This window comes from Cavia porcellus, unplaced genomic scaffold, assembly GCF_034190915.1.
Source record: "Cavia porcellus strain 051 isolate PalLab524CR breed Dunkin Hartley unplaced genomic scaffold, mCavPor4.1 scaffold_15, whole genome shotgun sequence".
NCBI lineage: Eukaryota > Metazoa > Chordata > Mammalia > Rodentia > Caviidae > Cavia > Cavia porcellus.
Genome location: NW_026947498.1, coordinates 34,864,880 through 35,153,237, shown reverse-complemented (window position 1 = coordinate 35,153,237; position 288,358 = coordinate 34,864,880). Strand labels below are relative to the sequence as shown.

The 288,358-nt window shown below is 33.4% G+C and overlaps 1 protein-coding gene and 1 long non-coding RNA gene across 2 annotated transcripts; one reads left to right on the top strand and one right to left on the bottom strand.

Annotated features, from left to right (window-relative positions):
* Nucleotides 1–132,392: 132,392 nt before the first annotated feature.
* Nucleotides 132,393–169,803, top strand: LOC134470468 (uncharacterized). Its single transcript, XR_010039383.1, has 3 exons — nt 132,393–132,455; nt 142,053–142,137; nt 169,694–169,803. It is a non-coding gene; the product is annotated as an uncharacterized LOC134470468 (long non-coding RNA).
* On the bottom strand, nt 142,035–275,102 carry Csnka2ip (casein kinase 2 subunit alpha' interacting protein). Its single transcript, XM_063224776.1, has 5 exons — nt 274,896–275,102; nt 190,658–190,809; nt 190,054–190,122; nt 155,143–157,153; nt 142,035–142,122 (listed from the first exon to the last, which is right to left on the bottom strand). Exons 4-5 carry the CDS (start codon nt 156,889–156,891, stop codon nt 142,063–142,065), a joined length of 1,809 nt encoding a protein of 602 aa, XP_063080846.1. The 5' UTR covers nt 156,892–157,153; nt 190,054–190,122; nt 190,658–190,809; nt 274,896–275,102; the 3' UTR covers nt 142,035–142,062.
* Nucleotides 275,103–288,358: the final 13,256 nt, after the last annotated feature.

Below are 288,358 nucleotides of genomic sequence, written 5' to 3'. Positions count from 1 at the left end.
GTTTTAGAGACAACAGAAAATTTGTACTAACAGTTTATTTTGAGGTGACATTGTGTGCCAGCTAATATTGATTATCTCCCATCATGCGAATGTATAGTTTTATTGCTGGTTAAAACAGTGACAGATTTTGTCTGCCTTAAGAAGGCAGTGAAAGTTGAGTCTGGTATTTTGCAAAAATCTCTGCTAGGCAAAGTAGTTGCAGTTTCCTAAAAGCCAAGAGGTTGGAATAAGCATATAAATCTATGCCCGCAGGAACTGATAATAGTATCAATATACTTTGAAATGGTAAATGTCTAAGAAGGTGGTGACATTCATGAGGAAAGAATAAACATCAATCACTAGGAATTGTCTAGGAGTGGGACTCTATTTGATAGAGTCCTCCATGTCTTAGATTTTGTGAAACAGTTGCTATGAGACATAGACTGCAACAAGAGGAAATTTGCACAGAAAACATGCTAGCTAGCTCATGGTTCCTAACTTCTAGAGAAAGAGAAACACAATGTCAGGATGTTACATGGTACTATCCAGAGAGCAAATATTTTATATCATGTTCATCTAGTCGTCCTCATCTGTGCGCCTACTAAATACTGATGTGAAGAAGGGAAAAGGAAGGGTGAGTTTGGAGTCCGAGAAGTATTAGTATTTATAAACTGGATAGAAGTAATATTCTGTAGCAGAAAGAAGAAAGCAGGAAAGAAAGAGATAACTCTTTGTGAACCAAAGTGGAAAGATGCATTAAGTAAAAAACAAACAAACAAAAAAAAAAAACAAAATAAGATCAGGACGCATGTAGTATTCTCTGCTTATGTTACAGAAATAAAACTTACATTGTAGCACAGAAATTAGGAGAACTTTTTTTTTTTTTTCAGATAAACTGTTTCCATTCATTTCTTCATTTCCCAGACCTGACACCTAAGGGCCTAGGAACTTCACCAGGCAGAAATCTTGCAGGATATGCCCCATTCATTTGTTTAAGATCAATTACTAAAGGCTAACTGAAACTAGCAGACCTGTAAGTCACTGTAGGACAAAGATTAGCAAATAGTCTGCAAATGAGTCATTTCATTGTTCAATTTCTGCCTGTCAGTGACAATAATATAAAGGCCATCCTAAGAAGCACGGGGCCACGACACACATACAGGATCTGATAAAAATACAGCTATGGTGGAATGTTTCAGTGCCTCATAGATACTGTCAAAAAGGTTATACTTTTGTCCATATTTTAGGGATCAGGGAAAATAGTCAGATTCAAGTTAGTCTATATACATGTTTGCCTGGTTTGTTTTAAATTATACATATTATTGTTGCCAAATGGAATCAAAGCTACCAAAGAATAGAAATCAGATCATCTTTCCAGCTGGAGTGATGGCTCATCCAATGAGAGAAACATCCTGTCTTCAAAAGTTAAGCAATTTTTGCAGTTCGCATCATCTAGGCTCAATCCTTAGAAGAACTTGTGGTCCTGCCTATGGAATTAGATCATTGCTCAGCTACTTGGGAGAGCAATGCCCTGATTTTTCTGGTAGTGTAAGCACCCTACTCTCTACCTCCTTATTTATAACCTTTGCTCATTTCTCTCTTGCTTTTTCAGGTGAGGAATAATACTCCAATTCTTGAAACTGAGTATCTGCACTCACCTTAACAGACTGTGGGACTCTGGATGATTGCTTGATTCCCTGTGTCTCTGCTTCTTAACTGAGGAGGAAACCAATGACTTATCTCTTAGGTTTATTGTAAGTATTAAATAGATTAATATTTCTAATCACATTATAAGATCTGGTCCAAGATACATCACATTTTTCCCTTGAATGAATTGAATTTCTTGCCTATTTTTTGCTGATCCATAGAAATGTATTTTACATACCAGATATAAATCCTTCATAGCTATATGAAAGATTCCTGTATATATCTTTCATATATATCTATTTATGTATTTATTTATAGATCTTTCATTCTCACAACTATTTGTTACAGGGATCTTCTTCTTATCTTTACCCATGCACATAATCCTATTTTATTTACTGATGCCTATAATATCAATCAATGTACTGCCTATAATATCAATCAATGCCAGCCTCAACTTTGCTTTAGTTCTTTTAAAATCATCTTAACCACTAATAATTCTTTTCCTTTTCATTATAAATGATTTCACAAAGAAACCCTGAAATCCTGCTGGAATTTTTATTGAATTTTCTGCACATTTATATCTAAATGCCTACAAAATAGACATTTTTATAATATTAAGTTGTTCTATCAGAAATATTGTGTTAAGTTCTAGGAAATTATGCTTTTTAAGCCTTCTTTACATTTAGGTTCATATGGAAATATATGGTGTTAATAGAAGAGTTCTTTATTAACTTGGATATTTTTGCATTGTTTGTTTGTATATGGATTCTTTTGTGTGTTTCATTAAAGTCTAAAACCTAAAAGAAGTCATAGTATGATTCAAACTTATTCCAAGATTTCACTAATTTGGAGAACACTGCATTTTTTGATGTTTGTGCTTATAAGAGAGAAAACAGCACTGACTGTCACCACTTTCATTAATTTTCAGACTTTTTGCAGCTCTTATATAAAGGTGGATGAGAATTTTCACAGTCCAAGAATCTCTTGGCAATCTATTTTTATGCAAAAAGGGGTATCACACATGCAGTAACATAAATTAAAGATTTGATGAGAAAGTTCTACAAAGCCTATTCAGAAAATATGCAGTAGACCTTTATCCTGGGTTTCACTTTCTGGTGTTGCATTTACTCATGCTCAAACTTGGTCTGGAAATATTTTTTAGAATTTCGGAAATAAACAATTAAAATGGTGCACATTGTGCACTGTTTTGGATAGCATGACCAACTCTTGCACTGCCTTCTTCATCTCACCAGGACCTCAAATCATCTCTGTGTGCAAGGTATCCACCTAGCAATGCCACACACTCATTGGTCATAGAAATTGTTTGGATTATCAGATCAATTGTTCTGACATCATACTTTCATTTAATTAAATTTTATTTTACTTACCAATGGTCTCAAAAGTTCAAGAGTGAAGTTGTTGAAAATTTGCTTATGCAGGGGGAACCAACAAAATCTGTTCAATAAATGAAAAGATGGAAGTTCTCAAATTAGTAAGGAAAGAAAGTGTATGCTGTGGTTGCTAAGAACTACAATAAAAACAAATTTTCTACCTGTGAAATTGTGAAGGAATAAGCATTGTGCTACCTGACTGTCTTATCTCAAATGGCAGAAGTTACAGTCACAGACACACATGATAAATGCATAGTTAAGACAGAAAAGGCATCAAATCTGTGTAATTCCATGTAGAAAAATCTTAGTATGTGAGGTATCAGGTATTAACTGTGGTTTTATGTATTCACTGGAGGTCATGGAACATGCCTTGTACAGATAAGGGAAAACTAGCTGTATCTAGTTGCACAGTATTTTGAACTGAAAGATACCAGTTTCAAGTGGTCTTGCTGTAAGTAGTGACTTTGTGGTCTAAAAGAGATAAGACCTATCAAAAGTGCCACCAAAAGTGAAGTAGGTATAATAAATCTGTATATTTATTAAATCTGTAGATTTATTAAATCTGTGTTTTTCCTAGAGAAACCTATTATTAAAAGTTGACATCTATTAATTGGGATTTGAGAAGAGTTGTGAGAAATAATTAAAGAAATGATATTTATAATTTAAAAAAGCATTTCGTGATGCTTCTGTCATTTTTAGAAACTTGAATTTTCTTTGAAGTTTGATGTCTCAACATGGAGAACTGACTACTACAACAACAGAAAATTTCTATGTGCAGGCTGTTGACAATGAGTTATTTAATCATTGGTACTTGACCAATCTTGGATGATTCGTTACATATTGAAAAGAAATCCAAATTATTTCAAATTGGTGAAAATATACTTCCATGAAGACAGATTTATTAAAATCAGTATTTCTTCACCCAGTTGATGATTTACTTTTCTGATGACAGCTCTTCTCTAACGCTCACTACATGAATTGTGCCATACACGAAAGGACAGAGATATTTATCATGAACAAAACAAATTCCATGAGTTAATGGGGCTTGCAGAGTAGGAGGCAAGTATATGAACCAGCAGCTGTGGTAAAGCATGACCTTTGTTAATGTTAATTAGGTAAGAATTCATAATTTTATAGGGGAGGAAATAGGTTAGTCAGAAAGAAAGACAGAGTCAATGGATACATCTTCAAGGTGATGGCCTAGACCTGAATACTGAGAAAAGAATGGGAATTTGAAGCAAAACGAATGCAGAGAAATTTGATTTTTTCTCATTTTTTCACAGTAGTTATCCCTCTTAAAGAAAAGTACTATGCTTATGATAAACAATGAGAAATGCATGGGAAAATATAAATAAGTATAATGTGAATACTGTTTTATTTACTCCTAGTCATAGAGTTACATATTTACTATTTAGAGAGGCAATTCAATATAACGACATTGATTAGACTTTCCACAGTTTGCCAAGCATAGTTCTGCCATAAAATATCAAGTAATCGGAATATAGCCTAGAGAATTTAGGCAATATTTGTTTACTTCTGTACAATTGTATAAAATATTTCTACATGAGGAGAACAAAGGAGCCTTTCATGTGTCTCTTTTTGACAAGAGTTTCTCCCTCACTTCTGTGCCCCATTCAAATATTGTACAACACTGATTATAGCGGTCTTATGTGATCCTTAAGACTGCTTTATTCTATTGAGAAACCATCTTTTAGTTTGTATAGTTATTATAGCACTGCAGGAGTCTTCATGCATGCAATTATCCATGCATTGTTACCAAGTAAATGATGCAAAGGGGAAAATAACTACATAAAATAACGGAACCAGATGGATATTTGAAAATAAAACACTTAAGATACATGTAAGTTTTTTGTGTGTCTAACAACTGTTCACTAGGAAAAAAATAAAAACAATATAAATAAACCTTTGCAAGTTGTCTAGCCTAAGGTGGTTTGTTGGTGGTGGTATTGTTTTTAATTCTCATTTACATTTCTTTAGTTATGTTCAAAAGAAAAAGCCAGCAAATATTTTCCTGTTGTCTTAGTGGTTAAGGAAAAAATAGTTTATCATTTCCCTGGGCAATGCCAGATGACAGGGTAGAGTCAGTTCCCAGGAGTCTATGAGAAAATTACCAGTTACAAAAACATAGTAAATACCACACTTGAGACACTGTGACCTCTAAAATCTGAAAATCAGAGTTTAAATTGTGCATGACTTTGCTGGATATTTCACTATCTGCAGCAAGTAAGAGGACAAAGATAAACAGACTTCAGGTGAGGAGGACAGGGCCAAGACTTTATTTCCTCAAAATGAAGAGAAAGTTAACCTACTGTAGCCCAGAAATCACTAAATGAATATTTGGATAATGATCACAATAGCAAAGACATACTCTACTCCTGTATTTTACCCTTAATCTTCCAAGTCTTATCAGATATGAGCTCATTGTCCATTTATGATGACAATGAGTTCCAAGTGTTACTATAATAATTTTGATTCCTCTGTTGATTTTATGGATGCTGTGTGTATCAATGGTAGCAAAATGAAATTTCACTATTATTATTTGGAATGACCAATTTCAATTACCAGTGTTGCAACAATTGCCTGAGCTCTGGGGTTAGTTGGCCATCACCTGTCAATTTTGTGACTTAGTTACATTACCTGTTCACTCTCAGATCATTTGCCTCTACTATCAAGTAAAAACAGCAACTCATTTAGAGGGATAGATAGGTGTAGATAAAATTTCTGATCCATGGATGGTGTGTGCTAATTGTAGTACTCATAAATACTGCTATTATTATGATCAAAAACCAGATAGTTCTGTGAAATTCTGTATTTAAAGACATAAGGATATGAGGAAGAGATTTGTTTTACCTGTTATTCTTTGTTAGTACATTCTGGCAGTGCATACTGATGGCATGCCTCTTGGGGAGATAGTATATGAGGTAAACACATCAATTCTTTTTTTTTTTCTTTTAGCAGCCAAAATCATCTCTTGTAACTGAGATATAATTTTTCCTCTTTTTTAAAATTAAAGATAAAATCTGATCTTTAATTTATGCATAATGTGCTTACTACTTGCTTTGAAGAACAAGTTTTCAGAATTTACTAATATTGAATGACTGCTCTACTCTTTGAAACCTCCGGGTGATTCTGTATTTCTGTAGGATAGTCCTTGCACGAGGCACAACCCAAAGTGAAACATTACTTTCATATCCTCTTAATAATGTACACTACAGACTGACTGATGAAAATTAAACCTTTAGATCAATGGAATTGCGTGAATCATGATCTTGTGTAAACTAAGAAAATATAATGCTCATTTTGTAGTTATTTTATCATTAAAAACTTAAAAAGTCATTGACTTTTTGTGTGGATATTACTAAATTGTAATTTAACTATATATGCAGACCTGAGTGAATGTTGAAGATATTATCAACATGTGACTCAGTGGCACCTATATAATTTAGTGAATTTGACATTCATTTCTGAATTTTAGTGGAAAGGAAAACTTCATTTATCCAGAACATATTTCCTTTCTTTGAAAGAAATAAGAAGTGACTAATGTAACACAGTTTCCTTGTTCCTTGTCTCAAGAAGAATAGGGAGATTTTTCATACTGAATCATACCAACATTTTAGGGTTGAACTTTCTTTTTTGTCCCTTGGTCTTTGTTTTGTCTATTTTTATTTTAGTGCACTCATTTGTTTGAACACATCATTTCACATAAGGCAGTAACTATCATTTAGAAGAGAGAAGAATATCAGCTTAGCAAATATTGACTATACAAACTTCAAAATAATTGTTTAGCTGTACAGCATATCACAGACCCTAATGTGTTAATATTATTCTAAATTTCTAAGGTAAAGGCTTACTTTGGAGAAATTTTTAAACTTGGTTTAAGAACCACTTTATAAGTATAGGAAGCATAAAATTTAGGGTATGATGTTTGGTATAATCTATGGGAAATAATATTTTTTCTCATAAGAAGTGCAAAAATACACATGAATACATGCATGGAAGATACAATAAGACTAAGTGGAAACTCATAACTACATTCCTTTAGACTCTCTTTAGGTAACTACTGATTTCAGGTAGATGAATATTCATTCATACTATGTATTCAAGTATGCACGCACAAAAATAGTTTTGTCTAAAATTACTTGTTTTACCGTAATTGCTGTCACATTGTAATGCATGTTCTGATGACCGGTTTCTTTTATGATTTAGATTTTGTTAATTATCTAACAACATCACCAGTTGTGGGTCAGTTTTGTTCTTTTATTGCTCCATAGTATTTCTCAATATATACATATAATGTCAATTTATTTAGCAGCATACTAATTAGTGAACCTTTGTTTATATTTAACTTTCTCCAAGTCGAAATAAGTATCCTTGCTCATTGCCTGTGTTAAGGATTCATACCTAGAGTAAATGAATAGCTCATTACTCAGCTTTTGCTCTGGGAAAAAACATTTCTCCAAAGCATACATTTTACATTTGTCAAGATAGTCAAAACTCACTCTTCAGAAAGATATTAGTAAGTATTTTAAGCATTACCATGTGAAAATAATTTCCTCATATATCCTTGAATCTCAAACAGTACCCTACTATTTATCTTTGTTCTATTCTTTTGCCACCCTTGTTAGATGACTAATTATATATTTTTCAATTAAAATTTATTGTTGATTTTAAAAGGGTTTTGGCCCAAATAGGACACTGTAGCCAGGAAAGCCACAACAGGAAACAGGAAGCCCCATCTCCCCTACCCCTAGGAAGTTACCTGTGACGCCATCTTCCCGCCCCTGAAAATTTACATATGGCACCAAACCTAGGACCAATGGGCTACCTGTGTATCCCTAATGCCCGCCTTAGGTTCTACCCCAAACCGAGGCTATTTACAGGCCCCCACTCCACGTGTCCGCTGGAGAGATCCCGGAAGCCAGCGGTGGGGGTGCCGGTCATCTCTCTCCGTGTTCTCAGAATAAAGGCTGCTTTTCATTTTATACTTCTCATCTTTTGTTAATATTTTTCATCTTTTGGAAATAACCCTAGCAGATTTGCCTTGGACCATCTTCAAATTCAAGGACTGAGACAAGAAAATCTCAGGTTAGAAGTCGACTTGTGAAAATTGTCAGGACCTATCTCGAAATATAAAGTACAAAAGCACTGGGGATGTATCCAAATGAGTGTCTTAGGTTCAAACTCCAATATCATAAAAAATTTTCTGATTTATAGTATACCATCAAGCTACGTTAGGCCCCGCTATCTTTTTTAGACTGGGTCAAAAAAACTATGAATTCGTTATGTATTTCAGGCTGGACTTAAACTCACTGTGTCATGTTGACCTCAAACTCATGGTGATCACCCTGCCCCAGACTGCTGAGTGCTGGAATTACAGGTGTGTACCACCATACCTAGCTGACACTCCATTTTTATTTCATGTTTTGCTGTTACTTTTCCTTTATCTTTCATCATCACTGCAAATTCACATTCACCTAATGTTCCTCTTCCTTCAAAAATGTACTATTTTAGTATGTACCTTTGGATTTGTAAAAAATCTATAAAAAATAAATGTGGCTTGAGTCTGAAAGGTTTTTAAATATTCATAAGCATACACATCATAGAATACATTTCCCACTTGATTACACATTAAGTTTTAGCATCTATCATTGTTGCTGTAGGCTCAAATAGTCAACTACTTCTAACACAGCATCATATGCAAGGGTAAAAAGCCTCCACATTTTATTTGGCCTTTAGCCATGTGGACTCCCTCATGTGCTGTGCTTTCACAAACACACTGTGATTAAGGACCTTGTACATTTCCCCTCATGGACCTACATATGAGCTTCTTGGAGATTTATCCACAGGCACAGACCTGCTGTGTCACAGTATATACACATAATTGATTTGGCTAAGCCCTGCCAAATTTCTCTCCAGAAGGCCATTATAGTTTACACTGCAGTAGCACTTCTCAGAGAGTCTCATTATTTTCATATCCTTGTTAAGATCAAGTTTTAGAAGGCACTGTTTTTTCTTTCTGATAAGAGGAAGCCTTGGCTTATTTTTTTAACCTGATTTTATGTGATAACTACTGAATATCAGTATATTCATCTATTAGCCATTTAGCTTCTTAACTAGATCTAATTTTTTTCAGATACTGGGCATTGAATGTAAGGTCTCTTCAGTCAGAAACAATCCCAAAGCCCTTTTCCTAATATTGCCAGTTTGGTTGGAAACTTTTCAGTTACAGCTAAGCAACACTGTCTTATGTAGACTAGATGATATTCTTTGTAACTCTTACACGTTGTTAACATATTTTCAATGTGACACTTGTTGAATTTTTTTGGTGTTTCTCAGTGAACTCTACAAAGTTTCAAGTTTAATGTTGTTGAATTCTCTACTTTTTAAGGTCACATGTTCTGTTTTAGAATTTGTATCTGTAGGCACCATTTCTCTACTCTCTATCACAAAAATATTTTTCTACATGCCTTTTTTGTGTTGGTAATACATAGCCATTCTCATTTGCATCTTTAGATAAGCATCCATATTTATTTTTGCCTAGGGTAAGCTGTTTTTCTTCATATCACACACAGAGGGATTCATTTTTTATTCACGAATAGAGTAGTTCCATTTTATACCAGTTTCTCATATGCACATCTGTCTCTCTGAACCAGCTTTTCTCATTCATAATCTACTTTTTGTTCCCTCATCAATATTATAGTTTTAATAGAATTCTGGATTTTCAGTATTCTTTCTCTAATTATAATAGTTGGACAAATATTGAAAAGAAATTCATTGGAGAAGTATGTTAAAATATGATTTTTATAAATATTAAAATTTAAGAAAGAAAAGAATAATTTCATATGTGATCACTTTCCTCAAGCATTCATTAACCTGTATTAAGAATTTTAAGAATTCGGCAATGTCTAGACAAAAAATACTTTTTACTGAGTTGTGTTTATTTAGAAGTGCAAAGTTAATTTTGCATAAAATAGACTGCTATAATTCTCTAGATTAATTCTTCTTTAGAAAGGTAAAGAGTAAACTGCGCAGTGAAATATACGTATGTCTTTTTTTTTCCCTCCAGTTTGTTTTATGGCACTAAAATATCCTAAGATTCATTTCCTGGAACACATTCCAAATAGGTTGAATCATTTAATTATTGCTTTGAATTGCATAGATTTACTATCATTTATATGTCTAATATTGCAAAATGGAGTACCATCTAAAACCTTATATTCATCTATCCAAGTGCTTATAAAACATTTTCAATTTTTCATTGTTGTTTAAAAATAAGTTTTAAGTCAAATGCCTATTACAAAACATACTGATACTCCTTACCTGCAGTTTGAGACAGAATCTTTAGGTTGGCCTTGAACTCACAGTAATCATCTTACCTCAACCTCTCAAGTGCAGGGATTACAGAGATGCACCAGCACACACAGTTCATTCCCACATTAGGAATTACTAAAATTCAAAAAAATTTATTTGAGATAGAAATTGCTAAGTCATATGGTCATTGCACATTTAATTTAATAACTAACTGACAAAAATTTTTAGAGTGGTCTTATCACTTTATATCCCTATCTTCAATGTATGAGTTACCCAGTTCTTTCATATCCTAACCAGATTTCATATTCATTACACGTTTCTTTTTAAATTTGATCAAAATTATAGGTGTACAATAATGTCTTTCTGAGGTTTTATATTGCATTTCTATGATGACTAGTGGTCTGAAGCATCTTTTTATATGCTTATTTACCATCTTATTTCAATTTTTGTGACATTAATTGTCTATTATTCATTTTAATTATTTTTAAAATATTTTCCTATTGAGTTCTAAGAATTCTTTATATTTAACACTGTCTTACCTTTATTGGTACATATTTGCAAATATATTTAGCTTGTACCTTTCCTTTTCACTGTCTTTACATGGATTTTCACAAAGCAAAATCTCTACTTTGGAGATATCTGGTTTATCAGTTTTGCTGTGTGTACGTCACCAATCACCTGAGAGTTCTTTTGCTCCATTCAGATGAAAATCAAGAGTCAGCAGAGCACAACTTCCTTGATGTTAGCTGCTCTAGGTCTGAAGTGCCTGTGCTTCTCGGCCTATAGTGTTTCGGCTTTTAGTTTTAGGGGACTTTGCAGCTACTAACCATCTCTATGAGATCTTCAGCAGGTGAGGTTTGGAGTCCACTTGGAGATTTTCTGGAGCTCTTTCAATACCTTCTGCTGCTTCACTGCAGTGCTCTGCATGTCTCAGCAGTCTGTCAGCAGATTGTCACCATCAATCATCTCCAGTCACTACCCCTGATTGGCTGGCAAACTGTGTTGTTTGCTATTTGTCTCCATCAGTGTCTGAAATTGCTCAGGGAAAGATGCCCCCCTGCTTTCAGGACTTTTTGGTGCAATCTTCTCAGCCTGCTCTGAGATAAGAGTCATAGGTAAGCAGAAGGACCACTTTAACCAAAGGTTTATTGGGATTTGTGCCGTATCACAGCAGGATAGTGCACAGAAAGAAGCCCTCCTCAATTGACTGAAGAGTGTGAGAGAATACTGCTTATATACACCAGGAGCTGGCTGTGATGCCTGTTTCTTGCATTTTGCAGCCTATTTGAGGACTCTCCAGAGTAACTGCAGAAGGGCGTAAGGCCACCTGGAGATTACAAGATGAAGTGGAGTGACCGTAGGACAGCTCATCTTGGATGGGTCTGTTCAAGCCCACTATGACCAGAAAAAATATCTATGACAGCCACAGCTGTCACAGAGATAGCTAAACGGTCTTCAGGAGAATCACCTTCTTGACTGAGAGCTCCCCCTTTTCTGCTAAAATAGCTTGGCTGACATGGGTCTGCCTCCATCTTTCAGGATACACTAAGGAGAGATGCATGGCTGTTTAAAAATCACCCATTGATATTTGATAACTTTGGAGATATTGGCAATGAACCACATTCTTTCTGCAATCTTTACTCCGTCAGACATGGTTATCCAGCTGCCCTTCAGAGAAACTACAAGAGTGCCTAGACTGTCCTGCTCAAGGAAAGGGGGTTAATTACTTTCTCATTTTTGAAACACAATACCCAACAAACACAAAGTAAAGGAGAAAGGTTTATTCTGGCCTACAGTTCATGGAGATTTCAGTCCACAGTGAGCTGGCTCTTAGGCATAGAAGTGCGTCATGGCAGAGGAGATATAGCTCATACCATGGTAGGCAAGAAGAAAACAGGCATTGGGGGAGGAGAAAGGATATATACATGTACACACACACACACACACACACACACACACACACTGTTCCAGGCCATGCTGGTAGTGACCCACCAGGCTTCACTTCATATGAGGCCTCACATTCCAACATTATGTTCAGCTATAAACCAATCTCTGGGCTAATCCACCGATGACTAACGTGCCTCATGATCCAGTCACACAAAGTCCATCTATGAACATGTGAAGCTGTAGTCAACATTTCAGATACAAACCATAACATAAAGGAATGGTGCCTTTTCAGTCAAAATGAAGCTCCTTTCAGCCCTGCCTAGAGGGTGGTCACTGAAGTAACCTGAGGTGGCACAAAGGCCCTGGGGCAGGTAGTCCAAGCCACCCTTCAGGAGGCAAAGGAACGCAAGGAGGAGAGACAGCTTCTGTTTGGATCATGCCCCTTCTTTCTGTTTGGAGGAAAAAAGCTTTTGTAGTCTTCTATTTTATATTTGTATGGTCACATTTCTTGGTGCTACATTTAGAAAATTTTTGCTAACTTTAATTTCCAAAGATTTTCTCAAATTTCTATAACTTTGCATTCAATTAATTTTGTACAAATTATGAAGGTTAGTTAAACGTTCTTCATGATTTACCTATGGATATCTAATAATCCAGTACTATTTGTTATAAAAGCTATTTTTCTTTCTCTGTTGTGTTGCTTCTACACCTTTATAAAAATAATTCAATTAAAAATATTCTTGTGGATGACATTTGGAATTCTCTCACTTTTCCCATTGATCTGTGTGATTGTTCCTCTTAGTGGGACAGGGTTTCACTAAGTTGTTATGCTGCAACTTAGGTTGCTATGCTATGCTATTCTAGGTTCAAACTTGGGAGCTGCCTATCTAAGCCTCCCAAAGTGCTGCAATTACAGAAATGCACTACTAGCCCATATATAATATATATAATCATATATATGATATATACACAAATATCATATATATTTGTGACATATTATATTAATATGTCATATATTATTATATAATATATTATGTATTATAAATTTTACATTATATTATATATAGTTTGAGTCTATATATAGTCTATATATGAGTATATATATATATATATATAATTTGAGTGGAATGCATAATATATATTATATTCTATATATGTAATTTGATTCTTTAATATCAGAGAGTATAGTATATAGTATGTATTATTGACTACAAAATATATATATATATTCATACAATATACATGCATATATATATATATATATATATATATATACATACCTATAAATATCCATACAATGCTGATTTCAGTTAGCAACTAAAAAAGAAAGATTTTGGATATAGTATAAATTTAGTCACAAAATTTCTTTGCTCAAAAAAAATGAGACACTAGCTCATAGTCGTCTCAGTCATTCTGACCTAGCAGTAGAATGTTTGGATTCCTGAATGACCTAAAGTTAAACAGCCACGTTTTTCCTGGCTTATTGCGATTCCTACCTAGACTGGGTACAATACGTGACTGCGCTGTATTTGTTCATCGATCCATTGTAGCAAACTGTTTGTTCTTACCTGCTTTTTGTTTTCTTTAGTCTATAAAATCCCAGATCCCTCATGTTCCACTTTAGAGGCACTTATTCTGGGCAACTGGAATTTGTGTTTACTTCGCTTATTTCATCTTCATTCTGACATGAATAAGTTCTTTATTCTCACATGCAGTGTACCTTAACTTGCCTTTTAGAGGACAGCACTTTGTTGAGACTTTTGTGATAAGTTATTGAGTGGGAATGAAATTAATGTTTTGTGGACTAAAGAAATTATATGTTGTATGAGCTAAATATGATTGTAACCTGAAAAAAACACATGTACTTAAGCACTCTTTTTTTAAAAAAAAAAATTGCATTAGTATATGTTCCTCAAACATAGTAATTACATTCAGCTGGAGGAATTGATATACATACATATACACATACACACACATATACATACTTATCCTAATCATTTTCCTTCCCCATGTCCCTAGCTTTTCCTCTCTTTTTTTTCAAGATGTATTCCATTTTTCTGTGGTCTATTTTCTTATTTTTTTACATGGCTCTTACATTTTGCTCTTCATGTTATTTATATTTTGAATCTCTCATTTCAGAGAAACAATGTAATATAATTTCTGGAACAGGTTTATTTTGCTTAGTATTACAGGCTCAAGATACAAATATTTTCCTATAAATGAGACAAATTTGTACTTCTTTATTCTTGAGTAGTATTCTGTAACGTGTTTCATATTTTTATCCATTCATATTTGATGTCTATAGGCCTCTTTCATGATTTATCTACTGTGATTTATATTACTATTAAGTACAAAATGAGGAAAAATTTTGCCACATACTCATCTGAGGACTAGTACCTAGAATAAATAAAGTACAGTTGGCCAAAATGCATGAAAAATGTTCAGCAGTCTTAAAAGTCCACATAAAGTTTGTAGAAACTTAAACTGCAAAAGGAGGGTGCTACAAAGAAGGATAGATTTGAATCATTTCTAGGAAAATGGATATACCTTGAACACATAATGTTTACTGAAAGAAATCACTAAATAACCTAAGTATTGCATGATTTCTCTTACATGAGAAACCCAAATTATAAATAAATAAAGAGCAATTTAAAAATAGATAATTAGAAGAAAGGAAATAAAACTTTTACAAGAGGAAAAGGGACCAAGAAAGAGAGAAGAGGAGAAAGAGAGTCAGAGATTGGGATTTAAAGCAAAATAAGATGTGTCATGTACACATATCAAATTCTCACAACAAATACAAACACATGTGGCAAACATGTGCCAACCCAAAAAATAAAAATAAAAATGGAAATAAAAAATGAGCTAGAAATCAAGGCCTCTAGAATACTTAAGTGCTCCAAAGCAATGTTCCACCATGTGTTGTTTCTATTTTCCTTTGAAAATTCAGAGATGTTGTTCTGCATTTTCTCTTGTTGTCCAATTTCTGGTTTTGGTATCAAGATAACAACTTAGTGTATGAATTAGTAAATATTACTTGCACATATAATTTCTAAAAAAGTATAAAATATAAATATTTGCTAGAATTTTCCAGTAAAACCAGCTGATACTAAATGTTTTTTTCTATTTTAAGATTTGCTTATTTATTTAGTACAAATTAAGTTTGTGAATGGTAGTAAGAGCAACTTACATTATTACTTGCATTACAATTGAATTTGATATTTTGGGAGGTTATTTCTCTATTTCCTGTAATAGTTTATTGATTTTTAGATGCACAGTGTTGCCAAGTTCAAATATCCTGGAATAATATTAAAGCTCTCTTATGTAATAATGTACACTGTGAAAATAGTATACAGAAACATGAACTCAGATAAGTAATTCCCTTGAAAGACTGTGTGCATGTGTGTGTGTGTGTGTGTGTGTGTGTGTGTGTGTGTGTATTATGAGTCAGGATTTCACAGGCTGGATTTTAATTTATTATGTTGCCCAGGTCAGCCTCAAACTTGTAGCATCCTCCTGCCTCAGCCTTTGAAGTGCTAGGATTACAGATGTGCACCACCATATCCAGCAAGGGTATAGTTTTTAAGGAATTATTTTAATTTCTTCTAAATTGTCAAAGGTATGAATACAAAGTTATTATATTATTTCTTACTATATATTTAATATATTCATTATTTCTGGTGATGTTTCCTATTCCTAACAATGGCTTTGTCTTGTGCATATTTTTATCAGTCTTTCTTAATAGAATTATATAGATTTTATTATTAAATTTTAAGGAAATTGTGTTTGTGTCATTGATATTTTCTACTGTTTCATATTAAAGTGTGTTGTTTCTTATTTTTATTCCTGTCTTCCTTCAGCCTGCTTTGTCCTTATTTTATTCTTTTTTCTGTTTTCTTAAAATGTTAGGTTAAGTTTTGAGAGCTTACTTTACTTTTAAAATGGATATTTAATGCTATAATTTCCCCTCCTAGCATTGCATCAGCCACATCTCACACATTTTTATATCTTTCGTCTATTTTCATTCAGTTGTATGTATGTTGTTAATCATGTGTTACTTTTTATTTAACAAATGAATTATTTAAAATATATTGCTTAACTTTATGTTTTTCTATGTATTCTTTTGATATTCTGACTTTTAGTTTGATTCCATTATTAGCATAGAATGTACAGTATGATTTAATTAAACACTTAGATTTATTTTATGGTAAGCATTATCTTATTAAATAGTCTTTTACCCCTATTCCATCTCCAGAGCATCTGAGACCCCAACAATACAAATGTCAGATTATTATTTTTACACATTCTTTACTCACTTGGAGAGATGTGTCCATCAACTCTTTCTCGAGTATGTTTGTCATCAAAATTTGAAATCATCTTCCATTCATGTTCCTGATTAAAGATTTGGTGCTGGCTTTCTAACTTGAAGCAATAGCTTCTATTAAGCTTTATGGATTGAGAAAAAGGTATGCACAAATCAATAGCTGCACACTACATAGCATAAATAAGTTAATCTGCCCAAGTAAGGAAATGATGTCTGGTATGGCAGCTGCAAATGGAGTCGACACTCAATTAAACCTACTACAATCCACCATCATTCTCAAAGATCCATCTGTCTCCTGTCCAAGACAAACAGGAGAGTTAAATGGTGATGAAGTGAGAACCATCCCTTTTTCATCTTGCAGGTCTTTGCTGGTGACACTAATGTCTTCATTCCCTCCAGGGACTGGATATTGCTTTGATTTATTATTTTCCCAGAAAGAAACAGCTGTAATGGCTTCCATTTGGTCTTTCTTGTCAAAATAGCCTCCACACTACAGGTTAGGAAACCAATATGAGAATTCTGTCAAGTATAAATTATATCTGTCATAATTGTGTATTCTGAAGTTGGAGAAATAAACAGAAGTTGAATTCAAGGGTCTACTGGACCAACTTTGAGTTTGAACTTGGTTAAAACTCTGTTTATTACCTAATCTCCTCAGGTATAACAAGACAGCTACAGTATGTTTCAGTTATCTTGAAAGCAATGTTAGTTCACAATCAGTTTTGAGTAGTCTTCAAAATGTGTGAGCATATTTTCCTTCCTTTTTTTTTTCTTTTGTACCAGGAATTGAACTCATGACTTTGTTCGTGCCAGGCAGGAGTTTATAGTTTATGCCAATGAGCTATATCCCCTGCCTCTTGATCATTTCTTTTTCCTGAATTTATAGTCACCCTGGTAAGAGACCATAAACAATTTGTGTTGAAACAAATTGAACAACCTAACTTTTTCTTTGTGTACCCTGCCCTTCCTTAAATGTCTTGCTGTCCCCTTCCTTTGGGGTGTTCTGGGTTTGTAAGCTGGCTGAAGTCTGGGAATTGGTTGAGGGACCACAATTGTCTGTTACTATGGCTTAAAGTAACTTTTTTTACATTTGCTGTAACATTTTTCTTACATAATCCAATAAAAATTCAGTAGGCTTTCTGCCTGCTTCACTTCTGGGAATGTCATGTCTAATTAGTCAACACTATAGATCTAAATATATCACTATTGTGATCATTACTGTGCCTCTAATTTCTACCATAGAAGGCGCTTTTTCCTTAGTGGTGGCTGAACATTTTCCCTTGCTGTTTGCCATTCCTGGATCTAGTTGTTTCCTTCACGTTCAACTTTCCCAAATGAACAGCTGTGCTCCCTTCTGTAAGCTCTGGCATACAGAAAAGAATAATGAAGAGAATTTCAAAAATGCAGTTACTTCCTTTAGAAATATATTTCTTAAAATATTAGTGAAGGATACAATTTATAGGCTTCCCAGTGTGGAAAAGTAGTCTTCAACTTATAAATCCACTGAAGCTTTGAATTTCCTTGAAGTTTTGAGTGTTTTTACCATGATTAAACCGAAGAATATGATCCATCTTCAGCTTACTGACAACAAGCCATCATTTGATCCATATTTCAGCCAAACATCCAAATAAACTATTAGTACCTTGTTTGAACTCTCAGAGCTGCAACTTTAAATCCAGAATTTCTATTTAGTGGGTTCATGTTAATAAATTTAGGTTTATCTAGTTTCATGTTCCTTCCACCATTGTATCATATTCTTAAATTTATCCTCATATCTGTACCTAGATTTCTGCTCATAAGAATTAGAAAAATCAAGTTCTTTGTAAATGCAGTCTACCTGCTCATACATCACACTGCATATGCTATCTTTGGAACCCTTGGAACTGAGCCAAGTTATAAGCCAAGAAAAAAAAACAAAAATGAATAGTAAATTTGGGTTCTCAGGAGCATCTGCATTATTTTGCTTAATAACTACATCAGGAAAGGTTATTACTACTTCCATGGGTAACACAGGTTTAGTTTCCTCTAATTTGAATGGAGATGCCAATAGTACAGAGTAGGTAATGACTCTGCCACTGACGGTGGGAGAAAATTCTTCCTCTAGTAAAATAATCATATCATAATTTAATAATTCAGTGTTCCCAGCTTCATCTACTTTCTTCCAAACATCTCCAACCCAATTTACATTCCTTTCTAATCTGCACCTTCACCTTAATTGCAGGCACCTTTCAAGGCTAAGAGTCAAAATTAGGCTGAAATTTAGCCAGTTGAATTCTAAAGGCTTGTGTTTAGTTTTTGGCAACTTCAGCTCTGTGGCTAAAGTGGAGCAGATGATTTCTCAGGACCTACTTAGAAGACTTTCGATTATTTATCCATGTCTGGAGCTAGGAATTTGAGTCTTTAAGATCATTATTTTCTTGTATTTAATCCAAAAATGCTAAAAGGAGCCAGCTAACATCATTGTATGCCTTACTTTTCCAAAAATGGTCAAAATATTATATGTGAAGGCACTAAATCCTTTATACCTTACAAATGACAAATTAGTGTAATCAAATTGTTTTAAAACAGTTCATACTTCAGACTATCATTATCCTCTATGCTATCAGGAGAGACCATGTCAAGTTTTGGTGAATTAGCCAACTCTAAGAACCACTAGACAGGTTAGAGAAATTCATCTTAGAATTTTCTAGATTCACTTCACTTCTGATATCATTGCTGTTCTCTTGAGAAACAGAATCAACAGAAAATATCTGCATAACTATGCAAGAGGATTTAATAGATTTATAGGATCAGAGCCAGAAGAGCTCTCAATTGTCTGTGTGCTGGATAGCTGAAGTATCCAGGTTCCTCAGCCCATAAAGATGGAAGCCACAGGAGAAGAATGAAGGATACAGTGTGAGTCAAGTTTGCACACCTAGAAGCCTACTGGAGGCCACTGGTATGAGTCTGCAGTGAAGCCTGAAGAAACCAGATACCTGGAGCTCAACAGTCACAGGTGACAGCAGTAGAGGTCAGACCCTCTCAGGAAGACTAGGGTCCTTCAACATGGGCACATTTTCTTCTTTCTCTTTTATTTCAATCCAGTATACAAACCCATTTCTTGGCACCATTAAAAATTAAAGTAAGTTTTTCCCCTCAGTTTGCTGACCAATCATCCACAGACATACCCAGATCTGTGCTTTATAATCTACCAGGCAGTTCCTAAACTGTCCGAGTTGACATATTATAAGTAATAGTCACTTCTGTTTTTCAGGTCAGTGTGTCAGAAATTATTTTGTTCACTCTTTGTTTCTTCTTTTTTTGGTACCAGGAATTGAACTCAGGGCCTCACGCTTGCCAGGCAGGCACTGCACCACTGAGCTACATCCCCAACCCTGGCGCTCTTTCAACTAGTGCTTCGCTTTAACTAATGCCTGGTATACTAATTATGAATAATAAAAATAATTGAATTTACTTTTAAATTTACTAAAACTTGTGTTTACTTTCCTAAAAAGTTCTTAAATTATTAAATATTTCTATTTCCTCTCTCTCTCTCTCTCTCTCTCTCTCTCTCTCTCTCTCTCTCTTTCTCTCTCTGTCAGCAATATGTAGTATTGTAGTATGTAGTTCAGGCTACGTGAGTCTCTAGTTCAGACTGGCCTTGAACTCACTATGTAGCCTACTCTGGCCTTGAACTGGGAGTGATTGTCTTGCCTCAGCCTCGGGAGTTCTGGGATTTCATGATGTGTCACTCAGTTTGTTTTCTCAATTCTTTACTCTGTTATTTTCTCTATCTTATTCATATTTTATTTAAATTGTAATTGTTACAAAAACAAGTAAGTTTACAATGTAGATACAAGTAAGTATATAGATAAACATTTAAGTATTTTACTCAGCTTTATCTTCTACATATTTAAATTTTTTTTTCATTTTCCTTTTAACTGATATCCTTACTATAACGATGATGCCTACGAGGATATTTATATGGTAAAATGTCTAGACTTTACATGATCGAGAATTTCACTGACTTTACCTTCACATTTAAATGAAGAATATAAATACTGAAGTGTGAAGGTTTTCTAAACCATCACATTTTTTAAAATATTACTCTATTATATTCTTGCATAAAATTTTAACACTGAGAATTTCCATTGCCCTCCTGTTACTAATTTTCCAACAGTGTATGACATTGTCCATTAGAGAACGTAGACTATAAAATTATGAGTGGTTTTTAACATTTATTCATTTTAGAGGGAAGCTTACTGTGCAACATTTCAAATGTTTTGGTTTTGGAAAGAAGTCCCTCCTGACTACTCATGAAAAGCTGACATCTATCCATTGTTGTGCTTAACCCCAATTTGACTGTTCGAATTACAAATTTTTTTTCAAAAATTTCCTCAACTCTTTTCATGGGATTAGGAAATATCTAATTGTTATTACTTTTTTCTGTGGTATACCTTTACACATTCATGAGTGAAAAGTATGTTTTTAGGCTTTTATTATTACTAAAATTCAATTTATCTTTTTGCCTCTAATATCTAGTATCTGGTACTGAAGTTACAATATGTGTGTGTTTCTTGTTGGAAAGCCCAGACTTCCCATTTCTAACTCCTTATTTTCAATCTGATTTTAACACATTGTTTTAGTTAAATCTATCGAGTAAACAGCCAGTATCCCACCCTCAATAAAAATGTATTTTGAAATGGAGAAATTTAGACCATTAACATGAATGGTAACATTTGTTATGATTATATTATTTTCTGTATTTTTAATGAATGTAGTGTCTCACTTATTCTGTTCAGAGATATATATGTGTGTATATATGCATATATATTTGATATGTGTACATATACACCATATATATATATATATTTCAGATATAGGTCAGATATATGTGAGATACATATGCATATTTTAGATATATATATTTCAAAGTATTTTATAATAACTGGAACTTAGGATATTTAATTTCTGATTCTTGTATTTTTGTGACTTTCATTTATCATTTTAGTTATCTTCAAATATGAAAATGACTTTTATATTTACCATAATATCTGGTACAGGGTGGATTTGAAAGATGCTCAATATCCTTATATTCTTTGTATTTTAGAATTTCATTCTCATGTAAGTTACTACAATAAAGACTGAAGAACACTCCTCCCCCTCCTCTATTTTTTGTCATTTCACTGAAATCTTCAGCTTGGAGAGTGGCTACTGCTGTGTACAATTGAATTTAAAAGACAGAACAAGGAAAAAAGGCTGCCCAACTGACTGTTCTAAATTTAGTTTCTGAAACAGCTATCTCCTCTTTGCTCTGACCAGTAAGTACTGACAAAATTACTGCCAAGTTTCATAAAAAACCTCACTTATTAAGTATCTACAAGACACTCTTTCTTATTTCACTTCAGTTACATCTCTTCTGTTTTTTAAACACTTCTTAAACTTTGGGGTCTTTAATCAATTTCCCCTAATTTTTTCCAAAACGTTTAATCATTTAAAATACATTTTTATGAAGAAGAGAGTTTGGCACTGCCCTGTTATCCCTAATTTTTCAGTCCTGGATGCTGACTTGAGTAAAAATACACTATTTACAAATAGTGATCCAATAACCTTTACTTAGTGAACTGGAAGACTTCATGGGGAAGTCAGGGAGACTGCGCGTCCATCTGTGTGTGTAACCCACAATAAGGAACTGTGTGTGGTTCCCAGTCTACTATTGTGTGCACAAGCAAGTCTATTTAACCACTTTATGTATAAATCAGACACTACAACCCATGCTGAACAGCCTTCTGCTCTAGCTGATCCTATAGTTTTCTGTAGAAGATTAAATAGTTTTGTTTGCACTAAGAATCATCGAATGTTATAAGTAGGAAGAAATACAACTCTCTAGTCTAAGCTTTAATTTTCTTGTTAGGAAAATGAGTTTCTGCTATGATATGTGGTTTATGTATGGTCAACTGGATAAGGCAAAGACAAGATTTCTTATCCTTCAAGTGGGTTATTTTACTGTTATACTAGATCTGTCCCTGGTGGTTTGCAGAGTTTTACATTTTCATAAATAAATAAACTGAAGACTTTGATGGCCACTTTGAAGATCCATGGATTAATAAATGCTTCTGATTATTTCTGAAGCTATAATTCTTACAGTTTACAGTTTGTCTTTCTTTTTGTTTCCTTCCAGTTTTCCTAGGCAATTTTTAAGATAATTATCTTTTTGTTTTACATTTCTGTTTCTTTAGCAAATAACATTGAAGTCTTTATGCCAAAATATAGGAGTGAACTGTGTGGAATATGTCATAATTATTTCTCAGTTGTGCTCATATATTTTAAAATTTTTCTTTCTTTCTTTCTTTTTTTACTGATTTTGGTACCAGGGATCCAGCTCATAAGTATGCTTGCCAAGCAGGCACTTATGCTGCTGAGCTGATCCTTGGCCCTTTTTTATTTTAATTATTTAAGCTAATCTTTCATTCTGAACACATGAATTTTAAAAATGTTTTTATCATTTGGTAATGCAAATAATCAAATTTGTCTTTTCTCATTATTAAGATTCCTTCTGCTTTACCTGTATCTCTTCAGAATCAGTGAAAAGAATGAAAGTTTTTTTGTTTTACCAAACATAAGATCCTTATATAAATTACTAATATTTTTTGTTGTTTTATACCATTTTAAGTAGTTTTCCTCCATTGCTTATGTTTTCAACTAAAGAAAATGAGAATATGCTCAAGTCATTTTAGGAATATATATAATATATATGTACTTCTTTTAAAAATACAGTAGTTCAGTGGTTAGAAAATCCAAAACACGTGAAAAAGAAAGCTGGTTAAATATTTTTTTTCTGGCAAAAAAAAAAAACCCAACCAGATAAAACTAATTAATACTTATAAATATTACAAATATCAATAGATGAGAATCATTTTGAATAAAACTAAATTCAGGAGTTTTTTCCAACAATATGTAAAATCCCATTTTTTAAATTTCTTATGGGAGTTTAAAAACTTTGAAGCTATAATAATTTTACTGAAAATTTTACAATAAAAATACGTTTATAAACTATTGTCTGAGAATTTCTTTTTCATTCATTTTGTTCCAGGCTTTTCCATCCCTTGGCCTCTCTTTCCATTTTAACTCAGCATTCTGAATCTTTGTTTAAGGCTTTCGTGACATCCAAATAATAAAGTACAGTTTGGGGAATGATACGCATGAAAATTATTCCTAATGAAACCCTGGAATAGAATAGAACACATAGGTAGAAATGGATGAATTGTACTCAGAGCTCCTGTTCCGCCTATCCTTTGAGAGCATAGTATTATTACACCATTATCTGAATAGAGTTTAATTATATTCCCATTATATCCATCTGCCTTAAAACCCTTATCATGCCAAAACATGCTGAGAAATCTACTTCTCAAACGTTCAACCTGCAGAATCCCTTGTGTAAATCTGCAAGTTTCAATGGCTTTATGAAACCCAACAGTGCCTCTAGAGGCCTTTTTTGATTTTCTTCCACCCCGCCCACACTCAGTAAACAAGAAAACCATTAACTCTCACTTATCTGGAAACACATTTTACACTATTTGATTTTCATTTATTTATTTATTTAGTGCAGAAATTTTTCTAATTCCTCGTGGTTTTAGGTGTCTGGTCTTTTATTTTTTAATTCTATATTAACATTTTATCCTCTGAAGTATAAACCTGATGTCTTTCAAATCATAATAAGGAGTCCAAACACAAAATAAATCCAAATAAAATAGCATTATAGATTATAAATCCTTTCAGAAAGTGTGTTGCTAATGACTGACTTTGTTTAACTAAAGAAGTATGGGGAAATACTTTCTTAATAAGGAAGAACATGAATATCGATGTCAATTGCACAACATGACTGATTTTTGAAATTTCAAATATGTATTAAAATGGAATGAAAACTGTACTCCATATTACAAAAATTTCTTAGAAGGGCAAATTTACAACATACAACTTAATGCACTTCAAATAGCTTTTTTTTTAAAAACAAAACTTTCTTCCATTGTCAAATGAGCTTCATTTTTTGTATCACTTTTCATATATAAAATGTTTCAAGAATTTACAAAAATAATTTTACATTTTAAGAATATCTATTAAATTAGACATACATATGTATAAGTGTATAACAAAACTTAGTTTTCTACATAGGGTATGTTTGAGATCAATTTTTAGTGCTCAATAAACTTGTTTTTAAGCCTTTGTCTTTATATTTATTATATATGTTTTGCATACTCTGTATCACTTGGCATTAAGAGAACCCTGTAAGTTTTAAAGGGTAAAATATATTTTAAAATAAGCCTATCCTTTTTATCTAAACTTTGTTCTAACAACTTTGGTTTCCTGATTCTTATGATGTGACAGAGAGTAGTGAAATGTTTTATTTTTACAGTAAAAGATTTGGTTACATATTGCCTGTGCTTTAAATCCATTTCTCATCATTCCTCTCTTTATTTTGTCTCTGAATGCTGACCTTGGTGCAGTATAACAATACAGTCTCTTAATTTCTGCTGGTTTCTTACTAATGTAAGTTAACGAGAGAGACTAAGGTGAGCAGAAAAAGAAAAAATGAGATCATGGACCCCCCATTTCTGTCTTTGTATGTTCACCTTGTTTTCATTCCATCCCTTAATCGATAGTCAATGCTTTCCTCCAAAAAAACTCAGTTTACTCTTGGGTTCTCATTGTACGTTCCTGTCTCTGGTTCCTCCCAGCCCTTTCCAAGCTTAGAGCTGGAAGCAGATTCGCTGCTACTGCCTTTTGGGTACGGTGTCACACATTACAAATTGTCTGCGTCCTTCCCACATCTTCAAAAATAATCTTCATAAACCTCCTCGAAGTGAGAAATTATTTTATATTTGCCATCCCTTTTCTGCCAGAAACCTGACTTACACAAATTAGTTTTTATCATGTTTTTCTTTATTATACATTCTCCACTCCATTCCCAACTGCATTTCTTCATGATAAATTTAGATCACTTGCCCATGTTTTCTTTTTGTTTTGAGATATACTTCAGTGAATCCCAGAAGACATAAATTTTATCCTTTTCCATCAGTTTTCTGTTTCTGTATCCAAAAAATAATTGTATGTATCAGTAAAATAAATTGAACTTCAAGTGTTGTTTTGAAATGTATTAAAGAGAGGTGTGTGAATGAAATCTTCACCAAGTGAGCAATTTGTAGTTAAAAAACATTTCCAATTAGCAGTAGCTATGTTCCTGGGCTTATTTTTGGTGGTACTTGCAGTTGATTAAATTTCTTCTAATTATACTGACAGGCATACAAAATAAAATTTAAAATAAAATTTTTCATCTCTGAGAAACTGCAATGTATTTCTGAAACAGCATTCTGAATATGATATTCTCCTACAAATGAGTGAAACTAGCATTTTGTGTTTTAAACAAATGAATTCCTATTGGATTCAATCAAAATCATAAGTGAGAAATTAGTTAGGGTAAGGTTAAATAATTCATTTAGGTATTTATAAGAAAACCAGAAAATATTTTCTACATATCATAACATTGTTAACCTCCTTTTTCTTCATTTCTCTAAAATCAAAGGCTGCTTTTTTTAAAGAATGTTTTTCCTATGGTTAACAATGTTAGATACACTGAGATTGCTTTGAGAATAAAACACATCAAAAGCTTTCTTGTTAGGAATATATAAGATAACTATAAAGTGAAAGACAAAATGCAGATAATACCTATGGAATTTTGCCACCAAAGGTGTGGACTGTGTCTAGCAGTACCAGATTAATAGCAGGAATGGTTAGATGGCTACACATTTTAAGTGCCATTTTGCCATACTACTCAAGCCCTGATGACCGAGAGGGGAGAAAAGCTAATTGTAAATAAGCAGTGGTCAGATACCTGAAGGGAAATTCTCACTCCTTAGAATGTGCTAAGTCAGTGCAATATCATTCACTAAAAAGTAGAAGTAATAGCTATTAAGAATTCCACACATTATTTTTAAAAATTCTCGGTAACCCTTAAAAGAAATATTTTTTATTATCTCACTGACCATGGTCCAAAGAAAACACAAAGCTTGTTATTAACTTAAGGAGAAAATTGAATATAAATGGCTATTAATTAGGCAAATATATCTAACTATTGTAAAAGTTAAGAGAAAACTGAAGAATTTGGGAGTACCAAGGACCTTGAAAGCACAAACATTAAAGTTCCCACAAGGCTGAGTCCAGACCTCACTAAAGAGGGGGTGGCCAAAGGCCTAGGTCGCAGAAAGCTTCCTTCAGGTAGCCCCCGTGGCAGCCGAGATGAGGAGGTAGAGGACTAACCATCAGACCAGCCACAAGGCTTCTGCAGAACAGAAGGTGTTATGTGGTGCCAGCTCACAGGAGGGTGAGAGTCACTGTGTCTCCCGCACAGTGCAGAGAGCTGTGACCAAGATGCAAAAAGAAAAAGGTTTATCAGAACCAGGAACAAAACCCTTTTCTCTGGACCATATTTTCCCCCTTTGGATTTCAGCACCTGTTGGAGGACATGTCATTACTTGGTATGGGAACTCCCTAATGTTATTATAATTTCCTCCACTTAGCTCTACTTGAACTCGTTGTAATTCTATGCCTACCTTCTATTTAGATGTCTAAACACTTGAGATTTAATAACTATTCTTTCTTGTCCCACTAGTTTAGTTTGATATATTTGACCTTGTATTCAAAGTTAGTAAAAGTTTTAAAACAATATTTGCTCAATGTACTAATTCTATTTTTTATGATTTACTAATGCACATTAACTGAAAATGATGAGTTTTACCATGGTAGTTCCATGCATGCATTCAGTATAATTTTCATGTATAAAAATTTATGAATCAAAAAGTCTCCCATATTTATTTATAAGATATAAAAACCTATATGATATAAATGCTGGGATTATTTCATCTATTAAGATGTATTCAGTATAAATAATAACATATCACAGAGAAGAAGACATAAATTTTGTCCTGTAGATATTTCTATTTGGATGAAGCTATACCTAAAATGCTCTGTAGTTCAAAATTCATAAGTTTTCTTCTTGATTTAAACAATTTGAAATAGATTTTCATTTGCAAAAAAAAATTTACATAAATAAAAAGTGGATCTTCATTATGCTTTTCCTCATCTCTCCATGATATGCGTCAAGAAAAATTTTTTATTTGAAGGCTTTCTATAGGGTTGTTTTAATTTTCAGTTTTGTTAGAAGAAATGAATCATGTTTCCTTGCATTTCACTTTCTTTCATTTAGCAATACATTTTAGAAAGACTTTTATATTTTCTTAAATAACTATATGATATTGCCTACTATTTATATATCAAAATATTGTCAACCATATATCTTTGAGGGTCTAGCTTTTCTCAAAATATTTTTAAAAATTATAATGAACATCTCTGTTCATGTATTTTTAAGCACTAATACTTAAACACTGTAACAGCTAAAGAGTAAATTGTATTCATAAAAAAAGGTGGATAGATTTTTTTTTTTTAGGAAATTGTCATTCAGACTTTTAATAACTTTACCTTAATTTCATTCTGGAAAATTGTTTGTTGTAGGTGTGATGTGGTTTAAGTGGAGATCATTCCATTCAAATTTAAAGATGCTGTATTTTCAAACTTTATGACCAGCTATTCCTGTGCTAATCACACAGAGTGATCAAAATATGGTAATGGAAGCATACCCTAGATATGAGACTCGGTAAGGCTTTTACTGAGAATTCTGAGACCTCCTTTTCATACATTACAAAGGTTCTGAAATGTAACCACATTTATTTTCTGTCATGTAGGATCCCTTTGATAGCAAGCAAGAAAACAATAATTCCAACTAAGTGAGACTTTAAAGGAAATGTATTGCCTTATTAGATGAAAATGAAGTATGTCAACAGTGATCAATTTATCCTTGTTCTTATATGCTTTTATTTTCATTTTTATGTGATTTAATTTTAGAAAAGTATAAATATCTTAAAAATAATAGCAACATTAAATTTCAAAAGAAACAGTAATTTATAGATCTGTAATTCAGTGAGTATTCATTTCTCATGCCTCCACCATTTCACCAACTCTATTACTGTGTCAACTTTTGTCAGTACTCTGAACAAAAAATAATACTACAATGTTATTTTAATTTGAATTTCCAGTTTCTTAAATGAAATTGAAAGCTGTTTTCTCTTTTACATTGATCACTAGAATTTCATACATTTGAATTGTCTGTGAATTTTTAATCACCACCTTTCTAAAGCAGTCAGTGTTTTGTTTAAAGTATTAAATGTAATTTAATCCATCAAACAAGCTAGGCACAGACATATTTTCAAAAAAAAAGTTGAGACATACTTTCTTATTCCCTATGCTGTAGTTAGGGGTTGTGCAGAGAACAACTAGAATCAGGACATGGAATTTATAATATTATTTTTATAATGGTCACAGGGAGTTAACACAAGAAAATGCAGGAAACCTATTTGCAACACCAAAGACACAGAATATTTAGTCAAGGGCCTAAATCTCACTGCAATGTCCAACATGAGTCCAAATGAAAATCCAGAGCTCATGACAGCGCCTACAGTGAGTCCAACTGGAGGTCCAGAGCCCAGAAGAAGGACTCACACCAGTATCTTTTATGGATCTGTGCCCGGAAGGCCAAAGGTCAGCAGTGGAAGCCAAAAAGTCTATGAAGGAGCTGTGCTGGAGGGATGAAGGTTCTATTCTGGAGCCCAGAAGTTACACTCACAACAAAGACCAAGGCTGTCCAGCCATCCTCAGCGACACAGAGGCCCGAGCTCGTCTGTGGGTACACGCCAGGAAGCCAGAGTTCATCCTGGAGACCAAGCAGCACATGTCTTCCCCTCCAGAGCCAGGAAGCAATGCTGGATGTTGAGGACCAAAGCTTCTCCAGGAGAACCAACGGCTCAAACAGCAACTTGTAAGAGAACCCACAATGCCTCAATGCATTAACGCATTAACGTCCTCCTTCTCCACCTCGTTATTTATGCTGGCAACTTTCCTCAGGTGGAGCATCTACACTCAGTGCCATGCTGATGTAATCCTGCTGGCATTAAATTAATCACCAGTTTTTAATCCATAACATAGTGTAACCATTTTGAGCTCTACTTTTTTTTTCTCCTATCTTCCTGCTTCTTTTTCATGTGAAGTAATTTATAAATATTCTTTCTGAATGCCTAATTGGATTTTGCCTGATATCTTTGAATGTCTAGCACAAAATGAGAGAAACATATAATTTTATTTGCACATTTTTAATATGTAGAGTCTCTTAAATGCTAATCCAATAGAATCAGGAAGACAAGCTTATTTTAGAGAATAGACAAATATCTTCCTTGTCCAACAGTGTATTAGATCAGTTCCCCAAAGTTGTTTAGATTTAACTCTCTAAGATTTGTAAATATATCCAGGGAAACAGGCCCTCATGAAATCTGTTTTAATATCTAACTTGAAAGCAGTAATGGTGATTTTTCTTTCCTGTGAAACAGACCAGTCTGAGTGAGTCTTACTCCTATACATTAGCAGACTGCAGCCACAGTGGGCACCGGTCAGAAAAGAATTCTCCAGAGTCAGCAAGTCTGTTACCCAGCTAACCCTTACTAACTAGCATACGATTTTGCCATTTCACCTTCTTCACATATCCATGTTAAATATAGACATATGTTATTATTTCACTGTTTCCAAAATGAGAGTCAGTTTCATAATGCTTTCACGAACGTGTTTTTTTTGTTTTGTTTTGTTTTGTTTTTTTGTTTTTTTGGTTTGGTTTTGTTTGTCTTTTTCCTTTTTATTGGTACCGGGGATAGAACTCACGACTGCCTGCTCGCAAGGCAGGTGCTCATGCCGCTGAGCTAAACCTCCAGCCCCCATGATAGTGTTGAGAATAAAGCTAAGAATGTGAATGAGTGTGAACCAGCTAAGGCAGAAGTCCTGTGGGTCAGTGGAGGTGCTGAAGCTGTGTCAGGGAAGGCTGAGGACATGAGGACAGTCTGAAGAAACAGCCACAAATTCATCCACGATTCAGTCCACAATTTAGTCCACAAATTCAGTCCACAGCCTGAAGAAAAACCCACAAATTCAATCCCTCCAGGACCTTCATAGGTGGTAAAACCTGGAAAGGGAGCTTGAAGTGCACGGGCCAGATATCTTTTAAATAGGCCCAATTTGGTGTCCCATCATATTTTAATGGCTCGCAGGCAAGAAATGGTCTTAATATTTGTGAATCACTGTAATATAAAAGCTTATATAAATACCAGTATTGTATCTTCTATTTCATCTCTTTACTGCATGTGTGTGTCTGTGTGTGTGTGTGCGTGTCTGTGTGTGTGTGTGTGTTCTGGAAAGTTGGCTAAGAATGAGCATGATACCTGAAAACATTACTGTAATTTTATTCCAAGTCTAATCAAAATGGATATTTCATGCTATCATGTTATAATTACATTTTAAAGAAAATCCAAACCTAACTCATTATTTCAAAAATATCATTTATTTTGCTAAAATATCATGTGATTTTTCAAATAGATAGAAATTAATGGACACAAGCAATGATATTGAAGCTCCGCACATTAATGGGCCTCTTGTGAGCTATGTTCTGTGATTTTCTAGTGGTCTCAGCAATTCTTAAGGTTTCTTGTTTGACACTAAAAATATTTTTTATTGATTTCTTTACTTGGAGTAAGGAGAAGAGAGGAACATGCTATTGAGATGATAACAATATCAAGCTGTAAAAGAGAAGGTCAAGGTTAAATAATATATGGAATATCTATGACAGCGGGTAATAAGTCAGCTAATAAATGAGAAGTGACAGATGACAACCATAGGTGCCTGTCCTCTGGTTACTCTTAGAAGAATAAGTTCCTACAACAGTTGTCAAAGATTATGCATCACTTGAAGAAGTTCATGCAAATCAGTCTATGACTGACATTCTCCTTGGATCTCTCTAAGTCCTTCATGTAAGGCTAAGCCATCACTGAAGACCCACAAATGGTAATAAATTAAATTGATTCTTTCAACAAATTACTTTACAAAAAGCATATCAGCAAAGCATGCTTTAGAAAAAATGAATATATGGAAGATATTTTGAGAATATTTGAATTAAATTTGAAAATAGGATCAACATTAGAAAAATAACAATTCAGTGAAATTCTCCCAAACTGTATTCCATAGTTAGTATTCAATGAATCAGAGCTTCAGAGATGGTTAACTCTACAAAAATGCATTTTATTATAAAACATTGCTAGCATAAACAGAGATATAAGAATTATATAACACATGCTTTCTTTTTTCTAGCCTTGAAATGAGTTCTTACAATATGATTGTCAATATTTGTAGTTTTCAGTCTTTACTGGATATCAAAATTTCTGACCTTGATACTTCTTGGAAGAAAGTAATCGTGGGTGAGAAGTTAATTAATTCGAGTTTGCAAAATTAAAGAATTCTTGTACCATGGTAACACCTAAAGGCGATTGTGAAATGTAAGTGGAAAAGAAAGAATTCAGATTCCAGGACGGTTCCAGGCAGAGGGCCTGCAAAGGCACGCAACTCTGGGCAGTTGCAGGTGCAGGAGGAAGAAGCAGCAAAGGAGACTCGGCCAAGTCTTCAAAGATTTTACTACACATCCACAGAGAAGGCTGGAGATGCCCAGAATTATTAGCAGCAACACAGAGAACTGCAGGCTAATTTTAGGAGATTTATATAATAAAAAGTAAACTTTGATGTGCATGTGTGTGTGTGTTTGCACTCACCTGGGTGTGTGAATGTGCTTAGTGCATGACAAGGCTGGAGGAACTGGGTTCTGAAGACAAGGAAGCTGGGGTTTGGCTCAGCGACCTAGGAGCCTGCTTGGTGAGTTCGATCCCCACTATGGAAAGAAAACAAACAAACAAAACTCCTGAAGACAAGGAAACGACTTGTTTTTAATGATACAGCAGTTCCTATTCCTATGGGCTCTCAGTGCCCATACTCAGCAGCTAAATAGTATGAGGACATCTAAACAAATACAGCTTTCTAGAACACGGACAATCTGGTTTTGAAAAAATGTGAATATGGTGAGTGAGAAAGAGGAGTATTTAAACAAATCAACCTTTTCATAGGAGGCTGATTAATGATAATTACTGATAGAGTGATAAATGCTATGACTTGTATGACAAGTAAAACCTGAGATGTGGTAGTGTAGTTCAAGAAATAAATTTGAGAGCATGCTATTTTTAGTCTCTAAGAATTAGTGTGATTTACTCACAGAATATAAAACTAAAATACAGATTGACTTTATGTGTATAAAATAATATTTCCCTCAGGTGATTAGATGGCTCTGTTTTCTACTGAAGATCAGAGGAATGAAAAAGAACTTTCTTTTAAGCTATAATTGTAACATTGAATCTAGATATGATACTCTATTCTATACTGCACAATGAATATTTTGAATTACTTTTGTTTGAAGTATATTAGAATCATATAAATCAAATATAAATTTATTGGAACATCTATTAATTTTGGAAAAAACTCATAAATATTCTGTGGTATTTACCTGCAAATTGTTTGATTTGATTAATATTTAATTTTACCTTTTATTTTACCTATCATTTTCAAATGTTCTGTTGTAAATATCCATAAAGTTTATGTTTGGCAAAAAGCACTTAATGTGATTTATTTCAAGTACAGAATTTTTATTTTACTTTAGGGCATGGTGAAAGATATGGATCTAGTTTTAATCACCAGCATGTGGCAAGCCAATTTTTTTCCAGCAGTATTTATTCAATAGGGTATCTTTCTTCCAGTGAAGGTATTATACTCCTTTGTTAAAGCTAAGATGTCTGAGGGTATTTGAGTTGATTGTGCCTCTTCTAATCTATTCTGTTGATTCTCAAGGCATTTTTCTTGCTATATCATGCTATTTTTATCATAATGGCTTTGTAGTATAATTTCAAGTCAGACACTGTGATGATCCCTGCCTCACTTTTTATTACCTAGAATTGTTATGCTATTCTAGGTCTCTTCTGGTTCTAAGTGAATTTTAGGATTATTTTCTCTAATTGTGTGAGATCTAATATTGTATTTTGATTGGGATTTCATTAAGTCTATATAACAATAACACCCAAGTCTATATAACACCCATTTTCACTTTATTGGTTCTTCCTACCCAAGAGCAGAGGATACCTTCCCATTTTCTATCTTTTTTAGAGTACTGTAGCTTTCACTGTAGCAGTCTTTTACTTCCTTCATTAGATTGCCTCCTAGGTATTTCTTTCTTTCTTTCTTTCTTTCTTTCTTTCTTCTTTCTTTTTCTTTCTTTCTTTCTTTCTTTCTTTCTTTCTTTCTTTCTTTTTTTTTTTTTTGACGCTATTGTGAAAGGTACTTTTACCCTATTTCTCTCTCAGTGAACTTTTTGTTTATTAGAATGTTATTTATTTTTGAATGTTGACATTGTATCCAGTTACATTACTGAATTTAGTTATTAAATCTAGAGGTCTTTTGGTAGAGTTTTTTAGGAGTACCACATAGAATGTCATGTTTCATAATGGTAGTTTAATTTCTCCCTTTCATATCCGTATTCCTTTTATCAATTAATCTGGCTAATGTTTCCAAAACAGTATTGAATAATGAAAGATGATAGTGGATATCCTTGTCTCATTCCAGATTTTAAAGAGAAAGCATTTTTTTATCAATTTAGTATGATGTTGCCTGTTGCTTTATCACAGATGGCTTTTATCAGATTGAGACAAAGACCATCTATTCCAGTTTTCTGCAGGGTTTTATTCATGAATGTGTGTTGGACTTTGTCAAATGCTTTTTCTGCATCTATTGAGATGATCATACGATTTTTGTCCTTGGCTGTGTAAATATGGTATATTGCATTCATTTATTTGTATATATTGAGACATTCCAGGGGCTGGGGATTTAGCCCAGTGGCATAAGCGCCTGCCTTGTAAGCAGGCAGTCATGAGTTCGATCCCCGGTACCGATAAAAAGGAAAAAGAGACATTCCAGCATCCCTGGGATGAAAACTATCTAGTCATAATGCATAATGATTTGTTGCATTTTGTGTACCATTATCTTATGGAGGATATTGTTCATTAGGGAAGTTTCCCTGTAGTTCTTTTATGGTGATCCTTCTCTGGTTTTAGTATGAGGGTAATACTTGTTTCCAGAAATGAGTTTGGGATTATTGTTATTCTTTCAATTTCATTAAAGAGTATGAGAAGTGACTGAATCAGTTTTCTAAATTTCTTGGAAGATTTAGCAGTGAATTCATCATGATCTGAATTGGTATTTATTAGTGGGTATTTAATTACATCTTCAGTTTCACTGACTGAGATGGTTTTATTTAAACTTACTGTATCTTATTGATTCATCTTTGCTAATTCATATATATATATATTATATATATATATATAATATATATATATATAAGAATCTGTCCTTTTTTCTGTTTTCAATATTATTAGAATACAACTTTTCAGAGTACTTATTCATGATCATCAGGATTTCTGCAGTATTGTAACTTTATGCTTTTCATTCCTAATTACATGGATTTGAGTCTAAACTAAATGGAAATGGAACAAAAATGTAAATATTAAAACAGATGCAGTAAATCTGTTAAAAGAGAGAAGAGATAGAACACTTGAAGATACTGGCATAGGCAAAGACTTTATGAACAAAACTCTAAATGCTTGGGAAATACCACAAAGAATCAGAATCAACAACTGGGCTCTCATCTGATTGAAAATATTTGCAAACCAAAAATAACCACTAACAGAATGAAGAGATACCCCTCATAGTGGGAGATTTTTTTGCCAGCTGTTCCTCAGACAAAGGACTAACACAAGGATATATAAAAAACTGAAAAATATCAGACTACACAAGTTTAAAGTTCAGCCCAAAAATGAGCATCTGAAATGAATAGACACTGCTAAGATGCAAGAATTACAAATGGCAAATAAACACATGAAAAAATGTTCAACATTCTTGGTCATTCAAGAGATTCAAGTTAAAACAATCCAGAGATTCAGTCTCACTCCAGGAAGAATGGCTATTATCAAGAAATCAATCCAAAGCAAATGGTGGTAGAGCTATGGGAAAAAAATTGAACTCTTTTCCATTGTTGGCGCAGTATGGCCTGGTACAACCACTGGTGGAAATCAGTGTGGAGATTCCACAAAATCTAAAACTAGAGTTGCCATTTGAGCTAGCCATTCCCCTTCTTGATATCTTCACAAAAGAGTTAAAAGCATCATAGCACAATGATATATGCATACCCATGTTTATAGCAGCACCATTTGTAATAGCTAAATCTTGGAAACAAACCAAATGACCATCAACCAATGAGTGGATAAGGAAGATGTAGTTTTTGTTTGGTTTTTTTTTTTTTTTATAAAATGGAGTACAGCCACCAAGAAGGATTAACCAGAGACATTCCTAGATAAATCAATGCACCTTAACTCCATAATATTAATTGAAATAAATTGTACATGCATGTGTACATATTGCATTGCTTCTCTGGTGTGAGAAACTGAAAGTGTAAATAAGGACCAAAATGCATAATATATATTGAGAAATGCGAAGAAAAGTTCAAATGGGAAGAGACACTAGGGATGGGAGGAAAAGGAAAGAAATGAAAGTACAAGGAAAAAGAATAGAAAGAAAAGTGGAAACAAAGCTCTTGTAAATAAAGTGGGGAATAAAGGTTGGAGAGACAGAACAGGAGTGGGAAAAAAGAATTACCCTATACCATATACAGGTACAAATTCCCTATAATGATGTGATTATGATGTACGTTAAATTGTAACAATAAAAATAAAAGACAGAATCCCTTTAATAATGTTGTCCCTCCCAATATTAATTCCAAGTCTTTGTGTTTATGAGTTAAATATTTGAACAATGTACTGTATGCTTGACTTTTCTTTGTAGCATACAGTTACTCTTTTTTAGATTAAAATCGGAGCACCAGATTTCTACTGCTTAGTTTTCCTTTACGCATCTTGCTGTGGGACTTTTTATAGTAAATGTTACCCTTTACAGCAGCTGCTCTAAAAAATAGTTACAGTATGTATATTCTTTGGGTCAGCCATTGGATTGTCAGTCACTATTTACAAAGTTATGTTTATGATTATCTTCAAGTTTTTTTTTATAAATTATCATTCAGAAAATGCTAGAGACTTCAGTATCTTTGAACAAACCTGTTAATCTCCACTTAGGGAAAAATGTCTACCACTATTGTAGCTGACTACGATCTGCAAAACCTGACTTCCATTTAGTCCACTTGACAACTAGACTGTGCTATACTGTTGTTAGGTAATGTACACACCTTCTTCTCCTTTCAAACCCCAAAACTGATGGATTTGCTCATGCTCTCATCCCGTTAGTTACCAGCTTCCCATTTTAACTTGCTCTGCTTGATGGAGAAGCAGCCGCTTAAAAGCCACTCAAGGCAAGCTTTGTAGTTACAGCAAAGAGCCAGAAATAACTTATTTACCACCCACCATGCATGGAATATTAAACGTGGCCTGCCTCATGACTTCTTTGAAAGCATTCAAGCTGAAGCTAAGCGCTGCATACTTCCCATAGTCAGAAGCCCATTGTGAGCTGGGCTATAGAGTCCCTGGGCTGCTCCTGCTAACAGTTAACACATGACAAGCAGATCCTCCTGGGCTGAGCTGAAATAATGGTCTGGTGCCAGAAAGACAAGCTCAAGCTTGAAAAGAGAGTAGCCGTCTGTGGGCACTGCCCCATCTTCCTGCAAAACTCAGAGATGGTACTAACACCCAAGTCACTCATGTGAATAGATAGCAAAAGTTTCAGCGTTTCATTGTGAAGAGTTTTTTCTAGCTTTCAGTTTTTGCTCTTTTCTACTTCTACAGCATGAAAAGGCTAGATTTAATTAATTAAATCCTACCTGAGGAAAGCCTTCTGTTTAACATTAGAAGAAAATTTCTATTTGGCTCATGAGAAATCAGCTGATCAAGATTTGTCTGACAATCACAATGCAAATCAAAATAGCACACATTCAGTGTCAACTTAAGCCAAAATTCATATACTTAATAAATAAAAATGCACAACATCAAGTCAAATTTGAATTCCAGGCAAACAATAAATAAAAGAAAATGTGCACTTTTGCTAAAGTGTATTTATTTATTTAAAAGTACTATATACTATCTGCAGACGATGCTGGGCTGAGTCCTAAGTGTAATGATTAGGTCAAGAGATCCTGCTATCTCCATTCTCATTAGAGTACTTACAGCATATCAGGAAATTTTTTTTTAAATTACCTAACACATACTATGTAGCAAAGTGCATAAAGACCCTTAATTCAAAATATGTAGCATGATCATTTCTTACATATGGTGACACCTGTGTAACCACTGTGCAAATCACGAATGACTCTACCATGCTGCTTCTTGGCATTGCTTCTCAGTCTGTACATTCTTTCTTTCTGCCACTGAGATGACATGTACTCTTTTAACTCTAAAAATTAGTTTTTCTTTCTTTTCAGGAATATCACCACAATCATATATTTTCCACTATTTTATACCTGAATGTTTTCATGCAACAAAGTATTTCTGAAGTTCTGCCAATGCAATGTGTGAATATTTTAAACATTTCATTGCATTAGTATATCACATTCATCCATATGTTTCTAAGCATTTGTATTGTTCTCCGTCTGCAACTAATACAAATATAGCTGTTATAAAGACTCTAAAACGTATTTTTAGACACGTATGTTTAGACTTACAGGTAAGCATATATGTACGTTCATGCATGTGTGCTTGTCAAATGAATTATTTTAGTGAGTAAAGCATCAAAGATTTAATTAAAATATTTAACTATTGTATTTTTACCATGCTTAAACTTTATTGATAACAGTGCAATTAAAAACACTAGAAGCTCAACAATTAAACACCACTGTTACCATGCTCTAACATAACCTGGCATCTGAAAGTATTATTTTTATTTATACACAATTTTTTAAAAAAGTTAAATGTCAAAGCAAATAAGAGCTTGACCTCACGCTGGTCTGGCAGTACTTTGGAGGACGCCAAGGAGGGCTTTCTGTTCTTACTACATCCTCAGTGACTTCTGTCCTTTGCCACAGTCAATGCTATTACTGCAAGCCTTTTTCACCTTAGATTTCCCATCGAAAATGGTAGAACATGTCCCTCTTCTCAAACCAGACTTGAAATATAGTTTCTTCAGATGTTAATAGAATAATTTCCTATAAAATCGAAAAGAACCTTTCACCTTATTTTGAGATAAGTGAATTTTTGTCTTTCACATTTTTAATACTTTAGTATTTCCTATATATTTTTTGCATCAATAATTTTAGAAGAGGATCTTTGTTAATTGTCATACAGATCATTACAATGGCAATAACCACTGCTGTAACTACTGTACTGTGCTGGGAATTGATACAAGCATGTTACATTGAATTATAAAGACAATAAAGCAGAAGTTAGATTAATTTTAATATTATCCATGCTTTTCTATCCTAGGTTACCTAACTTTATATTATTTGAATCATTTTTATGTACAGACTGTTTAGTGTAAGATTTTTCTGCTTTTAGGTGGCTACTCTGTACTGAGCAGTATTTAGAAAATAAAAAGACATATTCACGACAAGGAGAAACTCAGTAGGTATAATCCATATATCAGAAATTAAGATTGATTTCTTTCCGTTGCTGCAGGTGTAATGAAAGTGAATCAATTTCTTTTAAGTTCTTTATCTCATTTCTAAAATGTTAACTAAAATGGCAATTATAATAATGTATAAGGGATCACAAATACCTTTTTCTACTAAATTTGACTGAAATGACCAGCTATTTCCCACAAATTACCATCATATTAATTGCACTGACATAGTTTTTCCCATCCTTGACTCTTCATGTACATTTTAATGTATTTTAAAAGATAATAGATTTTCCGAGAAGGCTTTTGATTCATGTCGTTTTACAGGGGGCAGAATGAAGGTACAGTATGACCTGCTGTCATGCACAGAGGAGCATACTCACCAGTACTCTCAGATGTAAAGGAAATATTAGAAGTGCCAAAAAGTAAAAGTTTATACAGACATACACGAATCTCAAGAAATTAATAAAAGGTTTCTAGACTTATGTTCCAGTTTCTCAGAGGAGTATGTTGATAAAACACCACATTAATATCCTCCTGATCTCTACATTTTCTAATTCTTATTACTAGTCTAAGTTCCAAATACTGCGGCTTCATCTCTGACAGAGATTCACACCTGCACCTCCTGAACTCATAGACTCCAGAGAAATCATAAATGCAGGATCCACAATTTTGAGCTATTTTCTCATTATTCAAAAAATAAAATAAACTTTCTCAGAAAACAAAAATATATTTCTATTTTCTCGGAATAAGAGTATTTGATATTTACATTATGCAAACATAAGGTTATGACGTGATTGTCAGCAATCTTCTATCACTTTGATTCTTTCTCACCTACTTTTGATTTTATCCATACATGGGATATATTTCAGTGGTCTAAGGGAGGGAATTTCTTTCCCCAAGTCTAGAAAATATATCATCACTTGCCCCAAAACTCGTAATGTTGACTCTATCACCATTTGCTCATAATAACTTTCAGTTCAGTATACATTTTGCCCAGTGAGGTATAAAGAAAAGTTTCCTGGAAATTTTTAAAAAAGAATACTTCCCTGATAAAAGAAAAAAATACTGAAGGAGAAATGGGATTTTCTTCATGCTGGTACTGTTGCTTGTAGAGGTAATTAGTTCTGCAAGAATACGTGGTCTGCTTCTACATTAGACATACTGCAACCATGAGAAATAGACAAAAGATTTATAAAGAAGCCAGCTAGAAATTTCATATTGCCTACCTGCCACTTTTGGCCTCCTATTACCCATAGTACACGATAAATCCATTACTTGCAACTGGAAGTAAAAACTAATAAAAGGCCTCTTACCTGAAATGTTTTACTATTATTATAAACTTGTGATTTTCTACATTATGAGACACAAAAATGGGAATTATTCAGTGTTTCTACTATTAGATTATCAGATCTATCTGAACTGGTAGTCTGTGTTGTGTCCACATTATTTCAGGTGTCTTTGTTCTTAGATATATATTCCTCTAGAAGATATCTGAGATGACCTGAAAAAAAAAATCAGAGTCAAAATTTGTAGTTCAACAAACCAGTTTATTGGAAAGCAAGCATAATACAGCTTTGAGCTAGCACTTTATGAAGGACAGTATACTTTTCAAGAGAGGAAAGTCGGCAGCAATAGAGGTGACCACTGTCTATTGTAAGCATAGTACACTCGGAAGAAATTCATGTGTGCACTGGAAGAGCCTGGTTTGTGGATTTGACCCAGTCCGTTGGAGCACACAGTACACTCGGAAAGATTCCAAGTAGGCAGAAACTGAATGGCAACAAACCTGAGAATGGGTTAGTTTTTCTATTTTCCCTAGAACTGGGAAGAGTGGGGATGGATTGTTGAATGAACCACTTTCTAACCAGAAGGGGAACTCCATCCTCAGGTCTACAGGGTGGGTTATGGAACGTGTGTTACTTACAGGTGGCAGAGCTCACAGGAGAATTCAAAACTGCAATGCAATTAACTGTAAGTTAGTGAGTCCTAACAGGGTCAAAGAGAGTCTAATAGAGTCAATATGTGACCTTCAGTCGCCTAACTGCACATGTGTTGAACTCCAACCTGTATAACTATAGAGGTAGGATACCTTGGAGAGCCCTGGGGCCCCTTACGTGAGAAGTGGTGAGACTGTAAATTCAGAATGAGACTGCATTATGAGACTGCTGTGTGCCCTCCCTTGGCTCAACCTTCCTTCTCCCAGTTCCAGATGAGGTCTAGCTAACTGCCTACCATATCAATTCCAAGATTTATATATATATATTTGTATTTCCAGTTAGCCATTATAAAAGGAAACAAACAGGGGAAAGACTTGGAATGTACAATTTTCCTTTCTCCACATCAATCAGATCAGTGCTCACTTTATTTATTTATTTATTCATGTATTTATTTATGCGTTCGTTTATTTGTCTTTTTGAGACAGGGCCTCAATATATAGTTCAAGATGGTCTTAAGCTTGCTTGGTAGCCCAGGCTTGTCTCAAAGTTGCAACAATCCTCCTGCCTCAGCCTCCCAAATGCTGGGAATACAGGAGTGCCCCACCACTCCCAGTTCAATGTGGTTACTTTAAAAGGACAATATTGAAACAACAAAAATCACTTAAACTACAAAAATGAGCTATGAGCCAAGTATTATCCAATTCTTGGTATCTCCAATAAAAAGCTTTTTACAGAATGGCTAATCTGGAGTAGAAACACAGAGCATTTGTCAACATTAAACTACAAGGAGGTGCTCAAAAGTCAAAAGGTTGAAATTAAGTCAAAGACACCAAATAATCAACCTAGAGGAACCCCCAGTTCCCAAAGGAGGGATAATTTGAACAACAAAATAACATAGTATATGAACACAGTATGCACGAATCCATCCTGATAGAAATAGAGGATCAAATAAAAGATAAGTGATAAAAAAATTCTAAATACAGTAAGTAGACATTCTACCTTCTAAAAGTAGAATTTAACTTCTACATATTTGGGTATAGGCTGAGGGTTGTGACTCACTTCAAAGAACAGATTATAGAAAGGGGAAAAATAGTGTCTTTACACTATAGAAAGGGGAAGACCAGTGAACAGTACTTTAAATAAGTGACTAAAGACAACATCAATGCATCATGTTGCCCCCATATGCCCTCCTGACGTGATGTGGTGTGAAATGTCTTTCATCTCCATAATACTTTCCCCAAAACGTATCATTCCAATTTATATGTGAGAAGATTTCAGGCCATCTCATATTGAGAGATATTCTATATGGTACTACTCCTTAAGTCTGAAAAATAGAAGACCAATAAATTTTCAAAAACCTGAGAAAAAAAGACATTGCACATAAGTATCCTAGATTAGATTCTGCAACATAAAAAGGACATTAGTAGAATAATCAAATAAAACCTATACTCCAGTCAGTAGTGGTATATCAATGATAGTTTGTGAATTTGCCAGATAAATCACAGTACTGTAAGATTAGAGTACTTTAAGGTGAGAGGTTGGGGAAGTTCTTAATCTTTCTATTTAATAAAATCTATTTAATCTATTTAATAAAAAAGACCATGTGATAAGTCCATGAAATAGAAAACTAGAGAAAGAAGTATGACAATTTTGGGTTTAGGGCACTCTTGGTGTATAATTGTTTCATGTTCAGAAGACCTAGAATACCAGGGATGTTCTTAGAAAATAATCCAAAGTTTCATGTCCCACAAAACCAGACCATCTTTGATCTTACTTGTGAGTTTAAAGTATGCTATATTTACTGCTTTTGAATGATTCAGTATAAAAATATATTAGATATGTTGTTTTAATGATTACTCCAGAAAAATTATATCCATAACATTGTCCAGAAAAGCCATTTGTAAAATGGATATAATCTCTATTCTTCAAAGTACTTTAATAATATTTTTACCACTTGCACATTCTAGACATGGAAGACACATAGCAATAACTATGTCTGTCACTTAAATTGGTTTCTATGGTTACTCTGTGATATATAACCAAGAAAATTATTAAGACTTTTTATGAAGAGGCTGATACAGCTTTGCTCTGCAACAGTTTCATTAATAATTTCAGCAAAGAGATAAATGTACTCATATTGGATATTTAAAAACATATTTTAAGGGGCAAAACTGTGTGCCCTTGAGAAGTAGGATTTCCTTTCTAAAATGAGAACATTTTCAGAAGCATTATGGTAATCATATTTTTGCACTCAAAGGGTGAATATATTTGCATAGGATGGTGTTTAATAACATTAATACATAAAGATGTTAGAGTAGAAGGAGCAGATAGGTTATTTGTGATGAAGAAGAAAGTTTACCTAAACAGTGTCTTGGAGGTCACTGAATCTATCAAATCCTTTAACATGCTCACAATGTATGTTCACATACTCCAGTCCAGGACTGAAAAAAGAAATCTAATGTTTGGTGCCGCTCTTCTTTCTCCCCAGGGTTCTTAGGTAAATTGCCTCATGGGGAACAGGTAACCAACAACATATGAAAAGTTGGAACCTGAATGTATTTTTCGTTTTGCCCTCTTCAACTCTGAATGAAAACCCCTTTGACATGTGATATGCTGGCACATTAATCGTTATAAGCTACTGAACACTGAATGCCAAATGCCAGGACCCTAGCAGGCAAAATATATTCTTCCTGCTGAAATAGGAATTTAACTCTCTTTGCTTTGGGTTCTTTGAAAAGACTAATGTCATAAATTGCCTATAAAGAAAAATAATGTAAATAGAGCTATTTATTTAATTATAACAAGAATAAAATCCTTCTAATACAACTCGATCAGAGGTCAATTTGAGGTCTCTCTCATAGTACAAGTGGACTTTAGGGGCTGACTTAATACTGATTTCTGGACTTCAATTTCCCATTAATAAAGGGTAATAGAATGTAGTGTAAGACTTTCTATTTGTTAAGAACTTTTAACTACCAAAGACTTAATATGCAACAACTGAATAAATATCTCAGCCTTCTGCTCTCCTAGCATGGATGACCTCTGATGAAGGAAAGAATCAACCCTGTCCCAACAATAGGTGAAAATGAGCTGTTACCCTTCAGAGAATCAAAAGGAAGAAGCTTCTTTCTACTTAGTTACCTACTAATTTACATTTGCTGCGGAATAGGCAAATATTACAGGTAATTTTTTTTTTATTTGATCTTAGAAGAAAACACTGTAGTTTGCAAAACAAATTAAAAACCACAATGAATACAACACAAAAGGGAGACAAGTATTTGGAAGTTCTATCTTTCAAAAACTTGTCAGCAAATCATATTTTCTGAAGTGACTGCTATAACAGACTTTGTATTTCCTTCTAGAATTTTCTTTTGAAATTATCCCATCACCTTTTGGTTTTAGTTTTCTTTAAGACCTACTAATAGAGTGAAAAACTTTCTTTCCCTCAATAAGATTTTATAGTCTTGCTCTGTTAGCACTAAGTAATATTGGGTGTTTAAAGAACATTTTACTTTATGACACAGAATTAAGGCTCTAGGTGGAGTTCATATAGTGCGCCTAAGTGTCACTGCAAGCGTTAGCAGTCTGGGAAGCCAGTTCTTCCCACTCACATTTCGATTCCTATGATAGGCGCTAGCCGTTAGAACCCTGGTCACCTCCTGCCTCAAATGCTGTTATTTGATGACCTCCACTAATATCCTGGAAAGATTGGCCTCTGACTTCTTATTTCCCTGGATAAACATCAGAATGGTAACTTCCCTTTTTCAAATTTAAGCCCTCACTTTCAGAATTTTAATCCAGTTAGTCCCTTTCCCTACAGTGTGTAATCAATACTCAAGGTTTAGTTTGTCTTTCTCTAAGAGTCTTTATGTTAAAATTTCAGTGCTTTGTGAACTTCCCTCAGGAATTCTACTCCAGAATAAGAAAACTTCTTTGATTATTGTTGTTAATTAGGATTTCTTCCATGTCTTGATTAATTTGAGTTGGTAGTTAATATTTAGCCACTTGGCTATAAGTATTACAAAATGTGCCAAAATTAGAGATTAGGTAAAGGAGCCTAAATTTTATTTTTTGCAGAAGACAGTAAATTTTGTATACATTTAGTTAAATGGCCAAAGATCATTCTAGTCTTTTGAGAACTGTTAAAGCAAAAATTATAAGACAGTTTATAACAAAATAGCTTTGTACATGTCTTACCCCACAAGCAACTCTACTTGGTTGATTGTGAAAACCTCATTTCCTGATGGATGTTATTGAAGATCCTTATATAAAGTTGGCTCAATTGACTTTAAGTATATGACATTATTTATGGATTGGTCATCTACAAACCTGGTTTCTTTTTGTTGTCATAAATAGATGCATACTGATGTCCAGGTACAGCAGCACAGCGAATCATCATTTGTGGGTTCCTACTTATGGGTGATGAGCTTTTCTTGATCATGCCTCTCCTCAATTGAATTTTTCACTACATTTCAGATACCTTCTACAATTTGATTATTCAGGAAAAATAAAACTAATCAAAAAATTTGACTGTGTATTTTAATGAGCCATGAGGCATCTGGAACATTTTTATGTTTTTACTATATTATTTAAATAACAATTGAAATTTTCAGTTAATATACTTTGGCAAAAAATAGATTAGCAGATACTTAGAGAAAAATCATGCATATACTTCATTTTGTCTTGAGGAGGGGTTGGCATATAAAAAGCATTATCTAGCTGAGTACACCTGTGGGAAAAGTCTGATATAACAGAAAATAAATCCAGCGTGGTGGCACAAGCCTGTGATCCCAGCATGTGGAAGCCTGAGGCTGGAGGATTTGTGAGTTTGAGACCAGCCTGAGCTACAAACTCAATTCAAGTCCAGCCTGAATACATAGTGAGATGGTGTTTTGCTTTATTTTAAAACAAAACAATTACAAGAGAAAAAAAAAAACGAATTTCACTAAAAATATATGGGATTTAGTTCTCCCACAAACATTTTTGTTAATTCTAGGTTACCATAGTCTATAAAACCTGCATGTGATTTTAAGAAAAAATATGTCAGAAAGGGACAGTAAAGATAGTTATACATCATCTTTGTCTCCTTTACCCATTTTCTAAAGAAAAGAAATTCTTTTGAACATAAATCTACTTAAAAATGTATTTAAAATGTTTAATAAGAATGCATTCTTAAGTTTATAATAGGTTTTCCAGAGAGTGTTCCCATTACAAAATAGAAGCATTCTCAGCAGTCTAATATTTAAAAATTAAAACTGCATTGAACCAGCGATTATGCTCACCAAATAACCAATAAAAGGCAGTTGTAACTGCTGAGAAAATAGAGTGCTGAGGGGAACATGTGACCAAGGCAATTAAAAAGTTTCTGTTGCTAACTATAGAATGTCCTGCCCTAGAAAAATATGCAATGGTGATTTCTGCAACCTGTAGATAGTGCAGTGAAAACAACTGTACTGGTAAGCAATGTTATTTTTCTTCCTCTGGCATCAGTCCAAAAGATCATTTCTTTTTCTTCTTTTTTTTTTATTTTTTCCTCTAGAGATCTATTTACAAGTTATGTTGTGCTTTAAAGCTTTATTCAAATGGAGTTGCTAACCAAGCATATCTTTGGCTCCTAAAGCTCTTGTGGATTCTTGCCACTTCTAAATACCCTGTAAAAGTGCAGCACCAAGATGCTTGGGCAACAGCTAATCGCTCCTAAGTGCTGGAAGCAGGAGAGCTCTTAGAGAATGAACAGCAAGCAATATGGTGAGCAGATGGCTACTTCACATTGTGAGAGCAGCTACCAAAGGCACCTTCCCTTAGCACCTGCCAAAAAACCAAGGATGGCTCTATTAACATTTTCTTAGTTAAAATTTTATTTTTCTTTAAATATGACATTCCTAAGTATATTCTAATACATATTATGTTAAGTTCCTTTCATTATTTAATTTTTAAAAACAGATTCATTGTGGGCATTTGACATACAAAGTGGAGAAAATACTGTGTACTGTAGAATTAGAGAAAATATTTATTTTTTTAATTTTAAGTTTATTGATACATTTTACATATACATAATTATCATATTCATTATAGGGAATTTGTACGTGTGCATGATATAACTTGATTCTTTTTTTTTCCCATTCTCCTCTCCTCCAATCACTCTTCCCTTCCTTATTTACAAAAGGTTTGTTTCTATGTTTGCCCTCTTTTCTTGTTTACTTTTTCTTTTCCTCTCCTTCTTTTCATCCTCCCTGGTTTCTTTCCCTATTTGAACATTTCTTCCCATTTCCCAATATCTATTACACACACTGGTCCTTATTTACACTTTCAGTTTCTCACACCAGAGATTTTCATAGTGGTTGCACCAATCTTTGCTCTCATCAAGAGTGGAGAAGAGTTACTTTTTCCCTACCACTCTACCACCATTTGTTATTGGTTGATCTCCTGAAAACAATCATCACATAGAATCTCAGTGTTGTTTTAATTTGCATCTCTCAATGACCAATGACACTGAACATTTTTTCATGTATTTATTTACTGTTTTTACTTCTTCGTCTGAGAAATGTGTATCCATTCCAGATACCCATTTTTGGATTGGATCTTTAAACTAGGGGGATTCTGCTTTTTTTTTTTTTTTCAGTTCTTTACATATTCTAGATACTAGACATTTATCCGAGGATCACTGGAAAACCTTTTTCCCACTATGGAAGCTGTCTTTTCACTCTGTTGGTAATTTCTTTTGTTGTACAGGAGATTTTAATAAAATGCGATCCCAAGTGTTCTTTGTAATATTTCTCATGTGATTGGATTTTTGTTCATAAAGTCTTTGACTACATATATGTTTTCAAGAGTTCTGCCTATTTTATCTTCCAGCAAATTTTGGGTTTTTGCTTTAATATTTAGATCTTGAATCCATTTTGGTTTTAGTTTAGTGCATGGTGAGAGACACTGGTCTAGTTTTAGTCTTTGGACTGTGAAAAGTCAGATTTTCCAGCACCATTTCTGAAAGAGGATATGTCTCCAGATCATATAAATCTTCCACCTTCAATATAAGTTCTAAATAGCTACATGGTTTGGGTATTTAATTAAATATTTAAAAGAACTTAAACAAGCAAATTTTGTCATATTGGCAGTCAGTCTTTAAATGTGACTACATGTCCAGAGCCTTTGCTCCTTCTTAGGGATTCACTTTATGGCTAAACTTTTGTTGGTGAAAAGGAGTACAGAAGCACTTTCAGTGGGGGAAGGCATGTTACAGTGCTTGAGAATATGGTTGTTTTGCGAGTATTTTATACTTTTGAGTTTGGAAGAGTTTAATGAATTCAAAAACCACAAGGGCATGCTGTAAAAGAGGGAGAGAAGCTTTTTCTTGTTTCATTTTTAATAAAGCAAGTTTTGTAAATTACAGTTTTATTTTTGTTATATTGTAAGGCTTTAAGTTTTCTGTGATTTTCTATAGCAATTTATATATAGTAACCGGAGGTAATCTGTGGTATCCTGACAGCCTGCTGTAAAGATTACCATCGTATATTTGTTGATCAGCAGGCAGGAGAAATAGAGCTCCTGACCAGGCTTGGAAAAGGAAGTGCTCCATGGTAGTCTAAGAGGATAGTGCCAGAGTCAGACAGGAGGGAGGAACTTGGATAAGATTAGCCTTGGCTAAGTCTATCTGTAAGCCTAGGATTTATCTTTATAAAAATAATATTTGATATTTCTGGTAAAAGCATTTTGGTTTATTAGATTCACAGTACCATTTGTTTTTGCCTTTATTATAATTTATAAGAAGAATCATCTGGCTATGCAATTGACTGGATGCAGGATCTTAAAGAAAAATAAGAGACCTGACAAAGGAAAAGGCTCTTTGTGACTGGAGTTTGCAGGGTTCTTTCTATATACTCGTTTAAAGAATTAGATTGTAAAAAATAAAGTAATATATATGGCATGATCAGTAGACATTCTTTTTTATTTCTATTTACTCTACAGAGAAGAAATTCAATAATAAAAAGAAGTGTAGCATATTGAGGAGATACATATTTATTCAAGTTTTTCTATTACAGGTAGTAAAGCTCAGCCATAAATCTTAACATACATCTATTCTTTTCAGGTAGTCACTTACTTGGCATCATTTTTTAACCTTTCATTTCTAGTTCTCAAACAGGTCATGGGTTTGCTAATTGTTCGCCACAACCTAGGCTTTAATCACTTGATCCATCAACAGGCCTCTTCACACTTTCTTTATTCATCTTGTCAGTAAGTGACATTCTTGGTAATGAAAACAACAAATCTATTGATAGCATCCCTCCATGAAGTAGAAGGCATCCTACATTAGCTCTGTCTTGGAAACCAGTCTATTCTATTACAATTGACCTTCTCTTGCTGATTACCACACAAATCATAGTCCTTTACTCTCCCTCCCCATCTATTAGAGTATTTCTCCCACAGCCTTTCAATTGCCTGACTGCAGTTGGTAATTGGATTCATGTTTGAAGCACAGCACTATAAGGAGAAGCCTGGAATAATTCAAATGGAACACCCTAGCCTAAGGCTGAGACCATATGTTACGCTCAGATTTGTGTCAGTGAAGCTTATTGCTTTAGCAACAAGAAATCTCATTCAAATGTCATAAAATTTTATTTTATTTTAGAAATTAATTTATTTCGAGCCGTGAATATAATCACCTGTCCACGAAACTGCAATAGTATGGAGATGGAGAAATTACTTGACTTTGTATAATATTTAAAGAAAAAAACACTTGGTGTATTCTCCTGTCTTTTCTCTGAATGTCATACTCTAAAACAAGCAGCTTTGAATTATGTAATATAAAAATTAAAGACCACTGAAAAGCCACTATTTGGCAGCTATCCTTCCTTTAATACTTACTACTCTATATATGCCTACAATCATTCCACTTTTGTACTAATTCAAATTGATAAATTTTCTCTAGCTCATTATTAAGAGAGGCAAATACTTGCTTATCAACTTCTCAGTTACTGGCAGAAAAGCACATATATAGAGAGAAGCCCTTCTGAACATGACTAAACACTCCTGTAGCCTTGAGTGTCATTGATAGATTTATAGCTCCTGCTAAATCTAACTGACTTACCTCTTGTTTTATGTTCTTTAATATGAGTATCAGAGATTTTTATAAATTCTGAAGGACTAAAAGAAGAAAACCGCTCTCTGTGAGAAAAATTATTTCCTTCAAATCACTAAATTTTTATTTTGTATAATTAGGATATGGCTCCATTATTACATAAACCATAATAGTGTACTTGAATTCATATGATTACTCTAATAATAACTGACAGATCAGGAGGTCTTCTAGAAACTCATAACAGTTTGTTATAAAGCACTTACAAATTACCTAATTGTTCCATTTTTCAGGCTGATACGTTGAATGATACAAGCCAGGGTTTGGAATGACTCAACAAAAAACATTAAAATATGAAACCCTATATTTTAAGATATAATTATAAAGCTCTCATGTCTTACAGTAAGTCCAGCTGTTGAGAAGATAAAATGAGTCACTGCTATCAATAGGTGGTTTTGGAGTTATTTTATGTAGATAGTTGAATGTGCATATGGCTGATTCTTTGGAAGGCAAAACATTTCAAACAAAAAGTCATAGAGGAACCACTTCACAAAATTTCTCAAAGTTGTCCTTAAATCCTAGGACTGTGTATAAATTTGTAAATGTACTCAAAAATCCATCTACTCCCTATGATCCAGTTCATTCTAGGAACTAGGTACCATCAATTGGATGACAAAGATTGCACATTTTTTCCTAAATTAATGTTATCTTAGCTCATAAAATGATTTCTCATTCAGGAGCTTAAGTATCATAATTTAAAAGGATACTTTTATGTCTAAAATTAACATTCAGAGAGTAAAACAGGAAAAAATTACTGTAAATAACACTAATGAAATATAAAATCAACTAGACTTGGTTATCTCTAAAGAGTCTTTTGAAGTAGGAATTGTCATATGAATGATAATGCAATCATCATCCTCAAGAAACAGAAATGCCATACTACAGGCTTCTATCCAGGACAAAGTAGTGAATATACTTACCTTTTTTGAAATTAACAGAATTTTCTAGTTGCAAAATAACTAACATAGTTGAGATGCAAAGCTATCTATATTAGGCTCAATTAGAAACATATGCTTTTCAGTGATTTTAACTTCATGCTCAAAAGTATGATGATATAATCAGATTATTACATAATGATTATTTTTGAAGACAAGTCCATAGCCAACATGTCCATTTATTCTTCTAGTATGATGTTGAGTATTGCAAATTTGCATTAAATATAGATGGCTCAGTTCCTTATAAATACACTGAAACTAATAGCACTCTAAATATTTTGAATAAGTATATTTATTACCTAGAATATCTAATTTTTTAGATATTTGACTATAGAATCATAATTTTTACATATCTATGCCTGATTTGATGTTTTCTAACATTAAGTAAGATAGCAGAGTGATTTTATATTCTCTTTTAAAATTAACTGATGTTCACACAAAGTATAAAACAACACAAATTTTCAATATATGCTGGTCAGGATTTGAAACTCAAAAACCCTGTGAATTAAATCGTTTAAGTTCTTAAAATGATATCTGTTGCCCATGCTCATAAAGTAACAATTTAGGAAACATAGCCTGTAACTAAAAATTTACTACTACTATTTACTATTATGCTTTGAGAAGCACTGAATGATTTTTATTCAAATATTCAACCATTCTTTCATAAACAATATTGAAGAAGTATTAAGCTCTTAATGTCAATAATTTCCACTAACATGTGTAGCCTAAAATCCATCTTTATGCTGTCTCTTTTAGGCATCATACTTCACACATGGAACTCGCTTTTTTTTCTGAGAATCGTGTGTCTAAATCTGGATTATTACTCTTTTCCTCTTTATCTGCACTTGTTCTTTTAGGTTAGAATTTTATAGTGGATTATCAGGACTAAATTTAAACCTACTTAATAATTTAAAAATCATGGGAGAGAAAAGGTAAAATGTACCTTGTTACAGAAATTACGATGTCACTGATTGGAGACTCTAGAAACTTTATTTCCTGTGGCCTACAAGCTGTGCTGTCTTTGGATCTGCTTACTTGTATCTTTTTTTCAGTGTCTTTAATGTAAGTAAAATAATTAAGAGAGGTCAAACTAATGCTTTGCTAGAATATTTTTAAATGACATAAGATATGTGAAATAAGAATTTTTGTTATGTCAACTAATATATACTTATGCTTTGATAGGCAGAGAAAAACATATTTTTAGCATTCATTTTAAATCAGAGTGGAAGTGAAAAAGTGTTAACTATCACTCACAATTAGACAAATGTATGTTTTCACACATTTCGAGGTAGGATTAATTAGGCTGTACCCTAGAGATTTAATGAAGTGACAATTATTGAAGAAAGTAGTGATAACAATATTCTTTATAGCAAGTCAAAAATATAAAGGTAAGATATTGTTGTATATCATCAGTAACAACGTTTAAAAATTTGAGGATAAAGCATGAAAATAATAAATGAGTTGCCTTCCAATAAATTTGGCTAGTATTCCCTATGAAGTTGATAAACTACACAGAAAATGAGACCATTAAAATTCAGAATTCTAAGCTTATGTTCATTGTTTACTTAAATCGAAAGGAAAGTAATTCAGGAAGTAATAAACCACATCTAAAGAGATATTCTAAAAGTAAAAATCTATAAAACAATGATCTATGTCACACACATATTGTGCTCTTGGACAGTAGATCAATTCCTCAAAAAGTGTCAAATCTACCCTGAAAATAATAAACATATATTATTTATGCATTCTATATTAACTTTCATTCTTATCGTTTCCCTAGAGTAAAGCTATTTCTAACACATATGACTTAAAGCCAACTGAATCCAATAATCTTTTAAAATCAATCTATATTTACTAATGTAATTAATATTATAATACTTACAAAATTCCTGCTTATTCTTAATAATAGTACAATTTTAGAACTCCCACTAAAATAGTGTAAAATGAGTTAATATTTGAGTTTTTAGAATTCTGTGTCTAAAAAATCCTATAGTATTTTGGGATAATTTTTTAAGTTTATAAAACTATGTACAATATTTATATCAATTTTTAATCATATCTGCATTTAACACCATAAATAAGTAGTCCAAACATAAGTTGAAAAATGTTCATATTTTCAAAGAAATTGAACCAGTTAGAAATGTAAGACAAAGTCACCAACAGAATCCCATAGACCTGACAATTATTTTAGGTTTTTAATTAGTGATATTCTTAGATTTTAATGCAGACTTACCACTTTCTGAAACTTTGGAGTGGAAAATGTAAATGTTTTTATAATAATGTCACGAAATCAAAGTGCTTTACAAACCCCCAATATCATATTTGGTTTATCCCAGTGTCTGCTTCACAGAAATACACACACACACACAAACACATACACCCCTATATATATTCCTAAAATTACTACATAACCTCATTTAATAGGACAGGCTACTGTATACATTCCTCTCCAACAAGTAAATAAATAAATCAATATGACAAAAGGTCAAACAAGATTATTAAATTATCTACCAGTTCAGTGGTGTCTCTGCAAAGACTAAGTTGAGTAGCTCATGCTTTTTATCTTCTGGCAGAAATCCAAAAATGAAAGCAGAGTGTTCTGTAAAGAGTCAGGATGGACGACTTATCAATTGGTAGGATGTCTAAAAACAATGTTTCCTTCCAATGTTTAAATAAGACCGATGTTTATAAAATATCTGTACCTTTTCTAGTTTATATTTGGGTTTCTTCCCCACAGTGTCTCTTCCACAACCTACATCCTAGACAAGTCCAGCTTCCTCTAGCTCACCCTTGAACCTAGATAGGCTTTTTACCGCATCCATTTGCCTTTCCTTCAGTTAGGGGCCCTTTCCACTCTAAGGTCCTTTAGCTTCTCTTTGCTCTGTAGCGCTTTTGTAAATGAAAGCGGGTGCTGATACTGACTTCCAGAGCCTTCCGCTCGCTCAGAAACTAAAATCTCCAATCATTGCTTGGGTTGTGTTTCTTCCCATCTCAGAATTTCCTCTGCCAACCCATGAATATTTGGAAACAATAAAATTGTTTAAAGAGTCACAGAATTTTGTTTGTCATTATCTTTAGAATGTTTTAAAATGTATGTTTTTCACCAAATTATACCACAGAAACAGAAAGAAGTGTATTATTTCCTTAAAGATGCATACAAACATCCTAATGATAAATATAAACCCCTTAGTTAAAAATTATATGCATAAGTTATTTATCTATTTATATGCTCCTGCTTATACAAGCAGACAGGTATAATTAGAGATATAATCAGAAGTTCCAACTTTTGTAAGAAAAAGATTTGAAATAGCTATTTTTGAAAAGCACCATTACAGTATTGAAAGATAAAGACTTTTGTAATATGTAACTGAGAAAGGGCATAGGAATTAAGAGAAGATAACACTCAAAAAAGACTAGTTGCAATTATTACTTGTTTCATACAAGGACATTGCATGAAATTGTATGGGACATTTTACTCCCTATGTATTACTAGCAGTAAAGTCTATCTATTACTAGCAGTGACAATTTTTTTTTTTAATTTCAGAAATCACTTCGATTGGGGAAGTAATATTAGTATTTTGTTCTTTGATTTACAGAGCAGAAGCTCCACTAATCAGGAAGACAGTCACTACAGGGACTGCCAAAACTATCCAATAAACAGGAAAAAATTTAAAAGAATCAGAATATCAAATAAAGCTAAAAATATAAAAGTTTACCTAGAATTTTTACATAAACAAATTTTGGAAACAATCTTCACTGCACAGTTTTGTGTAGCCTGAACATGCACAGACCTTTCTCTGGGGGTAGGGAGTAGAGGAACAATATTTGGTGGGGAGTAGACAGAGAGGAAAGGCATGAGGTCACCAGGAGTCTGTGCAAACTTCTGACCTCTAAGTAGAAAAGGTAAACCATGAGGGGCCTAGAGACAGATTTTTGTTCTTGTTGTGATGGTCGGCATTTTTCTTTGTATTGGTTTCACCTACAAGGCCATGAACTTGGAGCTGTTTTGACAAGGTTCTATGAGACACTGGCCCCTCAAGGTACAGGAACAGTCATTTCATTTTTCCTAAAGCCATTCTTTAAGTTCACTTTCAAGAATTTAGTACATAGGATGCCAAAGATGATCACAGGGAACAAAGAACAGGAGAGAAAGTAAAGCAGAAAAACTAATTTTTCTGATGTTGTATACTCACTTAGCCAAATGAATTTAAACTACTTAAACTCCTGGATATTTTTAATTATAAAGATCATTTATTTGTTTCTATATACTTTTTAAATTTAATTATAACTAATCTTGCTCGACAATCAAAAGAAAATTCTTTTTCTTTCAATAACAGAAATTTAATAGAGCTTTGTTATGTACATTTGCATAACACACAATTCCATAATTTCATAGTTGAAAACAAAAATATCAATTATCTCACTGAGATAACATAGACCAACAAAATAAAGCCTGGGCAGAAGAGGGAAATTGGATAAAGGGAAGAATTTTTTATTATCTATTGTGGTACATTATAAATGCACTCATTGTGGGTATTTGATCTATGTACTTCACACATCTTAATTCTTTTTAAATCTTTTATTCAATCCCTCTTCCATCTTTTATCCCAGTTTCCATTTGCCAAAAATCTATTTCCTGTTGTGGCTTTTTTACTTTGCTCTTTGATTTATTTATATTTTTGGTTTCTCATATAAAAGAAACTATAACACTTTTAACCTTGTGTGTCTGAATTATTTTCCTCAACGTTATGAATTCAAGAATTATGAATTCATGAATATAATTAGAGATTCAAATATAATTTTTTAAAGAAGAGAATAAAGAATATATAAACTGCCTCTGTTACTTTTCTCTTGTTACTGAGACAAAATATCCCACACTCTAATTTAAGGAAGGAAAGGTTTATTTATCTCACGAATTGTGGAGGTTTCAGTCCATAATCAGCTGACTCCAAGGCAGGATGGCATGGCACATGGGCAACCATCCCTGGTAGCAGCAGATACCAAAGGCAACAAAAGTAAAAAAGGGAAAAAAAGAGGAAAGTACACTTCCTTTCCTCCCTTATATTGTATGCTGGCTGCCTGCCCCTGGGTGGGTGCAGCACACACACCATCAATCCCAGGGCCAGACAATGAACCAATCACAAGTGTGAGACTCAGCTGCCTTCAAAAGACCTCCCCACCATGATCCCATGAGGCTTTAGGGAGATATTTAAACACAAACCATAACATAATCTAACACATAAAATTAACTGAAGAATAAGACTCAGTCAATATGTATATAATAAATTGTGTATAAACTAAGTTTAGCAATGATACTAATTTAGGGAAAATTATAACTTATTTTCATGAGGATTCAAAGGGGATAGTGTATATAAAAATACTTTACAGTCCATATAGCACCATAAAAGTGTTTGATTTTTAATAAAAAAATACAAATTTCTTCAATAAATGTGTTACCTCATTTTCTTCACAGCTCTCCTAAGATCAGTATCAATATGCATAGGAACTCTTCTGGCATCTGCTACTGAAAGAGATAATTAAAGGAAGGAACTTAATTTCTACCAATCTGTATGGTACAGCTGCAGTGAAAACTTGGGCTTTCATCAACCTGAATTACCTAGAAAAAAGAATCATGCACTCCATACTTTTTATTTCCCTGATTTTCTTAAAGAGGTTCCAAAAGATTTTCGAGTACTAAACAGCTCTATATTTATACACATAGATATATACACATACCCACAATCATGTATGTATTCTAATAGAAATCTAATTAAGTTTGCTATAAAAATCCACATGTATATAAAAATGCAAAAGTAATAAAAATCATATTTTACATTCTTCCTAATATAAAACATTTGAAAAACTAATTCAAAGCAATAATTCAAAAAATATTTCCACTCTGATATATGCTGGAGTTCATTGACCTTTTATGTGTGTTCCCAGGCATGCAAAAGAAACACCTGGATCATGCCAGAATTGAAATAAAACTCTACCACCTGGACAAAAAGTGCACATATCTCTAATACCACCGCATACCAAGGAACCTAACCAAGTTCATATGTGTAACCAAACTATTTTTGTAAGTAAGCATTAGGTTTTCCATCCTTGACTGCACTAGAGCATGTTTTCTGGGTTAGTAAGTGTAAGCTACTTGGCAAAAGTTGCTCTTTTTGTGTCTTATACATTGATAAAACACAAACAGGTACTTATCATAGGCTGGTGGGAATGCTTTATCACTAGGATTAAATCCAATTCCATACCATTCATATTAAACCATCCTTCGCAGTGAATGCAGAATTTAAAATACTTTCTTTGTTATTGTTTTTATAACAGTAAAAAGAAACTACATTTCCCCCAATGTAATACAAATTATAACTAATACTTTCTAGGGACAAAGAAAATCTTAGATGAGACCCATCCAATTAATATTATTTGTTGTATTGTCACTTAAACTAATCATCAATTTGTACAGTGTTTTGAAATCATATATTCATAGTGTTTGTATTTTAACTATTTTCAAACATTAGAAAAGTCATAATATTTAATTGGAGTTTAAGGACACATAAACTTTGTGAAACCTTACTGCTCCCAATGATGCTTTCATCTTTGAACATTCATCCCCTCTGATACCCTCTATATTGATATTATCAGTGCTTTTGAGACCATCTCATTACCAGCTTGATGGTGAAAAAAAAATATTCTTTTTTCCTGTTACTACTTTTTAAAAAAGTTCTTCAGCCCTTTGGCCTGTTTTCCGTAGCAAATCACACTGATGAGATTTTTTAACTCTGTAGTAGCCATGAATGATGACCTAGATATTTACAAATTTCTTTTGAATTGTTCTTAATCATTTTTGAATCTACACTTTACTTCCACTCTCACAGTTACCTATGGGCAGCTCCAGCCTCCTCCAGACTCAATTCTCTGTTTGGATTGAATTCTTTTTCCTCTTAAACCTCACATTCCCTGAGACATTTCCTATCACTGCCAACATGGTCTGGCAGGACACTTTGACCATGAACTCTTTCTCCAATTATTCAGAATAATTCATGTCTACTGCTCTGGTTGGCTCTCCTAGGTTCACGTATTCTCTCCTGGCTGAAAAAAAGTATCTGTCAAAGATTATTTAACACTAGTATACTGAAGTAACTGTTTTAGTCCTGCTTTATTCCTGAATTCTAAGTGGAAGATGAAGTTATGTTACTTTGATCTGATCATTAGTATAGTTGGATCTACTCTCTCATTAAAATTAATTTAAATTTATGAATTTTAAAGTGGGAATGCTGACTCATGTCAGTTAATTCCAAGCACTTTGGAGGGCTGAGGCATTCAAGCCCAGGCAGAGCAGGGGATATTAAGAAAAACCCTGTCTACAAAGAAAATGGGCTCATGCCAAGAATCTGAGTTCAAGCTCCAGTATCACAAAAAATTACATTAACAATGTATTTACATACGTGTATTTGCACATATTTATTGGTAATCATGTCATTTTGAATAGCTCTAAAATAAGAAATGTTGTGTTGGTCTAAATAGTCACACAACTAATGAAGCTTATATTCAGACAAGTTTTTTCATTGACTCAGCAATTGTAAAATCAAATATCAAAATAATAATGTCTGTGGAATTTGATAATCAAGCTGACACTTCCTAAATTATATAATGATAAACTAGTTTTTAAAAGAAATGTTCAGAATTATAGTCTACATAATGCCACCTGTATTAGGCAACTTTCCTTTGCTATTACTAATTACCTGAGATAACTTACAAGGAGAGAAGGTTTGTTTTGCGTTGTGATTTCTAAGTTTCCAATCCAGAGTCAGTAGGCCCATTGCTTTTGGTTCTATGGGGAAATGAGATTTCACTGCAGAGAAAGAATATGGTGAAGGAAAGCTGTCCATATCTCATGGTCAACTGGTGAAAGGAAAGTTGAAGTGATAAAGTTCCATAGCTCCTTCAGGGGCCCGACTCCAACAAGTGGACGTTCTCCCACTAAGCTCTACCTTTTACAAGTTTCTGCCACTTTCTAAACGCTGGGAACCAATCTTTGTATATGGATTTCTGCGGATTCCAGATCTAAACTACAACTCATTCTAAACAATATTAATAATCTTTTTTTAATAATCTACTAAACATTTGGATTTTTCAAATGCTCAATTATGAGTATAATCAAAATATTAATATAAAGGAAAACAGGAATCAGGCATGATGGCACACACTGTAATCCCAGTAGTTGGAATACTGAGACAAGGAGAGGGCTGCTAGTTTGAAGCCAGCCTGGGCTATGTTGTGAGTTCCAAACTAATTCTGTTGAAAGGAAGGAAGGAAGGAAGGAAGGAAGGAAGGAAGGAAGGAAGGAAGGAAGGAAGGAGAGAGAGAGAGAGAGAGAGAGAGAGAGAAAGAAAGAAAGAAAGAAAGAAAGAAAGAAAGAAAGAAAGAAAGAAGAAAAGAAGCAGAGGGAAAATTAAATGTTTATATTACAAAATAAATGTGAGTAAAATTTTATTTATATTGTTCCTTGGTGTCATGATGTGGATCTTATAAAACACTGATAGTTTGAAATCATATAAATAAAAATTAGGTTCATTTTTTAGTAACAAAAATCCCAAAATAGCAGTGCCTTAAACAAATATGTTTCTGTCTCTCATATAACCAAGCCAGGTAGTCTAATATGAAAGTCTCATGTCATTAGGTTCTCAGATTCCTTTCATGATATTATCTTGTAAGCCTCCATACATACCAGTGTCAAAGGAAGCCTCTTGAACTGAGATATATGAATTTGAGCCTATAGGAAATGGGATAAATAAATTTCCTTTTAAGAACATTTTTCCAGGCACTTGGTAAGGCTGAGCAAGGAGGATTGCTATGAGTTTGAGGTCACCTTGGGCTATGTAGTGAGTTCAAAACCATCCTGTACTACATAATGACACACTGATTTCAAAAAAAATCATAAATTCCCACTAGTTCTATTGAGCTACCTGTACTCACTATAAAGTAAATGAATGGAACTCTGGAGAATTCCATTATGTCTAGCAAAGCACAGAATCCAATTACTAAAAAACTGAGAATGGATAATGGATGGAAGACAACTAACGGTATGTGCTACAAGGTAAATTTCATATTTGAGCATAAAATCAGTTCTCTGATTTCCTCCACACAGAATAGAGGTTGCTCAATTTAAGTCACAAGCCAAGGAAGTGAGTGGAGTCTACCAGACTTGCATTTCTGATGGGCTTGAGCTGCCATACATGGGGTCTGAAACTAATGGAACATGGCGAAGCCTGAAAGTAGCACTGCTCAAAAATCACATTGTGGATCTAGTGACACCATTGGAGCTTGAAATCAAGCTGAGCCTCAAGCCACTTCTACATAAATGTGTCAGTCAATACATTCATTTCCTCAATCACAAGTCCATTTTTGTTATGAGTTCCAAATGTTTAGTAGATGTAAGATAATGGTATACATATATATATATATATATATGTGTGTGTGTGTGTGTGTGTGTGTGTGTGTGTGTGTGTGTGTGTGTCTGTGTCTGTGTCTGTCTGTGTATATTATATATATATATATATATATATATATATATATAATCACTGTGGTTGTTTATTTATTTTAAATACTTATAAAGGCTGATATATCAAGATATGTATTTGCAAGCTTATAGTAAAAATTTTAGTAGATTTGTGGACTAGTGGGGAAGAGAACAAGATCACATCAAGAAGCAAGCCCTCCCTGTGAACCAGTGCCTTGCCATTGTCAGTGGGGGGACAGCCAGACCCAAGCCTTTCCCATTCATGGACTGGCGGGAGAGAACAAGAAGTCAATAAGAAGCAACCCGCTTGTAAACCAGCATCATGTGTGGACAGTCACTGACATGGAGACAGCCAGACCCCAGCCCCTTCAGGCCGTGGGCTGGCTAACAAGAAGTACCAGTACTCCCCCGGCCCCATAAGTGACCACGTGATCTGGAGGAACATAGGCTGTGTTGACAGTTATTGAAGTGAAATACAATTTGAAGTATGTGGTGTTTTGGTGTTTCACTGACCTTGCACATCCATGCAGTGGTTTGATCATCTGTTTAAAGGATAGTGATAAGCAGTGTGGCATCTTGGGGAAATCTTCTTCTGAGGGTGGGTAGCCATTATTGATTCCCTAATATCTTGTTTTGAAGTCCTATATCATTTCCACTGTTTTGCCGGGTTGAGTTATAGTCTCTTTTTTTGTTTGTTTGTTTGATACTGTTATATCTGATGGCATGAGCAGCAAGCTCAAAGATAACAAGATATATTATGGTAGCCATTTTGGATTTACTATTGTCTTGTTTTGAAGTCCTTTATTGCATTAATTTTTTTTGTCTTATTGTTTCTGTTCTACTCTGTTCTGTTTGACTTTTACCATGTCCACAGGTATCTGCAACTAATTTGAAGATAACAAAAGGTATTATGGTAACTATTGTTGATTTCCTAATGTCATGAAGTCTTGTTTTGGTTTGCTTTGATTGTTTTTGTTTTCTCTTTTATTTTCCTTGGCTTTTTCCTCTTTAAAATAAAAAAAAAAAACTTCAGTAAAAAGGAAAATATTCTTTGTATTCCTTAAAGGTTAAAAATAATTTATATGTAGTAGGTTTTGGGTGTCTAAAATTTCAGCTTACCTGGGCCACATCAAGAAAAGAGCAATTGTCTTGAGGTTACATATAAAATATAAAATATAGTTAATATACACAATAAAACTTTTTAGATGTTTATTATCAAAATAAAAATTACACAATAGGCTCGTGTTTGATTTTTAAAGAATATTTAGGTGCCTGCTTAAAAACAATAATCACTTGCCTTCACAGTCATACACACAAGGGAGGTTGAGATACCACTCTTTGTAATCATTGAGTTTACTCATAAAGTCACACAAGTTTTTGTAGCATTTGATACTCTCAGAACTCACTGGGGTTTCCATTCAAGTGCCTGTGCAGTAGGCAGGAGAGGGGAACTAGCACTCTCCTGAGCTCTCTTCTCCCGAGTTCCATCAGTGCCTTCCCCATTAATGTGGAAACACTAAGCAAGCACATTATGAAAAGCATTGCCAAAAGCCAGATAATAATATTATAAGTTTATGATCTTGTAGGGTCACATTACTAAATGTCCACTGTCAACTATGGTCCAGGGATCACAGACATACGTGCTTATACTAGATACCTGTACTAGACACATACTGTCCAGGACACATATGATGAAAACTAGAAAGGTAAACTTTTTTATTTAATATGTTTAGCATTCATATTTTTAAAAGTAAAAAAGAAAAAAATTTAAATAATAGACATCAAAACACTAGCAGTTGAATATGTAATGAGTCAAAAAATACTTAAAATGTATTATGTTCTATTTTTAATGATGCTTGAAAAATCCAGCATTTATTTTGTACTCAAAGCCTATATCCATTTAGACCAGACATACTTGAAGGGCTCAGTGGTCACATGGGACTAGGGGCTCCTATACTGAAGGTCATTTCACTACACAAAGTTAATTCTAGAAATAATCCACTCTTAAAAGAACTCACCTATAAACCAATCGAGTCAAGTGAATTTGGTGAGAAAGAATGGGTGCATGAGAATGGGTGTAATTGTCTTTTCACTTCTTTAGATTCAAAGATCTCCTTCTTGATCATTTGCTTTTTCTTGTACATTGAATTTAAAATTTATCGACATAAATTTCATATAGGCTAAAAAACTATTAAAGTTATTTTGGGTTGAAAGTAACTAGAGCAAAGTTCCAATTTGTTTGAGTGGCCAACACAAAGTATGTGACTGTATAACTATAAAGTCCTTGGCGAATGTCAGACATATTGAAGTTAAGAAAAGGAACTCACCTGTATTATGATCTCTCATGGCTTCAGTTTCAGTAGTATAGACTCTCTTTTTGGGGTGGTTCCTAAAACTTCTAGATTTATGTGCACAGATACAAGTTCATACAAATGCTGGGTATTTCCAAAATCTATTGATAAAAATCCCAGCCTGATTCCTATCAGCCTAAACTGATTCACATGCCTAATTTCTGAAGCAGTTATTGGGACTGGGGTAGAAGTTCAGGTAGAATAAAATGATGTGTTGTCTTAAGACATATGTCAAGACCTGGAGCTGGTGATAGCAACTGTCTTGCCCAGATGAAACATGGACAATGGGCATTTCTTCAGTGACAAACTTGGGAAACAAATGCAAGACTAGAAGAAAACAACGGATGTCTACTCCATCCCAATCAATTTTTAATGGCCTTTACAGCTATGATCATATTGTTTTTCTCAATCACGATATTTTACATTTGAAGTTGTCTCCTTTTTTTCTTGCCTAAAATTACTAACTGGTAAACACTTCGTTAGTTTTAAAAGAATTAACTAATCTCCTGTGTTTTTAAAAAATTTTTCACTTAGTACTTTTCAATTCTATTTCATTTATCTCTTATTTTTTATGATTTGTCTTTTCAGACTTATGCTTATTATAGCTGATATCTAAATGTCCCCCCAAAGCCTCAGGGAGTCATAAATGGGGCTTCTAGGAAGTGGCTATATAAGTGGGGATGTGATGCTGGGATAAAGGATGAGATGCTACAATTAATGCTGTAATGCTGAGATTAATGCTGTAATGCCCCATCCTGGGTGGGAGTGCTACCTTCCCTGAGGACAGGTGGCCTGGATAGAATATAAAGGACACAAAGAGGGCTATTGCTCTCACTTTTGCCTGCTGCTTGTCAAGAATTGTTTCTCCTCTGTGATGTCCCTCTGCAGTACCCTCTGCCATGGCATCCTGCCTTAGAGCTAGCTGATGATTGGCTGCGACCTCTAAAAACTGTGAATTAAATAAACCTTATCTCCTTAAAGTTGTGGGTGTCAGGCATTTTGTTTCAGCAGTAAGAAAAGTCGCTACGATGATACTATTACCACAAAAGAATAAATTTATGTTTAAAACTTTAAAGAATATCCTCAAATATATTTAATAATCCAATGATATTTTTGTCTGTAGTCACTTCTTTAAAGTGACTCCACTTAGGATGAGCTTTGTTGTAAGATTCATCTCTTTCCTAAGATTTCTTTTTGAAAATATGGACTAAAATAAACTTTGATTAATTTCCAACATTTTTTGTCTGATCTGCTGTTTGAAAAGCAAAATTTTCCATGGAGACTTCTCATTCAGTTAATTGAGGACCTGTTCTGCTTTCAATTGTTGAATTCTTACACTTCCTTGTTCTTGTTCAGAAACTGCAGTTTGTATTTTTTAGTTAAATATATAAATCAAAATAACCAAGTGATATTGAAACCTGCAAGGACAGACATGCAATTATAAATGTATCTGTTCTTAACATGCTAATCACCGTGCTCATTTAATGAAAAATAAAATATCTACATGGAAAGCAAAAACAAAACAAAAACAAAACAAAACAAAACAAAATAGTGATCTCTACTTGCAACCTGTGTTAAAACTACTTCTCTAATATATGATTTTCTTGTAGTGTTTACCTTTCAGGAAACTAAAGTCCTCTGATTATCCTATTGCTCTTTTAATCACTTAAAATACAAAAATACTGTAAGTATAGTGAATCACTCTCTCCAGATCTACAGAAAATAAAGCAATATATAACAGAAAATATAATTGGCACACATCAAAAATAACTGATTTTCAAAAGCAGAAATCAAACCAGAAAATTTTCCACAAGGAAAGAACTGTATGTTCTATGTTCCTATAATCTTATAAACTATATGTTCCTATAATCTTATGTCTCAAAAATGTCCTTCCACTCAGGTCCCTACTTTCTCCCAGACTAGTTGATGGAATCATTGTGGGCTGCTCATCCACTCTTGCCTGGTATCTCAAGACTCTCGGCTCACTGCCTTACAGAGAAACCTCCCAAAGAATCTGTTTGCAACTCTGATCTCATTTTCTCTCGTCTTTCTTTAGAACAGATTATAACATCTGATTTCACCTGTATTTTCTAAATCTTTTAATTTTGTAGGTTTAAAAGGCTACCTGCTTCTCACCCTTCTCTCACAGAATTCTATTGGCCTTCTTGTTCTTCTGAGGATATAATTTTGCCTTCTCAAGGACATCTGCTCACTCTCTGGTTGCCTCATCCCTTAGGAAGGGTGACGCCAACACACAGTTCTATTTACACCAAGGTGGATGAATCCAAATTCCTCTCCTTGTCATATGAATAAGCCTCTTTTGAGTTAAGTTGACCCCTCACAAAATCCCTTCAGGAATCAGATTCTTTGTTCATTGCCCATTGAATTCCTCTTCCCAAATCCTGCCATCATCATGACCATTCACAGTCCAATTTTGGCATAAGTGCTGCCAAAGTAAACACTATTTACAGAACAAGAAGTCGACAAATCTGATGTTCTAATTTTCAACTTTTTGGCTTGCTCAAATTTGCCAATTATTACCCCCGCCCACACACACACACACACTGTCTGTGACTCTCTTTTGTGAGCCTGCACTTTCTTTATCCAATGTAGATGCCATGGGCCATAATTTCCAACCATTCTTGTAGATGTTTCCACATTCCTTTCACCTTTCTGACAAACTAACCTGGAAAATCCCAACCTTTGGTAAAATTAACCTTTGGTAGAGACAAAATTGAAGGTTAAAGTTTTGCTTCGTAGTCTCTACACTCCATGATACCCAGATAATCTGTAATCTTTCTCTGATCCACTTACCCCTATCAGTGTGATTGTTCTGTCTGCTTTTCAGTCAAATCTCTAACTCCATCACGTTTTCAATTTTAGCATATAACTTTGCCTTTTCTTTCAAAATAAAGTAAAAGCCGTTAGGAAAAACCCTGTATATGTTCCTTTTTCAGTGTAATCCCTGACACTGTCTCTCAGCTGACTCTGGATTTCTTTGCTTTCGATGTGTTTCTTGATTTCTGACATCACCTACCCATATGCCTGCATCCACCCTCCACAGAGAAAATGTGAACAAATTTCTCTCATGTTTCTTTGCCATATTCCGGGTTGATCCTACTCTTCACCTTTACAACAACAGTATTGAATATTCTACCTCACTTACTGTCTGAAATTCTTCACATATATTCCTAAATCCCAGTGATATTATTCTATCCTCTGACACCCAAAATTCCCTAAAATTGTCTCTGCATTAACCTAACGCCCTCAGCTCACAATCAAGTAGAAGTTTCTTAGGCTTCAATCTTCTCTCTGGAAGCACTGGACTGTTCTTTCTGAACACAGTAATTTTTTTTTTTTCACTTTCATGCCAGTGATACAGACCTGAGTGTTTTCCTTTTTCGTATGTAGTTAATTATCTTGGGAACATTTTCCTCATTTGATATTCTTATAAATCAAATATAAGTGCATATATTGGTATCTAACAACCTACTCAAAAATACCTATAAATCCATGTTATCTTATGTAATTTTACTTTTACTTTATCATTTTTATTTCTTCAAGTTTAACTTTTTACTAGATCTTTTATTTAGCACACATTTTTTAGTCATCCTTTTCATACTTTGAGTTCATAGGCTTATTTTTCTCAGAGCAACTCTTTAAATTTATTCCTACAATGTGAGAACTAATTTATCCATTAACAATTTGTGATAAATATTCATTATTTATAAAATTTAGGGTAGCACTTGCAGAAAGGTTAATTATGATGAAGGTTTCTTAAGTTTTCCGAATATATGGGTAGGTAATTATTTATAGTTTTTAGACAAAATCTAATTTGATTTTAAGTGTCTTGTTTTCCTCCTATTTCTCTGCTTATTTATTTTCAAATGCATGTCTGTAAACTACTTCCTCATTTCTTGATTTTCATGTATTCTGTCTTTGAAAAGTTTGGTCCTTGGCGTGTTCTTGTCGAGTGATATTCCTTTTCTGAGCAGTCAACTCATTTCCATTGCTGCAATAAATGTTTCTGAATGAATGAGTCTTTAAAATATTCAACTATGAGATGACTGAAAAGAAGTCCTGGACACAGACAAGCTGACAACATAACATTTTCATTGTGAGTTGCTATTTATTCAACAGTTCAAATATTCAAATGTAATAGTAAAGTTAATCTTTATTTTGATGGCATACCTTTAAAAGCTAGCATAATGAATGCTTACATATTCCAAATATGCCAGCCTAACTAACATGATATAGTTTCTACTTTTTTTATAATAAGCTGTCAATGGTAATGAGAAAATTTTGGCTATACCTTTTCAAAACTGTATAATGCAATTAGTTTTTGGTCATATACATTGAAGCTTTCATATATTTATTAACAGGCAAAAGTTTCAAGGCCTAGTGTAACTATTGTTAACCCTTTTCCCAGTTTTTTTTCTCTTTGCCTATATTACAAAATACAAAATTGTGATGACTTTTAGATGATGTTACACAAATTAGAAATGAGTAAAGAGAACAAGACAAACTAGGCATTAGATAAATTTTCCCAAAGTATTGTCAACTTTCCATCATCTGGAGGTAATTTTAAGAACATAGATTCCTGAATATCAATCTAGACTAATGTAACAAATATTTGAAAATAGAGCCAAAGACATTTTATAAACTTCACTGTTAGTTTTCTGCATTTTGACTTTGAGAACCTCTCTGATAAGTTATTATCTAGTAAAACAACTGTGCTCATTCACGTTTCTAGAATATATACTGTTCATGTTGTGAAATGATTTTGGGAGTCTCTTTCTATGTATCAAGAAGACACTGTATTTATGAGTAAAGAACATTTTTATAGGTTAGCAATAGTCATAGACTTCTACGAAAAATAGACTGCATAGAAAACAAAAAATAATACATTAAAAACTTTGAGTATTAAAAGTATTTCACCTCTGTGGTTTAATTTTAACTAAGTATTAAGGAGGAGTATTTCCTGAACTATATGTGCATAAGTGTCTTCTATGGATCTTGCTAATAGGCAGATTTAGAATGTCTATATGACAGGGACAAGATTCTGCATTTCTAACAAGTTCTCAGTTGAAGCCGCCAGGTGATGCCACACATTAAGTATCAAGAGTATAGGAAAGAGTTGCCTGGCTGTGATGGAAATAGCACTTAACAAAGGTTTTATAACATTAGCCTTTCTTTCAAAAATATTTTTCAATTACTGTCATTCAGCAATATAAAATATAAGAGCGTTAATTAAAAGAAAAGGTACCAATCATATTTTTGAAGTTCTGTGTGATAATAAAATCTCATTGATGTGATTTTTCTTAAACACAATGATGTGTTTCTGTACATTTACTATAAAGTAAAAATACAAGATAATTGACTACTTAGCAATGACTATAACGATAATATTACTGAGAACAAACATTTGCTTTAAACATTCTTGCCTAAAGAACTAATAGTTCTTAACATTGTAACAAAGAAAAAGGCATAGGAGATATTAATGAATTGTAAAGGATTCACATGAATATTCCTTCTATTTTTAAAGGATCCTAAAACATCAACATTAGTGCCAAAATTGTGTTACACCCAAAATAAAAATTGAAGGTAACCACATAAGAAAGAAGAGTTTTGGAGTTTAAATTTTATTCTAAATGCACAAAAGTGGTTAAAACATGCAAGTTTTCATTATTTTAGGGCTGTCCAGGCTGTATGTGAAGCTAATAACACAGTGTTTCCAAACTCAGCAGCTGATATTTGGTTTGAAGTAATCAGGAGGATTGGTTATTCAGACTAATGACACTTTTAAAGGGTAAAGGCCCAGAAAACCCAGTAGTGCTGACACATGAGCATACATTTGTTCTATGCTTCGAAGGGAATGAGAAGTGCAACTCCCATTAACAATAACAGGAGACAGAAGTTCTATATCTAATTTCCCTCTCAGCAGGCTGGAAACAAACCCCATAATTTGGAGGATTTTCAGCTTTAAGCCTGCTGCATTGTGATCAAAAATTGCATCTGATGAAATACAAATGATGGGGGGAAATGCAATATCTGTAATTTTTAAATGACCATGTGTTTTGCAGATTGAAAAGCAGTTGCACTGTAAAGTATCCTTTATGCTTAAACATGAGAGTTATGACCCCGGTGTCCTGATCTATTAAAAATGGTAAGTTCAGCTTCTTGAAATGGCACTTTGAAAATTGTTTTTGTCTGAATTGTACAATTTTGTCAGCGAAACAGCTCAATCTGGTATAACTGTTTAGCATGAAATGTGATGATTAAAAGAAGAGTTGAGATACTTTTTTTTGAAAGGAAGAAGTCACGTATATATAAAAATACTAATGATCCACAGCTAGTGTTGTTATTTTAATTGACATCTTTGGGCCTAATTTTGAAGGGTTGCATCAAGACAGGGTCCTTTTTTTTCCTTTTTGTCATGGATGATGATTATTAGACATGCATAGGAGGCATGAAAAGTACTCTTAAGGCAAGAGTTATTCTCACTCTACAAAACTCAGTGAACTTAGTGACAAGATACAACTGCCAGTGTTAAAAAAAAAAATGGGTGTCCCTTTAACTCCTTGTTTAATGCAAAGTAAACAAACTGAAAACAATTCATCGGTTCGAAAAGCACTGTCTGTACCCTAGAGCTTACAACTAAAATACCCAGATTGCAGTCAAAGTGACACAACTTATATTTGTAACTTCACTAAAATCTTTTATTTCTGAGCACAAAAAATTCTAAAATAAAATAGTGACAAAAGGGAGCCCATCAAAATAAACTATGAAATAGGTGGTAGGGGAATTGTTAAGAGATAAAGATGATGCAAGGGATGGAATTTAAAAACAGAGATGTTTCAGGAAGGCAGTGAAATAATGCTTTGACTACAAAGACTTTGCCAAGTTCAGGAAGTTTTACTCACCGTCTTCTCTGGGTCTCTTCATTCTTACTCACTCATTACTCTTGTCACAATTAGCCATTCTTTTCCTCTTTGCTGTCAGCCTCTTCTTTTGTTTCCTCCTTTCCTCTCCCTGAAGAAGGGCTATGGTATCTCCCCAAAGAAGCACCCAGTGAGACACCACATGTTTTAGGGGGCAGGTCAAGGAGCTGCAGGTGCTTGTCTGCTCCGCCCCCCAGTCTGATAGGGCGTTTGCTCTGAGAGCAAGCTTTTGGACTACACTACCACAATGTTATCAAGAAGCTCACTTTGCCTTCACTTTCTGTGTTATCAAGAAGCTCACTTTGCCTTCACTTTCTTTCTGCCTCACTGTTATACTCTCCTAGATTCATGCTTTCAAAAAATACTTTGATCAAGAACCTATCTTTCTAAAAAAGTTTCATCTATCTTTCCAGAAAGTTTCTGCTGTTGGGCATGTAGTAACAACGTAGTACAAACTGACTAGCCTGGATTTTGTGTCACACATACTGGAAGACTGTCTACCCTTATGAAGAAGATTTTCCATTGTTAGCCATGTACATCCTATGCTTCAGAAAAAGTAGGGCTTTCCTGCATAGGTGCTCGTGGTTCATGCTGAGCCTTTGTTGAGTGCTGCTCTGTCTGTGCTATGCAAAGTTTACCTGTGTCCTGAGTCTCATAACACCCTTCTTTAATCTAGCTGTAATAATGTTTCACTTTAACTTCAAAGCAGACTTTTCATTATTGTATATATACTCAATAGCTTTTTTCTTCTTCTGGTTTCTTTGTTTATGACAGGCAGAATGATGTGCTAAATATCAATCTCTAGCACAAAGTCTGATAAACAGTAGCCACTCATTAAAGACATACAGTATTATCATTTTAATGTTCTTTTCATTTTAGAAGCCTAAATACCCAAAAGTCGCTTATCAAAAAGTTTTATGTAAAAATGTACACATGATGTAAAAGAATAGACATATGTGAGATATATAAATGATTTATTTTGAAGATCACAACACTCAGTTGCCTAGAACATCTAATTCATAGTAAACACAGTTAAAATGTATTGAATGAATAAATGAATGAATTTGTGATTAAAATTTACTTAGTGATATATTTTGTTTTGGACCCACTTAAAATATGTACTTCTAATTTCCAAACATATCTTTCTGGCCAAACTGAATGAAAAATTTAAACCTAAAAGTGAGCCTTTTGCTAGATAATTCAAATTCAAACACAGGAAAGAAAAGATGGAAAAGTTTAATTAAATAAATAAAACCTTGAAACTTCTTTACTATATAGATCAACTGTTAATACCAATATTGATAATGATGGTGAAAATGATATTATCTTTCTTGCATTTTATTATAAATTGAAGTAGCATTATCACAGCATTCATGAAAGTTTTTTCTTTATTGAATAGGGGAATAAAACTGTTTTTCCCAAATTTTCTAAGAAGTTTTAAGTGCCTCAAATTATAAGGCATATAAATTTGTATGGAAGATGCTTATTGTACAAAATGCTTCATGCACGACATCTGGAGAGAGATGTCTCCTGGGTGGGGTGAGATCCCTGATAGTTTCCAGCAGTGAGCACTAGCTGGCAACATGCCACCACGACTCTACAGATATTCCTAAAATGACCTTGTGGCTAGAATCAGTCTGGACAGAATTTTTTTGTTATCATCCCTTTCATGCTTTGAAAGGCAGCAGATTTATCAAAACTCTGAGATAGAGCCATAAAAGAACTTTACATTATTTTACTAGAGTCACAGCAAAGGAATCTAAAAATAAAATCCCCTCTTTGCTCCTGGGGTGCGAGTACTTCATGTAGCTCTGTGATTTGACATCACAAGAAATTCCAGGGGAAGCTGTGCAAGCAGGGTGGAAGCCAAGGTCAAGGATCAGCGGGTTCTGAACCTGCGCTTGACTTACTTTGATGATCTTATTTGTTATATCCAATGGAGCAGAGAAAAAGGGCTCTTCAATGAGCATAAGAAGCAACTCTTGGTTTTAATTCGCTCCCTTTGATTTCCCCCAACAGCACAGATTAAAGATGGATCTGTCTTTCCGCCTGGCGTGTATCACTGTGGTACTCACTAGGAGAAGGAAAGAGCCAGGTTTAAAGGATTCTTTGTCCAACATGGTCTCTTTAACTACCGAAACATCTTCCAGGATGAAGTGCTGAAATGTTTGATGTTGGCTGAACTAGATATCACTTTCTATCACTCAAGCACAAACTCTATAACTAGAAACCTAGTTATGAAAATCAAAGTGATATAAAAGAAAAAGAAGCCCCTCATTTAAAACTCAGGATAATACTACCTTAGCCTATTTATTTACATAAATACAGAACTGACAAGTGCAAGAAATGACAAAACAGCTCAACTGAAATACATGGGATTATTGTGAGGAGCTGGTCTCCAGCTCCCTGGGTATATGTCTCCTAAGGCTCTCAGTGTCCCATTGTTAAAGTCATAGTCATTCACCTAGCACTTGATAGTGAATATCAAGACAGCTATTTCCAAATCAGCAGCCATACCCAGCCCATAAAGCAAACATGTTTCAAATGTATATTTTACATGGTACAATCAATCCACACACAACTAGCACACCTAATAGGAAGTATATGGTATGAATACACTCTGAGAGTTGTGTTACAGAGAGATAACACATTTCCCAGCTCATTGAAGGCTCTAATTCGTCCCTTCTGCCTCACAGCACTTTCTAAGAAGTATGTTATCAGGAAGTAACACACCCTTGGCTTATGCTTTATTGCTTAATTGTAATCCAAAAAATGTCAGATCTGAATAATTGTCGTTCCAATTCACCATTATCCATTGTAGGATTTCTTTCTTAATCTACTGAACATTTAAAAATGTTAAAGTTACATTGACCTTGGAAGAAGAGATCCATTTGCTCTTTCTTTAATTATACATTTTGAGCAGAGAATGCTTGGGGAGAGAAGCGGAGAATAAATAGTTGGGTTTTTCTACACTTTTTTTTTTCTTTTTAACACAGCCCATTTCATAAACAAATATACATTCTTCAGGATAACAAAACAGAGTCCAAATCTTAGTCAGACACCCAAAAATATATGAGTATTTGAAGGGATCATATAACATAGATATGTGGATAGAATTAGGATGAAAAAATTTAGATTTAAATTGTCCTATTAATGCAGACGACTTTGAAGGACAATAAATTTTAGTATAAAATAATTTATTTAATGAACACTGGTATATAACATGTAACATATAACTGATGATAACAATATGCAATATAACAACCATTTTTAAATTCATATCTTCATGTTTCGAAATCCTATATTGCTATTTTTAAATTTGGATTTTGTGGTTGTTTTTTGATTATTTGCTTCTTAATTTTTCTGTTTTTTCACCTTTATGTATAGTACATGTATATGTAGTACATATATATATACATATATACAGATATATATGTATATATATATATGTACTATGACCAAGGTACTGCTTTAAGTTCTTTTTATATCCCTTTACCCTTGTACCATCTTGTGGAGTAAATGTATATGATTATCTATAAATATATAAATATATGATTATCTATATATCTTTATATATATATGTATGTATGTGTGTGTATATATATATATGTGTATATATATACACATATATATCTATATATATATCATGACCAACATACTGTTTTAAGTTCTTTATATATCCCTTTATCCTTGTAACATCTTGTGAATAAATAGTACATGATTACTTAGATAAAAACAGAAGTATGAATCACAAAAACGTATATATCTTGTACTTTGTACAAGATCTTGTACAAGATCTGGTACTGGGAAATAAGAAACTCTAATACAGGTGTCAGACTTAGTGTACTCTAGGTAATTTGATTTAAAAGGTTATTGCTTCACCATTATTATCATGATGGTCATAATTGGTAACATAGTATCAAGTGTTTTATCATCACCAAATATTTTTCATCCTGCAATATGTTTGTTCTTTACAGACACTTTTCAATTGATTGATGGTCAAATTAAGTATTATTATTATTTCTATTTCACAAACTATAGAGCAGTAAATAATGTGCCACAAATGAAATAGTCAAGCCAGAGTAGAAAGCTGATTTATTATTCCCCAATCAATGAAAATGTACAGAACTGTTTGACTGCAGTAAAATTATTTGTGTAAAAGATTCCATTAACTTACACATAAACACAACACTCTCATATGCTTTTTAAGAAACTATAAATGAGAATAATTAATATAATAATGTTGTATCATACGGACACTTACTGAACATGTATGCAAGTAACAGTTTAGTGTAGCTGTGAATGTAAGAGCCATAACTAAACTTTTGCATCTAATCTTGTTTTTAAAAACTAAGTCAAAGAAAGCTCCAGGCTCAGAAAACAATGTTTCTGTAGAAGACAAACAAGCAAAACTAAAAGCAACTCTGCTTTCATATTCTTTCATGTATTATCTGAATTCATTTGTGTTCAGGCAGCTTTAGGAATTTCCAGATTCTTAATGACAACTCCTTAAAATTGCACTTGTAGAATTGTTTAATAAAGAATAGATAATAGTAAATATTATTTTACATTATATCTTACCCTCCTAGGTTGACATCTAATTATATGGTAGATAGAGACAGCTGTTTACCAAATATTTGCTCGGTTTTTCCATAAAAAACAGTTGTCTCCAAAGGTAGCTGAAGCTAAGGACTGTGTTTAGTTAGATTCCAAAGGCTCTCAATGCACTAATGATATTTAAGCTAGGTATTCTCACTGTCAAAGGCTTTTTCCAAAGCTTCTCACTTCATTTTTGTACTAGTAATTTATAAACATTTTACCAAAAAGAGAGCACAAGCATTCTGTAATTTTCAGAATCAACAGTATTTTGGTAACTCCAACCCATTTTGTATGCTTGTGTTACTATATGGCTAGTTTTCATCCAAAAGATGAAAAATGCAAGTATATTGCAGTTTTAAGCTGGGCATCTTAGGAACTGACTTAGATTTCTCCATGCTATGCTTTCACTGTTGCTCCATGAATTCTATTTCCCATGTATCCATCAATCTAAATGATTCTATAGCACAGACATTTACAGTCCCTGAAAATGAAAATATTCACATTGCACTGATATGATAACAAGAAATTTCCTTGCATTCAAGCCCTTGAAATTTTGATTTTCTTTATTACAGAAGTTTATTACTCATATAATAAAGAAAATCAAATAAATAACTGAGATAGTGATTATTTGATTATTGGAAGTGGTGCCAAAATTGTATCCAAAATTATATTACATAAATTAAGACTTATCTCATATTGTGCTTGAAGCAGAGTATCTAAAATATTTGGCAATTTTTGTAAGAAATACGATTCTTTCTTACCTTTAGGATAACAAGTTTCTTAATGAAGCTAAGAACATAAAAAAGTGGTTTATTCTTTTTTCTAAACACAATATCAATGATTTGAGAGAATTATTATATAAAATAAGGGAGGTTAGATATCGAGATAAGAAAACTAAAGCAGGAAGTGAAAAAAGTCTAAAATTATATAAACACACTTAGGATAGCTAAAATGATTGCACTACAAACTCTATAAAGTCTTGGAACTTGTCTTTTGCGTTTTGTGTTTTTCTAGGAATTTGTTTTGTTTTGTCCTGGTTTGTTCTGTTTTTCCCTTTAATACAGAAAGAATAGGTATACATGTAGAGACTTATGCATGTATAGAACTTCTAAAAACTTTAGGAGAATCGATAATATAATGCACGATAAACTGAACAGGTACTTTGAAGAAAAAGAGATACTGGGCTAGGGATTTAGCTCAGCGGTATAACTATCTACCTGCCTTGCAAGCAATGGGTCGTGAGTTCGATTCCCAGTACCGATAAAAAAAAAAAAAAAAAAAAAAAAAAAAAAAAAAGAAAGGAAAAGAAAAAGAGATACTGACAAACCCAGTGCTGATTTTGTAGCATCATAATGTGAAATCCAGCAATACTATTACTCTTTTTTCAGAGTGACTAGTCTGTTTTGTTTTGTTTAATTTCAACATACATGAAGATATGGACAGCTATTTTGAAGAGAATGAGAGACATTATGGCAGTCATTGTTGACTTCCTTATTGTCTGGCCTTAAATACCTATAATGGCTTCATTAACCTGTTCTGATCAGTGCTATACTATTTTGATTTGTATGAATTCATTGTATGTGAAGAAATGGACAGCTATTTGGAAGAAAAAAGGAAATGATATGATAGACAGTGAAGATCTCCGGTTGTCTGCTTTGAAATCTGTGTCTCTTACATTGTTATTTATGATCTGTTTTGTTCTGTTTCATTATGTTAAATTTTTTTTATTTAAGGAGAAAAAAAAAACAGAAAGGGTACAAGTAATAAAAAATTTAAAAAATAAACAGTAAGAAATCACTAGTTAATAGATTACATATTCTCATCTTAGAAATAGTTGTTCAAGTTACAAAATTAAATCATATAAAGTGGACTTTCAAACAGTGAGAGTGCAAACAGTTTTGTTCAGTGATCAAAGAAACTCAGTAATATGGTTATCCATCTTATACACTCAAACATATATGCAATTATAACATTTAGAACACCTTCTTTTCTTTTCTTTTGTACAATGACAATTACATATTTGGGGTTTTATTACTTCCGCAGTTCTTAATACTTTTTTTGAAGAGAGTAAAACCAAATGTGACATATCAGAACAGAGTCAGTCAAATCAAAAGGATGGACATAGTAGATAATGTAAAAACAAAATACAAGGTGATCAACAATGGTTACCATACTGCCTCTTGCTATCTTAAGAAGAATTGCCTATATCATCAGTTATAATAAAATTGAACAAATCAGTAGAGAATACAACCAAAACATTGGAGACTTTACAGGACTTTAAAAGAAAATAATAGCCAACCAGAATGGGCATCATAATGAATCTTATTGTCTTCACAGTTGTTGCCTATACTTTCGAACTTGGTGCTATCTAGCAAAGCAGAATAGAGTAAAATCAGTCAAAGCAAGATGGTGAGGGCAATACAGGGTTTCAGATCAAGTTAATAGGAAATCAAAGTAGGTGGCTATAATGTATCCTGCTATTTTTTTTATTTTTCCCTTAGTTAAAAATATAAAAATAAAGAAGTAAATAATTTTTTAAAAAAAAGAAAGAAAGAAAAAGGGGATTGAGATAAAAGGGAGCATAACAGAACAGTGCAGGTCAAAACATAACGATTTAAGCAAAATAGTGTTTCACCTCAAGATATCCTGACATAAAAGTAGTTACCATAGTGATTCTTTCCTTGAAATCTTTGAATATAACTTTGTATACTATAGCACCAAACATATCAAGACACTGTAAAACATTTCAAGAGAATGACATTATTACAGGGTATTTAGAACCAGCTAACAGAAAATGAACCATGGTTTCTGTATAATCTCCTTGTCTATAAAAGTTTTTGTTTATATTATCACATATAATAAAATCCAATAAGATACCACCTGTTAAGACCGATGGAGACAGAAGAATACAAGCTAGCTGTGACTTCAAAACAAGATGATACTAAATCAGCACTAGCTATTATGATGTCTTGTTTTCTCCAAAATAGCTGTTCCTATCATCCGATCTTCTCTGCCTCATTTCTGTTGAGATTTTTTCTGTTGTTTATTGTCAGTTTGTCTTCTTCATTTCACTTTCTGCTCCATTCATTGTGGCCTCTCTGCCATTATTTCTGGAATCTTGGTATTTTCCTTTTTTAGACAATCCTGCAGTATTCTCTGTAGAGTTGAATTGGTGGTTGCAAATTCCCCTAGTTCCTCTTTATCCTGGAAGCACCTTGCTTTTCCATCAACTTCCAGGGACAGTTGTACAGGATATATCAATCTTGGCTGGAGGTTATTATCTTTCAAAGCTTGAATTATTTCCCCCCACGCTCTTCGTGATTTGATGGTTTGTGCCGAGAAGTCTTCTGTAATCCTGATGGGTGTTCCCTTGTAAGTGATCTGTTTCTTGTCTCTGACAGCTTTTAATATTCTGTTCTTATATTGGATTTCTGAAATTTTGATTATTATATGCCTGGGTATAGCTCTGTTTGGGTTGTAGGTGGCTGGGGTCCTGTGTGCTTCATACACCTGAATATCTTTACTTTTTGCTAAATTAGGGAAATTCTCTTGAATTATTTCTGTGAATAGCTTTTGTAGTCCATTTGTTTGTGTCCCTACTTCTTCTTTTATGTTCTTAATTCTTAAGTTATAGATCCTCTTATCATCTTCTAGTCTTTGTATTATTGCTGTTTGGTTTTTTGTTATTTTTAAGAAGTTTTTCATTTCATGCTCCCATATTACGAATCTGCCCTCCAGTTCAGATAATCTCTCCTTAGTTTCTTTCAAGCCGTTATGCCAGCTTTCGATAGAGCTTTTAGTTTCCTAGTAATCTCTTTGAACCTGCTTCACGTATTCTATGTTTTTTTTCTATTTTCTCCATCAAACAATTCTCCCCTTTTTTTCTGTTCTTCCATTCTACCGTCTGTTTTTTTCTTGGGCAGTGCTTAGCATTTCTCTAACTATTCTACTTATATCTTGCTTTAGGTCGTTAATAACTTCATTCCTAAACTCGTCTATGAGGCTCTGGAGATATCGCTTTATGTCTATTGGTGCCGTGTCTACTACTGCATGTTTCTCAGGATTGGGAGCCGAGGACCCTTTCTTATTGCTCCCTCTTCCCATATTTTTTGTTCCTACTATACAAGCGTATATAGGAGGCCTAGTTTCTTTCTTTGTCAGTTACAGTTTGTTTGAATTGCGCTGGCTAGGTGTTCTCGTCCACTGCAGTGTACAAGGGAGACACAGACGTGGGCAGCCTATGCTGGGCCCGCCCCTCCAGGTTAACCTACCTAAGGCTTCACTGCTAGGGTGCACCTCCAGGTGCTGGGACCTGGTTTGGGCTAGCCTACTGGGTCTTAGTCTGCAGTGTCACCCAAGCCAGGCACTCCCCCCAATCCCGCTTGAGAGGGGAATATACACCTTAGGACACTGAAGCCTCCTGTTTGGGCTAGTCTGCCCGGTCCCAGTATGTCCTTTGCTGAAGCCTCCTACTCTATGGAAGGGTCCCCGATCCACTCACTCACCGCAGGTCAATGCAGAGCTCCCGGCCAGTCCTGCTCTCAGCTTTATTCACCGCTTCCCACTCTCAGAGCTTTCACACCTCTCTGTTTGCCATGCCAATTGGGACGCAGCAGAGGCTGCAGGAAATTCAAATCTCAGCTGCCAGTGGCACGGGCTCCAGCTTCCGCCCTGAGACCTTATCTGTTCCTGTTATATCATCAGGATTGCATTTCCAGTTGGTTCTTTTGGTTTAGTCTGTTCCTGGGTCTGCAGGGTGTATCTCTCCTTGCTTAGAACTTCTCGCCTGGCACCATTCCTGGATTTTAAGTGTGGTTTCTCAGAGAGCCTCCAAAGCTGCTGCTATCTATCCACCATATTCTCCTGGAAGTCCATTATGTTTAATTTTGCCCTTTTTAAAATTAAAAAAGAAAAGTAATGCATAATAAGCACTCTGAAGACATAATAAAGAACTAATAAAAATAACTTTATATGCTATGTGCTATAAAGTGGAAACAAAGACCTAGGCAATGACAGATCCAAGCTTGAAAATTGATTTTACCTTTTAAAATTTGTGCAGATATCAAACTCTTAGTCTCCCTTCTTTACATCTTTTGCAGTATATATAGATAATGTGCTTTAACATTTGTCTTTGCCACAATTGTTGTTATTCTTAGTGGTGGTGGTAGGTAGAAGGATGGCTGGTAGGAGGACACATTATACACGATGTCATGTGCATGTGTTGATACAGTTGATACAGTTCTTGGACTGCAGTAACCCCTAAATGGGGTAAAAAATGTTTTCCCATAAACACATATCTATTTTACTATTAGATCGCATATTCAGTATAAAAAGTTGGAATCATTATATTATCCTCTGACAGCAAGATTTGAAACTATAATAGATTTTTTATCTCAATTATTTTATTCACTTTAGTATATTTCTCTTATTATGCAGTAGGCAATGACTGAATGCTATGGAATTTTAAATTATCAATTCTGTATTTATATTGCCTGTATTTTACAGCAGAATTGAATTTTCATTTTGATACCATATGTATAATAAGAAACAGTGGAGGCAAAATAATGTCAATTAAGTTTAGTTTATGCCCATAAAATAAACACTTTGTTTTTAATTTTATATTATATTGTTCTTTTTGTTAAACACATAAACAGATACTTTGTAGTTTATTTGACTGCATTTTCAGTGTAGAGGTTAAAATTACTTCTTTTTAAAATTTGAATGTATTTTCTTTTTTATTTAGAGAAACAATGCAAAATAGAAAAAGGGTAGAAATAATACAGAATTTAAAAAAAACAATAAGAAATCACTGGTTGACAAAATACATATTGTTATTTTAGAAGTACTCATTCAGTTACAAAATTGAAGCATAAAAAATTAACAATCAAAAAATTACAGTATTATTCATGGCAAATATGTTGAACAACATAAAGGAATTTTTTGACCTATTAAAATTTTATGTGCCATAACTAAGGTAGTAGAAGGTGAATTTATAGAATTTTTTTTTTTTAGGTCTTTTTTCCTTTTTATCGGTACCGATAAACTCACGACTCACAAACTCACGACTGCCTGCTTGCAAGGCAGGCTCTTACGCCGCTGAGCTAAACCCCCAGCCCCTGAAGGTGAACTATTATGTGGGATAAGTGCATATTAATATATAATAATTTGATAATAAATATTTATATATACTTATATAAACACATATGCACACATTTGTGAATATATGTTATTTATTTTCTAGTTTTGCACAGTTTTCTTACAAAGCAATTTAAAGCATATACATCTTTGCATACTTTATAAACTCTATGAATCAACTCACATTCATATGACATTTAAAGGGCTCAAATATATCATATATGTAACATTTCTTTTACTTATATGATATTTCACTATGTTTGAAATAAACTGACTTTTAGGGAAATATCATGAATCTTTTTGCTCTAGTGTTTCTTCAGTATTAGAGACAAGAGTACAATCCCTTGTATAGTATGGTAGTGAGAATTACAGGACATAATCTGAGTACAGGGAATAGAAGACTCAAAGTTCTATGAATGTTGTATTTTAATACATACCAAAATCATTATCTATTTCATACTAAGACAATTACAACAGAAAATTTTCAGGAAAATCTGAAGATCAAATTAAAAAATGGAGTTGCAACAAAATCTTAAAACGTTTCAGATTTTTCTATATTTTTCCTTACACAGAATACTCTGCTCAGCAGTTCATTTTAATAACACTTTTGAGAAAAATCTTATGCTCATTATCTCTTAGTGGGATACTTTTATTTCATATATTTTCATACACAACAAAAAATAATAAAGTGGCTCATGAATAGATTTGAAAAAGGAATATTAAAAGAAGTACAAACAAATTAAAATATCCTGAAACAGTTATGGGGAAAATGTTAGGGATAAAATTTTAACCTTTGTATTTTCCAATCAATATGACTAATAGGGACAAATTCTTGATAGCGTGATTGTTATGTTTAGACCTAGTTAACCTGCCTCCTTTGGTCTGACTCACGTTAATGAACAGGTTTCACCTGATATTCAAGGAGTGCATTCTGGCAGATAGCAGGAGATCATTGGCACAGGCCAGATATGATTCTGGTGTCAGATGTCTCCATTCAGAGGATAGTCTCAAAATTTGATATTTTCACTCCTTTCTTCTACCTATATTTAGTCTACAGCATTCACCAGGTATTTTTTAGAAAAAAAAGGATTTCAGACTATTTAAGGGTGACCTTGGATTCAAAGTTTTAAAAAGTTGCATATATGCCCAAGTGGCATTGTTTCTAGGGCAAATAAGGTTTTAGAACCCATTGATTTAGAAATCAGATATTTTCTGGGCCAGGTTACACCACATTGCTAAGTGAAACACAGTGTATGTCCTGTTAGATGTCTGAGTAGACCTTATGGCTATTAATATTATAGCCACTATCTTAGTTACTTTTCTTGTTACTGAGACAAAATATCCAACATCTAAAGTTAGAATATGGAAGGTTTATTTACTCACAGCTTGTACAAGTTTCATTCATAACTGGCTGGCTCCAGAGGAGAATCACAAAGAAGAAACAGGTCATGGCTGACAGAAAGCAGAAGGCAGCAAGGTGCACGCCACAGGTCTCTTCCAGTCTCTATATCTTATCCAGAATACCCACTCTTAGGGTGGGTAGCAGTCACACCCTTAATCCAAGCATTGCATCCTTGATCCTAGTGTCACACACCCTAGATCCAGCCACCTTCAAAAACCCATACCTATGACTACATGAGGCTTTGGGGAACATCCAGATACAAGTCATAACAGCTAACGTATTAATTAAATAGAGATCACACCATGGGTTAAGCTTTTTAAAGATATATTATATATTATATATTATGCTATATATTTTATATATATATATGAAATGTGACATATATTTAAACAAATCTTCTCTAGAAACTATTGGAAGGTCATGTAGCACAAATGCTTCCACATAGAAATAGCTGAAGTATGGCTCAAGATTCCATGCAATTTCCTGAATAAAAAATTTATCTGCCTAACGTCAGCAGAAAAAGCAACTACCACCATATAATTACATATACAAAACATTTCTTGATATAAATTTCTGACTTCAAAAATTACAATAGCTGCATTTGGTTTAGTTATATCTAATCTAACCCTGTCCTCCCAATTGGGCAGATCATCTTGGTTGCCATATTGTTATTTCCCTTTACTTCTTCTAAAATTGTTAAGAAAGCAGGGCCTTCCTAGTATTTATAGATTATTCTGTTTGGATAATCTAAATTTTAAGGTTTGGTTTCAAGTATCCAGTCTCTAATGATGCTTTCGTTTGATATCTACTTTTGTTGGTAAACTGAAAAGCATCGCATTGTAGGGTTTCCTGTCTCTAAAATTAGTATTCTCGATAAAATCCGTGTGCTTTCCCTCCTGTATAATTTCCAAATACTCCTGATTAGCCATAAATATGAATGTTATGTTATAGCAAAATAAAATCTTCTGGGAGGCCAAAGTAGAAGGTTTGCCGTTTGAGCCCAGGCCAGGCAGCCTACTGCCTTAGCAAGACGCTGTCTCAAAATAAAAACTAAATGGGGCTGGGCATGTAGCTTTGCAGAAATTCTGAGTTCAATTCCCACTACAAAAAAAAAAAAAAAAGAAAAGAAAAGAAAAGAAAGACCTCCAACTATTTAGCAAACCATACTATTCTGAAATCTTGCTTTTTGTCCTTAGTGTATGTTAAACTTATTTGAATTTATTATTTTTAAAAAAATAAAAACCTATTGATTGACTTAATTTGTGAGTAGACTGAAATTTTCTTTTCCTAAATCCTGAGCTCTCTTAAGTTTAGCTGTCCTAGGAATCTTAATTGAATAGTTATCACTTCCCCATTTTTCATGCATAGGCAAGCTGTCAGCCTTCCAGGTGGCCATAGTTCCAAAATGTCCATATTTTGAGTTTGAGATGCTTTGGCCAACATTCAAAATGGTAGCATAATTACACAGTTTCCTTAATTTTTGGCCAGCATCCCAAATGGTGGCATAATTATATTTCCTTACTTTTTAAAAAAAGATAGAGAAACTAGACAAGATACACTATTTTTGACAATTAATAGAATATATTCATTATATTTTTCAACATGAAATCATTTCTACTATTTTGTTTCCTTTATATGAACTATTGAAATAACAACACCATCTGGTGAGTTAGCTGAGTTAGAACTGAAGCGATGAGTGTGTAAGTTGTCTGACTGTGGGTAGTATAAATCTAGATGACTTATGCTGAAGTACAGCAAATGCATTTTTAAAATGTGTACTCCTTGCTCCAACAAAAAGTTTCACTTCCTTTTCAGAACTATTGGAAATGAGTATTTGATGGAAGAATGGAAATTTCTCTCTTTTTAGAAACCTAGATATCTTAGTTGTTTTTATGGCACCATACTGTTCCTTTTGGAAATTTACACATGCTAAGGACTACACAAATTTTTAAAAAAAATATGTAATGACACTTTGGTGTTTAACTTTTTATAAAAATATAGGAATGTAATTGTTCTCACCTTCTTCCAGGCCTTGGCACTTGCAGTGCTCTCTGGAATATTCTTTTCTGTAGATCTTGGTCTTCCTTTTATAGATATTGGGTCCAATATCATCAGAAACACACTGATCATTTCATAAAAGAACACTGCTTTCAATCCCAAACCCCTCAATCTCTTTGTTATCCTCTCTTCTTGTTTTTGTCTTCTTTGCACATAGTCTATTGCATATATTTTCCTGTTTAGTCATGCATTTTTGGGTTCCTTTACTAAAATGCCAATTTCATGGAAAAAAGAATTTAATTTTACTACCGTGTCAACATTGCTTAAAACATAACCTAGTCAGTAGTAGGAGCTCAAAAGATACTTGTATAAATGACTGGATAAAGGAAGGATAATGTTTATAAAGTCCTACTCATATACATTATTCTTTAAAAGAACCTTTCCTATGTAAGTTATTCATTATACTTTACTTAATAGCTCCACTATATAAGGCTTTTTCTCACTACTTCATATAAGACATAAAACTATGGGTTACTTCTGGGTTTTTATCTAGCAGATATTTTTATTCTCCATGTTAATAATAATTTCTCAATATGAAATCATTTCCCTACCATTCTTTGCCCCAGTTCCAACCACAGAAACTCTATTCTTTTTAAGGTCCAGATTAAAAGAGTATTTCCTTCACAAAACTCCATTTCTCTAGTCATAATGAATGGGTCGTTTTCTCTCAATGACTACTATTTTATTACTATTACAATATTTATTTGCTTTACTTTATGCTCTTTTGTCCCAAGGTAGATTGGTTAGGAAAGAAATTAATTTAGCTTTCAATACAGTGAGGTACATACCACAACGCATTGTGTGCTTAAGGTACTTAAAATATTTTTATGGTAGGAAGGAAAGAATAGAAGAATCTAATTCAGTAAAAATCTACAATAACATTGATGCTCAGAGAGGTTGATGCTAAAAGCATTTGAAGTTCTATTTAATTAATTTGACCTACCATTTAAAAACATGAGGTCAAACTAAGTTGGCCAGTTTACGAAGATTAAGAAATAAAGCTGTAGAATAATTTTTTCCTACAAAAAATTTCTGTATGAATGTGGAGGAAACAGTTTAAAGACTAAACAGTGACAACTCTAAACAGAAAGAAAAAAAAAAAAAACTTATGTCATCTGCAGAAATTGACAGCCCTGTGCTCCTGTCCCTGTAATAATGACCGTATGTTAGAAAGTGTTGACACTGTTACATGTAGTTCCTACTGTGCCATTTCATTTCTTACATAGTACTGACAATAGCTAGGATAAAAGTACATTTCACGTGTATATCATATATATATATATATATATATATATATATATATATATATATATATAATCTTTCCTGTTGATAATGAGAAAATTTCTTTTAAAACCTATAATAGTGTTCTTTTCATACAGACCTTCATTTCTAAAGATGTTTCCTGATGGGTTAGCAGTCAATAAGCATCAGGTCTGCCAACATCCTGGCAAAGCATCTGATCCTGCTCTTTGTGGTCATTTCTTAACAGTATAGTGGGAAGCAGCACATATTGACACTGAAATCTATTTGAAAGCAAAGCTCCTGACAACTAAACTTCAAGAAGGCAGAGCCTTTTAAAATGCACAGCACACATTGTGTTGACAGCAGGCACTATTGACTTTTCCCACTAACCAATCCCTTGCCCAAAGCTCTGTAAAGGCAAGATGAATCTAGGGGGGAAAGTAGCTGGGTTTTCTTAAAAATTACCTGCTGTCAGTCAGTTTGGCATCATTCAAGGCAGCAGGTGCTCCACAAATAAAATGAAAGATCGTAAGATTTTTTTTTCTTTTTTATTTCTGCGTTTTGACAACTCACTGATGGTGGGACCTAGTTATGATGAAAGTTCAGTTTACCTTGACGAGATAGCTTTTCTGCCTGGTTATTAACCCAGTCACTGGCCTGTGACAGATTAGGGAAAAGGAAAACAGAAATTTGACTTTCCCCTTCTTGACTCTTTTTTTGTTTTCTAGCACATTCAAACTACAGCTAGAAAGAGAAACTCCAGACTAAAATTTCAAGTATAATTTCTGAAAATTAATCACCACACAAGTGTTTTATTTTTGTTGTTTTAGAATCCATCCCTTTTTGATATCTCTGATCTACACCAAAACTATACTTTACAGGGTGTTTTCAAGTTGTACCTGAGGGGGTGACCTGATTTTAAGTTCAGTAAATTGAGTGCAAGTACCTCTGTGCTAGGATACAGGTCATAATTAACCTACAAGAAAAAGTGACAGTGCACAATGTCAAAATTTCACAACTGGAATCCTTGATGTTAATATAAGGCTGCTTTGTTTAAGGATAATAAAGTATATCCCTGTCTTCATAGACATCAGAGTAAAATCCATGAAAAATGCTAAAACTAATAAAATGTCAGATACTACTACTACAGAAAATAATGCAAATAATAGACATTTGATAAATGACAATGAATTTTATAGACTAAAAATATAATAGTTAATACAAGCATTTGCTTAAACAATAAATTAATTTTAGGTCAAAGATGTCACTATTACAACTGAAATGGAAAAAAAGACATAAATTTCTTGATATAACAAAAAAAGAGACTAATATGTCACAGGTATTAAAGAAAACCAAGAAAATTTAGATTTGAAAAACTTTTATTCATTGAACTAGGTTCATACATGAGTATATAATGAGAAAAGTAATTCACTATAAATTTCCAAAATTAAACTACTGATAGGTACCACAAAGTAAATAAAATGAAGTATATATACTTTTCCAAATACCTTATATTTTAATATTTTCATATATTTAGTGTATTTTGTGATCATATTCCTTGGTTTTGTAATACCTGTTTTTACGGGGAAAGTAGAAAAATGGCTTAGTCATTCTCTAGCACATTTGATCAAACTTTTTTGGTTAAAATCAATAGCTCAAAAAAAAAAAAGTCTTTAGTTTGACAGATCATTGATAATATGCTGAGCCACTGTCTGTCCTGGGTGAAATGTATAAACATAGAGCTTCAAAGGCAGGCATCCTCAATATTTTCATTCTCCTGGAGTGCTATACAAACTCAAGGAACTTAGCAAATTCCTATCCCAAAATAAGACAAATGTACAATTCATATTTAATTATTTACCATCATTATCAAAAATATTCTGGGTTTTCGGGAGAACATGGCTGACAGATAACAGCAGCTACGGAGGCTCTCTGAAAGACTCAGCTCATAATTCAGGAATGGTGCGGAGTAAGGAGTCATAAGCAGGTGGAGATATGCTCTGCTGACCCAGGAACGAACTGGGCTGAGAGACACCAACTTGGAATGCAATCCTGGTGCTAGAACAGGAACAGAAAAGCCTTAGTGTGGAGGCTGGAGCCTGCGCCATTGGAAGCCTGGATTTGGGTTTCCTGCCACGTGGCGGCTGCGTCTACATCGGCTCGGCAAGGAGAGAGACACGCGGAAGCTCTGAGAACGGGAATCGGGCGAACGGAGTTGAAAACAGGACGGGCAGGGAGCTGTACATTGACTTGCGGTCAGGTGAGTGAGAGAAACTGACACTCTTCCCACAGTTTGGGAGACTCCAACAGAGGACATTCTGGGACTGGGCAGACTTGCAGGAGCAGGGCGCTGCGGCGACTTCAGCCACATATCCCCCTCTCAAGCGGGATTGGTGAGAAGTGCCTAGCCTATGTGACGCTGCTGGCAGACCCAGTAGGCTAGCACAACCCAGATCCCAGAGCCTGAGGGTGGCCTGGAGGGGCTGGCCCCGCGTAGGCTGCCTGATCTGCAACTTCCTGGTGTGCTGTGGTGGGCGGGAACACCTAGCCAGTGCAATTCGATCAGGCTGTGGCTGACAGGGAGGGAAGCTGGGCCTCCTATATAAGCTTGCATATATAAGGATCAAAGAATATGGGAAGAGGCAGCAACAAGAAAGGCTCCTCGGCCCCCAATCCTGAGAATCAGGTAATAGCGGACACCGCACCAATAGACATAAAGCGCCGTCTAGAGAGCCTCATAGATCAGTTCAGGAATGAAGTTATCAATGACCTGAAGCTAGAAGTAAGCAGAATAGTTAGAGAAATGCTAATTACCACCCAAGAAAAAACAGATGGTGGAATGGAAGAACAGAAAAAGAGGGGAGAATTGTTTGATGGAGAAAACAGAGAAAGCATAGAATACGTGAAGCAGGTTCAAAGGGACTACCAGGAAACTAAAAAGTCTATCAAAAACTGGCATAACAGCTTGAAAGAAACTAAGGACAGACTATCTGAACTGGAGGGCAGATTTGTAATATGGGAGAATGAAATGAAAAACTTCTTAAAAGTAACAAAGAAACAAACAGCAATAATACAAAGACAAGATGATAAGAAGATCCATAACTTAAGAATTAAGAACATAAAAGAAGAAGTAGGGACACAAACAAATGAACTACAAAAGCTACTCACAGAAATAATCCAGGAGATTTTCCTAATTTAGCAAAAGGTAAAGATACTCAGATGTATGAGGCATACAGGACCCCAGCCACCTACAACCCAAACAGAGCAACACCCAGGCATATAATAATAAAAATTCCAGAAATTCAATACAAGAACAGAATATTAAAAGCTGTCAGAAACAAGATACAGACCACTTACAAGGGAGCACCCATCAGAATTACAGCAGATTTCTCTGCACAAACCATCAAATCACGAAGAGTGTGGGGGGAAATAATTCAAACTTTGAAAGATAATAATCTCCAGCCAAGATTGAGATATCCTGCACAACTGTCCTTGGAAATTGATGGAAAAACAAGGTGCTTCCGGGATAAAGAGAAACTGGGGGAATTTGCAAACACCAATTCAACTCTACAGAGAGTATTGCAGGATATTCTAAAAAAGAAAAATACAAAGAATCCAGAAATAGTGGCGGGGAGGCCACAATGAATGGAGCAGAGAACAAAATGAAGAAGACAAACTGAAACGAATGACAGAAAAAGAGCTCAACAGAAATGAGGCAGAGAAGATTGGATGATAGGAACAGCTATTTTGGAGAAAATGACGTCTTAATAAGTAATACTGATTTAGTATCATCTTGTTTTGAAGTATCATCAAACTTTTGTTCTTCTGTCTCCATTGGTCTAAACAGGTTGTATCTTATTGGATTTTATTATGTACGATAGTATAAGCAAAAACTTTTAAAGACAAGGAGATTATACAGAAACCATTGTTCATTTTCTGTTAGTTGATTCTAAATATCCTGTAATGCTGTCATTCTCTTAAAAGGTTTTACATTGTTTTGATATATTTAATGCTACAATATACGAAGTTGTACTCAAGGATTTCAAGGAAAGAGACAATATGGTAACTACTTTTATGTCAGGATTATCTTGCGTTGAAACACTATTCTGCTTAAATGGTTACGTTTTGATCTGCGCTGTTTTGCTGTTATGCCCTCTTTTATCTCAATCTCCACTCCATTATTTACTTTTTTATTTTATCCTTTTAATTAAGGGAAAAATAAATAAAAATAGCAGGATATATTATAGCAACCCACTTTGACTTTCCATTATCTTGATTTAAAGCCCTGTATTACTCTCACCATCTTGTTTTTGACTGATGTCCCCCTATTCTGCTTTGCTTGGTAGTACCAGGTTCGAAAGTTTAGGCAACAGCTGTGAAGATAGTGAGATTCATTATAACGCCCATTCTCGATGACTTTTATCTACTTTTGAAGACCTACAATGTCTCCAATGTTTTGGTTTTGTCTGTTTTGTTCTTTACTGTTTTGTTCAATTTTATTATAACTGATGATATAGGCAATTCTATTAGAGATAGCGGGAGGCATTATGGTAACCATTATTGATCACCTTGTATTATGCTTTTACTTTATCTATTATGTCCACCCTTTTGATTTGATTGACTCTGTTCTGTTATGTCACATTTGGTTCTATTCCCTTCCAAAAAAGTAATAAGAACTGTGGGAGTAACAAAACCCAAAATGTGTAATTGTCATTGTATAAAAGAGAGGAAAAGAAAGTGTTCTAAGTGATATAACTGCATGTATGTTTAAGTGTATAAGATAGAAAATGATATCACTGAGTTTTACTGGATCATTGAACAGAACTGTTTGCAGTCTCACTGTTGGAATGTCCACTTTACAAGCTTTAACTTTGTGACTTGAACAATTATTTCTAAGATGATAGTATGCAATCCATTAACTAGTGATTTCCTACTGTTTATTTTTTCTGTAAATCTGTATAACTTGTACCCTTTCTCTGCTTTTTTTTCTCCTTAAATAAAATTTAAAAAATATATATTTTTCTGGAATCCTGATTTAACATCCAAAACATTCCTTACAAAAAAAACTACCCTTGTCCAAATATAAACGAATAGCAAATTTTTTCCAAACTTTCTAATTATCAGAAGGATTTCTAACAGAACACTTTCTGTTTATGTATGTCCTAGTAATGTTGAAGAAGTGTCAAGCTGTTCTGTTTCCCTGGGATCCAGAACAAAGGACCCAAAGACCTGAGAACTTTAGTCTTTAGTATAATCTCGGCAAACCGGTGCAGAATTTTGCTCTGTGTTATTATTTCCTTGATAACTTTATGTATCAGTCAGGGTTTACTGGAGAAATAGAGCATGAGATATAGGACTATATAAGAAATTACAAGATTGGCTTACAATGGTCAACCACAAAGCTGAATAAGTAGAGTGCTGCAAGTGTTTGCGCACTAAAGGTTGAAGAGTCAAGCCCAAGAGCCGGAGTGTCCTGTGCAAGGCCGTATCAGGAGGCCGATGGGTCTGTCACAGAACACTGAAGAATCTACGATGGAAGGCTGAAGAGTCTATGATGAAGGCTGAAGAGTCCCAGGCAGAAGTTGATCAGTCTGTGCCAGAAGCCAGGAGAAGACGTCCAAGCTGAAGGCGAAGACTGGAGCTGCTTGAAGACCCAGCAATCAGTTCCTCCTCATCTGCCTTTTACTGTAGGCAGGCTGCTCCCCTGGGGTGGGTGTAGCACTCACACCATCTGCCTGCCCTCCTCTTGCACAGGATGAGGATGTTACAAACTAGGGACCCTGGCCCCCTGCCGAATCACTTACTTAAAGTCCCGACCTTCTCAAACTGACACAGTGAACAAAATCCTAGAATGATAACTGCTTGTTCTCTACACCCCACGATGTAGAGCTGCTGAATCACTTATTTAAGCTTCTAGACTTCTCAAATTGACAGAGTATAAACTATAACACTTTATTAAAATACAGTTTGCACTCCATACAACATACCCAATTCAAGTATACAATTCACCATTTTCTTAGAAATAAAGCATTATACAATTTTATTTTATTTATTATTTGATTATACAATATGATTTATACAATTTAGGTTCAAAATATTTTCACACTCCTGAAAGTAGCAGAATACCTTCTAAGAATCACTCCCAACTCTTGCTCCTATTTTAATGAACTAATGAACATTCTGTCTCTAGATTAACCTACCTTGAACATTTCATATAAATGAACTCATCAGATATTATTCATTTGCTTCTGGTATCTTTTGCTTAGCACAGTGCTTACAAGGCTCATCTGTGTCGTACTTCTTGGTTTTTTATCCTAATGAGTGCAAAGCATCATATTATGATTTTGATTCCATTCCTTTAGTGATTAATTCTATCAATCATTGTTTTCATGGATGTGTTGGTCACTTACATACATTTTTGGAAAAATATGCATTTTATATGTTTACATACACATTTGAATTATAATTGACAAGCAGTATGTGTATAAATCATAAGTGTTAAGTATAATAAGGTTTACTAATTATGTACTCATATTAACACCACACAAAACTAAACATACTACTTTACTACGAGTCTCAAATTTTCTGCAATATCTTGCCTCTAAATTCTTTCACTTAATTAACATAAGAATTCTTGATTCTCGGGGCTGGGGATTTAGCTCAGCAGCATAAGCACCTGTCTTGCAAGCAGGCTGTGGTGAGTTTGATCCCCGGTACTGATAAAAAGAAAAAAGAAAAAAAAAAGTGTAAAAAAAAGAATTCTTGATTCTGTCACCACAGATGGCACGATAGTATCATGACATATAGAGCCTCCTTTTTAATTTTATTGTCTTTGTACTCACCATTATATTTTTGAGAATAAGCCATGTTTTTGCAAGTGTCCAAAGTTTTGAGTTTCATTGCTAAACAGCATTTCACTGTAGAATATACAAATGATATGTGCACCCATTCAATTTAGCAGACAGTACAGTTATTTCTTATAATAAGGTTACTTACAAAATATTGTTTTTCTTTTCCTAAATTGGGTATTGAACTGAGAACACTGTTACAATCACAGTTCTCTCTCTTGCCTTTCTCTTCCTTTTCTTCCTCTTTCTTTCTTCTCTCTCTCTCTCTCTTTCTCTCTCTCTCTCTCTCTCTCTCTCTCTCTCTCTCTCTCTCTCTCTCTCTCACTCTCTCTCTTTGTCTTCATACAATATCACTAAATTGTCCAGGCTGCCCTTAAAATTGCAATCGTCCTGGCTCAGTCTTCTAGGAAGCTGAGATTATAGTACCATCACTTGATTCATATATAGATCATTTATATAGTACTAATATATGTACTCTTTACCCCATTGACTAAGTAGTGGAAAAATTGCTAACCGATCTTTTTCTGTCTGTGTATGTCCTAGTATATCCTGGTATATATATATATATATATATATATATATATATATATATACCAGTCTACTACTACTCCATTAATTTTAATTTTTTCCATAGGATCTTCAGTGAGGTGACATTGTCACTTTGATGGAGTACAATTCATATGATTTGTCTTCAATGAATATTAGGATCAGTTGTCTAAGAAATACTTGTGAAAGAAATCCATCTGCTTGTCTCCTTCTATCCATCCCTTACTGTGCTCTTTGTGCTTAGTCTTATAGCTTTCTGAGTCTGTTTACTCCTTTGGAAAAAAATAAATAACTCTGAAAATAAATGACATTTCTAAAACCTTGTCATTGTCACTTGCCAATAAATTTTTTGTGCCCTGCTAAATTTATTAGGTGTAGTATGTTTAGCAGATTCCAAATGTTTCCTAAGTAAACAACCTTGTTGACTTTGTTAGCTTTCTGACCTGTAACAAATACCTGATCTATAACAAATCAACATACAAAAACCATTTATTTTTGCTCCTAGATTTGTAGGCCCCAGTCCATTATGAGTTGCCATGTTGCTTTTAGACTGTAGCAAAAGAATACATCCTGTGTATGAGTATTTAGCAAAGTCAAGCTCCTTCATTGTGAAATGAATGAAAGAGGGAAGAGACAGGATCCCACAGTCTCCTTTGAGGACATCACCAATCGCCTCCCTTCCTCCAGCTCAGCCCTGCCTCTTACAGGTTCCATCACCTGCCCTTAAGGCCACTATGGGGAACAAGTCTTTGCCAATTGATCTTTGGGTTTCACTTCCGATACTAACTGTAGTAATCATCATAAAATAATAAATGATTTTACCTCTTTCCTAACTTTGTACCTCATCCCAAATTTTCTTTTGTATTTCATAATTCCTTTATTATTTTATATACCTAGTCACTGATACATGGCAGAAATATGTGAAGTGCATATACATAGATATATTTGAGTGCATGCATATATACTTACATACATAAAAATATAAAATCATTTATATTTGTTCATTTTCATGCAATTGATACCTTCTTGATGACGTTTTTATCTAGTATCATTATTTCTCTCCCTTAAGATTATTTATTATAACTTCTGTGAGAGTTACGTTTATGTATCAGCTTGAGTCTACAAAAAAGTGCACAGGTAACTGGAAAAACATGACTTCTGGCATCTCTGTGATTATGTTTGTGAAAGATATTAGCATTTGAATTGGTAAACAGAGTCAAGTCACCTTCACCACACTGATGTATCAACCAATTCCTGGAGGAGCTGAATAGAGCACAAAACAGATGAAATGTGAAATTGCTGTCTCTTTGAAATATCCTTTTATCTTCTCCTGCTGTCAAGCATTTGTGCTCCTGGTTTTTACATTCTCACATTCAGGTTAGGATTTGAATCATTGGTTCCCCTGGCTCCCCTTTGACTTTGGACTACAGTGATACAGTCAGCTTTCCTAGACTTCCAATTTCCAGGCAGCAATTCATGAACTTCCACTAAAGAATCACATACAACATTTCCTCAACATTAATCTTTGTTATATATTAAAATTATATGACTGTCTCAGTTACTTTTCTCTTGTTGCTGAGACAAAATACCTGATGCCTACAATTAAGTCAGGAAAATTTTATTTAGCTCACAGTTTGTGGAGGTTTCATCAGTTGTCTCCAAAGCAAGGTGGCATGGCAGAGGCACAAGAGTTCATGGCAGTGAAAGAAAGCAAAAGCAACAAGAGCAAAAAAGGGGGAAAGGGGTTTAGCTCAGTACTGTAAGCAACCTACTCAGTCCAGAAGGGCAGATGTAGCATTCACACCCCCAATTCTAGCACTAGACAATGAACTATTTACAAATTCTAGATTCATCTGCCTCCAAAAAGCCCTCATTCCACCATGACCACATAGTTTTGGGAGACATCCAAACACAAATTGTATCAATGGCTTATATATATTTATATATTTATGCAGATTTCCAAATTATGACACCTTTGCTTATCATCAAACTCCTTAGGTGGTTGTAAGTCTTTTGGCTTTGTCTTTCACTCACTCCAGTTTTATGTAGTTTTATAGGAAACTCAGGCTTCTTTGAGCCAATGCACTGTGCATGCTGATTGCCATGGTTAGCTTTGGATGATATGAGAAATGGTTTTTTTGAATTCTTCAAAGATGGCCCTCTGAGAATATTTGCAGTGAAGGTAGACTTCTTTTAGGTTTGGAACCTGATGTCATCCTAATCTATCACAGCGAAGCTCATAACTGTTTTAATAGATTTTAAATGATTATCTGCCACTCTTTAGCAACACAGTAGTTTTTATATCTAGGATGAGGATAAGTACAAGCTTGCCATAATTATTTCTACACTATTATGTTTTCTGTTGAAAGTCAGGTTCCTACCACTTAATTATGGACTAATGCGCATTATATGATACAGAACTTTCTCATTTAGAACCTGTAGATTGGCTTAATAATAATTTATTCTATTCACGTGGCAAAACAATGGCTCCTCAAAGAGATTCAAGTCATAATCCTAGAATTTACAAGTACTGTCTTACCTGACAAAGAGGTATTAATAGACATAATGAAAGTTAAATAATCTGATATGAGATTACCCTAAATTCTAAACTCAGTATACACACACACATGTTCTTTAAACTGAAAAACCTTTTGTAGGTGGTCAGAGAGATGGAGATTTGACTACAGAAGAAAGGTGGGAGAGATGCAATGTGGCTGGCTTTGGAGATGAAGGACACCACACGCCAAAAAATCTAAGCTGCTTTGCTAGGGTGTAAAAGACTAGGAAAATGAATTCTCTCTTATGCCCTCAAAAGAGTGCAAATCCCCAAAGACATCTTGATTTCAGTCCATTGATACCTATGTTGGGTTTCTAACTATAAACTAATAAATCTGTGTTTTTACCAAATTGTGAGCATTTGTTAGAGGAACACTACAAAACTATTAAAATAGGTCAGTTTTAAAATAGATTAAAGGCATTATAAAATGAGGTTGTCCATACAAGAATTATTTAACTGAAAATTCAGATACAATCTAAATGGCAAGTAATAAGAAATTAGTAAAGTAATGGAATAGTCTAATTAGTAAATAAAATGCAATCAGATGTGTTTATCAAATTATGTATTTTATTGTGGCATAAAATTGATGTCAGTTCATTCTTAGTTTGGTCACTTATACAACACTTTTAAATTTATATTTACATGTATCTGCATTGATTCCAATATTATAATCATTGTTTCCTTTATGTAATGTATTTAGGGTGATTTTAATTTTTCTTTTTATTTATCTACTTTATAGCTCCCAGATAGGAACCTTCCGTCCAGGTTGCTTCTGCTACTGTCAGATTTTTTTCTGAGTAGATTTACTATACTAGTTTTTACACTTTTCTCTGGTTTCCACTTTGAGTCTAATGAAAGGCCTGTGGGGGACTACTTGAATTACAGGAGATCAAATATAAAAAATAATCAATAACAACGTTTACACCTTTTCTCCATTACACTTTCTGTATTTGTGTGACAGTATTGTTTCTTTCATGATTACAGTTATAAATAGCTACTAAAGGTATACAGAAGAACATTTGTACAGCCAAAAATTATTAGAGAAATTTACTAATAGAAATTAAATATTTTCAAATTTATGTATCTTATCTAGTTATTACATTCTAAATAAAAATTTCATGCCATATAAATAGTTTCACCTTAATGGAAAGATTTGTTATATTTTCCCTAATTTCATGTTGCTCTAATTCAAACCATCAAGTCTTTAGTAGTTTATGTATACATGCTTGAAAATGCAGAATTTGATATGGTTTGTAGGATGTATAGGTGCCCTATAATCTTATATTTTCTGCCACCATAATCCTTTGCTGCATTCCTGTATCTAAATTCAGACAGCCTGTGAATTTAGTATAGCTGTTAGAGATAAATGCAGAACTTGCAATACAATTTATTCAACATTCCATGAGAAATGACGGCAGAGAAGACATACAAATGGTCAACGGTTCTATGAAAAAATGTTCAATATCGTTAATCATCATGGAAATGTAATTCAAAATCACAGTGAATTATTGCCTTACTCCACTAATGGCTAATATCAAAAAGACAAGGATAACAATTGCTAGAGAGGAGATCTAACAAAGGGAGCCTTTCAAACTGCTGGTGGGAATGTAATTTAGCATATCACAGAAATCAGGATGGCGGTTCCTCAAAAAATTATTATAAATTAATACATGATCCAGTACTCACACTACTAGGAATATAATCCAAAGAAATGACATATATATGCCAAGGAGACATCTACACTCCCCTCTTCACTACAGCACTATTCATCAATAACAGTAGAAAAAAATATATATGTATATATATATATATATATATATATATATATATATATGCATATGTATATGACAATGGAATACTACTCGGCCATAAAATGAGTGAAATTCTGATGGGTAAAGATAATGCTGGAAATAGAGACTATTATATTAAGTGAAATAAACCAGGCACGGAAAAAACAATCACGTAGAATCTAAACAAGTTCATCACATGCAAGTTGGCAAGTAGAATGGTTGGAGGAGAGGCTTAGGGGAATGAGGATGAGAACAGGATATGGCTGATCAGTTGGTGTAGGGTGGTTAGGTGCGAGGAGAATTTCTGATGATAACGATAATACATTTCACATTTCAAAAAAGACAAGAATGTTAAAATTCATTAATAAAGTGATGCTGGTGGTGCATTCTTGTAATCTTAAAATTTGGGAGGCTGAGGCAGGAGGACTGCCATGAGTTCAAGGTTGGCCTGGGCCATAGTGAGTTCAAGGTCAGCCTGAACTGAATAGTGAGACTCTATCTAAAAAAATAAATAAGTAAATAAAATTTAAAAATAGAAATACAAACCAAAAAAATGATAACTATTTGATGATATAAGTTTTAAACATTACATAATGCACACAGTTATGAAAAAAGTACATCATAACCAATAAATATGAATAATTTTTATGGTTATCTATATCATTTAAAACACATCTAATTTAAAAGTGCAACAAACAGAAACAACATATGAAAGGATCATACAAAAGATCAACTTGCTCTAGAGCTGCTACTATCCAGTGGTCTACAGTTTTCTTCCTTCAACTGGCTTGGTTGTTTTTTGTTGTTGTTGTTGTTTTGAAGACAATAAAACCAAATGAGAACAAAACAAAATAGAGTAGATTAAAACAAAAGAATCAACATGTACCATGACTTAGAAACAATATACAAGGTGATCAATAATGGCTACCATAATGCCTCTTATTATCTTCAAAAGAATTGCCCATATCAACAGGCATAATAGAATTAAACAAAACAATACAGAATAAAATCAATAAAAACAAAACATTGGAGACATTATAGGACTTCAAAAGAAGATAGTAGTTAAACCAGAATGGGTATCGAAGTATATCTTACTGTCTTTAAAATAGTTGCCTATACTCTCGACTTAATACTGTCAGACAAAACAGAATAGAATAAAATTAGTCAAAACAAAACAAGGCTTCAAATCAAGCTAATAGGAAATTAAAGCTGGTTTTCATAATATATCCTGCTATCTTTGGAATAGCCATCCATGCCATCAAATCTAATACAAGTGGACAAACAGAATAAACAGAATAAAACAGAATAAAATGAAACAGAATAAAACCAAACTAAACAGAACAATGAAAATAATATGGGTTTCAAATTATGATAATAGATTAAAAATGGCCCCTGCTTTCCTTTTTCAGACAATTCTTCCCCCTTCACTTTCACAGGATGTATTGTACATTTTGGATCCCACTAACTCCTTTAGTTTTTATATTGAGGAGGCAACTCGCTGTTCACCTAAGTGATTCTAAACCTTTTTACACCTGTGCATGATCTCAAGTTGTATCCATTTACCTACAAGAGCCTCAAGGTTTTCTTTCTTTATAGCTGAGTAGTTTTCCATTGTATAAAAGTGCCATGGCTTTCTAACCATTCTGCAGCTAATGGGAGAGCTACCCCCACTTTTTTCTGGTTCCCTGTCACATAGAACCTTGTTTTCTCATCTTTGACATTCAGTCTATAAACCTCCTTTTGGGTTAAATGTATTTCTTACATAAAGTGTAATGTTAGAGCCTATCTTTTGATCTACTCGCCTGTGTTTCTTTTTATTGGTGAATTGAGGCCATCTATATTAGTAATATGGCCCACCTTCTCTACCTCATCTCTGCCATGCTATTTTTCTGCTGTTGGTTGTCTACTTTTCCCCTTCATCATTCCACTGTCTGCCCCATTTGCTGAGCCTCCTCTGTCACTGTTCCTGAAACCATGGTCTTTTTTTTTTTTTTTTTTCTCTAGAATGTCTTTCAGTATTTTTGGTAGGGTTAGTTTGGTGGTCATGAACTCCCCCAGTTCCTCTTTGTCATGGAAGCATCTTGTTTCTCCATTAATTTTGAAAGATCATTTTTCAGGGTACATCAATCTGGATTGGAGATTATTTTCTTTCAGGACTTGGTATACTTCACCCCAAGCTCTTCTTGATTTGATAGTTTGTGTCAAAAAGTCTGTCATGATTCTGATGGGTTTTCCTTTATAGGTGATGTGCTTCTTTCCTCTGACAGTTTTTAATATTCTGTTCTTGTGTTGAATTTCTGGGATCTTGATTATTAGATGTCTGGGTGTAGATCTATTTTGGTTATAGCTGGCTGGAGTTCTGTATGCCCCACTTATCTGAATATCATTTCTTTTTCCTGTGGTTGGGAAGATTTAACTATTTCTGCAAATAGCCTTTGTATTTCATTTGTGTTTACCCCTGCTTCTTCACATTTTTTATTCTTAAATTATAGCTCCGTTTGTCATCTTCTAGCCTTTGTATTGTTATTTTTAAGAGATCTTTACTTTTGTGACTGCAAGCTGCAAACCTGTCTTCAAGGTATAATAGTCTGTTTTTAGTTTCTTTCAAGCAGTTTTGCCAGCTTTCAATGGAGTTTTTAATTTCCTGGTAATCTCTTTGAATCTGTTTCACATATTCTAGTTTTTTATATTCTTCATTGAAAATTTTCCTCCTTTTTCTGTGCTCCTCTATTCTTTCATCTTTGTTTTCTTTAGAAGTGGTTAGCAATTCTTCTATTATGTTTATCATTTCTTCTTTTACTTGAAACAGTATTTGTGTTCTAAGTTCTTTTACAGCTTCTTGAAGTTGTTTCGTTATTTCGGTTGCTGTTGCTTCAGAAACTTCAGGTGTGTGACTCCTGATCTCTTCTGTGTTTACATCTCCTGGACCAGAACTTCTTGGGTTGGCGGCCAGAGGCTGCTTTTTGCTTCTTTCTCTTGTCACGTTCCTGATTTCTTCTGGACAAGTGGGTAGTGGGGTTCCCCGGCACTTCCTGTGTTGGCTGTAATTTCTCTGAAGCATGCGGGCTAGGGATATCTGATGGTGACCATTGGGTGCACTGGTTTAGAGCTATGTTGGCTGCTGGACTATAAGCAGGGAGGGGCAGACTGGTGGCTCCCTCAAAGCCTGTTAACCACAGGGAGCCCTCACCATATTGGTATGCACAGTGTGGGCAGAGCTGGTTGGGGGTAGCTTTAAGGTAATCTGGCTGGCAGTGGCTGTTGGATTGCATACCAGGGCAGGACTCAGTCCAAGTAATTTCCACCAGTCTGCTCCAAGGTAGGAGTGTTTGACTGAAGCTGGCTGCAGTTCTGGTGCTGGGCTTATCCTGCTGGACCCCCAAATGGCCCCCAGCCAGTCGCTCACTCTTGTTGGAGGACTGGGTCCCAAACACTCACCTCCAGTCAGTGCAGTTCTCTGGTCCGCTGCCCCCCTCTGCCACTGTGTCTCCTCGCAGAGGCCTTCAGGCTTGCCAGCCACCAGCTTCACTGTGACCATGTGTCTCCAGGTTTCAACACCAATTCTTGCATGGTGGTTCCAGCAACAGGTGAAAGTGCTGCCAGCCACTGCCTTCGTCTGCTTAAGTTTTCTTTTTTTTTCTTTTTTTTTTTTTTTATTCTTTCTGTGGGCTTCAGTTCTGACTTTAGGTTCTTCCTGGGTCAAGGAGACCTAGTTTCTTCCTTCTTGTCTCCTCCAAACTGGACCATTTCTCTCAGAGAGGCTGCTTAAGGCCATCTTCCCCAGTTTGGTTGTTTAAAGAATAAAAGTCTTTCAAACACTAAACAAAAATACTAGGAACCTTTTTTAGCACATACTAAAAACCAGATCAAAATATTCATGAGTAATTAAATACTTTTAACAATTATCTCCATATTAAACCATATGTGAAACCGACTTCAGAGTACCCTAAATTTAGTTGTGACCTAAGTATTTAATGGTTTTTACTAATGCTAACATCACAAAAAAAGCAAAATGAAAATAACAAAGTGATTTTAATTGGCACATGTATTTATTTTTAATTTTTTTTTTGTACCAAGGATCAGACCCATGACCTAGTGCTTGCCAGTCTGGTGCTTACACCGATGAGCTAAATGTCCAGCCCATAATTGGCAGTTTTAATATTTTACCTAGGTCTTTCTTATAAACTAGCATAAAGAGACATAAATAGTCTGATATTTAACAATATTTTGAGTTATTTTGTTTTTTGTGAATAATATATATAAACACTGTCTAATGTTATATGACATATTTATTAAAGTTTTTTGTCATTGTTAATTAGTACAGGTCAGGGATTGGCAAACTATGGCCTACAAATCAAATTCAGCTGTAAATAAAATTTAATTGGAACATAGCCAGACTCATTTACATATGGATGCTCTTGCACTCTGCTGACAAAGTTGAGTATTAGCAACAAGAGATAAAAAACTGTAAAGCCTAAAATATTTAACATCTGGCCTTCTATAGAAAAATATGTAGCTACAAAATATTCACAAACATTGTAAAAGTCAATTTCCAGGGGACATCTATCAATTTAAACAAATGAAGAAAGTTAAGCATATAATTAGTGGAGTGTTTTCATTAGGAAAAATCATTAAGTGACTAGACAATAAATTTTACATTAATTTAAGAAATCATTGGAATATTGACTATTAATAAATTTTATTGGGGGCTGGGGATTCAGTTCAGTGGCATAAGCACTTGTCTGGCAAGCATGAGGTGGGGAGTTCGATCCTCAGTAACAAAAAAAAAAAAAATTGTTGGAATCACATTTTTTTTTTTTTTTGTCTTTTTCCTTTTTATCGGTACCAGGAATCGAACTCACAACTGCATGCTTGCAAGGCAGGCGCTTATGCTGCTGAGCTAAATCCCCAGCCCCATGGAATCACATTTTCAAAATACTTAAATTACATATTTAAAAAGTAGTTTTAAATAGTATGATATCAATCAAAATATAACAATGATGGTTAACCTCTGATGCCTGCTTTTTTAAGTACCATGATTATTCCTCTTCTAAGTGCAGTTGTTTTCAAAAGCAAGTATTACCATTTTCTACTCTAACTAAATTAGTGTAGTGGCAGCTTGATGTATATTGACATATAAAAAGAAATAAAATAATCCAAGTCATTCTTTATAAAAGTTAATTGTTTTCATTATTTCCTTTATATTTTTCCCATTATATCTCCCTTCCCTCACTCATTCCATGTTAAAATAAAACCATCATGAACCCATCAAAATTATCACCAGTTTTTAGTCACATGGAACACATATATATGACAAAAACAATATTTTCTGCTTTCAGGAAAATTGCTCTGCCAGGTCTCATTTGCTTCTAATATCCATTAAAATCACGTATTCATTTACATTTGACAACTTTGTGTGGACTGCTCCACCGAATATTGTTTGGTTTTCACTTCGTTTTCCGATATACTAATTCATATTAGGTTGTAGGTAGAATTTAATTTTACTGCTTCCCCACAGCAAATTCATACTTATCAGTGTTTCATTAGTACATTACTAAATTTAGTACTATTTTCCAGCCATGAGATATTTTCTAGTTAGTTTTCTCACTTATGAAAGATCATAAGTTAAGATCAGCTCAAAGTTCCTAACAAAAATTCCCTGAATAATTGTTAGAATATAACAGCCTATTGTTAGAATTCAAGTAATTTTTCACTCATTTAGTATCTTTATGTGCAAGTAATTTGAAATGCCAGTGAAATAGTGTTAAACACTGGCAGTAATGATATTTTATACCTTAAAAAGTTTTGGAAGCAAAATTTTGACTACATTAAAATTAAAAGCATATGAATTTATATTAATTTTAAATGTATTGCTCTTTATATTTCATTACTTCAAAAATGTATATTTGCTGCTATGTAATAATTGATGTTAATACATTTTAAAATTATTTTTAGATTTTTTTCTATTTAACTATTCATCATTGTGAGACATATCACTAAAATATAAAATATTCAGTTCACAATTGTTAATTATATTAACAGTCATTAAAATACATACATGTATTACTACTGTATATTAACTACAAACAAGAACATTTGACATTTTTTGACCATTAACTTCTCTCCATATTGTATCAGATATTTATCACATAGTATTCTTTAAATTTTGCTACATTATTGTTTATAATTGAAATGCATTTTATTATTTGTGGTGTTAGAAATGAAAAGTATTAGAAGAAGTTGAAAAGCTTCAACAAGTACTAAAATCATCAGCTGCTTTGTCCATAATACAAGAAAATGGTGTTCCCGATTCTTACCAGCTTGCAACTATTCAATTAATGCTATGTAACAAATTTAATACCACGGTCTTACTCATGTAGTTAACTGCAACCCCATGAAAATTTCAGCTCCAAGAGATGCTTTGGCAGATCCCAAAAACTGCTTTTATTTTGCTTATGTTTCTCTTTGTCCTAATTTATGAAAATTCATTAACATCATCACTATCTCTGTTGAACTAAGGTTTGACAAGCAGTGTCATATACTTGAAAATCTCTCTATGAATATGATTCAAGCTTCAGATCAACCAACCTCAGTAATATAGGGAGTATTCTCATTACAAATGCAGTTTACCCTCATGGCACGCTGGATTGAAACCTAAACTTTTTATGGAAGATTTTTCTGGCCCAAAAATCTTCTATTAACCCGAAAACATGGCAACAAGATTGGCCAAATTAGATCCAAGGATGGAACTTCCGCTTTCTTACCCACTGACCCTCTAGCTAAGTCTTGCTAATTCAGGGAGAGCTATTTCTCCGGACTGTGAAGGTGGAATTTTCCATATCATACCTAAAAATATTTTATATATAAAGCCTTCCACAGAATTGCATACTTGCTGTAAGGTTCCAGCTTTATCATTTCTTAAAGTGTCCCTGGCCTGTATTTAAGCCTACAAAGTAAAACAGAGCAGGATTTCTTTTAGAAAATATGAATTTTCCCTAAAACCAATTTCTAAAAAGAGAAAATAAACAATATAAATCCATAAGAACTATCATGTTCCTGGCAGGGATTTTAGTTTTTCATCAAAGTCTCAGTTGTGAAGTATAAAATTGGAAGGACTTAATTTACCCATGATGCAAGTCAACTGCATTTCATAGATGCTAAGGAAAGGTATGTGGAATGTGTTTATGGGCGGTCTCTCTCATCATATTTTGCCATACATGCAACAGTCCAGTTCTAGACTGATTTCACATATCTCTGTATTGACAGGCCCAGAATCCAAGCATTCCAGTGGACACTATGATTCCCACAGACAAGTAACACGAATACTTCTTCCTTTCATATTTCAAGAAAGTAGACATCATTGCTCAGAGGGCCAGCGACCTTTGTGTCAAAATTGGCCAGAGAGCTGTCAAATCCATTGAAATACTGCCACCTTGGATTGCTTTCAAGAAGCCAAACTGTAAAGGAAATTCTTTTACCTTTGGACAGCCCTGTTTCTCCCAAGAGTCCTCAACTCCAATTTCTATAATTATACATTACCTCAGAAATGTGTATCTGTCCTTACGTGTCTTCATGCAAAACGAAGTGTAAAATGGTCCTTTAAAAACTAAGTGGCTGTTGATAATAATAAAAAAGATTTTGTACGTGTACTAATGAAACTAATATGATTTATTATACTAATCAGAAAAACCAGAAAATTTTAAAAAGTCACCTCTATGGTTTTCTCTGTAGTCAGAAGAAAATATTGAGTACAAGATTTTAGACTGTATATGCTTTTTCTGCTGTTTAAACACAAAAGTCCTTAAAAGTAAAACTTCATTCAAAATTTATTCTAATATTGAACTCCTTTATTTTTCTAAAAGTAGGATATTAGTGACAGTGTATCTTCAAGTACTACTACAAAACGAATGGTAAAAGCTAGCAACAGGAGTGCATGCTAGTAATCTGAGCTACACAGAAGCCTGGGGAAGGAAAATTGCAAATCCTAGACCAACTGACAATGTAGAGAAATTCTACAGTTGTCTAAAAATAGAACAACTACTGAATCAATAAATATTTCTCAGGTAAAAAGACACAAAGAGCCAATAAACATATAAAAAATATTCAACATGGTTGGCTGAGAAACAAACTAACACAATAATAAGATACCATCTCATTCCAGAAAGAAGGGTTATATTCAAGAAAATAAATAACTAATGCTTGAGAGGCAGTGGGAGGGCAGGACTTTTTTGCATTATTGATAGGAGTATAAACTAGTACAACCACCGTGGAAATTCCTTAAGAAATCAAAAATGGAAATTCCATTTGACACAGCTATTCTCCTTCTTGGTATTTTCCTGAAAGAGTTAAGGTATTGTATTGTAATGACACATAATTACCCATGTTCATTCCACCATAATTCATAATAGCTAAATAACAGAAACATCCTAAATGCCCATCAACAGCTGAATGGATAAATAAAATGTGGCATTTATACACAGTAGAATATTCTTCTTCCATAAAGAAAAGCAAACTTTAGACATTTGTAGAAAAATGAATGCATCTGACCATAATGTTAAGTGTGCTAACTCAGACACACAAGCTTAAATACTGGAGTCTCTTATATGAAAACTGTAATACAAAAAAGTTTAAAATAAAGAATAAATAAGAAACAGTGAGATTGACCTTTGGACTATGGGAAGGGAAACAAGATATGGAAAGAGGGAGAAAGGACAGGAAGAAAAGATTTATTATAAAGCGTGTGAGTTATCAAGTGCTCCACACATGAACCAGGTCCCATGAGAAATGTTATTATCATGTAATACTAACATGCACATAAAGAAAAGGTGTCTGAAATGTGCTTGCAGTGAAATAAAGGAGAGAGGAAACGATTAAAAAAAGAATTGATAATGTCATGTATTAACTTCTTATGATGAATGTAATTAAAGCATTCTTCAAACATATACCAAAAAATAAAACTTTAAAAAAGGTTGTTAATGTGGCTCAGTGTTCGCCAAATTCAATCCCCAGTACAACAAAATAAAACAAAACCTTGTGAACATGATAAAATACAGATGTATCAGTTGTGCTAACCTGTGGCTGAAATTTTTACATGATGCTGATAAATTTGGCCTTAGAATTTTAAGTAAGAGGGATCTAGTTAAAAATATAGAAAATTGTGTCCACAGTTAGTAAACAATTTCTATCAAATCATAAATACTGTATACACAAATACAATGAATTGTTTGCAGAATAATTCTTAATCCAGAAATGCATAATGGAAAAGCTTATATTGAGTAATGGTTTCATTACAGCATGTGTTTATTGATTAGTGAAATCTTGACCCTATTAATTTAAGTAATTTATTTAACAAATCTTTGTATAACCTTTATATTTTTATATACTTTGTAAACCAAGCCCTGCTCCACATATTATATTTTACAGCTATGAAGGCCTTCCTTCTGTATAATAACTCCTTGAAATAAGCATTATTTTTAACCTCATACATGCATGAACATGTAATTTATTTAGTGTCACAAAGTCTATTAACTTTAGCAACCTAGTGGCTAAAACACTTGTTTTCTTTTATAGGCTTACAAATTAAACTTTGATAAGTACGATTTTTCTCACACCTAATTTATAACTATTATTTATTAGTTTCTGATACGTGAGATTGTTTTCTTTTCTCTGATTTGACTTTCCAGGTACCTTGCAACATATACACTTTTAATGGTGTTTAAAGGAAAAATAGCAAACACAATGTGAACAGTCCCTTAAATACAAGTGGTAGCATTTTAGTCCATAGAATTCACCCAAACTTCTTCTAAAAGTGTATTATGTTGTACTCTCAAAATAAAAATCACTGAAAATTATAGCAAGTTACATAAAATAATATTCAAGTTTAATATTTCCTATCTTAAATAACAAATAGATTAATACTTTTGCTTATAATAGATATTTGTAATTCAGTGCCCAAAAATTACCTATAAATTGTGACTTCCTAAAGATAACAAAATTATTTGTTAATGAACAATTATAAATATTAAAATAATAATTAAAAATGAAAATACTATTTCAATAATAGAAGATCAAAATAATGGATTTGAAAATGAAGATATTACTTAAATTATTAATAAAAGTGGTTTATAAATACATTGAATGGTGTTAAATTTGATGGAAATTAACTTGGAATTCAACTGACATTGTCTTTTTAAAAGACCCTATTCTGAATATTCTTGATAGTCAAATCCAGTAATTTATGCTTGAATGTCTTATTACTGATTTAATTAGAAAAGTTCCCTGAGAAAAGAAACTAGGAAAAAGCAACTAAAACAAATGTGACCATTTAGTTCTAAAAATATAACCGTAGAAATAAAAATCTATCCATAAAGATGGAAAGTAAAGGAGATGAAACCCTGGAGAAGCTGAAGGCACAGGCAAGAGCCCAGCGAGGAGGCACAGCTGCCACCAACTTCCACTCACAGGTGGGATTACTGTGGACAAATCAATCTGCATCCGCCAGTCAGAGGGAACCTTCAAATTCACCTTTCACAAATTATCAGGACCACAGCTTCTCAGCAGTGGGAATCAATGCCAGGACATGTACTGAGAGTGATATCTACCATAAAACATTAATCCACATTTTAAAATAAATGTCTCAAACTGACACTGTAAACAAAGAATTATTAGGCTTTTGCTTTTTTTTCCTTTCTGATACATTTTCTGATCATAAATGTTGGACCATTGTTCTTATTCATTTATTTCTTTCTCTTCGTCTTCATCTCTTCCTTTTTCATCTTCCTGAGTCCCAGGGCTGGATGCAGTTAGAAAAAGATAGGAAAACATCTAAGCAAACTGACAATGAATGTGTATATTTTTCCAACACTTTCTTGCGGTCTTGGAAGAAATTGACATTCTTTCTAGAAAAACTACAACATATATATTAGGTTGCAACTTGTACACAATCTTTCTCAATATTTGTGGAAACCCCTTCCAGCACTTCATAAAAGCAGCACATCATAAGAACAGAAGCAAGTGATGGAATTTTAACCTAGCATTTTGTAACGCAGATGAAAGAATTTGCTAAAAATACACATACCTTTTCTTTCTACAAAAATCCCATTAGTCTCTGTTCTTATCCTCCAGCTATTCAACCTCTGCTCACTTCTTTATTCTTCTTGGTTCCCACCTGCTACAAGGATTCTTAACTTTTTTTCTTTTTATCCATATCTTAATCTACATCCTTATATGTACATACCAACTATTGCATACCATTTTTAAAATTCAAAGCCAGTAAAACAAGGGTATCACTTCCCAAATGTGTGACCCACTTAGCTTGTTGGGCTTTTGTTCCTCTTTCTCATGCCCAAATTAGAACCTCATTGAACTATAATACAACTTCCTATATGTAGATTTGCTTTTGCTGCCTACAGTGTTTTGGAAAGTCCCACCATTTGAGGACTCCTTATGCATAACTCACAGTCAGGAGACCCCAGTTCTGAACAGGGCATTCACTTTACATAAAGATTTATGGCTCTTTCCTACCCATCATATTCCCTAACCATTTTATTATCTAGTTTTGCCACATTCCTCACCACCTGGGAATGGTTTGTCTGATCAATTGTGGAATAACTAGCTAACGTAATTGCAAAAGTTGGAAGAAAACTCTGAAAAAAATTGAATTCCATATACAACTCATTCCTTGGCCTGCTTTGTGATACTGCAGCTGGAAATTGTGAATATTTGTTGTGTACTAGCGTGAAAAATTCTATGCATTGTCATAGAGGGTGTTGAAGGGACACAGAAAGGAGGATAATCTTGTTCTAATTTTTCCTCCTTTTTATCTATCTATCTATCTATCTAACTTCTATTTATTATTTTATTTTGAGGCAGGGTCTTGTCAAGCTGCTAAATTAGTTTGGTTGGGCTCCAAATTGCAATCCTCCTGCCAGTCTCTCAGAGTTTTGGGACTACAAGCACACAGCACATCTGGCTTTATTTATTTCTCTCTTCTTGCTTTTACAGCATGACTACCATCTCTGTCCAGCTCTTGCTCTGCAACAAGTTTTCTTTGCTGGGTCCAAACTATGCACCATTCTGAACCAGCAGAAGCTTGGGAAAGCCAGCAAGTTTCTCTGACATCCAAAATACGTTATCAAACCCTCTGCAATGACTTCTGAGTGTCATCTTTGTAAAAGTGCATCACTCTCCTGGTTATGCTTCATCACCCCTAAGGGATGTCCTCAAAATCTTGTTCATCTTTCCCTTTGTAGCACGTAATCTTTTCAAAGGTAATCATTTTTTATGTTAAAATTCTCTGATCAAGTGATTCTCATAGTTCATGTTCCCAAATCAGACACTAAGTAGAATAGAAAAAATGTTTGACCCAATGTCTAGATGACTAGATATATACATGATACACAATTAAAGTGTTTCAGATATTGCAAATAAATCACTAATAAAATTAAAAGAAAACATGTATCCAATAAAATATGGAAGTTAAACTGTTCAAAGTTAAAGTAAAAAGTGATTTGAAGGAAAAAAACAGAAAAGGAAAATAATAATCCAGAATGCATCAAAAATGGTACAGAAAAAGACTAAATACACAAAAGAAAGATTGCATTTATTTCTTTATTAAAAGTCAAAGACTCTCAGAGAGATAAAAACTATGTGCCAGATGTTGCTGAAACATGGCGAATGTTTAACTTTAAAAAGTATAATTATAATAAGAGACATCAAAAGCCTTCAAAATACTTGCTTATAATTTTCCTTGTTTTGAGAACTGTTATTCTATAATTTTTTTCACTTTCTGAAGCAACATTTTTACAAGTGTTTTATGAGATGTGACCAAAACTATAATGAATGCATCTGTTTAGCATCATCCAGCTGAACAGCAGGCTTGTGAGCACATGCCCCTGTGTCCTCACTCACAGTATTCACTGTATCAGGCATCGTGCAAATTCTTCTGCAGAGCCCAAATGGTCCATGAAAATTACACGTTATGAGTGGATTCAGGACCTAGAGGCAGCAACAACTGTGCAACTAAAGACACAAAAAAGGACTTTCAGAAGTACTTTAGAAAGTGGCAAGAATGGTGAACAAAGCGTATTAAAAGCAAAGGGAAGTATATTGAAAGAAATTAATGGCAAAGGGTTTTTTTTTTGTTTGTTGGTTGGTTGGTTCCTTGGTTTGGTTTGGTTATTTGTTTTGTTTTGTTTTGTTTTGTTTGGTTCAAGGGGTCAAACTCTCAACCTCACGCTTGCCAAGCAGACACTTATGCCACTGAGCTAAATCTCCAGCCCGCCAAAGTATTTTTTTACTTTAATAATTTTTTTAAATTTGAACATTCACTGCAGTTTTCAAACATGTCCCACCTAGACACTTCAAAAACCTAGTTATGCAAACTTTGTAGAACAGTTATATATCTTTTAAAAACAAGTAAAATGCATTCATGCAAATCATATTTGAAAATCAAAAATATTAAATTAGGTTAATAGGTTTAGTTTTTGAGAGCATGAACACTTTAATGCATAAAAGCATTTGTTTTATGCAAAATATGTATTTTAATGTATTATGCAAATAAAAATAGGCAGAAATTCTAAAAATTCAATATATACGCAGGTCTGCAGTGATTATAAAATGATTATAAATTTTACCATTCAGAAATATTAATTTAAAAATTCAATTATCAAATCAGTAAGCTTTTTAAAAATGCATTGAATATTAAGCTATACAAACAAATTCTATTTTCTTATAAAGTACCAATGAAATATTAAGAAAAATCCTCACCTATAAAATTGAAAATTTATAAAATAACTATTTATAATATATTGAGTATAAATAAATTATCTAATTAAATATGTTAAAGTAATAAAACTGTAATAATGAATACAATTAATTTCAAGGATGGTAAGAATAATTTTTAAAATTACATGAGAGAAAGAATCATTGAATTAAAGGACAAATTAATATACTAAGAGAAAGCAAGTGATAAAACATAAATACGTAACACCTACCAAAATAATTGAGCATCAGTAAACATATAGAAAACTACCTCCCTATAAATCAATGATGTACAAAAGCAAACAATAAAGTACTTAATTAATAAACTGTTAAATTTTTAAATCTATGACTACAGTGAAGGGAAAGGAGTCCTGCTACCTTCTGCCAGTGAATACATAAATTGGTATAAACTTAGGGTACAACATAGTCTTTAGTTGAAATTAAGAAGTAAAAGTGCATACATAAATATATCCTAGCTGGTTTTAAGATTAGTTTAAAAAATTCTACGTCCCCACTGGAATCAAGGTTTCTTTCAACAGCATGTAGGAAAAGACATACAGTAAAGTTAATGACACTGACATTTCAGGGGCCCACATTTGAATTGCTTTAAGATTGTATTGCTATGTGTTCACGAGTTTGTTTGCTTTTGGAAAAATTTCAAAAGTGAGGTATTTTATGTTCTTAGCCATCAAAAATGCCATCCAGGGCTAGGGATTTAGCTCAGCGGCATAAGCGCATGCCTTGCAAGCGTGTGTCATGAGTTCGATCCCTGGTACCGGTAAAAAAAAAAAAAAAAAAAAAATGCCATCCCAATAATGGCATGTCATTGCAGGTTGATCTAATGTAAAAAGAGTATCACTCCTGTGGAAGAGGCTGAAATGGGGGGGCTATGCATATGTGAGGACAAAGTGCATACTCGCTGGGAATATCTATATATTCTCGATTTCACTGTGCTCCTAAAACTGCTCTCTAAAATAAAGTAGATTTAAAAATAAATGCCTGTCTCACAAATTAGTATCATCCAAGGAAACTTTCTGTATACACTTTTAAAGCAAAATATTCAGCCAGTAATTTCTCAGTGCAGTTATGTTTTACAGAAAATTTTAATGCATATTTGAGAAACTACATAGAGTTCCTTTTGTAAAACTCAAAATGTAGTTTTACCTATGTTAATTATTTTATATTGCTTCCATTATATCAGTGTTTATTCTCATTTTTAATTCACAGTGTGTCTGCTGTTAAGCTGAAAAGAAATTAATATGTAAAGGGTAACCAGGTGTCTTGTATTTATACGAAGGTTCTTTCTTTTCTATTAAGAAATATAGTGGATTTCTCTAGAATTCAGAACATTGACAACAATATACATGGAAGTACAGAATAAGATATAATGAGAACATAATGATTTGATTTCTGTTGAAAAACATCATTATATCATAAGAACAGATTAATTGTCTACAAATGAGTTTATGAGTGCCACAACAAATCAGGCTTGCAGTTGTGAATGTGTAAAGAATCTGAAGGTATTCCATTGGTTGAGAGAATATATTTGCATAAAGCTTAAGTTTAACATGCAATTTTATAAACAAGTTTTGCTGGCATTGTCATACGTACCCAAAAAAGTCCATCATGGACTCACTAAGATATTAGTGAATTTTCATTATTTGCAACAGCTAACATTAAGCTAAGGGCAAAGGGCTAACGCATCCTGATTGCCTTTTGTTTCTGAGCTAGGGTCTCCCTACACTTCTGTGGCTGATCCAAAACTCATGGGCTCAACTCATCCTCAACCTCAGTCTCACGTGTACCTGGGACTGCAGATATGTACCACAACTCTCAGCTAGGGGATGTGATTGAAAACTACAGTCAATATTTTAACAATTTATTACAGCAAAAATCATATTGCCACCTTCCCCTCAAAGTTCTCCCCCTTCTTCAAACTCTTTTACCTCATGTTTGTAGCCATTTGGTAAAGAAATTTCAGAAGCCTCTTACGTGTGTTTAGTTATGCTGTCGTGGCTGTCTCAAACGTCCTCAATTGATTCAGACATTTAACTTTTATGATCATTTTGACTTCGGAGAAAATCCAGAAGGCCTGAGGTACTAAACAGCACAATATCTAATCATAAGGTGAATGAGAACACACTCATATATTTATGAGCTAAGCCTGCCTTTCAGCTGGATGGTACTTGGCAGTAACATTCAAAATATTTTTTATCATATTTTGCAAAAACATGAAAAAAGAATTCTAGAACTGCTTCGGAAAGTAGAAAGAATGATAAAATAAGTTTGTTCAAAGTGAGGCAGAATATTGTGAGGGGGGGGCTAAATCTGCCTTTCACTGTGGCAAATTCATTTGTAAATGGAAATATTCACCATATATATTGACTATATCTTGTATTGTTATCCATTAAAGCAAATGAAAGTAAGTTAATCTCCTCTGGGCAAGGATGCATCTGTGTAGCAGGAGGTTTGACACTCAAAATTACTAAACATCACGGGGGGAGTGACGTGACATACACTGCAAACTGTATATTCTTAAAAATTATATTAATCACAGTGACAAGAACAAATGAAGAGAAGGGAAACTTCTCATTTTAAAAAAATGAGTTGTGCCTCATACTAGCAAACCGAAGTGAGTAGAAAAATCTTTAGAGCTTAAAAAACACATTTACAAGATACAATATTCTGAACTGTTTTTATATGTATTTTTATTCCCAATCAGCTATGCTTTAATGGTATTCTATCTTTTATAATATTCAGGTAGATTTTGTCAGCTACTTCAAAATCATTTCTAGAACAACATATATATGTATTCTATTTCCACTCTATGCATAAGAAAAATTATTATGAAAGGACATATTTTTCAAAAAACAGCCTATTAATATTTTTAAACATCAGAAATGTTGAATTGCAACCGTTTTGTTTGGTCAAATACTACATATTTTGAATAGAAAATAAGATCACTTAAAAATGAGTAATTTACAAATTTGAGCAAGTGAATATACTAAATATGAAACCTGAAATTTTGGGAGTCTCCCTCATCTAAAGTATAGAAACAATTTATATTAAATTACCGCAAAATAAATAACAGGAAAGCATAGCATGCCATAGGGTAAGGGTAGGTATATTGAAAAGTATCAGATGAAAATATAATTATCTCTCAGCGAACTCACACACTCGCAAAAGAAATATAAATCTGCATCACTTGCCAGATCATTTTTCATTTTTATGAAACAGGAAATTTAAAACACACAATGTATCCTACCTGTTGAAGTACTATAAATGAAGTTGGATTTATTTGATAGCTCCAGGACTCTTCAGATATACACAGTGAAAAATAGTTAGCTTTTGAGCCTGTTTGATATCAAATCAGGTTGACATTCCATAAAAAATTTATAAAATATCATGTATCACAGGAAGAAAATATAATGTACCAACTATAATTACTAAACAATGATTTATGAATGCATGAGTGTTTCAGCTGTCCTGAGATAGGAAGGAAATTATATACAAAATATCTTGAACATTTGTGGTAAGCTGTATGACTTAGTCACTCTGAAAATCAGTTTCTACATCTGCAAAATGGAATTAAAATATGGCCTAGCATACATAGTCAATGTAAACGTAACATAAGATAATAATTATAAAGAATTTAGCTCAGTTCTTAGAATTTGATACAGATTTATACACAGTAATTGTTTTGTTTGCTGAATTAGTTTTCTCAAATCAAGGTCTTTCTGTCTGTGTTATTTTTTGTTGTTATTGTTGATACTGGAATAACATTAATTTACCACACACCTAGTTTTCTTTTCTTCAAATTCATACAATGAGAAAAGAAGAGACCAATTAATGTGTCTGTTGTCAGTATCATCTATATTAAAAGAAAAAAACTTCCTTCCCATTAAGCCACACATTGTGTGTCATCTTCACATTCTATGTCAATAGGAGCCTGTCCCACATGAACCAATTCTTAACAGCATATCTATCAATTTAGTTCACCACCATTGAGTAGTGATTACCACCTGCAAACACTATGAAGCATCACACGACTATATAAAAACTGATACTGTACTGAGTATGTGGGGAAATGGGCACCTTCATCTACTACTAAAGGCAGATTTGTATAACTACCACAGAAGCCAATTAAACAACATCCATGAGAATTTTAGATGAAGTGTGGGGACAGGATAATAACAAATAAACAGCTATAACAAACGTAAGGATGGAAAAAAGAGTGGAGAGGAAAGAGAGCTCTGGAGAAGAGAGAACAGGACAGGACAAGGGCAAGGAAAGGAAAGGGAAGGGAAGGGAAGGGAAGGGAAGGGAAGGGAAGGGAAGGGAAGGAAAGGAAAGGAAAGGAAAGGAAAAGAAAGGAAAGGAAAGGAAAGGAAAGGAAAGGAAAGGAAAGGAAAGGAAAGGAAAGGAAAGGAAAGGAAAGGAAAGGAAAGGAAAGGAAAGGAAAGGAAAGGAAAGGAAGAAGTGGAGCCTAAATGCTATCTTACTAAGATATTTAATATTTGACATTATTCTCCAAGGATCGTTTTATAAATATAATCAACACCTCTAAATGTATGATGAATGCAGTAATATATTTGGATAGGTTTAATTATCAAAACATTTTTAAGTGATGCTAGTATTCAAAGGGTACACAATTTCTAGTTCTACGACTCCCTACTGTCTGTCCTGTTTTCAAAGACCTTACTTCATCAAATGTACATTATTATTTCTTTTAAAAGAGAGAAATATTATCTGTGTGTATACCTCTATATAAGAGAAGTGGAAGTTCACATAATTCAAGAAAATGGAATAAGCCTATTTTTTCTGCTTAACATACAGGTGCTGAAGCATCATCCCTCTATATTTCCTATCTGATTCCCAAAGACCTCGAATTTATCCACACAACTACAATGACAAAGAAGGGAAGCAGTTAAAAAAATACTAGCTACAGTGAATTAATAATGGATAAGCCCAAAAGTTATCAACAAGTTAAAAGAGATATTAAAATCTTTAGCTTTGTACACTCACAAATACAAATTTTTACCTTAAACCACCAATGATAGCAATAATATGAAGAACTAACCAACCATAATTTAAGGTTGAGCAGTTTCTCTAAAGAAGTTGCCAGAGAGGTAAGTGCTCTTCAAGCTGCTTCTTATAGGTCAAATGGTTTAGATCATTCAGGATCCAAATAGTCTCCAAGATCAAGAAGGATTGCCAGTCACCAGAAAGTGCCTCATAGTGGTGATGGTCCAGAGAAACAAAACCAACAGAGTGTTTATATATAGAAAGAGATTTTGTAAGGAATTGACTCACTTGGTTTTTGCAACCATAAAGTCAAAGATCAAGAAAGATCTCCAGACTAGACTCCTGAGAAAGGCTGATGTTGGAATTCAGCTCCCAAATCCAACTGCTGTTAAAACTCCATTTGCTCAGAGACAGTGCTCCCTGTTCTGTCTCAGCCCTCAGTCTTTTGAGTGAGACCCATCTGCATTATACACAGCATCAAAATCCAGTGATTTAAATGTTAATCTTATCTGAAAACACCCTCATCTAAACACCCAGAATAATGTTTGGTCATATGTTGGACACCATGGCCTAGCTAATTTGATGAATAAATTTACACAGCTCATCTCATCAAATTCTGTATTATCCAACAATTATATGCAAATAAAAATTTACACATACTTCTTAATTTGAAAGTGATTTTTCTTTTATTATATGATAATATAAAGACAAGATATGCCGCCTAGAAAATTGCCTACCATCCAGAAATAATTAATCTGAACTTCATCTGAAAATCTTGGAGAAATAAAGGCATTGTTAATTTAATTAGTTGGTTCTTATTTGCAGAAGAAATGCAACATTAATATATAAATTTATTACTGACATTAATAGTTACCTTTGTGCCAATGTCAAGAGTGTTTAGTTCTACATTATATCTATACATGCAATTATATCAATAGATATAGCATGCTTTCTTGGCCCAGTTTATAACACAAAATTTTGACAGATGATAAGAGACATACATCTATACAAACATGTTCTTGAAAATGTAAGCTTTTCTATTGGGGCTGTTGTACTTTAAAACTAATATATTTTTATGAATAGTTATACTGTTATACTAATAGTGTGATACTTATAATAATTTAGAAACATGTTGTGACTGTTTTGCAGATTTTCAGAAGTTGGAAATGTTTGGCAAAAGTGAGTTTGTATCCAATTACATTTTGTTATACAATAAAATGTTTAAATTATCTACATTGCTGGATGTGGTGGTGCATACCTATAATCCCAGCATTCTGGAGGCGAGGCACAACAATCAGGCTAGCTGAATTACATAACAAAACCATGTCTCAAAAAAAAAAAAAAAAAAAAAAAAGAAAGAAAGAAAAAGAAAAAGAAAAAAATCCCAAACCTATATTATTTCAAATGGAAATATTACTAAAGGAAATAATATTCTTTTTAATTTTAGAGATGGCTGGGATTTCTGGAAGATTATTATGCATTAAGTGTTAGGACTAGTTCAGTTAGATTTGCAGAAAGAAAAATCCACATGGATTTTTTAAAATCTACTGAGCAAAGAAAGAACATTAAATGAGTAAAATTGTTTACAATTGGCCAGTGCACAGGAAGTCTCCAAAAGCACTTTAAAAGGATTAACTTGCCCATCAGGATGCAGCATAATTATTAATAGTTTCCACAATCTTTTTCTAAAAAGGTGCAACTGATAATATGAGTTGCTATTTTTGTGTGATTATATTCACTAAGAGGATTTAAAAAAATAACTCACTCAACTATTTTTCTAATATAGTTTTCTATGTGCTCATTTCATTTTAAGGTTTACTGTGAGCATTTTCAATGCATATTATAGATGCAGTTACATATTATACATGCATGAATATCCCATAAAAATATCGAGAGCATAGTGATATAAGAATTTAGTTTCCAAAATGTGATCTTTTGAAGAGTCTTTCTCTTTTAATACAATAGTAAGTTTTTCCTTCTAGTTTTTAGCTTTGAAATATTTCCAACTTAGTTAAAATTGGACCTTTCTGTGCAAGTATTTAGTCTTTCATGACAAATTATTTAAGAAGTATTCTTATAAAGCATAAATCAAATTATTAATCTAAATCTTCATTACAGAGCTATTTTATTATCTAAGTGACTATAGCAAAATTGAAACTGAATACTTATCCAACTCATTGGCTTGAAGATATGTGAAAGAATCAAAAATACATTTTATTTTAGAAATCTCATTTCTCTTGCTGATATATGATTGCTTCCCCATTTCTCTTTGTCAATTAATTAATCGTAATTCAGAATAAACAAGACCACTTGAAAATAAGAACTGGGTTATATGAAATGGTGTAAAACATTTAAGTCCAAAGAAAATTCATTATAGTCTGTGAAGCGCTTATTAAAACTTAGTGTGCTTCAAATCATAGCCAAAGTAAAGTTCCACTTGTTGAAAAGCAATTTATTTTATTGTTTAATCCAATGGGAATTTTATTTATTTATGTATTTACTTATTTTGATACCGGTGATCAAACTGACAAACCTCGTGCTTGGCAGGCAGGTGCTTATGCACTGAGCACAATGGACATTTTTAACCGACTTCCTTGTGTATATGTCACAACAGTGGTAACTCAGCACTTAATTGGCTCCAATAGGAATAAAAACCATGAGGACCAAACAAGTTGTTTTGGATGGAAAGGATAGCAAATCATGAGGCAATTGACATGAACAAGTTCTAGCTTGTGTGAGTACCAAACTGAAGGACATCCAAGAACTCACATACCACAACATTACTATATTTGTATCAACTTATGGTGGACAGTTTTTAGGATGATTTTTCAATATATTATTTAGCATATAATTAATTATATTTTGCATGCAACTACATTATACAATGATTTTTGTAACACATATGGTAACTTTAATAACTATTAAGTTTTATCATAGGAAGAGATTAAATATTATATATACATATATAATGGTATGTTATATACGATGTGAATAATTTTCCAGTGGAATCAGGGATGGAACAATGCAAAATGGCCATCTATACTGCAGTGAGGAAAGATCCAGTCAGAGGTCAAAGTTCTGGAACTCACTGTGAAGTCTGCTGTGAGTTCATGTCAGAACGCTAAACAATCTGTATTGGGAGGCTGAAGGATTTCGCTGAAAGCTGAAGGAACTGGAGAGAAAAGTTAACCAATGCAATGGAAAAGCCCAGAGTTCCTCCAAACAAGCAAAAGGAAAGAATTCCTTCTTCTTTCCCTTTTTATTCCATGCAAGACATTAGCCTCTTGGTTAGTGCCACCCACATCCTAAGTGGGTTTTCTCTCCTTACTCCCCATTCTATATGTCAGTCATCCATAGGCACAAGCAGAACTGTGACCCACTAATTCAGTAATCCAAATTGACAACACAATTAACTATCATAATAACTCTCATTCTTTTGATTAATGAAAAGTCCTGGGTATATTTTCAGACTAGTACATGTGACTTTTCTCTTGAAAACTTAGATGATAATTTTGCTTCTTATATTTATCAATAATTCAAGCACACACACTTAGCCCTCTTCAAAATAAAGAGCAAAATACAGGATGGATAACAAGAAATAGGTAGATGTAGCTTCCTCAGACATGAAGGGAACAGGGAAGGGCAGAAAAAAAGAGTTGGAAAAAAGAATTAAGATGTATCATATTCATGTGCCAATACCCCATAAGGAATACTATCATTATGTACTAGAAACATGTACTGGTAAAAACTAAAAACTAAAAACAATCAATAGTTTAGTATAATCTTGCATCCAAAGACTGCCAAAGAACCTTTTAAAAAGGAATGCTCCTCCTGACAAAATGCTGTTTTTAGTCCTAAGCTTTATCTAATTAAAGATTTCCCCATGTGAATCACTCAATTTTTCCCCTTTGGTACTTAAAGTCATATTTAGCAAACAATGTTTTAACATTATAACTTATTTACAATGACATAGATGTTTTATCATAAACTTTGGTCCCATTTATATTTACTTATCTTTTTATTTTATAAAAAAATGAAACTTCATAGCAAATAAAAAAATAATAATAGTCAATTATATATCATTACTCAAAGTATAAGACATATACCAAACAAGATTCTTACAGAAAAACAAACAGCACAAAACTTTTTCAATGAGCTAAAAAAATAGTAGTACAAATGAAACAAATTAGCATATATAATAAAATATTTGGGAACAAATTATGCAATTTGGGAAAGTATTTGAACTTTTCCCTATTTCCTGTCTATTTTCTTTTCTATTTTCTATTGATATCTTTATGTGTCTTTTGTGCTTCTCATATAAAAGAAACCATGTGATATTTAATCTTGTATATGTGATTTATTTCACTTAACATGATATTCTTAAATTGCATCCATTTATTTATGAAAGCCTCGAATTTATCTTTCTTTGGGGCAATGGAGTACTGCACTGCATATAAATATCACATTTTTCTTATTCATTTATCTATGAATAGACATACTGTTTCCAAGATCTGTGTTACACATTGTGCTACTGTGCACACAGGCATGTTTGTATCTGTGTGATGTGGTGATTTTAAATGTTTTAGGAAGATACTAGAAAGGGGTGAGTGGTTGGGTCAATTAAATTTCTACTTTTAATTTTTTGAGAAATCGTCACACTGATTTCCATAGTGATTATATTAGTATACATTCTCACCAACACGGTTGTAAAGGTCTTTTTTACTCATATCCTCCCCACCATTGTTATTACTGTATTTTTTGATGATAGCCATTTTTTTCTGGGAAGACATGGTATCTCAGTGTAGTCTTAACTTGCATTTCTCTTTAGCCAGTGGTGTTGAGGATATTTTTCATGTATTGGTAATTGTACTTCTTCTGAGAAGTGTCTACTCATTTTGGCTACTCATTTCTTGATTGCATTTTTATTTTGGGGAGTCTTAATTTATTTGAGATTTTTATATATAGTTGATGTTAGTCTTCTGTGGCAAAAAAAAAAAAACTTTTTCCTATAATGTTACTTTGTTACTTCCTTTGCTGTGCAGAAGCTTTTTACATTTGCTATGGTCCCATAGATTGATTCTCAGTATTAATTCTTGAGTCACTTAGGTTCTGTTCAAAAAGTCCTTGCCTACACTAATATCTTTAAGAGTTATATCTACTTTATCTTCCAGGAGATTGCTTCTGTTTTAACACTCAGATCTGATTTGTTTTGTGAACCACTCAGTTTATGACCTATGAAGTCAATAAGTAGTAAGAAATGATATGGAAATTAATGTAGCTTATTTTGGCATATGCACAGTTTTGAGTGTTCATGTCACATGAATTAACAATTTAAGTTCTCTTACATTAGTTTAGAGCAAACTTAAAAGCATATGGGTAGAGGACTAATATTCATTGAAATACATGTTACAATTCAGAAGTCACAAAGTTTCTATGAACATGTACTTTGGAGCATGGGGGCAAACAGAAAACTCTATCTTAATCAAGTTAAAACATCTTTTAGGAAATATAAATTTTGTATGAAACATAATGTCTATTTTAAGTAAAATTAAATTTCATTCATAATTAAATTTTAGAATATCTATAATTTTCTTTGACAATTCAAATTATATTTTTGATTGAGCTCATTTTTTTCTATTTCTCACTATAAAAGGAACAAAGTTCGTTTCTGCTTTCTTTCCATTGAACAAAATGAAAAAAATTTGATGCCAGTTTTAGCTTATGATTCTAAAAGCTCTTGTTCTATTCATTCTTCATAAATATTACTTAGTATAGTATCCATTGACATTTTTCCTGTTTTTCCAGATAAATATAAATTTTATTTGAGAAACTGTATTTGAGAAAAGTTGATTCCTGATTACTACATCAAATTGAAATTAAAAAAAATTAGTATTTTTATTAAAAAACAAATTGTATATGAATTATATTATCTTTTTTATATCCTGGAACAATCTTTGTTTCTTTATTAACATTTTGAATATTTTGTTAAACTTATTTCTAGATCCCTTATCATTTATTTTAATGAAATTGTTCTATTGTATTTCTCAATGATTATTTTAAATTAGAAAAGCTAATAAATTTGTATACTAATTTTGAGAACATCCAGCATGAAAAATTTCTCAAATTCCCCCTCATTCAATCATACTAAATAAGACAAGAATAATAATTTTATTTGATCTTTTTCATTTCGATATTTACCATGTGTTTCTCTTAACAGCTTGCATTGGAGAAAATTTTTCAGAGAATATTAAATAATAATGGTGATAGCTATTTCCAGTTATTTATTGCTATATAAATAAATCTTACTATTCAAACAGCCATGACTTCTTTTCACTCAAGGTTCCTGGAGTTTGTCATAACTTTGAAATCCCTCTACTTCTTACTTAGGGTTGATTTTGCAGTTGCCCTCAATATGCGTTTTGAGCCATGGTCACCTGGAGACCTAATAGCTACACTTGTCTCCATATATGGTCAAGGCTTTTCCCACGTTCTTATCCTCTCATGTATTCTTTTAGTGTGTAAGACTTGTTACGTGGCAATTTAAAGCTCTGAAAAAATGAGGCCAGGGGCCAGGGATTTAGCTCAATGGCCTAAGTGCCAACCTGGCAAGCGTGAGGTCCGGAGTTCGATCCCCAAAAAAAAAGAAAAAGCACAAATAAAAGTGGCCAAGATTTTAAGTCGTAAGCCCCAGCTGAAAATTACTTCTGTTGTCTTTTTTTGGTTAAGTAGCCACTGGACCAACCCAGTGTGAAGCAATTTTAATTTCCAAAGTCTGCTTGCTATTGTTTGGATATGAATTGGATGTCTCCCAAAGGTTCGTGTCTGAGAAGTTTGGTCCTCAGATTGGCAGAATTGGGAAGTGAACCTTTACAATGTCAGGCCTCTTGAGAGGTCCTTAGGGTCTACAGTGGATGTGGACTCAAAAAGCATCGAGGTTTCTTCTGAGACTTGGCTCATTCTCAAGAGAGGATTGTTATCAAAGGCTGAGCCTGTTTCCACCCAGCTTTCTCTGGCTTCCTATTTGAACTGTGATCCTTCATTCACATGTCTTCCAGTCTTTGCCATTTTCTGTGCGGTGAGACAATTAAAAATGTCTTCACCAGAACTAAATAGGTATAGATATCGTACCCTTAAATTCCAGAACTGTGAATTAAATGCACCTCTTTATTTTGAAGTTATCTCTCCTATTTCATTATAGTTATGAAAAGCTACTAACACATTGCCTTTTACTCATAATTATAATTCTCTTAAGTAATACACACTTAACCCATTTCTCGAATACTAAAAATTTTCATTGAACATTTTAACTTCAATAAATCATTATCTAGGATACAGGTGCATCTCTCAGCAGCATGGCACCTGCCTGGCAAGCACAAGGTCCTGATTCGATCCCTGGTTCAAAAAAGAAAATCACTATCTGAAACAAATTTGAATATAATTCAAACCCTATGTTTAATTACTTTTCAGCTGCTATCTTTAGAATAAAGATTCAAGATCTGTATTCCATATGCTCAGCAAACTTTGTTAAGACAAAAGAACTAAACATCCATTTCCATTTAAAGATGAGATTGACCCATGATTCTAGGTGACTGAAGCTGAAGATTCACAAGTTCAAGCTCAGATTGGACATTTAGCAACTTAGTGAGATCCTGACTCACAATAAAAATAAAAATTATAAAAAATGTCTGGGGATATAGCTAAAGACATTGCTCCTGAGTTCACTGTCCTACACTGCAAAAAAGAGGGAGGGGGATTAAAACAAGACACACATAGTAGCACTCACTGGTGTGTGGTGATTCTGAAATCTGAAGCACTCACAATCAATGGTCAATGTCTTTATTAGAGATTAGTGTCATCCCCTGCAGGTGGTTCTAATGGCTTATGGTTCTATTCTGTAGGCTTTTTGCTTCATCCTTGAGTTAACATTTTTTCTGCAAGAAATGAAACATATAAGCAAGTTGCGTGGCTCAGTTTTTCAGTGTGCTTCCCACATAAGGAGATTTGGCGTTTACAAAGTTTCTGTTCCTTGCAGTGCATGCTACTACATTTTCTTTAAAATCTATGCAAGTTTCCTGAATATCAAGAAACTCTACTCCAGTAAGCAAAAGTTACTCTCACTTCTCTTTTCCAATCAGACTATTTCTACATTGGTCTGAGCCTCAAAGTACTATGGAATAACACCCAGACCATTAAAGATTCTCAAAAGTCCCATTTTTAGTACAATGAGATGGATAAACAGCATTTTAAGTCATGCTGGGATGTTAGCAAAAGAATCTTATGCCTTTAATCTTCATATCTGAATAGATACTTCTTTCCTTTCATGTGGTAGGTTTGACCTTTATTTTGAAAGTATTTCTTTGATAGTCTTTTGATGCCTGGAGAACTGCAAATATTTTACAAAGAACAACACCTAAGTTAGAAATATTTTCTCAGAATTCTGCTAAATACCATTTTCTTCTTTATCATACCTAAATTCATAAATCAACACTACCAGTGGTGTTCCTGAAACTCATCCATGTCTATGAGTGAGATATTTATTCCTGTTTAAGATAATTACATTAGTCCAGATCCACATTATAACAGATCTGCAAAGTCCATGAATAATGGTGTTGCAAGTATTGAATTTAGTATTACAATGATACTTTATTGAGTAGGCAAATTCATAAATACAGCCTACATGGAAAATGAAGACCAGTTCGATATATGTGAACTTTTTCACAAGAATATAGGGGATCCTGATTCCCAGCTTTCTGTGATTTTATGCAAAAAATGTCTCTTTCCAGCCTCCGATAACAATTGTTTGTCCTTACAATATTTACATATTTGTGGCTTTTATCCACTACCAGGCCCCAAAGTCAATAAATTGTGTGTTAGCTTTTTGCTATAACAACTTCCAATGACCAGTTCTTTTTCACCTGTTTCACTTTTTATGAATTTACTTCAAATCACAGATGTTTAAACCAACGCTATTTTTCATGTGTTTTGCCTTGGCACAACTGGGAGCATGTCTGCTGCATTTGCTTAGATTTTCTACTTCAACTGTAGTCAGATGGCAAGAGTAGGAGCTGGAGTCAATTGGAGGTTGGACTGAGATGCTGGGATGGCTGCTCCATGAAGTCACAGGGGCTTTCCAACTCTGCATGTGAGTCTCTTCAGCAGGGTAGTTACATTTCCAACATACTAATTTTCAAGCTCCCCCAAAAGTGCAAAATAAAAGCTGTTTTTGCTCCTCCTACAAGTGGTGGTCCTTCCGTTAAACAGTTCCAGAGTCCATGTAAGAAAAAAGAGATGAGTCTAACTTCTAAATGGTGAAATAAAATTCGTGAATCATTTATTATATTATATACTACCATACACTTAGATCGTGCCTCACTTTGATAAAAATTTTTATATTTAAGCATTAAGCAAATTGTTTTCTATTCTCAGTGAAAGATATATTTTTTGTCTTTTGTCATATCAAAAAATTATATTTCTCTCATGTTGTTATGAGTTACGATCCAAAAAGAATAGCATATTTATTTTTCAAATGAGATTTAGTTCATATAAAGTTTATTCTATATTTTTATGTCTTGATATGTGTATAGGGTAAATTTATAAATGCTCTTATAGTGAACCATCCTTGCACTTCTGGTATAAAACTCCTATAGTTAATTTATAAAAATTTTAGTAGATAAAAGGCTTTAAAAATTGCTTTAAGATTTTGCAAGAGTAATTAAATAGCGAGTCAGGTCTACAACCATGTGTATATGACACTTGTCAAGTTTTGTAGCAGGATATTCTAGTTTTATGCAAAGTATTTTGGAAGAGTTCTTGTTCTCTAGCTTGAAGTAGTTTAAATTCATTTTCATTTTCCTTTGGAGTTGCAAAAGAGATCATCTGTTGATCCATCTGGAGCTATCCATTATTTTTCACATGTTCAACTGTCTGAAAAGAAATTCTACAGTCATACCCTATTGGTTTTTTCTGAATTTCCACCTTGGATTGATTTGTTCATTTCAAGTTATTTAGGAAATTACTCATTTCAAAAAAGTTTATAAACGTGTTTTATGCAACTAAGGAAAAATGCCTTGAAACCTTCTGTTCTTGATAAATTTACCCATTCCAAACTATAAATTGGTGTAGTTTGGCCTCTCACACTTTTGATTATATTAGGAAAGAATTATCCACCTCATCCTTTGTGATTTCAGAGGATAGAAGTCTGGAATACAATAATCAGACTATTTGAAATATTCCACTTCAAGTCTGATATAACATTTCTCAATGAATCCAATATAGCAAGGTTTATTTCCAGCATTGGAATAAATTTGCTTCTTTCAATATCAGCCGAAATATTTGCTTGCATTTTGAAGCCATGTGGTATAATGATATATGCACTCAAATACCCAGATGCAATTAGCTGCAGTGGACTAAAATGCTGATATTTTGAAAGGCAGGGAGTAAGTGATACTGGGCAACTTAACAAAGTTCTGAAACAACACATGCTCACGTTATGGCATATTTGTAGAGAGGATGGAGAAAAGATGTGTGGAAAACCTTCAGAGGTATCACACACAAATGGAACTTCTCTAAAGTTCTGAAGAGAAATCTGCTGCTTCTAAAATATCTGTTTCTTCTTTTGGCCCCAGTTACATGTATTTGACACAGATTCTTCACTGTTTAGGAGCCAAACTCATAGAAATTTCTTTATTTCTTTAAAGACCATATTTTTTTCCTCTTCATTATTTTGTTTTTTACGAGACCATTAGAAAACAAAATCTCAGTTAAAATGCTTTACTTCTTCAATTTTAATTGAAAGTCAAAGTTTTTATTCTGTGTTATCACTGTTATTTTAGAATTATCTGGAATTTTACTTTTGTAAAGAAACATTACGTGTTAGGAAGTCTTTTGAATAATAACTTATTTTTCCTTATTGTTGGTTTTTTAATTTATTTTACTTACATTTGACTTTTAAAAAATTTTATTTAAAAGGAAAAAGAGAAAAACAAAACAAAACAAAGCGGTGTAAGGGTACAAGTAATACAGAATTACAAAAAGAAAAAAAACAGTAAGAAATCACCAGTTAATAGATTACACATTATCATCTTAGAGATAGTTGCTCAAGTCACAGTATCAAAGCATATACAAAGTGGACATTCAAACAGTGAGACTACAAATAATTGTGTTCAGTGATCCAACCAAAAAACATCAATATGGTCATGTATTTAACACCCCTAAACACATTGCAGTTGTATCCTTTAGAGCACTTTTTTTTCCTCTCTTTTTTACAACAAAATTTACACATTTTGGGTTTTATTACTCCTTAGTGCTTATTACTTTTTTGTTTTTTGGAAGAGAATAAAGTCAAATATGGCAAAACAAAGCTGTCAGTCAAAACCAAGGATAGACATAGCACATGATGTAAAAACAGAGTACAAGGTTATCACAATGGTTACCATAATGCCTCTTGCTTCCTTAAAAAGAATTGTCTATCTCATTAGGTATTATAAAGTTGAACAAAACAGCAGAGAAGAAGACCAATAAAACCTAAACCGTGTAAACATTACAGGACTTCCAAAGAAGATAATAGTCAAACCAGAATGGGCATCATAGTGAATCTTATTGCCTTCAAAGTAGTTGCCTATACCCTCAAACTTGATACTTACATTTGATTTTTTAAAGTTCGAGTTATATCATTTTCATAGTATCTACAATTTAATAAACTACTGACTTATAAATGTTGCAAAAATTTTAACCTTCAATTTCAATATTTTGTTTCAAGAATATTAACAATATTTATAGCATTGAATTGAATTCACTAGAACAAGCATGATGATTTAACTACATTAATTAAATAAGAAAAATATGAGAAACTCAGAGTTCAAATATGTGCATCTGTTCTGAAGTCTATAATCATGCCAAAATCTATTGCTGGTTTTATTTAAATCATTATGGTACAAGCTCTTCCTTCTGTCAAATTTGTTCACCCTAACTTAGTTTCCCAATTAATTTCTATATTTACTCATGTTTATAATGAGGAAAGGATTTGATTACAAAAGAGAAGGACTTAAAAACTATTCCTTAAAAAGCATATTTAATTTTCATTTAACATTCTCCATTATTCTCTTAGGACACTTCCTTATCCCTTTTTTCATTCAATTCTATGTGTAAATAAGAACTTAGCCTGTGCCAAAATCTGTGCTCATTTTCTGGAATTGCAATATGGAACAAGATGAACACAGTCTGTCGCTGTATGGATCTTAAAAATAGCAAAAAAAAAAAACTTTAAAAGAACTTAAAATTGCAATTTCACAAGTGCTATAGTGGACAAAATACAGTTCCTAAAATGATAGAAAGGGCTTCTAAATGAGAGTTATGTAATCAGAGACAACAAAAATAACAAATACTTCATGAATAAGTTATCATCTTTGCTTATTAATTAATAAGCTTTAACTTTAGTGCAGTCTCTGCCCTGGCTGGGCAAAGTTTATGGTTTAATCTTGAGTTCTGATCATTTTCATTTAGAACGTTGCCAAATGGCTCTATTTCTTAATTACTGTTGTACATTAGAAAAATTATTTCTACACAAAATGAGGAGAATATAAAGAAAAAAAACAGCTTTTTTTCTCAAATAGCATCCATGTTTGATGGGTCATGACATTATTCATTGAATTCCAATAGTCTCTTCACATATTTTTTTAAACTGATACATGTTTTCAACAATCTAGCTTTTTCAACAAACTCTTAATATCAAACTTCTGGATTTCTATTTCTCAATTTTCTGTTATAAAGAAGAAAACAATCCATTCAATTTGTAATAGCTGGGAAAGCAATCTCAAATTATATATGTTTGTCACAGTCAGATAATAAATGGAGCTATAAATATTACAAAATAATTCTTTAGTAGTCTATATTAATTTAAAAATCAGATTAACATTGTGAGAATTTGGGGGGGTTAGACAAACAACTAATTGGTTAGTGTCTTTTTGAGAAAATCTACATCTATCTATATGTACATGAATATGTTTATATATAAGTAGATATACATATTTCCATGTACACTTATATCTATATCTATATCTATATCTATATCTATACCCATATTTATATCTCTGTGTCACTGGTGCCATATATACCATCTATATAACTTGTATCGATTGTATCACCTATATGTAGATAGATGATACACATGTATCATCTATATGGAGATAGATGTATATAGATATCCATAGAGAGATACACACATAGGGGATTTATATGTTTATCCATTGTGTGTATACATACATATATATATGGATAATTTAATTTCTAGATTAGATTGACCTAGATGATCACAGACATTACACTGTGGCTACAGATCCAGAGAATCAAGTACCCGGTGAATCCAAGAAACTCTAAGCCTAAAAAGGAGATATCAGTGACATAGTACCAGTACAAAACTGAATGACTTGAAACTCCCTCTGAGTTTCTGGTGTGAGGCTGAATAAACTGGAGCCTGATGCCACAGATGATATCAACAGCAAAAGAAACCATCAAAGTGGAAGGACCGCGCAGGCTCACTTCTCACTTCTTCCCCTTTGCCTCCATCGGGGCTCAAACCCTATTGAATTGTGCCCCCCATAATCGAGGTGGGCCTTCCCTCTCAGTTTGCTGGCCTATGTGCCAATCATCTCAGGAAACATCCAGACAGCTCTTAATCCAGCCAAGTTGACTATCAGAATTAACCATCACAAGCAGCACACATATCCATATATAGATTTATATATAAAGAGAGATATATACATCTTATTTTTAATTAACTGATACTTTATTTTTGTAAAAAGTTTCTTCTTAGTTTTTCAAGTGCCTGAATAATTTAAAATCAAGTTTTCTTGTTAATAGAACTTTCCTTGATTTCATTGAGATTTGTGTAGATACTTTCTATATCCAGAAAATATTTCCTGTGTGGTTAAATAAACAATTTCAATTGTGGGTTGCAAAAATAAATCCTACAATATTGTATTTTTGCTAACATGTTTACCATATCACAAACACGTCTTTAAAACTACAAAAATAGTCTCTGGTTGAATACTTTGTCTTTGGATGGTTTTAGCATCTTTATTGCTATAAAATTTTAACCCAAATGACTGGCCCAGTGACCTGAGATTGTGATCTTTTTATCCTATTATTCACTTCTTAAGATTGCTATGAAAATTGAATAAGATTACAAGTATAACATTATGATTTAAAGTGAAATTTTCTAATGATATAACTGGTTTATAGAAAAGCTTCAACTAAAAATAATATGCTAAAATACATTGCAAGTCACTGATTTTCAGCTATGATTGCTGATCTCCTTTTGCTCATCCACATCATCTTGGGAATTGCCTAGAGTATTTTAAACTCTTGCAGTTATTTACATTTTAGTTCAGTTTGAAATTGCACTTGTAAACTCAGTTTAAGGCTTGCAATGACCTATGACTGCCGTGAGATAGCTGGAATGATTATAGTATGGTTACAGGATTATTTTTCATCTTCTATGTTGATCACTGTTGCTTCTTTAATTGTGCAGAGTGGTTGAACCACAGCTAAGCTGGAGATCAACCACACATTGGAGGCTAGAGGTAAGCCAGCCCCAAGAACATAGAGTGCTGGAGGTGAGCCATGTAAACAAGTTGTTCAGATTACAGCAGAGCCAAACTAGCAGGTGTCTGGCCTTGGGGTTCCTCCCTGTTAAGTACAGCAAGGATAGATCTGAGAATGTTTCACTTTCAGTGTTCTCAGCAAAAATATTGAGACCTTGCACTTTTGGCCCCATTGCACACCCTCGGTTTTAACTATGTATGAGTAAGAACACATAGGTGACCTCCATCAGAAAGATCAGGTCCCACCCAGTCCCAGTTTTTTTCTATATGTCTTGTTTTTTCTTAATATTCCATTACCCCCCCCCCTCAGGCCCCTGCAGGCTGTATGAGTCACTGCATTTAACCCTACCCTGACCTTCAGCAATCTATGAGAATGTCAGGCATCCAAAAAACTGTTTGTTGCCACAAACCAGCCTGAATTGCTGGTTATCTCATTTGTGAAAAACCCTGAGGCCCACTTGAAAAGGGATTCAAGTTCTTTTTTCTCAATTCTGTAGTTTCTGTTTAGTTCCCTTTATCCGGTAAGCAATACTCTGGTGGCTATATAATTAGGGATTCTCAAATTTGTATATCTTTTGTTATGTTCTTTGATCTAAAGAGGAATCTTACATGCTAATTCAGTGAGAATGTACACTGTCACACTGCATGCTTTTCTGTCTCCTCTGCACTTCTCTCTAATCTTTCCAATTGCTCTCCACATAAGAGAGAGTCTAGGGCCAAGGATTTAGCTCAGTGGTGCAAGCACTTGCCTGGGAAGCTAAAGGTCATGAGTTCAGTCCCCTGTACCAAAACAAAACAAAACAACAACAACAACAAAAAAAAAAAAAAACCCAAAAAACAGAGAGTCTGATCAGCTAGATTCTAGATCACTACCTCCACTGGATTAGTGAATGGGTACACATCTACAGTTTTTGAACTATCATCATCTGGTCTAGTATTTCCCTTTGTGTTTGGCTATTATTTAGAAAGAGGGAATTCTTTAGCTGAGAATATATAGGTTTAATGAATAAAGCCACAAAAATATAACTACTTCCCAAAGGCAGTTAATTGATTCTTTATTTTCTAAACACTAATCAATTATCAATTAATTAATCAAAATGCTAATATCTAAGGATAAGACAAGTTAGACATGGTTGATATCCAAAACTCAACAGTCTGGGGGTAGATAATTGCTGTTATAAATCATATCATACTATAAATTTCAAATTAGACTTAAGTTGGCTTCTTTCAATGGTGAGTATATTAGTCAGATTTTTTCGATGTTTTCACTCACAGTTGGAGAATCTGACTAATTCCACTTAGGATCAATCAGGGCATTATCACAGAATAGCATGGTGAAGCAAAGCTACCTACTTTATTGTGGCTAGGAAGCAAAAATAGAAGAAAAAGTACCAGAGACTAAAGGGCCAAGGACAAGATACAATCTCTAAGATCTCACCTCATGAGGGATTCCCTTCAAATAGGCCCCATCTCCTACGTTTCCAGTATCTCCCAAGAAAGCCATTATGACTCTTCATTGCAAAAATATGATGAAATCAGTGCCCCCTTGATCCAGTCACTTTCAAAAGTCCATTGGCAAGGGATTCATCAGCAGATAAACTATTGAAGAGGTTAGCACCCTCAATTCACTAGTCTGGTAATTCATACTCTTACCATTGTAATAGTTAGACTGGAGCAACAATTGATTGCCTCTGGCAATCTATCCAGGGGATTGTGGATCAAGCTCTGGATGTTTCTGGGTATGTCATTCCTATTCTGGAAATGCTCAGTGACCCATTTTTTGGTGGGCACTTCTCCCTGTTCTGCCTCTGCCTGCTGTAAACTGAGCAGTTATTCTCCATCACATCCTTCAGTTATAATGTTCTGCCTTGGAATGACTGGACTGACCATCAGAATTTACTACTGTAAGTTGTGGGTGTCAGGTATTGTACCCCCGTGATAGAAAAGCTGACTAATAAAATGATAACAGATTATTACATAGCACTGTATTATTACTAACTAGTAGAATGTCACCTGCAATGTGTCTGAATCTAATCAAATGATTTTGAGGGAAAATTAAGTCAGAAGTAATAGGAAAATGGAGAAATATAATTGAAGATATTAGAAATAAGTTGGGGTGAATGGTGGCTGGATTTAGATTTAGCTCAACTAGTTATCTGAGGCTCTGGTAATGCTCTAATTTTTGTCAAGATCTTAGTTTTATGTGTCGCCTTTATTATAAATATCAAATTTCCCTCTGTTTTGTGCCTTTTGTAGGATGCTGCCCTCATATAAGCATATGTTAGGCTAACATTAAAATCTGTAGGTTGAAATACTATCCCCTAACATATCTACACTTGTAGACAGAAGTTATGAAGACGTAAAATTTTAAAATGTCCTAAGTGTGAGATTTCTACTGACAAAAAAGGTGAGTTAATAAGAAAATAGGTAAAGAACTTGTCTCTCTTTCTTGCTCCCATTCCACTCTTACTGAACAAACTAAGATCATGTTAGAGCATCAGAGTGAATCTATCTTATGAGTGCCTTGACCTAAACTACTCAACCTTCAGAACTGTAAATACTTTATATATTTTAAACCTAAAAGATTTAACATTTTGTCAAAAGTGTAGAGGTGATGAATGAATTTAAAGTAATAAAAACTATTTAATTATATATCATATGTAAGAGAATCACTTTAGATTTAAAGACATACATAGTCTGAAATTGAAAAGCTAAAAATGACAAATATGAATACAACCAAAATAAAACATACAAAATGCTATAATTATAGAAGACTGAAAAGACTTTAAGAGCTTTGTAGGAACAAAAAGGCATAATGTGACATTAAGAAGTCCAATTGAGAAGAAAGATAAGATGTTCTAAAGATGTAAACTCAGCATCAGAATATTTAAAATAAAAAATATTGACATGTTTACAGGGAGAATTTGAGAGGAATGTCATAACAGTAAAAGCATTCAATATTCTGTCTTCAATAGTAGATATAATATCTATAAAGAAAATTAATAACTAACTTGAACAGAATCAACAGAAATACACAGAACTTTACACGCAACAATAGAAGAATAAACATTTCTCCAACGTCCACAAAGAACAGATAAATCAAATTTCAGATGACTAACACAATGTTATGGCTTATGTTTAGATGTTCCCCCAAAGTCTCTTAAGGTCATAGGATGAGTTGTTTTTAGAGGTGGCTGGATCTAGAGTGCGTGGTTAGTTCACAGTGCAATGCTGGGATGAAGGATTTGAATTTACTAAAATCTGTCCCTGATTGGTTTGTCATCACCCTAATCCCAGGAGCCTAGACAGAGTATGAAAGGAACAGAAAGATGCTGCTAAGGTTACTTGTTTTCCTACTTTGTCGGTGCCATGAACCATTCCTTAATACTCTGGCTTGCAGCTAGCTGATTATGGACTGAAACTTCTACAATCTGTAAGCTAAATAAACCTTACCTCCTTTAACTTTGTTTTTTGGGTATTTTGTCCCAGAAGTGAGAGAAAAGTAACTAAGAATGGTTTAAAGATATTCTGCCTTAGTTACTTTTCAAAACAAATCTTAAAAAATTCTCAATATAAACAAAAAGGATACAGTGTAACAAAATGTGAGATAGAGCAAAGAAAGTTCTATGCAAGAGGTTTATCATGATAAAGGTTTAGATTAAAAGAGAAAAAGTCATAAAAGAAAAAACTTAGACTTCGAGTAACCAGAAAAAGTAAAAATGAGCTGAAAATAGCAGATTAATGAAATAATACTAGAACAAAATGCAGCAAATTAAAAAATATAAAAAATAGAATATGCTGGATATTTGACAGATAAAACAATAATTAAGAAAAAGAAATAACGTGCAAGTAAACTAGAAATTAATGAGTAGAAAGTCTACTGATTGAGTACCTAGAGAAAAAAGAGAAAGAAAATTATTTAAATTATAAACAAAAAGTAAAATTATCTCTATTCGCAAATTTTAGCATTACATATGTATAAAATCCTAAAGCTTCAACAACAGCAACACAGAGCAATTCCAGAAGAGGGTATCTACTTTCATTACCATTTTAAGCAAGAAAGAAAGCAAAGAATGAAGAGATTACATCACTTTTCATAGCTAGCATTAGGATTTCTCCCTAGAAGAAGTAAATTGTAAAGTTAGGCATACCTAGAATCCTGACTAGACTAACTCTGATTTAAAACAATAAGATTATAATTTGTATTTAAACTTTGGTGGTAAGAAGTAAGTGTAAGGCGAGGTTGTGAGAAACAAGAATATATCTACTATCAGAAAAATGGCTAGTTACACCAAATATCCCTCTCTCATTCTTAAAATAACTCATATTTTATTCCAGATTATAATGCAACAATTAAAATATTATATTCCTCAGTCTTCCTTGTACTATACATAGTGTAACTGTACAACTTATTTTTTATAACAGCAGAGAATCAAGTAAAGGAGTTACTCAGTTGGAAACACAATCACTTTTTTCACGGCCATTTCTTTCCTTATTTTGGTCTTGACCAGAGACATAATAACTAGAAGTCCAGCAGCCATTTGGGACTCAAGAGTGACCTTGAGGAATACAAAGAAAAATAGGATCCTGGATTCTCAGAGATACACTGGAGTTTCCACATCTGGAGTCCCTTGTTGCAGAGCTATTTTATATGGGAACAAAATATTTTTGTCGTAAAATAGTAAAATTATTTATGCTAAATATTTTCAGTCATCACATAAAGCACATAAAATCAAGAAAACTTACTGTTCAAATACAAATGATCAAGAATACTTCGAAAATGAGGTAAATGTCAGAAACTTTATTAGAGATCAAAAAGGTCATGATTGAAATGTGCTCATAGAAAAAATGAAAGAAAGCCATTGGTGACTTTTAGCAAAATCTTTTTCAAGAGTAGTGATTTGGAACATAAAGAGTCTACCAGACTGTAAAAGTAGTAAATAGAAGAAAACAGTATAAATAAGGTGAAAAAATGAAGATAACACTAATGTTGATATTAGAGGCTTGTCTCTAATAGGGCCTATAAAAAAGGAAATAAGCAGAAAGAGAATAAAACCTAAAACATTCTCTACTTTTTGTTTTGATGATTTCTTCTATTAAAATATGCAGCAAACAAGGACATGTTTGATTTATTTTCCAAATTAAAATCCTATGTGATTTCTTTTTTGGCATGAGGAAAATTATAAGCATATATAATTTGATGTGTGTGTTAGATACAGAAAGAAAAGATGAGAGGAAGAGAGAGCCAAAGATGACAGTGAGTCATTCTCAAACGGTGTAAATTTTTATTTACGTGTGATGTTGTAATTGAAATGTCTAAATAAAGTAAAATTAAGATTCTTAATTGAAATAATCACAATAGTTAAAGACAGATAAGTGTCATACCACATAGCACAGAATATAGAGTAAGTTTGCACCTGCATTGCCTTAATTTATAAACTCCTGCTGGTGTTTGCTAATTACATCAGAATATCTTAATAACAAAATATAGTTAGTCTTTGATCAGATTCATTTTAAACTTTCACTTGGTTTCTAATTTCTAAATAGTTGTTATCCTTGAGGATACTCTATAAGAATGATTTATGAGAATAACAGTAAAATGTCTGAAATTGAAACTGAGAACTTCATGGTGTATTTGAGAAAGAATATTTCAGGCAAATTTCTGTAGCAAATTGTTTATGAGCCAGTAAATTCTTCAATAGACATTTCACCAGCCTGCTAAAGATCCATATAACCAAAGCAGTATAAGGAATGAATTTATTTCATTTTCTATTTCCTTTCAAAAGTTTATACACAAATTTGTATCATGTGCCTCCCAGAAAATGTTATGACTATGAAAATTTTGGAGAAGAGACTTATAGCTTACATATTAATCTCTTTGAAGAATTGTATATTTCTTTATATTTTGAAATTATATAAAAATAATGTAAACATTAGATATTTATGTCCTAGTGAGTACATTCTCACAGTTGTAATCAGCAACAAGGCAGTTTTTCTCTGCTTAAAGATTACAGCTCAATGGAATGGTTTTTAAGGACAATAAATCACTTTTTATAAACATATTATCATCCTTCCATCAACAGATACTTCAATAAAGTTGAAAGAAGCCTCCTCCAAACACTGTGGTATAGCATTGCCTTCTATGTAAAGCAATGTCTTATGACAACATAACCACTATGTATTCAGCCCAACAAAATATTATTTATATCATTAAATTTACTATCACAAAAATCAAACAAAAGTAATGTATCTAATAATAGCCAAAAAAATTTAACTTCAAATTTTGATGTATACAGCAAAGTTCTAGTATACAAATAATATTCTTATCAAGATACTTTTAAATATAAAGAAACATTTTACATGAAAATTTGTGTCAAGGATTTTCCAGAAGTAATTTTTATGTATGCTTTAAATTATCACATGAAAAAACAGTCTTGTTTCTCCTTCTTAATTATTATCACCATCTTCAAATTGCACTGTCTTCCTAACATGTAAAGTCAGATCATGAGACTATGAAATATGTGTGTCTATACTATATTTATTTCAGTGAATAACATATTCAAACAGTATACATGGAAATGCAGGAAAGCTTGGGGGCTTTTTGACTCTAGACTTTCATTTTCCTAAAAGCAACCCCTCTTAAAGCAGTTTCTTCTCAGAAGTAAACTGAAAACATATAAAAGACTCATTATTGATAGACTTTGTTACAAAAGCAAATAGTACTATATTTATGTACACAATCATATAGTTATTTATCTATCAGATAACTTGCTGTATTTAACTAAACCTTTATCCAAAACCTTGAATAAAACATTTCTCCCCATGCATTTCCACTGCCCTCAACTAAAGCAGCCTTTGTATCCAGTACTTAGCATGTTGTATTATCTAGATATCTCTTCTGCTTAATAATTCTCAGCACTTGAAATTTTTTAACTAATTAATTTTATTAAAATTTTTGTTGCCTGTCTTCCACTGCTAGAGTGTTACCTATTTGACAGCAAGCATTCTTTCCTTTGAACTTTCAAACATTTCCTCCCTAACACAGAGTCTCAAATACATTAAGTATAGACTTTTTTTACTTTACTTGTCATTAACCGATATAATTCAAACACTAGTTGATCCCAGAAAATAATTTTGACTATAGCATTTCATTGTGTGACTGTATCATAATTTATTTAACTAGCACCCTAATAATGCACATGTAGGCAATTTTAATAATTTTAATCATTTAAATATTTAAGACACATAATACGTTAAAAATATGCTGGTGCATATAAATGTTTTATAGTTTGCAAAATATAACTGTTGGATAACTTTCCATAGTAAAATTGCTAAATGGAAGAGGATATGTACTGTTATATGGATGTCTGCCAAATTATTATCTCAAGATATTCTTCCAATTTAAATTCCCTACATAATATACAAGAATGAGCATTTCCCAAAATTCTCATCCATACAACATGGTAAAACAATGTTTTTTAAAGTTTGTTTTTCTTATTGTAATCTAATTTTGACACATTTTACAAATCTACAATCAATTTTTCCTATTTAATAATCCTTTACACATAATTTTATCAGGAATGCACTGATTTATATACATTCATTAAAGTGAATAAAAGAACCTGTGCATTTTCTTTTGATTAACATTCAGACTTTTTTTCTAACAGCTAGCAATTTAAAATTTTGGACACTCTGATGTCGTACTTCTTTCTTTTATGACTATTAAACTTACTTTTATGTTTGCATAGGTTATTCCAATTCAAAATGTTATAAGAAATATCATATGCTTTCTATTATTTATTTTTATGGATTCATTTTTATAATAATTGTGAGTCATCTGAAATTTATCTCCCCATAGGAAACAAGACTGTACTTCAAGAGATTTTTTTCCCAAATGGGTAACCAGCAATCCCAGTTGTATTCATAAAGTTACTTCACCTTCATTATGAACTGGACAATTATGTTCCATTTCTGGATTCTCTATTTTATTAAATTTATTTGTTTTATATAACTTCCATAAATATGTTTTTCCAGCTTCATGGAATTGATCCCTCTCATTACAGTTTTATACTTTTATCCATCCACCTATAATTATGATTTTGAACTTTGAGAAAATCTGACTATATAAAAAAATTCTTGATACTTTAAAAGAACAGACATTAAATATATATACTAGTTAAAAGTAGCATAATTATAATTTTAAAACATATATATGAACAAAGGAGGCTGTTTTATAGAATATTTTTTCTTCAACATTATTTTAAACTATTTTTCAAAATTTCACATCTGTACTTTTGCTTATTAATTTTTTTGGAATTTTGTGAAACTTTATTTCTGAATGTTTCCATTTTATATATTAACCCTAATAATCTCATGAATTTATTTGTACTCAGCAAACCTATTCTATTATTATTACACAATTTTTCAGTTGACATATGTATTTTCCTTTTGCCTTTTTACCTCAAACTTTTAAAAGATTAGTCGACCATTATTGCAATATTAGTGGACACATAACATTTTTTTGTGGGGGGATGTTTTGTTTTTGATTTGTTTTGTTCTGTTTTTGAGACAAAGTCTTGCTATGTAACCCAGACTGGACTTGAATTGGTAGTGATCCTCCTAACCTCAGTTTCCTGAATAGATAGACAGATAGATAGATAGATAGATAGATAGATAGATAGATTTTTATGATGTCGTTAATTATGTCAGTCTTCTTTTTGACAGATCATGTTCATTTGAAGCTTATATAATGACTATTAATTTAAAGGCATCATTTCTCAAAAAATCCACAGTGTGGCATGATTAAATCAATAAATTCAGGTTAATAATTAGAATATTTGAGTAAAGATTCAGAGTTCATTATGGTTCTTGTATGCTTAATAATATGTGTCATTTAAAAATACTGTAAAAGCTAAAATGCAGGTAAAATTATCAGATACTATTAACAATGATTACAAATAAATGTTTACCAAATTGTTAATACCACTTTATTAATTTCTTTCATTTCTATACTCTTATTTTTACTGGTATTTTTCCTCATACTTAGAATTTTTATGTATCAAATCTAGAACATTAGGATTAACCTCACAGAGGAGCCAACATAGCACACAAAAAGTATTGGCATGTGATCAGATATACCAAGATTTCTTTGTGACTTTCTACTCTGGCATCCAGTCAGACTTTATGTATTAAATAGAAACTTCCCAAATTTAAGAAATAAAAGGTTTTGTTTCATCAGCAAAAGACCTGTGAAAGCTGGATGTTTTTCTCTCTTGTCAACTTTCCACATACTGACATATTTAGGAATTTGCTTATGGTGACTTGTTTGCTAAGGTCATATTATCTAGGTTTTCAAAGATATTACATGGTGATTTCTTCTAAATGCAGTTAAACCTATGACTTTTTATATTTTGTTCTTCAGTGATACCTGAATTATTTTGTACATTTATGACACAAGGTAAGAATCTCATTTTTTCAATTTCATTTTTGAGAGACCTAGTTATGCAATAATATTTATTGAAGTGCTTATAATTTAACAGCTAAATTGTTTTGACATCTCTCTCATTTGTATTCATGTATTTACTGATATGTTCTTATGGCCTATTCCTATAGTAATTTCACAATACTTTAGTAATTATGGCTTTAAATCAAATATTGATATTTCTTAATTTGTATCCCTACAATTTATTTCTCTTTAAAATTACATTGATTGCTATTGGTTGTAATTCTTCCATATACATTTTAAATTGTAGATTTTTTTGAAAAGCCCCAATTGAATTGAATATGTGCATTCATGTTTTCAATTTATCAGTATAAAATATTTCTAATGTTTCAGCAGTTGGTATGTTTTCTATAACTATCTTTTATGAAAGAAATTTTCTATTACTTTGCTAAGGCTTTATATGTTGACTTTATGGTTTCAAATTGTTTTTAAACTCACCAATTCCCATTTTAATTTTGTATCTTTTATTTCCTAGATTATTTTGTGGTAGAATATATAGTTCGCTACTTCTTTGAATTCTGAACACTTATTGTAAAGTTTTTTTCCGATTTTTCATATTTAACATTGAATAGTATTTTGCTTATTGGATTTATTTGCTGTTTTATAAAATTTATTCATATATCCTAGAGTTATGTTTCAGTGTGATTAACATGATTTATGTTTTAATCTGATTTAATTAAAATTATATTTTCACATGAATTTCGAAGAAAATAGTAGCTTGAATAAATGCGGTGGGTTTTGTTTTTTGTTTGTAAGCTTTTGTTTGCTTGGTTTTTTTCACATAACAAGTTGTACAGAGGTACAACACCATGACTGTTGTAACAGTTCAATCATGAAATCATGGTTTCTTGTTCTGTCTACATACTCTGTCATACATAATGTGGGGTTTTATGCTTACACTATCAAACTAGTGGCTGTATTCCCAATGTTATATTATTTTTTTCAGGCAGAAATAATAGAAACGTTAAATAATTTCCTTTAACAAGTGTTGGCCCATGAACTCCTCACCTCAAACTAACACCATCAATGATCAAACTCTGTCATAATCTAGTTCTACAGAGGCTTCAAGTACTATTATTCATAAGTTGGTAGTCACTGCTCAGTAATTCAGCTGATAATCATGCATTCTGTCTCTCTTCTCTGGTGCCTTGTTCTTAAGAGTAGATTCATTGCATTAACTCATATAAAGCATTGTTATTTTCCATTTCCCAATTTCAGACACCTAGGCCTGTACCAGTGTTTAGTAGGCCCACAGCTTCAGACAATTAACTACTTTTCGAACTTTGATCCATGAAGATATTTGAGGAACATGATATTGTAATTTACACTTTAACTTACTTTAAGGTGTTTGGAGTGATCAGAGGTGAACAAACTATGTCCTTATATTACTTTGACTAGAAGCACACATCATTTTTGACTTTTTGAGATAATTTGGATTTGACGTTTTCAGAAATGTATACCATATATCCTAACATGACAAAACCATATAACAATTATTATTATTATAACAATAAATTAATCTTAAACCAAAAAAATATACTGGCCTTTCACCTTTCCTTTTATTTGTGTCTTTTTTCCATTCCAGAATGCAATTTGGTATCTTACATAGTATTTCTGGCCTCTTCTTAAAAGACCCATTCTTGAAAAGAATATTTGTCAGTTATTTTGTAAAATGTCTAATTCAACTTGATGTTTATTCATTATAAGATTGAGGTAATGTATTGTTGGGTAGAATACACAGAGATGTATTCTGTACATTCTTTGTTCATTCTTGTTGGCCACCTTCATAAATGTAAGTGCTAATGTTAACCTTAATCATACAGCATCTTAGTCATAATGGAATCAAAATCTTCCAAGATTTCCCACACTGAAGTCAGTTTTTCCCCTTATCCATGACTATTTGAGGTAAAATACACTGAGTGGTGTATTGATTAGGGTTCTCTAGAACAGAATCAATAGAAAATACCGATATACTCATACCAGGGGATTTATTACGTAGGTCTGCAGGATCAGAGGGGAGACAGACCACGATGACCATCTGCATTGGATGAGGATCCATAGTTGCTCATCTGCAAAGATAGAAGGTAAGGAACACGAGGCATCAAGGGTGAAGTATCAGGTGGAAAGATTACAAGTAACTTGGGTGTTAGTATGAGTATGCATTGGCAGATGAAAAAAACTGGAAACTAATGTCCAGTAGCTGTAACAGCAAAAGACTCAATTTCAGAAGGAAATTGGAACTCTTCAAAAGCATGCAAACATCTTTCTGCTTCCCTTTTTTAGTGTACACAGGTTGTAAGTCTATTGCTTACTGTGACCCACAACCAAGATGCATCTTTAATCTGCTGACATACATGCCAATCATCTCCCACATAACCAGATCTGTGTTTACTCACCTGCCAGGGATTTCTTAGTTCAGTCGGGTTAAAATAGCATGATTAATAGCCACAAGACTACACAAATATTTTGTTTCTGTTGTATCCTGTAATTTTGGTGTCCATATGGGATCTTGTCTATAGCTTCTATTACTATAATGATTATCTATTTTTGTTTCATTTCACTTAAATTTATTAAAAAAGAATCCCTCTATAAAGAGAAAACATTTCTGCTCTCTAAATATTTATCTATATGTATTTTTTAATTTTTCAGTCTGAATTACAATCCGTATGAATTTCTTCTTTCTGTCATTCTAATTTTAGTCATTGAAAGTCTTTCATATGATTCCCTTCTCCTATGCATTGTTTTCTTTTTCTTATATTTAGCACTTCCTGGATTTTGAGAATGACAAAATGCTCCAGTTCTACCAAAATTTTCCATTTCATTCTGTTTTATTCAGAAATTTTCTGTCTCAGTCAATAAGTTAACAAAAACTCTACTTTCTTTGAAGTATTTGGAAATCATGTTCTGAAGACAAGATGTGGTCATTGCTACATGGATAGAACCATTTTTATTGAATAGAGCTAAAAAATACATTACCCACAAATAACTGTAGTCATCTCTATATTTATCTGTGCTCATAGATCTACTTTTAAAATTTTCTATTAATATGTCTACCACCATCCAGCACCAGTTTTTTCTAGCCTCCCACCATTCCTTACTTGTGTCTTTTCCAAACTGTACTAAAACCTCACTCTCATTATCTTATTAGTTTGTCCTACTGTACAATTAAAGTCATTTCACAATTGCTAACAAGTGCTCCTATGAGAAACAATTTTATTAGAATATAGTATGCGTGTAGTATCTTAATGATATTCAAATTAATTCCTAGTTATTTCAGTTAACTCCTTTCTTTCTCTCTCTTTCAGTGTGATTAGGCGATTCTCCTGTAACATTTTGTTGTCCACATCAGTGCTCCACCCCTCACCCATTCACATATCAAGACTCTGCTTATTAAAAGAAATTAACTATTCAACACAGTTCACTCTTTATGACACACAATTCTGTGAAGTTTTGGAAAATACATATAATCCAATATTCAGAAGAAGTTTCACACCGTGCACCCAAAATTCATCAAGAAGTTTCATACTCAACAATGCTTTTTACTCCAATTCCTTTCTTAGTCTCTGTGATAAAGCACTGTCCCACCCCCAATTCTGACTACTTTTGTCTGTTTTTCTTCTCTAAGTTTTTCCTTTTACAGTGTGACATAAGTAAAGCCATGAAATATATAGGCCATTATGTATAGCAAAGCGCATTTTTCCTCTGCTGTATAAATCAACTGTTTATTCCTTTTCATACTAGGCTGTGTTCCCCTTTAGGAATGGACCTATGCACTGAATGTAACCTGGATATTCTCAATATTCAGAGGATAAAAATAGTGGTACTGCCACCATTCAGATTCAGATTTATGTGTGAGAATAATCTTTATTCTTCTTATTCAGATAAGTAGTAGATGAAATTAATAAATGTGTGATAGATTCATGGCTCTATGATTCATGGCAATCTATTTTTTTCAAAGTTAGTATACCATTAACTTTCCTTCAAGGACTGTATGAGAGTTTGATTCCACGTTCTCCATAGGCTAACCGGTAATTAAAATGCTAAATTTGGGGTCTGCTTTTGTTTTTAGTTATAACAATATTAGTAGGTATATAGAGGCATGTCATTAAGTTGGACTTTGGTACACCACTCACTGATTATGACTTTGGTCATGTTATGTGACCTATGTGCTTCACTCTTTTGAATTGTCAAAAAAAAATAATAGTCCCAGCCTCTCCTTAGGCTTTTGAAAATTAAATGAGACATGTAGCATAAAGTTTTTCATACATTCATTCAACTTGTAAACTTCTACTCTTTGTTTAGAAGTTTAGATTTGCTTCCATAAATTATCAAATTTCTAAGGCAAAGTAGTATTTGCAGGTAAATTAAAATTTTGAAGTTTGTATTCTACCTCATTATAATTGTTGATTCTTTATCTCTTAATTTTAGCATCTATATCATTCCTGTAGTAGTGTGCTTAGCCTTTGTTTCAGTTTCTCCTTAAATTCTCAATTCCATTGAATTTCAGTTTGAATTTCACTTTTCTGATATGCTTCAAGTCATTTGATTGTACCTTTCTCTAAAGTATATTTCTACTTATTCTAAAACTAATAGACATTCTCTCAGATTTATCTGCAGAAATTTTTCAGAGTAGACATTCCTACTGCTCATTGCTTGATTTAGAGTCTTGTGATAAGTAGATCGTGTGAGGCGGTAATCAGTGGGATTTATGGATGTCTTTCCTCTCCAGGGGCTCACAAACACTGATTTGGGATGTAAGGACTTAGCAAATACTATTTCATCCAAATTACTTACCTAGTTAAGCAAAAACACATTGTTTTGTGGTAGTCTTAACAATTATGGAAAGTGTATTTTCAAGATGTTTTCAAGATTCCCAAATTCCTTCTGGGCATAGTGATACACACTTGTAAACCCAGTACTCAGAAACCTGAGGCAGGAGATCTCAAGTTCATGATCAGCCTTGACTACACAGAGTTCAAGACCATCTTGAACTACATAGTGAGACACTGTCCCAAAAACTAAATAAATGAAATTCCCAAATGACTTGAAAATTATTTTATGATTTTTCCATAGGAGCTTGAAATATTTGAATAGATATATCTTTCTAGTGAACTCTTAACTGATCTATACTAAGAGAATTAAAGGGAAGATGTTTAGTATCCACTTTAATGCACTGAAGACACAGAATAAAATTTAAATTCTCAGATTTTTTAAAGAAAACACTAGTTTAACAAAATATGTCTTCACTTAATAGTTTTTCCAAGAAATCTGAGCTAATTTCCTCAATAGAAGTACCTGTATATCGTGAGTAATAATAATAAATATTGAGTAAAGCTTTTAATTTCAAGTATTGCCTTTCACAATATAGAAGAAAATACTAGGAATAATTTTCAAAGAACCTACATTTCTTGATTTAAAGTAAAACTGTAATGCTACTAATTCTTCACAAATTAATCTGGGGGATCAGATTACAATGGGAAAATTTCAGAGGGAGCAACACATAAGGGTGAGGGCAAAGGTATAAAACAGATATAGGAGATTTTGTTTGAAATCTGTCAACTGAAGTTGACTATTACCATAGGGGGTGCTGAATAAATATTTCAAAATCAGAATATCTAAAAGGTCGAGTTCAGGAGTCATCAGTTAATGAATAATATTGAAAGCTACTCTGTAAAACTAAGTACAGACAGAAATGATGTTTCAAGACTGAGATTTGGGACATTCAAAAATTCAGATAAGGCAGAGAAGAAGAGATTAGAAACCTTGACTAAGAACAAAAGTGAAGAAAAGCATGTAATAAATTAGTGTGAATTCAAGTAAAAAAAAAAAGTGTCCCAAAGAGGAAGATTAATGAAAACCTCGTGAAAAGTCAACTGACACAGATTTTAAAATAGGGCATTTAGTATCATGAAGGGATATAGTGACCTTGACAGTGGTGACTTTTTCTACCATGACAGTATGGCTAAAACCTTCAATGGACTAGATATACAAAATAACTTTTAAAAAGATTTAGAGCAAGTACAAATTTTCTAAGAGGGTGATAAGACACAAAATGGGAAGTAGCTAAAGCTAGAGAAAAATATTTTAATTAAATGATAGAAAACATATCATTTTGGTTGGTAATAGAAACAAATTAGGAAAAGGGAAAACTGATTTTGCAAAATTATATTTAGTTGATAATTATCTCTGAATTGCTGTAAAATTGGGTCAGATGTTTCAATGGAGAGGTTTTTAGGCTGAGATCATAGCAAAGAAAGCTCAAACACAAAGTACTGAACTTGAGAATGACAGTGATAAAGGAGTTATTGAAGATTTCAGAAGAGGAAAACAATGTTTAAGCAATAGTTACTGGAAAAGTTAGAAAAGATGCTGAATTCAGGCAAATATAAACTCAGTTGCAGGATACTGTTATAAGCTCTTTTCAGGTTTCAGTTGAAACTTTGAAGCGTGGAGAATTTCATCTATTCAATTGCCAGAAGGGATGAAAGTCTGGAAAAGATAAATAAGTCAGTCAGTAGAATTATGATTTAACCAGAGAATTACATGAAAATAAGACTATATAATAGTCTTTGTAGTAGAGGACCAAATTAAGAAGTCATCTGGGAAACAATGAAAAGATGTTATACATTCCATAGATTGTGTTCTCTGGCAGAAGCCTGCATATTATCAGAGTCAAAGCAGTGAAAGCCTTGAAATTTAATTTGATGGTAAAGAGAGTTAGTTTACAACTATGGTTTTAAAAGAAAGAGGGGCATATTGGATAAAGATACTAAGGAAATGAGAACTTGAGACATTGAAAAGACTGAGTTTTAACAGTAGTAGTATCAAAGAGGATGAATGTTATATGAAGATACGCACATGACGCCATGTTTATAAAATAACAAATGAACAAATCAGCCCACCAATCAATCAATCTATTTTAGCCTGATAAAGTGACATTTTAATGGGCAGGGATGAAATTCAGGGTTTAGTGTATTTGAAGTGAGAGGGAGTGTTTTGTCTTACAGATTTATTATCTATTAGAAAAATGTTATGGAATCAGATTTGAAAATACAGAACAATCAGCAGTAAAGATTTTTCCACCAATGAAAATGGTTTTATACTTGTCCCAATTATTATTGAAAATGATGAAAATAGTTTTTCTCTGTAACACTTTGAGGAAATTACAAATTTCTTAAGGTTAATTTAAAAGTTTACTTAAGTATATGAAAGACCACATAATGTTAATTATAATGATAAACATGTTAAAAATAATTATAAACATATTAATCTCTATCATAAGTAAAGTAACATGGTCTCAAAATTTAAAATAGAATTTATCATATAAATATTTACTTTTTAAAACTTGTCTGAGAAACGTGGTTATATAAAATCTGAATGAAAAGAATGAACGTATAAATTTTACAAAATGTAATTAAGATAAAGCTCATTGACATTAATCCCCTTAAAATACTCCATCTCACTTCAAATATACTTATCATTCTTGCCACTTTCTGAAGCACTTCTGGAAGTTATCTTTGGCCTCTTTTAGTGACCATGTCACAGCTACTTCAATGTCCTAGTCAATTCAAAATCCTTCCCTTTCTTGGTCATTTTGACTTTGAGGAAGACCGTGCATAGTTCCAGGTCTGATGAACAAGGTGGATAAGGACATAACTACAGTATTTTTATGAGCCAGCTTTTCATTGGATGTCACTTGGCTACAGTGTTCTTCACCACATTTTGTGATCAAAATGAAAGAAGACCTCCCAAACTGCTTCATCACAAAGTGGCACGAACAACAGGATAAGTGTGGTCAAAGAAAGGGAGAACATTTTTAAATTTAAACATTCACAGTATATGTTGATCTCACCTCATACTCCAGTTAACTCTGATGTTCTAAAGCATTAAAATTATCACTTTCACAGTGAAAAATTCTACCACTTCAGTGTTACTTTTTCAAACACTTCCTGTTATGTAGGGCAAATATGGAACTCATTCCAAAGTATGATCCTGACACCCCATTTTCTTCTTTGTGGGAATCAGTAGAGAAGGTCATTTTCTCTAAGTAAAAGATACTGTGAACTCATTCCTCTCCTTTCCTCTATAGAACCAAGCACTCATTTATGTGTGCATTTCCAAGAAGCTTGCTAAGGACAAATCACTAATAATGAAAGTAATGAAGAAAATGTGCTTAGATACCAGGGCTCTTACAATCTGGTAGATGAAGTAGAGTTTGTAAATAAGTGAACTGGTTGTTTCTATTTGTATATATACCAAAGAAATCCTGGCCAGATACAGAGAAACACAAAGCGAGAAAAATCACTGGTCTAGGCTCACAGACAATAGTGTTAATAGATTGCTAATAACACTGAAACCAAGAAATAGGGAGGATATGGAAATTTTTGGATGTGGATGTTTATTTTTTCCAAATTTGACCAATCAGCCTGAGCAAGGTGTGAAAAGTGGGAAGGTAATGGGGTGTATCTGAGGACTTGCAAGAGGCACTGATTAGGAAAAATCAGAATGAATTTTCACATTATGAAAATAGATTGTGAAAAAGAATTTGATATAGACAAGACTATAGAAGATTTCACATAGCAACCTAGTGTGTGGACTTTGGTCAATGAGCAACAAACAGCTTTACCCTGGGTGAGTGTTATGGTTTATGTCTGGATGTCCCTCCAAAGCCTCAAGTGATCATAGGTGAGTCTTTCCAGAGGTGATCGGATCTAGGGTGTAGGATACAGGAATTAAGAGTGTGATGCTTTGATTAAGGGTATGTGACTACTAAATCAGTACACTGATGGTTTGGCATAGTTCTACATGTGGGTAATGGGAAGATTCACCGAAGGACAGAGAGCCTGGGTGATGTAAAGGGACAGAAAGAAAGCAGGAGCACTGCTTCTGCTTCACTGCTTTACTGTTTTGGGCCTTCATCAGCCCATCATGAACTGCTTCTCCATCTGCCATGCCACTACTATGTAAGAGCCAGCCAAACATGAACTGAAATGTCTACAAACTGTGAGCCACAACAAACTTGTGCTCCTCTAACTTTGGGTGTCAGATACAATGTCTCAGCAATGAGAAAAGTAACTAACACAACAGTGATGATGGTCAAAATCCACTATAGCTAGTGGAAAGACTTAAGACTGTTAAGGAATCATGTAGCAGATGCTTGAATTGTGAATCTCTGGTCACTATTAACCTAAATTATAAAAAAAACTGGTAAATGATGTTACCAAATTGTAGTTACTAAAGCACAAAGCAGATTGACAAGTATTTTTTAAATGCCAGTATAGTTGCATCGCATGTAGTAATGTTACCATTTACTTCAGTGACTATGTGCCTGATGCTCACCACTTATTATCCCACTTCGAGGAAAGCCCTGATTTTCACAGTAATTAAGCAACTTGCCAAAACTGTACAGTTAGTGAAAGAGGCAGAGTCTGTGCAGAACACACAGTCACTATCCCTAAACATTACACTGATCTTTTATGTTTTCGATGTGGAAGAAAAGCAATTATTTATATCTGAGAAAATATCATTGCCATAGCTTTAGTGTCTGTGCCCCACCAAATTTATAAGTTAAAACCAATGAGATAACATTGGGAGGCTGGTCTTTGGGAATGCGATTAGACCTTTAAAGTAAAGCCCTCATGTAAGTGTTCAACACATATGAGGCCAGAGCTCCCCTTCTGCCATGTGAGGACACAAACAAGATGTGTTTCATGAACCAGGATGTGGACCTCACCTGAACTTGTCACCATCTTGATCTTCAATACAGCAACTTCCAGAATTATGAGAAGTTTATGTTGTTTTACATGGTGTTTTTTATTGCAGCATAAATAACTTAAAACAATATTTTAGTTCAATTTCTTTTTTTTGGAAACATTTTAAGGTAAATGATTTTTCAGAGATTGTAGTTTTCTTGGAAGGTGGTTTACGTAAAGTGAACAATGTATGTTCACAATGAATGAAGAAATAAACCTGGTTTTATTTTCATTCTTTTAATGCTGGGACTTCATGTTTCATTTAATTTAAGTCTAAATACAAGAGGTAGTTAGCATGGGTATTATCAAATGAACACAGGATCAATGAAAATAACACAATACCACAGGAACTTAAAATGTTGTAAACAAAAGCACAAAGAAAGTAAGTTTTCATATGTAGTTAAATGAAGAAGATTTAGCAATAATCTGTAATTTAGAGATATTATAGAAAGGATCCTAGTAAATTTGTACTTTACCTTCTAGATGTACAAAGATCTAGATGTATAAGATTAAAAGATGTAATTTTCTAACGACCTTATGCTTTGTCAATGTGAAAACCAGTACCAGTGCTTTGTAGAAGAAAATCACTTACTTACTGATTTTATGGAGAAGAAAGCAATAGGAGAAGAATGAGATTTTCTTCAACTATTGAAAAGAAACTTTAAAAATTATAATTTGACATTAAACTATAAGAGAAGACAAATTCATGAATATTTCCAAAGAAATGAAGATGCCAGTAAAGAAAGTTTAAACTCAGTTTTACTCTAATGTATTTTTTCCATAAAATATTGCATAGATCGTAATAGACCAAAAGAATAAGAAGGAGGGGTGGAAGAGAAGTAGAAGAAAAGAAGAGAAGAAAATAAAGATCATACCTATTGTAAAAAATGCAAAAAGTTGAAAAATGTATTTCACAGAAAGCAAGATGATAGACTAGCAAAACTTAATAGACTAAAATAGGAAAGAATGGAAGAATCTGGTCTACTAGCCTGCCTCTAATTCCTTCACGACAATGGGAGGTCTTGTTTATTTGCTGATTTTCCTGGCACCCGGTACTCCACTATTTCCCTTAGTGCTCCATTTGCTTTCTCTATATTGAGCTAAAAATTGCTAACATTTTAAAAGTCAATGAAATGAATTTTAAAACCACTTCTAAGTTAAAACACACCATCTTTAAAAATTTTTAATTTAAGAATCCTGATGCTTCCTCTTCTCCAATTAAAGATACGAAGCATATTCAATACACAAAACCAAAGACAAAAAAGGGACCATATTGTAAATTATGAGAGAAAAATATCCATCCAGGCTCTTATGCTCTATGATTGTTCATCAAACGAATTTCCCAAAATGTATAATCATGAGAAAAAATAAGATAGTTATACAACTAATTTCTCTTAGTTCGTTGAAATGTTTTTGATAATATTATTTGGAGAATTTTTAATTCTTTATTTTGTATGCTAACTAAAACTCTATATTAACTATTGTTATTCTGCTATTATTTTGTTATGAAATTCTGTTTTACTTTTTCCCATAAAATAAAATAATTAAAATTAAAAGAACCCTGAGATCAAGAATACAAATCAAGAACACACAGATCAGAGAATATATTTGCCAAATGTTAGCTACTAAATTTTGTGAATAATATTTTATTGGGACACATACAAAATCATTTTAGATATTTTATAGTTTGTATGGCTGCTTTTATGCTACAGCAGTCCTGAATACATGCCACATGACTGTATAACCCATAAAACAATTACTCTCAAATATTTATAGAAATATATTTGCTGCCTCCAATCCAAACAACATCCAATCCATCACTTTCTGTCCTTATACTAAAAATTGCAATCATTTTCCTTTATATCTGTCCTATGATACATTGTACCACTAAATGTCAATCACTTTCAATTAAATCCAAAGCCCATAAATACAGTAATATTGGTTTTGTATAGCTCTGTTCCCAGCAAAAATTTGGAACCTGACAGATAATAGTCACTTGAGTTCTCACAAAGAAATAGATTGCCATGTCAGAACCAAATTATCAGATATGTTACCTCATAGAAAAGTTTATTAAAGTTTTCAAAAATATATGCCATCAAGTCATAAACCATGCAGAGAGAATACTTGCACATTCCAGAAATCTCCTGGGACTTACCTTCCTACACCTAACATATGCTCTTCATTGTGAAAGCATAATATGTAAGATTTACAATAATGTTTTCTGAGCTATTACCTTGAGTGAGAAGTATTTAATTTATAAAATATCACTATTTTATACCTGGAAAGTTATATAACTCTTTTGGTGTGGTCTGGTGATCCCTGTGTTACAAATTCAGACTCTTGGTCCATTTACTTTAAATACTGACTAGACAGGGATAATTTTCCAAGGTCAGATTCCATGAGTAAGCATTATTCCTCATAGAAAATGCCATCGTTTTGTTTAAACAAACTCCATTTGACAAAATGAAACTGATTCATTTGTGTTTTTTTCCTGGGAGGTTGTGGGGAGCTGGAAACAGGTAGAGAGACAGGCAAAGGAATTCTTTCTCCCCTTGTGGAATAACTGGATGATGAGACTCAGGTAAATTGCGTTCCTTTTACCCCCAGCACTTAAAATGAATAGAGAGTAAATGCCAAAAAATAAGTAGAATCTTCATAAACACTTCCATATCTTTCCCAACTCTGAGAAGCAAAGGATCTATAAATAGAAAAATAAAGCCATTTCAACAATCTATTTGACTGCAATTTCATACAGATAAAGCATTGCTGCTGTCAAATACATATACAAAAGAAAGCTCTGTTTCAAGAAAAGGATTAATAAGAAGAGAAGCAAGGAGGACGGGATTTGTTTTCCCTAAAGAGAAAAAGAGACCACCGCAATAAGCAAGCAAGAGTAGCAGGATATCTGGCTTCTCCAAGAAGAGGCAGAGGAAGAAAGAGATGTGTGAACGTCTGGATGGACAGTGGTTTGCATTTATTTAAATTTTAAGTCACATCAATGAATCTTTATAAATTTTCTATGACAAAAATATGTAACAGAATTTTAAATGACTTTTTAAATATTCATATATATATATATATATATATATATATATATATATATATGGAGAGAGAGAGAGAGAGAGAGAGAGCAATCTGAAACCTGGAGCAATGTTCTCTTGCTCAAAATAAACTTTAAATTAATGCAAGGAGACTAGGAACAATACAAAGGCACTGTTAAAACTCTAGTAGGAGACAACAACCTAAGTGATAAAACAGAATTACTGATGCAAAAAGTATCTTGCAATGATTTCCACAGTTCAGAAAAAGGAACAACAGAGAACTGAGATGAATTATATTAAAAAGAGGAAAAAAATCTAATACACAATAAACAAATGATCCTAAAGAATATATCAGAAGGGCTTTTTAAATGTACTTTTCAAAGCTAAAGAACAAAATAATTTGTGATTATAAAAGTATTGTGTGCACATACTTAAGAACCTTATTGTATCCCAGAGGCACTGGTTAGCAATATTTATGCTAAAAATGAAAGATGTTGAAGAACTGTCAAATATGACAGCAACAGACATAAATCCTCCAACAATTTTCCTTCTGTAGACACATAAATGTGAACAGCTATTTATTCATCAAACTCTCTTCACAAGGGCTAAGAAAATCCAGTGAGAAGAGACATGGCCTGGATTGAGTATAATCGGAAAGGAGTTGCTCCCAGCTTGCCTCCCTCAAATATATGCAATGCAAAAGCTGAGAGAGAGAGCTCCTGCTTGGAGAATGGAAACAGAATTAAGTTCAAGCCTTAGAGCTGAAACAACACTCCAAGTGCTCAGTAAGGTAAGATGGTCACCACCTCACACCCTACCTGGAGCAGCAGAAAGGGAAGCAAGACTCCACCTGGAGATCAAAACACCAAAGCAAGTAAGGGATTTTGTCTCGAAGTTTAGTGCCAGTCATTGTGAAAAAAGAGTTCCAAGCAGAAAACAAAGACCCCAAACTCAGTTCAGAGCTCACTGACAGAATCAGGAGACCTGCTCTTGTAATAGATGGGACAGCCTAGTGGGATATATTTATGCTTTTGCTGCATCATTATCAGTCTAGTCTATGTCATGGACTACAACCTTTACTATGAGACTGCATAGATTCTTAGGGTAGAAATGATTCAGTTGCTACCCAGCATAGCATGAGGCTTGGGAATCAAATAATTACCACTACCACTGCTTCCTACAATCTCAGACGTTACAGCTAACCTCATGCAGATAAAGCCTCCACGGTTGCCCTGGCATTAGACAGAGACCTACACCCCCATGAAAACACTCATCTAGCCTATACCAATACCAGTTCTGATGTGAGTTTGAGATATTCTGGTACTTGTGGCCATCACATTTATTAGTTCTAGGAGTACATAATATTGACTAGAATAATTTTTCTAAGAATACATAATAGGAAAGATTTTTTTCCATATATTTCTCACCTATTGTATATGAGCTGAATTTTCTTTCACACCAGGAAAAATGATTAGTGAAACAGAGGTTAGAATACCATCATTATCATATCTTATGGGGAAGGAGAATAACAATGAGAGAAGTACTATGCAGGGCCAGATGAATGAGGCATTTGTGCAACTACTACAAATTTGTATGACAGTAATTATATAATGGGTACTTTAAAATAGCATCCAGTTAAAAACATAAGATTCATATATTAGCTTCTAGGTATTCAATCCTTTATATTACTAGTGAATAGACTTAAAAGTAATAGCCCTCTTTAAGCAGGTTTTCATCAACCAAAATACAGAAGTACAGATTTTACTAAGGTTATTCCAAAGCATGATAGAAAATCAAACACTAGTCTCAAAGAACTAAGAGGTCTGCTTTCAAAGACTTTGGAAGTTAATTTAATCAAGGCTTCTCATTTTTGAAACTGTGCTTGGAAAAACTTGAGCAGCATGCTTGATCCCTTTGTGTCTTTTACTGTGGTGGCATTCCTCACAGGCTTTGTTTTGGGATGTGGTGACTGCTCTTTATTTGGATTTCCAGGAAGTGGCTGATAATCTTTACTACATATGAACTCAAGCCAGGAGACCCCTGGAGGCAATTTGTGGTTGCCAAGTAGCTTTGTGACTACACAGTTTGAGAGAGGATGTGGGGTAGGGTCTTCGGAAGGAAAAGGTGCAGAAGGTAAGGCAGAGGAGGAAGAGGTGGAGGATGGAGGAGGGGTAGCAGAGGAAAAGGAAGAGGAAGAAGAGGAGGAAGAAGGAGTTGAGGGCTGGGATTGTGAATGCGAGCTACCATTATTTTTAACATAAAGCAGCCAGTCAACAGCTTGGGCCTTTTGACTTACAACTCTGTTTTCAGTGGATGTTGCCAACCCTGTTTTCTTCATTCTGAGCACTTGGAAGGTACCAGATCCAGATGTAGGGAAAAACTGTGATATCCTCTCCATTTCTTCCAGGTTGTCATTGGGAACATCTTCAAGCTGGTGTCCTTTCACAAAGAGGGGTGTGGGGGAGAAGGAAGTCTCTGGTAGAGTAAGGACAAGAAGTAATTTCACCTCTATTTTCCCCTCAGAATTGGCCTCAGGTGTTGGTATGACAAACAGTGTTCCACAACGAGGATCTTTCTTTCCTCTGAGATGGTTACATGGAGATTTTATGCAGGAAGCACAAGATAAACAAACTGTGTAAGCTGATGAAAGGCGAGGACCAGGACGAGGATTTGGCCTTCCCCTCATTCTTCGAAAGAGAATCTGTCTAGAGAGATCCTGTTGGATTCTGGTCTTGGAGAGAGAATTGATGATTTTGGTTACAACATGGTCGGGGATATTTCCACCTCTCACAATGCAGGGGTGACCATAATCCAAAATCCATGGAATTGCTTTATCGGATTCTGTCCTTGCACTAAAATCAAAACTGCTCTTACTCTGGAGTCTGGAGTCCCATGTAGAAGCAGCTGTCCTCTTGATGCAGTGTTTGGTGCTTGATAATGCCTCGACTGGAGCATTTGGTTGAAGATGAGATGGTAGCAGTTCTGTGGCTCTGTCTTCGTCATTTGGTGAAGTGGTTTTCTGAAACTTGGAGTGACAGAGGGGTGAGCTGAGGGTCTGGAAGTCAGGAACAAGTGTAAGCACTGCCTGAGATTTGGGCTTGAACACTGATAAACTCTGAGATCTGTGGGCAGAGTGCAATAAAGGTGATTTCCTCGATTTTACATGAGAATATGGTAAACTCAGAATGCTGGGGTTAGAGAGCAATATAGGCTCTTTTGGAGGTCTAGATTCCTCCACTGGTGAATTTAAAGCCATAGGAATGAACTCAAATGAATGAGATGTCTGAAGAAGGTTGTTTGTTTGAGGTTTGGTATCAAGTGATGGTGAGCTCAAAGATCTTTGATTGTGAACCAATAATGATGTCCAAAAACAATCCAGTGGAGATGTTTTCTGAGGTTTGGGTTGAACTAATGATGTATTTGCTTTCAGACTGGGTCTCAAAGAAGACGCCCACATGATATTTAGCAGAGGTGTTTCTTGGTGCTGAAGATGAGATAATGAATGAGAAACTTTTTGTTTAGACTGTAGTAAAGGTGACGTCCAGTGAAAGTCTAGGTTTGAAGATGTAGTCTGAAATTTGGGGAGGGGTAATTGCGAGCTCAGGCTTGTCTGACTTGGCTCCAATGATGATGATGTCTTGTTAAGGTCAGATGAAGATGTTGTCTGTGGTTTACAGTGTGCTAAGTTTGAGTTCAAGGCTTTCTCAGTAGGATGCAATGAATTTCTCCAGGGGTATTGTGTAGGATTGACTGAACATTTAGAGAGGGATAACCTTGATTTTGTAGCCCTGTTATTGAGGCCCTGTGAAATTTTTCCTTGAGACTTAGGAGAAGGCAATCCTGAACAGCTCTGGACTGCTTGGTTATAGTTTAAAGAAGATGTTGCAAGACTATTTCTATAGGATTGCACTTTGGACACAGGTTGGTTACTGAGTTGATTTAATTTTTTAGCATTGTGTTGATGTGTTAATGAATTGGTTTTGGCCAGGTGGTAAGAGTGATTTAATGGTAGAAAGTATTGATCATAATATTCAAATGGCACCATGTTGTACTGATATAGAAGGCTTTCTTTAAGCAGTTTTCTTATGAAAATGATTTAGCAACTGTTAGAGACTAGATGCCATAAACAGTTGGCACCTAAATAAAATACTATGCAGTAGTACTTGTAACTTTGCTGTTAATTCCCCAAAACTATAAGGGACTCAAGATTGAGGTACAGGTGAGATTGAGGAAGAAGTAACCATTTGAAATTATTCTGTCTTCTCTTTAATTTCCAAGGATTTTTTTTCCTCTTGAGGAAATAATACCTGTTAACAAAATAGTGAAGAGAATTCAGAAGAAGTCCTGTTTTAGTCTGTAAATATTATCACTGTAACCTTTATCTCCTTTTGTTCTTACTGCACTATTTCTTCCCTATTTTCTCTGTCAGATACTGGAGAGCTAACTCTTGCTGGTGAAATACCCTTCAATTTACCTGAGATTTGGGCTTGATTTATATACTTACTTTGTATAATGTCTGAAAGAATAATAAACACAGACTTTTCTTATAATTGCTAGATTTGATGTGGTGAGATATCTCTAATGTCATAAAAATGGGAGCAAATTAACACCCCCCAATACACTGCATGATACCTTAAGGCTTAGACGAGAAGGTAAAACCACTTTTGGACTTTGGGAAATTAAACGATTCCTTAAACAGCAGAAAGAAAAGTAATCATTAAAATGATAAATTAAATCAATCAATAACTTATTTATCAAAAAACATGTTTAGAAAAAGTAAATATAAAATAGAATTTGAAAAATATTTACAATACTAATACATATACCTATCCAATGACTCATTCTTACTGAAAAAAGTTCTACATAATATTAAGAAAAAGATAAAAATATTACAAATATGAGAAAAACCATATAAACAACTGCTTCACAGTAATGTCATTCAGTTGATTAACAGATATATGAAAAATAAAAATGCTCGGTCTGACAACAAACCAGTGCATTGCATGTTTAAATGAAAATACAACTGCATATTATGGGAATGCAGTGAAATAGAGGAAAATGAAGAATCAATAATTACTGAGAATATTAAATATAACTCCCATATAGTAATTGTGTACTTGTAAAACCACAAAATCAATTTTTAGAATATCCAAGATCTTTTCATTAATCAAGCTTGTATCATTACTAATACTAATCAGAGAAAGGAGTCCATTGCTTAGTACATTATACTACACATGCAAAGTATAAACATTCGAACCAAAATACCTGTGCTACAGTTTTCCTTGAAACATTATTTTTACCTCCAAACACGAATCAACTGTTAATAAATACCAAATAATAAATTCTGATACACTTATTGAAAGGCATATTAACCAACAACAAAAATGAATGAAAAATATTACATCATGCAACCACACGGGGGATATGCCTCACATAGAAATTGTTGAAAGAAAAAAGTGTACACTCAGAATCTACTTTATGATTTAATATATGATTGTGCAAGATTAGATCATACTGATTAAGCAAATAATTACTGTAGAGTTAATAGTCAATATAATAGTACATTTGCCAAGGTAGTATTAAAAGAGGACAGAATGGGGCTTCCAAATTATGGTAATATTTTGCATCCATACCTAGGTAATAACTGTTGGATCTTTAACACTTACTTTTTTTTGTAAATTCCTTTACTTCAATAAAAAGTGCAAAAATACATAACTTGATGTTAATTTAAAAAGACACATCTAAAACAAAATTGCTTTGAAAGGTGAAACTTTAAAGGATGAACCAGAAGATCTGGCACACAGATGCCATGAAAACTTTAAAAAAAAGCAGAGAGAGAGAAAGCAGTGTGGAAATCCCACTATCATACAAATAAGAATAACAATTCAAAACAAATGGAACTAACAGGAGTCCTCCTGAGATGAAAACCAGAGAGAAATAACATTTCTGAATGTTTCCCATTTTTAGACTTATTTAGCAAATGACACTTCCATTTCAAACAATACATTTTACTGAAAGCACACAAATAAATGATAGAAATATGAATGAATCTGTATAGAAATAAATGAATTCCACTACAAAATAATTCAAATATTCTCAGTAACACAATTTTTTGTCAAGTTGTTTCAACTTTCCAGAAGTGAATGTTCCTTATGACTTTGTTCTGAAATGATGAATACAGAAAGTATCTCTTTGTACCTGCTGTATATAATTTTGATACTTAAATATGACAAAGGCAATTCAAAATTAATGGAGAAATTATGGAATAATATAATTTCATATGTAGAAATTCTGTAGTAAAATAGAAAAATTTGATGGTAAAATAAAAAATTATCAAATTTAAGCAAGTTGATATTATTCAAACAAGCCAATGATTTTTTAATTAGGAAACACTAGAATCTTTCAAATTTATAATACACCAAAAAGTTTATAGATGTTTTTAAAAGTTGCATAGTACAGTCCAACATCTATTTCTCATAAAAGTCAGCAAACTAAGAAAAGACAACTTTTATGGATCTGTCTATCTATCTATCTATCTATCTATATCCCCAGGATGAATGTAATTCTGTATGGCAAAAAAATGCTAAGAAAAAAAGAAACTAAAAGCAAAAACAAAGGAAAATTATTTAGATGGTACTGGAATATGAGCTATTTATATTATAAGTTGATAAGAGATACACATATACACTATTGCAATTACAATCTAATACCATTTAGGAAGATCTGGTTGCCAGGGTAACTAAGGAATAAATTAAAAAACAGACAATATTTGAAGAGCAGAAAATAAATTATCTTTATATGCATACTATGTGAGTAGTAAATTATCTCTATATGCATATTACACAGAGTAATCTACAAATTAATTACAATTTCTACCAAAATACTTTACAGAATACAACTATAAAAGGAGTTAACCTCAACATTATAAAGGCCATATCTGATAGGCCTACAGCTAAGATCATACTAAAGACCAAACACTGAAAGCTTTCCTCACAAAATCAAAAACTAGACAAAGATACACTGCCAGTACCTCAGAACTTAGCACTCAAGAGCACTGGTCAAAGTGGTGAAGTCAGAAAAAGAAGAGGATTCTATAAAGGAGAGGAAGAAGTATGACAGCTTGCCAATTAAAGGATCTTATTTTTAAAACAATCACTAAAGACTTCACCAGAAAAATGTTAGAACTAATATACAAATTCAAAAAAGCTACAGGTTACAAAATCATTATGCAAAAGTCAGTGACATTTCTGTTCAGTAACGGTGAAATATGCAAAAAAGAAATTAAGGGAAAAAAAGATCCTATTTATAACAGCATCAAACATATTGAGAAGTTTGGGGCCGAGGATTTAGCTTAGCATCATAAGAACCTGTCTGGCAAGTGCTAGCTCATGAGTTCAATCCCCAGTTTAAAAAAAAAGAAGTAAAAGTGGAAGGTCTCTACAACAAAAACATAATTGGACGAAGGTTTAGCTCAGCAGCGCAAGTGCAAGGTCATGAGTTCAATCCTTGGTAACAAAAAACAAAGAAGGCATACTCCAGTGAAACCTAAGAAGACATAAGGAATTGTAAAAATATGCTATCTTAATGGATTGGGAGAGTTTATACTGTTAAAATATTCAAGATAACAAAAGTGATATCTAAATGCAATTCAATATTAAAATTTCACATTCATTTTTACAGAAATACAAGACAATAATCCTGACATTTTAAAAGATTCAAATATATTACCACAGCAATTTTAAGTAAAAAGAGCTGGGGGGGGGGGAAGTTATTACACTCTCTGGGATCAAAATATGCTATAAAGCAATTATAAATAAAATAGCACATAATTCTTGATAGAAAGAGACGTCAACCAGTGGAGGACTATTAAAGGTTCAGAAATTAATTCAAGTATTTAAAGTTACATGGTCTGCAGCTAGGTTGGTAAAAATATCCTAGGGGTAAAGGATACCAGTAATTGGTGCTAGAAAAATTGGATAGCCACAAGCAGAGGAATGAAATTGACCCTTATCTTACAACATGCGCAAAAATTAAACTTACAGTTAATGAAACCAAAAAAGCTATGACTTGAAACTATTAACTGATACTAACATGCAAATCAGTAGAAAAATAAGGGGTGCTATGTGGCATTGCTCTTGGCAAATTTTTTTGCTAGGACTTCGAAAACATAGACAACAAAGCAAAGCTCTACAAACAGATATGAATTTAGCTAAAGAATTTATACACATCAAATAAAACAGTTAACAAAGATAAAAGCTAACCCACAGACTTGTAGTACTTGTAAAATACTTGTAAACCATGTATCTGCTACTGGGATAATAGGAACAGTATATAAAGAACCAAATAGCAAGACAGCAACCATATGAAAAAGAATAAGATATTTTAACATGTATTTCCTTGAAAAAGAGATGTGAAAACAGAATAAAATACAAAAACATTTCAGTTTGTCGCATTTTTAGGAAAATGCAAGTTAAAAGAGATTAGCCACTGTAAAAACCTGAATCCTATCAAATAGTGGTGAGGACGTAGGGAAAAAGGAATTTATGCAAAGTGCTGGAAAAATGAAAATTAGTGCAGTTCTTTTGGCAAACAGTACCATGGTACTTCACAAAACCAAAAATGAAATCAACGTATGGTCAATAATTCATCTCTGGAGACAACAGCTGTTGCTATTGGAATAGGTGTATGCCTTCAGATATATCTGATTCTTCTGTTAACTGCTGTATAATTCATAATAGTCTAAGTATCAGTCAACAAACAAAGAAAATATAATATTAAGTGTGTATGCGTAGGTAATGGAATACTCTTCCTTCTAAATAACAGGTAAACGTGTTTGAAATGACATGGCTGAACCTACAAGACTTTTAACATAACCTAAAAACAGGAGAGACAAGTATTTAAAGCCTCATTAATATTCAGTATCTTAAAAATTGGATTCCATATTCAAAGAGAATACCATAATGTTAATAAAGAGTTACAATGTGAAGGAACAGAGGTGATATTGGTAAAGGCACACTATGTTAGTGATAATGTATTTACTGTAAATTTGAAATTGGCTAAGACCGCAGGTCCCAAATGTTCTCACCATACACACACACATACACACAGGTAACTATGTCAGACAATAAATGTCTTTTGAAATTCATTTCACAACATACGTGTATCATAACATGACACTGAATACTCTATGCTTAATTTTTACTGTTAGTCACACCCCAATTGAGCTACAGATTGAGCTACATGTTTAAATGAAATTTTATCTACAGATCAAAATATATACAAAAGTCAATTCATAATGTAGTCACAGACCTAACATAAAACTTAAAATGATAAAAGTTCTGGAAGAAAACATACAAAAATTCTATATCATGGAAATGACATTAACATTTTAATTTTTCATTTTTAATGAACAAATAATAGTTGTACATATTTATCAGGTACAGTATTATATCTTACTAAATGCATAAAAGTATAATAAGCTTATTATTATATCCATCTCTTCAAACAGTTCTTAGTTGGGGAGGAATGTGAGATCCTTCAAGCTATTTCAGAATGTATAATTTATTGTCACTAATGATTAGTCATGAGTCTTTACTATAGAACATTAAAAATTCTTCCTCTTATCCAACAGGTATGCCTACAATCCCAGGTATTCAGGATGGTGATATAGGGTTGAAAGCCTATGACCAGCCTTACACCCTGTCTATAAAAAAGTAAAACGGTCTTGGTCTTGGCCTATAGTCAGAGTCTAAGCTAATATGGATGAGGCTTTGGGTTCAATGCACAGTGAGGAGGAGGAGATGTGGGAGTGGAATTGCTATTCCTGTCAACCTATGCCCTAGTAGGTTCTAGTAGCCTATGCCCACTAACCGCCATTTGCCCCATTTTCCTGCACCAGTGCACTGGTAAACACTATTGCACTGTCTACCTCTATGTGACTCAATTTTAATTTTCAACGATAATGAGAATGTAGAGTACTTGTGTTTCTGCAGCTGCCTTATTTCACCTTATATATTTCCAGTTCTATTCATATTTTTACAAAATAAAATCATATTTAATGTTGTGGTGAACAATATTCCATTGTATATACATATATGCCACCTCTTTTAAATGTGGTCCAGTAGTAGCACCAATAAGACAATGAGTGAATTGAAATCCATGCAAATTAAAAGCTCCTGCTCTCTGTGCATTTACAAAAGTAAAAAGATAAAAATATAAACCTTAGAGAAAATCATGTACATTTGTGAAGTATGTATCTGGTAAAAGATTAATGTGAAAAACATTATCTAAAAGTCCAATAAGTAAACAATCAAATAAAATATGTAAAAAAATATTTGAATAGCTCTTCAAAGATAGTGTTATCAGGAAATAAGCATGCAAGATTAGTAAAGTACTTCAAATTAAAACCACATGACGTGCCACTGAAAAGCTCCAGAAAACGCTGAATTGAAAATGTTGTCGTGGGCTCATGGTATAACTCAGGGGTAAAGCACTTGCCTGATAAGTGGGGGACCCAAGTTTAATCCTCGTACTGCAAACAAAAAGGTTAAGCATACTAAGCACTGGCAATGAGGTGAGGAAATGTAAACTTTCATAAAATGCTATTGGGAAATATGAAATAGAAGTCTGAAGCATAACTAATCAAATATTAAAAATTCTATATACATATATGATCCAATCTAATACCTAAGAAACTTAAAAGGTGAGATATGTACTCATATAAAGATTTATAAGACTATATTCATTGATGGTTTAATAGAACAAAACTGTAAATAATACATTGTCTATTTTCATGGATATACTGATTTTTTAATGAAATGACATGAATATTTTATGTCATTAAATATTCTTATCAAACATAATTTGAATCAATACTCATAGCCCATAATTTTACCAAATACTCTTATTTAAAGTAGCTTCGAAGATTGTTAACCTAAACAATACTTTTGTGCCTCTTTCCTTCCTTTGATAACTTTCTACCAATTGTAAAAACAAAAATTGTATTTTAGGACCTTTTTACATGTTGTCAATTTATTCTCTAAGAGCATTTTTTAAGAGATCATTACCATCAGTAAAACACAAGTGACAGTTAACCACGTTGGAAACACTGGCTCTAGAATACTGTAAATTCCTCTGTTTTGGACCTCACGTCATGTCTTTATTTTTTTGTCTTTTTGAGACAGAGTCTTACCGTATAGTTCAGTCTAGCTATAAACTCACTATGGCAGCCCAGACGGGCCTTAAACTCACAAAAATCCTCCCGCCTCAGCCTCCCAAGTACTGAGCTTACAGGCATGTGCCACCATACCAGGCTACCTCATGTCCTGTTAATATTCACATCCTGAACATAAGCAATTTTTAGCTCCCTATATTTCTGTGCTGTTAATTGTTATGATTTTTATTTATATATACTTCAACAGATGTTTATCTTTTTGTTGCTGTGGAAGTTATCATTATGTATAATGGCTACCATTAGTTATGTACAATACATTTTCCCTGAGTCTTTTGCTTTAAATAATTCATCATACCTGACAATTTGTCTCAAGTTCACCCAACATGATAATTTTAGTCAAGATTTTTATGTTCAAAGTTTTTGTTCATATTATATGAGAGCATAAAGAAGAACTCTAATAAAGTTACAGTGAGATGCCTATGACATGACAGACACCAAAGAACAGAATGTCTGTTAATATCTACCATATTTATTTTTTAAATCCTTCAACTGCTCAACATACAAATGTATTAAAAAGCTTTTGGAATATGTATGTGTGTTGTATGTGTGCATGTATATTCAAAATTCTGCTTTTTCATATTCTTAGACTTTTTAAAGGTGCTAAATTCTCATCATCTGGCAAGTCCAGAGAGACTTCAAAGAGGAAATGACCTATATACTGAATTTTTGAAGCATTATGTTACCATCTAAGAATTGGAGAATGTCGTCCAATGAAAACTCACAAGTCATAAAAGAATATAAAATATTTGAGGACAGAGAGAAGTTCACTGTGTCAGTAACACTAGTTATTAGAAGAGGAGCTGGTGTTGATCAATGATGAATTTGGAAAAGGTGAAGAAGGGCTCTGTCTGTAGTTCTGAAAAATGTAAATCTTAGTCTTAAGGGTAACAGAGAAGCCAGTCAAGCAGAGAAGTGAAACCACTACAGTGTTAAACTGTTAACTCCCTACCCAGGAAAAAGGTGCCTGTTAATCGTTGCTTTTTGTTAACCCAAAAAGTCTCCCTTTAACATGTTTAATAGAAAAATGTATATGCATATAAATTAATTTGCTATTATGTTTGTATCATTAAACTACCAATTTTAAGAGCCATTATAGCTTTTTTGAATTACTATTTGAGATATTTTAGTCAACAAATTATTCAGAAAATCAATTGCTTTATCAAATGCTTATGATAATCTTATTGAAAATATTCTCTACAATGTGGAAAACTATATTGTCTGAGCTAAAGTTTACATAAACATTTCTTTCTTGTTAACAAAGTTACAGTTTTAGAGTATATTGAACAATTCAAGCATCATGTCTCTATGAAAATTGAAACTAACAATGCTAATGAAATAATGTACCAAATTTTAATAGAATCAAAAATTTTCACAATGTGACTTTCTTTGTCAAAGTGATCATGGGTTTAAAAAAGCAGGGACAATAATTTAAATGCTATGTGATACACAGATTTCTAGAAAGCAGCTGTGCAAACAAAGGGAAGAACCTTATGGAAAACCATGACACATTAAGAGACCTGTTGATTACATTGCATGTCTAATTCAAGATATTTTGCTTATACAAAATCAAGAGCATAACCTCCAAAGAGTAATTTGGAAAGTTACACATTGCTTTCATTTTATTTGATTCATGTTTTCTACTTAACAAAATACCACCAGCTGTGTGATTCTAAATGCTTAGATTGCAGTAATGCAGATTTTGCTCCAAATGCATTGAACTATTTAATGCATATACATAAGATTTCTGAATTAATGTATATGATAATAACAAAATTTAATCATTTCAAGATAAGAATGAAAATAGAATGCTTTAAAATGTCACATTTAGTAAATATCTGGTAACAGTAGTTTTCCAAGTGGCACACATTTGTCTTCTTACTAGACAGACAAAAAACACAATGAAAGGTAACATTTTAGTTTTAAGCATTTGACTGAAAATAAATAAGTATCATATCTTATGAAAAAACATAAAATGAAAATTCAAAACAAAATAATAGGAGAATAGCAATAGTTAACATGTTTTGTATTTTTCTCTTCGAAGTAGTTACTCAGAGTATACAACCTAGGGACGTAAAAAGTTCTCCAAACGATATTAGCACAAACCTTCCTTTTCTATGAACTAAGATAAACTAGTATAAATTTATATCTTTCCCTTCCTTACTTGCTCCTTTCCCCCATTACTTCCTCTTTACTTTTGAACAGTTTCTTTCCATTTCACAATATTTCACATTTTGATCTTATTTAATCCTTCAGTTTCTCGCACCAGGGAGACAATACAGGGTTTACACAATGTGTAAAGTGACTTATTTCACTTATGAGTATGGCCTCAACAATTTACCTGTAAAAGTCTCATTTATCCTTTTTTGTGGATGAATAGTATTCCATTGTATAAAAAGACCACATCTTTCTTCTCTGTTACTCAATTGATGGTCCCTCGGGTTGTTTCCAAACCCAGAGTGTAAAGGAAATACTACAAAGAATCAACAACTGCAATCTCATCTTGTTAAAAAGCTTTTGCACAACAAAATAAATCACAAACAGAGTGAAAAGACAACCTACAGATTGGGAAAAAAATTGTAGCCAGTTGTGCCTCAGATAAAGAATTTATATCTAGAACATATAAAGAATTGAAAAAATCAGATCCCCCAAATTCAAAGACCCAATTCAAAAATGAGCATCTGAGATGAAATCATACTTCTCAGAAGTAGTAGTAAAAATGGTAAATAAATATATGAATAAATGTTCAAACATCATTGGTCATTCAAGAGATGCAAATTAAAATGACACAGATATTCTATTTCACTCTGGAAAGAATGGCTGTCATCAGGAAATCAACCAATAACAAATGCTGCAGGGGGTGTAGGGGAGAAAGGCATCCCTCTCCATTGTCCATGGAAATGTAGACTGTGCAATCACTGCTGAAATCAGCATGGAGATTCCTCAAAACACTAGGAGCAGAGGGCCCATTCAACCCAGCTAGTCCCCTTCTTCGTATTTTTCCAGGATAATTAAAAACATCATATCACAGTGATATATGTGCACCTATATATATTTGTAGCAGCACATTTTGCAACAGTTAAATCTAGGATACACATCTTTTATTAGAAAACAGTTTTAAAACTTTTTGAAATAAACTAGTAGTAAAGTCTTTACCTAAATGTTTTACAAGTTCAAATAATTTTCAAAAGAACTTTTATCTAATGATAACTATAATTCTCTTGTATTTGTGAATCTTAAAGAATTTTTGTCTGAGATCTGTTATTTTCTTTATTATTTTCAAAGCTCCCAAGGAAATACTAGTTATGAACATGAGTAAATTAACTTTTAAATATCTTCATATATGTGTGTGTGTGTGTGTGTGTGTGTGTGTGTTTAACAGATGTAGTCTCACTATGTTGGCCAAGCTACCTCAAATTTGTGGGCTCTAGCAATTCCCTTGCCTCAGTTTCCCAAGTAGCTGGGGCTACATATTAAAATGCACAAATTGCAAAGTTTATAAGAGACATTCCTGCAATATTTCCCCTTGAAAATACTACCTATAGTATTGCAAAAAGCATATTGCCATATATTTTCTCTAAATGTTATAATTTATGTATAAGAAAGAAAGGAAAAACACACCAAATCTTTGATATCACAAATATCTTACATGAGGATTCTTTTACCTTTTTTAATATTTTCTATTCTTTCTGTACCACTGATTCCTATTCACAGAAAACTAGATAATGATACATGAAGCAATAGCAAAAGAATTATGATAATGATGTTCATCATTCATTGGTGTGTGCACTAATTTCTTCCCTTTTCTGTGCATGTTGACATCAGTGTCACTTTTGTGCCTCCAAGCACCAGCCTGTGATGCTCTCTCACAAGGTACCAGTTAGCGCTTTTTCTCTTCAAAGATGGCTAGATTCTCTCTGGTCTTTCCCTCCTGACATAGAAAGCCATGTAATTTCTGTTTCTCTATCTTTAAAGGGTAAATAATGTTCAGATCATCATCTGCTCTCCCTTGATTGCTGCCGCATCTGTTTTCAGTCATCCTCCACATACCTGCCAAGACTTCCCTTCATCTTCCGACCTTTCCTCGTTGACCCTGATCTCTGCACCTCTTTTCTCAATTTGCACTGCATTTTCCTAGCTTTTACTCCTAAACCATCCTTCTATTTCACATCAAATTCATTGTTTTTATACACTTCCTCACTCAATACTGTACATTTTTTTGCTATGTTCACAATATTTAAGTACTTGTGGTAAGATCCAGATGTGTACATTGAACAGCTTTGCCAAACACCAAACATAATATTAACAGTATGTTTACAAACCCTCTAATATTATTTAAAATATTTTCTAATTCATATAACCAGACAGAATACCAAATGTGTAAAATAAATAAACAAATGATTTATTTATTTATTTTTAAAATTAACTAATTAGTTAAATTATTTGGTACCGTGAATCAAACCCAAGTTCTCACACTTGCCACACAGGTACTTATACCACTGAGCTAAATCCCAGCCACAAATAATTTAATTTTTAAAAAATTATCAAAATATTTAGGTTAAACTGAGAAATCTGTATTATAAAAGTTTTAATTTTTGAAAAAGTCTCAAATTTTTATTATTTAATTATGTCATTGTTGATTGTACCTAGTAACATTTTAAACATATTAAGTAACATATTGTCTGAGATATGTTACCTAATGTTATGTAATATTTGTCTGAGATCCATTATTTTCTTTATTTTCAAAGCTCTCAAAGAAATACTAGTAATGAACATGAGTAAATTAACTCTTAAATATCTTCATTTATATAGATATACATATATAATATAACATTAAGTAACATAACAATACTTTATAAGAACTCATAATCATGAAGCAAACTATGCAACAATGTCAAAATTATTGTCATGCTTTTTATATAATACGTGTGTGTGTGTGTGTGTGTGTGTGTGTGTGTGTCTTTAGATCTAGACAAGCAAATCAGAATTAGAGTGCCAATTTCTATTTTCTAGCTGTATGATTTGGGTAGATTTTTTACTTCTGCAAGTTTCAGTTTCTGTAAAATTCATATAATACTAGTATATCTCATAGAAGTAACTGTGAAGATGTTAAGTGCTTGCTGTTTAATAACTGATGATCAACAAACTATATTGCTATGTTTGTACAATAATTGCCACTTTTTATTACTTAGCAGAAACTCAAAATACTTCTGCCATATTTCTTGTAAATTGATTTTTGTTTAGGTGTCTTTGTCTCAGAGATACTATGATGGCTTTTGTTAGTTGTATAATTATAAAATTTGAAATTAAAAATTGCAATTATTGATAAAGATTTCAGAAATCAGATAGAAATTAACAAAACCTGACTAGTGTTTTCATCATATATATACTAATATATATCTGTAGATATTCTAGTCTAGGAAAACAAGTATTTGTGAGATACACAGATTGGTCCCTTAAATGTGGCATTAACCTTAGTGTAAAGCTATTTAATTTTTAAATTTATTATAACTGTAGAATTTTAAAGCCATGTCCTAAATTATTAAACACATTTTCCTAAACATTTTCTATTTTTAACATAACTTTTTTTTTACTAAAATCTCCACATTTTATAAAGATGACATGAACTACCCTACAGTTTTTCGGAAGCGGCTAAGCTGGAGACAGATCAGAGGTGCGGAGCTACCGCAGGGCAGCCCAGAACACCAGCAGCCCCAGGCGAGCCAGGTAAGCTGGTAGGCCGAAGGGTTCCACCTGCCAACTACCTGCCACGCGTATCAGTAATGCCTGCAGTCCTTGGGTGTGAAAGGGTTTTTTTGTTTGTTTTGTTTTGTTTTGTTTTGTTTTGTTTTTCTCTCACCAGGAGAGGGGGCTCCACCTGACCTCAGCTTGCTGAACTCTGACCTGTGCCCTCCTTTCTCCATCCTCCACCATGTCTACCCCCCACACCAGAGCTGCACTGACATGGTAAGAGATAAAACCTCTGTTACATAGGCACATAAGAATATTACTATTTACCACGGCTGATTAGTTTTCTTAAGTGTACATTGGACAAGAATACCAAAAAAAAAAAAAAAAAATCAGCTCAGAATGAATAAAGAAAAGAGATTTTGCATTCAAATAGAAATTGTTTTATCTAATCATGGCATGTTGAGCTGTGCAGTGAGTCTAAGAGGTCTCTATTTTAGGAAGGGGGACAAATGCATTCTCTGTAAAAGATTATATTGTAGCACTTTGATAAACTACCACTTTTTCCAAATGTATAGGAATGTTTGATAATAAAAAGTTATTGAAACAGAAGGATATGCTAGGAAAACAACTCTACGTTTAAGAAACTAAACCAGCATATAATTAATCATAGAAATATTCTATATATCTTTTTTATTACTTTTGCTTTTTTTTTTCTGGTACAACAGCTGAAGGAAGGAATAACCTCAAAATCAGTTAATGTTGGAAACCAAGAAATGTATTCTATTTAACCCCTGTGTTATTTTATTTTTCTTTACACAGTAATAAAATATCTTTCTCTGCTGAAGCTGTATTTTTGTGATATAGAAATGTGGGGTAGGTAAGTTTCAAACACACTTATCTTCTGGACTCAGACCTTGAACAATAACAAACTTTAACCATTTTCTTAGCAAAATTTAAAAAATAATCAGATTGAGCTTTAAAAAGAAAAGCAGGTTACAATTCTCTGATGTCATTTAGTTAGCTAATAGAAACTCCTTAGTGTACACACTGTTCTTTCCTTGAAAGACTCATAAACTTCTCTAGGCAACACCTAGATAAATTATCCATTTATTAAATTCTATCATGCTTATAATTCACCTTTGAACTCTTAGAACAGATTTTTAAACAAGGCAGCCAAAATTTCCCTTTGCACCTGCAAATAACAATTAAAGCAACAATTAAGGATCATTTCCTCTTCTTTGAAATTCAAATAATGGCATTAAAACAAGAGAGTAGTTTTTTTTATCTGCATCTGGTCAGGCTATTTCCTGACATTTGAGATGAAGTAGCAATATGAATGTGTAAAAATTCTACAGAAAGAAGCTGAGGTAATTCCTGAATGACTTTAGCAATGAAGGCAACTTCTAGACCAAAGAATACATAGGTACGTAAAAATACCGTGCAGCTCTAAAGTTGTAGGATGGAGGGCTTCATTTTCTAAGAAGAAAACTAAACAATACTAACACCTATGTGAAATACTTCAAAGTAAACAGTATTTCTAGTACTCATAGGATGATTTTTTTCACAGAATTTTACAACACTCAGTGCCATTTACCCTTTTTCACACAGTCTTATGTCCTTGCCTTATATCCATTTCTGTATACATATTCTTTGGCATGGCTCCCAATTCTTTTCTGTCAGAGTTCGATTCTAGACAGTCCAAAGTTGCTCCCACATAACCCCTCTTTGAAGCTCAAAGATTACATTCAATGTCTGTATTAATCTGTAATAAACTGATGTGTGTTCCTAATTACTCAATTCTTATTGTTGCTTGACTTTCTTATGTCATCTGAAAAAGACCTTGTCGTTAACTGCAAATACTAGTTTTCTATATTTAATCATTTTCCAGTAGAGATCTTTGCCACTACTGCTTCCCACATTGGCAATATCTCTGTATTCAAAATGCAATATACAGGACAAAACACTAACAAGCAACAAGAAATTTACAGTACCATTGTATGTTTCATAGCGCATTAAGTATTTTATAGATATCACACATTTTAACATCAACTGTCCCAAATATTTATTTCAAACTTGTTCTCTAAATAAGATGCACTCCAAAAAGACTACGTGACTTGGGCAAAATCACATATTTACAAAATCAAATGAGGTTTTCTGATGACTATGTTGGTTTAATTATAGTAACTTTTGTCTCTTTAAAAAAAAATAACAAAGTTTAAGCTTGAAAAATAAGCCATCAAAACACCATAATGGGACTTTCCTGTCTAAACTGAGGTCATTTTGTTTACAACTTTTTCTTTACTTCTTCAAAATAATTTTTAAAAGGTAGATTGCTGAATCCTAGCCCCTATTTAATTTGCTAATAACACAAACTCCTTTATGTACTTCTAAAATAACTGCATTATAGATTAAACCAAACTATGAAACATATAAAAACTATTATAAAGAAGGTATCAATGTTTTGGTTTTATTAGTCTCTAAATACTGCAATAAAAGCAATCTCCAAAAATTTAAGAAGAAAGGAAAAAGTATAGATATGTGGGACACCATTTGGGAGCATCTATAATCTACTTATTAATATGATACCACATTACTCAAAACAGAGTTATACACAGGACAGTGTAGAAAGTCAAAGCAAATTAGAACCTCTGAGGTTACAGCCAATGAGGGGCTTTGATGGAAAGGGGCTGTGTAAATGTTAGAAAACATTTCACTGAAAAGGTGAAATGTCTAGGAGAAGCTTTAAGCATAGGCATGATCTTAAAAGCCAGAATGCTTCAGAGCAGAGGACAGAGCATAAGCAAGCATAGAGAAGTGAAGCACTTAAAGCACATTGAAGAATAGCTGACAGCTAGAGCAATGTTGAGACAGGATTTTGAGGACAATATGGAGAAGTATAGTGTATGATTAGACATTGTATGTCATCCAATAGCAAGTGGGAAACTAGTAAAAATTTCAGAACAGCTTACAGTACATTTTTACAATAATATTACAGTAATTGATAAGTTTACAGTAGATATTTTTTGAAATTTGATGTAAAACCTGTATGTATGAATTAGACACGGAAACACTGCTACAATCAATTGAAACATGGATAGACTCTGCCATTTCTCAAGTGTTTCAAAAAGTTTTCTCAGTATTTTTAGATTGATTCTCAGCTTCTTCCATTTAATCTAGGAATAACCAGTGGAAAACTCAGCATTGTTATGAGTGTAAAGGAAATTTAATCTATTTAATTCAATAAATATTGTGTTACTAAAAGTGGTATTATTAAAAAGGAGCACAAATGACTATATTAGCACTAATGTAAGAGCAGAGGTATAAAATCTGAGAGACCTAAAAAGACAGAATATACAACTAGATTACTAAATAAAATACCACTTTAAATACTGGGATGAGCTCAGTAAATAGTAAATCAATTTTTATAATCTTAGGGGCTGGGGATTTAGCTCAGCGGCATAAGCGCCTGCCTTGCAAGCAGGCAGTCGTGAGTTTGATCCCCGGTACCGATAAAAACGAAAAAGACCAAAAAACAATTTTTATAATCTTAATAAACCTCAATTATAGGTTTATGACAAGAATCTTTTCTCAAATTAGTATTACTGACATTAAGAAATGATTTTACTTAGAAACAATTACCTATTTGTCACTTTTTAACTAACTTATAGCATGTGTAAAGCATGTGATCAGATTGAAAGTGTTTAAAGATAGCTTTATAAGTACATTGTAATTGAAAGTCCCTGCTCGATCTACAATCATGAAGATATTGCCAAATTGATAGTGCCTGTTCAACTTCAGTAAAGCTTTAAACAGGTAGTTTCCATTTAATTGAGAACAGTGTGTTATGGATTCTGAAATTATCTGCTACTAATTGAGTTGAAGCCACTAATAGGACTTGAATTCACACTCTGTTAATGGCCTTCCAATAATATAAAGTATTAGATACCTCAAATCAGGTTAGATTTTAAGAGAGGCAGATAGAAAACAGGCTGAAGGCTCTGGAACCAATACAATTATTTTGGTCAGACATCAATAGAAAAAAACAAAAAACGCAATGAGTGTGAAAAGTCAAATTTGATGCTGGCTTAAAATTTTTGAAAGAAAGTATGTGTGGGTTGTAAAGAAAGGCCCTAATCATTTGTTGTCCTATTTAATAGTGGTTTTGTTTTGGTTTTGGGATTAGGGATCAAACTCCCAACCTCATACTTGCGGGCAGACACTGTGCCCCTGAGCTACATCCCCATCTCTACAAACCTCTTAGGAAGTGGTTCTTGGTACATATCACAGCTTGTTTCCTTTTAAAAATTCCTTTCCCCTTCCCCTTGCTTACTCCTCAACTTCCCCATCCTGTTTTTCATTCCTTTTGATTAAGAGTATTAATCTTAACTCATTTTATGGCACATAATGTTTAACTTAAAGTTTTTCTCATCATCAACATAAATTTTGACTGGAGGACATTATTTACAATTTCCTATTACAAATCCTACAAACATACATACACTCAATTCCAAACAGGATTGCTCCAGAGATTTGAATACTGACAACTTTACAAAGATAAGATTTTCAATTTGACAATATGAATGCAAATTTGGATTTTTTTTCCTTCTTCTTAATAAGCAATCAGTAGCAATCAAGCAAGCTAGCTGCCCCACCCAAATTCCAAATCTTGCCAGGACCATATAAGAATTTTTCTCCTTCCTGAATTATCAGTATCTAGGAGAGATACAATCCATCAGCTTCAGACAAGCACATGTTTTTATAATTATTCTAATTATGAGCGTATGTAATGCTTTTTGTTCTAAGTTTGCACACTTTTGAATGTTATAATCAAATTTAGTTTGTTTAAACTTCATTACAGGATTATATTTAATGAAAAAGCCGTCCTGTTAGCATGATAGAACTCAACCATCAGCTTGACAATGAAATTTAGTCAGAGTGCATTTTACAATCAAAAGATGTTTCTCAGGAAAAAAAAATTTGTTTATGTCCCTTGTCACTATATCAACTTTTTTGATTTCTGAAATTACCTTCATAGTACGTTATTTGACCTACTTTCCAATCTCCCTTAATGATTTGATTTCAAAATTTTATAAACTCCAGCGCTTCAGTCAATAAAGAATAATTGATTGATCTTGATTCTATAAAATGTTACCACTTAAAATTCAGAAAAGATTTTATCGTGTAGTAATGCATGTTATATAAAGTGTTTAAGGTTTAAGTATAATGTTTTCCACTTTGCTAATTTGGACAAAGTACTTCAGATTTTAAAGAACATTTTGCGATAAATATGAATGTCTTCTTTCTTTTTTTCCTCTTTTCTTTGTTTTTTGTGATTCTTTTTTTCTCTTTTCAAATATATATGTAAAACACATATTTATGCAATGTATACTAGCAATGATTACATTTAAGCTTCAGCTAGAGCTATGCTCATTTAGCACCATACATACCAACAAGCTGTTCAGTTTGGATATTATTAAAGGCTACAATAACAAAAACTCCAACTTGTCTGATTAACAAATGAGAAAATATAGAAATAAATTCAGGGGAGTAGGGAGATCTTAGTGAGAATAGCCTCTGTACCCACTACACTGCAAAAAGTAAATTAAGTGACAATCAGCCCGATATCAACACCGGAAGGACTTTTGTGTAAAAGCATGGAAAAAGAAGAGGAAAAAGAAAAATGGTTATTTAAAATGGAAGTTATCTTAGAGCAATAATATTATTAATCATATTTAATGATTAAATTAAACCTAACAAGTTCTAGTGTTCCATTGTATGGTAGGGTGATTGATAATGTACTGCATATTTCAAAAAATCTAGGAGAAATAATTTTGAATGTCTTTAACACAAAGCACTGATATTTGAGGAAAGAGCTATGCATACTCTGATTGAATGTAATATAAGTATGCTATATTCAAAACATAACATGATATCCCATAAATATGTAACATTTTATGTCATTTTAAAATGAAACAACTTATAGTGATTTAAGTTGAATCCTCAGGAAAAAAATTTTTACATGTATTTATAAATAGAAAAGATACACTGCACATTATAAAAGAACAACAAAGGCATGAACAGAAGTGAAAGCATAAAATTTGAAGAAGAAAGCAGTCACTTATTAGAATCAATAAATAATAAAAGTTGGCCACCAAGTTAAGGAAATATTGGAATAATATGAACTTTTACAAAGTGAGACTCAATGCTTATGCAGGTTTGCAGAGATTAAATTCTCTTAATTTAATTTTCCTCAAAGGAATGACCTCATTTAACATTTGTAAAATGTCATTTAGTGAATGTATTGAGTCTGAAACTTATTCTTAGAGCTAGCTTGCCACCACATATTTAGCATTAATCAAAGATTGAGGATAAAGACACATGAACTATAAATAAGTATGCTTCTTTATAGCAGTAACATTTTGGACAGGATGAGATACAACTCAGTGGTAGGATGCCTGTGCAATATGCCCAAAGTTGTGGGTTCTATTCTCGGTACGCGTCTATCAACACATGTATGGATAAAGAAAATGTGGTATTTACATACATTGGAGTACTACTGTGCTATAAAAGAGATAAACGAGATATTTATAGATCGTATGTTAAGTGAAACAAAGCAGATTCTCAAGATTAAAGGTTGCTTGGTTGCAACATATAAATAAAAAAGCAAGCATAAATAAAACAATGAAGTAAAATATCTTTCAGTGATGAAAGAAGGTTAGAGGGCATACAGAGGAAGGATTGAAAAAAGGGAATTAGGATGTGTGATGTACATACGTTAGCTCCCCACAAGGAGGTAAATGTTTTGCACTAATAAAATAATTATTTTAAAATTATTTTTTAAATGTGCTAATGTAATAATTATTTTTAAAAAGGCAAATATTTGGAAACAATCTAATATGTTTGTCTACATAGCAGAGAATCACTGAGTCAGTTATTTAATGACATGAAGTACTCTAAAAATATTATAAAGCAATTTTTAAAAATAACTTGATACTAATCACTAATAAATATTAAGAAAGTATACATCTATAAAACTATATTTTGAATATGACTACACTGTAATACAAAGAAAATTTTTGAAGGATAAAATCGTATTTATATCTTATGGATATGATTTCATGTTTCTTTGTATCAAATCATCTTCCATGTAATTTGGGATGTTTGTTTACTCTTTACACAACTTTTTATTGTACGTATTTTAGATCTATGATACGATTATCTTATGTACTTATCTTGATATGTATAGGCATAGTAAGACGTTTCTATAGATAATTGAATTAATATACTCATCGTTCTGCACAGCTAACTTCCTTTCCTTTGTGCAGTGGTAAGAGTACTTAAATTCTATTCTCTTCACAGACTACCAATATAAAATATGTATTATTGACTTTAGTCTTCAGATATACATCAGCTTGTTTAAGCAATCTCAGATACATAAAAGATTTCACATTTTTATTTGCACGTTTTATGCATTTTATAAAGTTTAATTTTCAGTAAAGGAGAAATCAACTGAAACATGAAATTAAATAAATTTCTAAACTTAGATAAATATTTTTCTTGGTAACAGAAATCCTTCATAAAACATTCTTCTAAATTGAAACAATTGTGAAAATATAAAATGTTTTGGAGGTACTTATATGTGATTCTCAACATATATAGTGTGTAAATGAGCAAAGTTTAATTTTTCTGCAAAAATAACATACTAGAAACCTCAAAAAAGTCAGAAGGCATCTCAAATATCCAAATGATAAAAGTAGTTTTGAAGTAAAATATAAAATTTTAAGAGATTTAAAGATAAATGATTCATACAATTTTAATACTATCAAAATAACAGTATTTTATAGAAAAATCTGTGTAACAGGAAAATCATTTTGATCTTTTATCTCTTATGAATGCAAAAACATTTTACATAACTTTATAATTTAAATTATAAATATTAAGTGAAATTTTCTGATAAAAGTTTCACTTGATGTATCATCATCCTGCAATACAAAGGAAATACATGAAAAACTAAATCATAATTACTTCTTATTGGTATAATTTCAAGACAGTTTCATACTTTTTTACTGTACGTAAGGGGTTTTTTACTTTTGATTAGCTTACGTGTATTTTCTTCAATTTTTATGTTTTTATTATACCTATTTAATACTGTTTCCTATTCATGAGATCAATATACAGTTGCTTTATTTTTCTAAAAATATACCCCATAATCGCTTGCTTCATTTTTTCCTCCTTTTTTTAGAGCTTTCTCTTTTCCAAGAATTTCATCTTGATATTCATTTTTCTTGTTGGTAGAAGACCCATGCCTAATATCATCAAGACTTTCTATGTTCTTCCTTATGTAAGCATGTACTAGCTCTTAACTGTACTGTAAGACTCCAAAGTTAACATGGGACTAATTCCATGTAAATTTGCTGCATTTCTCATTATTTTGGGAACTGTCTTTGTTATTCTCCTGGATTTTTTTCACTAATTTTTTAAGCTCAATCATTTCTTTTCCTTAATATTTACATGTTATTTTAGTAGAGTGTTCAAATTGTCTTTCCAAAAATTTTTATCTTAGATTTATTTTACCTTATTAATTAAATCTTTATTTAGAAAAAAATCATGATTTTTTTCCTGAATTTCTTCTTAATTCTTAATAGTCTACAGTGTCAACATTATATGGCAGAATAAACAGAGACTGAAGGCAGAATGATATTTTGTAAAGGCAAAATATTTGCCCCTAACTTGTTTGTGATCTTTACTATGAGTTGATTATGTTGTTTCCCTGTATTAGATTTACTCTTCAAATCTCTTACATTTTTTCCTACAATTACTCTCTTCTATCGCTTACTTTATTCTTCTGACACTCTTCCTAACCTGGTATTGGGTTCTGTATATCCAGCATTCAGATCTTTTGTCTTTCATTCTTTTCTGTTTTTTTTCTACCAGTCCTGCTGGTAAAAATCCTCATCTTTATTAGCTTCTTCAAACCTTTTAAGGACTATGACTCTTCAGCAACATTTATTTTAATTTTTAAGTCTATCACCTTGTATGAAAAATGTGCATATATAATACACATATATGTGTGGAGCATCACCCTTTGGTGCTTAGAACAAAAATTATTCTAAACTTTGGAATTTTTTCAGAATTTACAAATATCTTGAGACTGAGACCAAGACTAAAGAAAAGCATTATGTTCTTGTGCACTGTAAGGTAATTTTACACAGTGCTTTCAGTAGACCTGTATCGTGACTGTGACGTGCCACTTTAGGTCAGGTACTGAATTTTGCATTATGGTATCATCTCAAAAACATTGAATTTTGGATTATTTTGGATTTTTGAACATGCAAATTAAAGACACTCAACCTGTGTGCATACTTTCTTCATATAATAAGTAAAAAATGTTACTATACATATAATAAAAATATCCATTGGTAGGTTTCAGAGACCTTTATATCTACAGAATGATAAAAGTTTGCTATGTTCTTGTTCTGTAAAAGCCATAATTCTCAAACTTGTCTTATAGGTTTAATAACAATATTTAGAAGGTGTTGGCAGTAGAGCCCCTCTATTTTTGGTTGAAGTATTCATCAGACATGTAAAGTAGTAGCCACTGACAACATGTCACTTGTTTGTTAAAAAAAAAATTAAAAATACATCTATTAATGGAGGAACTTAAAATCTATATAGAGGAATGATGAGTTCTAAAGGGCTTATCATATTTCTTGAAATCTTTACTAAAGACTTAGCAAATGGAAAACTTTAGCTCAATCTCTCCCACTGGAACCAAAAATTAGAGATCAGAGAATATGATCTTGGTCATAAAGCCAGTTATTTAGCTAAAATGCATATCAGCTACTTTTGAAGTTACCCAAGATGAAGTCTTTTCCCTAAAGTCAGAGTTATGATAAGTTAAGTCAGAGTAATAAAAAGTATATCATGAGATAATATTGGTCAAGGAAGATCCAATGGTTGGGAAAAGGGAACACTTACTAGATTTTTGCAGCGGCAAAGTTCAAAAATGTCCACATGGGCAGAATTTAAAGAATCAGCTATTTGGTGAGGCTATTTCGTATCTTATATATGTCATAGGCAGAAGCTAATACACAAGAAGCTAAAGAAAAGGGGAATTCAAAAGTGCCAAGACTCATGGTGAAAACCTTCCAGCTGATGACTAGATTTGAGAACTATACTTGGAAAAGGGCTCTGATATTGCTGGGTAAAATATTATCCTATAATATGAAAGAATATAAAAAAGCCTGCTGACAATATTAAATTAATTTTGTCATCAATAAAACTTCAAATCTAAAATCAATGACCAATGTTTTCTAAATCTTCAATAAATACTCCAACCTCAGAGGAAGTAGATTGAATCATAGCTGTTATTTTAAAGGAGTTAATTATCATATAAATCATTAAATGTATGGAAATATCATTATTCTTTTCAACTATCACTTGTCAGTCATGTATCAAATTCAGAAGAATAAATAAAAGTGAAAAATGGAGACATGTTAGCCCAGCCCTTGTGTATTACAAATCAGGATGCTAAGTCTCACTTTGCCAAAGGTCATATAGCAGCTAAGTAGTCATATTCATATCTCAAACTCCACCAATTTCTATTTCCAGTATAGATTTATGTCATGCCACTTTTAATAAATTCATAGTGCATCTGTCTATCTTCATTGACTAGTGCATATCTATGTAAAGTTGCAGACTGAGTCTGCAGGAGGGCTGGGAATCTACATTTTTCTAGCTCCTACTTGCTGCTGATGATGACAGTTCTCAGACCATACATTAAGGCAAGTAATTGTGCACTCTTATTAACATCTACTTAGACTAGGAAAGTCATTTTTAACTCTGACCACTGCAACAACATTTAATACATTTATGATATACAGTTGATACTCCAACTATCTTAATTCAAAAAATATAAACATTTTATATATATATATATATATATATATATATATATATTTATAGTTTTATAATTTTGTGTAAGAATGCTTACTGTGTTTCCTTTTCACGAGAAGGCCGTTTTTAATTAAAAGTAGGTGCTTGCAATGTGAAAGTCTTTAGAATGTTTACTATATAATTTTCACCCATAATTCTTGCATCCTTTACAGTAACTAGCAAAGTGTCCACACATAACATAGTATAATAAAGGAATATTTTATGAATGCATCACTTTATTTTTCAAGAATTCAGATTATACATTGTATAATATTGACTTGTTAAATCTTTCCTACACCCCCTGTCAACGTGTAGCATGACAAATGGAATGCAGTCCAGGATGCGTGAAACTTAGGAGAAAAGTAAACTCTCTGAGCCTCCAACCATTACAATGCATATCATAATGATTTGGATATTAAATAAGATAAGAAATACATTAAGGTACAAAACTAAGTTTTAAAAATTCTTATGGTAGTACTATTGCTAGTCTCACTAGTAGTACTAATACTACTACCATCATGTAGCAATTAAAGACATTAAGTCTGCTAGTCTCTATTTTTTTTTTTGAGATTGTCTCACTATGCAATCAGTCTGGCTTTGAATTCACAGTGATGCTCCTGCCTCAGCCTCCTGAGTGTTGGGATTACAGGCATGCACTATCACATTCAGCCCCTATTTGATCTTTTAGATAACAAAAGAGATAAAAAGTTTCCAGAAAGAAGGTATTTTCCACAGTCATTTTCACATTTGCCTTAGTCAGTTATACCATCCCTGACACAAAATAACTGACCCCTAAAACTTAAAAAAAAAAAAGAGTGGTTTAATATGACTGACTTATGGGGATCAGTCCATAGTAATTCACCACTAACAGCACATTCATAAATACACTGATGAGCATAGTGCGCCCATGATCCACCAATCACATGAAACTTTGGGGCCATATTATTGATCTAAATACCAACAGTGTATTTGTTATACTACTAACAATAAAACTGAATTCATTGAATAAAATTCATCTCAATTTATGTTTAAGATATAATTATACCAATATGTACACTTAAAAATAATCAAAGCAAAATATTTCATTGTGTATAAGTAATACACACTAATAAAATAAAAATTACTCTAACAAATAGAATTTAAATGTCAAAGCATAACATATTTGCTACAGCTCACTTAATTTTATTATTCTACTGTGTGTTTAGAAATATCTTAAAATTTGGAAAGGAAGAAATATTTTGCTTTATTTTCAATCCATTCCATAACAATAGGAAAGAAGTGTTATTTAAAATAATAGAAGTTGTACAGGCCTAATTACACCCTAACAAACATCTATAAAGTGTCTTCAAATATAAATCAATTTGTCATTTCTTTATATTCCTTAATTTCTAAAATATGTGATTTTTATTATAATTGTGTAGCATTAAATTTTACTAGTTACTCAACAGTTAAAACTATTTAGAAGAATAATTTTAGAAATAACCAAATTAACATCATTAATGCTATGCCTCTCTATACATAAATTTTCACAAGATTTTGTTTGTATTTCTATAGTTACTTTAGAGGAAATTTTAAAATAACATGAATTTGAAAATCCAAAATCTATACTTACATCAACCTTTTCTGATTCTATGATTAGACTAGAATTATTTAATTTATTGTCTCATAATTTTTCCTTAAAAATGTTATAGATAAGCCTGTCCCACGGAATTTTAACTTTCATTAAAAAAAAGTTATTTTTAAAAAAAGGGGGAAAAAGGAGATTAATTTATCTTTTCTTATTTTTTTAATTAAGGAAAAACTAAATTAAAAATAGCGGGATATATTATAGTATATAATATAGGATATATTATAGTAGCTTTCTTGTTTTCCTATTAGCCTGGATATATTATAGTAACTTTCTTGTTTTCCTATTAACCTGGTTTGAACCTCTGTATTGTTCTCCCCATCTTGTTCTGGCTGATTTTACTATATTCTGTTTTGTTTGATAGTATCAAGTTTGAGGGTATAGGCAACCACTTTGAAGGCAATAAGATTTACTATGATTTCCATTCTGGTTTGACTATTATCTTCTTTTGAAATCCTGTAAGGTCTTCAATGTAGGTTTTATTGATCATGTTCTGTACTGTTTTGTTCAATTCTATTATACCTGATGATATAGGTAACTCTTTTTAAGATAGCAAGAGGCATAATGGTAACCATTGTTGATAACCTGTATTCTGTTTTTGTATCATGTACTATGTCCATCCTTCTGTTCTAACTGACTCTGTTTTGCTTTGTCACATTTGGGCTTTTTTTTTTTTTCTCTTCAAAAAAAAAAAAAGCTATAAGAACTGTAGGAGTAATAAAACCCAAAAAGTGTAATTGTTATTGTAAAAAAGAGAGGAAAAGAAAGTGGTCTAAAGGATATAACTGCATGTATATTTAAGTGTGTAGGATAGAAAACCATATTACTGAGTTTTTGTTGGATCATTGAACAGAACTGTCTGCAATCTCACTGTATGAATGTCCACTTTGTATGCTTTAATTTTGTAATTTGGACAACTGTTTCTATGATGACAATATGTAATCTATTAACTAGTGATTTCTTACTGTATATTTTTTTTCTGGAAATTCTGTATTACTTGTACCCATTTACTGCTTTGTTTGTTTTTTTTTCTCTTTAAATAAAAAAAAACAAAGTTATTGTGGCTGAAAATAATTTTTGAAAGACAAACTGCTAAATTGGTAAAGACATTATTTTGATACTCTGAATTTGGAAGTCATGTTCTCATAGTTATTGGTTCCTGATTTTAACTTTTTATACTAGTAAGAGTTAAAGTAGTTATCCAACTTTCTGACTAATTTTATTTCTTAAAGATATAGATCTTTCACATAAAAGATAAGGACAGAATTTTTCACATTTTGGGTAATGATATTAAGGAAATAATTGAACTTTGTGTACTTATTTAAAGACTTGCTGATAGTCCAAAGTTTTAATCTTTAGTACATTTTTAATTGCTTATCTCTGTCAAATATCCCTTTTGAGTTGTCCTTAGACAATTTCAAAAAGAATAAACTACAATGATGTCTCAGGTCAAGAACTTGATTTGGTCTATTTTTTTGGAAAACGTGGCCAGGTTTGTGTTTGTGTGGGAAAGATAGTCATGTTGGTCACACGATGTAGTTTGCAAACAAGAACAAAATTGTACAAAACTCTTCTGTTTGCAAACCAAATTGTGTACAAACAAAACTATAATTAATGTGCTATGTTTGTACAGTGTCATAGTGTAACAGAGCAGTACTTCTCAGCAGATCTTGACTCAAGCTTATCAAAATGTGCAAAGATGTAACTAGCATTGTTTCTATGGAATGTGCCATATGCCCACATAAGCCAACTCTTCTATGCCAATCCAATGTCAATAAAAATTTACTTTAAAACACAATTTACAAGAATTATGAATTCTGTTAACAGATATTCATTTAACCACAAAACACGAAGCTCATTTTTCAGGAAAAGTTAGCCTTAAAACTCTGTTTGTAAACAGATACACGTGAAAGAACTAACAAATGAGAAAGAACATAAAGAAAAAAACAAATATATAAGAGTTGAAAGGGAAAAGAAAAGACCATTAGATTAATATGATGACTGAGCCAGACTTGTGTAGTTTTCTTAGACCAGTGAAAAGCCTCCTACACTTAGTAATCATAGATGTTAATGTTGCAGATAACATGATACTCTACATAGAATACTCCAAAAGCTCCACTTGAAGACTTCTAGATTTAATAAATTTAGCAGTGCAGCTGAATCAAAGTCAACTCTCAAAAATCAATACCATTCCTGTATGCAAATAACAAACTCACTGAGAGAAAAATTCGGGAAACAGCATCTTTCACAAACAGAATCCCCAAAAAAGACAGAAAAAAGAAATACCTAGGAATCAGTTTATCAAAATGTATAAAAGACTGCTGCACTGAAAACTATAGTACGGTGAAAAGGGAGCTCAAAGAGGGTATCAGAGAATAGAAAGAGATCCCTTGTCCTGGGATAGGAGGAACCAATATAGTGAAAATGGCCATGCTTCCAACATTGTTATATAGATTTAATGCAATCCCAGTCAAAATCCCACTAACACATCTTACAGAATTTGAGAAAACAATTATAAAACCAGAAAAAGATTTGAAACCAGAAAAGATTTAGAAGAGCAAAACATTTCTGGGCAACAAAGGCAAGATAGGGGAATTGCAATCTCTAACTTGATAATATGCTACAAAGCTACTGTGATAAAAACAGCATGGTTCCAAAAATCAAAAAAGGAAAAAAAACAAAAAACAAAAAACAAAAACAAAGGGACCCCAGCATCAGTGGAACAGATTAAAAGATACAGAACCAAGCCCAAACACATTAACCACCTTGTTTTTGATAAAGTAGTCAAGCAACTTCACTGAAAGAAAGATGACCTCTTTAACAAATAATGCTGGAAGATTAAAACTAGACCCATATTCTTTACCATGCATTAAACTGAAATTGGAATGGATTAATGATGTAAATCTTAAAACAGAAACATGAAATGTGCTGGAAGATATAGAACTCCTGAAGACATTGTTGTAGTCAGGGGTTACAAGGAGAACAATTACATACAGTACACATAAATTATAACATTATTTAAAATGATCACTCAAGAAACAAAAGACAAAGAAAGTGCCGGAAATCTGTCCATAACATTAAAGATCTAGAAATTCCAGCTGAGTGCCTGGATCACATGGCAATAACCTGCATGATTTCAACTGAAAACCTAGAGCCAACAACAATGTCTCAAGCAAGTCTATCTCATGGACCTGCACTGAGAGGGCCCAAAGATCAGCAGTGGAAGCTAGAAGGTCTATGCCAGCAGGAAGGATCTGTACCAGGAGCCTGAGGGTTCTATACTGGAGACAAGAAGCAACGCTCAAAATAAGGACTTTTCAGGCTCCCCTGAAAAGTACCACAGCCATCCTCTGTGACAATGAGGTCCTGAGCTCCTTCAATAATGAGAACAGCCAAGGAGATATCAAGAAGCAGTGTGACAAACTTCTGGAGATTAAACAGCACACACCTTCCCCTCTGGAGCCAGGGAGCAATGCTCAAAGTAAGGACCAGAGCACCCCCAAAGTGAACCACAGCCATTCTCAGCAACAAGGTCCCAAGTTCCTCTAATGGTAACAGCTAAGTTCATATGAGGTGAGTGAGCATAACAAGCTCCTCCAGAACCAATGGCTTCAAACAATTACCAACACTTAGGAGAACCCACAGCACTACTCTTCCTCTCCAGGTATCTTTTGATGTTGGCAACAGTCCTCAGGTGGGCCATCCATACTCACCTGATTCAGTTCAGCTGGTGTTTAAGTTGACTACCAGTTACCAATGTACAACATTGTAGTAGGCAAAAACTTTACGAACAAAACCCTGATCACGGGGGCTGGGGATTTAGCTCAGCGGCATAAGCACCTGCCTTGCAAGCAGGCGGTCGTGAGTTCAATCCTTGGTACCAATAAAAAATGAAAAAGACAAAAAAAAAAAAAAAACCCTGATCACACAGGGAATATCACAAAGAATCAACGAGTAGGATTTCATCTTATTAGAAAGCCTGTACAGCAAAAGAAATCACAAATGGAAAAAAGAGACAACACACTAAGTAGGAAAAAAAATTTCCAGCTATTCTTCAAAGAATAATATATAGAATATACAAAGAACTAAAAAAAAATCAGATCCTCTAAATTAAAAGATCCAATCACAAATAGATATCTGAAATAAATATGTACTCAGATGAAGTAGAAATGGCAAATCAATGTATGAAAAAATGTTCAACATCTCTGATCATTTGAGATGCAAATTAAAACAATATTAGATTCCATCTCACTTCAGAAAGAATGAATATTATCAAGAAAACATCCAATAAAAATGCTGCTTGGGCTGTGGGGATAAAGGAATTCTTCTCCACCGTTGGTGGGCCCTGTAGACTGGTGCAACCGCTGTAAAATCAGCTTGGAGATTCCTCGAAAAATTAAAACTAGAGATTCCATTTCACTCAGCTAGTCCCCTTCTTAGTATTTTCATGAAAGAATTAAAGCATCATGTCATATGCATACCCATATTTGTAGCAACACAGTTATTAATAGCTAACTCTTTGAAAAGGTCCAAATGCTGATCAACCAATGAAAGGAAAAAGAAGATTTTGTTTTGTTTTGTCTTGCTCTGTTTTCAATACAGTGGAGTACTAGTCAGCCAAAAGGATAAACTTGAGACTTTTCTAAATAAATGGGTATACCTTAAAAGTTTACTGATATTTTTATTATTGTTTTTTGAGACAGGAACTTCCTATGCAGTTCAAGTCAGTCTTGAATTCGTTATGTAGCCCTGGCTGGCCTCATACTTGAGATAATACACCTGCCTTACACTCCCAAGTGCTGATATTACAGGCATGTGGCATCATGCCCAGTGAAACCATACTGTTTAGTGAAATAAATCATACACACATGTAAATATTATGTTGTTTTTCTGGTATAAGAAATTGAAAGTGTAAATAAGACCAAAATATATAATAGATACTGTAAAATAGGAAGAAAATGTTCAAATGAGAAGGGGAACTAAGAATGAGGAGGGAGAAAGGAAAAGAAAAAATAAATGAGAAAAGAAGGGAAAACTGGAAAGAAAGCTTTTGTAAATAAGGAGGGGAAGAGGGATTAAAGGAGCAGAATGGAATGAGAAAAAAGAAGCAGGATATAATGCACAGGTACAAATTGCCAATGACGAATGTGATCATTACATCTATACCAACAAAAGAAAAACAGTGTTGACATTTAACATTTGGTTTCAAGGTTGCTTTACTGGAGAATACTTATGCAGTGACTGTCCCTATGAAGAACCAAAAGTTCTACACATACAGAGTTCTACACATACAAATAAGTTTCTACTGCATACAAAGATTCATGTCATAGTTTTTGGTCAAAAGAAGGTTAAGCACAAAGACCATAAGCCATGCAGTAAAAATTTCCAGACAACAGCAAAGAACAAGAATTTATTAAACATGGGAAATAAAAATGAGAAGATTCAAAGAAGCCAAAGTTCATGGAATGTGAGGATTCATGGAGATGTTGATGTGAAACACAACTAAAGTGGTTGCCTAAATGAAGTCTGAGTTCAAACCCACTTCCAATATTTGAGATCAATAAATTCCCTCCCAGAATTAACTAAAAACGTTATTCCTATAGATAACAGTCTACAAAAATAAATTTTCTCTGACATAATAGTTGAGATTCAAGCCAGTATGTTAAGAAATATGCACAAAAATAATAAATAGAGGGGAAGATAGTCTTTACTAACAAAAAAATCTAGGGCTATGTAAAGAAATCCCAAAAAAGCTACAGTAAACTAAACTAATAAAACTACTAAACTTTAGCAAGAACGTAAGGCACAAGATCAATACAAAATTATTTTTATATTCTAGTAATCAACAATTGTAAAATAAAATTTAAAAATCTACTGACAATGGCATTAAGAATAAAACATATAGAAATAAATTTAACAGAAAGAAGGATAACACTGTTCTTTTAAGAAGGAAAAAATGTTCATTGGTAGAAAAATAAAGATCAAAGTAAGCTAAGACACATTCATGTTCATAGATTAAAAGACTCAATATTTTTAAGATAGCCACTTTCTCAAGCTGAGCTGACAGTTCAATGCATTCCAGTTAAATTCTTCCTTATTTCCTACAGAGAAATTGAAATGAGACCTTAGATGAGTTTTTTCTTGTGTTTTCATCTTCTACCCACTTCTAGTAATTTCTCATAACACCTAGTGAAGGTTTTGTTTCTTCCATCAGCAGTTGCACCTGGCTTAGCTCCCCATCAATGCCAAGGTGGATTATTCTAACCAAAATTTTCTCATTTGACATATCCTAATTACTAAGAATGCAAATGAGCAGAGCAAAATATCTTACCACTACATGCAAGGACACAAAATTTATAAAACAAATACTTTTACTTTTCTAAGAGAAGAAAGGGTTCCATCTCTATCGCAGACTGTAGCAAGAACAGTTTAATTTATCCAGGGATGAGACAGAAGGAGGAAACAGGCAAAAAGTGAAAGAAATTGGAAACAATCTTGATCACAATTTCCCCAAAAAGTTTACTTGAGAGAAATATCTCAGTAGAAAATTGTGATGACTCCTTTCTGCATTCTGGAGGGAAAAAACTCCACCCTCTTTAAAAACAAAAAAACAATGGTATTTCAAATATCACTGCTTTGATGAGTGTGTAAGACAAAAAAAGGAACTCAAGAAGCAGACTTTCCTGTTCAGTCCTTGCTTCCCTGGAAATACGCACTAGGCCAGGCTCAGGGTCCCTGCCCATCTTGGTGCCTCTGGCTGCAGGACAAAATTCCCAACCTATCAAACATATTCCAAAGCCTCTGCAATGAGACAGGCTAATTTCTTAGAACCTTGATGCTTTCTCTATTACAAATTCTAAGAAGCCAAAACAAGAGAAGGGAATCAAACAGGTAGCCAAATGTTTCTTTTACTTCTTATCACTAATGTAGGGGATCACTTCCTTTATTCTGCCTGTACAAGCACTATTCATGTTTCATGCTTACACTTCCTGTGAATAATGCATGAAGACAGTGAGCTAAGAGGTAAATGAATTAGCGTGTTCAGCAACCCACTAGCTAGCAGGATTTTCAAGATTGCTCCACTAGCAGCAAGAACATAGCCATCTAAGCATAACACTTAAGAAAACCCTAAGCACTGGGACCCTAAGTAGTCAATGCTAGATTATGTCTCAGTTACTCATCACACTTCCTTAGGGATTAGGAGGATGACAAATTCAATAGGTTTTTGCAAAAGCAATTATTTTTTCTTTAATGTTCAGTTTTTTCTCATAAAATAACAATGAAAAAACTAAATGAATAAAACAATAAATATTGTTTTGAAGAGTGTGTAAGATAAGGAACTCAAGAAGCAGACTTTCCTTTTCTATTAAAAAGGATTTGAGAAATTATTGTTAGAAAAGGAATATATAATTTAAAAAGTGTAAACATTTAAAAAATTTTTAAATGCATAGCATTTATTTTTGTAAAAAAAAAAAAAAAAGAAGAAAAGGAGGTAAAATGAAGAACTACCACTCAGCATGGCTTCTCATCCCTTATTCAAACATTTTGATTTCCTGTTAATACAATGAAAATAAACACACTTTACTGAGAATTGTCTAAATTAATGGTGAAACTATGTTGTCAGGAAGACTAAAAGCATATTCATAAATGCCTCCTCTTATCTAATATCATTTTTTAATGAACTATATTAAAGTCCCACAGTAGAAAACTGAATTATAACTCACAGTTGTTTCGGACCACAGTTTTAAATACAAAATACACAACTTCTACAGTTCTTCCTTGTATGGCTTGACCTTGAGGATAAAAGAGAAACAGTTTTTTAATGTATGAATACGTTAATAAATAATTACTAAGAACGTATGGTGTACTAGGTCCTGTGCTGGGCACTAGATAATAAACAGAAAGTCAAGGGAAGCAGATGGGTTCCCTCTGACCACATGCAGGTCACTCAACACATCAACCAGCCCTAAAAGTTAAGGATAAATTCAATATATTAACTTCCTAGCCTAGAGGTTTATGATCCAACAACATTTAATTGTAGTTTTTATGTTTTTATTTATTTTAGACTCTACTTATGAATGAGTGTACATAATTATAATATTACTTTTAGATATAAATAGTCTAATAAAAATTGTCTCTTAAAATTTACAGTGCTAAAATTATATAGGTCAGAAATGAGACCCAGATGGATCAGAGATATACACACCATCTCACAGAAGCAGGCAATGCTTTGCTAATTGAGAAATTAAGTAACATGGATCTTTGGTATACTCAACTATCTAAATTTTGTTGAAAAATTATTCACATTTTTCAAGAAAAAATACACACCTTTGAAGAAAACTCTAGAATACTTTCTGCCAAAAGTTGTTCTTCTGAGTAAGCTCACAACACTGCTGATAGTAAATCCAGATGACTTTTGTGAGGGGCTTCTCTGCTGGTGAGGCTGGGGTTCTTGATACAGGTAGGAAAATGCTGTCTTTCTGTAAAAGGAAGTAATTTTAAAATACTGAGATATGTTGTAGTGTCATTCAAATTAAAGGGAAAATTTTTAGCAACACAAATATAGCTACAGATGGGACGCAGTACAGCCCTGTGGAATTATGATAGTGCTAGGTAAATTTAGTGGCATAGATCCCCGCAAGCTCGAATTCACTCAGCATCTGAAGGAGGAACAAAAAGACACAGAAACAATGAGTGGCTATAAAAAGGATTTATTCTCAGTGACTAAGAATGTGTTGTGGAGGAATACAGTTGGGATGCATGTTGTGGAGAACAATAAAGTACCTGGAAAAAAATAAGGTTAAGGAAGATAGTAAACAAAGAAACTAAGACTTGTAATAGAGGGAAGAACGGAAGACAGCTTTGCAATTAATCTTGCACAGTTTTTTTATTATGCATCTTCTCTATAAACATCTCTTACTTTTTATATTGAAGTTTAATTATTTTAAGATATTTAGTCTCTAATTTGTATTTCACCTAATTTTTTCTAGTTTGCTCAAATCTTACAACATGAATTGAATCCTATATAAATTAACAAGATACAGTTTCAATCACAACAAATTTTTGTTTCACTAGCCCCTAAAGTCATATTTCCTTTTTGTTAATTCTTCTTTTCCCTTTTGTCATATGCTCATGATTCACTACTTCAGTAACGTACACATTCCCAAGGACAGAGTCCAAAGTTGGGCCCTAACTACAACTTCATTATTAATCTTGGTTATCCAGATTGTGTATGATTCTCTCCCTCTAAATTATCTGCTACCTTCATCAGGAAATAAAGAATACATTCTTGATTGCACAGTTTTATGTTATACTATATGAATGTTTTCATTTGCTTCATAACTTTGAAAATCTGGATTATACAGATGTGACTGAAATACATGGTGAATTTTTAATTATTTACTACAGTAAAAATTATTGCCACTAACCCCCCACCAAACACACTTATCCCCCCACTGTTATCTCTTCCTGAAGGCACTCTGGAAGTTCTCACGAATTACTCTCTTGTGACTGCCTCAGTGTCTTGAGCAAAATTCTTATATTTCATGGTTATTTTTGTTTTGAGGAAGAGCCAAAAGTCTCAGGGTCAGAATCATGCATAAGACAAATGGCAACACAAATTAATATTTGTATAAGCTTGAATTTCCTTTGTATGGCACTTGACAGCAGCGTTTACCTAATTTTTTATCGCACCTCATAAAGACATGAAAGAAGGCTTCTTGAACTGCTTTGGAAAGTGACAAGAATGTAGTACTTGTGTTCAAAATGAAGGGTTGGGGGGGTTAATGGCAATATATCTTCTACTGTAACACATGTTTTAATTTCAACATTCATTGTATATTTTTATCCTCATGTGTATATACCTTAAGTTTTCAGCAGAGGTAGCACATAATCTTATTTCACATGAAAATTAGAACTCCTTATAGTTGTTTTAATTTCTGAATTGAAAAAACACAATGCCATATTAAGAACACTTGCAAATAAATGAAAATTAGAAATGCTCAATTTGCATTGGGGAAAAATAAAATATTAGGACACGTTTTTCAGTCAGTCTTCTGGTAAACAATAGAAAAATGAGTTAAATGGGTATACTTAGCTAAACACTTACTATGCAGAACCCACATTTTTTTGAAACTGATTAGAGTACCACTATTCGTTAGAAAGAATATCTTTGCGAAGGTAGCTACCTCAAGGCCTAAGACCACCAATTTATATATATATTTATAAATTTATATATATATATATATATATATATATTTATATTTATATATAAATATATATATATTTCAGATATATAAATCTGATATATTTCAAATATATAAATATAAAATCAGAATTCTTCTGGTAAGCATGACAATAGTTTTTAAATATCTTCCCAGGTAATTCTAATGCAGTGCATGTGGGAGTAAGAATCTATCTCTTTTTACTTCATGTTTCTGAACTAAACTTTGACCTTGCAGAAATGACTTTATATTCTACACTTTAATGCGAATGTGTAAATACATAATCATCCCAGGCACTTCCGGGGAAAGAACTGGTTTATGTTGGCTCAGGAAAAAGTATGAGGAAGAATGGTTGGCAGTTATGTGAAAGCAAATTTGGGGTTGATATATAATGGAATGAACAATATATATATATATATATATATATATATATATATATATATATTTACTTATAAATTTTTTATTCATGCTGCTTTAGAATAAATGAATTGTTCTAATTCTTGGCTACACATTGGAATCACATGAAGGAGATAGTCAAAATGATCCATAGCCAAGTCCTACCTAACGTGAATAAAATCAGAATTCTTCTGGTAAGCATGACAATAGTTTTTAAATATCTTCCCAGGTAATTCTAATGCAGTGCATGTGGGAGTGAGAATTTATCTCTTTTTACTTCATGTTTCTGATACCCAACTCCTGAGTGCCTTCTGGATGTCAAGGAATTTTAAACAAGATTTTTTAAAAATAACTTGACACAAGAAAATGATTTATGTTGATGTTTGTTTTTCTGCTGGGATTTATAAGCATTGCATTTGCCTTTAACTTTTTGCCATATTCAAGAGGAAATATTTTAAAGTAGGAGGCAACAATAATAAGATACGAAATACCTAATTTCAAATAATCTTAGAATGCTATTTTCCTTTTTCTTCACTTGCCCTCATTCATGAAGGCTAATTGTAACTAGCAAGCTCTGATCTTACATCAGACAAAATGCTGGAGAGTACAGGACAAAGCACATGTGAATGAGTACACACATACACACACACACACACACACACACACACTGGCCTTCAGTTCCCTGTAGACATTTGGAAGTTGTCAGCGGTAGCGTAATGACAGTCCTAATTATTAAAATTACTCTTGTGTGGAAGCGCTTTAGAATAAGATGCCAACAGGCATGCAATATGTTAACTGCACCGTGGCCTTTTCTTTTTTTAAAAAAATGGTATTGTTAGGAATATTCCACTGGCTTTTATCAAAGCACCCTATCCCAGTAATATACACTCTTACACATTCCGATGAAATTACCAATGAATTCTCATTTTAAAAGGAATCAAACACACAAAGATTAATATTATACAGTTTGTCCAAGAAATTTAATTACAAAATGTACTGCCATGTCAATTTCTCATTTTCTTATGCATAATCACATGTCCTGATTAATATTATTTTTTACTTTTTTTTTCAGTTTCTAGTAATGCATGTTTGCAGTACATAATGATTACATTCCTTATGGGGAGTTACTACTGGTACAGAAAACACGTCTTAATTCTGCTTCACAAAACAGGTACTTTTAGATCCCAAGTAAGGCTAAACTTTGACCTTGCAGAAATGACTTTATATTCTATACTTAAATGCAAATGTGTAAATACATAATCATCCCAGCCACTTCTGGGGAAAGAACTGGTTTATGTTGCCTCAGGAAAAAGTATGAGGAAGAATGGTTGGCAGTTATGTGAAAGCAAATTTGGGGTTAATATATAATGGAATGAACAAGCATATCTTCCTAAACAAAGTCATTTGTTTAGTATAACTCACGCACTCTGTATATGCACTCTGAGGATTCATCAGCTTTGAGAATAATAGAGCCTCAAGCAGGAGCATTGCATAACACTGGCACCTTCTCATCTCTTCGTGCCCCTTGAGTCTAAAGCAGTCACTCACACCCAGTGGAGCGCGGGCCCAGAAGGGAGCACTCCAGTCTCCAAGCTACAAGCTGTCTTTTTTGGTTTTTTGTTTTTTTTTTTTTTTTTTAAACCAGGCCAGGAGAGCTAATTAAATATGGGTTTTAAATGCTTGCCCTTCCAATTCCCAGACAACCTTCTGCTGGGGCCAGATAACCAGAAAGAAAGTACAAGCTCCAATCTTTATCTCAGGGTACAGAGTCAGTAAAAATATAAAGGCTATGTAAACATAAACAGTAAATATTAACAAATAGGGCTATTTTTTGTATAAACAAACTAAATTGATTTCCTATTTTTTGACATCACATTTTCCCTTGTGTGTTAATAGTGCAGTACCTATAGGAAAGCCATTTTTGGAAAAAAGAAAGATATGTCATATCTATTCTGTAGTTTTATATATATTGGCAAGTGGTTTTGATCTTATATGCAAGAAAAAATTTTTATTTCACATAAAAGACATTGAATAATTTATGTAATATTTAATAATGCAGTAAACTGGGAAGAATTCAAAAAATACTCATGACATTCTGAATTATTGTCATGCCATACTATGTAATATAAGACCCTGTACCAAAAATTGCCAGCATGGGAAATTAAAAGGAAAAAACTATTTTAATTTGGAGATCAAACAACACACACACAAAAACTGCTGCTTTTGAATGACAACATAGATTTTGATCAAATAATCGCAACAACATCTCTGCTTGAAAAGTAAACTAACAGGGTAGGATATATAGTTGTATTGTTTTGACCTGAATATTGTCCCCTCTGCTTAGAAGTGGCTGACAAATATGTATGTGAAGGGTGATAAATGCCTATGACACATTGGTCTGAGCAGCAAGTGTCCCAGGAGCACACGCTGCAGAAATACAATAATTTCTACCCAACTCAGAGCAATAACAATGCATTACTGATCTCTCACATTGGTCCTTAATTTTAATGCTTTTTTGATCTGTTATCTGAGATTTGAAAATGCTATTGGATCTCTTTGTCTTTACTGCATGCTGACCTCAAGCCTCTAAATTTAAGGAGCAGACCAGTTCACATTAAAATGATAAAGCTATCAACTCAAAGCAAATGCAGACGCGTTTTCCTGCATCCTCTGATTTCCATCCCTCTAGCTAGTTGAAGTCCCTACTTCATTTAAACCTTCAGGAGAGTGGTGCTTAACTTCTGAGTTTCTCAGTTCCGCTAAAAAATTCACTTTGGGGCATCTTAATGAAATTTAAGGGTTTTTCTTGGTTTTTGTTTTGGCATGGGGATCAAACTCAGGACCTCATTCTTGCAGGCAGGCCTTTGTGCCACTGAGCTAAACCCCCAGCCCAGAAAAACAAAAAACAAAACAAACAAACAAACAACAACAACAACAACAAACAGTGATTCACTTCAGGTAGTAGGGCCAAAGGAAATAGTACACCTCCAGAATCTGGCTTCAGGCCTTAAACATTAACACTGCTCTGGGAGTCAGATGGAGTTTTCAAGAACTGTCCCCAGAGCATCTCACTGTTTTCTGTGAAGGTGAAATGAAATTATAAATTTTATAGCTTAAGTTCCACACAATGGACCATAAACAGAGGGTGGTTTCACTTTCCATTTCCTACCTCATCTGAAATTTTTATATTAAAGGAATGGAGTATTCTGATTTACAGACTATTATTGCTCCTTTACAAATTACTGGGAAAATGAAAATGAAGGTTAAAGAAAATTTATTTAAAGCATATTATGATGAACATCTGAAGTTTTTATCCAAGTGCAGCTGATTTCCCAAACCACTCTATTTCTAGCTCTTGCCGACTATGATATCATCTTCACTGTTTTGCTCAGAACAATGCTTCTTAGTAACAAGGAAATGCTCCAAATGACCCTGAGTTTATGCTCCATCTGTGCCTTGAACTCAACTTTCTCAATATAATCTGGATTGGAAAGCAAAAATCACATTCCAGTTTCAGAGAATGATGTAGTACTTTTTGAAAACAAAATTGGATTATGTTTTTGGGTTTTGTTTGTTGTGTCAATGAAAACAATTGTGAAGGGTCCAGGGATATAGCTCAGCAGCACATCACCTGCTTGGCAAGAGGGAACAATAATAATAATAGTGAATATTTAGGAAAAAGGAGAAAGAAATCACTGTCATCCAAAGCTACCCTGCCCTTTAAAGAACTTTACTAATGTTTTGCTACATGACTTTTGTCTATGCTTTCTATAAATGTATAGTACATTTAGGTCAAACATAATAAATGTAAGTATATAAATTATCAGAATATAAACATTTCAAATACAAATAATTTTAGCAAATTTATAGTATTTATAGGCATTTGTTATTTTTTTTACAAAATCAATACCATACTAAAAATGTTTTTGTAACCTTTTTCTTTTAAATACTTTTATAAATCTTTAAACAATCTTATAGAATCCACTGTTTTTCTGAATACAGCATGTTATGGATTGAAAACTGGTGGTCAACCTAACCCCAGTGGAATTGAATCACCATGCTGCTGAGCATAGTTTTTTCACCTGAGGAAGGTTGCCAGCATAAATGGAGACGTGGAAAAGCAGAAGAGAGGCTTTAGGGCTTGAGGCATTGTGAGTTTTCCCTCAAACATGTTGCTGTTTGAGCCATTGGTTCTCCTGGAGAAGCTCTGGTCCTTACACCTAGCATTGCTTCTTGGTTCAGGAGGAAAGAAATGTGCCGCTTAATCTTCAGGGTAAACTCCTCTTGCTGGCTTCCTGACATGCTCTCATTATCGGAGGAGCTCTGGGCTCCCTGTCACTGAGGATGGCTGTGGTGCTTTTCAGGACAGCCTTGGTCTTTGTTTTGAGCGTGACTTCTTAGCGCCAGTGTAGAAGCTCGGTCTATCAGTACAGCTCCTTCACCTTGCTGGCGTAGACTTTATAGCTTCCACTGCTGACCTTTGGGCCTTCCCAGCATGTATGTGGAAAAGAGACTGGTGTAGGTCCTTCTTGTGGTCTCTGGACCTCCAGCTGGACCTGTGAGAGGCATTGTCATGGGCTCTAGGTTTTCATCTGGACTCATGCAGGACATTGCTACGGGATTCAGGCCCTTGGCTGAATATTCTATGACGTTGGTGTTGTGAACAGATTTCCTGCATTTTCTTGCATTAATTCTGGGTTACCATAATAAAATAATACTATAAATTCCATGTCCTATTTTTAATTTTTCTCTGCACAACCCCTGACTACAACACAGCATAACAAATTTATATGATCTATTAATTCATTTCTCTTTGGGTACTGTACTAAGTACCTGCTATGTGTTTAAATCATCTTATTTAATCTTATAAATTATGTAGTCATTATTTCATTCAATCGGGAATAACTGCAGTACTACCAAGGCATAGATATTTTAAAACTTTTAAATTCTAAATATGACAAAACAGTATTTTCAGCCTATAATATTCTGCCTATACCGACAATTTAGTTTTAAAAAATCTTTGTTAACATCTGTGATGCTATTTCAGATACTCTTAGAAAAATTAATAAGACAAATAATGTCCTCAAGAATGTACTTTATCATAACCTTAAAAAGGCATGTTTCCCTAAACTTTCATGTAAATCCTATTTTAATATTTTATTAAGAATAAAAATTTATACTTTGATATTTCATTTAAAGTCTTGTCTCTGATTATCAATGTTAAACATTTAAATAAATCTGTTAGGCATTTCTTTTTATTACTGTATTGATAACCTATTTATGTCATTTGTCTATTTTTCTCTTAAAACTATTACGTTTTCTTATTGATCTTAAGATTTTGATATACTCAGCTTTGTTAACTATTTTTCATGTATATTGAAAATATCTGTCACATGTTGGAGTTTTGCATTAATTAACCACATTTATTACTCCAAGGCAATATAAAGGAGGAAAATATTATTCTATAAAATGACATTACTCCACACTTAAGAAAATCAACAGTGGTAGTGTCATCCAATATGTATTTCATTCAAAAATTGTCTTTCTGTCTTCAAAATATGTTGTGGTGATTCACTTGAATCTTTAGTTGTCTCAATCTGGAAGTTGTATACCATCCTTGATCCTTTTGATTCCTTCTAGGGTCCAAAGTAATCACTCTAAAGAGTATTCCATTTGTTAGATATATCTAACTTTTCCTTTTCATTGTTATATACAGGAAGAACACATCTGACAAGAACAAACACGGGTGATAAGACATATTCCCTCTGCACTACATCATGAATCTTTCCAAAATATTACCATTTTCACATTCGACAATATAAAATAAATTACTGGTGAACTACTTTACAGTATTTTTACATATTATGTCTTTGAAATCTGGGCTGTGTTTCACACTTAAAAAATATCTCAGTTCAAACTCTAAGTTTTCATGGCAGTACTTAATTCTTATTTAGAGTTAATATACTTATCATGGAAAAAAAGATACACAAACTTGTTCCAAAAAAACTTTAAAATGTTACAATAACTAAATTAATGACTAATTTAAAATTAAATCTAAATGAATAAACTGTCCTAGAAAATCTCAATTTGTTGAGTTTTTAAATACTGTATTTTTACTACATGACAGATATAAAGCAAGCTTGTAAGAACTTAATAATCAGAGAGACAGGAAGAAACAGAAATATATGGTGTATGTCATGTAACGTGTAGACACTAGAGAACATCTGAAATTATAAGACGAAGATGACCTGCTTCAAAACTTGTAAAAATGAGAGAGTTATTCAGACCTCTCCACAAATGACTGTATCTTCACAAGGTATTCTTTTCATGCTACCCAGGTTCTAACTCAGAAGCGACACAATGTGACTCTTTTTAAAGCTCTATAGCTCTTTTAAAATTATTTTTATTTCCTTTTATTCATGTCACTATTTCATTTTCAGACTGGGTCTTGCTAAGTTGATAAGTGGCATGGTCTGGATTGAAACTTGTGATCCTGCCTGCCAGACAATTACAATTATGGGTCTGTGCCATGATGCTCACCTTTAAGAAGCATTTTTAACCTGACCACACTCTTTGCTATTTTCATTATTACTGTTACTGCAGAGAAAATTATTCAAATTAAGATGAAATGTTATTTTCACATTAATTTTAAAATGACGAAAACAAAATTTACAGGTTATTCTTAATTTAAAATCACATTTTTCCAACTATACCACAAGTATTTGTAATTTTGAGCATTTAATTTGTCTTACCCAATCATTAGTTAAAATAAGAAATCACTTTATTTTTTAGAGATTAATATGTCATTCAATGCTATCTGTGTTGCTCCATTTCTCTAACATAACAAAAGTATTTAATATATAAAGTTTTTAATACATAGATATTTTGGGTCCTCAAAATTGTGGATTAATCACCAGAATTCATACAATGAAATATTTCTGTTATAAAAACTCAGTTTGGCATTATTCTCCTGTTCTTAGATTCAGAAAGTAAAATAGCTCCATTTGACAATAATTAAATTCAAAGTTGTATTTCACATCATAATAATGAGAATAGAATTTAAAGACAAGAATAGCATGATTACACTTGTAAGAAATAATTTATATTTAACTTGAAAATACAAGTTTTAAAGATAACTCAAGTCAATAATCTCAGGGGCAAACATTCTGAAGATTTATTCAAACTTTGTGGGTCAGATAGTCACAAAAGATAGATTGCTTTAAAGAATTTTAATGGTAAGAGGGCTTTCTGTGTGGGTAAATGGTTTACATGGTAACAAATCACAAAACAAAGCCAGAAGCTTCTGTAACCAGAGATATCTGTAAATGTCAAGACTCTCACAAAAGCTAAGGATCAGGGTATGTACCTTGATGGACAGACCCTTCTGTAGCTAGAGGAATGAATCACTAAAGAAAGTCCTACCACTTTTGGAAATATATTAGTGGTGTGTCATCTTCAGGCAATTTTTAAGCTTGGAAATTAGATTAAAATTATTGCCTTGGTGAAGTTTTTATGGACACAGACCCTTCTTTTTGAGCTTAGAGAGCCAGGTTTTCCTGTAAAGGAAAATAAAACCTCACAGTTTCAGTCATTTTGCAAATGCAATTTGAAATTTTTTCATTGAAGTCATTGGAGCTTTCTGATTATTGGCCTATTCCGGATAGGATGACTCAGCTACTGTTGTATGAAAGGACTCTTGCGGTACATAAGTGTCTTAATTCAGGAACAGACAATAGCCCTAGGATAGCTAAAAATATGTCACTCTAATACATTTGTTACAGAAGTTAGATACTATCATTGTTTTTAAAACTGTTCCTGCTGTAACAAATATTTAAGTTTTTATTGTTTCACTTTACAAGTGACCAATAAAATGAATAATATATATCCTGACAGACAATAAAGACATGATCACAAGCTTTACTATAAAAAGTAACCAAAATAGAAATATAGGAAAATAACTTGAAGAAGATGAAATTAAAACTAAATATCTTGCTTCCTAAATTATATCTAACTTAGATGATATTAACTAGATGACATTGCACGTGTGTGCCTGCAATGTGTCCTCAATAATTTTTGTCATTTAATATATAGTTCAATAAGTTAATTTGTTTCTACTTGCCTCAAATTCTCTATATTTTGGCATGAGGTAATTAAGAAAAAGTATTTTCTGTTTAGTGCAAAGTTTTCATTTGTACTGGCCAAATGGACATTTTTCTTCAATGTCTGAGTGATAGGAATCTCACCTGTACCAAGAGCAGCTGATATAGCAGGGAATATTATTTCTCTCAGTCTACCCAGACTCTGGGCAAGCAATTGCATATCTAGCTAATTTCTACAAGAAGCCTCATCCATTTTCTCAGGAAATGTGAGGAACCCTGGATTGGAAGAGGAGATGGAACAAGGGAGGAAAGACGAGCAAAAACGGAAATAGAGTAACCACTGAGGCATAGCTAATCAGAAAGGACACTTCATGCATATTATGGGCCCATTGTGATAATAAAATTGGAATTAAATTGCCTACCCAAACCACTCGAGACACACTGTATCTTTAATTTTTAAAGTTATGAAGACACTTGACACAGAAGGGGATCAATTATCTTGAGTTTTCGTGCAAATACTTACTTAAGCAATGCAGTGGGTCAGTGTCAGTAGGAAAATTGCAGGCTTGCAGTCACGTAATGGCAACTAATTACACTATTGCAGGGCCTCTTTCCAGTGATCGCAATTGATAGTAATGGCCATGGCTGATTTATTTGATTCACTTCAAGGTATCTGAAGTTCTAGTAAATTTATGTATTTGCAAAAGACAACTGGTTTTGATCAAAAAACCACCAAGACAATAAAACAAAAGGGAATCTCCCACTTAACCTTTTAGGCATTCAGATCCTTGAGATGAATAGTTCAGCAACATTTTATAATAGAATAGTGGTATCCAGTTGGAGCTACCAAGAGGACCCATCTAGTAGAGTGCATTGCTTCATATACATAAATTAATTTCTGTTTATAACAGTATTAAGGACTTGCTAATTCTTCATTATCAAAAGTATGTTTCATTATCAAAAGTAATTCAAATATTATTACTATTAATATATTATGTAAGATTAATCAGCCGACTTAAAAGAAAAGCCTCTATGATTTTGTTCTACAACCACATCTTGAGAGGCAAATATTTTTACATAATGTGATATCAGGGGGAAAAAATAAATTGGTCTAACAGACAAAGAAATTGAATTTTTTAGTTTAATCAAACAAGACATTAGAAACTAAATAAGGACTGTCAAATTTCTGTTGAACAGTGGCTAATAAAAGTAATTTTTATTTCTTTTATCTGTGCTGTGGTATACTTGGGGGTTGAAGCTTGCTACAGTGAGATGGGAACTAACAGCATTTCATGCTACAAAAGGCAAATGCTTGAGCAATTTTCCTAAGCCAGAACCAAAGCAAAGCAAATGAAATACTCCCCCTTACCTCCGCCAGCCACAGGAGAGGGGAGCTGTACAATCATCTCCACAGGGCAAATTCCGTAACAGAAATGGAATTCTGTGGCCAATTGCATGGCGGCATGAGTCTACCTCAAGTGCAGAATTTAAATGTTGGGTACTGTATACATTAGTTCCTTCTAGAAATTAACAAAAATAACTAACTTTCTTAATACAGGTGTATTTGCTTGTCTTCATTAAAAGAAGCCAATTAAAAAAATGTATGACATTGTTTGAAAATGCTGGTATAATATAATGTTTTGCTATTTTAATAACAAAACCAATGGAACAAATTTCAAAAATCTCACCTTAAAATCCATCTGCATGATGTCTTTTAGGTAATATATGGACAAAATATTCCCCAAGATCTAATTATTGAATGTTGAGTGCCTTTTTCACACTTTTAGAACATTATATATTTCAAAAATTATTTCTTCATATCAAAAGAGATAAAAATGAAAAGTTTAACTATTAGCTATAAATCACATTTACAGGAACTGTTCTTCCTATACACCATTCCAGAAAATTATTCATTAAATCCTAAAGGTTCAAAGTACATAAAACCAATGTACATCAAATGAATACCTGTATTTAATGATATTGTTTCCATTTTTGTATAAGTTTTATTGTTTAAGTTTCAAATTCAGAGCTTATGTAATCATGATAACCACATATTTTTATATAAAATTGGTACCACTGTATTTGGAAATCATTCAGATTTAGTTTCTTCCATTTAAATGTTCTACTAAATTTAAAGAAGTATAATATTAACTAGTATTAATTCCCTACTTTTTTTTGAAATTCTGTATCATTTCTGTCCTTTTTCTGTTTTGCTTTTTTAAAAAAAAAATATTTAAAGAAGCATAGACTAGAATTGAGAAGTACATGGGTAAAAGGTCGTTTATTTCTTATTTTATGAAGTGCAGAATCTTAAAGCCAGAAAAAAATTGTAACAATTATATAATTCCTCTCTTTCGGTTAGTACATGGTAGAGCTGATACCAAAATGCTTACTTTTCCATCTTGAAATGTTTTTACTCCGTGGCTCTGTAATAGGATAAAAAATAAAACAGTAATAATCGCATGATCTGTAACTGGATACCTAGGAGAGACTGATTAAGGTAAGTACAATACAAAGAAAACTGATTTAAGAGTTTGGTTAGATACCCAACAGATTTAGATGACACTCACCTGGGATAATTAGAAGAAGTTTTAATGAATGAACTCTTTACTAAAAGTATACAGAATAAAAGAACTCTCAAAAATAATTGCCAGAATCCAAGACTACAAGTAACTGAATTATTATTATTCCTATGTTCTTCTTGGAATATAAGTCAGGTGATTAAGTACAGAAGATCACAGTGTGACTATTGTTACAAAGATGATAAAACAGACTATTGTGAGGAGTGAAACCGTAATAGATGTGAGGCCCTAATGAAATGAAAATTTCATTGCATGCAGCATGGCCAAGCAGAATTGCACCTGAGGAGCATGTTGGTGACAAAAAATTACTAAGAGAAAATATCAGAGACAGGAAAAATCGTGTTGAAGTCAATAGCACAATTCATGCTGAACTCAATCCCAAGTAATCAAGCATTCCAGTCATCTGTGGGATGGTGGAGGATGCAGAACCTGGTCAAATATTGAGGGTGATGGGACATTGATAGTAGTGGAGTTCTTGATAGCTGATTTAGCAGGTTGCTTATTAAAAATGGACTTTTAAAGAAACACTAATTGGCTTTGGGGAAGGGTCGGGAGACCAGCTGAACCTAAGAATTTTCTGTAATCATAAGTGAAGATCAAGTAAAATGATCCATGGAAGAAATGATTAAAGAACTAAAAGAGAAGAAGAATTTAAGAATCAGAAGCAAATGTGTAAGTGCAAGGGCAGAACAATAAGGACTGAAAAGATGAATTAGATATTTAATGCATTATGATGTCAAATTTCTGGAAAAAAGAGAGTCAACAAAAAAAGAGTGAAAATTGAGGTAAAGACAAAGAAAGCTGGGGATGTTATATACACAAACAGATCAGAAATAAAGGAAAATTGTGTAAAGCTTTGTAAATAGATCTGGACAAAAATGAAAGTTACATTGGGCAGCATTATTATATGTGAAAATTCCCCAGTCACCACAATCTATGAAATAGATTCGCTCGATGAAATCTTTCATATTTTCCAGGGCTGTTTTGCACAAATTCTGAAGCATTTCCATTGGTGTTCTTTTGTGAAAATTTTCTGCTTTTCTGAATTCCTATGCTGCCTTGATCTTGATCAGCTTCACACTTTTCCTGAAAAGTCACCCTGGGTACCACTGACACATGTCATGTGCATCCTAAACTATCTTTGTTCCACTATTTTACTCTGATATTATTTGCTCTTGCTTCTGGTTACTTAAGATTTGATTTTTTTTTCCCTATGGAAACCTTTGGGCTAGATTCAAACCACAAAAAAGACATACTGAGCAAGTGAAAATTGTCTCTCAGTGTTATCAGGAAAGTGCAGAATCTGCTTTCCTTTGCTAAAAGTCTGTGTGTGCTTCTTCACAGCTGCCATATATTTAAGCTTGTTTTATCTTCCAGAAGTAAACACCAATTGTGACTTCTAAATCTCCTCACAAATCAAAAACATAGACATTTTTGCTAGGATATTATCAAGTTCAGAGTGAAATAATTTTCATAATGTAGGAATATGCTAATATTTGTCTAGAGTTCCTATATTCTTTGACACTTCTTTGGCCACACTAGCCTCAAAAAAAGTAAATGTGTCTTTCTGCAGATGTTAAAATATGATATAATCCATGATGATCCTGATGTGTAATATAAGAGATTTTAACTATCCCTGGAGCCCAGCCTATTTGGGACTCTCGCACTGTCTGGGTGCAGAGTAAGGGCTGGGTGGATCTGGGGCACCTGCATCCCCCCCCCCCGTGTGTCTGGAGGACTGTGGATATCTCAGCAAGCAGGTGAGCATCACAAGTTCCAGAGGCCCTGCAGCCTGCAGTAAGTGCCCAGTACCCTCTGCCCCAAGCCCAGACTGTTCAGGACCCTCGAGCCTTCCAGGTGCAGTGAAGTGGCTAAGTGGGCCCCAGGCATCTACATCTGCCTCCCCATTCCAGCTGCGCTCAGAGAACTGTGGAGTTTTCAGCAAGCAGGCCGGTGCACAGTGTCCCTGGAGCCAGCTTATCTGGAACTACAGAGTTCTAAACAGGCATAAGAGGGCCACTGGTTCTAGAGGCCCAGTGGCCTGGGGGAACTGGGTGCCAGAGCTCCAGGAGCTGTGAACATAGAAGTGGATTTCCAATAGACCCTGAGGAAGCTTTTGAGTAACACTTGAAACACAGAAATATAGGAAAATGACAAAATGAAAGGCCAAATTACAACCTCAAACCTCCAGCCTATCTCAAGAAACCCTAGGAGCAATGTATATAGAAGAAAATATATGCCATTCACCTCAAATATTGGACATAATAGCTACTGAAATAAACAAGCAACTCCAGAAAGATTTAAAGGAATTCAAACTCAAAATAATCTCCCAGGTAAAAGAAGAAATGATAAAAGAAATGAAGAAGATTCTAAATATATCTAAAGAAAACACAGTTAAAAAATTGGAGGAACTAAACAAAAAGATAGAATCCCTAGATGAGCAATATAAGAAACAAACAGAATACATAAAGCAGATGCACAGAGATATACAGGAAATTAAAAAAAAACTCCACTGAAAGCTGTAAAAACTGCCTCAATGAAAGTGAAGATAGAAATTCAGACCTTGAAGACAGGACTGCAGGTAGTGAACAGGAAAGGAAAGATCTTTTAAAAATAACAAGGAATCAGGAAATAACAATTCAACAACTACAAGATGATGCAAAGAAAAATAACATAAGATTGACAGGGACTGATGAAAAAGAAGGGGACAACATAAAGGATGTCAAGAGGATAATTTAGAGAAGTGATAGCAGAACATTTTCCAAGCATGAGATCAGAAACCGACATCAGGTTCAGTGAAGACAATAGAACTCCAAATAGTCATAACCAAAATAAAACTACACTCAGACATATAATAATCACCATCCCAGAAACCAACACAACCATAGATTATTAAAAGCTGTCAGAGAGAAAAGACAGATCACTTATAAAATAAAACCTATCAGAATCACAGCAGACTTCTCAGCACAAACAATAAAGTCAAGAAGAACATGGAGTGAAGTATTCCAGATCCTAAAGGAAAATGATTTCCAACCTAGACTGATGTACCCTGAAAAACTATCATTCAAAATCAATGGTGAAATACAATACTTCCATGACAAAGAACAGCTGAAGAACTTCATGAACACCAACCCTGCAAAAAATATTGAGAGACAGTTTAGATACCCAAAGGAAAAAACCACTAAGCAAAGCAGATAATTAAACAGAACAGAAAAATAAAAATGCAACAGCAGAGAGATAACATGTCAACAATAAACAAGCATATAACAATTATAACCATTAATGTAAATGGTCTCAATGCACCAATCAAAAGAAACAGACTAGCAGAATGGATCAAGAAACAAAATCCAACCATATGCTGTTTACAGGAACCCATCTAAACCAGGAGGATACTCACAGACTGAAAGTCAAAGGATGGAAAACAATACTTCATGTAACAGGAATCCAAAAAAAAGCAAGAGTAGCCATTCTGTTTGCAGACAACGTGAACTTTAAACCAACAATGATCATAAAGGACAAAGAAGGTCACTACATACTCGCTAGGGGAAAACTCCAAGAGGAAGAGATAACTATCTTAAATATATATGCACCAAACTCCAGAGCACCCAGTTATATAAAACAACTATTAACAGAACTGAAAACTCAAATTATCACTAACACAATAGTAACAAGAGACCTTAACATGCCATTGACACCAAGGGACAGATCTACCAGACAGAAAATGAGCAAAGAAATAACAGAACTGAATCACACCTGTGAACAAATGGACTTGATAGACATATACAGAGTATTCCACCCAACAACATCAGAATACACATTCTTCTCAGCAGTGCATGGGTCATTCTCTAAAAAAGACCATATATTAGCTCACAGAACATATTTAAACAAATGCAAAAGAGTTGAAATCATCCCTTGCATGTTATCGGATCATAGTGCTTTGAAATTAGAAATTAATGATAAAAGATACTGCAAAAAACCCACAAACACATGGAAACTGAACAACACACTCTTGAGTAATCAGTGGGTCACAAAAGAAATTAAAGAAGAAATTAAACACACCTACAAGAAAATGAAAATGCAGATACAACTTACCAAAATCTGTGGGATGCAATGAAAGTCGTCCTCAGAGGAAAATTTATTGCCCTGAGTTCCCACATCAGGAAAATAGAATGAATAAATAAATAACCTGATGCTACACCTTGAACAGCTAGAAAAAGAAGAGCAAGTCAAGCCCAAAGCCAAAAGAAGAGAGGAAATTATAAAATTCAGAGCAGAAATCAATGCAATAGAGACTAAGAAAATAATCCAAAGAATCAACGAATCAAATAGTTGGTTCTTTGAAAGAATAAATAAAATCGATAAGCCCCTAGCCAACCTTATTTTAAAAATGGAAGAAAAAGCTCAAATTCATGCAATAAGAAATGAAAAAGGTGAAATCACTACAGACTCTACAGAAATACACATCAACACCAATTTCGAAAACCTCTACTCTCAAAGGTTTGATAACACAGAAGAAACAGACAGATTCCCAGAAATATATGAAGTACCAAAGCTAGATCAAGAGGATAAAAAACTGCTGAATAACCCAATCTCTATTAATGAAACTGAAAATGTAATTAAGTCCTTACGTACAAAAAAGAGCCCAGGCCCGGATGGATTCACTGCAGAATTCTACAAGAAACACAAAGAAGACCTAATGCCGACACTCCTCAAACTATTCAATGAAATTGAAAGGGAAGCAATCCTTCCTAAGTCATTCCTGGAAGCAAATATTACTCTAGTACCAAAACCGGAGAAAGACCCAACTAAAAAAGAGAACTATAGACAAATCTCCCTAATGAACATAGATGCAAAAATCCTCAATAAAATATTGGCAAATAGGATGCAGCAAATCATTAAGAAGATTATACACCATGACCAAGTGGGATTCATCCCAGGAGTGCAGGGATGGTTCAACATATGTAAATCAAATAAATGTAATCCCTCATATCAATAAAGCCAAAAGTAAGAATCACATGATCATTTCTATAGACACAGAAAAAACCTTCGATAAGGTCCAACATTCATTCATGATAACTTTACAGAAAATTGTAATAGATGGTCTTTACCTCAATATAATAAAGGCCATTTATGACAAACCAACAGCCAGCATCATAATAAACGGCCAAAAATTGAAAGCCTTCACTTTAAAATCAGGCACAAGACAAGGATGTCCTTTATCACCACTCCTATTTAGTGTAGTACTGGAAGTACTAGCCAGAGCAATTAGACAAGAGAGAGAAATAAAAGTGGTAAAGATAGGAAAAGAAGAAGTTAAATTATCATTGTTTGCAGATGACATGATACTCTACATAGAAGACCCCCTAAACTCCATTGAAAGACTCTTAGATATAATAAATAAATTCAGTAATGTAGCTAGGCACAAAATCAATACTCAGAAATCAATAGCATTCCTATACACTAACAACAAAATCACAGAGAGGGAAATAAGAGAAACCACACTCTTCACACTAGCAAGCAAAAAAATGAAATACTTAGGAATTACTCTTACAAAAGAAGTGAAAGACCCTTACAGGGAAAATTATAATACACTGAAAAAAGAAATTGAAGATGATCTCAGAAAATGGAAAGACATCCCTTGCTCATGGATAGGAAGAACCAACATTGTGAAAATGGCCATTCTCCCATAACTGTTATACAGATTCAATGCAATCCCAATAAAAATACCACCAACATACCTTATAAATCTGGAGAAATCACTCCTAAAATTCTTCTGGAACCAGAAGAGACCTAGAATAGCAAAGGCAATTCTAAGAAGCAAAGGCAAGACAGGAGGCATCACAATCCCTGACTTGAAGTTATACTACAAAGCAACAGTAGTAAAATCAACATGGTACTGGAATCAAAACAGAGCCAAAGATCAATGGAATAGATTAGAAGATACAACCACAACTACAAACACACTCAACCACCTTATCTTTGATAAAAGAGTCAAGCAGGTTCACAGGAAGAATGACAGTCTCTTTAATAAATGGTGTGGGAAAAACTGGCTCCCCATTTGCCGAAAACTAAAGCTAGACTCATGCCTATCACCATGTACTAAATTAAAATCTAAATGGATCAAAGATCTGAATATTAAAACAGAAACACTAAATCTATTGGAAGACAAATTGGGTAGAAACCTTGGAGACATAGGAGTAGGTAGAGAATTCATGAACAGGACTCAAACCATACGGGAAACACTTCCCAGAATCAATAACTGGGACCATATCTTATTAAAAAGTTTCTGGATGTCAAAACAAATCTCCAGCATAGTGAAAAGAAAACCCACAAACTGGGAAAAGATTTTAGTGAACTCTCTCTCAGACAAGGGACTCTTGTCTAAAACATATAAAGAATTAAAAAACTCAGACTCCCAAAATTCAAAGATCCAATCCAAAAATGGGCATCTGAGATGAATACGCACTTCTCAGATGAAGAAATACAAATGGCAAATAAATACATGAAAAAATGTTCCTCATCATTGGTCATTAGAGAAATGCAAATTAAAACCACACAGATTCCATCTCACTCCTGAAAGAATGGCCAGGATCAAGAAAACCAACAACAAAAAATTCTGGAGAGGCTGTGGGTGAAAAGGAACTCTCCTACACTGTTGGTGGGAGTGTAGACTGGTACAGCCTTTGTGGAGGTCAGTCTGGAGATTTCTCAAAAAGCTGGGATTGGAAGTCCCATTTGTTCCAGCTATTCCACTTCTAGGCATATTCCCAGAAGAACTAAAAGCATCATACCACAGTGATATATGTGCACCTATGTTTATAGCAGCACAATTTGTAATTGCCATATCTTAGAAACAACCCGAGTGTCCATCAACTGAGGAATGGATAAAAAAGTTGTAGTATTTCTATACAATGGAGTATTACTCAGCTATAAAGAAGGATCACATTGAGATATTTATCAATAAATGGGCGCAGCTTGAGAGCATATTCATAAGTGAAATAAATCAATCTCGCATGTGTGAATACCGAATAGTTTCCCTAATGTAAGTAATGATTCAAATATATAAAAGTATGTGGTAATCATGATTCCCCATTATGTGGCCTTGAAGCCTTATAAAATTTTCACTTATTAATTGGAATGGCTTTATTCTGGGCTGCTTGATATTATTGCCTGTGATGAAATGAACAGCTATTTTGAAGAAAATAAGTGATCATAATAGCTAGTGCTGATTTACTATCATCTTGTTTTGAAGCCCACCAAAGTATGGCTCTTCTGTCTCCATTGGCTTTATCATGATGTATGTTGCTGGATTTTGTTATATGTGATAGTATAAACAAAACTGTTATAGGCAAAGAGATAATATAGAAACCATTGTTCGTTTTCTGTTAGCTGGTTCTAAATACCCTACAATGCTTTCATCCACTTGAATGGTTTTACACTGACTTGATATATTTGAAGCTTTAGTATACGAAGATATATTCAAATATTTAAAAGAAAAAGACACTATGGTAACTACTATTAAGTCGGGTTATTTGGTGGTGAAGCGCTAGGTTGCTGAAACTGTCATGCTTTGACCTGTATTGTTATGCTGTTATGTCCTCTTTTATCTCAATCTCTCCTTTATTCATTAAAAAATTAGTTATTTTTTATGATTTTTTTAATTAAGGGGAAAAATAAAAAAATTAGCAGGATGTATTATAGTAACGTTTTGATTTCCTATTAACTTGATTTAAAGTCCTGTAATACTCCCACTATCTTGTTTTGACTGATTAGACTCTGTTCCATTCTGTATGATAGTATCAAGTTTGAGGGTATAGGCAACTACCTTGAAGGCAATAAGATTCTCTATGATGCTCATTCTGGTTTGACTATTATCTTCTTTGGAAGTCCTGTGATGTTTACAAGGTTTAGGTTTTATTGGTCTTGTTCTCTACTGCTTTGTTTAACTTTATAATACCTAATGAGATAGACAATTCTTTTTAAGGAAGCATGAGGCATTATGGTAACCATTGTTGATAACCTTGTACTCTGTTTTTACATCATGTGCTATGTCTATCCTTGGTTTTGACTGACAGCTTTGTTTTGCCATATTTGACTTTATTCTCTTCCCAAAAAAAAGTAATAAGAACTAAGGAGTAACAAAATCCAAAATGTGTAAATTGTGTGTAAAAAAGAGAGGGAAAAAAAGTGCTCTAAACGATACAACTGCAAGTGTTTTAGGGGTGTTAAATAGCTGACCATATTAATGTTTTTGGTTGGATCATTGAACACAACTGTTTGTAGTCTCACTGTTTGAATGTCTACTTTGTATGTTTTGATACTGTGACTTGAGCAACTATCTCTAAGATGATAATGTGTAATCTATTAACTGGTGATTTCTTACTGTTTGTTTTTTTGTTTTGTTTTGTTTTTGTAGTTCTGTATTACTTGTACCCTTACACTGCTTTGTTTTGTTTTTTCTTTTTCCTTTTAAATAAATTTTTAAAAGAAAAAGATTTTAACTATCAACTGTTATTATTATTGCTCTCCAAATGATAATTTATTGTTAAAGTTGTAAAATGAAGCAACCTACAGGGTCAAGATTATTTTATTACAGATGAAGATGAATCAATAATGCTGCTTCATTATAGTGTCAATAAGTTAAAACAATCTCTAATGACAAGTTAGTTCCTTTCTCAGAAATAGCAAATATTTATCAACAAAAACCAAACTGACCAGTCCCAAATAGTGTTGCATTTTTAATAGTGACCTTAACTTTTCACAATTTGTGTCCAGTGAATCATATTTTTGGGAACTCGATTTAATTTTTTAAAGAGATATAACAAAATTAAAGGGTGAAGTTCTACAAATATTTTAAAATCTTTGAGAAATATCTTTACAAAAGAATCATGAAGTGCACACTCTTACTTAATTTGCACAAAATCCACACATAAAGGAAACACAAAACACAGCAGATACTGAAACTGTCTGGACTTTCCCCTTGATCTCACACTGCCAAAGAGAATTGAGACCTCATTCCAGGTGATTCCATGAAAAAACAGCAGCAGTGGACTGTCCAGTGAGTTTTGTGACCTGCAAAATAGTTCAAGTTTTTATTCTGAGAATACATACTTTCACATAGCAGGTAACATGGAGAACAATCCCAGCACAAGTACGCACAGTATCATTGGAGAGAATGTGGGTTTGGGTAGAATTCCAGAAAAGCAATGATTTGCTTCATGATCCCCAGTATTACTGTCTTACAGTGACTGAGAGAGATGTCCACAGAAGACAGCTGCAGATAGGGAACAGAAACTCCCTGAGGGAGTTAAGCTCTGGTGGAAAGGAAATAGGCCCTGATTGTCTCAGAGGCCAGGACTGACTTGAGTTGCTAAGAGTTTGAAAATCTCACTTAATGATATATAGAATACAGAAAAGATACTTAATTTTTAAAGAAATTAACAGATTAAAATAAAGAATGGAAAATAATATTTCATATAACAAGAACCTGGGGAAAAGGGGATTTCAACTAAATTAATCAGAAAAGACAAATCATGTTGCTACATATTGGTTAAGGACAAATCTAAAGGTTTGTCTGAAAACTGAAAACTGAGGGTGTTGATGATACCCAAAGTACACCCTGGGAGAGTGAAAGGGGAGGAATAGTCTTAAAAAGATGGCAGAGGATATTGTTAATAGTGTATCAGGATTTAAAACCCATATTCCTCGCACTGCTCTGCTTAGATAGATTTTATTCGGTCCCACTTTGTCTGCTTGCACTAGATCTCAGGGCACAGAAAGCTATCCCAAAAATAACAGCATATAGTACAGTAATCATCTTTAATTTCCTATTAAGTTAACCTGGAGCCCTGCATAACTTATATTATTTTATCATGATTGATCTTAGTTAAATTTGGTTTGTTTGATTGCTGTTTGGTATTGACAGATTTTATTCAAAACTGTTATGATTGATAGTATCAAGTCTGAGAATATAGGCAACTACCCTGAAGATGACAAGATTCACTATGATACCCATTCTGGTTTGATTATTACCTATTTTTGAAGTTTTACAATATCTACAAAGTTTTGTTTTTATTAATATTGTTATGTACTGCTATATTCAAATGTCTGATGATATAGATAATTCTATTGAAAATAACAAAAGACAACACAGTAACCATTGTAGAACTCCTTGTACAGTGGTTTTACATGTCATTTTCATTTCATGTGTTTATAGGAATATGTTTTGTTTTGTCTTGCTTTGTTTTGTTTCTCCCTCTAATATAGAAAGGATAGAAATGCATGTTAAGACCCATGCATGCATAGAACCTATAAACAGTTTGCAAGAACTGATATTATAACGCATGATGAAATGAACAAATACTTTGAAGGAAAAGAGATACTACAGTACCCAGGGTTGATCCCATAGTGTCATGATATGCAATCCAGAAATACTATTATTATTTGTTCACAGTGATTTTAGCCTGCTATGGTTTGTTTAATCTCAACATAAATAAAGATATGGATAACTGCATGTATGTTTAAGTGTATATGATTGATAACCATATTATTAAGTTTTTTTTGGATAGTTGAACAGGCCATTTGCAGTCTTGCTGTTTGAATCCCCACTTTGTATGTTTCAATTTTGTATCTTGAACAACTATTTGTATGAGGACAATATATAATCATCAATTAGTGATCTCTTACTATTTATGTTTTGAAAGTATGTATTATTTCTGCCATTTTCTCTTTTGTTTAGTCTTTATTTAAATAAAATTCAAAAGACTTTTCTATATATATATATATATATATATATATATATATATACATATACCAATCACTAGTGTGCCCAATTTCATAAAAGAAACTCTAATCAATATTGAAAAAATGAGATAAAATTCAGCAAAATTACAATGGTCACCCTGAAGACTCTACTGTCACAAATAGATCAACTGGATCAAATATCAGCATTGAAACAAAGGCAGTCCCAAAAGGAAAGTTTACAGCTGTGAATACCACATGAGAAAAACAGAGCAAGCACTAACAAATAACATAATAATGAACCTCAAAATCATAGAAAAACAAGGACAATTCAAGTCCAAAGTAGTACAAGCAAGGAAATATAATCAGAATAAAATTAATGGAACTGAGACTAAAAAAAAATTACAAAGAATTAGTAAATCAAATAGTAAGTTCTTTGAAAGTATAATCAAAATTCACCAAACCCTAGCCAAATCTTGCCAGAAAAAAAGGAAGTTCTTAAATGAATGTGTTTAAAAATGAAAACAGAAAAATTGCAGTGAATTTTGCAAAAATCCACATTTTTAGTAACTATTTAAGAACCTATACTCTAAAAAAAATGGACAAGTTAGAAAAAAAGAATACATTTCTAGACACACATGAACTACCAAGCTGAACCAAGGAGATAAAAAATCAGAGTAACTCAAAATACCTTGCAATGAACGTGAAATATAAATATACCATGAATTCAGAAAAGTTCAGGTCCCAATATATTCACTGCCAAATTGTACAAGAACTTTAGAGTAGATCTACTGATAACACAACTCAAGTCTATTAGTGAAACTAAAAATTAAGAGATATTCCAAAAGTCATTCTTGGCATCTAGTGCTAACCTGATTCCAAAGCCAGAAAGGAACCCAACCAAAATAGATAATTGTAGGCCAATCTCTTTAATGACCATATATGTAAAAATTCTCATAAGAAACAGGCAAACAGAATACATCAAATCACCAAAAAGTTCAAACACCATGACCAAGCAGGCTTCATCTCAAGAACACAAGATAGTTGCAAATACGCAAATTAATAAATGAAATAACCATATAAACAGAAGCAAGGAGAAAAATATCACATGATCATTTCAATAGAGCAAAATAAGCTCTTGATAGAATCTAACATCCTTTCCAAAAGAAATCCCTGAATCTGATAAAAGTTCATATCCACTTATGATACACAAATGACCAATATCATATTAAATGGGCAGAAGTTGTAAAGTTTGACTTTAAAATCAGGAACAATCCAAAGATGTCCACTATCACCATTTCTATTCAATATAGTTCTTGAAATATTATCAAGAGCAATCAGGCAGGGGAAAGAAAAATGTCATCTATAGGAAAAGAAGATATTAAATTATTAATTATAAGTGACGAGATTGTCCACTTAGAAGACACGAACAATTCCACCGAAAGACTCCTAAAATTTGTAGTCATAGTAATGTACAAGGATACAACATCAACATACAAAACTCAGTAGCATTTCTGTGTACCCATAAGAGACTCACGAAGAAAGCAATTAGGGAAATGATTTTTTCACAAATAACATCAAGAAAGGTTAAATACCTAGGAATTAACCTAACAAAGGAAATGAAAGATTCCTACCGTGAAAATTACAGTACTCTGGAATAAGGAGATCAAAGAGAATATCAGAAGTAGAAAGACAGTGCCTGCTCCTGGATAGGCAGAGTCAGAATACTCACACTTTCAAAACTGATTAACAGATTCAACACAATCCTTAATAAGTACCCCTGGAAGCGCACCAGTGTCCCCACCCCTGGATCACACCCGTCACAGCCACTGCTTGCTCCTGTGACTCACTGTCTCATGGATTCTTCATCTGTGCTAGGTCCCTACCCAGGCCAGCGCCCGTTCTCCTTCTGACCAAGGCTCACCGGGTGTAACTCAGTCACTGCCCTCTGCTTCACTCCCTGGCTTGGTGTCTCTTAGTGACCTGACGTGAGGAAGCTATCTTTTGTGACTGTCTCCTTTGTTGGGCTTTGTCTGCAAGTGGTAAGAAAGTTAAACCGGTGGGACTGGGAGCTGTTACAGCACTGGATCTCTCCCCTTAGAGAATGAGGTCTTTTTTCAAAGTGTGGTACGCGCTGGTCTTGGTTAGTGATACCCAGTGCTGGAATTAAAAGACGGCCCTGCTTTTTCTGAAACATCCCTGATACCAGAGTTCATCAAGCAGGGTTCTCCTTCAAGCTGACTTTCCATACTTGGGTTTTTGTTTACTCTCCATTGCTGAGTATCTTCTGACATTCTAATAATGCTGCTGCCTCTAGATCACCATGATTTTACAATTTTGACAGTATGTTATAAGGAGTAGAAGTTTTAAATTTCTATGAATTCCAATTCATTGATTTTTATATTGTGTCCTCTTTGTTTCCTTATCTGAAAATTTATGTTTTGCTTTAAAGGTTTACACTGCTAGGATTATACTTAACTCTTGATCCGTTTCAAGTTAATATTTGAAAATGATATGAAACAGGATCACATTTCAATATTTTCCCTAATTATTTTGGGTCATTCCAATATCATTTATCAAAGATATTATTTTTTCTCCATTTAATTATTTTAAACCTTTTGTGAAAATCAACTGACCCTTGTGTAATTCTAGTTTAGAACTCATCTCTTCAAGGTTCTACATATGCTTTCAGATAACATGTCTTATGTATTTTAACATTGTTTCAGCTACTTTGAATTCTTTGTACTTTTATATGAATTATCACACAAATTGTTCATTTCTATAAAAAAAAGCATAATGAAATTTAAATGTGTTTTGAGTTAAATCTGAAGATAAATATGGGGAGAATTGACATGTTAACAATACTGAAGGTACCAAAATGTTTTATATTTCTAAGTATTTTATAATTTACCTCAGAAACATTTTCCAGTTTTTTGCCAAATATATCTTTGTGTTTCATATTTTTATTTATTTAAAATAGTACTGTTTTAAGATTTTATTTTATAATTACTATATTTAATTATTCTAATACTTGGAGATATGTACTATATATGTCACTTGTTTATTCTGGGGTTGCTGAATGGAAAAAATAATATCTCTGAATTTTTAGAGTTTATGGTCTGGAGAGGAGACAGTGTTAAAACAATCACACAGTAAATGAAATTTTAAAAGGAGCACCTATTTCTTTAAGGTCTATATTCAAGCAATTTGCCTGAAGAATGAGTAGGAATCAGTCCTTGAATGGGGGAGGGAAGCGTATTCTAACCAGATGAAACACCAGTGGTTAGGTCTGTAATCTGGAAGTCATTTCTTTTACGCTAAACGGTTTTAGAGAGGAGCATCATTATGATTACATATTAAAAGCATCAGTGTGGTTGTTAAGCAGACAGTATACTAACATGAACACGTAGCACAATTAATGACAATGTAACAGATGTTGCAACAGTCTGGGAATATGGTGGTAAACTGGAAATGGTGAGTAATGCATACACTCAGAAGATACTTCTGAAAATGTAAAACTCATAAGAGTTGGTAACAGAACATATGTGGCAAGTAAGTGAAGGGAAAGTGTCCAGGATATAATCAATGGACCAAATATATGATAATAGTATTTTCAAAAAGAGATATAAAATAAATAATAAAGAATTTTTTTGAATTCAGAAAAGTGTAGGTAGATGAGAAATATTTGTTTTCCAAAATAGTATACCATCAAATGAAATTTTGGATGAGAATGAAATGAACTTCATACAATTTACAGAATGAAAGGAGGACTACTTTTAGTTCTTATGATTCTTCTTCCTAATTCAAATACATTTTTGCTATGAGTTCATCAATAATAACAATTTTGTCAATTTTTCTGATTCCTTAATTTTGTTACATTTGTAATTTGCCTACATAAATTTATCATAGTTATTATATTTTTTGTTGTATAAAATAAATGAAAAGCAACAAAAATAAATAGCCAATTCTTTGTCATAATTCCTAATGATCCCTTCTGTGACATTAGAAAATGGACAGCTAATTCATTTGTTAACTTTCAGGATGGTGTGTTTACTTTGTGGGAGAAGCAAAATGTGTAAGTTTACCTTAATTGAATAGACTGGGGAAGAAAAAGTGACAAACACAGAGGAGAGAGTACATATTTGTAAAATATTTAAAAGTATTCAGTGTATATAAGACTATTGTAGCAAACTAGCTTTATAATTATTGCTGTTAGAAAAATCTAGTTATTCATTTCCTACCTCTATTTTTGCAAAATAACAGCACAGTTTCAGACATCTCAATACCAAATAGTAAGTATTTTACTACTAAAAGTGAAAAATAAGAAGTGGCTTGATAAGTATAAATTATCCTCTCTCCTTTTAGATGTCATGTAATACTTTATTTATTCATAATTCAATCCTTAATCTGGGAGCTGAGCCAGTAAATTGATTTCATTTTCATTACTTATAACAGCTTTTTGGATAAGAACCATTGTTATAACTTAGTAAAATTGGGTAACTGTTTCCTGACAACTTACAGGAAAAAATATGATTTCCTATAATAAAACACTGAACTACAGCCAACTCAAAGAAATATGCTGAATTCATAAACAGAAAATTAAATGCTCTAATGTAAGATGAATATAGATATTATGGCTTCTGGAATTGTTCTTGAGCTTCTATTACTTATGCAAAATGTCCAACAAAGATGAATTGCCTATTGTTAAACCCATTGAACAAAAAGCTTTGATTTCTAACTGTGACTTTAATCAGGAGTCATTATGTGATTTAGAATGAAGTACTTAAGAATCCCATGCTTCTGTTTAATCAGTGAACTAGGGAAAAATATTTTTCTGTGTTGTTTAACTCTTAAAGTTATAAAGAAAACTAGTACCAAAATGCCTCACAAATATAATTAAAACTCATATAATATAAAATTATTTAAATCCATGCATCAGTTAGACAAATAAACCCTAAAATAAGTTAAATGTATATGAATTTAAACATTCACAAGTGCTTTATATAAAAATAATGCAACTTTTTTCCACTCTTTAAGCTTACCATTGTGAACAGAGGAAAACATTATTTTGATAAAGATAAACCATAAATATCAGATTCAACATCTAGGAGGATTGATTTAATTATTACAAGTTGAAAAATAATCTGGTCATGCAGTCTTAAAATACTATAAAGACTGTCTTGTTTTATCTTCAACTAGAACTATATATGGAGAAATATTCTTTGGAGTTATTCATTCCTCATGATGGCAGGAAACATTTACATTTTTCTCAATGAATAAACCTTTCAGCTACTTGGGCCCTCCTACATATGCTCACTCAGTATCTGAGGAAGAAATGATACCAAATGTCATGGTTTGTGACTAGATGCTCCCCCAAAGCCTCATGTATTCATGGGTAGAGTTTTTCAGAAGTGGCTGGATCTTGGGTGCATGATGCTGAGATAAAGCATGTGAGGCTGGAATTGAGGATGTGTGATTAGTAAATTAGTGTGCTGATTCATTTGGCATAGTTCTGGCTGTAGATATCGGGAAGGTCCACCGGAGTGTGAGTGGCACCAATAAAGGTGGGTAGTTTGAAAGGGTTATAAAGGAGAGGCAGGCTGCTTTTCAACTACTCTGCTTGCCCCTTCTGCCCATCCTGCCCTAACATGGACTGTTTCTCCTGTGTGATTTCTCTCTGTCTATCCACCCTACCTTGGAGCCAGCTAACGATGAACTGAAACCTCTACCATCTGGGGATTACAATAAATTTTTCCTTATTTAACTTAGAATGTCTTTCATCTCAGCAATAAGAAAAGTAACTAAGACACCAAGGACTCGTTTATTCATTGGATTTTTTAAAGTTAAAAATAACTGGCTTCAATTTAAGTATGAAATACAATATAAGGAGTTTTGAGATTCCATAGATAAAAGAAATTCATCAGACATAATAAAATACTAAACAGAGGACATCGATGTTGATACATGTGCTATATCTGAAATCATTTTTAAGAAATGCATTTATAAAGAGTTTACAAAAATTGATTTTATTATGCATGTTGGTATGAACAGCTACCTGGACGAAAATAAGACATTGTGGTAGCCATTGCAGATTTCTTATCATCTTGTTGTAAAGTCTGGCAACACTTTTCTTCTTTATTTTAATTGGTTTTAATCACATTTGTATTAGTTAATTTCAATATGTATGAAGATATGGAAAGCTCTTTTGAAGAGAATAAGAGACATTACGGTAGTCATTGTTGATTTTCTTGGTGTCTAGTTTTGAAAGCCTGTAATACTTTCATTCTTTTATTTTGAACGGTTTTATACTATTTTGTCTTGTTTGAATTTATTATGTGAAGATATGGACAACTATTTCAAAGAAAACAAGAGACATTATGGTAACTACTGTTGATTTCCTTTGTCTTGTTTTGAAATCCTGTGTTGACTGCATTGTTTTGTTCTGATCTGCTTTGTTTTTTTGTTTTGTTTTTTGTGTTCTCTTTAAAATATAATTTTAAAAAGAAATGCATTTTACAAAAATAGGCTAATGACTGAAATAATGTTTTGGAATTATTTTGGAAATATCCAAACTCTGGGTCCCTGTGGTATCTTGCCTACCATGCACCCTCCAAATACCATAGAGCTCAGTTGCCACGTAGGATCCCTCTCACCATCCACCAAAACTTGCATACCTCTGTGCCCATGTGACCTCTCTAACATTGTTCCCCAAAAGCAAATATAAACATCTGCGTGGCTTATTGCAGAGGAAAAGGAAGAGAGATTAAGGGAGCTCGTTCAGAGATCAACAGCCCACTGGACACTTTACCAGTCCTTCTGTCCTCCCATCCAATACAACTGAAGGTGTTCAGTTCTAAGATAAAAATGAAAACCACTGGCTGGTTACACCCACAGGAGTGCATCTGATATTTAGCAGTCTCCCTTCAAAGGAAAGGAAAAGCAGTCTTGGAAGTTTTTCCAGACCTTCCACCTGCTACACTCATTGGAAAGCAAAAGAAAATATTCTTCACTGTTTGATATAATAACATAGTAGTCACAACCAAACAGTCTTGGAGTCTAGCTTCCTACAACAACTATAATGCAAGTGTAGGGGAATAGGTCCATGAACTCCAAATATCACCAAAGCCAAAGTCATATCACAGGGTGACATCTGCTAACAAAAAAATCTCCACAGTAGTGATACTTTCCTATCTTATCTGATCAGCAGAAAAACAATAAAACTTAGAAAAGAGGGTAACAAGATGCCTCCAAAAACTTGAAAGGGAAGCAGTATTGACAAATGTATTCCTTAAAATTATCATCATAAGCCTGATATCAAAACTGGACAAAGATATAACAAAATTGAAGTCAATTTTTTAATAAACATTGATGCAAAAATCCTCAATAACATACTTTCAAGAAGAATGTAAAACTATATAAAACTATTATATATCATGACCAGACTGGATTCATCTCAGGGATGCAAGGATGGTTTTACATACATTAAATGAATAAATGTAGTTAACAACATAAACAGAAGTAAGGATTAAAATCATATGATTATTTCAATAGTTGCGTAAAACACCTTTGACAAAGTCAGACATCCAGTCAAGATAAAAATCTCGATGAAAGGGGCCAGGGATACAGCTTAGCAGCACAGTACGTGCCCGGCAGGTGCAAGGTCACGAGTTGTGATCATAATACGTCTACTTTGAAAAACAGCTTGAGAGTTTCTTATAAAGGTAAATAGACATATATCTTGTATATACCAACAAATATCAAGGAAACAAAAGTCCACAAAAGGACTTATGCATAAATATTTATAACACTTTCAGTTGTAATAGTTTCAAATAATATACAACTCAAACTTGTGCTATGGAGTCAGTAAAAAGAAATTTAAAAAACAACTTGGTATAGCCATATAATGTAATACTGCATATTCATGAAAGTAACAAACTAATACATTGAAAGTTATTGATAAGTTTAAAAACTTTACACTAAATAAAAATTATAGGGACACCAAGAACTATTTTAGGATTCCATTTATGTGAAATTCTAAGAAATGCTACATAATATATAGTAATACATAGTAACTACCGATCAATAGTTTATCGAGGCTAAAATGGCAAAATGACAATGGAGACTGAAAGAGAATTTTCCCAGGCGATTGATATATTAAATAACCTGATTGTGGTCATAGTTACATGGATGGCTACATTTGTCAAAACTCATAAAACTGAATTTTAGTGTGTGAAGGTTTTATATGTCTTTTCAAACTAAAATGGAATAAATTTTAAAATAATGTTTTAAAATATATGTGTAGAAATACTAAAAGAGTAAAAGCACCTATAGATAAAAACATAAGTTAAAGACTCTAAGGATATGGAATACCCACACAATTGACACCGTGTTCATTTCGAAATGAGGGAACAGGAGTTCTACTACTCCAGGACACTGAGAGATTTAGTGTAATCTCCATATCTTCTTTGGTTATCCTCAAAAATAAACCCTGGCTGTGTTCTGTACCCTTAGGAACCGTTTCCTTGATCATACTCTATATTTCTCAACTAGAATGAATTTTGACCACTGCCTCACACAAAACTTCAGACTTAGTTCTGCACACATGTTTCTTGACGAATAATCTTTTTTCTAAATTTTTAAAAATTTACTGAGTGTTCTCTATAGCACTTAAATCTTACAGATAATTTTCTTCTCACTTGAGGACACCATATTCCCCCTGTCCTTTCTCTCAGGCAAAGGCTATACATTTTTCTCAATATAATTACATAGAATTGAGTCCTTATCTCCCTTGTTCACAAACACTGCTTTTAGATAATTATTTTTGTGAGGCTTACCTCAATACAGTTCATCAAACCCCAAACTTCACTACTATGAATCAGTCAGTGCAATTTTTCCATATTTACTGATAACCTTGGCACACAGAGCACAATGTTCCCCTCTGGCCAAACTTTATTATTTTCTAATTCCACACTTTGAATTTTACAACTCAAATATTACATCTTTAACAGCATTTTCTTCCATTTCATTTCAACCACACACTTCTGAAACCACAAAATATACCAGGCAATCATATTAAAATGCCTCAAAAATTTCACTGTCTAACCACAAACTAAGATTCTAGATATGTCATTCTACTAGTATAGTTTCATTAACTTTCTGAATATAAAATAATTCCACTGCTATCCAAACTGTATCCTAGTATACTATTTGCATTTATCTAATTATCATCCTGTACTCCATAAAATTATCGAATTTAAATGGTAATTAATTAAAGACAAATATTGAACCATTGCCTTTTCTGTGTATATATTTTCTACAGATGTAATCTATTTTTTATCTCTATATCCTTTTATTTATATCACCTTCATTTCCATTTATATCGCTCTCTTTGAGTCAGACTCTTGGTAAATCAACATTTTCTCCATTTTATAATCCAAGTAGAGGAATATTTAACTATAATATAGGTTGGTATAAAAAATACAGGCATGGTGGCATACACCTGCCTTCTAAGCTATTCTGGAGGTTGAGACAAGTATATTGTGTTCAGCCTGAGCAATTTAGCAACTTACAAATAACGTCTCAAAAGTTTAAAATAAAAGTGCTTTAAAAAAAGCATAACAGAAATGAGGCAGAGAATGTTGGTTATAATTTCTAATATTGATGGCTTCGATACACTAAATTAAAAAGAACCACATGTGGAGTAGATCAGGAGGTAGGTGCCACTGAGATGCTATTTATAGAAAATATAATTAACATGAAAAAGAGTACATGGACTGAAAATCAAATATGAGAAAACAATGCTCTATGTGACAGAGAACCAGAGAGTAATAGGGGCAATAGACCGTATTTGTGGATAGGCTGGAAAGACAGGCTTTAATAGGTAAAGGAATACAATTAGAGATCATGTTCAGGACAGAGAAGGTTTGGAAACACTTAGGTAAATAGCAGGTTGCCCCCACTCAATTTAAAACCAAGGGTCTTGGTCAGACCAAAAATGCACAGTGTACCCTGGGGAAGTGAAAGGTGAGGGAAAGTCTTTAAAAAGATGGCAGAAGGTATTGTTAATATTGTACAGGATTTAAAACCCACATTACTCCCACCATTCTGCTTAGATAGATTTCATTCTATTTTTTTTCTGATAGATTTTATTCTGTCCCAGTTTGTCTACTTGCATTAGACTTGAGAGCACAGACAGCTATCCCAAAACCATCAGGCTATAGCACAGTAATCATCTTTAATTTCCTATTATCTTAATCTGCACCCTGTATGACTTATATTGTTTTATCATGACTGATCTTAGTTAAATCTGGTTTGTTTGATTGCTGTTTGGTATCGACAGATTTTATTCAAAACTGATATGATTGATAGTATCAAGTCTGAGAGTACAGGCAACTACACTGAAGATGACAAGACTACGATACAGATTCTGGTTTGATAACTGCCGGCTTTTAAAGTTCTATACTATACACAAAGTTGTGTTTTTATTAATAATGTTATGTACTGATATATTCAATTATACTATGTCTGATGCTCTAGCCAATTCTATTGGAGATAACAAGAGACAACAAAGGAACCATGGTAGAACACTTTGTACAATGGTCTTACATGTTTTTTTTTTGTTTCATGTGTTTATAGGAATATATTTTGTTTTGTCTTGCTTTGTTTTGTTTCTCCCTCTAATATAGAAAGGATAGAAATACATGTTAAGACTCATGCATGTGTAGAATCTATAAACAGTTTATGAGAACTGATCTTATAACACATGATGAAATGAACAAATACATTGAAGAAAAAGAGACACTCAGCAATAGTATTATTCTTTGTTCAGAGTGATATTAGCCTACTTGGGTTTATTCAATCTCAACATAATTGAAGATATGGATATACGCATGTATGTTTAAGTGTATAGGATTGATAACCATATTTCCAAGTTTTTGTTGGAAGGTTGGTTGCAATCTCACTGTTTGAATCCGCACTCTATATGGTCCACTTTAGTATCCTGAATAACTATTTGTAAGAAGACAGTCTGAAATCATCAACGAGTGATTTCTTACTGTTTATTTTTTTTCTTTGAAATTATGTATTATTCCTATTTTCTGTTTTGTTTAGTCTTTCTTTAAATAAATTTTTTTTAAATCTAAAAAAAATAAAAATGCTTAATATGTTTTGTTTAGTCTTTCTTTAAATTTTTAAAAAATGACTCTACAGTACCCAGAGCTGATCACAGTGTCATGATGTGAAATCCAGGAATACTATTATTCTTTGTTCAGAATGATTTTAACCTGCTTTAGTTTGTTTAATCTAAACATAAATGAAGATATGGATAACTGCATGTATGTTTACGTGTATAGGATTGACAACCATGTTACTAAGTTTTTGTTGGACAGTTGAACAGAACTGTTTGCAGTCTCACTGTTTGAATTTCCACTTTACATGCTCCACTTCTGCATCTTGAACAACTATTTGTAAAATGACAATATTTAACATCAACTAGTGATTTCTTACTGTTCATTTTTTTCTCTCAACATATGCATTATTCCTACCTATTTTCTGTTTTGTTTAGTGTTTAAATAAAATTTTTTAAAAATCTGAAAAAAAAGTGCTTAATATGTAGCTCAATGCAAAGTCTGTGGTTCATTCCCCAGTGTTGAAAAAAAAAAAGAAACATTGAATCTGTTGGTGGGCATTTGAAATTTCCTATGACTCAGGAAATTCACCCAAATTGCTTTCTTTCCCATTCTTTCACAATGACTATATCGAGTTTCTTCTAATATGCTCAAATCTAAAACTCGCCACCCTCATATCCTCTTCAGATATGTGAGAGATTTCTTCCCATCTCCACTATCAGAGATATAATTACTCTTATAAACATACCCATGGAGTTAGAGAGGAAGAATGTCCTGTATTCTTCAAAGCCAGTTCATCACCCTTTAACACTCTGGATTCCAGGCTTTCTTCACTTTTCTGAACTTTGTGCTGTTCATTAGTTACCTTAAACACAAAAGCATTTTTATGCTTCATTCCATCTGCTTTAAAGAATGTTTATATTGGCCCATCTTAAAAGCATAAGATAAAGCAACTGCCTTTGATCAAATAGTTTGGATAACTATCGCTGGTTCTCTACCTCTCAGTTTATATAATGGGTTGATTGTTCTGTACCACATTATTCTTCATATATTTTATTTCTAGCACATTCCAGTCTGGATTCAACTTTCACAAATCCACTAAAACTGTTTGTCAATTACTAATGTTTTCTATGTTCCAGAATTCAATCAAAATGCAATTATTCTAACCTGTTTAACTTTTTGAAAGAATTTGAACGGTTGGGTTGGCTTCTTCCTCCTTTTTCAACTCTTTCTTTCCTAAAATTCATGCCATACATTCTTTTGGTTTTTCTACTCTTATTCTGATTAGCTCCCTTCATTTATTCTGCCTTTTTTGTTAATGAGTAACTCAAGATTTATCATAATCTCCCTTCTCTTCTTACCCTAAACTCTGCCTCAAGGGATATCTAATTCCTCCCATTGGGCTTTAAAGGAAAGCGTCTTTGGAGCTTGTAACAGCAATTTAGCTTTCTTGAGTCTAGAACTGTCTGCTGATTTCTAAACCACATATCTAGCTTCCAGTTCAACATAACATATTCAAAAATCATAGTTTGAAGCAATAAGTATTTTTTTCTAAAGCTCCAGCCTGCCTCTCTCACCTGCTCTCTCTCTGTGTTTCCTATTATTATAAATGATACTCTCATCTTTTCACGTGATCCATCTAGAATCTGGGGGTTGTTCTGAGGCATTCTCTTTCCTGTTTCTTCTCTCACCAGTTTACTATGACTTCATACTGAAAGTATTTGTTTCACACAAACTATTATGGAGATTTTCCAGTATGAAAGGAAGTACAATAGCATAGTTTCTAGTCAATGAACAGGATACTTCCACACCTTAGGAAGAAAAATTGTTTCCTTTGCTTAAAAATTTAAAGATTTTGAGTCTTGTCTACACATCCAGAAACCATTCTTTTCCAGCTGGCTCCCTTCCTGCAGTGTCCCACATGCACGATTTTAGCCTATGCTAACTGTGCTCTTGGGTTGTTGCTTACCCCTGCTGCAGTTCACTTGCAGCACAGGTGACACTAAAAAATACATTATTGTTTTAATTTGCATCTCTCAAATCACCAATGAGGTTGAACATTTTATCATATATTATTTGCTGTTTCTTCATGTGAGAAGTGTGTATTCATCTCAGATGCTGCATTTTGGATTGGGTCTTTAAATTTGGGAGGTCTAATTATTTTGAGTTCTTTATATGTTCTCCACATTAATAGTTGGAGGAAAGCTGGAAAGAATGACCGTCATTAAGAAATCAATCAATAACAAAAGCTGTAGGGTATATGGGGTAAAAGAAATCTTTATCCATTGTTGGTGGGAGTGTAGACTGGTACAACCATTTTAGAAATCAGTGTGGAGAGTTCTCAAAAAATGAGGAATGGTGGGTGGTCCCATTTGACCCAGCTATTCCCCTTCTGGATATCTGCCTAGAAAAATTAAAACATTGCACCACAGAGATATATGTGCGCTAACAATTATAGCAGCTCAATTTGTAATAGCTAAATCTTAGAAAGAACCTAAATGCCCGTCAAGTGAGGAATGGATAAAAAAAGATGTGGTCTTTTTATACAATAGCCATAAAAAGGGTAAACTGGAGAGTTTCATAGGTAAATGGATGCAATTTGAGACAGTAGTCATTAGTGAAATAAACCAGACTCACATATGTAAAAATCATATTGTCTCCGTAGTGTGAGAAGCTAAAAGAGTAAATAAGTTCTAAAATGTGTGATAGGTATTATAAAATAAGAAGAAACTGTTTAAAAGAAAAGAGAAACTGGGATGAGGGAAAAGAAAAATGGAAGGTAGCCACTGCTGATATTCTGTTGTCTTGTTGTGAAGTCCTGTGTTGCTTGCATTGTTCTGTTCTTATTTGCTTTGTTTTGTTTTGATTCATTCTTTTAAAAAAATTTTAAAGTGTAAACCAAAATATATATGTACATACACACATATACAAGTTAAGATAATTATACTACTGATTTCTCTTAGTTCATTAAAAAGAAAGGTTTTTGCTAACATTGTTTGGAAAATTAAATGCCTGTATCTTGTACTCTGAGGAACTAATTTAAAGAACAATACACAATGCATTCACCATTGTTACTCTTCTATTATCTTGTATCTTGAAATTTTGTGGGGTTTTTTTTTTCTATTTAAAACAAAAGTTTTGGGCTAGGGATATAGCTCAGTGGCATAAGCATCCGCCAGACAAGCACAAGGTCCTGAGTTTGATTCCCAGTGCCAAATAAATGAATAAATAAAAATTTTTTAAATGTTTAAAAATACACCAGGTCAGCATATCTCTCTACTTACTAATTTTAAATGTCATCCAGGAGAAGCATCAGAGCTTTTCAACAGCTTATAAATCCTTCCTGGATGTGGTACCCTGAAGTCTCTGGCTTCATTCCTTTCTACCCGCACTCAGTTTCAGCCACATTGGCTTCAAAATGCTCCTCAGGCGCAGCCACAGAAGCTCAGTTTTTTGGCCTTCCTGCTTGCTGTTGCCCCTTGCTGGGCAATCTTTCCCCTAACAAAACAGTCATCATTTTTGATCAACTGTTATCTTCTCAATAAGACGCATCTTGTCCCCTTGTTTTAATTGTACCTTCATCTGGCACTCAGTATTTTCACTGGGGCTTTTCCTTTATTTTAGGACACAAATCTTCATCTCATATAATGCATTTTTAAATTATCTACCTCCTATTACACTGTAAACTGATGAGGGCAAATATTTTTGGATAGTTTGGGGTTTAGGTGGGTTTTGTTTGGTTGGTTTATTTTTTTGTTTTGTTTTGCTTTGCTTCTCTTCGACTTTTTGGTTTAATGCTATAGCTTCAACCCCTGAAGCAACACAAAGAGGACAGTAGTTAATGGACATTTCCTTAAAAAAAACCATTAATGCTGTTATTTCATATTAAACTGAGAAACAGAAAGAAATAATCTTGTAAAGAGAGACTGTACATACCTTGCTTGGAGCATCTCCTATCACTAAGCAAACAGCCTTAATCCAGCACATGTTTGACTAATGAAAAATTAATCATGCAGTTAACGTGACTAGGTAGAAAATATGTGTGTCTAAAAGTGACATGAGGGCTTTTTAGAACAGCAAAAGGAAATGAGCAAGATGGCAATGAGCTGCACAGCCAATTGTATATCTGATTACACCTACTAAAGCAACATTCTCCACTTCCTCAGATGCATTTATAGTCTGTATCATAGCACTGAGTTACAGACACACATTTAATTAGATAATAGATTCTGTACATTTACACTTCCTGTAAAATAAAGGACCATCATTCTGACCTTTTTAATTGACTTAATCTGCCAAGATTCTGACCAAAGAGTGTAACATTTTGACACTGCATTTTGCAAAAAGCTTTTATATATTAAAGCTTGATCAAATTGAATAATATATGCACAGAGAATGGAAATATGTACTTTGCTCAATATACCCTATTAGCATAATTGGCCTTGCACCAAAAATGACTAGAAGAGTTACATTTTTTAAAATATAGATATTAATAGACCCTTTCATGTAAGACATTAATAGTGTGTGCTTGTATGTATATGATTCAGTTGGAAATTTATGGACAAAAGCAATCAGTAAAGAGTAAAAAGAATCATCGAACCTTAAAATAAGATTGGAAAAAGGAAGTCTAATAATAGAACTGTCACTGACTGAATAATGCAGACGAAGTAAGAAAAGCTAATTTAAAAAACAAACTTGGTGAAACACTTTGAGCAACTAGGTTTGTAACAATATTAAGTTATAACAATTATAGTTTTTATTGAGGTTGTTTGAGGTAAGAAAAAAGTAAGAGAACTAAAGCTCACAAGATAAATACCATTCTACAGAGCATGGTGGCAAAGGTAAAATATTCACAAAACTATGATATACTTCCATGAAAGACTGACATCAAAAATAACAAATTCTGGTGAGGCTGCAGGGGAAAAGAACCCTTCAGCATTGTTGGTGGAATGGAGATTGGTAGTATGACTATGGAGATCAGTGATTCCTCAAAAACTAAAATCAAATCTTCCATGTGACACAGTTATTCTCCTTCCAAATATCTTTCCAATAGAGTTAAACACATGCTATAACAGTAATTGATGCACAGCTGTGCTTTGAGCTGTCCGATTCATATTAGCTAAATCTTAGAAGTGGGCTATGCATTCATCAGCAGATGAATGGATGAAGAAAATATATATTTATACATAATGGAGTCCTACTTTCCTATAAAGGAGGAAAGATTTAAGTGGCTGTAGGAAAATGGAAGCTCCTTGAGAGCATAATGCTAACTTGAATAAATCAAATTCACAAGTTAAAGGATCAAGTCATTTTTCTTATATGAAAATCCAAAGTATAAATAAAGAGCAAAATAAGAGATACATAACAGCAACCCAGAAAATAGGTCTTTTTGCAAGAGAGAAGAGGAAGAGGAGATAGTAGGAAATGGGACATAGGAGGGGAGAAAAGATGAAAAAGGAGAAGGAAGCTATGTGATGCACATGCACCAACTCCCATGATGATTGAAACCATCATGCACTGAAAATATGAGATAATAAAAATATATTATAAAAATAAAAGATAATGGGAATCATGGGAGCTAAAGTCAGTTTCCATGGGATGCAAATATACAACAGAAGAGTAATTGAATGGGGGATAATTTAGAGATTTGCAACTAATTATATTTAAAGGATGGTGGCTATTGAAATGTTCAAAAAGAAATCCAGAATTATAAAATGATTAGAGTGAGAATACAGTCTACAGATTTTTCATTCACTTATCTCTCTTTGTGACTTTTTACGGTATTTTTTGGTTGAAATTTTTAACTCCTATTTCAGTGCATCTCTATTTGAGATCTCCGCACTGTCTCAATGCTTAGCCGCTTTATTATAGCATCAGCTATGTACATTGCTTTTCCTAACAACTGATCTCTAAGCTTCTTCACTTCTTTACTTTTGATTAGTTTCTTTCTCCTTGTCTTTGCCATCTTCTCACTTAGTCAAATTCTGGACTTTGTCATCACCAATAAGGTGTTACATTAAAATTATCCATTTTATCTTTCCATTCACCGACTATCACATTTTTCCTTCATTTCACTTATGATTTTACTTACACTACAACATCTAATTTCTGTGATAAACCCCAATTAATGCTGATTACATTTTTTCATTCTTCCCCAATTGCTATAATCGTACAGCCCTTTATTACTGTTTAGAATGCATGTTTGATCATTACCAGTACAATCATTTCCTGAAAATGGCCTGAATTCTTTTGTTTTCCCTTGATCATCTCCTTGAGGGGTCAAAGCTCAAATCTGTCTTACTCAAATTGTCTGTTCTCTAATAATTTCTAAAAGCAATTGACTATTGATATAAAAATATCATAAATGGATGTCATATCTCACCTTACTTTTTGTCATTTTTCAACCCAAACTGAGTTTTACATATTAATCTCAGTTTTACATCTCTAAAACAAATTCATTTTCCCACTCTCAAGCTTGTATTTTATGCCTTTTCCAATGTCCTCAAACAAATAATATTGTTCTCCCACTTCTAACACTTTTTATATTTTACTGAAAATTAGAAGCTTTGAAAAATATTCCCTCATTCTACCTGCTCCAAATGTAAAACAAAAATTCACATAATAAACTCGATTTCTGCCCTGCTAAGATTTCTCTTGCCTGCCTTAACAATTTTTCTCTTTTTGCAATTTTTGCATCTAAAAATATGTTCAATAGTATCTCTCATTATAAAAACAAACTAAAAATTTGATGTCATGTTCTCTTCACATCCTTGCTCATTTTCAGATAATATTTTTTTAAAAGAAAAGGAAAAAACTTTAATGGGTTTACTGCAACTGTCTCCAGTTCCTTTTATCTCAACTATTTAACTTCTAATCTGATTTCCAGCTACCCCAAATGACTTTTGCGTTTACTAAAGATCTATACATTTCCAAAATTCAGTCCAATATTTGTTCTATTTTTACATGATGGCTCAGCAAATTTAAAATAGTTTCACTCTCCTTTTTGGAAATTTCTCCTCTCTTGGCTTCTACATCACTACATAATCCTGGTTTACGTCCTGCCAAACCAGTCTGTCCTTCTCTGTCCTTCTGCCAGCCATTCCTGTAAAATAGTTGGACTGGATCAGACTAAAGCCAGGAGTCACTCTTTCCACGGTATGCTGCCGCCCAAGATGATTTGATAGCATGGCACATCTTTAAGCTACTTTTAACCTCAGTCTCCAACTTGCACCTCTCTCTTGTGCTAGACTCCTATTTTTACAACTAGGATGGCCTGGGTTAGGCATCTCCTACATATCTCATTTCAAAAAGAACATTTGACTTCTTTTTCTCAAAACTACTTTCAATATTTTTACGTCAGAACTTGAGACACCATCTGCTAACTTCCTTGTGATGTTTTATTTCTCCATCTCCCTCACTCTCTGCATTCAATCACTATTTCATTTTAGTTACACCTCCTGAATGTTTCTATTTGCCCACTCCTGTTTTTATTTTATCCATCATGGTTCAGCCATCAGCTTTCTAAATTGAACAGCTGCAGTCTTTCTCTCCCTAGTAGTGTAGTATTCTTTGCTCAGTATGGCCATTTTCTTTAGTCACAAGAATCCACGCATTTTTAAAATGTAAGTGTACTTATATCACTTCAAATAATGACATGGTTGCAATACCTCCTATTGGCTCTTGGGAAAAAATGTATTTCTGTAAGATTAAGTATATCATTCTGCCATCCTCGTTACACCTACTATACAGAAGAGATACTGGCTTCCTCTCGTGTCCATAGTCATACAAACTTATAAACACCAAAACATTTTTCAGTTGCTACTTTGCTACGATTAAGTCAAGTCTCCTCTCTGGCTCTTCATGTCAGTAATTGTTTTATTTATTTTGTTATTCTTTTATTTGTTTTTATCTTAAAGAGGGTAATACAAAGCATAACAAAATATAGCAAAGTAGATCAGAAGAAAACAAAGTAAGTGACACAGATTTCAAAGCAAGACAACAGGAGATCAACATTGGCTACCATAATGTCTCTTGTTTTCATCTAAAGAGTTGTCCATATATTCACACACAATTAATTCATGCAAAACAAAATAGTATAAAACTGATCAAAACAAAATAATGAAGGTATTACAAGCCCTCAAAACCAGACAATAAGAAAACCAACAATGGCTACTATAATGTCTCTTGTTCTCTTCAAAATAGCCATCCATATCTTAATACATATTGAAGTTAAATAATACAAAATTGAATAAATCCACACTAAACAAAGAATAAAATTATTACTGGATTTCACAGCATGACAATAGGAAATTAGCAATAGATACTATAATGTCTCTTTTTCTTCAAAGTAGCTGTCTGTATCATCATGTATAATACAATCTATTTTTGTAAACTATTTAGGAGAAATTCTAGGCATGTATAAGTCTCTATCTGTACATCTATCCTTTCTGCATTAGAGGGAAAAACAAAACAAAATAAAACAAATTACCAGAAAAACAAGAAACAAAAAATACAAATAAATAACAATAGCAAGGAGCCCAAAACGATGATGATATAGGCCTTCAAAACAAGGTAGTAGGAAAGTAACTAAGATTGTTATTTTACATAGTGATTTGTATAAAAACACTTAAGATAGCTAAGGTGATTGCGCTACAATTCTATTAGTTCTTGGAACAAAATAGTTAACATTCATAGGATTGGATCAATTTTGTGTGCTTCTGTCGGGTGACCTGAGGAACTCTTTTGAATGTAAACTTTTTTTAAACCTCAGGGAAGATGGGGCTGGGAGAGAAAGGGTGGATGGAAAAAAGGAAGGAAGGATAGAAAGAAGGATGGAAGGAAGGAAGGGAATCTCCCGATGACAATCAAAAATGGCTTCTACTTCCAGTTATACTTGTCATTGTATTGGGCATATATATATATATATATATATATATATATATATATATATGAAATACATATATATAGATATATGAAATACTCACTGTAACCACCATTACAGGTAAAAATTCTAACTTCAAAAAGATAGTAATTTGCCCAAGATAGCATGAATAATTAATGATGGATTTTAGAGTAGATACGATATTTGCCCAACTCCAAAATCTATATTCATTCACTGACACTCACCTCTTCTTTTTCTTCTGTTTCAAGAGATCAAAATTAACCACTTGAATCTGAGAATTAAAAGGTAAGCCAGGAAGATATATATATATATATATATATATATATATATATATATATATAAACTTTATCTTTAATGTCCTACAGCAACTGCAAAGATGAAGAAGATAAACAAGAACAAATGATGAAGGAGAAACAAAGAATAGGAAGAAAGAAATTTGAGACCAATTTTTGGCTTTCACAATAAACTGTTGTGAAATAAATAAGCAATGCAGGAGTCGTAAAATATGAAATATGAGGTCCAAAACTGGCTTTTTGATCTAATCCAGTATTCTTATTTAGATGGCTCACTCTAATAAGAAGAGATATGTAAATAATAATGTGTATAGAAACAGTTAAGTTTGCATGGTGCACAAGTGAATCAAATCAATAGAATCCACTAGTTTAAAATATGAGGCTGAACTGACAATTTTGGATATGAATATCAATAGAGGTCTTCAGTCATTGATCTAAACTTTGAAAGTCCATGATTAATGACTTTTGTGTCTCCTGTCTTCTTTGGCACTCCACAACTGAGCCCAAGGCACCCCTTCAACCAACTACACACTCTGATTTATCCAGAAATATTTTGTCAGTTGTCAGTCTAAGATCCTGCTAAAAGCACCTGCAACATAAAAGATGCAAAAGAAACAAGGGCAAAGTACTAAGAAAAATGTTCAGTAGGAAAAATCAGAACTGTTTTAGACTTTTTGTACAGTAATACCTCAGTTCATGAGTGTTTCTGATGGTGAACAATTCTTTTCCCAAGCAGAACCATTTGGCAACATTTTGCCATTCACGTGGTTGACAAACACAACCATGGCCATCTTTCCCAGAATGATGGAATGAGTTATGTTCTTTAATTGAGGTACCACTATCTAAATATCTATAACTATCTATGTATCTATCTATGTATCTATCTATGCATCTATCTATCTATCTACCTATCTATCTATCTATATCAGGTTAATATATACTGGTTACACATTCAGAAGTGTCATATTTGATATCTGTCTACCCATCCTCAAACTGTTAAGCTTACAGCAATATTAGCCTTCTGCATCTATTGCAAATTCATGCACAGTGCACAGTGATTAGTTCCTCAACACTGGCTGCATCATGTCCCACCTCAAAGGCACCAATTTCTTCTGTAATTATAATGTATAGTTGTATGATTGCTAAGTTCCAGAATCACATAGTAGAAATGCTCTATACTGCAGTGACTAACTGACCATACTGGATCTCTTTTCACAAAGCATCTGTTTGAGAGTGATACAGAGGAAGTCTCAACAGATAGGAAATTCTCAATTGATAGGGTAAACAAGTAGATAAAAGAAAAAAATATGAGTAAAAGGCATTGCCCTTGACCACATTAATCTGTACCAGTAAGCTAGTATAGATTATCTTTTTAGTTGCTCTCTTGGCTAGGATATGTTACCTTTTTAGTCTGTTTGTTTGAAAAAAATTTATTGAGGTATGACTATTACATATAAATTTGTAGATAGTTACTATATAACAACTTAGTATATTTTGAGAAAAGGACAAACCTATAATATCAGCACAGTGCCATAATCTGATCTGTCACCTCCAAAAGTTTCCACAATAAAACTGATAGGACTCTCACATTTGGGCTTCTATTGTTGCCACTGTTTTTCACTTGTAAAATTGTGTTATTGCTGAGCTCATTTTCCCAGTCTTGTAGATGTCTGTCTGCCACCATCTCTATGTATAGAACCTAAAGTTTTCTGGTTTTCTACCAGAAACATAATTGTTACAAAAACATATACAAATTGGCTTACAGTAAAATCACTGACATTACATATTGTGTAAACTATTAAGCCAATTTTTAACCTTACATTTTCATTTTTTTAATAGTTTTTATTTTTATATCAGGACATGTTTGCAGCACCAAGTGATCGCATTCCTCATGGGCCACTGGTACATGAACACAACACATCTTATTTCTCTTCCCCTCTGTTTTTCCCCCTCTGTCCCCACTGCCTGCATCACTTGGTCCCTTATTCTTTTGCAAAGGAAAATAAATATCTCTAAGTAACCACTTCAGCAACTGCGTCCCTACCTAACTGCTGAGGCTAGGCCCTAAGACCTCAGCTCCATGATGTCCAAACCAACAAGACTTCAACCCCGCTCCCAATAATGACAATTTTAATTAATTCTTCAGAGTATATAAAGAATTAATACATACTACTGCTTTTCTGTAGGAAATTTTATTTCAGGGGCTTAGGATCTCTCCCTACCACCAGATTCTGTCCAGTATCATTCAAATTCATTCAGCTTGTCTTCCATATAAGTCTCAATAAGGTATATTTAAAACATGGATCTCTTTCCTTTAAGGAATCCTCTGGTCTTCATTTACAAACAGGAAAAGATGTCCTGATCAGGGATATTTAAGAAAGATAGCCTCAATGAACAAAGCTTCTACTACATCCTAAATTCAGCAGAGCAAAGTATGGAGCCACTGAGGTGTCTATTCCTTGATTCAGGGGCCAAGTGTCCACGAAGCCAAGCAAGCATTTTAAGCAATGTCTTAGGAGGAAAACTAGTTGACCTTTAATTTGACTGACACTCTATAATTCTATAAAAGACATATTTCAGGCCAAAATTTTCTGATATTTTAGCCAAAACTTCTGATGTTTGATATCCTAAATTAAACTCTAGCAGGAACACACTAATTCTTAAACATTATAATATGTGAAAGAAATAAAATCTGAATTTTTGCCTCCTAAAAACTTTATCATTTGATTACATACCTAAAAGATTCATTTTTTTCCTGACACAATGTTCCTGCTTATTATTTTTCTTCTTTTTTTTTTTTTGTCTTTTTCCTTTTTATCAGTACCGGGGATCAAGCTCACGACTGCCTGCTTTCAAGGGAGGCACTTATGCCACTGAGCTAAACCCCCAGCCCCTACTTTTCTTCTATTTTTACATGTATTATGTTCCCTTCTTGACTTAACAGTTACTCATATTTTAACTATAGCAACCTACCTTATTTCCTTTCAACTTGGGGTATTTACAGTCAACAGAAGTACACCTCTATTACCTTAATTTCTAAATAGTGTTATTAAAAATGTGATTTTTCTTGTGATAGTTTTCTGAATAGGTTTATTTTTCTGAAACTGGGAATTGATCTTTACACTGAGCTATATCACCAGCCCTTCTTGTTTGTTTTTTGTTTTGTTTTGTTTTGTTTCCTTGTTAAAGACGTGGTTTCATTAATTTACTAAATTTCCTGGGTTGAACTTGAATTTCTAATCCCTCTGCATTAGCCTCCCCCAGTGCTGGATACTAGCATATGCCACCACACACTGCCATTAATAGTTTTCAATAGTGTTATTGAGGTAAATTAATTCTAAAATGCTATTGTACTTAATTATGATAATAAACAATATGAAAATAAAATGTAATGTTTAAGAAAACATTAATGCTTAATTTGCATTAATGCATGCAACAAAATCTTTTTGTGTCTACTATTTTATAAATGAAAATCATTTTTAAAAGCCATTAATATTTATTGACATAATCAATATTCTTTTGAATTACATTCTTTTGGCTCTTAAATTGCAAACACTTGTCTATACAATTAATAGTAATGAAGCACCCACGGCATACTAAATGCTTAAATCTGGAAAATGAAAACTGATATTCTGCATTCTCAGGGAAGAAGAGAAAGCACAAATAAATGCTGAGGAACAAGTTACTAAACGTTATTACTGTCAGTCCTGCAATTCCAGAGAAAGCTGCCACAGATCTAGGAACAGGGATTAAGTAATCTCAAACAGGACCTCTTCTCATATTTTCTATGAACTGAAATGTATTTTTCACACTCTCTTTTATGTTTTTCAAATAGTATTCATTTACAGAACCGAAGGAAGAGACCTAGAGGGTGGACTTGAAGAAGATTTAAATAACTCAAACCTTACAAAAATAAAAGTTTATTTATCAATTCAAAAGAATTTTAAAGAATTTATGATATGAAGCAAAATTATCACTACCATTAATTGCGTACATATTAAAAGGACCTCAGAAAGTGACCTCCTCTAAAATAGAAAATGCATTTAGAAAATGTGTCTTAATCTTCCATTCTTCCCTTAAATAAATGTCAAGTATATCCATCACCTCAATTAACCATAGCAAAAAGCTGTCAAAATCTAATTTTTTTTTTTTTTGGATAAGGCATTTATTCAGCAATGAAACAAGCAGTTGCGTTAGACAGAGACAAGTGTCGCCAGAGTCAGAGCCGCCAGGGACTTTCCATGTGCACGGTGCTGATGGGAATCACCACAGATAGGGGCTGACAGGCTGTGGGTTTGTTGACAGCTGGATTAAAACTCAGGTTTTCTGGTCAGTTGATTTTGGAATTGAGATGGTTAAAAAAAATACTAAAAAAATTCTAGCAATGCCAGTAAAATTGTGAATGAAATGATGAAATAACTACAGTTTCCTTTAAGGCATCATACAGTTAATTGCAAACATGAACATGAGTTGTTTATTATTAACATTTATCTTACTTTTGTTATAGTAAAAAAATTAAATTATCCAGAAGCTTTTACAGTGCTTAAACAAAACAATCAAAGTTATCAGGTGGCTGTCTAGTTTTATACACTTCAAGTCACTAAAAAATTTACTGGATGCATTAGGTTATACATAGATATTATAAAATGCATATCCTCGCCTCCAGGAAACTGTAAATCATAAAAAAAGCAACTGGTTGTATATTACCTTAATATAAATTCTAAATATATTAATCATTCAGCAATATTAATGTACTGTATTTAATCGACAATTCAGTTATGTTTTCAGTGCAGAACCCACTAGAAGTCTATAACTATTTAAATTTCAATTAACTAAAGTTAAATTAAAATAAAAATTTAATTCTTCAGTGTCATTAACCATACTGTAAGTACTGAGTAACCACATGTGGCCAATCCTAAATGCAGTCAATAGTTAATTGTCTTTATTATGAAAAGTCTCATTGAAAGCACTGATTTAGAATATAGAAAGATGTCAAGTTACAGTAACATACAACTAAGTTGAATCTTCACAAGTGAAAAAAATGGTTAGGATTTGGGCATATTCAATGGTTCAGATGCTAGGATATTAAAAGTAAGAAAATAGCATGAACCAAAGTCTAAAAGTCAGAAGTAGTAGAGTATGTTAGGATAGTGAAGAGCTGTATTTATCATTTATAATCTACCCATTTATTTTTACTGGTAGAAAGAGTAAAGAAAAAAGGTACATATTTAATTTGTAATTGCACAATTAATACATCAGAATAGCAGGCAGTTTGCATAGCAGCAAAACAATTTCAAGTTTGCTTTGCAGACAAGTATGTTCTAAAATATGGGATGAAATATGACATTAAATCATATGAAGTGACATTTTTATTTCAGTAGATATGTGTATATATTATGGGTATGTGAAAAATTCCTTAGAAAGAAGCTAAATTCTCTGAAATTAAAAATTGCCCGATATCAAATTCACAAGTGCTCACTGGGTAAATACTGTGCAGTCTTTTCAGGTTTTATGAAAAAAAAAACGTGTTTAAAAAATTTTGTGTTGGTTAAAATCAACATATGCCAAATTTAACATTTACTTTTTCCATGTTTCAGTTTCCTTTTGTAGAAGATAGAGATATTGTCAGTGTTTGTTCTATGGAGTTTATATGAGGGCTAGTTGTAAAGGACTTAATGTATATCAATTTTGTTATTAGTAGTTATAGTGATACTTGCAACATTGCTGGAACTGTGTTTTAGGAAAGTGAATTCGGGGGCAGAATGCAGTATGGATGTGTAGAGAAGAGTTTGCAACGTGAAAGAAGGAGTTGAAATACAGTTCAAATAATTCAAAAGTCAAAGGTAGCTCGATACCTGAACTAGCAAAAGTAATGTAGAAAAGTAGACAAGTGTTACAGACGTAAAATAGCAAGAATAAATAGAACTTAACAAACAATTTAGCATGGATATGAAGAAAACTAGAGATCAAAGGAAATGCCAAAGTTCCAAGGCTAGGTAGAGGGGCACCAATGCATAGTGAAATGCAGATGTTTGGGAAAATGGTGAAGGGTTTCATTTCAGAAATGTTGACTTTGAGGTTATGGCAAGATCTTCAGGATGAGCTGTCCAAAAACCAGTGGAAATAAAGATTTGGAGCTCTGCAGAAGTCAAACTTCAGGTTTAAAAATTACCAACATATTGTTAATTATTAAAACCATGAAGCCACATGAAGCTATCACTGGAAAGACGGTGGAGAAAAAAGACTCCTAAAGAACACCTATCTACCTAGGTGAAAAGAGGAAACTTAGATTATGCTTGAGATTGAATTGTGCTTGAAAATCTGGAGATGTGGGTGAAAATGAAAACTCTATGTCAAAGAAGCCCAAATACAAAGAGTTACAAAAAAGGAAAAGATAAACAGCAGTAATAACTGCTGCAGAGTGGTTAAAGAGGATGAGAATTAAGAGAAGCCATCGGGCTTAATAACTAGGAATTACTGGTAACCTTAGAATAAAAGGCTTGGCACATGAGAGAGCCAGTGCTCAAGCTTGACATGAGGGTCAAATGTTGAGGCTTTTTTCAATAAACTTAGTCATAAAAGAAATGAGAGCAAGTATGTTAGCTTGAGGACATGGCACTGACAAAGGAAAGTTTTGGCTTTAAATGTATTTGTGGGATGAAAAAATAGTGAATATAAATGGTAACTAAAAACTAAAGTAAGGAATAGAATTCAAAGAGCAAAATTCTAAAGCTAGAGAAATTGTAGTATATTTTCTCTTTATATATCAGTTAATAAAAATGTATTTAACTTAAAAATAATGAATGAAGAAAAGACCAAGAAAGCTCAGCTTTAGAGAAGAAAGATAGATGAAAGACTATTGAGAATTACAGACTAAAACTAGGCATTCAGTGTAACTAAGTCAAATAGCCTTTATGTTCACTTTTTCAATACACAATGCAAGTCACCTGCACATTTGCTAGACTAGCAAATGTGTATTCGAAGTTACAAAAATAAAGGCAGAATCCTAAATAAATACAAGCAAAAAATGAAAAGTGGCTGAGATATATCATTCAATATGTCAATATTTAGTAGTAATAAAGGTATGCAGAAAAGAAGAAAATGATCAGAAGTTAAATCTCTTAACAGTGAAATCATTTTAGAGGAAACAAAGTTCTATAAGAGAATATCTTATGACAGAGACTGGTTCTTTAACCAGGGAAGGCAAGAAGACTTCTCTGAGTCTGGTAATGATACACACTGACATCTAACTGTGATTGTGCTTCCACCTAAGGGAGGAATTCTACTTAAAGAGAAGGAACTCTCTAGAAAGAGAAAGCAGTGAGCATAAACAAGACCCAGAATGGGAATGACTTCAGCCTGGTGTTAGAAGAAAGGCACAAAAGGGCCATTACTTAGTCCAAATGAAGAATGAGACACTGAGTCTTGAGTCAATGGGGGGTCAGGGAAGATGTTTTGAGTGGACAGCTTTTGAGGAGTTGGAGAGAAATAAAAAATATTGACAAAATATAGAGACATGTTATGTGCTGTTCACACACAAGCGGTTATAAAACTGTATGATGAATGCTTAGAATTAAATTATTAGAATATGATATCTTGCCTTGCATACTCCCCCCCCCAAAAAAAAACCTCATTTCACACACACTTAACACATCCTTCTTGCCACTTTTGAAGCCGTTCTAGTGGTCCTTTCTGTGAGTGTCTCTATGACATGAAATTAAAATTAACAGTGAATGCTGCTGTAAGCAACCAAACAACCATCCAGGCAGCATCTTACTTCCCCATTACTAGAACACAATACTCAACACCCACAACTTCAAGCAGAAGAGGGTTATTGTGGCTCACAGTTTCAGTCCGTGGTTGATTGTTTGCAAGGCTGCAACACAATTAAGAGGGGTGTGGTAGAAAAAAACCATGAATCAATCCATGATGATCAAAAAGCAGAATGAGAAAGGAGGAGCCAAAGACAAGGATGTACTCTTTCACACCATGCCCAAATTACCCACTTTCAATCTACCCCATATTTTGACAGTGCATTCGTCCACTGAATCAGTAGATGAATCCACTGATGAGTATAGAACTCCCATGATCCAATCATCTTCTACACACATGGGAATTTGGAGCACATTTCAGATCTAAACGGTTACAGACAAGCTGATGAAAATCATCACAGTATACTGGGTCCTCATCCACCTTATTCACTAGAGTTGCTACTATGGAACTTCTAGATCTCCCTGACAATCAAAATGACCAAGATAGATTAATATTTTGAATAAGTTTGGGACATTGAGGAAGAAATAACAGCACAACTGAAGACATTCATGGAAACGGACTTCCAGTACTGCTTCAGAAAAGTACAAGAAGAATGTGATAAAGGTATTCAAATAGGGGAAGTATTTTCTGGAACACTAATGGGGACTACTGGTATATCATTTTTATTGTAGTAATTTTTCTACTCTAAATACCATACATTATGCTCACATCATGTGTGCTCTAAAACACTAGTATATTTTAACAATTACTCATAGCAGCCACCCCTCAGTCTACAATCATGGACTAGAAAATCTCATCGTGGTAAATATTTCTGTATGTTAATGACTCTTAAAACCATATTTTCAGCCTGAACCCAATAAGGACAACACCATTTCTCCATCAAATGTTTACTTGACAGTTTCACTTAGCTCAAAGAATCACTAGCTCAACACATACAAAAATGAATTCTTCATGGCCCTCAAATACAATTTTTTCCAGTCTCCCCTGTTGTATTAACATAATAGATCTCTCATCTTTAATTGCCTAACCAAAGACAAAGAGGCATCTTGGTTGTTCTCTCATAGACCACACCTATTTAAACACGGTAAGTACATAAGCTTTAGCTCCAAAATGTGTTCTTAATTCAAACCTATTCACTGGTTCTCCTCTACAATACTAATATAATCCTCTATCAATTTTAATGGTCACTGTTCTGACAGGCTCTTAACCAATCTCCCAACTTCAACTCTTTTCCCGCTATAATCCATTCTTCCTCCAGCAATTAAGTGACCATTTTCTGAAAGAATATGTTCAAAACTGTTATTTATTTATTCCTTACATAGTGAACAAAATCTATCCCAAAACCATATATTGCCAGAATTCCCTGGCTGGAAGATTTGATTTATTTATACTTTTATTGTAGGTTCAACCAAGCTAAGAAAGGACCTTCATATTAAACCACATAGGCAGTACAGGAAAAGTCTCAAATTGCAAATTTCAATAATTTTAAATTTATATTGTCATTTAGATATTTTCTTTCATTTTGAATCATTTTGTAATTTTGTCTATATTGTTAAATTTTTGAAAATTCTTGCTCTAGATTTTTTCATAATTCTCTTAATTTTAAATGTAAAGGTAATGTTGATACTGCATTTTTAATTGTTAATGTTATTGCTTTTTGTTTTCCAACTTTTTCTTAATCAGTCACGATAAATATCAATCAAATTTTGTAACTTTAAGAATTGATTTTCGGTTTTATGAATTTTTTACTTCATTTTTTATTTTTTGCATGTCTTTTTAAAATTTTATTTAAAGAGAAAAAAAGAAAAACAGGAAAAGGATAGAAATAATACAGAAGTTAAAAAATATAAACTAAGAAATCACTAGTTGATAAATTACATATTGTCATCTTAGATTGAGTTGTTCAAGTTACAAAATTAAAACATACGAAGTGGACATTCTAACAATGAGATGGCAAATAGTTCTGTTCAACGATCCAGCAAAAACTTAGTAATATGGTTATTGATCTTACACACTTAAATATATATGCAGTTATGTGCTTTAGAGCACTTTTCCTATCTTTTTTTACAACAGAAATTACACATTTCGGGTTTTATTACCCTTACATTTATTATTACTTTTTACACTAGAGACATAATGTGATATTGATAAATATGATTCTTATTTATTTCACTTATGAGGATAGTTTCAAATTGCTTGCATTTACCTATGAAGGCCTCAAGATCATCCTTTTTATAGCTGAGTAATATTCTATTTTATACAAATACCATATATTTTTCATTCACTCTGTGGTTGATAGGCATTTTGGTTGTTTCCAAGATTTAGCTATTACAAATTGTGCTGCTATGGACATGGGTATACATATATCATCATGACATGATCTTTTCAGTTTTTCTGGGAAAATACCCAGAAGGGGAATAGCTAGATTGAATAGAACTTCCAATTCTAGTCTTCTGAAAAATCTCCATATTGATTTTCTTAGTGGCTGCACCAGTCTACATTCCCACCAACAGTGGAGCAGTGTTTCTTTTTCCATTCAGCCTCACCAACATTTATTATCAGTTGATTTCTTGATTGCAGCCATTCTTTCCCGGAGAGATGAAATCTTAATGCTGTTTTAATTTGAATTTCTCCAATGACCAGATGGTGAACATTTCTTCATGTATTTATTTGCCATTTGTATCTCTTCATCTGAGAAATGTGTATTCATCCCAGATGCCCATTTTTGGAGAAGGTCTTTGAATTTGGGGTGCTTGATGTTTTTCAATTATTTATATGTTCTGGATATAAGTCCTTTGTCTGAGGGATTGATGGCTAAAATCTTCCCCATTCTGTGGGTTCTTCTCACTCTTGGTGACTTCTTTTGAAGTGCAAAAACTTTTCAATAATATGACATTCCAGTTGATGATTCCTTGAAGTGTTTCCCATGTAGCTTGTGTTTTGTTCATGAAATCCCTGCCTATCCTTATGTCTCTAAGACTTCTACTTACCTTGTTTTACAATAGATTTAGTGTTACTATTTTAATATTTAGACATTTGATCCACTTAGACTTTAGTTTTGTGCATGGTAATAAGCATGGGTCTAGTTTCAGTCTTCAGCATATGGAAAGGCAATTTTTCCAACACCATTTATTAAAGAGGCTATCTATCTTCCAGTGAATATTTTTAGCCCCTTTGTCAAATATCAGGTGGCTGACTTCCAGGAGGACATGGCAGATAGATAGCAGCAGCTTCGGTGGATCTCTGAGAAACTGCACTTAAAATCCAGGAATGGTGCCGGGCGAGAAGTCCTAAGCAAGCAGAGATATATTTTGCCGACCCAGGAATGAACTAAACTAAGTGAAACCAACTGAAAATGCAATCCCGGTGATATAACAGGAGCAGAAAAGGTCTCAGCTCGTAAGCTGGAGCCCGCACCACTGGAAGCCGCGATTTGCATTTCCTGCAGGTGCAGCTGCATCCCAAACGGCATGGCAAGGAGAGAGGCGCGAAAGCTCTGAGAGTGGGAAGCGGTGAATAGAGTTGAGAGCGGGACTGGCCGGGAGCTCTGCATCAACCTGCAGTGAGTGAGCAGATCAGGGACACTTCTTTTGAGTAGGAGGTTTCAGCAAAGGACATACTGGGACCGGGCAGACAGTGACTTCAGTCACATATTCCCCTCTCAAGCGGGATTGGTGGGGAGAGCCTGGCTTGGGTGATGCTGCTAAGACCCAGTAAGCTAGCTCAAACCAGGTCCAAGCACCTGGAGGTGCACCCCAGCCATGAAGCCTTTGGTAGGTTGACCTGGATGGGCAGGCCCAGCAGCGGCTACACAGGTCTGTGTCTCCCTAGTACACTGCAGTAAGCGGGAACACCTAGCCGGTACAATTCAAACAAACTGCAACCGACAAAGAAAGAAATGGGGCCTCCTATATAAGCTTGTATAGCAGGAACAAAAAATATGGTAAGAGGGAGCAACAAGAAAGGGTCCTCGGCCCCCAATCCTGAGAAACATGCAATATCAGACATGGCACCAATAGTCATAGAGCTCTATCTCCAGAGCCTCATAGATGAGTTAAGGAATAAGTTATTAACCAACTGAAGCAAGAGATAAGTAGAATAGTTAGAGAAATGCTAAGCACTGCCCAAGAAAAAACAGATAGTGGAATGGAAGAACAGAAAAAAAGGGGAGAATTGTTTGATGGAGAAAATAGAGAAAACATAGAATACGTGAAGCAGGTTCAAAGAGATTACCAGGAAACTAAAAACTATCAAAAACTGGCATAACAGCTTGAAAGAAACTAAGGATAGATTATCTGAACTGGAGGGCAGGTTTGTAATATGGGAGCATGAAATGAAAAACTTCTTAAAAATAACAAAAAAAAAAAACAAACAGCAACAATACAAAGGCTAGAAGATGATAAGAGGATCTATAACTTAAGAATTAAGAACATTAAAAAAGAAGTAGAGGCACAAACAAATGGACTACAAAAGCTATTCACAGAAATAATCCAAGAGAATTTCCCTAATTTAGCAAGTGATGAAGATACTCAGATATATGAGGCATACAGGACCCCAGCCACCTTCAACCCAAACAGAGCTACACCCAGGCATATAATAATCAAAATTCCAGAAATCCAATATAAGAACAGAATATTAAAAGCCGTCAGAGACAAGAAACAGATCAGTTACAAGGGAACACCCATCAGAATTACAGCAGACTTCTCGGCACCAACCATCAAATCACGAAGAACGTGGGGGGAAATAATTCAAGCTTTGAAAGATAACAACCTCCAGCCAAGATTGATATATCCTGCACAACTGTCCCTGGAAATTGATGGAAAAACAAGGTGCTTCCAGGATAAAGAGGAACTAGGGGAATTTGCAACCACTAATTCAACTCTACAGAAAATACTGCAGGATATTCTAAAAAAGGAAAATACCAAGATTCCAGAAATAGTGGCAGAGAGGCCACAATGAATGGAGCAGAAAGCAAAATGAAGAAGACAAACTGACAACAAATGACAGAAAAAGAGCTCAGCAGAAATGAGGCAGAGAAGAACAGATGGTAGGAACAGCTATTTTGGAGAAAACAAGACATCATAATAACTAGTGCTGATTTAGTGTCATCTGGTTTTGAAGTCCCATCAAACTTGTATTCTTCTCTCTCCATTGGTCTTAAAAGGTTGTATCTTTTTGGATTTTATGAGATATGATAATATAAGCAAAACTTTTATAGACAAGGAGATTATACAGAAGCATTGTTCATTTTCTGTTAATTGGTTCTAAATACCCTGTAATAATGTCATTCTCTTGAATGGTTTTATAGTGTCTTGATATGTTTGGTGCTACAGTATACGAAGTTATACTCAAAGATTTCAAGGAAAGAGACACTATGGTAACTATTTTTATGTCAGGATATCTTGTGGTGAAACACTATTTTGCTTATGTTTTGACCTGCGCTGTTCTGTTGTTATGCCCTCTTTTATCTCAATTATTTACTTTTTCATTTTTATCTTTTTAATTAAGGGAAAAATAAATAAAAAATAGCAAGATACATTATAGTAACCTACTTTGATTTCCTATTAACTTGATTTGAAACCCTGTATTGCCCTCACCATCTTGTTTGACTGATTTTCCCCTATTCTGCTTTACTTGATAGTACCAAATTTGAAAGTATAGGCAACAACTGTGAAGACAATAATATTATGACGCCCATTCTGGTTGACTATTATCTTCTTTTAAAGTCCTGTAATATCTCCAATGTTTTGGTTTTATTCTTTACTGTTTTGTTCAATTTTATAACTGGCAATTCTTAAAATAGCAAGAGGCAGCATGGTAACCATTGTTGATCACCTTGTATTTTGTTTTTACATTATGTATTATGTCCATCCTTTTGATTTGACTGACTCTGTTCTGATATGTCACAATTTGGTTTTACTCTCTTCAAAAAAAGTAGTAAGAACTGTGGGAGTAATAAAATCCAAAATGAGTAATTGCCATTGTACAAAAGAAAAGAAAGTGCTCTAAAGGTAATAACTGCATATATGTTTAAGTGTATAAGATACATAACCATATTACTGAATTTTTTTCGATCATTGAGCAAAACTGTTTGCACTCTGTTTGAAAGTCCACTTTATATGCGTTAATCTTGTAACTTGAACAACTATTTCTAAGATGAGAATATGTAATCTACTAACTAGTAATTTCTTACTGTTTATTTCTTACTGTTTAAATTTTGTATTACTTGTACCCTTTTTCTGTTTTTTTTCTTTTTCTCCTTAAATAAAAAAAAAATCAGGTGGCTGAGTATCTTTGTAGTAGTATTTGCATCTTTTAATCTGTTCCATTGATCCTCAGAACTTTTTATTTGCCAATACGATGCTAATTTTATCACTGTAGCTTTTAATATAGTTTCAGATTAGGAATTGAGTTGCTTCCTGCCTTTCCTTTGTTATCTAGAATTGCCTTTGCTATTCTAGGTTTCTTCTGTTTCTAAATGAATTTTAGGAGTGTTTTCTCTAGATCTCTAAGGTATGTTAAATGGTATTTTGATTGGGACTGCATTAAATCTGTGTAAGAGTTTTGGGAGTATGGTCATTTTCACATTGTTGGTTCTTCATATCCAAGAGCAAATAATATCCCATTTTCTAATATCCTCTTCAATCTCCTTTTTTAGAGTTGCCTAATTTTCAGCAGATAGGTCTTTTACACTCTTAAGTTGATTTCTAAGTATTTCAATTTTTTAGATGCTATTGTGAAAGACGATATTTCCATAATTTCTCTCTCAGTGAATTTTTTGTGTACAGGAATGTTATTGATTTTTGAGTTTTGACTTTTTATACAGCTACACTGCTGAATTTATTACTTCTAGTAATCTTTTAATGGAGTTTTCGGAGTCTTCTGTATAGAGCATCATATCATCTGCGAACAGTGGTAATCTGACTTCTTCCTTTCCTATCTTTATTCCTTTTATTTCTCTCTTATCTGATTGCCCTGGCTGATATTTCCAGAACTATATTGAATAGGAGTGGTGATAATGGACATCCTTGTCTTGTTCCTGATTTTAGAGTAAAAGCTTTCAGATTTTGTCCATTTAGTATAATGTTGGCTGTTAGTTTGTCATAGATGCCCTTTATGAGATTGAGGCAGACACCATGTATTCCAAGTTTCTGAAGGGTTTTTATCATGAACATGTGTTGGACTTTATTGGAAGCTTTTTCTGCATCTATTGAGATGACCATGTGGTTTTTGCTTTTGGCTCTGTTGATGTAGTATATTACATTTATTGATTTGTGTATGTTAAACCATCCCTGCATTCCTGGAATGAATCTCACTTGGTCATGATGTGTAATCTTCTTGATTTGTTGCATTCTATTTGCCAGTATTTTATTGAGAATGTTCGCATCAATGTTCATTAGTGAGATTGTCTTATAGTTCTCCTTTTTGGTTTCGGTATCAGAGTAACACTTGCTTCCAGGAATGATTTAGGGAGGATTGCTTCTCTTTCAATTTCATTGAAGAGTTTAAGGAGTATTGGCATCAAATCTTCTCTAAATTTCTTGTAGAATTTAACCATGAATCTATCAGCACCTGGGCCTTTCTTTGTTGGGAAGTTGTTAATTATGTTCTCAGTTTCAATAGCTGATATCAGAATATTCAAAATTGCTAAATATTCTTGATTGAGCTTTGGTAGTTTGTATGTTTCTAGAAATCTGTTCATTTCCTCTGTGTTTTCCACTCTATGTGAGTAGAGATTTTCAAAATAGTTATTCATGATCTTTTGAATTTCCATGTAATCTGTAGTAATTTCCCTTTTCAGTCCTTATTGCATGAATTTGGGTTTTTTCTTTCTTTTTCTTGACAATGTTAGCTAGAGGTTTGTCAATTTTGTTTATTTTCTCAAAAAAATAGCTTTTTGATTCATTAATACTTTGTACTTTTTAGTTTCATTTGCATTAATTTCTGCTCTGATCTTTACAATTTCCTCTCTTCTATGAGCTTTGGGTTGAACTTGCTCTTCTTTTTCTAGAAGCTTGAGTTGTAGCATTAGGCTGTTTATTTGTGCTCATTCTGATATATATATATATATATATATATATATATATATATATGGAAATATATAGCAATATATATTTTCATTTCATTACATCCCACACATTATGGTATGTTGTTTCTGAATTTTCATCAAAAATTCAGATTCTGAATTTTCAGTTGTATTGTTTTATTTGTTCTTTAATTTCATGTGAAACTCACTGTTGTTCTGAAAGTTGCTATTTAATTTCGAGGTTTTGCAATTTCAGTGCACTATGATTAGATAATATGCTTGGGATAATCTCAATCCCTTTGAATTTAGTTAAGAATGTTTTATGGGTTATTATATGGTCTATTTTGGAGAATGTCCCATGCACAGATGAGAAGAATGTGTATTCTGATGAGGTTGTGTGGAACACTCTGCATCCATTTGCTCACATGTATGATTCAGTTCTATTATTTCTTGGCTGGCTTTTTGTCTAGTTGATCTATCTCTTTGTGACAATGGGGTATTAAGGTTCCCTGTTATAATTATATTCTGGTGTATTGGTTTTTCATGTCCATTAGTATCTGTTTTATATAGTTGGGTGCTCCTGTATTTGGTGTATATTTATAATTGTTGTTTTTCTTGAATTTTTCCACTAACAAGCATGCAGTGACCTTCTTTATCTCTTTTAATCATTTTAGGTTTGAACTTCATATTGTCTTCAAATACAATAGTTACTTCTGCTTTTTTCTGGATTCCTGTTGCATGGAACACTGTTTTCTATCCTTTGACTTTTAATTTACAAGTTTCCTTTTGGGTTGGATGTGTTTCTTGTATACAGCATAATTGTGGGATCATGTTTCTGGATCCATTCTGCCAACCTATTTCTTTTTTTTAAATTTTATTTAAGAGGAAAAAGAGAAAAACACAAAACAAAACAAAGCAGTGTAAGGGTACACGTAATACAGAACTACAAAAAAAAATAACAGTAAGAAATCACCTGTTAATAGATTACACATTATCATCCTGAAAATAGTTGCTCAAATCACAGTATCAAAGAATACAAAGTGGACATTCAAACAGAGAGACTGCAAACAGCTGTGTTCAATGATCCAAAAACATTAATATAGTCAGCTATTTAACACCCCTAAACACACTTGCTGTTATATCCGTTAGAGCTCTTTTTTTTTTCCCCTCTCTTTTTTACAACAAAATTTACACATTTTGGATTGTATTACTCCTTAGTTCTTATTACTTTTTTGGAGGGGAGAGAATACTGTCAAATATGGCAAAACAAAGCTGTCAGTCAAAACCAAGGATAGACATAGCACATGGTGTAGAACAGAGTACAAGGTTATCAACAATGGTTATCAACGATGTCTCTTGTTTCCTTAAAAAGAATTGTCTATCTCATTAGATATTATAAAGTTGGACAAAACAGTAGAGAACAAGACCAATAAAACTTAGGCACTGTAAACATTACAGGACTTCCAAAGGAGACAATAGTCAAACCAGAATGGGCATCTTAGTGAATCTTATTGCCTTCAAAGTAGTTGCCTATACCCTCAAACCTGACACCATCATACAGAATGGAACAGAGTCTAATCAGTCAAAACAAGATCATGGGAGTATTACAGGACTTCAAAACAAGTTAATAGGAAATCAAAAAGAGTTACTATTATATATCCTAATTTTTTTTAATTTTCCCCTTAATTAAAACAAACATAAGAAATAACTAAATAATTTTTTTTAAAGAATAAGGGGGAGGTTGAGATAAAACAGGACATAACAATATAACAATAGAGGTCAAAGCATGACTGTTTCAGCAACCTAGTACTTCACCAAAACCTATTTCTTTTGATAGGTGAATTGAGGCCATTTAAATTTATGGATACAATTAGTATGTACTGGCTTAACTTTTCAATGTTATGTTCCAGTTGTTTGCTTTCTACTTCTCCCTTTTGTTTAATTGCTTGGCCTATCTGGTGGTTTTTTTCTATGTTGTTCTGGAGATTGTGATCATTTTTATGTCTGTCTAATAGGTCTTTCAATATTGTTTCTAAGGTTGGTTTTGTGGACATGAGTTTCTTCAGTTGTTCTTTGTTATGGAAGTATCTTTTATCTCCACTAAATTTGAATGAAAGTTTTTCTGGGTACATTAATCTGGTTTGAAAGTTGTTTTTTGGTTTTTTTTTTTTTTTTTTTTCTTCAAGGCTTAAAATATTTCACTCCAAGCTTGTCTTTACTTTAGGGTTTGTGCTGAAAAGTCTGCCATTATTCTAATGGGCTTTCCTTAGTAGGTGAGTTGTGCCTTTTCTCTTAACAGGTTTTGTATTCTGTTTTTATCCTGCATGTCTCAGATCTTAATTATTATATATCTGGGTATAGATTTATGTTAGTTGTAACTCTTTGGCATTCTGTATGCCTCACTTAAATGCATATCAGATTTTTTCCCCATGTTTGTGAAATTTACCCCCATTACTTCTGTGAATAGTTTGCTATGTCATTTGCATTGACTCCTACATCTTCATTAATGCCTTTTAGTTTTATATTGTTTCTCTTAGCATAATCTTGAAGCTGCTGGATTGTTATTTTATGCTGCTTTGTTATTTTTAGAAGTTCTATCCTTTTATTAGCGCTAATTGTGATCCTGCCCTCAAGGTCTGAAATTTTATTCTCAGCTTCATTTAATAGGTTTTGCCTGCATTCAATAAAATTTTTTGTTTCTTGGATATCTCTTTGAGTTTGTTTCATGAATTCTTCATGTTTTCTATATTGTTCATTTAAGGTTTCAATCAATTTCCCATGCTCCTGTACTTATGTATCTATTTCTTCTCTAGTTGAGCTGAGCAACTTTAACTAAGATTGTTATTTCTGTCTTTATAAAAGAGATTACTTCTAATTTGATTTCTCTATAACCTTGTGGATTTGTTTTTTGTTTTTTGTTTTTTTACTTACTCTCTTTTCAGAGATTTCTGGTATGTTACTTCTGAAGTCCTCTATTTCAATGTTTCCTGTAATTGCTCCTGATGGACTAGATGTTTGAGATTACACTTTACTTTTTTGTTTTGCCATTTTCCCCTTTCAGGTTAATTGGCCCTTCAATCCCACTAGTGTCAACTGTTGGTAATGTGTATCTTGGGGTCCTACTGTGAGGTTGATGTTTGTCCATTTGTTGGGTCCCACAATGAAGGGCCTGCAGGACCTGTTGGGTAAGTCCTATATTCTTATTGATGGAAATAAACCCGTAGTTCCTGCTGTTATTATGTCTTCAGGTTGTTCACAGTCACCAGATCTCCCTGTTTAGAGTTTTTGTCTAGTCTAGGACCCTACTGTGCCTCTGAGTGTCTTGTAGCCCTTTTTAATTTTCTCTAGGTTGGGGGAGTCCCTCTTGGTACCCTCCTCAATCTACCTGCTGTCCCTGTGTGGAGGAAGGACTAACCCACCCACTTGCCAAGCTCACCAATGGAGGAGGCTTCTCTATTGTTTCTGTTTACCCACTGAAGGTGGCAAACTTATCTCACTGATGGAAGCCTGGTGAGTTCTTCTGCTTGGATGAGGGGTTACTGATTCTCCCCTCAATACAGCATGGTTAATCCACTGCAGTAGAAGGTTCTGGGGGGGAAGTGTGGGAGCCAAAGATCAACAGCAATACTGGGTCAAGAGGTATGGAAGTCTCCAACAGCAGCAGTGGGACTTCAGGGGCACATGCCACTGGCTGGAGTTTCTAGGTCCTGAGGTGGGTGGCCAGGATGGCAGGGGTGCAGAAGGGGCCTAGGTCTGGTCTGGCCCAGTGCTTGCTACTGGCTGGAGTTCCTGGGTCCCATGAAGTGATTGGCTGGCCATGTTTTATATTTTTATTTAAATAATTTCTACTCTTACATGGCTTCTTTTTAAATTATAATTTCTGTTCTTTCCAGCCTCTCAAACTGGAAATTTAGATAACTTGTTATCTTTCTACTTTTTCAAGTGTAGCATTTGTTACAAATTTCCATAAACACTGCATAAAACAAATTTTACTTAAGTACAAAATCAATTACATCTCACAAATTTTGACGTATTTTAAATTTCATTCCACCTAAGACATTTTGAAATTTTATTTCTTATGTAACTCATGGGGTAAATTACATCTATGAGTTAACTTCCAAATACATGGGGATTTCTCAGACATCTTCATTGATTCCTAACATTTCCATTATGTTCAGGGAATATTCTTCTTATGCATATTATTTAATACTCATTTTAGAAATACAAATAATGCTTTAAACCTGTCATAATGGTGCATGTCTGTAATCCTAGCACATAGCAGGCTAAGACATGAGGACTGCTACAAGTTTGAGGCCAGCCTGGGATACATAATGAGTCCAGGCCAGCCCGAACTACTTAGCAAGACACTATCTCAAGAAAAAAAAGTGCCTTATTGCCCAGAATATGGCCTAATTTGTAAAATGTTCTATGTACTTCGAAAAAGTATATCATTCTGTGGTTGGTTAGTGAATTTTATAAATATCTAATTAGGTCATATTAGTTGATAGTATTATAAATTTTTCTGTACTTCACTGAATTTCTGTAAAACTATGCTATCATTTATTGAGAAATAATTTAATCTTGGAATATATTGTTTATCTATCCATAATTCTTTGAAGTTCTAAGTCTTTGTTCAAATGTTTTTATGAGCTGAATTGATATTTATGGTTGTTATATCATCTAGTTATACTGATACTTTTATCATTTTGAAATGTCTACGTTTGTCTCTGGTAATAATGTGAGGTTAAGTGTATTTTATCTGATGTTACAGCTATTCTGACTTTCATATATTTTCTGCCTGCATTTGATATTTTTTCTCTCCTTTTATTTCCAATGCACGTATTTAAAGTGAATCTCTTCTAGTTAAGATAGATTTAAGTCTTGATTTATCATCTAGTCTTGCTTCATCAAAAAATTTCTGTTGGTTGTGGTGCACTTACTTACATAAGATGTAATTATCAGAATAGTTAGATCTGTGTCTGGCATTTATCTATTCATCATTCTTTTGTCTAATTTGTATTTTATTCCTTTGATTCCCTTTTTCTTGAATGATTTTGCATTAAACATTTTTACTATATAATTCAATTTTTCTTTGTTTTATCAGCTATATTATTTTATTATTTTACATTATTATTCCAGGATGAAAAAATAATATTTAAAGTATTTCAGTCTATGTAAACATTGACATTATTTTGGTGACACATGGGTTCCTTGTAACAGTAGAGTTTCAGTTCACTTCATACCATCATTTATGTTAACACTGTCATATGGAACAATATATATGATAAACCTAACAGTACAGTTTTATGAATTCAGCTTAAATAGTCCTAATTTTTTAAAGAAATTAGGAAGCTAGAAAGAAATCTATGATTATCTACTTGTATCATTACTGAAATATCTGGCCCCCTTTATTTATTCTTTCATGATATTTAATCTGAAAGACTTCTTTCATGGTGCAACAAATTCTCTCAAGTGTTTTTACTGACATATTTCATGTATGTGAGAGAATTTGACTGGATTTAGAAATTTGAATTGGTCTTTCAGTGCTGCTGGTTTTTTCTCAGTATTTGAGAATGTTGTTCTATTGTCTCCTGCCCTCTATTATTTCTGATTAAAAGTCAGTTTATAATTATATCCTAGCGTTCTACATATAATTTTTTCTGTCTCTGCTTGCAATATTTTATCTTTATCTTTGCTTTCCAACATTTTAACTATGATATGTATGACTATGGATTTTCTATTTCTAATTAGTGGCTCAATGACCATCCTGTTTCTAACTGTAAGTTAAATCTGAAATTTTAAAACCTTTTTGTTATCTTTGGAAATACTTTTGTATTTGTTTCTTCTTTATTTTATTAATTTCAATTAAACATGTGTTGAACAACATGATATTTGCTACTAATCACTGTGGCATCTACTTTCATGTTTTCCTTAATCTTAGTTATGCTCCTTGGATTGGTTGTTTCTATTAAACTATTTTTTAATGAGTTATTCCGTATTGTGCCATCTCCAATCTGTCATTGAACCAATCTAGGACACTTTTATTTTCAGTTATTGTAATTTTCAACCTTAGAAGTTCTATTTGGTTATTTTTCTAGCTTACATTTCTCTGTTAAGTTCCTTTTACTGTCACTTATTAATCACACATTTCCTTTCTATCTTGAATACATTTTCCTTTAACCCATTGAATACAGAGAAGAGCTACTTTGAAGTCAATGCTAATTTGACATTCTAACTTACTTGTAATCAGTTTATGCTGATTTCTTCCTGTATATATGTCATACTTTCCATTTTATACTACAGCTAGAGTAGAGTTTTAGCTGCAAAATTATAGTCAGTACTTTGATAAGGCTGTCATTAAAAAATGCCATAAAGGGGCTGGGGATTTAGCTGAACGGCATAAGTACCTGCTTTGCAAGCAGGTGGTCATGAGTTTGATCCCCAGTACTGATAAAAAAATGCCATAGATTGGGCACCTTAAATAATAGAGATTTATTTTCTCACTTGTGGTGGCTAGAACTCAAAAGTCATGGTAGTTGTTGACTTAGTGTCTGGTAAGAGCTCTCTTCCTAGCTGGCAGAGACCCTTTCTTATAATGACCTAAAATGTGAATGGAGAAAGAAAAAACTAACACTCTGAGTCTCTCTCTACGAGAAAAATAATCCTATCAGATCAGTCCCACCTCTTTGTAACTTCACTTAACTATCACTAGTTCCTTAGGAAAAGTTAAGAACCACCTCCAAGGTTCAGTCCAAAACTGACCTTCAGTGAGTACAGACCAAAGGTTAAATCAAACACATTTGGGGGAAAAGTAGAAATAAACTATGGGTGCTAGATAACAGGATCAAGCTATTGAAAATACAGACACACTGAAGGTTAGTGTTTCAAACATATGAATCTATGGGGAAACGATACAAACATTCAGTCTATAACAGAAAATATGTTTTCTTGACTCTGAAATCTCCTTTTTTTCCTTAGGATTATGGTATTTGGGTTCTAGTAAGCCACTAACTTGTCTAGACTCATACTGAAATTTGTTTCTCCCCTGCTGTGGAGGGGTTGATACCACTGCCAAGTTTTCTTGGCTTTAAATTACTCCTTTTAGCTTGGCCCCCTGGTGGTCTCCTCCATGCCTATTTTGTTTAGGAGTCTGCCAAGGAATTTAGCTGAGTTTATGCTCAGATTTTGAGGCTCACCCTTTTGATGGTTTCTTGCCTCTGGGCGTCCTAGTAAATTTCCAGTTGCTCTTCTATCTCAGAAATCTGCCCCCTGCCAAAACGACCTAACCAGCTTCTGTTTTCTGCCAGCCAAGCTCTGAGCAGACCAGAGAACACACTCAACCAATAGCACGGTAAAGACACCAAAGGCACTTAGTTTTCCACGAGCAGACCTAATTCTACCTGCTCCTTACTCTTTCCCTCAAACTTCTTGGGGTCATATATGGAAAAATTATGTCATGGACAAATTGATCATCTAGGCATTCAGACTAATTTTCTCTCACAATTTTGCATTTCAGTTTTTTTGGAGTGTTCCTGATTCTAAAAGTTTTTCTTAGCTATCCAGTAATGACTTTACCCTGAAATTGAGTCATTTGGTTTTAAACCAAAGTCACCAAATTGTGCTTTGTACCTGATGCACTAGCAGTGTTATAGTAGTAATTTCTTCTCATCTTTGCTTTTGATCACTTTCCAAATACTATTTTTAATGATATGCCAGTTTCTGTAATTGTATCTTCAGAAAGAATAGCATAATATTTCCATAATACATGCATGTGCATATGAATACACATAGGTGGGCACATGCTTAAAAGTCCAAAAATATTTTATCTTCAACTAGAGTAGAATATAAATTCAAAATCTTACAAAGTGATTATAATCTAACCTCTGCCTAAGTCCCTGGCCTCATTTCTCTCCACTATCCTTTTTCTTCACTAAATCATAACAACAATAGCCTGTATCTGATAATCAATAAGCTGCCTGACCAACAGTTTCTTGCGCCTCCTCCTCCAAAAACAATTATTTGGAGAGCAAAAAGGACATCTTACCAGTATAGCACTTGCCCAGCAAGCTCATGTTGTTCAACACTGCTCAGGTTCCATCTCCAACACTGCAAAAAGTAATAACTTTTTGTCTTTCTGTCTCAGGAATGTGAAGACTTTGGAATATCCCCTCACAGACATATCTAGAGGTGGACCTGATTTACCTAAAGATAGTCCTATTGCCCTCTCCAGTCTGTAGTCCATGACTGATCACTTGAAAGAGTTGGGTAACATGTGAGAGGGAGAAGACGTTTACAGAGTTTCTTAGAAAGTCCCTCCCTACTCCTCTAAGAGATTTTGGGGGATTGACATTCTGACCTTCTGAACGTGAATGAAGAAACTCTGACAGCCACTAGTATTCATGCTACAGTTAAGTGCACTGACCTCCACCAGAATAAATCAAAAGCTAATGCAAACACACCTAGGAAGAAAATTCTTAGTTTCTGATACTGGGTATAAGCAATCCTGAAAACTATTTGATCTTTGCACTTCTGTTTATTTGCTTCCAAAAGATCTGCTTCAAACTATGGGAATTTACTTTCTATTTCTTATAGAGGAAAATGTACTACAGAGCAGAAAATCCACACTAAACAAAATCAAATGAAATGGAATGTTGTCAAATTGTGGTAACTTCTGGCCTGACTTTCACATGATCATCCTATTGGGTATAATAGAGAAATGATGATAGCCTTCTTGGTTAAATTGAAATTTGCTCCACTTTCCCTTCAATCTCCATCAGAGAACTGAGGTCAATATTAAGCCCTCTTAAAAGAGTAGGTATTAAAATAATAGTAGTGTTTTTCTGATTTAAAATGATACAAGACAGCTGATGTCCCAACACATTACCATATAAATCCTGACTAAGCAGCTAAGAAACAAGAATATTTCACAGGCTTTGGCTCTTCAAACTATGGTCATTCCAGTGAATTCCTCTATTGCAGCAAAAACTTCAGGTCACCCAATCCCTGAAAACTACTGGAATTTCTATCACTGACGCAATTCCAGCCTACAGCAGCCAAAAGGTCACTGCACAAGAATTGATTACCAATCATGTTAAGATCGTCTCTTAAAAAAACCCAGGATTACTTCAAAAGTAAGCCACATCGAAAGAACAGGTACACTCATTATTAAATCAACCTGAGAACTTTTCTTTCCTTTAAAATGAGGTGTCTGAAGTTAAGTTCCTCAACTTTCTAAATTTTTCAAAGGCTTACAGAAAGCCATATGTAAGGAGAAAATAAGTAAAAAATATAATTCATTTAGTTTCATGGGTGATTGTAATGCCTATGAACATGAATTATTTAAAAATTCACCTAAAAAGTCTTAAATTACCTCAAACCAAAATGTGCTCACCTATCATCTACCATAGCTACCCATCTTACAGCCAGCATCACTCAAGGCTTCTCTGGCTCTGATGTCTTTAACATTAATATCCTGCTTTCTGACCACAGCCTCCACCCCTCCAGATCACTTGCATATTTGAGTCCATTTCTATTTTAAATTCATTGGCAGTATAGTCAGTGGTTAAGTGTGTGGGCTCTTAAATCAGGCTGCTTAGACCCACATCCTGGATCAGTCACTTCCTAGCTGTATAAACTTGGGCAAAGCCTCAATTTCCTCATCTAAGGAAAATGGGATTATGTTAAACCTAACAGATACTCAAAACTACTGAATACTTTTGTTATGAAGATAAGATGGGGTAATGTGGAACAGTTAGCAAGGAGTATATATGGCACATACTAGGTGCTACATAAACAAATTTGTTGTTTTCTTCTAATTACTCCCATGTCTAGCCTAAAATCTGTTTCACTGTATTTTCTTTATAAGATATAGACAACATTAACTCCACTATTGCTCTGCTGAAAAATGATAAAAAATATGTGTAACTCTGGAAATGTATGTAACCATAAATTTAAAACCATATAAGCCAATTATTCTGTCTCTCAGTAAACCTTTTACATGTCAACAATCAGTAATATCTTTAAATATTTCCAGCATGTATTACAAACTTTTACTACATTTCTTGAATATTCTCTATTATCTCCTTTTTGCAAAAGTTTTAACATAATCCCTCTTCCTTAAGACTTTTATCTCAAGTATCCTTCTTATTTTTATACTACTTTCTCATATTTTCCCAAATCCTTTGAGGTCTGTAATATTTTTAAATATTTTAAGAGTTCTAAATCAAAATAGACTCTTTGGTTTCCAGCCAAATGGAGCAAACAGTGACCAAATTTACCATACCACCTGAAGTAACACTCTTTAAAAATATAGAACAAAGATATATTTAAAAATGGATTGGAAGACACTGGAACTAGTCAACAAATGCAGAGAACCATGAGAAATGGGGAACCATGAAATGAGCCCTATAAATTCTTTAGCTTATATCACTAAGAGAGTTTTGAGAGCTGGCATCAGAAGGTCAGGTCCAAAGGAGCCTGACAGCATCTCTGATTTGAGAAAGCAGAGCTGAGTATGCAGGGTGAGTATCATTAGAATTTGCAGAACAGAGCATCAGAGGAGAGCACTGCACAGAAACAGCACCTTGGCAGTCCACAAAGGATCCCTCAAATATTAGGCAGAGAAATATTAATGCATGTATGGAAGGAAACTGCCCTAAGCCAAGACGAAAACATTGTCAACAAAGCCCACGACTAATACAGACTCAGGAAGAGTTATTTTCTCACCAGGAAGATTTAGAACACTCCTTCACAGGTAATTAAATGAAATACAGTGCAAGATTTCATAACAATGATGAGGAAAATTTACTCTGGCCTCAAGAAACTAATCATAAAATGAGAGCCAGAAAGTGTCAAACTGCTCATAATCACTTAATATATCCCAGAACTAGGTTTCATATATTTATAGAAACACCATGTGTATATAGACAGGAAAAGGCAAATTCACAATGTAAGGCATTCATTCAAAGATTAAAAACAGGTAAGTAAAAAAAAATTACCAAGATGCAAGCAAAGACACCAAACACAAAGAGCGATTCATACAATAAAACTGAATTAGAAGTAACAAGTGTGTTAGAATTTGAAGAGATCAATAAATTGTTTCTTACTGTGTCTTAAAGCTTAGAAGAGATAAGAAAGATGTTTTTTTTTTTCCAAAGGCCTAAATGTAATTTATGGAGATGAAAATTTCATTGACAGAACTAAGGTGGCACCTTGAATAGAATTATTGTTACATCAGACATCACAGAAGATGTGATTGGTAGATCAGTAAACCTGAGAATACAATTATAGGATATATTTAAAATGAAACACAAAAAAGAAAAAAGGTTAAAAAGTAAAGGGGAATGAGTTAACTATTAGACAACTAAAGCAACCTAATACCAATGTAAGCTGGAATATTTATGAAACATAAATTTTCAGTGTCAGACTACACATTGTTTTCAGGAACAAACAATTTGCCAAGACAAGCCATACAGCCTATCCATAAAACAACCCTCAGTGAATTCAAAAGCATTTGTGTCAAAAAAAAAAAAAGTTCTGAACACAATTAAACTAAATTAGAGGACCGGACATATAGCTTAATGGCATAAGCACCTGCCTGGAAAGTATAAGGTCAATTCCTGGTACACACAAAAACTACCTAAATTAGAAAAAAGAACCAACTCTACAAAATCCTCAAGCATTAAAAAAAAAAAACATAAATAAAGGAAACTCGTAAAACATCTCAATAACATATCAGAAAGAAGTAAAAGTGGAAAAATTGGTACCCTTCTGTGTAGATTCTGAACATCAGAGACAATTGAGCCAGGACTCTCAAAGTTATTCAGGGCCTTTGACTTTAGACTCCTTGATTTGGTACACACGGAGCCAACAGACCAGCAGGGTCCTTTGAAGGTACATTGGACAAGAGCTGCGTTTGTTTGGGTCTAAGAGAGATACTCACTGCAGTAATATGTTTAACTCTTTTCCATTTTAAAACACAAGTATTTTTTTTTACTTTATGAACTCATTCTTCCCTATTACACAGAGTCAAATTTCTCAGAATTAAAATTTATACTCACTATTTTTCTCCCATCACCAAGACCTTCTCTCCTTGATTCCTTGCAGTCTGCCTTTAACCCCACCAACTGCAAAATCTTCTACACATAGCAACAATAATGTCCTGATTCCCCAGCATCATAAACACTCTGAAGAAAGTACCTTACTTTGCACTTCTGCCATGTCCACAGTGCTGATCATTCTCTGCTCACAACCTCCCCTGCTTTGGCATCCATGAAAGCCAAGCTTCTGGTTCCTATCTTACTTCTCTCTGTCCTGTTTTTCTCCCAGGAGCAGTTGGCTTCCTGCAGACATTGGGTCCTTTGTGATACCTGACTTCCACTGCCAACACTGACATCAAAAAACCTCTCTTGTGAAGTCACACACACACACACACACACACACACACACACACACATTCATGGTTTGAATTATGACCATCATAGTCTATCCTGACCCTTCTTTGCTGGAAATTTTACCCACATTTTCACAGAGATTTGTTTCCCATCTTGTGCTTCCTGCTAATCTGTCTTCCATTCTGAAGTTTGAATAATATTTTTTCAGCAATGTTCTTTGAATGTTAATTCAAGGCAAAGTCTTACCATTTGCCACTGAAATCAGGGAACCCTACTCCCTAGCAATTGCAGGTAGGTGTATTTTCCTTCAGTTCATGTCCATTATTTTAGCTCGACCGCCCACTATTCATTTGTGTTCCCTGCTAACATCTGCTCACCTAACACAGTCGCCAATGCCTCTCCCTGAAATGCTTCCTTTGCAGTTTACCAACTCTCCAACTTTTAGAATACTGTTCATCATTTAAAAGAAATAGTATATGGCCAATGTTATCCATCCTATATCAAGTATACTCTTAGAAAATAATAATAGTATCTACTTTCAACTGAATACTTATCGTGTGGATTGTTCAATTATTGCTATCACTCTATTAAGTAAATAATATTATTTCCCATATAATATGGAAAGTGAATTTTATACAGTTTAATAATGTAGATACAGCTGAAAGAGGAGTAAAATATTTAACTTGGAGCTAGACTAATCTCTTAACTAAATTCACAAAATTCTTTTCTTTGTCTTCTGATCATCCATAAGCACCTTTTATATTAAACTTTATTTAAATATAGTTAAAAACTTCGTTACTATCTCTACTCCACCAAATTAAAAGAGCTTGAATGTAAAGATTTTCTTTGTGTCAAGACAGGCTAAATTAAGCTATCACAGAAGCCTGAAGATCTCAGTAACTTAATCCTCTCATCCTATTTGACTAGTGTCAGCCTGGAGAACAGCTGTGTTTATTGTGGTCACTGAGGTTTTCAGGCTAATGGTGGCTCCCTCTTGACATGTGCTTCCATGTAGGCAAACACAAGTTCCACAGAGTGAGTCAATCCACATATAAGTCAATTATGAGAAGTAAGAAATAAATTCGTATCTAATGGTAATATCTAATACTAGAGAAACACCTTTTAATTATTGCATAATTTAGAAGAATTAGAATATTGAGGAGAATTCTAATAATTATCACAAATTTTATCTTCTTATATTGGCTTCCTTTTTGTCTTTCACAACGTCAGTGCAAAACAACAGTTGACTTAATACTTGCATGTTTGTTGAATGGATAAGTAAACAAATGCCTTTCAAGAATCCACATATATGGAGATGAAAGAATTGAGGGGAGAAGAGTTTAATCTTCTCCAATTTTAAGTAATTTCTCCTATGTAAAGAGGTATAATAAAGAAGACAGTTCTCAAGAGAAAAAGACAAAAAAGTTTGTCCTCGTTCTCTTAAAAAAATAAGTAGTATAGGATTTCTTATGAGAAATTTGGGAGGCAATTATCCTGCAATAGAGTTTATGAAAAGCTTCCAGCATCTAAATTTCCCAAACAAGTTTAGGATAAATGAGGTTTTCATAACTTTATACTCCAGTAAATACTCGTACAGAGCAATAAACTGTCCACACAGAGTTGTGCCTATCTGAAGTCTTTGCAAATTGTAGAGCTTGAGAGGGTCATGTGTCTGCTTAGCCTGACTACTTCTCCACTTATGAAATCAGGGGATTAGATTAAGGTACAAAATCACTTTAAATTCAATCTTTAAAAAAAATCTAATCATCAAATTATAGGACAAAATAAGCTTTTAAGTTTTAAGTACAACAACAACAAAAAAAATCTCGAATTTCTGTCTCACATGATGTTGCCAATGCTTTCCTGTAACCTACATGCTCAAATAAAAGATAAATTCCTTTTCCCCAAAATGGGCTCTCAAGAAAAAGTGAATTAGTTTAAAGTCAATCTTTTAAAGGGTGCTTTCTTAATTCCTTTGTCTTGAGTATTATTTTAAGGAATGGAGTGAAGAAATTACACCAAAATTGCCTTTGTCGGTGGTAGTCTTAGGTGTGTGCAGGTTTAGATTATGAGTGTTAACATGATCAGAACAGTGAAAGGCGGAACCACACAAATTAACATGTATTACTAATATCTGTGGAATCTGGCCACAAGATACCAACTGTTGAATATGTTAGATACTGCCTTTACAAGATTGAATTTAAAAACAATATTGTAAATGGTTACATTATGAATTAACAAAATTATTAATTGTCTTAATGCATGTAAATAAGATACTCATGGTTTGAGATAAAATTTCCATAAAGGGCCAGGGATATAGCTCAACGGCACAGCACCTGCCTGGCAAGCATAAAGTTGTGAGTTCAAATACCAGTACAAAAAAGAAAATTCTACAAAAATACCATAAACAAACTCAAAAGTATAGTTGACATTGTCTGAAAATTTGGTAACTTAAAGAAGTTGTTTATGGGTGAAAAATTAATGATGTTTTATAGAATATGAGACTTTTTAAAATTCACATTTTAAAATAAATTTAGCACTTATTAAAATATATAATGTTAAATATGTCTTTGAAACTAGATTAGTCATTTTATAGGAGAAATTAAAAATTATCTTAAAGGTCATGTTCCTTTGTATTGGGTATAAAAGTTTTAATATATTATAATATTTGATATGGGAAGCCACCATATATTTTGAAATGAAATTTTTTATTAAATAATATCCTATATGATGTGATGTAATTCAGATAAAATGTATAGATATTCCATTTTACATCTTGTATAAGGATGACATTAAGTATGGTATTTGCTCTGTGTTGTCTCTGTCAGAATTTCCTATAATAAAAAATCATTTAGAAATTACAGGAACAGAATATGGAAAATCAACATCATCTTTGAAGTTATGATATCTGCACTGAACATTACATGACCTACAAAAATATATGTATTTATCTAAAAAATAATTCATTTTTACCAGCCTATTATAGTACTTTTAACTTCCAGCTCCAGTCTACACATATAATGAACTTTTTTCTTTGAAGGGAAGGGGCTTCCCAATAAAGCCTTCTTAAAAGATTAGAAAAAATTTATACTTTTTATATGCATCCCTCAGCATCCATGAAGAATAGGTTCTAAGACTCCTGAAGGTACAAAATCCGTAGACCTCAAATCTCTTGTATGTATAAAATGGCGTGGTATTTGCATATGACTTACACACACTTGGCCATATACCTCAAGTCATTTCCAGATCGTTCATTGTGATGTCAGCTTGCATAAGAAACACTCAACTGACTGATCATTCTGGGTGTTTTGGGGTTTTTTTTTTTTTTTTGTCTTTTTCCTTTTTATTGGTACCGGGGATCGAACTCACTACTGCCTGCTAACCCTAAGGCAGGGGCTTATGCCACTGAGCTAAATCCCCAGCCCCGCATTCTGGGTGTTTCTGATGACGGACTTACTGAGGAGGGAAGCCCCACTATAGGCATGGGTGGCACCAACCTATAGGATTGCAGCCTCGATGGAATAAAAAGGGAAAGATGATGGAAGTATCGCTTGTGTTTCTCGGGAGGAGCTCCAGTCTTTATCAATCTCCAGCCTTCTAGGACAGACCTTGTAGCTAGACTCTCCTGGGATTCTGCAGTGAGCTCTAGACCTTCTCCTACTGACTGAATACTTGGACTCTCCAGCACACAGATGGCCCTTTTACATTTCTCCACATTTGACTCAGCAGAAGGCCATTATAAACCTACTTTGTAAATTAAAAATTATATATATATATGTATATTAAATCTGGTCCTCTAGTTAGACTGCATTGATTAGGGAAAGTTGTAAGAAAAAGAAGCCTCAATATGTTCAGTAATGATATAATTTTTACTTGTGGAATAGTTTCTACCTGGGTTTGGCTGAATCTGTGGGTCATAACACATAAATATAGAGCACTGACTATATATTTCAAGCTATAAATGCACTGCATGAGTCAAGTGAATCCACTGATCAATATTTCTTCACTTTCTAATTTTCAACAAGTAACTCTATTTTAGCGCTTGTCATATTTCTAACTTACCAAAGTTAATAGTTTTCCTAGTCCTTGCATAAGAATTCAGTGCAGGAGAAAGTATCAAACTAGACCGCTTAGCCTGCTCTCCTGGATTATGCAGAAAATAAACCTTTATGTCTGCTTGGCTCATGAATATTTGTGTTTTTGTCTAATGAAGGAGAGAGGGAAAAGTAAAGGACAGTGACCAGGAGGTAATTATGAGCCTAAGTATCCAGAGCTGAATACCTCTGGATAGTGAAGAAATATATTGACAATGCCTCTTTAGATATATCTTCTAATGTGAAATCTAGAGCTCTGCATTCTTATTGTCCTTAATGGTTTACTTTTATTTATTTTGTTGGAATTCATCTTAAAGATGAAAGCTGAAAGATAGTCTGTTGGGTTTCTTTTAACATCTAGTGTTCACTACAGCTGTATAAAGCAAATTTTTTCCTTCATTTTTTAATTTAGTGTATTTCTTCCCTTAAGAACAAAAATGTTATTGATGCTGCAATAAAATGCAATTTTTATTTCCCACAATTTCTATATTATCCAACTCATCTTTCTGCCCCTTTGCGTCTCAGTAATTAATACTAGTCCTAACAGTGACTCTTTCAAAGGAGGCACATGAAGTAATCAACTAATATACTCATACAGGAATCACCCTATAAATGTTTTTAATTGACAGTAAGATTAAGATCTTTATGAGGACTCAAATCAATTTGGAAAATAGAATACCACCCTAAACTGAATTGATAACTCTGTGGAAAGGAAAAAAGAAAACAAAACAAAAAATGCATCAGGTCAGGGAGAACCTGGCCTTTCAAGAAAAAGTAAGAGCTGGATGTGGTGGTGCACGCCTGTAATCCCAGCAATCAGAAGGCTGAGGCAGGAGGATCACTGTTGAGGCCAGGCTAGGTCATATAATGAGTTTAAGGCTAGGCTGCGCCTACATAGTATGACCTTGTTTCAAAAGAGAAGAGGAAGAGGAAGAAGAAGGGAGGAAGACAAAGAGGAGAAGAAGAGAGACGAGGAAGGGAAAGGGCTTCCCAATAAAGGGACGGATACCTGCCTAAGCAGGGAAAGAGTGTGAGGTGGGGATAAAGGTCTCGGAGTGGAGCTCAGTGAACAACGCTGCCCAGAGGAAGCTGGTTTTAATTGCTGAAGTGAAAGTATTTATGAAAGGAAGATTGTTTCACCCACCTGAGTAGTGAGGAGGTGCTTAGAGATTACGGCTGATCTTGAAAACCATATCAAAAGCTATGGCTTTGTATAATAAGTCTATTATGAAGTCTTCAAGAAGTGACGCATCAAACTGAAAAAAAGTATTAGTTCTTACATTAGACTGGCAGTGATTTGAAGAAAACAATGGAAAGGAGGGAGAGAGAAGAAAATCTGATGCAATAGTTAGGTACGAAGGAAACAGTGAGGAAGCCAGGACTGTGGGAAGAGCGGGTCCTAATATATATGAAAGTGAAAGTCTATCAAGAGAGACACATGGATCAAATCATAATTGGTGACAAATTCTGTCTGGAAAATAGAAAAGAAGCATAAAACAGTGAAGATGTCCAGGAGCACCCAACAGAAATGGAAATGTGGAGATGGGGTTCAGGTCACAAGATTTCTACCTATTCCTATTCTTCTTGCTACTTTGTGATTATTGAAATAACAGCCACCCAGGCCTTAGAAGTATTTTGTTGACTCATTTGAATGTGGTACAGAAAAGCTTTTCTTGGCCACTCATATACAAGTCTTTAAACAAAGAATACAGAAGGTTTTTTGGGAAAACCTAAAGTGGTATATTCCAACCCAGGGAGCTGAATGTTCTCATTACTCTGTAGATATATATGTGAAGTCGCGTGTTATCTTTTTGTCTTACTTAGATAACATTAAGATTCATCACATGGTTCTGATGATTATTTCACTTTGAATAAAAAGCAAAGATGTACTTTCCATAGCTTGTCCTGGTTTTATGTGCCCATACGAGTTGTTACTGTCCTTTGAAGTCAAGGTGGACTGGGGAGTACTCTGTGCTCACTGATACCGTTTTGAAACTGTCTGACTCATTATTACATAGAGATGAGTGTTTCACTTAATAAAGCCTTACAGTAACACAATTTGTTACACCATAATTAAAGATGGACACATCTGTTCCATTTTAATTCAAACCCCTTTGAACATAATTACATAAAGCTGAGAGAACAGAAATTCTCAGTCCTAAAAATGTACTATCAAAAAAAAAAAATCATTCTGTCCACAGAAACTACATGGTCAAAGGACAATTTGTAAAATGAAGTCAAATAGATGTCTCTCACTCTTTATCAGAGCATGAAATAAACCTTATGTCCCAGATTAAAGTACTGCCCTTCTAAGAAAGATGTAATTAATTAGTTATGGAAACCCAGGTGAAGGACATTCTTTAGATAAAGGATTAGCATTTTATCCCTGTGGAGAGGATCTTCTGTTTTAGCTCATGTATACATTTTTAAAATGAAAAGATACTTAGGATGAAGAAAAAACAAATACAGTATATATTCAACATAAATGTGTTATCCTTAAACTTACAAATAAATTCTAAATTTTTATTTCAATTTTATACTCGATAAGAGTCTAGTCATTTTATCCAAAATAATTTCTAGGTTAATAATAATCAGATGTATAATTAATGTAAAATGAATGGAAACACTATGTTTTCAGAATGAATTCTGAGAATTTAAGAGCACAAGTTAAATGGCAAGCCACGCACCCAAATATTCCTGAAATGTAGACTGTTCATCTGTTTTATTTATGTCTCCATATCCTGAAGATGGGCTTAATGAGAAGACGCAATCAGTATTAGCCAGGCAGTGAGAACTTGGACAGCACAGGGTGGCAGTTAGATTTATATAAATATTTGCAGAGAATGGGAAGAGCAGACGCTCCTATAATCCAGACAATGTGTGTGTGCTTGATTTTTAAATAAAATCAACAGTTGAAAGCCAAAATATAATTAATCAGAGGAAATGCTTTAATCAACATCTTCCAAGTCTTCAGCACTGCTGAAAAGATTAAAGAAACATAAAAGAAATTAAAATATGATATTCTAAAGAAACCAGAATTAGTCTACTCCTGACATTCTTCTATTTCAGATGTGGGAAGGAGAATGCAGTTAACATGCATTACCGATTGTTGCCAACTAGTAAAATTTCCTGAGTATTTAAGGTACTAAATAACTCACCTAAGACTATGATTTACAATGCACAAATGAGATTACTCCTTTCATTATTAATTTATTATGAGAAATGGAATGCTTGCTTTCTGTGTTTCTAAACAGGTATCTTTCCAAAAAATGGGAAGTACAAAATTTAAATGAGTGCCAGTTTTCATACTCACAGGTTGTCTATAGGGATTTTTAAATTTGTAGATAAGAAATGAGTATGATGAACCCATGTATATATCCAGCTTCTATCATATACACCAAAAATAAAAATGCTTGGCTTTGAATTCAGTTCTAAACTAATAAACTCTCTTGCTATAATTTCTGTTGTATTCTGCCCAATATTTAATGAGTTGCTCAGTATTAACCTACAATTATTGCTAAAGTTCAGAGAATAATTTAAGCGGAAGTTTTTCAAACATTGTCTCATTAAATAAAAAATATGTCTTTGAAAGTTCAAAATATATAAACATGCAAAACTCAAAGCATTTACCCTTTCCACAAAAAGAAACCTTGTTGTTGATGAAAATTATTTATTGTGTTTTAGCAAAATATTTTAAAATATTTCTTATACTCTGTTCATTTCAAGAACTTTTTAGGTTAAATGTGTGAGCCTTACTGCTTGCTTTGGAGGGGAGGTACTAAGAAATCAGCCCAGCATCCACACTGAACCACACGCCCTAGCCCTGATTATTTGCATTTATTTATTCATTTATTTTTTTTAATTTTGACATAGAGTTTAGCTAAGTCTCTTGGTTGCACAGGCTAGGCTCAAATTTGTGATTCTCCTGCCTCAGCCTCCATTGCAATGCTTTTAACAAAAGTATTATCAGCATCTACTAAATTTCCACCGCAAAATTTCTAATACTTGAAATAGACTGAAAGAGATGAAATCACTACTGTTTATTTCTTCAAACACATTGCAAAAATTGTTATTGAGATGAAAGAGGTCTGACTCTTATTATATGCCACACTATAAATAAATCTTAATAAAATGGCAGTTGGAGGGGGGATTGGTATCAGAAATAAAACTCAGGGCCTAGTGCTCACCAGGCAGGCACGGCACTACTGAACTATATGCCCAGCCCAAATCTTAGCAATATGAAACACTTCGCTTGATCTGGAATTCCATTTTATAATCTAAATATTCAAATGAAAGTAACAATATGGTAATTTCTTTGTGATCCATCATGAAGTATTATGGTTTATCAACTCAACACTAAAAGAAAAAACATACTCACGTACAAAATTATTCTCAATTGAAAATTTCCAAAAAAAAAACATATGATATTTATAGGTTAGTAATCTGGAAATAAGTTTAATGACATATTTAATAATACTTAATGATTTAGATGATTTTGTATAAACCTCTACTTATCAAAAAATATAACAAATATAAATATATTACCAAGTATCATTATATGAATAATTAGAGAGCATCATCCCTGTACAAACATACACAATTCAAGTATGTAAATAAACATTGACTTTCTCAAGTAGCTACTTTTCAGTAATTTTCAGGCATTTTTATGAATAGAATTAATAGTATCAGGATTCAATGTCTTGAAGGCATACTTTTAGGTTTGAAAATAGTTTAAGATCATCTAAAGCTAACTTTGGGTCATAATGTAGGTTATAATCAAACAGAATCTAAAAAATAATGAGACATTTCTTCCACAGGAATAAAAATGAGACAGTGCTTATTGAGAATTCATGATATTCCAAGAAGTATTGAGTATTTGACAAAACATCTTTATGGTTATTTCTCTTTTGTAGATAAGAAAACAAGCTACTCACAGAACTTTTATAATGTGGCTCATTTTGCATGGGAAACAAAATTTCAGACTCACTAATACCTAGATAAAGTTTTCAAAGATAAATTTCAAAAATTATTTTCTCTATTAAAATTCTTTTCACTTCCATAATTTCTGTTAAACAGTTTCTATTATAGTAATCATGGTTCAAGTTAGTATTTAGTGAACTCTGTATAAACTTACTTTTAAAACAATCTGTGAAACAACTCTTCCTCAGACATATTTAAACTATTTTAATATAGAAAAATAATAAAGCCCACAATGAAAATGAATCCTCAAACAATTGCTTATTATAACAAATATTAAATCACTTGATAGAATTTTCATCAATGTATATATTAGTATTAATTAAAAAGTAAGCATATATTCATGTAAATATTAATATGAAAAATAGGAAAACATTTGGATGCACATGAGCTTTAGAATGCTTAGAAAAGACTAATACAATCTTATATAACCTGTTAAATTTACTTATCTTCCATAAAAAATATAGTTCAATGTTTTCATTTATGTAGATGATATACAGATTTAAAATGTAACCTAGAATGATTACCTTAATACAATTCAGTAAGACAAAGACTCATGAGAATATCATGTACCACTAAACACTATCAAGTACATAAATCTAAGATAACGCTGCTCAGGTGGTTTATAGGCTAAGTGAAATTATTACAGACAGTTTGTATCAATTAAGAAAGTTCAAGCAGTTATTTAAATACTTGAGGCTATCCATTAGCCTTTAAAGTTCAAAGAAATCACCAAAGTATAATTACATCCAGCCCTGTGATTGGCACTTAAGTTTATAAAGGGTTAAGAATGCACCACAGATCCCAGTTGAGCAAATAACTCCTTATCAAATCACCACTGATATCTCAAAGAACAGGATCACTAGGAAGAGGTGCTTAGTGCTTAAGAATACAGCTTTTGTAAAGTAAGATTTAAAACACTAACTATTATTTGAAAAACAGTGGCAATGAATCAGTATAATATATCATCATTTGTGAATAACTTAGCTTAATCTAATACCACATACATTCATAATATGCATTTTTTTAAAAATGAAGAAAGCTGAAGTCTTAAATTCATTCTCAGAAACAATGTTGACAAATACATTCTGATTTGGAGGTTTCTTTTCTCTAGATGCATTTTAAGCGTAACTGTGCTCCTAAATATTACCTCAAGGCAGGCCATTAAGACTCTGTAACTATTCAGAATACACATCTGTGTACTCATTTCTTTTGGTACAAGTTGTAATTTGTGTTATCAATAAGCTGTAATTACGATGACTCTAAATCTTTTGAACCTATATGCATTCTTGTTGCTTTTCAGATTTAAAAAAAATTCTCCCCAAGTTTTAAGTCATTTAGTGACCTTACCAATAGGTGAATGTATCTTGAATTTTTATACCAATGTCCATATACAAAATTTTGCTTTAAAATTTCAAAACAGGTTAAGAATAGAGACAGTTATAGAAGATCAAGTATAAAAAAAAAAAAAAGCCAGATGCGATAGTAAACATCTACCCTCTTGGCTACCTGGGAGACTGAGGCAGGAGGTTTGCAAAATCCAGCCCACCTTGAGCAACAGAAAGACTCTAGTCTCAAAATTTAAAATATATAAAGTAATAAAAAGAATCATGGACATAGCTCAATGGTTGACAGCTTGCCTAGAATGTGAGAACCCTTGTGTTCAATACCCAGTATTAAAGAAAAAAGTGATCTCAATACATCTAAATAAAGTATTTATGCACTTAAGAAAATAACCAAAAGTTCTCATCCTTAAAATTGGGAAGTAATCTAGTTAGCATTTCTTTTATCCAAGAATTATATGGTTTGCTAATAAACAAAGAATTATAGTGAGCAGTAAATCAATGCTGAAAATTATAGAACGATGGGTGACTCTTAATTTCCTTCAGCATTTCTTCCTGCCTTAAGTATTATCATTACACATATAAATCAGTTCTCATTGTATACTTCTGCAGAATGCACAGGAATTGACCTTTTTCCTTTACACAGCTTGCAAAAAAAAATCTTCCTTGGGTATCTATGGGCAATGCCTTTGAGGACCCTGTTTGGTTTGTGTCTAGATGTCCCCTAAAGCCTCATGCAGTCATGGGGCAGGCTTCTAGAGTCTGTGACTGGTTCATGGTTCAATGCTGGGATTATGGGTGTGAGTGCTACACCTCCCCTAGACTGGGTAGTTTACAAACTGTGTAAGGGACACAAAGTCTTCTTGCAGGCTCCTCTCTTTTTGCTTTTGTTGCTTTTGCTGTCTTCTGCCACCACGAATTGTTGCTCCGTATCAGACCACCCCTGCCTTGGACCTAAGCAGGTTATGGACTGAAACTGCTACAACTGTGAGCTAAATAAATTTTTCCTTCCTTAATTTTGGGCATTGGATATTTTGTCTCATCAATGAGATAAAAGTAATTAACAGGGACCCCAAATCTAGAAATACTCAAGGTCCTTTCATAAAATGGTATAGTATGTGCATATAACCTATACTTTAAGTCACCAGTAAATTGTTCATCATAACTAATACAATGTACATGTTATATAAATAGTTGTTTTACTATATTATCTAGGAAAAACAGTAAGAATAAGTGTGTAAATGACTGCACTAAATTAAGTTTTTAAGAATATTTTCTACCCATCTTTGGTTGAGTCACATATGCAGAACATACACATGTGAAGAACTGGTTATACATGTGGGAATAATCCGCTTTTTGTTTATTTAATGGCCACTAATATCTTAATCATAAGAGATATGAGGAAAAGATTTTTACACTGACATTTCTTAGATGTTAGATATTCAGGTCAACAAAACTTCAATATACAGTATTCAGGAAAAAAGCTCACATGCACGCGTGCGCACACACACACACACACACACACACACACACAATCCTGTGTAACAAAAAGATCTTAAAACAACCATGTATAAAACCAGATGTGTTCTCAAGAACTCACCACCACTCTTAAGCTGCTCAAATTTCCTTCTTATTCTTGTAGATGTAGAGATTCCTGGATCTTCGTTTCACATTCACTGGCAGAAAAGAGTGTTCAGGATCCTATTACCCCATTGCGTGGATCCTGAATGCATGAAGGCCTCAATATCCTACCCTCCCTGCTGGAATTCGAGGGTATGGAATGTGACTGAGAGGCTGGGCTTCTATTCCCATCTCTGGGCCTACTTCATAATGGAGATGTGTTCTAGAACGTAGGGTTAGAACTAGAATAAGCTATCTCCTAACAAAAATCTAAATAGCTGAAACTTTGTAGATAATCAGAAATATAATTCAGCTACATTAGAGCATGTTATGGATTTGCCAGGGTAAGCTACCTTACATAGCATCAATATTATTATAATAATGCATGCTGAGTTTGAAAATAACTTATAAGAATAACTTTTAAAATATATTCTATGCTATTACTTGAGAAATGTATAAAAATAAAACTGCAAAAGAAGAAATTAAAGTTGCTACTCTATCAAATATGATCACTTTACTCATTTTCACATGGCTACTGTCATGTCTTCTAATGATTAAAGAAAGCAGTCACCTCCTAACTCCTCCCACTGTAAATAGCCTTGTCCCCTCTCCACTGATGCTCATCACAGCAGGCTGAATGATCTTTTAAAAGCACAAATCATATTACAGTTTTTCTCAGTATTATACTATAGTTCTATGTCTCAAAGCAAAAGTCAAATTCTGTAAAATTAGTTGTAAGCCTGCCATGATCCCCTGATTGCCTTTCTGATCACACCACTCCCTTATTCTATGCTTTTCCTTAAATGTGTCTGGTGTGCTTTAATCTGTATGGTTTGGACTTTAAATATTCCCTATGTCTCCCTGAGGCTTGTGTGCCAAAGGCTTGGTCCCCAGCTGATGGTACTATTGGGACTTAGTCAAGCTTTTAGAAGGCAGGGTCTAAGGGAAGTATGTTAGGTCACCTAGGGCATGCTCTTGAAGGGGGCATTGGGATTTTTCTTTTCTCTCTTCTTCCTCCGTCTCCCACTCCTTCTTCTCCCCCTCCCTGTGCTCCTCCTTCTCTCTCACTCTTTCCCTAGGTGCCAGGAGGAGAGCAGCCTTGCTCTGCACACAGCTCTGCCTTGCCACTGGCCCAAAATCATAGAACCAAGAAACTACGAATGATACTTTGAAACCATTACTTTAACTCTCCCTGTTGCCTCCATCTAGACCAGTGATTTCCTGAAGCTCTGGTTACTTAACCTCTTCACTTTCAGTTTACAGTGTGTTTAATACTTATTTGATGAAGTCTACATTAACCATTCCTTGACTGAAACTTTGCTAATTCCTTTTTAAATGCATCACCCTGCTAGAACACAAGCCCCCTGAGGTCATAGACTTCTGTTACCATTATTCATCAAGCATCTAGAAAGTGGCTAGCACACAGCAATTGCCACTGAAAGGAATACTGGGTAAAGGAACAGTGAAGCTCATCATGCCCAGTGGCAGAAAATGGACTCTTAGTCAGCTGAAGCCTGGCCTGGGTCTGCCTTCTGTGGCTTCTGTCTCTCTGATCTTCTATTCATGCATCTCTTCCCTCTGCAGATCTCTGACGGGTCTGTCATCACTCTGTGATCTGCAATAAAATCAGAAACCAAAACTAAAAATTCAATTTAGCATATGAATTCTCCCTTTAAACTAATTTTCATCGTTTTGGAAGGCAGTGGAGAGTTTTAGCTACTTCTTCCATTGTTCTCTGGAGTTTCAAAAGTTACTGTCTTGGGTACCACAGAAAACCATCAGGACTAATACCTGTGCCATGATGAGAAATACCTGTGTGAATAAAACCCACTGAATACCAGAACCAGTGGTCTCTACATTTGGATATTCAACTTTATTTTGTGGATTTAATCGATATTCTCTGTACAGGCTCAGCCCTAAGTAGGTTTCTGTCTTACTTGTTCTCTCCTTGGTTACCCTCTGCTATTGAGAGGCTCTTTGCAGTGTGAGACAGTAATAAAAGGACTAGCACAGGTGTAGTGTAGGAAAGGTCAGTGTAGGCTTCATTTTAAAATTGGTGTTAGTTACATTGTGCATCTCTTTGTAAATAGATGCTTCCCACATAGAGGCAAAGCTTTTTCAATTTAAAGCCAAAGACTTTGTTTTTGTTCATTTGTTTCAGTTCTCAGTGTATATATTCAATGACTAATTTCTGGATGCCTAATTGGAGAAAGGTTTTTAAATCTGAGAAAGAAAAATCAAAGAAGTTTAAATGAGCAGGATTATCATGTATGTGAGGTGATAGTATAAAAGAAGTTTCAGTTAACACTTAAAAATATGCATAGAGTTTGCCTCTAGCCTTTATCACCTGAACAACTTTTTATACCTGCCTTAGCCTTGTGTTTAAAATTAAGTAATTAACAAAAGAAAGTAAAATGCAATTAAATTATTTTTCTCACAAGGTAGAGCTCCACAGTCATGTTGAACTTAGTGTTTTCAGGAAAGTAAGGAATAAGCATATACTGGCTCTGAAGGTATGATGAATTAAGAAAAAAATATCAAAATGATAAAGTGTGTGAATATCCACCTGTCTGTGGCTATGTGTGATTTGTAGATTCAAGAATATGTAAGTGAAGAAAAAAAAAAAAAAAAAACAATTAACCCTTTTGACATAAAGTACCAAGAAACAACCAGTATTCACATCATATAAAGCCAAAATCTAAATGAAGAAATTCTTAGCCTTAATGAAGGTCATATGTAAACATACAGAGAATTCCACTCTAGTTTTAAAAGGAAACTTGGGAAATTAACTTCCACCCATGATTAATTTTGAGGTTTTAAGAGGAAAGTAACTGCCTATATCCCAAGTAATATTATTTAAAATTTAGCTTCTTTTATAATTAATGAAGCAATTGAAAGTGACTACCTTTTTATTGCAAGGGAGTAATTTCTTTTGTAAAAGGTTAAATCCTCAGGATATTTGTGCAGGCTTTTCCTTTGGCCAGGCATGATCTCCCCCGCCTGAGACTCTGTCTTTCCTCAGGGAGGCTTTCTGAATGCCCTGACTGACAGGGTCAATTCCACCTCATTCCTGTTAATTACTGACTCCATTGTCTGTTTGTAAAACTTGGTAATTACACAATTAGGTGTTTACTCTTTATCATCTGTAGGCTATGTCACATTATAAATTCTACAAAATAAGCCTACTTAATTTTTCAAAAGACAGTCCCTCAGTGTCTATGAGAGACTGACTCCAAGACTCCCCATCCAGATCCTAGAACCCACTGGTGCTCACATTCCTTATTTGAAATGGTACGGTATTTACATATAACATACTCACATCCTCGTATACATTCTTTAAATCATCTCTCAATTATTTATAATACCTAATACAAAGTAAGTGGTAGCTAAATAGTTGTTATGCTATATTGTTTAAGGAGTAATAACAAGCTGAATGTTTGTGTAGGCTCAGTACAAATGCATTATATTTCAAACTGAGGTTGTTTAAAACTGTAGAAGCAGAACTCATAGGAAAGAAGGACTGACAGTATATGCACCACGTAACAGAATGTTTAAATCAGACCATGTAATTGATTAAATTTTGTTAAAAAGAAAATGACAAAAGGAACATAATTAGTTCCTCTTAAAAGTAATTGATAGTTTCTAAATGACAAAATAACAGTACATATGAAATGTAACAACCTTCTTTATTTTCATATTTTTTAAACTTCATTACACTTGTATGGTGGTGTATCAGAGAATCTTTAACAATCTGAATAAAAAAAGATGTGTATATAAATATACACAAGTATATATACACAAGCCTTTGTAAACTTACTGACATCAAGTATGCATAATCTAAAATTTATAAGTGATTCTAAAATACGTTTTTATTGAATGTTTCACATATCCAGTTAATGCTCACAGATTTCTGTTTATTTTTCCTGAACTCTTGCATCCATCTATAGCCAATCTATATTTGAAATTGACAAATAAGTGCAATTCCAATGTAGATATCAGTTGATATTTATGTTCACATTATTGAATACACTAAAATGGTAGAAACATGTAAAAACGCTATATTTTTGATAATGATATGAACAGGTATTTTGGTTGGTTGGTTGGTTGGTTGGTTGGTTGGTTATTTGGTTGTTTCACTGGTTCTTGCTCAATCAGATAACATGTAGATTTTAAATGCTGGAAGAATATTTTCTCAATTTTTTGATCTTTACAAAGTAATTTTTGTGTACAAAGCACTTTTTTTTAAGTCTGGGCAATTGAAATTAGAGCCTTTTCCTGAGCTATATCCAAGCCATTATTTTAGCATTTGTTTAGAATTTGGATTTGAGCAGTCTTGCTAAATTGAGTCTGAACACTGGGCTTGAACTTGATCCTCCTGCTTCAGCCACCCAGACTGCTGTATTTCCAGGTAAATGCTGCCTAGCCTGACTCATGAAAACACATTTTTAAGTTTCCTCTATGTTTCTAATGCTCTCCATCACTATATGAGTAAGCCAGGAATAAAACATTTTTTCTGTACGTACTTACACATTAAATACTTTAAGATTCCTGGTCTACATAGTCTCTGGTAGAGTTACTTCTTTCAGACATTTCTAATATAAATGCAGCCATAGACAATATGTAGATATATTAATATGTCTACATTCAAGCAAAACATTTGGTACAAAAACTACCAGTGGCTACATTTCACCCAAATGATACAGTTTACTATCATTTCTCTAAGCAATTAACGAAGTAAGTTGAGCCTGATATTAGCACTTGCTAATTTTATCAATGTGACATGACTATGCTAAACTGGGAAGAAACACACAATAAAACACCATTATCTAAGCATTTCCACATCATTTAATATACCTATGAATAGCCTGAGGAATATGAATAATTGTAGTAAAATAATCAGAAAGTGATGAATTTTAAGTACTTTATAATGTGTCTAACATTTTACGTGGAAGTTTATAATGTAATAATTTAAATTGATTGTAATATTTAAATGTTTAGATTTATAAACACGCACATGGAATTCCTCAAAATTTCTATAACTTACCTGCACACCATAAGTGTGTCATACCTCCTTTCTCAAAATCCTACCCCTCATATCTCTTTCTGCAATCTGGCTGTCTTCTTTGACTTTCCCGTACTTATTCTTAGGTATCTCCTTTTTCTAGGTCTCCTTTTTAATTTATAGACCTCTGTTCAGTTTCAATATAGCCCCACAGTTGCTCCCTGCAGCAACTCCTACATGGCTGATGCTTGAAACTGTACATTAAGTTCTGAATTACTGTTCATATTTCTAAGTAGACCGCTGATTTCTTTACATTTCCATGTTTTTTTGAATTTAATAAGTCTGAAACAAATTATCACATTTCCCAGCCCCCTTTTCTTTTATCCCTTAATTTACATGAGTAGGCAATAAATAACTTGCTGATCTACTTTGTAGTTGCTGATATATTTTAAAGTGATTGCAGTTATATTAGAAAATTAAAAAGGTATGTTTCTACTTAAGCAATAAAAATGCAATAATTTAAAGAAGGTATAGATATCATAAAGATGTTTCTAGAAGAAAATTTACCATTCATTTATTCACTGAATAGACTGAATAAATATGTCAAGTCCTAGGAACTGTGCCAAATGCCAGAGATAACTAGTATGCATATGAAAACATTTTTTGTCTTGAGAAAGTGAAATTTACTCAAATAACATAACCCAAATATTTTTAAAACATTGTTACCTCAGGAACTTTGCAAACTTTGATGACAAATTCATAAAAACTATAAATCCATATTTGTTTCAAGAGTTTTTAAAATGTTTTTATTGAAGAATGCTTTCTTAATTGGACAAGTTAAATCATAAAAGAAGATATTTTAAAATTAATTATGCACATATTTAGTTCCAGGCAATAATAAATGTTGTAAGGATATTTAAAAATGTTTTATCCCTTTTAAAACCTAGTGGAAATGTTTATGACTCAAATATTTAATTTAATATACATTTTTAAAAGAGAAGTAGATTTACTTTTATTGTTCTGGAGCAATTTTTAGGCATGTGTTCTACCCAGCAAGTTGATAAAACTACTCCCACAGTCACGTAGATTTTTACATCTAGAAGAAAAGTATCTTTAATTTTAATGATTATACTCCAAGAACGTTAAACATTTTTAAAAACCCTTTTTATCACTTTTTTAGTATACTGATTTCAAATCATATGTAATTTCTTGAATAATAATTAATTATTCCATGTAGTACATAGAATGTTACAGATATAAAAATCATAGCATGCATTAAAATAATTATTAGTTAACTTCTCAGTAAAAATACATATTCAACTTTCTCATTAACAAGACAACATAATTCTGTAAGATTGAGACTTTTCTCATGATAACCTTGATAAAAGTCATTTTTAAAGCTCCACTGTGAGCTCTCAAAATTTTAGTACAGCTATTAGATAATACAAATATATTTAACTCAGCTCTAGGGCAATATAAGACATGCATCATGAAAATAATGGCAAAGAATAATGATTAAAATCCAAAGTATATAATTCTTTATCAGTATCTTCAAATCAAATTAAAACACTTTTAAGGCAAGGTATACATTGTAAGAATATTACATATGTAGTGTTTATCCACCTGCATTTCATGAAATTTGTAAGCTTCATTGTTATACTAAGCCTTAAAAATTACTTTCTTTGGTTCAAGGGGATTAAGAAGAAATCTGTCTTCACTCTTCCATTAGCTCTAGTGGTTGACATTAAATCTCCTTCTTGGAAGTAAATGTCTTACGAATGTTTAAAGATAGAAAATGATTTTTGGTGAACATTTTCTTGAGTAACTTTGTGTTTCTAATGTGATAATCTATATGTTATCTTTAAACCACAATTAAACCACTTAAAAGTGCCTTCAAGCTGAATAAGGAAGTTGAACAAAGAGCTATTTCACTTCTGAAATACTATGATATCACACTTTAAGCCTTTTTAAAATTGCCTTAGAGGCTCATAACAATTTTTTTTCTGAAGTCAATGGAAATGTATTATTGTGATACCTTTTGTCCATTATGAATTTTCAAAGCTATTCCCAGTTATCACTACCAAACCTCATAATTGTCAGTGATCAACCTAATGGTAATTTGAGATACTATATGATGAAATATGAAATAAAGCCCTTCACATGTGGCTCATAAGCTGATTTTGAAGACAAATACTTGTGTTTACTCTAAATTTGTTTTGTCCAAAGTAATATGACTGTAGTAACTGCAGAAAGTTTTTACTTTAGAGACAAAAAAGTATTATCATAGGTCTATGTTTTTCACAAATAAATCCCACTTCTGATAATAAGAAGAATCACTAGTAGCAATAAACATATGAGAGAAGAGAGAAAGACAAAAACAAATCCGTCAGACAAATCTGTTCAAGGACTAACTCACATTCTTATGACAGGTAACACGTGAATACTACAGACATTCTCAATTGCTAAGTTCTTTGTGAGGAAGACCTATATCAATTTTTTAGCAGCAAGAACTCAGAAATTTGGTCAGGTATCTAGTGTATGAATTGTCATGCTGGTGGCTCATCAATCTATACTTCAGTGAGTTCAAAGTGAATTCCCTAAATACAAATGCACCTGTTAAAGACACACAAAGTTTTGAGTAGCATCCATGCGGCTTTGATTCTCCAGTCTCTGTGGAGCTTGCCCTTCTCCTCCTACAGTTACCAAACTGAGAATAAATATCCATTCTGGAACAGTAAAACCACACTAAGCACAATCCTTCTAGAGAGCCTGACACTTTGGAACAAATCAGTACCCACACATTTGAGGAAGTATGGCTAGCTGGTCTGCAGACTTGGTCATCATGGATTTCTCCTGAGAATTTTATTGCACTGGCAGACCTAATAGACCAAACCACAGTAAGAGGCCATAGGAGACTTTGTTGAGATGGGCCATGAGACCACCTGTCAACATGTCCTGCTACGAGCCATCCCAACTCTCTTCTTTCAACCTCCCAGCAGCGTTGATGTATGTAGAGTAGCTGTTGCCAATTTCAGGACCAACATTTCCTCCTTAGCTCCTTTCCCAAAGTCCTAGAGAAAACTTGTATTCTAGAACATAAGCACCACTCTCTACTTCACTATGTTAAAAAACATTTTGTCTGCACCTGTGAATCTCTTTCCTTTTCTTTGTTCTCCTTTCATTCTTTTCAACTTTTCTAAAAGCTTAAACTTTTAGGAAAAAATAAAAACAAATTTGGATCATCAATTTCATTATATCCACTTCTGACTTGATGAGCACCATGGATAAAAGCCTCTTTAAAAGAACGAAGAGAAAACAACACAAGGGAGAAAAATATAAACTAATATTGCAAAATGTTATCAGTCGAGTTAACCCTTCACTTTTTTTTCACTGAAATATATAAGGCCAAATAAGAACACCCAATGTGTAATCCAGATGTATTGCTTTTTGGGGGAATTATTTTAGAACCAGTTCCTACCCTTAATAAAGAAGACAAAGGATGGTAAAACTTGTGATAAAAATGGGCATTTGTCTGGTTTCACTTCACCTTTTTTGCATTATATAAAACAGGAGGAAATAAAATCCCAGATGATACTCTATCTAGACTATGCTGTAAACACACATGTCTGAATACGCTGATGCTTACCAACCCATTGGCTTCATTTATTGCTATGTGTATATTGTTGAATGTTGTGACTTTTTCCAGTATATTCAAATGTCTTTCCCCCTCAGATTTCTTCTGTTTTGTTTTTGAACAATCTTTACTCTCCTCAGTACTGAAATACAAGTCTTTCATTCATTGTTAAGTCCTTAGTAAGATACCACCATATCCTCAACTTTTAGAGCCAGTTTTGATGAAAAATGTTTATTATCTTACTCCAAAATCTGTTTCACTCTGTTTTTCCTCAGACTATCACAATAACATGCTATTGAAACAGTTCCTATGAGAGCAATCTTTTCATTGCTATCTGCAGTTGATGATTAGACAAGTATATAGGACCCACCAAAAACTCCATTATCTAATGAACAGACGACAGAAAGATGCAAAACACAGAAACCTTAACTAATTCATGATATCCAGAAAGGAAAATATGTTTCTTTCTTTCTATTTTTTTCACGCTTGCCAGGCAGGCATTTATGCCACTGAATTAAATCTCCAGCCCCTAGAAAGTATATTTTCTTAAAAGATAAAAGTTTAAATGTCAGTTTGAAACAAATTCAGATATGCTTGGAATTTTATTTTATTGTTGTTTGTTATTCTTTTATTTGTAATTCCTTCTCACTGATCTTGCAAAATATATCTCCACTGGACAGCAGGGAAGACTCTTTGAGTATTCTCTTCAAAATGATTTCCTATCCTTATTATTCTTGAGAGTCAATTCCAAAATAAGAACAGATAATCCTATTAAATCATTTGAAATATTTAACTGTAACTAATCTTGATAAGACTCATCCTGATACAAATCCTCATAAAATTTCAAGCTACTTTTACAGTGGTGACTATACTCCTTTATGACTACGATATGGAATTTTCATCTCATGGTAATTGCCCAATTTCATTTTATAATACAATAGCTTATTTTCCTTCTTATAATAGGAAATAATTCAATAGACAGTACACCATCCTATCTCTCCATGTATACTTAGGAAAGAGGCAGAATTATTCCCATCACCTATAAAATAGTACTCTTGTATTTGCTAGTAAATAAACAAATAAAACAACCACTATATCACCATCAATTTAATATTTCAAAAGTGAATAAAAGTAAAAATAATAGATTTTATATAATATTTATAAAACAGGAAAAATAGAACAAAAGTATGAGAATTTGAAATCTGACAAAAGAAAACACATTTTTTAAATTTCCCTGTGGTTTAAGCAGTACAGGAAACTAGAAATCTCAATGATAAATTTTGTAATTTATGATACAATAAATGATAAACCTAGATAAAAAGTTCTTCAATAAATTTATTTTAAATCCTCTGATGGTTTTAATTGAATTTTTATAAATAAATTGACTGATGTTTTTAGCTTTTCTAATTCTAATTCCCTGAGGGGACAGTGAAGCGGATAAGAAAGAGGTGAGATGATAATTTTCTCTGAGTAATTATATTTGACCCCTAAGAATGTGCAGAGACACAGAGAAAGTAGAAAGAGGTGATTCACAAAACTCATGGAATAAATTCCATTTATATATGTGCTTGAACAATTCACAAACTATCTATCAGAAATTATCAGATGTACAAGACCCAGGACTATGTCCTGATATTCGTAGGCTCTTCTATCCATATCCAAAGTGTCTCAATTTTAAAATGTGTGCGGCTGTGCCCTACTCTCCTGTCTTCTACTTCTCCACAGGCTAGAACTACTCCAGACTGCCCCGCACCGACAGGTCCTGGGAAGGCCACCTGAGCCTCTTCTCTGCCCCTTTTCTGGGTCTTCTAGTCCTGGAGCACCTTTGTATCTTTGTAATCAACTGCAATGTCCTATGTGACCCAATATTAAAATGATGAAAACAGCAAATTTAAAATGCTCTTACTTGCACAAATATGCTGATATAAGCCAAACATTTATTAATAATTGAACTGTCACTGTTCAATGATATAAATTGCACCAAAATGTGTGCTGTAAGTGATAAAGGAGGCAGGTCCTTGCCAGATAAGGCACAACGTTTCCCTGCCCTGCAGCCCCACATCCCCTGTGATTTCTCTTTGGTTTTATTTTTTTCTGCTGTCTCTCCAGCAGTGCATTACTCTGTCCCCAAGCCACCACAAAGCTGCCAGGAAGCACTGTCGGAAACCTCTTCTCATTCTGTCATCACACTGCTCCGCGTTCACCACTCTGTGAGACAATCGTTGGCACTGAAGACCCTGAAAAATAAGTCATGATGTAACATTTCAATTATATTAAATTCCCTTCACATTTTATTTAGATTACTAGAAATTAAGAAAGGAGTCTGGAAAAGTGTCACTAGCGCTTAAAAGGCATTTATCAGATATCTTTTAAGAGTTAAAAGACTTAAATCTAGTGTCCCTGAGTTGGTCCATGTTGTAATTCAAAAAGACAGATTCATATTCTGGTTCTCCATGAAGAAGAAGAGCCCAAGGAACCTCTGTACAATAGACTAGTACTCTTTTGGTTGCTTTTTTTCTCAAAATCTTACTGGTGGATACTAAGCTATATTGATCCAAAAGTTGTCTGAACGTATTTTCCCTTTCCTAATCCTCCTGACCTGTTATCCTACCTGTCTCTAGGCAGAATTGATAAAATTGTGAGGTCTTGTAGCAAGCCTAACCCTAAAAATACCATTTGTATGAGCAACGCTGATTATGTGGTCCATGAGAATATAAGAATCTTGGTTTCCATATCCCAACCATATCAGTAACCAATCAAAGCTTAGTCATGTTTCCCAGACAACACACTCTGCGGCTGTCTATTACTTTATGACATCTGATATCCATATTGTTCACACTGGCTGGGAGGCTCCTTTTTCTATTTCCTTTATTTACTGAATATGATTTTATGATTACTTTGTGTATTCAGGCTACTCTCTTTGGAATAGTGAAGCATAGCCAGTGCCTCTCTGCACCACCAAAAGCACTGAAATTGCAGCTCTACTATTTTTGCAGTACACTCAATCTTTGAAATTTACTCAATAGTCTGAGCTTAAGGTCTGTATGTGGGAGTGAAAAGAGAATTTTTCTTTACATTAATTCTCTCTCCCTCTCTCTCTCTCTCCCTTTCCCTCTTCCTCTCCTTCTTCTTCTCCCTCTCCCTCTCCTTCTCTCTCTGTCACTGTGTGTGACTTTACTGTATTAAAACATACATAACATGAAACTTGCCATTCTAATTAAGTGTACACTTCAGTGATATTAAATATATTCACATTGTTCATTATTGTGTCACTATTACCATTAATCTCTAAACTCTTTTCATTTATCGAAACCACACTTTGTATCTCTTCCTTCTGCAAAGATATCTATCGATATGATTTTGATTACTCTAGAGCCCTTACATATGGACTTATGCCAGTCGGGTGGTTAATTCATTCTGCATAATGTTGTCAAGTCTCATTTGTGGTGTAGTATACAACAGATGCCTTTTATTTTTTTAAGATTGAAAAATAGGGGCTGGGGATTTAGCTCAGTGGCATAAGCACCTGCCTTGCAAGCAGGCGGTAGTGAGTTCCATCCCCGGTACCAATTTAAAAAAAAAGATTGAAAAATATTTCATTGTGTGTGTGTCTATGTATATAAAACACATTTGTTTATTCATTCACCCTTCTATAGGCACTTCCATTGATTCTATTTTTAGCCATTGTGAGTAACTGTTGTGAAGATGAATGCATGCCTTTCATATTTTAAGTACTTTAGATATATACCCAGAAGTGGAATTGTTGGGTCATACTGTAATTATATGCTTACTTATTTTGAGGAACTTTACCTCACTCTTGACTCTAGTTCATATACCTACCATACACCAAAATATTTCATCCTCAGTTCGAATATAGATATTTGAGTGCAAAAAGATCAGGGCACGTATTTTATGGTTTTATATCAAATTACTCAACAAACTTGGAAAATTTAAATAATGTAACTCTATTCTTTCATAGTTTCTGTGGACTAGGAATCTGAGCACAATTCAGCTGAGTGTCTTACTTGGTATGTCCCACAATCCAGGTATTAGTAGAGACTGTCATCAGTCCAAAGCTCATCTGAGGAAGGGTCTTCTTCCACACTCATATACCTAGTTAGGAAACCTCAAAAAATGTACTTCCATTTTCTCAGTTGTCTCTTGACATGATCCTCACTGGCTATTGTTGGAAATATCAGTTCCTTTCTACACAGATCTCTACAAAGGACAGCTGATACTCTCATCTTCTGCTCATAGCCTTTCTGTAGCATCTGGTCACGTAGCACTCTTGATGACCATCATGATTAATATTGTAAGTTCTGTGTCCTGATTCTAATTGTTCTCCTCAAAACCCTTGACTACAACATAAGTTGGTACCGGAAATGTAGTCATTGCTGTTAGGTTGCCTGGCCACGTAGCTTACTCTTAGGAGATATCTCATTGCCTTTGCTGTATTATATTCACTAGGTCAAACAAAAACTCAGGAAAGAGTATTGGACAAAAATGTGAAAACCAAGAGTACATGATTATTTGGGGATCATTTTAGAAGTTGCCTACCATAGTAAGAAATTTATCTTGGTTTATTTTTATTATAATGTAGAACAACTAGGATCTAAAGGGCACTCAAGTTATGTTTAATGGATGAGTAAGTATTAGTCAACATAACACTTGTCCTTTTACATTTGGATACGATGCTTGAAATTAGGGAAAATTTAGCCTGGCATATCCTAATATTTTTAACAACTAAAATCTATTTTTCATCTACTCTGTGCTACATTTTAAAAAGAATCAAATTTAGCATCTGTTA

What these genes read in the sequence shown, in the direction of transcription:
- Csnka2ip (XM_063224776.1), bottom strand. Translation starts at nt 156,891, where the DNA reads ATGGTGCCATTTGAATATTATGATCAATACTTTCTACCATTAAATCAC. An exon ending in CATCCACTGAAAACAGAGTT is followed by an intron (nt 142,123 to 155,142) that starts GTAAGTCAAAAG and finishes CTATCTTTGCAG; the next exon opens with ATGAGCAACTATGGATCCTC.